This window comes from Pan troglodytes, chromosome 11 (assembly GCF_028858775.2).
Source record: "Pan troglodytes isolate AG18354 chromosome 11, NHGRI_mPanTro3-v2.0_pri, whole genome shotgun sequence".
In the NCBI taxonomy this organism is placed as follows: domain Eukaryota; kingdom Metazoa; phylum Chordata; class Mammalia; order Primates; family Hominidae; genus Pan; species Pan troglodytes.
This window is the reverse complement of record NC_072409.2, coordinates 40773352-41015160: the sequence shown is the minus strand read 5'-3', so window position 1 is coordinate 41015160 and position 241809 is coordinate 40773352. Positions and strand designations below refer to the sequence as shown.

At 43.4% G+C, this 241809-nt stretch overlaps 4 protein-coding genes, 1 long non-coding RNA gene and 1 pseudogene across 34 annotated transcripts; 3 read left to right on the top strand and 3 right to left on the bottom strand.

The window, feature by feature from the left end:
* Positions 1 to 5193: 5193 nt before the first annotated feature.
* TMOD1 (tropomodulin 1) lies at positions 5194 to 105280 on the top strand. Its single transcript, XM_003312195.5, has 10 exons — positions 5194 to 5387; positions 27752 to 27919; positions 49771 to 49927; positions 56856 to 56975; positions 66279 to 66368; positions 67585 to 67715; positions 69395 to 69502; positions 72437 to 72580; positions 95311 to 95455; positions 103659 to 105280. The coding sequence occupies exons 2-10, from the start codon at positions 27800 to 27802 to the stop codon at positions 103721 to 103723; spliced, it is 1080 nt and encodes a 359-aa protein (XP_003312243.2). The 5' UTR covers positions 5194 to 5387; positions 27752 to 27799; the 3' UTR covers positions 103724 to 105280.
* Positions 104108 to 137435, bottom strand: TSTD2 (thiosulfate sulfurtransferase like domain containing 2). Of its 2 annotated transcripts, XM_054658340.2 has the most exons (11): positions 137286 to 137416; positions 131428 to 131642; positions 129707 to 130023; positions 121790 to 121910; positions 115596 to 115721; positions 114368 to 114473; positions 110170 to 110288; positions 109510 to 109668; positions 108754 to 108892; positions 107967 to 108016; positions 104108 to 106795 (listed from the first exon to the last, which is right to left on the bottom strand). In XM_054658340.2, the coding sequence occupies exons 2-11, from the start codon at positions 131590 to 131592 to the stop codon at positions 106721 to 106723; spliced, it is 1377 nt and encodes a 458-aa protein (XP_054514315.1). In that variant the 5' UTR covers positions 131593 to 131642; positions 137286 to 137416; the 3' UTR covers positions 104108 to 106720. The 2 variants fall into 2 exon arrangements, with proteins under 2 accessions (XP_054514315.1, XP_520137.2); XM_520137.7 differs by lacking the exon at positions 107967 to 108016 and having other exon boundaries at positions 137286 to 137435.
* Positions 137418 to 177664, top strand: NCBP1 (nuclear cap binding protein subunit 1). 23 transcript variants are annotated; one of them, XR_008537147.2, is made up of 25 exons: positions 137418 to 137956; positions 144764 to 144852; positions 145530 to 145630; positions 147175 to 147331; positions 149083 to 149190; positions 149577 to 149698; positions 151449 to 151518; positions 151961 to 152176; positions 154433 to 154530; positions 155240 to 155303; positions 157731 to 157841; positions 158812 to 158876; positions 159633 to 159695; positions 159942 to 160016; positions 162595 to 162698; positions 164901 to 165023; positions 166013 to 166115; positions 166925 to 167018; positions 168303 to 168406; positions 170726 to 170840; positions 172802 to 172930; positions 173548 to 173661; positions 175048 to 175185; positions 176611 to 176724; positions 177459 to 177664. XR_008537147.2 is itself a non-coding variant. In XM_054658336.2 (24 exons), the coding sequence occupies exons 1-23, from the start codon at positions 137923 to 137925 to the stop codon at positions 175159 to 175161; spliced, it is 2373 nt and encodes a 790-aa protein (XP_054514311.1). In that variant the 5' UTR covers positions 137418 to 137922; the 3' UTR covers positions 175162 to 175185; positions 176611 to 177664. The 23 variants fall into 23 exon arrangements, 16 of the variants coding, with proteins under 16 accessions (XP_054514311.1, XP_063644530.1, XP_063644536.1 ...); XR_010148896.1 differs by having other exon boundaries at positions 137792 to 137956; positions 152053 to 152176; XR_010148897.1 differs by having other exon boundaries at positions 137792 to 137956; positions 145530 to 145659; positions 152053 to 152176.
* Positions 139847 to 201394, bottom strand: XPA (XPA, DNA damage recognition and repair factor). Of its 7 annotated transcripts, none has more exons than XM_054658341.2 (8): positions 201044 to 201394; positions 197569 to 197679; positions 193442 to 193547; positions 191009 to 191174; positions 188834 to 188951; positions 179420 to 179518; positions 140002 to 140080; positions 139847 to 139905 (listed from the first exon to the last, which is right to left on the bottom strand). In XM_054658341.2, exons 1-7 carry the CDS (start codon positions 201213 to 201215, stop codon positions 140028 to 140030), a joined length of 825 nt encoding a protein of 274 aa, XP_054514316.1. In that variant the 5' UTR covers positions 201216 to 201394; the 3' UTR covers positions 139847 to 139905; positions 140002 to 140027. The 7 variants fall into 7 exon arrangements, 4 of the variants coding, with proteins under 4 accessions (XP_054514316.1, XP_009455246.1, XP_063644543.1 ...); XR_010148900.1 differs by lacking the exons at positions 139847 to 139905; positions 140002 to 140080 and adding exons at positions 158369 to 158656; positions 186117 to 186347; XR_682334.5 differs by lacking the exons at positions 139847 to 139905; positions 140002 to 140080 and adding exons at positions 179702 to 179890; positions 186117 to 186347 and having other exon boundaries at positions 178838 to 179518.
* Positions 201395 to 201937: 543 nt separating this feature from the next.
* On the top strand, positions 201938 to 204672 carry LOC472989 (keratin, type I cytoskeletal 18-like; annotated as a pseudogene).
* Positions 204673 to 208165: 3493 nt separating this feature from the next.
* LOC104007957 (uncharacterized) lies at positions 208166 to 212947 on the bottom strand. Its single transcript, XR_682336.3, has 3 exons — positions 212869 to 212947; positions 210624 to 210789; positions 208166 to 208352 (listed from the first exon to the last, which is right to left on the bottom strand). It is a non-coding gene; the product is annotated as an uncharacterized LOC104007957 (long non-coding RNA).
* Between the last annotated feature and the right edge of the window lie 28862 nt (positions 212948 to 241809).

Here is a 241809-nt window from a genome sequence, read left to right as displayed (position 1 = left end):
ACCTCCTTATCTACCACTCCCTGCCACACTGTACCTTTATTTGGTCACTGAGCCCCTGCTTATTCCATTCTGTCAACCTGCATCTCATTCTCCTCCCATCATTTTTGCTTGTCAGTGTCCTGCCTGACCTCCTGGGCCAACCATGAAGCTTTCTCTGGTACCCCTTTCTACTCCATCGTACTTTGATCATGCCTCTCTTGGTGCCCATATGTCACTGTGTTTTATAGTATATGACTAGTCTGTGCACCGATTACCCCAGCTAGATCATGGTCTCCGTGAAAGAGGGACGGGTCTTAGTCATCTCTGGTGATATACCAGTAAATGTTTGACAACTGGTTCTGTTGAGTGGGGAGCTGAGCCTTGATTTGTAGTGTCTGAAAATTCTCATATTGTAAATAGTCCCACCATTGTTGATTTTCAGCTAATAATATGACATGACTGAATGTGGAGTTGGGAAGAGACTCATCTAAGCAGCTCTTGAGACCCCATATGACAGGCTCTCCAGCACACCACCATCTGAGCATCCACAGCCATCAGAATGGCATCTTACACACATCAGGCACTCCTTTTGTGCTTGCTAATTGATGGGCAGATAGATTGGCAGACAGGTTATAGGCTTTAGCAGTGGTCCAAAGATGAGGTGGGGAGGCCCTGGACTAAGAGTGGAGCAATGGTGTTGAAGAAAAAGTGTTGATGACCTTGTAAAGTTTTTAATTACAATTATTAGACAGCTTAGATACAGATTGGGAAGAGTGAAGCCAAGTCTTAAGGTATGAGAGCCTAGGACCTTACTCAGATGGAGTGGGGGAGTGGGAAGCTTAAAAATCTGATTTTGAACACACTGAATTTGAGCTAATAGACTTCCATGTGAAGATATGCAGAATCTTGGAAATGTGGAATAAACTTCAGGGGCAAAAACCAGGCTGGAAATAAAAATTCTCAATGTCATTTGTTTGTTTTTATTTGAGAAAAATCCAGAAACAAATGAGAACAGAAAGAGGAAGGTAGAGACCAAATATTTGAAGTTTTTCATTTTAAACATGTCAAAATTATCTCTAGCTTTTTAAAACTCAATATTTGCAACAAGTGATTCAAAATTCAGGAATACTGAATGCCAGTGATTTATCACTTACGATGAAATAAAAATATCCCAACACAGAAATGTTTAAGTGAAATAAACTGGTATGTTTTTAATAATTGTTTCATTCTCTAATAAAAAAATGGAAAAATCCTCAAATTGTCTACAGGTTAGGAAAAGGTAGTTTCACTGACTTTAGAAATGTTTCTATTACTTTTTATTTATTTATTTATTTATTTTTTGCAAGGCAGAAGAATTTTTCTTAGTACAGAACAAAATGGAGTCTCCCATGTCTACTTCTTTCTACACAGACACAGCAACAATCTGATTTCTCTTTCCTTTCCCCACACTTCCCCCACTTCCACTCGACAAAACCACCATCGTCATCATGGCCCGTTCTCAATGAGCTGCTGGATATACCTCCCAGACAGGGTGGCGGCCGGGCAGAGGGGCCCCCCACCTCCCAGACGTGGCGGCCGGGCAGAGGGGCCCCCCACCTCCCAGACAGGGTGGCTGGGCAGAGGCGCCCCCCACCTCCCTCCCGGACGGGGTGGCTGGCCGGGCGGGGGCTGCCCCCCACCTCCCTCCCGGATGGGGCGGCTGGCTGGGCGGGGGCTGCCCCCCACCTCCTGGAGGGGGCAGCTGCCGGTCGGAGACCCTCCTCACTTCCCAGATGGGGCGGCTGTCAGGTGGAGGGGCTCCTCACTTCTCAGACGGGGCAGCCGGGCAGAGACGCTCCTCACCTCCCAGACGGGGTGGTGGTCGGGCAGAGACACTCCTCAGTTCCCAGACGGGGTCGCGGCCGGGCAGAGGCGCTCCTCACATCCCAGACGGGGCCGCGGGGCAGAGGCGCTCCCCACATCTTAGACGATGGGCGGCCGGGCAGAGACGCTCCTCACTTCCTAGATGGGATGGCGGCCGGGAAGAGGCGCTCCTCACTTCCCAGACTGGGCTGCTGGGCAGAGGGGCTCCTCACATCCCAGACGATGGGCGGCCGGGCAGAGACGCTCCTCGCTTCCCAGACGGGGTGGCGGCCGGGCAGAGACTGCAATCTCGGCACTTTGGGAGGCCAAGGCAGGCGGCTAGGAGGTGGAGGTTGTAGCGAGCCGAGGTCACGCCACTGCACTCCAGCCTGGGCAACATTGAGCACTGAGTGAGCGAGACTCCGTCTGCAATCCCGGCACCTCGGGAGGCCGAGGCTAGCAGATCACTCGTGGTTAGGAGCTGGAGACCAGCCCGGCCAACACGGCAAAACCCCGTCTCCACCAAAAAAATACGAAAACCAGTCAGGCGTGGCAGCGTGCGCCTGCAATCCCAGGCACTCGGCAGGCTGAAGCAGGAGAATCAGGCAGGGAGGTTGCAGTGAGCCGAGATGGTGGCACTACAGTCCAGCCTCCGCTCGGCATCAGAGGGAGACCGTGGAGAGAGAGGGAGAGGGAGAGGGAGACCGTGGGGAGAGGGGGAGGGGGAGGGATCCATTACTTTTTAAAATAAAGCAATACATTGTTTCTTGATGTAACCACAAAATTAGTGCTAAGTCAGTGTGACACAAACAAATGAAATGTGAATGAACCCTTCCTCATACCATATTCAAAAGTCAATTCCAGATGGATTGAAAACCTAAACATTGGCCGGGCATGGTGGCTCATGCCTGTAATCCCAGCACTTTGAGGTGGGCGGATCACTTAAGGCCAGGAGTTTGAGACCAGCCTGGGCAACGTGGCAAAACCCTGTCTCTACCAAAAAATTAGCTGGATGTGGTGGTGCACAACTGTAGTTCTAGCTATTCAGGAGGCTGAGGTGGGAGGATCACCTGAGCCTGGGAGGCAGAGGTTGTAGTGAGCCGAGATCGCGCCACTGCACTCCAGCCTGGATGACAGAGACCCTGTCTCAAAAAAACACAAAAAAACAAAAAACTAAACATGAGGCTAGGCACAGCGGCTCGCGCCTGTAATACCAGCACTTTGGGAGGCTGAGGCGGGAGGATTGCTTGAGCATAGGAGTTTCAGACCAGCCTGGGCAATATAGCAAGTCCCCTATCTCTACAAAAAACATTTTTTTAAATAGCTGGGCAGGGTGGCTCATGCCTGTAATCCCAGCACTTTGAGGGGCTGATGTGGGGGTTAAGGGGTTGGCTTGAGCCCAGGAGGTTGAGGCTGCAATGAGCCGTGATCACACCACTTTACTCCAGCCTGGCCAACAAAGCGCAAGACTCTATCTCAAAAACAAAAACAAAAACAAACAAAAAAACCTAAACATGAAAGGCTAAGGTGGGAAGATAACATAGGAAGATAACTTTATAACCCAGGAACAGGAAAGAGTTCTTAAACGGGACACAGAGTGCTGCCAATAAGGGAAAAGATTGATAGACTGTATTTAAGAACACCTGTTTATCAAAATACATTAATAAGGTGAAAAGGCAAAGGAGTGGAATATAACTGAGGATACACACACCATTGAATCTACTCAATACACAGGACTATCCAGAAGAAAAATGGACAATAAATCTGAACAATTCACAAAACAAATCCAACTGGCCAATAAATATGAAGTGATACTCAACCCATTAGGATATAGGGAAATGCAAGTTTGAACCTCAATGAGATACCATTACTCACATATCAGAATTTCTAAAGTGTTTCAATTTTTGTAACTTCAAGTGTTGTTGAAGATGGGAAACTGCACGGTACAATGGTACTATAACTTTGGAAGAGTTCAGCCTTATCTCTGCCGAAGTTGAGGTTAGGCTTTCTCTATCACCCAGCACTTCCAACAGCAGGCTGTGCGCGTGGACAGGAGGATTCTGGCAAGGAATGTTCGCAGCAGCACTATTTGTAATAGCTAAAACCTGGAAACAACCTAAATGCCCATTAATAGTCAAATGGATTTTTTTTTTAACTGTGGCATATTCATACAGTGAAAAACTACAGCTGCATAAAACCACAGATTAACAACAGATTTGAACAAATGAAGACATACTACAGAGGGAAGAAAAAAAACAAGGACATGATCACCGTAAGGGTCAAGAAAGTGATCATCTTTAGAAGGGAGTTGGGACCCAGGAGGGACAGGTTGGCTTCTGGGCTGTAGGCAATGTTCTCTGAGTGACTGGTTGCACAGGTGTTCACGTTGTAAAAAGTCATGAAGCTGCACATTTATTTTGTTTACACATAGAACATAACTTATGTTGTATGTTCTTATATGTTCGATTCACAACAAAAAATGTTTTAAAATAATCTGAAATATTAGATCACTGCTTATTTTTAAATGTATGGCATATACCCCTTGAAAAGAGCGTTCTCATTGTGAGGACTTTAGAGGAATTCATTTTCTTGAGAAACAAAATTTGGTTAATGAGTGTTTCTCATTAATAATCTATACATCAGGATTAAGAGCTGATTTTATTAAGGTCTACCCTACCAAAAGCTTTCCCATAATAATCCAAAATAAGACGTTTTCCTATTTCTATATAAATTCCTTTGCATGAGACATTTGTTTATTAAAACACTTAAAATTGTGTTTGGAATAAACCACCTAAAGTGGTTTGTTCTGGAAAAAAAAAAAAAAAAGCCTTTTAAGAACTTGGGTCTTTTTGTTGTGGTCATTTAAAATCAGTATTTTAGACACTCCACTCGCTCTCAGTGTAGAGAGAATGTATTCGATTGCGTGTTGGAACTACGTGTAGACAAAACGATCGCGGTTAAAGCTTGCGGCTCAGAGCCCACCTGTCCGCGCTGCTGGGAAACGGACGGAGCGGCGCTTCAATCAGAGGTGAAGGTGCAGCAGCCGCTTAGCTGGCTTTGGTCCATCACTTCTGGGGACTTCAGATTCTCAAAATCTTAAATTCTAGACCCCACAGGAATGCAAATCTGCCCACCTTTTCCCACATAACTCTACCGTCGCTCAAACTCTTCCTGGTACCAGCGGGGAAGCGGAGGAGACCCAGGCAGGGGCCCGCGCTCGCTCGGCTGCAGCCCGACTCCCCTGCGCTCCCGGCCCGGGGCCGCGTCCCGACGGGGAGGTGCGCTGCGCCCGGGCGCCCCCGAGTGGAGGGGGAGGGAAGGAGGGAGCCGGCGGCGGGCGGGGCGGGGCGCGGTGACAGCGCGAGCCGGGCCCGCCCCTGGCTCCCACCCCCGGAGCCCACAGCGCCCGCCCGCCCGCGGCCGCCCGGGAGCTCGTCCAGCCCCGCGCTGCGCTCGCCCGCCCGCTGCCCGCCGGAGCACCGCGGCCTCCGCCCGCGTCCATCTGCCCGCCGCCCGCGCCTGTTCCGCAGCCTGCGTCCGCGCCGGCCCCACAGCTCTGCGTCCGGGTAAGCCCCCACCCCGCCTGGGGTCCCCCTCGCGCTCGCGGGGCTCCCTGCCCCCGCTCCGGGGCCTCAGCCATATCTGGGCAAAATATTCAGCTGTCGCCGCCGCCGCCAAGAGGGACTGAGCGTGGCTCCCTCTATAAATAGCTGCCGCCTCGGGTTGCCTCTGGGGCTAGGGAGCCCGGGTCTCGGGGTCCCGAGCCCGGCGCTCCCGTCCCCGCCTCCCCGCGCGCGCAGCCCTGGCCAGGGCGCCCCCCGCTCTGGACCTCCGCACCGCGTCTGTGAACGCGAGAAGGACCCGGGGTTCTGGAGGAGACGGCGCCCCGGGCTGGGGTCCTGGCGGAGGGGCGCCCCCGCCGCCCGCAGGACTCCAGCGCGGCGGGGCTCTGAGCCCGCGGGGTGCTCAGCTGGGTACAGGTGCCAGCCGGAGCTGGGCTTGGGGGCGCGGCCTCTTCTCCGCCTGCAAGAGTCTGGGGGTGGGAGTGGGGGAGTAAAGGCTCGACTGGACGTGGAGCCCAGGTTCGCGCTGAGAGTGTTTGGGGCAGGAGAAGTTTCCCAAACTGCGAGAGACAAGGTTTAAAGCACCACGACACGCGCTACGCGGCCAAGTGGAGCTGGAAAGAGCTTGGAGGCGGGAGCCCCAGGTTGTCGCCGGCTCTCGGCATGGCCTTGGCAATCCCCCTCTTGTTTCTGGATCTCAGTCTCCCATTTGTAGGGGCGAGGTTTGGTAGCCGCGATGGAGCTGGGAGCCCAAGCCCTGAGAGCTGCAGGGCGCGCTCTTGGCCGCCTGCGCCTCCCCCCACCTGTTCACCCTCTCCGGGCCTGGGACGCTGGGGTCCCAGCCGCGCACATGCGGAGACGCTGCAGAAATCGGAGACTGACTGCCCCAGACTCGATCGTATCCTGGGACTCACTAAGGCCGTCGGATATCCTAAGCCGTACAACCCTAGGAAGTGCACTTTTGGGGTGCCTATGGGCATCTCTCTGCTCCGTAGCCGGCAAAGCAGCCTGTGAGCCACGCAGCTTCAGATGCGATGAGCTGGGCAGGGGCAGTGGTTCCAGTACAGCCGCTCCCTGGCCACAGTTTCCCGGTCTATATCGGGCCTATGATGCGTCCTCCAACCTGCGCAGCGCCGCCCCCTCCTACACCCTTCACCCACCGCTACTATTACAGACCCTGTCTCCAGCCCTCGCCCTATGCCCTCAGACTCTCGGAGACGACCTGGCCCAAGCTCCTCCGTGTCTGAATCGCAGAACCAGACCCTGAACCCAGGTGCTGGGCCCTCAGCGTGAGAACCCCTAGGGCCCCCACCCCATCTTTCTTCCAGAGGTGACTGCCATTTTGTCCTCTGTGCAGGGCCGCAGAGCCCCCTGCTCAAGGTCACACAGGGCCGGTCACGCCAGAAGGTCTGCAGTCTCCCAGCCTTTCCCATCTCTTTCCGCACCCTTCCCACTGCTCAGGCAGGTCCGGGAGCTCTGGGAGCACCCGATCAATGCCCCCTCTTCTTGAATCTGCTGCTGTTCTGGACTTTACCTTGTCTGGACAATAGCGCCCTCATCCTGAAGTTTCCTTTTTGCTTCTACTTTACTTTCTGTTATGTGTTTTTTTCTAAAGCCATCTCAAAGACTTACAGAAAAAAGAATTAACGGGAAATGGAGTCAGATAATAAAGTTTCCATCAGTTAGAGCCACACAACCAACAGGCAGAGTGAAAACAAGAATACTGTCACTTTGGTGTATTATCTTTAATGAGCTAGTCTTACAAACCCGTGTTTTAGAGAGTCATTGACCCTTGAGTTTCTCCCAGCCTAAGATGAAAGCCAGTGTCCTCTAAAAATAGCCTCCGCCCCACCTTATCAGGGTCTCACACCTTCTCCCTCCTTCAGGGTAGGGCGTTTTCTTGCAGCTCAGCATAAACAGAAAACACAAAGTAGGTGTGGCAGCTCTGAGCAATGGGAGGTGGACTGGCCTGGAGGTTAGGATATCTGGCTCCAGCCCCAACTCTGCCACCCACTCAGAGGAACCTTGAGCAATGAGGGGGCAGACAAGGTGGTCTCTAGTGGACCTGGAGTGGAGAGGGCTTAGAGTCTCCCTTGGAAGCCTTTCTAGCATGACCCATCCTGTAAGGAATAGCTGGGGAAGGAGTGAGAGACAGTGGCTTTCCCAGGTGCCAAGGGAGGAGAGAGGTGGGCAGTGTCACTTGCTGTGGAGAGACAGGAGTAGGGGGATGAGGACTGGGAAAAGACCATCAGGATTGGCAGGGATCATGAGTGACTTAGACCAGGGTATTGCAGCAGGCTCAAAAAATGAGATCTGCCAGTGACCCAGCCTGTCTGAGCCTCGTTTTCTCCTCATACAATGGAGACAACAATAGCCCCATTTCATAGGGGCTGCTTGTGAGAATTAAGTGAGATGATTCAGGGCAAGCCCTCAGCCCAGAGCCTGATATTGCAATGATAGTATTCGTTGTGGTGAGGGGGAAAGGCAGGAGCTAACAGGAGCTGAAGAAGTTCTCCACTTCTTCAGGCTGTAGGCTGAAGAAGGCTCTCAACAGAGCCAGCAACTCTTTCTAAAAGCTTGGATGAGAAAGGAAGGGAGAGGGAAGGTAGCAGGAACTGAGGACAAGGAACAGAAGGGAGGCAGGCATTCTAGGATAAAGACTATGGCAAGAAGTGAGAAGAACCCAGGAGAGGGGAGAGAGTTAAAGGAGAATCTTAAAGGTGTGCCCATAATGAGGATTGGGGACCTTCCTTAGTGACTTGCAGAATGTCACAGACTCTGCAGGTGGCCTTCATCCCCTGGAATGAGCAAAAAAAGGTAAAATGAAGCAGATCCTGGCTCAGACCCCTATGTATCTGGCAGACCAGTATCTGCGATGGAGGATGGTGATGGGCTGTGAAGAGTGTTTTGACCCTGCTCCGGGGCCTCATAACCTTGGCTTATTTATTTCTGAAATGACATCATCTATCGATGACTCCTGCTGAGCCCGGTCGTAATGGCCTTTTCCAGTCAATGTTTTGACTTTTCAGTCTTACTAATGGACCAGCCAGGCTGCCAACATTTCTAAAGAGGCCAGTTCACTTTTCCCTTAAAGCCAGAACACCAGATACATCAATTATTGGGCTGCTAGGAGCCATTATCAGTTTAAAACCACAGGCCTGTTTCTATGGAAAAGCATGAACCAGATAGCACAATTCCGGGCCATTTCCTCTCTTTTGTTTTGTTTTGTAAAATCTTCCTTTGGCTAATCATGATAGAACCTAATTCTCTTTGCTCTTAATGAGAGAATGAGCTCATTGGAGTCAACTTAGGACACGGTCTGGGAGGTTTTCTTTCGTGTTAGGTGTTGCTGGGTCTTTGTCTGATCTGAAAAACTAAACAAACTCAAGCATGCCTTTTGTTTCTCCTTCTCTTATGTCCTTTTGGTTTTCTTTCAGAGAAAAAAATGATTTGTGAAAGGGTTGGACATTACCATCTGTGAGGAGGAAAGAGGGAGGGAGAGGGAGACAAGGGCTTGCGTCCATCCACGCATGTCCATCCCTGTCTCAGTTCATGTTTTCAGGGGCCCCAGCCTCAGGCCCCACTCACTCTGGGGCTTCAAGGGTGGTGACCCCAGGGCCATTTCTAGCGATGATTCTGGAGGATGATGAGTTGTGACCACTGCGTTGTTGCTCTCCATGCCCAAAGGAATGAAGGAAAGCAGAACTGCCTCTGGGCATCCTTCAGCCTCCTTCGTAGACTCATCGCTGCTGCCCATCGCTTTGCTGTTGGTGCCTTGGTGCCACTCCTACCCCTATTCTCTTTCCACCGCACACTCTCACAGTCTCATTCACTCCCACGACTCCAGTCACCTCACAGCTCCCTAATTCTTGCATCAAGCTGGACTGTGCTCCTCATCTATAGACATCTCTGCCTCCTGATTCCTTTCTCTTCACCACCCCATTCATTTGCCCACCAAGTCCTGTCAATGCTACCTTCCTTAATTTCTCTTACATCCATTTCTATCGCCACATCCACTACCCCAGTAAGGACTTCCTCTCTCCCCGAAGCTGCTCTCAGAGCCTCTTAAAGGTATTTCTGCCTCAAGTCATTCCTTCTTCCACGCTGCTGTTAAAAGATCTTCACCTGCGTCAATTGTCTCCCTTCAGGCACTCTCCATTTCCTAAGGGATAAAGACCAGATTCCTTAGCCTCTAAGACCGGGCCTCAAGCTACTTCTCCAAAATCATCTCTAGGCACTCCTCCAAATTCTCTTTACCTTCTGGCCATGGCAAAAGGTAAAGAGAGGCATGCTGTGCCTTCATGCCTCCCTGCCTTTCCCCTGCTGTTCTTTCGGCCTTCAGTGCTGTTCTCCCTCTTCTCAGTCTGTGAACTTGTAATCACCCTTAAAAGCAAAGTTCTTCATTGATTTACCTGTAGCCCCACAGCCCCCTGTGCCAACTCAGAGCACCAGCCAGAGTGTGTTCTAAATGGAACCACCCAATGATGTATCTCTGTCTCTGGCTAGACTAAAAGCTCCCTGAGGACGAGGTTTCTGACTCATTTATTTCTGCTTCCCCATGTGCAGCTCAGAGCTTAATGTGTGACATAGTACAGGCACTTCAGGTTTTAATAAATGGCTGACCACCGAATGAATGAATGAATGCAAGAAATAAATGAATGAAGGCTCTGTGATAACCAGGACAGTCACACAACACCAACCAGCATTTACAGCATGTTCTCCTACCCGACCAAATCATCAGCTCTATGAGGGCAGAGACCACACCTATTCTGCTCCCCACCGCCAGCTCTCTAGCTCCTATCAGCCCCATCATGATATGTAGCTAGTGTGAATCCAAGAGCTCATTTGAAATTCACAGTAACCCCATGAGGGAGGAACAGCAAGTATTGTTACCTACCTTTTGTAATGGGACAGTGAACCCTAGTAGGAATTGTCCCAGGTCATCCAATTCCAGAAAACTGAAGTGCTCTCCAGGGTTTGACAAACTTGAGAAATGAGTCTTCTTGTTTTATATCCATGCTTCTCTAACTTTAATGTGCATTGAAATTACTTTGGATCTTTTCAGAAATGCAGATTCTGGTTCAGTAGGTATGAGATGGGGCTTGAGAGTCTGAGTTTCTAAAAAGCTCCTTGCTTCTAATAAGCTCTAATAAGTTGATTAGAAAATAAACTTAATAATTCCTAATAAGCTCTAATAAACATCTAGTCAGGTGGTGTTGATTAGTATCTACAAACCACCACATTTTGAACACCAAGGTGAGTGCTAGTTACCACAAAGCTTCCTCCTGGCCATTGCATTAAGATAGTGGATTTTTAAATCTACAAATGAATTCATTTGTGCCTTGGATCAAAATCAAGGGCTCTTTCTGGTCAGCAAACTTCTTGCAAGTTTGGATCTATGAGCACAAGATGGGTGCCTGGCCAGTGCTGGGATGGGAACCTGAGACACCTGAGACCCTGAGACATCAAAACCACTCAGAAGTGTGCAAAGTGAAGGTAAGAGAGAGGGAGACGTGAGGACAGACTTCCTCCATGCAAACCAAGAGAGATTTAAAAATTCAGAATGGATAGCAACATTGCATGCATTTGCTTATTATGGTTTTACATTGTATTCCACTTACAGCATTAAAAAGGCTTGAGATGGCTTAAAAAATAAACTACATGACCAATGCAACTAGTAAGAACAGAAATTCTAGAAAGACAGGCAGAAACCCTGAAGATTAAGATCACGAAACTCCTGGAGAATCTGATTAGAGCTTATGAATTCTTGCTCCACAAAAATGAATATATTCATATACACAACAATTTGCATATCATTTCAGTGGGTGTGTGATTCCCCTGAAGCCTATTCAAAAGTCCAGGTTAAGAGCACCCGATACAGAGAATAAAGAGAGAAAATTATGCCAGCGCCCTGGCTGAAGATGACAACTGTATTTGGACACTCAAATTGGCTCTGAGATGACTCATGGCAGCCAAGGGGAAAGGGGGGGACAAGATGAATGGGAGGACTCTTGGTGTCTGATAGTAGAAGGAAGAACATCAATCAGTCTTTCAGGAGAGGGAACTATTTTCTTAGCCCCAATCCTCAGTATATTGTCAAGACAGGCCACTAGACAGAGGGCATAGTGGTTAGGGCGGACTCTGGATCAGTCCGCACAAGGCCAGGGAACCTAGGAGCAATGAAGGGCAGACTCAAATCCTTCATTAGTCCTTTGGGGGGCCTTAAATAGCAATTGACACATAATGAAACACAATCTATCTTCCTGATTCACACACACACACACACACACACACACACACACAGACTCTGGAGACCACCTTGCTGGATTCAAATCCAAGGTCTACTAGTTACTGGCTCTGTAATCTCAGGTAACTTTTAACATTTCTTTTTTTCTTTTCTTTTTTTTTTTTTTTTGAGACAGAGTCTCGCTCTGTCACCCAGGCTGGAGGGCAGTGGGGCGATCTCAGCTCACTGCAACCTCCGCCTCCCAGGTTCAAGCATTTCTCCTGTCTCAGCCTCCCGAGTAGCTGGGACTACAGGTGCACACCACCACACCTGGCAAATTTTTGTATTTTTTAGTAGAGATGGGGTTTTGCCATGTTGGTCAGGCTGAACTCCTGACCTCAGGTGATCCACCCACCTCGGCCTCCCACAGTGCTGGAATTAGAGGCGCGAGCCACCGCACCCAGCCAACTTTTAACATTTCTGTGCCTAGTGTCGCCATCTATAAACTGGGGTTGTTGTGGGGATGAAATTAGTTCTTATATGTAAAATGCTTAAGACGTGCCTGGGATATTATGTAAGCGTGAGCTGTTATATTATGGGAAGGTGGCAGCATGGAGTACTGGTAATGAGTACTGATTGCCTGCCTGGATGTAGATCCTGGCTCTACCACTTATTAGCTTTGTGACCTTGGTCAGTGTACTTACTGGGTTAAACAGGGTCCCCCCCAAAAGTCATGCCCACCTAGCACCCCAGAATGTGACCTTTCTCTGGAAATATGGTCTTTACAAATGTAATTAATGAAGTTAAAATGAGGTCACACTGGATTAGGGTACGTCCTAACTACCCTATGACTGGTGTCTTAAGAAGAAGAGTGGACACATGCCCTTAAAAAGGCTTGAGATGGCTTAAAATAAACCTATATAGGCAGCATAACTAGTAAGAACAGATGATGATGGAGTCAGAGATTGGAGTGATGTGGCTGCAAACCAAGGACTGTCAGGGATGGCCAGCAGACACCAGAAGGTAGGAATGAGGCATGGAACAGATTCCCCGTCAAAGCCTCCAGAAGGAATCAACCCTGCTGACACCTTGATTTTGGACTTCTGGTCCTCTGAACTGAGACAGAGTAAATCTCTCTTGTTTTAAGCCATCCAGTTTGTGGTCATTTATTATGGCAGCCCTATAAAACTAACATAGTCTGCACTTCTTCATCTGTAAAATGGGGATAATAAAAGTATCTGCTTCACAATTATTAAGACTGCAAGAAATAATCCATGTAAAGAGCTTAGCATTGTGCCTGGTATGCAGTAAGAACAAAACAAAGCTTCTATTATAAGGTACAGTGACAAGTGGCCAACAGTAGCCTCAAGGATGGTGTTAATAGTAGTCTGTTGTATGTCTCTAATTTATTTACTCAATGTCTTATTGAATTTTTATGCCGTTTTGGGGGTTTTGGGTTTTTTTTCACTAATAGAGGTTTTTTTTATTTTGTTTTGTTGTGTTTTGTTTTAGACAAGGTCTCACTCTTTCACCCAGGCTGGAGTGCAGTGGCTCACTGCAACCTCCACCTTCTGGGCTCAAGTGGTCCTCCCCCGAACCCCAGAAGCTGGGACCACAGGTGCATGCCACCATGCCCAGCTAATTTTTTGTATTTTTAGGCGAGACGGGGTTTCACCATGTTGCCCAGGCTGATCTTGAACTGAAAAAGGGTATACCAATGTAACTTCTCTTCTGTGTGAGGACACTGGTCTCCCCACATCTTGTCAACACTGGGAATTCTCAGACTTTTAAATCTCTGTCAATCTGATAGAACTGATATCTCATTCCACAATTTGCTTTTTTATAATTATAAGTGAGTTTTGTTATTATTTATATGTGTATTAGCCATTAGTATTTCCTTTTGTGTGAACTGTCTATTCCTTTCCTCTTTCCACATTTTCTGGCCTGTTCTGTTTTTTTATTGGAGGAACTCTTTGTCTATTAAACAAATCAGCCTTTTGTTTAATATGAAGCAAATATATTTTCCCCCAGCTTGCCGTTTGCTTTTCGGTATTGCTCATATTAATTTTCATATTGGTTTTTTGGAAAATACAAAAACATGTTTCATAAAGCTCTATCTTACAGTAACACCTGCTGTGAGGCTGCGTGATGAAGTTCATGTTTGTAAAATGGAGAATGAGGATAGGAATGAATTCCACAAGCTTTCCTACAAGTTAGCTTTTTTTTTGTTTTGACACTGAGTTTCACTCTGTTGCCCAGGCAAGAGTGCAGTGACACAATCTCGGCTCACTGCAACCTCCACTGCCCAGGTTCAAGCGATTCTTTTGCCTCATCCTCCCGAGTAGCTGGAATTACAGGTGCCCACCACCACGCCTGGCTAATTTTTGTATTTTTAGTAGAGACGGGGTTTCACCATGTTGGCCAGGCTGGTCTCGAACTCCTGACCTCAGGGGATCTGCCCACGTCAGCCTCCCAAAGTGCTGGGATTACAGGCGTGAGCCACCACACCCGGTCTACAGGTTAGCTTTTATTCTACCAGTGCTTTTGACTTATGGCTATCAAAGCTAATAATAATGCTAGGCATTTATTCATTCATTCATTCATTCATTCAACGAATATGTCTTCAGCACTGGACAGGTGCAGGGCTTTGTGAAGGACCATGGGAGACAGAGATGTTTGTCCTCAGGTAGCTTTTAGTCTTGTGGGAGTAGGGGTGCCTGAAGATAATGCAATAACTCCCAAAGAACTCTGATGGCCTCTCTTGTTTGTACTACAATCGTTGGCTTCCTAGAACTCTCTTCTGCTGGTGTGGAGGAAAATGAAATGGAAGGGGCAGAGCGTGGGGAGAGCTAAGTGTGGCCTGAACCAGGAAAGTTGCAGAGACGTAGGAGGAGTGGAGTGCAGCATGGTTTGAGGGCAGGTGGGCAGGCCAGCTGAGACAGGGAGATGTCTTCAGACTCTTTTCCTGGAACCCTGTTGCTTACAGATGATTGCTGTGGTGACTCAGACACCATGATGACCCCAAGAGATGCAAAATGAAAACATGCACCCGTGCGCGCGCGCACACACACACACACACACACAGGCACACACACACACACACACGCACAGGCTTTTCCAATTTAAACCACTTGACAACTTTGACGTTTAGAGCATTGAGCATGGCTCATTGTGTTCTGGGATGAAGCTCATAGCAACTGCAGAAAGTGATGGAGTCAAACACTATGTTTAGTGTGTTTGTTTTTTTAGAAGGTACTTTCCCATATGACTAAGAGAATGAAATCAGCCAGTGAAAATAACTGCAAATGAGCCAGAAAACAAGTCTGTTAACAATAGCTGGTCTCTAAGTCCCCATCCTCCTCCATTCAGGGGCTCCACACACATCTGTCATAATAGAACTAGGCCTTAAAGGGCTTTAAATCCTGTATTGTCAACTCCCCAACAACCACCATCAATCAAGACATCAACCCTCTCTGGAAGACCTCATCTAGGGCTCTGCCATCGCTGCTCACAGCCTATAGAGACAGGTGCTCGCTACTTCCCGGCTTAGCCCAGTGTACCCCTGGGCAGTTTTTGTTTGTTTGCTTGTTTGTTTGTTTGTTTTTTGAGTCTCATTCTGTCACCCAGGCTGGAGTACAGTGGTGCAAACAGGACTCACTGCAGCTTCTTCCTCCTGGGCTAAAGCAATCCTCCCGCTTCAGCCTCCTGAGTAGCTGGGACTACAGGAGTGCGCCATCACACCTAGCTAATTTTTAAATTGTTTGTAGAGACAAGGTCTCACCGTGTTGCCCAGGCTGGTTTCAAACTCCTGGCCTCAAGCGATCCGCCTGCCTCTGCCTCCCAAAGTGCTGGGATTACCGGTGTGAGTCACTGTGCCCAGCTGGCCCTCGGGCAGTTTTTATTGTTAGAAAGTTCCTTGTGCTGATCAGAAATCTACTTCCTGGTAATTTCAATAAATCTATGTCTTCTGCCCTCTGGGGAGCCACAGACCTCTTCTGTTCCCTCTTCCCCAGGTGAGCCCAGTAGAGGTTTGGAGAGTGTGACCATGTTCCTCCTGGTCCTTCAACTGTTCTTCATATGACACCTTGTTCACCTTCTCTGGACTCAGCACCACTCAAAAGAGAAGGCCTAATTCACAGCAGAGGTCATCCCCATGTCCAGAAGGCATATGAAATGTGCTCAGCATCATTAGTCGTCAGGGAAATGCACAATGAGTTCCCACTACCTGCCCACCAGAATGGCTAACAGGAAGGTGCTGACAGTACCAAGTGTTGACAAGGTTGTGGAGCAGCTGGAACTATCATACATTGTTGGTAGAAATGTAAAATTGTAAAATTACTTTGGAAAACTGACAATATCTACTGAAACTAAACATATGCCCACTCTATGACCTAGCAATTCCACTCCTGGGTACACACTCAAAAGAAGGAAGTGCTTATTTCTACCAAAAGACATATTCATAGCACTGTTTATAATTACCAAATACTGGAAATAACCTAAATGACCATTAAAAGTAGAGTAAATAAATAAATTATGGTATATTTCAGATAATGGAATACTACACATCAATGAGAAAGAACAAACTGTTACTACACACAGTAGCACAGGTGAATCTCACAGATACAATGTTGAATGAAAGAAACCAGACGCAAAAAAAAAAAACCCCAAAAAACACATCCACTATATGTTTCCATACAATGTTCAAAAAACCAAAACTAATCTACAGTCTTAAAGGTCAGAATAGTACTATAAATATATTATTTTATATATATTATAAATAGTTACTTTTGAGGGAGATTGACTAGGAGGGAATTTAAGGAAGTTTTCTTGGGGGCTGGAAATGTTTAGTATCTTCATTTGAATGTCTACATAGGTATATAAATGTGGGAAAATTACATGAGTTGTATACTTAAGCCTTGCACACTTGACTGTATATAGCCAGTGTCTTGTTTAAAAAAGATAATTACCACCCACCCCCCACAAAAGAGTGTGGCCCAGAGTTGAGCTCCAGCATAAAGCCAAGCAAGACTGTCATTGCCCTTACTTTGGCACTACACTTTTATTACAGCAGCTAAGGTCTCACCATGGCTTTGGGGATGAGCACCTCGAACTGTTGATTTATGCTGGGTCTACAGTCACCGGAGAGCCCCACATCTTTCTCATGGCTGCTCAGCCACGTCCACTCATCAGGTGCTTGCAGGCTGCAGGCTGGGCCTGAAGGAAGGTGAAGGAAACCGGTTATCGAGCTGTATCATCCCTTCTCTCATGTCCCCTTTACAGTACCCCTTGGGAGAACATTCAGTCCGTGTCCTGCTCTCACTTTGCAGAAGAAACCCCGAATCTCAGAGGCACAAAGTGGTATGCCTGAGGCTGCCCAGTCAGCTAGAGCCAGGGGCAGGGATTTCAGCCCAGGTTTGCATGACCCCTAGTTCAAGCTCTCATCTTTAACCAGGCTGACCCAAGATGAGGCCTCACCTGTAAAGGAAACTAAGGGCCCAGGGCATCTGTTCTGCTCCAGGGGTGGTGGATGAAGAGAGGACGGGTGTGACATTATCCCAGGATCTCTGTGTGAGTCTTATCTCCCCATGTTAATTATAAGCTCCTGAGAGCTAGGACTTCTTATTAATTTCTGTCTCTCCCAAAAAGACCCAGCATGCCCTCCCCATAGTGGGTACCCAGTAAATACTCACCCAGTGAATTAGATTGTAGAAACTGAGATCCAGAGAAGTAAAGCAATTTGCTCAAGGTCATATGGCAGGTCCTCAACTAAAGTCAGGACTTGTAACCAGGCCCCCTGACTTCTATGGCAATGCTCCTTCTGCCATTGCACAGTGGCCCTAGTGTCCTCTAGACCCCGGGACTAGAAATTTCAATGGATTGGAAGACACTAGGGAGGAAAAGGACCTTCACATGTAAGCCAAGGCTGAGTCTGGCCCTGGGGCCTTCAGAACATGTGCCCTGGGGCTAAGGCTGGAAACAGGTTGTACACCTGTGCAGGTGCACAGAGTCCTGCTTTCAGAGGGACACTGTGCTTGGTGGAATGTTCTGCAGTCACTGTCTTAAATTTTTTTTTTTTTTGAGACAGAGTCTCACTCTGTTGTCCAGGCTGGAGCACAGCAGCACGATCTTGGCTCACAGCAACCTCTGTCTCCCAGGTTCAAGTGATTCTCCTGCCTCAGCCTCCCGAGTAGCTTGGATTACAGGTGCCCGCCACCACACCTGGCTAATGTTTTTTTTTGGGGGGGGGGGGGGTTGTGTTTTCTTTTTTTTTCTTTTTCTTTTTCTTTTTTTGTATTTTTAGTAGAGACAGGGTTTCACCATGTTGGCCAGGCTAGTCTTGAACTCTTGACCTCAAGTGATCCGTCCGCCTTGGCCTCCTAAAGTGTTGGGATTACAGGCGTGAACCACCGCACCTGGCCAAAATTCTTAATAATTTTATCTTTGAATTTATATTTTTAAGTGAAGTTTCAATGGAGTATGTGCCAGGGCTCAGAACCTCAGCTTGCATGAGGTCCCACCTCTTGTTGCCTCACTGCTTCCTGGGGATGGGTTCTTGGACTAGAGCTCCCTCGCCCCTGGCACCCTCTGGTTCCATTCAGCCTCCCACTTCCCACTCCTGCTGGGCTGCCAGTGAGGCCGCCTGGTGTATTCAGCTGGAAACTCTGCAGGGCAAGCCTTTCATCCACTGCTCATACAGGTACCTAATGTCCTGGCACAGGGGTTGTAATACCGTTGGGAATTGCCCATGATATTGCAGTCGCTGTGCCAGGACATTAGGTAATCTGAATTAGAAATGGACGAAAGGATTGTGTTGCGGCAGCGGCCAGGACCAGGCCACTCACTACCTGGATCAGGGGCAGACAAGAAGATTGTGTTGGGCCAGTGACCCGTGGGAAGGGGAAATGCCTGGCATGACTTCCTGGCCCTCCCCTAGGGCAGGATGTGTCGGTCCTGGGTGTGATAAGAGAAAGAAATTGGCAGCCAGTGGGCTTCTTGTGCAGTACACGGACACCTATGTGGATCACGGTATTAATAATAAATAAAAAACACCATGACAGTCTGGGCATGGTGGTTCACACCTGTAATCCCAGCACTTTGGGAGGCTGAGGCAAGAGGATTGACTGAGTCCAGGAGTTTGAAACCAGCCTGGTCAACATAGTGAGACCCTGTCTCTACCAAAAGTTTGTAAACTAAAACAAAAATGAAAAAAAAAAAAAAAAAACACCATGCCAGATCAAGAGAGAGACCATGGGAGAAACGAAGAGCTTTATATTTTGATACTTTGTTTTGTTTTTGTTTTGAGACAGGGTCTCAATCTGTTATCCAGGCTGGAGTGCAATGGCATGATCTTGGCTCACTGCAACTCCTGCCTCCCAGGCTCAAGCAATCCTCCCACCTCAGCCTCCCAAGTAGCTGGGACTACAGGCACACACCACCATGCCTAGCTAATTTTTCTATCTTTTGTAGAGACAGGGTTTTGCCATGTTGCCCAGGCTGTTCTCGAACTCCTGAGCTCAAGCAATCCATCCACCTCAGCCTCCCAAAATGCTGGGATTACAGGCATGAGCCACCAAGCTCAGCCTATTTTGGTACCTTTAATGGCACTTTTGTCTTGCCTTTTGAGCAAAGGGTCCCACTGTTTTACTTTGCACTGAACCCAGCAAATTACATAGCCAGTCCTGCCTGGGTGCATCTTTCAGCAAGGCAGAGTGAGAAGCCTCAGCTATTTTACACAGGGGATCCTTAGGGGAAGCAGGATGGTTTGGAATCAAGACATTGGTGACTGAGAGAGCTCAGCCCTCTCAGTTCAGCTCTCTCCCTCTCCCTGTTTCTCCTCGGCTCTCTTCTATCTGGAACCCATCACAGGTGACAACACGCCCCCGGGGACATGAAACTGCAAGCATAAAAGTAGTTATATTTTTATGCGCTGCAAAGGTCTCTGCACATCGGAGGAGTGGTTATTGGCATAATTATTGCACCACCTTTTATGACCCTGATCTCAGCCTTAAAAACTAAGGAAGCTAAGCCCCCTCAAACTTCCATTACTTTTTGTCTACTCCTTCCACACCTTACCCTACCCCTGCCCACCCAATCGATTGCTGGTTGACTTTCTTCCCCTGCCGGTCACTGGCCTGAGATAGGATTCAGTTTTCCACCCTCGCCCAGGGGTCTGTATCCCTGACTGACAATTCAGTTCAATCTGCAGTAACTTCACCTTCACTCTGAGCCAGGCAGGGGCTGGGCGCTGAGATGTGCAGATGTCAGATGTGATCTTGCCCGGCTCAATCTGGGAACACAGAGAGATGTGGGGAGTCCCAGTCTCCTCCGCTAGGCAGGGGCAGCGCTGCTTCCTTAGAGCTTCCTACAGAGGTGTGGGAGCAGAGGGGGGCATTATCCCAACCAGGGGTGCTGGGAGCCTGTGTGGTGAGGTGCGCTTTAAAGACATGCTCTCTATCCATCCATGGGAAGCAGTTGGAGCTTGGGAAGCAGTCGGAGCTTAGGAGTTGGAGCTTGGGAAGCAGTTGGAGTTTTCAGCTTGGGAGTAGCATGAGGACTGATTTTCACCAAGGTCATTTGGAGGCTGAGTTGAGTGAGGATAGGAAGGAGGGAGAACTGAGGCAGGGGACTAGTTTGGAGACCACTGCACTCACTGAGATCATAAGAGGCAGTGCTGTGAGAAGGGAGAGGAGGGACAGATCCAAGGATGTTAAAGAGACAGGATTCCAGTCACAAAGAGACAACACAGCATGACTCCAGTCATCGGTGGCCCCCGGAGTAGTCCAATTCACATAGACAGAAAGGAGAATGCGGTTGCCAGGGGCTGGGGGAGGAGAGAAAGGGGAGTTAGAGTTTAATAGGGACAGAGTTTTTAGTCTGAGAAAATGAAAAAGTTCTGGAGATGGATAGTAGTGACGGTTGCACAACAACAGGAATGTACTTAATGCCGCAGAACTGTGCAACTAAAAATTGTTAAAATGGTAAATTTTATGTTTTGTGTATTTTACCACAATTTGAAAAGCAACTGTAACAACAAAAAGATAGTGGGCCTGTGGGGGTGGGGAGGAGAGGCCAGACATGGTGGCTCACACGTATAATCCCAGCACTTTGGGAGGCTGAAGTGGGAGGATTGCTTGAGGCCAGGGGTTCAAGGCCAGCCTGGGCAACATAGCAAGACCTCATCTCTACAAAAAAATTTTTTTTTAATTAGCTGGGCATGGTGATGCACCCCTGTACTCCCAGCTACTTGAGAGGCTGAGGAGGGAGGATTGCTTGAGCCTGGGAGCTGGAGGCTGCAATGAGCTATGATTATATCACTACACTCCAGCGTGGGTGATGGAGAAAAAAAAAAAGTTTAAAAAAAGAGAAAGAGCTTTGTCAGGCTCAGGCTGGCCCTGAGCTGGAGAGTGGGCTGGGAAGTCTATGCTGACCCCAAGGGTCTGGCCTGGGTGACTGACAGGCAGAAGAGGAGCTGCAAACCAGGCCAGGGGAGGGTGGTGGTGCCGAAGCCGGACACGCATGCAGGGTTGGGCATATGGGGCCTGAGGACTCCAGGGGGAGGTACCCAGAAGGGAGCAGGGGCTCAGGAAGGGGCCTGGGCTGGATAGACACCATCTGAGTGTCCTCAGCTTATCACAGGCAGCAGGCCCCACACGGGAGAAGATGAGAACCAGCCAGGGAGAACGTGAGAAGAGGGCAGAGCCCAGAGAAACAGGTGGGCCAAGAATAATGCGTCATCAAGGAGACCTGGGAGGATTCAGAAAGAAAGCAGGGAAACCAGGAGAGTTTCGCTGCAAGGAGTGGGAGCTCATTAAGGTCCCTTAGGACAGCGAGTGGGCGTGGCCAGATGGATGGGCCTGGACAGGCTCATGGGAGGACAGGGGGCTCGTGGGAAACAGGCTGAGCCGTACCATCCAGGCTTGAGGGAGGGGGGCCTGGGCATTGTTGGGTCTTGTGTGCTCTGTCTCTCATGGGCAGCACAAGCTGTCCCTCAGGACTCCACTCCCTTGCCCATTCTCATCCCCCATCGCCTCAGCTTCCACCCGTCCACCATGGGCCCCCCAGCTTCTCTTCACCACAGCTGCCCCAACACCTGCCCCATCTTCTCCTCCTGTCCCAGTTCCATGTTATTATGGGTTGGATTGTGTCCCCAAAAAAGCTGCACCTGTGAATGTGACCTGTGAATGTGATAAGGTCCTTAGGGAAGCCCTAATCCAATATGACTGCTGTCCTCAGGAAAAGGGGAAATTTGGATCCAGACATGTGCAGAGGGTAGACGCTGCGAAGAAAAAAACAGGGAAAGGAGCCTCTGCCGGCCAAGGAACACCTGAGGCCAACAGAGCAGCTGGGAACAGATTCGTCCTCAGAGCGAGCCAGCCCTGCTGACCCTTGATTTCTGACTTCTGCCTCCAGAACTGAGAGCCAACACACTTCTGTTGTTTCTGTCACTTGGTTTGTGGGGCTTTGACGGGGGCATCCCCAGGAAACAAATACAAATGCTAAGAAATGAATGAGCTAAGAACTCCTCTTTTACCCAACTCCTCTTTTTGGTTTTTTCTTTGTCTTGGGCCACCTTGGGACCTTGTCACTGGCCTTCCAATCAATTGGCTACCCTTGAGCCAGGCACCCCTCTGCCCAGTCATCTGAGAGTGGAGGGGTGACCCGTGATATGAAGCATGGCTGCCCTGAGAGGTGCCCCTTAAAGGGTGCAGGGGAGTAGCGGGGAGACAGCTCTCTCAGGAGGGACAGGGGACATTGCAGGTGCTCTTGCATCCCTGCAGCCGAGGGAAGAGAGATTCCAGAGAGGGAGGTAGATGGCATTGTCCTGGGATACAGAATTTAGTGTAGAGGGAACCTGACATAAAATCCCTTTGGCCAAAGTGTCTTCCGGAAGACAGGGACAAATCCACAAATATCTGGGGCATAAAGGATGGACTTTCTAAATCAACCTTGCCTTCCCATCCTCAAGATATTCACTGTGGCTGAAATAACAAGTCAGTATAACTGGAAAATATTTATTTGAACTTGTGACTCAGCTCTTCCTGAGCTCAAGGAAGTGCAGTCCATAAATCAAGATGATGCCGCATAAGTGCCTCCTCTGGAGTGTTCCCACATGGGCGGGCAATGCTGGAGAAGCCATTAGCAGAGGTGACTGGACCGGCTGCCTGTGAAAGATTTAAAAGAGCCTTGTGTACTCCAGGAGCTGCTTCTTCTCGGAGCTTTCATTTCTGAGGCTTTCCTGATGGATGGCCTCAGCCTTTGACTCCCTCATTTTTACTGTCCAACCTGCCGAGTGCTACTTCCTGGCACAGCTTGTAAATTCTATTTTTTCATATTTAACGGAGGCTTAAGGCTTCTGCCACAGAGAAGCGGGGTGGCCGGATATGCTGTAAGTGTGAAATAGACACCAGATTTGGAAGACTTGAGTTTGCGAAGGTGTTTTAAATATATTTACCTGTCCTTTTATTGCTCTCACCAACTCTTGCTCAGGGTCACCAGGAGCTGCTGCAGGTGGGCCATGCTGGGAGCCCCAGCGGCTTCATCACCCCCTTCCTGCCCATCCCTCCCCTCTCAGACTTTCAGTCCCTCCAGATCTGGTCCAATCTTGCCGTAGTAAAGATGGGAAAACAGAGCATCTGAGAAGATAAGGGATTTGCCCAGGATTCCAAGTACCCTAGAGCAGGACCCAGAGGTGCTCATTCCCCATTCCTCAGGTGACACCACTGGGCCAGGCACAGGGCAAGGCACTGGGAACACGAAGACACATAGAACATGGGTCCTCTCCTGAGGGACCTCAGAGCCTGACGACAGCATGGCTCGGGGAAAGGAGGTAGAGACTCCAGCAGCGACAGCCTCATAATAATGGCTAATATCTGTGAAGCCAGTTGACTGTACCAGTCAACCCCAGGCTACAGCCTCATCTGCTTGCTACCCCATGATCCTCACAATACCTTACGGGGGCGAGTACGGTTAGCCTCTCACTATGCAGACCAAGAAACCCAGTCCAGGGATTTTCCACTTTTTATTTGAGCCACGGAATCCTTTCTTCAAGTGAAATTTTATATGGAACCCAAATAAATACATCAGGTAAAATCAGGAGTGAGTCCCCCACACTTATCCCTAACCCTTTGCGGGGCCCTGGAGGCACTTTCTCAGAGCCTGAGATCTCCTGTTGGCATAGTTTAAAAACCAGCCAGGTCAGTCAATGCTTTCATTTTTCAGAGGAGGGAAGGGACTTAGCAAGGGTCACCCAGGGAATCACTGTCACAATTAACACTCCAACCACAAGTCCTATGAAGCTCAGGCCTGTGCTCCATCCCTGACACCTCTTCTCTTAGGAAACAGAGGCCTTTTATTAGCAGCTATAAAATACAATCTCTTCCAAGCCGTATTTTAAGACCGAGTTTGCAGTGGGCTCTCTGAACACACTGTTTTCGCCTCCCTCCCACCCTGTCTCTTCCCTACCTCCAGTTCTCCCATTTCCTCAACCACAGGAGAATACTGCTTCGTAGCAACCGTCCTTGTGAGCCAAGTCGATGAGTGTGGCTTGAAACTGACAGCTTCATAGTTTACCTTAGAGTTTTTGGTTCTTAGTTTATTTCATGTTGTGCCTCATCACTCCATAATATTCACAGGACTCTTGACGTTAGAAAGGGCTTTTTAAATCTGGTGAAATAGGATTTTAGAAATCAATAGCACCTTGGGGTGTGTATGTGGTGCATTAACTTTCCTGGGTGCAGTAAGAGGAGACTTCTTTAGGAAATTTCATGATTTGCACCCCTCAGGGTGGCATCTCTAGGGGAGGCCTAGTGCCCCACCACATATCCCTCCTTCAGCAGTCCTCACAGTTGCCACCTCCTTTCCTTTCTGGCTCTTTTCCCAGCCCCTTTTCCCCAAGCTGGCTTTGATAAAGGATTTCTTTCTCCCCTGCTCCCTCGGCCTGGCTGGTCCATTCTCCAGGGTCTGTCCATGACTCTTTTTCTAAGGCTTTTACTAGAAAGCATCGAGAAAATAAGGCAGCTGGAAGAGGTAACAAGTATGAGACACTCCCAGGGTTCCCAACCTGTCTGATGTTCCCCAGAAGTGTGTCCCAGCTGGTCCTGTCCTTGTGTCCCTTCTTGTGTGGTTCTGATGTGACCCAGAGGTGAGGCAAAAAGCGTGTTTTCCAAACTTGGTTTTGTGAGATTCCATTTCCGGGTGCAGTTTCTCAGAGACGTGCTTTTATGATAAAAAAGACTGGGGGAATTCTGCTTGCAACCTATTCCTCTTGGAGACTCCATTGTATACCAACATACCAACATTTTTGAAGAAGTCCTGCAGTCCAGAGTCCTAGGGAACTTCATATAACCCAAAACCCGTTTGAGCACCAAAAGCTTGTGTTTGCAGCCCCTCTAAGAGATGCTAGTTTTAAGGCAGTTCTGGACATCTCTGTGAGTTGGTTCTGGAAGACTCCAAGCCCTTCATTGGAGTCCCTCTTGGCCCCAGCACAGAGATCATGGATCCTCTCCCCATCCTGGCTTCACTTAGGAAAAGCCAAATTAGGCTGTTTTCTGAGGGCCTTCAGGAAGGTTTTTTCATCGATACCAGAGCACTGTCAGCTGTGCTTTCTTTGGAAGTAATAGAAATGGATCAAGTGATGGGGGGCCATTTATGGTCTGAGCATTGCATTCTTGGGGCCTGGTCGAAGAGGACGTTAGGCCAAGCTGAGCCATTCTGAGAGAAAAGGATGGCACAGGGGTTTCTGTATTTGGGAAGCAAGTCCTTCTTATCAAGCCAGCTGTCATATACTTGGATTTCTCCTACAAATAGGCCGACACATGCACAGGCTTACACTGATAAAATGTACTCTCTGCTTTCTGAGACAGAAACTTTTTCTGTTAGCTTAGTGAACTTTGGTTTTCATTTATTTTAGATGACTTTAATTATTTTTCATTAACAACTATTCCCAGGTTTTGGATCGATTGGTTGACTGTCCTTTCCTAGTTTTCATTTTTCTCTACTTTAGAAAATTCCATCATCATTTCACAGATGAGCCACGGGTGGGTTGGTTTATTGGCTTGCATGGAGGTCTAAATACGTACGTTGCTGTGAAGAAGGTCATATCTGTTACATAAGTTTGCCTGGGCTGCTGGAACACAGTTCCACACACAGCGTGGCTTAAATAACAGAAACGTACTGTCACACAGTGTTGGAGGCTAGAAGTCTGAGATCAAGGTGTCGGCAGTGTGGGTTCCTTCTGGGGCTGGCTTCTGGTGGCTTGCTCTCAATCTTTGGCATTCCTTGGCTTGTAGTAGCATCACCCCAATCTCTGCCTTCATCGTCACATGATATTCTCTTAGTGTGCTATATCTGTGTCCAAATTTCCCGTTTATAAGGATCCCAGGTAAAATATATTGGATTAGGGGCCCACTCTATCCAGTAAGACCTTGACTAAACTTAACTACTTATATCTGCAATGACCGTATTTCCAGGTAAGGTCACATTCTAACTTGCAATGTGTTGCTAGGTTACTGAGATACTGGGGGTTAGAACTTCAACATATGAACTTTTATTTGTATTTTATTTATTTATTTACTTTTTTGAGACTGGATCTCACTCCGTCACCCAGGCTGGAATGCAGTGGCGGGAACATGGCTCATTGCAGCCTCGACCTCCTGGGCTAAAGCGATCCTCCCACCTCAGCCTTCTGAGTAGCTGGGACTATAGGTGCTGCACGACCACACCCAGCTAATTTTTGTATTTTTTGTAGAGGCGGGATCTCACTGTGTTGCCCAGGCTGGTCTCAAACTCCTGGGCTCAAGCAATCCTCTCACCTCAGCCTCCCAAAGTGCTAAGATTACAAGCATGAGCCACTGCACCCAGCCTTATATATGAGTTTTTAGGAGACACAATATAACTCATCACACTGATTCTATGCACAGTACTACATTTAGCCAAGCTGGAGGACAACAGAGCTCGAGGTCCTGCTGTCCCTCCTAGCTCAGCGGAGGCAGTGTGGTGGAGTAGAGAGCACCCTCGGACTGATGTCAGGGGACCTGAGTCAAGCCCTAGGCCATCCCTTAGTTTTTTCACTAATAAAAATGTTTTAATTAAAAGACCTATTAGTATCCAAGAAGATCTTCAAGGTATAAAAAAGGGGAAAAAAAGGGTGTGTGGAGAGGCTCAGATGAGTTAACAGGTCTGAAAATGTCATGGTTATGGGAAGTAGCAGAGACAGGGTCCAAACACACAGGGTCCAAACGCGTTGGGTGTCATCTGTGAAATGGGAAATGAACAGTAGGCTTCTCCAGCAAGAGAGAGCAGTCTGGGAAGCAGCAGAGGTGAACCCTGGTCCCCAGGGTCCTGCTGGCAAACCAATTCTTCCCTCTAAACCGGCTCCCTCTGGGGGGAAATGGGGGCTCTGGACTAGGCAGTCCCCTGGCCACGCCATTGGGTGACTCCGCAGAGAAGGTCTGCAGCCAGCAGACCTGAGTTTAAATGTGGATCTGCTGCTTCCTAGTAGTGTCGTTTGGGTAAGTCACTTAATCTCTCTAAGTCCTTCTCTATAAAATGGGGATAATAGTAAATACCTACCTCACAGGTTAAATGAGAAAGTCCTTGTGAAGTACTGAACACACAGCTTGATATGCAGTAGTAAAAGTTAGCTATTTCTATGAACTACTTTTTGTAAGGATTGAATGAGATGGTGTAGGTGAGGGGCCTGTATGCAGTAGGTGCTCAATTAACCACCGATACTCCCCTGTCCCTTTTAAACTCAGTTTTGGCAGAGTTTCCAGCATTCATGATTCCCTCTGGGGTGTAGGGTGAAGGGGTAGAGAGTTACACAGAAAAGTATTTGAACTCCTTAAAGAATAACATTGTTTTCAGGCATTCATAAGCCATTTATAATTGCCCATTTACTTGTAATTAATGTCCATGCCAATTATAACCGATTACAATTCATTAACTTACATGCTCTCAGGACTTTACCTTGCACAGTTTTATTAGAGAATTAGCCAAACTTAGTGTAGTATTCCACCATAGTAATGATTATCCTGGCAATTCATAAAATGTACCCAGGCCGCTGTGTGAATGATGAGCCTCCATTTGCTCTGAGAGAGCAAATCTGAGACTGGTCTTTCTAAGGTTCTTGTCTTTCTGGTAGGTATTAATCAGCACAGAAATTCAGGAGACACAGACAAGTTCTTCCACGATGTCGTACAGACGAGAACTAGAGAAATACCGTGACCTGGATGAAGATGAAATCCTTGGAGCCCTAACAGAGGAAGAGCTGAGGACCCTGGAAAATGAGCTGGATGAGCTGGACCCTGATGTGAGTAGGTGCTAAAGGGAAGCACATTGTCACTAGCGAGGGGACCTGGGGAGGGACAGGTGGATGCTTCCTAAAGCCACCACTTCCTTTTTCCTTCCATGGCAGTGACATTGGAATAACTTTGCCTTTGCAGATTTTTCTTTTAATGTGTTGTATTAGGGTTCTCCAGAGAAAGAGAGAACCAATAGGAGATGTGTGAGTGTGTGTATGTGTGTGTGTGTGTGTGTGTGTGTGTGTAGAGACAGAGAGAGAAGGGGAGAGAGAGATTTGTTATAAGGCTTTAGCTTACAAGGCTATAGAGACCAGCAAGATCTGCAGTTGCTAAGGTGGAGACCCAGGAGAGCCAATGGCATAGTTCCAATACAAATACAAATAACCAGCAGGCCGAAGACCCAGGAAGAGTTGGGTCTGGGAAAAGATGTTTTAGTTTGAATCCGAAGGCAGAAAAAAGCCAATGTCCCAGCTCAAGGCAGTCAGGCAGGAGGAAATTCCCGCCTACTTGGAGGAGGGTCAGCTTTTTTTCCCTACTCAGGTCTTCAACTGATTGGATGCCCGCCGCCCACCGCCATATCAGGGGGAACAATCTGCGTTACTCAGTCTACTGATTCAAATATTGGTCTCATCCAGAAACACCCTCACAGACACACCCAGAAAAATGTTTGACCAAATGTCTGAGCATCCCATGGCCAAGTCAAGTTGACACCCAAAATTAACCATCACAGTCTACCCCTTGTCAACTTGGCACGCATATACATCTCTTTAAACCATACTTAATTTCCAAATAAAGACAGTAACGATGTCATAATTCTGCCTAACATGATACAACTATCCTGGGTACAATGAAAAACACACTATCACCTTCCCCAGAAGAGGAGGTAAAGTCCATGAGTGATGTTTATTCTTCTCCTTGCTGTCCTGTAACTTAAATATTATAATGTAAAATTAATGATACTTAAATCCTATTATACAAAGCCAATACACCAATAACAGTAAAGTCGGTATCAAACAATCTTGTGTTACATGATAAGGGAATAAGAGAGGGAAAAAGCAAAGATATTTGCTACACACACACACACACACAATACAAGTGTTCATAAAATAAGGAGGAAGTACTCATGACAATTACAGTCTTCATTTCTGTAACTACTCAGATAGTTGTAGCTGGTATTTATAACTACCCTGTTTCATTACCCATTCTTTGCCTTTAGCAAGCACCTCAGCTGGTTGTGGTTCTTTACCCGATGGGGTGACCTAAGCTTTCATTTCTGAAAGGCCTAGGCCATTAGTAGTCCTGCCTGGATTAGTTTGTTGTAGTTTTCCATTGACCCTAATCACAGGGCATGGTAATACTAAAAAACGCCCTAAGGGCTCTCCTGTATCCGGACATACTTTCTTACCTCCCTTGTGCAATAGCTATCCAATTTCTCCTTGGTAGTCAGCATCTGTCACCCCAGCCAGCCCAGTAACTCCCTTCTTTGCTCATTGATTCAGAGTCATGAGGACCCCAAAGTGGCCTGGTGGCAGTTTTAACTTCCAGTTTAATGGAATTGTTGTGTCTCCTAGTGGAACTTTCGTCCTTTGAAACTAAGACTTCTAGGCCAGCAGACCACAGGGTCATGGGAACAATGAACCAAAGTTTTGCTAGTGCATCACTAGGAGTAATGGTGAGTGGTGCCACTCCTATTTCCAATCTTGATTCCCTGACCCATGAATCCTATCTATGGGAGAAATGGCATCCGCAATTGCCCACTGATTCAGAGCATATACAGCCTTCTGGAGAATGTTGCCCCGGCCTGTAAGGTGTGGCCACCTAGCTGGCACTGTAACTGAGTCTTCAAAAGGCCGTTACCCCATTATATCGAGCCAGCAGCTTCAGGATGGTGGAGAACATGTGTCATGGAATGAATGAGCTGAGAAATAAAGGACCAGAATAATTCTTCTCATTTAATGTTTGATGTTTTATCATTGCATTTCATAGTTGGCACATTTAGAAGTGTGTTTAATACTCAGAATTCATCCCTGCAGTCAGGGTACACAGTGTCAAGAGTCAAAAGTCTCTTTGGTTGTGTATGTGGTTTAGCAAGTCACACTAGAACTGTGAGCATGGGCATAGAGGGGTTCGTAGGTGGCCTCCTAGACAAGGGTCTTCATCCTACAGCTATATCCCAGGCACCCAGGTCAATAACCAGCACAGAGAAGGTAGATAATCAAAGTTACTGAAGTGAGTAAATGTTCCATGTTATATATTTTTAATTAAAAATGGAATGTATCACACCCTTTTTTTAAACCAGCCATTGCTCAACTCTGGTTTAATAGTGATCCATAAAGAAAACAACACTTCAATCTCACTCACCCAGAGATGGTCACTGCTAACATCCCGGGAGCACAGTTCGATGAAAAAATGCAGGACTAGAAGTTAGGTGTTTTGCTTCCAATCCCAACCCTGTCTCTTCCACTCCATGTGACCTTGGACCAAGCTGCCATCCTTCCTAGACCTCAATGTCCCCAGCCATGGAATAGCAGAGTTGGTTGGTCATTTTCAGGGTTAAGCTAACCTGACTTATAATCTGGTCTTATACCCAGGTGTGATTAAGTGGCTTCATTCCAGATAACTCAGAATCCTTGCCTAGGGCTCTTGGGTCCCAGGCCCCATAGAATTACACATCTCTCCAACAGTGTGTCCTCCTCTTCCTGATATTCATGATCTTCCCCTGCCTGCCACGAGAAGATGGTTTCCTGATGAGGCTGCTCAAGTTGATCAAAAGTCGGCATTGGTGGAAAGAGCCTTGCATTTCTCTTTCTTCCCCCGCATCATCTCTCCCCATTAGCCTGTGTTTCAGTAAAAACAAGCCATGTAGGCAAGAAAAAAATCAAGCTGCAAAATTATTCTGTTCTAATTCTATCCTAGATCACTGTCACACAGAATTCCAAGAACAAACAACTTTATAAAGGGAGAACAAAAGAGGCATGTAGCCACTTCCAGTTAACTCAATAAATGTGACTCGGTTACCTGCCGAGCACTGTGCTGGGCACCAACAGGGCAGCCTGGCTGGGACTCTGCCTTTCAGGAGCACAGGCTGGTGGGGACACAGGCATAATACACCGGGCTCGACACAGAGCAGACAGGAAGCTGTGCCAGGAGATTAACTCTTACTGGTGCAAGGCATCACAGAGCAGGTGATACTGGAACTGAGCCCTGGATTTTTTTAATTCCATGCCGAGTGAGGGCCTTTGAGAAAGGCCACAAGGAGAGTGTTGTGTAGGGAAGGAATTGGGGATGGGAATCTTAGTGTGGTTTCTGTGGAAGGTCAGATGCGACTAGAAAGAGGGGTTGGGATAGATAATGCGGGGGAAGAGGGGGCGGCAAGGCCGACTGACGGGTTTAGACTTTGCTCAGTGGGTTCAGGGAGCCCTTGAGGGTCAGAGACTCAGAGGGGTTTTGGGAGCTGATGCTGGGGACACATGGACTGGAGGGGTGTCAGGGAGATGGGTGAGAGGTGGGAGGCGCTCCCGCGGGGGAATCTTTGCCATTCCCAGGGAGAAGTGCACCTGAGGGCCCTGCAGGCCTTTTGGGCTGTTTGAGTTGCCCTGAGCTGCTGCATGGGGATGAGGTTAGGTCAGGCTGTGACTGCAAATAAGGCAGGTGATGACAAGGGTCAGAGCCAAGCGACAGACCTGGGAGTGGAGGGGGACAGATGGAGGAGGCCTCGCAGAACCCAAAATACATCCACCAGCAACTGCATTCTGTTTCGCCCCCAAACTGGCAAAGAGCTCCCGCAGGTCTGCCACCCTACATATCAGAGCATCCAGCCTCAGCAGCAAATACCCAGGGCCCTGCAGCTCTCACACAGCCAGCTCTCCCGCCCAGGTGATTAGCAGGGAAGGGACACTCCACTTGTGCTACTGGAGGGACAGGGCACCTGGGGCTCAGCTTGCTGACGGTCGCAGGACCCAGGCAGGCACAGAGACTCGGATTTCAAACAGGCTCCAGAGTGTGTGCACCTCCCACTCTGGCAGGAGAAAAGTAATTGAGCACAGGGGTGTGGGAGCAGGCATGGGCCACCTGAGACCTGAGATTCTCAGACCACTGTGGTTTCCCAGTTGGCGTTTTCAAAGACCCCTTTCTCTCTCAGTTCAAAGAAAAGAGAAGAGAAACCAGAGAGAGGATAGGAGATAATGGAGGCCAGTGAGTTTCTGTCCCAGACACACAATTGACCCCTTCATTAAGATCAGCTCTGTTACCTGATTTGCAAGACAGTATATGAGCTTCGAAAAGGCCTGGAGGGCCTCCCTTCTTTTGGAGAGCACAAACATTCCAGTTCTAGTTTCACCCTCCCTTGGCCCATGCTCTGAAATCACAGCACAGGGAGAGGCCAAAGATATGCAGACAATGAGAGACTCCTAGCCAGCCAGCAGGTGTCTGCCCCTCCCACGGCTTCAGAGCAGGAGCAGAGCCCAGAGAGGGGAAAGAACTTGGTCTAGGTCACACATCCAAGCAGAACCAGATCAGAACCCTGGTGCCTTGGCACCTAGGCCACTGCCCTCTCTGTTATAGTCCATATTCCTCCTGTTTTTGTTTAATGAGTGCTTAGATGGCACTCACTATGTGCAGGTGCTGTTCTAAGGAATTTGAAAATATTAACTTATTTGACCATCATCATGATCCTAGGAGGCAGGTGCTGTTATCATCCCCATTTTACAGATGAGGAAACTGAGAGGTGAAGTAACTTGTCCAAAGTCCCACAACTAGGCAATGGCAGAGCCACTGCGTGTGGGTCTGGAGTCCACAACGTAGCCATGCCACTCCAAGGCCTCATGGGAGTGTTCAGGGAGAGAGTTTAGACTGCAGATGTGCTCTGGTTTTGTGGTTGGGGGTTGCTGTAGGAAAATAATCCCTCTTTTTTCTGGGAAAGAGCCTGAGGTGCAGAAGTCCAGGTTCCAGTCCTGGCTCTGCTCTGGACTTGGGTATGTGATTTTCCTTCTTTGGATCTCAATTTTCCTGTCTGTAAAATGGATAGGTTGGCCTAGATGGCCTTGGAAGCCCCCTCTAGCTCTAACCACATATGATTTCTTTGAACCATTCCTGGCTGTCTTAGTACCTGAATTCAACAAACACTTCAAGGGGTGACGTTTCTGGTTATGCAATTGTTAAGCCCCAGTGTCATGTGGCAGAATGGAGTACGAGGACTTGGAAAGCAGCTCTGTTTGCAGCAGAGGATTCCAAACTTGTGCACGTTAAAAAAAAAAAAAAGTCCCCAAAACTTTCTATCTCTCTCTCTGGAAAAACTCGAGCTTATCATGAGATTGTTGCACTTGGACTCCCTTGGGAAAGGAATGCTTCATGTGCTAAAAGTATCCGCTGTTGACTGATTCCCCAGAGGATCTGCCCTTTCTCGTCTCTCTGGAGTTAAGTGGATGCTGCTCTGAAGCAGAGCCAGCTCCTCAGTTCAGATTGCCTTTGTACCAGGCAGTGGGGGCAACACAGAGAGAGGTTTTGAGAATGACAAGTCATCGTGACTTCTGCAGGGAGCAGTGTACAGTTTTCATATGAGTAATAGACACTCAATACTTCCTGGGTGTGCCATGAGCAAAGCCCTATGTGGATTATCTCATTTAGTCCTCTGGGAGGGTTCAGTCATTAGCCCCATTTTAAAGATGGAGAAGCTGAGGCTTAGAGATATAAAGTAACCTGCCCAGGATGCAATCTGAGCGGTGCTGGGATTCCAACCTAGACAGTCTTGGCCCAGTAACCTGTGCTGTTAACCCTGGGAGCACCTCTGAGACTAGCCCAGAAGGAAACTCAGAGAGCAGATTGGGGAATTATGTGTAAATTGTTATTTCCAACTTGATTTCTTTTGAAGTTGTTATGTTATTTTCACAATAAATACTAATCTTTCAAGAAAAGAAGAATCCACCAACACAAGGAATTTAACTGTAAATATTGATTGTTAATGAGGCTTTGGGGAAAGGCAGAACATTTTTTAAACTGTCTCAGTAAAAGGCTCAAAATATTCGCAGGAGAGAAGATGGTAGAGATAATTCAACCTTATAAAGAAATTGGGTCCTAAGAGTTGATTTTAAAGTCAGCTGTCAGGAATCTGTGACACAATATAACCATAGAAACAATAATGGAAAACAACAGACCCTCTGCAAAGCCTGAATAATAATAAAGATGATTTTCTACTGAGGAGTTTTTTTTTTTTTTTTTTGAGACAGAGTCTCGCTCTGTCGCCCAGGCTGGAGTGCAGTGGCATGATCTCGGCTCACTGCAAGCTCTGCCTCCCGGGTCCACGCCATTCTCCTTCCTCAGCCTCCTGAGTAGCTGGGACTACAGGCGCCCGCCACCATGCCTGGCTAATTTTTTTTGTATTTTTAGTAGAGACGGGGTTTCACCGTCTTAGCCAGGATGGTCTCGATCTCCTGACCTCATGATCCACCTGCCTCAGCCTCCCAAAGTTTTGGGATTACAGGCGTGAGCCACCGTGCCCGGCTTTTTTTTTTTTTTTTTTTTTTGTGACAGTTTCACTGTTGTTGCCCACATTGGAGTGCAATGGCGTGATCTCGGCTCATTGTGACTTCTGCCTCCTAGGTTCAAGTGATTCTCCTGCCTCAGCCTCCCAAGTAGCTGGACTTACAGGCGCACATCACCATGCCCGGCTAATTTTTGTATTTTTAGTAGAGATGGGTTTTCACCATGTTGGCCAGGCTGGTCTCGAACTCCTGACCTTAGGTGATCCACCCCTCCGCTTGGCCTCCCAAAGTGCTGGGATTACAGATGTGATCCACTGCACCTGGCCTCTGCTAAGGTGTTCTTACATGCCAGGTGCTATGCTGAGCATTTTATGGGCATCATTTCATAAAATATTTACAAGGATCTTACAAGATTGATCCTCATAGGATGAGGTTTAATGTCATTCTGTAGATAAAGAAATAGGTTCCCAGAATCACACAGCTATTAAGTGATAGAATTCAGACAGACCCTGCTTTCCTTAGTCCATAATGTGTCAAGAGTTCTGAGAACAGGCTGGGTGCGGTGGCTCATGCCTATAATCTCAGCACTTTTTGGGGCCAAGGCAGGCGGATCACTTGAGGTCAGGAGTTCAAAACCAGCCTGGCCAACATAGAGAAACCCTGTCTCTACTTAAAATACAAAAATTAGCTAGGCGTGGTGGTGCGCAACTGCAATCCCAGCTACTTGGGAGGCTGAGGCAGGAGAATTGTTCGGACCTGGGAGGCGGAGGTTGCAGTGAGCCAAGATCATGGTACTGCACTCCAGCCTGGGTGACAGAGCAAGACTCCATCTCAAAAACAGAGTTCTGAGAACAAAGGGCCGTGAATTGCAGGACAAAATATGGAAAACAGAATTGGAGAATCCCAGAGCTCCAAGGACACTTAGAAATCATCTAACAGTACCCCACACCAGGCATCTACATACGCGGTACCGGTAGAGAAAGCCTGATTTTGGAGTCTGTCCTGGACACACTTGGTGTTTTATGTATTTCATCAAATCCTCATACCCATCCTGTGAGGTGTCATTATTACCATTTCACTGATGAGACATCCAAGCATCAACAAAACCCTGAAGTGGAAAGAGGGGAAAGGACTCGTTCAAGGTCACACAGCAAGTCAGCGGCCGAGCCAAGGCGCCCACCTGGTACTTCCTGTCACTCCACATGGCTTCCCATCAGACGATCATAAAATCCTCCCTACTTGTGCCCCAGATCATATCCTTTAAGGCAAAGACACTCTTGCCATCCAGGAAGCAGCCAAGTTTGGTCCACAGGGCCGTGATTCTCCTTTGTAACACAAACCGGCAGAATCGCAAGCCCAGGACAGAAGTAAACAGTTGAAATGGAAAGAAATAAATCTCTCCTCTAAAAATAGGAACACATCCTTAGAAACACTGCTGGCTGTGCACAGAGCCGAGGATGGGCCTGGTGGGGTGAGGGCAAGTCAGGCCAGGCATCTGTGTGTCCCCACCCTACCCTCTGCCCTCTGGACCCATGACCACCTCTCTCAACCCCTCCTCTGGCTGGGGAACCTCCTCGACCTGGAACCCCTCACTTCCTCACATTTTTCAAGGCTTGACCTTTCCTCCCCTCCCTCGGGAAGCCTTTTAGACTCTTTCACCTTCACACCCCTAGCACAGCACCTGCTCCACCCTGGCGACACTGAGCTGTTTCCTTTTTGATTTTGACATGTTGAATAGGAAACATTTTAAACACATAGGAGAGTACAGTATATACCTATTTTCTCATCATCTGAATTTAGCAAATGTTAAAATTTTGCCTTATTTGGTTCTGATCATTCTTAAAAAAAAAAAAGAAATCACTACAGATAAAATTTAAACCCTGCCTTTCTGTCTCCCTTTCTATTCATCATCTCTGCCACTCTACTGAGCGCTTTCTATTGGGAGGCAGCAAACCAAGTATCCACAATGTCATGTAAGTGACCTACATGAAGGAAGGAAGATGGGTCAGTTTTCTTGAGCCATGTGGTCATCTTGGCTTATCTATTACTTTCTCACTTTATAAAGGTATGTGTATGTAAGAAAATTTTCACTTACCATTTACATTTTCAGAACTAAAAGCAACAGCAAAACCAGTGCTATGTAGTAACTGACCTTGGCCTCTGTGTCAGAGACAACAGGGAGTGGTGGGGACTGAGGCAAATAGGAGTTTGTCTAAAGCGCCCAGCATTTTCAGCTCCACTAATTATTGCCAGTATGAGAGTGCAGACCTGGTATTGCCACGTCACCTAATGTTTCCAGAGATGTTGGAAATCTGGATTTTTAAAAAATGTATAAGCTCCTTATTTTAAAATGCTGACAGCTCATTTAAATGCACAGACCAAACAAACCCAACCAAGTGTTAGCTTTTAATTGGCCTGTAGGCCTCTCAGTTTGCAGCTCTGGTTCTACCTCCTATGGCAGGTGTTTGTTTTAGCATAAAAAATAGACACATACACAAACATATACATGTGTGATTAGATGAAACGCACCTAGCCCAGTGCCTGGCACGTGGTGGTCCTTAATAAATGTGAGCCTGAGTATATGATTTGTCCACTAGAATCTAAGTTTTTTGAGACTGGGAACCATACTGTATGGCCACAGATACAGTGCAGCCAGGTATAGTTGTGCAAGTTGGACACTTTCTCCAGGAGACACTGTTCACATAGACTAGAGAGTGAATAATGTCCTTGGCTTAGTGCAGTGCACAACCTGCACAACCAGATGTGACTGCCCTGACAGACCACCTCCATAATGCAGTGTCTGTTCAGTTGAATGAAAGTGAATGATCATACCCAGTGATGATAAAACTGAATAGCAAGAAGCTGCTTCCATATGGAGTTTAAACCTTTATTCTGAGGTTTCAAGATAAAAGGGCTCTGGACCCTCATTTTACAGATGGGGGATCCAAAACCAGAGAGCACCAGTGCCCCGTCTGTGGCCTCACAGCCCTGGGCTGAGAACCCAGGTTATCAGGTAGGGTGCAGCTTCTCTACAAGTAACAGAGACTCAGAATAATGTGATTTGTGCAGTGTTTTATCCATCCCTCAAGTAAAAGTCCACAGGTAGGCAATCTAGGGCTGGGATGGAGCTCAGCTCCCCAGACTTCTCAGAGTCCTAGACTTTGTCCAGCTCATCTTTCTGCCATTCCTAAGGTGTAGCCCTATAGCTATAATAGCCACATTCCAGGCATCCAAATAGAGAAAAAGGGATGGGGAGGGGGAGGGATAAAAGAAAGGAGAAAAGCCATGATTCAAGTCCCTTTTAAGGAAAGTTACCAGAAATTGCCACTGGACATTTCTCATATCATTGCCTGGAACTTAATTATATGACTCAACCTAGCTGCAAGGGAGCCTGTGAAGTGTAGCCTTTAATCTGAGCAGCCAAGAGCTCAACTAAAAAGTGGAGGCTTTCTTTTATTGCTAAAGAAGGGGAAGCTTGAATCAGGGACGATTTGGAGTCTGTCACTGTGGGTTCACTAGTGTGATGGCCTGATGTTCTGCTCTGCTGAAAGCCCTGAGATGGATTGAGAGGAGTTGGCAGGACTTTAACCAAATCCAGGCCCTCAAAGTAAACATTATAAAGGTCTCACTCTCTAGCTTGGCATTTCCCAAAACCCACGACAGTGAACCTTGGTCTCATCCTAGACACTCCCCAACTCTGACATCTTTCATAATATGTCCCTCTCCCCAAAACCCAATTGGGGACAGCAGCTGGGTGGAAAAGCCAATGGCTTGGGACAGCAGGTGCAACATGGGCCTGAAGGGAGTCCAAGTCACACCATCCTGTTCCCAGCTGGAGCATCGGTGTTGTGTGACTGGACAACTCAGACCACATTCTCTTAGCACTCATGGCTTGGTGCTGGGGATTCAGAGAAAACTAAGATATATCCCAGCTGGCCCTTGAAGGGCACCCAGTATCCTTAGGGAGAGAGATACAGCATAGATATGCTCCACAGAGTAAGATGAGCATTATTCAAGAACTGGCAAGATGCCTAGGGGAGTTTGGAGCAAGATTCACCAGATTGGTTTGGAGAATCCTGCAAAGGCTGAACAGGATGCCCAAGGGAAGGGCTTTGAAAGATGAATGCAGGGGAGCTGGAGTGACAGAATTCCAGGTGGAAGGCACAGCCTTGAGCAAAGGCATGGCAGTGGAAGAGTGCAGGGCGTGGCTGTGGAATATGGAGCAGCCTGGAGTGGCTAGAACATGGACTACTTGATGAAGGGAAGAGGCTCAGGAGGCTGGAGAGGTGGGAGTAGGTTGGAGTCAAATCATGAAAAGCTCTTCATGCCTGGCTGATGAATTGGTCAAGAATTTGTAGGTCAGGGAAGTTGGTGAGCATCTCTGAGTATGCTGGGGAGTGATGTGGTCAGGTATACATGTCAGTGGAGTCTAAGGAGCAGAGGTGGAGAGGCCTGAAGCAGGAAACCAGCCAGGAGGCTTCTCTGCTGGTCCCGGCAAGACTCACAAGGGCTGGAACGAGGGTGATGCCCATGGAAGGAGACATTTCGGAACACTGCAGCCTCAGACCCTAATGCTTCCCCTAGCCAGCCATGCTGCCCTCATCTGCTGGGCCTCTGCTGCACTGTGCTTTCTCTCTCCCCGCGATGCCCCTCCACTCCCTCTCTTCACCTGGCTGGCTCTTCCCTGGTCCCTCAGACTCAGTTCAGGACCACCTCCTCCAGGAAGCCCAGGGCTGAGTAAGGTGACCACACCACTGAGATGTGTATCTCCCCTGTGGCTGAGCCCCTCTGGGCTGGGATCGTACCGTCATTGTCTCAGGATACCCAGTCCCCAGCACAACAGGAACATGGAACATTTTCCCTGCGCATGAGGCAGGAAAGGAGGATTTGGAGAAAGCCAGGGAGGGAAGGTTTGTCCCCACCTTGAATACCAGAGAGAGACTGTGCTGCTATGACAAATAGGTACCACCACAAGCAATTATTGGGTTTCAGCTACAGGAGTGCCTTTGGACGTCGGCATTAATGCCCTGTAAAGTTGACTGGGGAAATGGCAGCTATTGAGTTTCACCAGCCCTGCATCAAAGTCAGGGCAGCTGAGCCAAAGGCCTAGCTCTTTGTGGAGAGAAAGCAAAGAGAGGGAGCAAGAGTCCCAGAGTGTGTGTGTTAGGGCAGAGGCTGTGTCTGGAGGGGGTGGGGCTCTTAGAGGTTTGGATCCTGCTGGTCCCTTTGTAACATCAAGACGCTGTGACTGGGGCAAGAGTTGGCTCACCCCGCTGCCCCTGCCACACTCTCAGGCTAAAGTATGTGAGAAGAGCGCTCCACTGCATCATTTCCAGTGGGATCTGGAAGCTGCTGGACAGTAATGCAAAGGCAGAACTCTGTATATTGGGATGGGACCATAAGTGCCTAAGTTTTTCATAAGGAGAAACAGACCTGGCAGATAACTGGAAAATAAAATCCTCAAGGCCAGTTAAAAACTTTTGTTTTCCAGTCAAATCCCTTGTAAAAGGCAACTAGGGGAGTTGCTGGCCTGTGATAGGTTTGGCCTGGCCTGGCCTGATGTGGAGGCAGGTGGGCGTCTAGGGCACACTTAGGTTAAATTGTTTGAAATGGGAGGAGGGAAGAGGAGTCAGCTGGAAGTTCGAAAAGTGAGGCCACTTTGGTTTCACTCCTACCCCGGGACAATTACTCAATGCCCCTGGGCCTCGGTTTCTCCATGTGTAAACTGAGACTCATTTGATAAGCAGGGGAGTCTCCACTCCCCTGCTTTCTAACACTTGGGGAGGAGACCTGGTTCTCACGTGCGGCCACATCTGGTTTCCAGGATTTGTTCCCAGAGGACGGCAGTCAGGTGGGATGGAAAATTTTCTGTGGGATGGAAGTCAAGAGTCCTGGGCTCTCGGTCCAGCATATGACTTCAGGCGAGGCCCCTCCCTTCCCCGGCCCTTGGCTTCTTCCAATCCCTGATAAAGAGGTTTTACCACCTGTCCTGTCCTCTTCCAAGAAGCTGTGTGTAATTCAGTCACAGAATAGGAACCTGGGACCGCCAGAGCCCAGACCCAGGGGTCACGTTTTGCATTCCCTTGTTCTTAGATATAGCTGATGTATTTGGGAAAAGTGATAAAAATTCCTTGTTTTTTGTCACTGTGAGGAACCAGGTTAAGGGGTTTTGCATGGTTTTATGCATGGTGAGCCACCAGTCTGAAGATAGTTATATAGATCCTTGACCATGCTAATATATATACATGCTAATTATATACAGTGTCATTTTTATGTAAGCTCAGGCTTCCCAGCTATGAGGCTAACAAGCTATGTGACTTTGGGCCAGTGACTTCAGTTTTCTATGCCTCAGTTTCCCCACTGGAAAATGAAAAAAATCATTGGTCTAGAGGATCTTTTAGGGCTTTGTATTTCCGAGCTGCCAGGAGTCTATGATCCTTTTAATGCATTGTGTGTGTTCACGCATGTGTGCATGCATGCATGTGCACGTGTGTGTGCATGTCTGCACATGTGTGATCATGTGTGTGCCTGTGTGTGCGTGTATATGTACGTGTGTGCATGTGTGTTGCCTATGTGTGCACATCTGAACAAGCCCACAAGGTTCTAGCCAGGATGGCTTCTCACGTAGCCCTATCTATAGCAACGATAACTGTGCAGATACTTGATATTTAGCTTTACTGGCACCTGTTTGCAGGGTGTTAGAGCTCCTAACAGCACAGTTAAGGATCTGTCCAAGTTTCCATTGTCCTTTGAACAACTGGACTCCAGAGTGTGGGTGTGAAAATTAGACTGCGATGTTAGCCTGCCAAGCTGCACATCTGAGTTATAATTCTACAACATTTAAGGTGAAGTCACCATTTTAAAAATCAGGAGTTGGGAACTGCACACAGGAAAAGTTGCCTAATTTCCACCTCTATAGTCATTTTCAAGAACAAATTAAACTTTGTATTCAAAATTTAAAAAATTCTAAATTTAAAACCTATGTGTATACCTCTTGCTTTCTCTAGCCCAACACCTGATATGGTCAGGATACACAGTAAATATTTGAGAAATAAATGAATGAATATTTTGGCTTTCTTACGTGGAATCTTAGTTTGCTAGGAACCTTAGATCAGATGTGGCATAATGGCAGTTTATGGGCTGAGTCTGCCTTGCAGATATGTTTTATTTGGCCTGAACATTGTTATTAAAATATTTGGACTACGTGTCAATATTTTAAAATCAAGAGGTTTCACACAAAACTGAGCAGATCTAATAACAACATCCACATTCCTACATGTCAACAGTCTGCTGGAGCTGGGTAGTGTGGAGGCATGAACGCTCTAGTATGCCCCAGTCCCCACCACTCCCAGGTAACTCACAGCTATTATATAATTTTAGCCTAAGATCAGAGATAATCTAGAATTTCCTCCTCCTTAAAACCTGCGCTAAATTTCCTATCAGGTAATGATAAAAAGATCATCCAGGTATTAGTCACTGACCTCCTCAGATGAGCAAATTTCCAATTGTTAAATAAGGACATAAAGATATCCTCAGATTCCTATATACAAATCTCACAACCTGTCTTTGGGGTAAGGATGTTTGTGTGACAAGTGCATGTGACTTTCAGTGCCTCTAATGAATTGACGGCTGCTTTGGTGGAGTCAGATTGATGCTTCCCTTTGAACTAACTACAAAAAAAAAAGCACTTGCCCAGCAAATTTATCCTGTGCACATTTTAAGATTGAGATTTAAATTCCTTATAGGTTAAATGAGTTCAATTTCCCACAGGCACCATGAAAGTGTACCTTTAAATGTAATGTATAGGCTTGTTATAGATTCTTCTTTGCTATTCAGTAAAGTAGACCTTCCCCTCCATTTAGGATCTTGATTACCATGTGTTTAGTGAATAACTATGTGTAATTAAGATTTTTCTCTAGGCCAGGCGCGGTGGCTCCTGCCTGTAATCCCAGCACTTTGGGAGGCCAAGGTGGGTGGATCACGAGGTCAGGAGTTCGACACCAGCCTGGCCAACGCAGTGAAACCCCATCTCTACTAAAAATACAAAAAAAAAAAAAATTAGCCGGGCATGGTGGCATGCACCTGTAATCCCAGCTACTCAGGAGGCTGAGGCAGGAGAATCACTTGAACCTGGGAGGTGGAGGTTGCAGTGAACTGAGATAGCACCACTGCACTCCAGCCTGGGCAGCACAGCCAGACTCCATCTCAAAAACAAAACAAAACAAAACAAACAAACAAACAAAACAGATCAACAAAGAAAAACTTTTCTCTAATTTTACTCTACTTTCTCCATTCACCTCTCATCTCCCTGGTTACTCCAATTTTTTAAATTTCTCTTTGTGGGGTCATAGCCCTACATGTTAACACACTACCTGGACACATAGCATTCATTTAGCAGATGTTTACTGAATGAATAAGAAATAAGAGAATGAGAGGTACTTTTCTATGCATATATGATCACCAAATACTCTCCTGGCCAGAGCCAACAACAGAATGGTTGTGGGAACTCTTTTCCTCACCTATTGAGTAGCCCGGGTGTGAGAGTCAGTATTAGGTTCTAATAATCATGAGAGCTCTATGGCGATATTTTCAGGTTCATTTAACTTCTCCACAAGTAATTTACATAATAAGGTAAATCACATTGTAAAACAGGCACCATTTGAAATTTGGCCAGCTCTAGCCTGGCCAGTCTCAGCATCACCGTGAACCACTGGCACATGAAGAGCCCTCTGGCCTCAGCATTCCATGACCATTTGGTGCAGTTACTGCATTAGCCACTTTTATCATTCTCCCATAGATGACATATGCCATTTAAAAAAAACAGCTTTTTTGAGATACAATTCACATAGCATACAATCATCCACTTAAAGTGCACCATTCAGCCCGGGTGAGGTGGCTCACACCTGTAATCCCAGCACTTTGGGAGGCCGAGGCGGGCAGATCACGAGGTCAGGAGATCGAGACCATCCTGGCTAACATGGTGAAACCCCGTCTTTACTAAAAATACAAAAAATTAGCCGAGCGTGGTGGCAGGCGCCTGTAATCCCAGCTACTCAGGAGGCTGAGGCAGGAGAATGGCGTGAACCTGGAGGTGGGGAGCGGAGCTTGCAGTGAACCGAGATCACGCCACTGCACTCCAGCCTGGGCAACAGAGTGAGACTCTGTCTCAAAAAAAAAAAAAAAAAAAAAGAAAAGAAAAAAAGAAAAAGAAAAAAAAATGCGCCATTCATTGGTTTGTTCTTTTAGCATATTCACAGAGTCGTATAACCATCATGATCAATTTTAGAACATTTTCATCACCTCAAAAAGAAACCTCATGCCCATTAGCTGTCACTCTCCATCTCCCTTCAACCTTCCCAGCTGTATTAGCCTGTTTAGGCTGCTCTAACAAAATACCACAGACTAGGTGGCTTAAACAACAGAGACTTATTTTTGCACAATTCCGGAGGCTTAGAAGTCCCAGATCAGGGTCTTGAGGGGTTAGTTTCTGGTAAAGACTTTCTTGCTGGCTTACAGACAACAGCTTCTCTCTGTGTGTTCTCATGGTGACTGGTTGGGGAAGGAGGTGTTGCAGCAGCTCTCTGGTATCTCTTCTTATAGGGACACCAATTCTATCAGATCAGGGTTCCACCCTTATGACCTCATTTGACTTTAATTATCTCCTTACAGGCCCTGTCTCCAATTATAGTCACTCTGGGGGTGAGGGCTTCAATGTATGAATTGGAGGCACACATTCCAGTCCATAACACCAGCCCTAGGCAACCACTAATCTACTTTCTGTCTCTACAGATTTGACTGTTCTGCACGTTTCATATATTGTATGGAATTGTATAATACATGGCCTTTTGTATCTGGCTTCTTACACTTAGTATGATGTTTTCAAGGGTCATTCACGTTGTAGTACTACGTTTTTTTTCACAGCTGATAATATTCAATTGTATGGATATACCACATTTGTCTTATCCATTCATTAGCTGGTGAACATTAGACTTGTTCGTACTTTTGTTATTATGAATAATGCTGTTATAAATGTTCGTGTACAAGCATTTGGGTGGACATACATCTGCTGCATCATATGGTAACTTTATGTTTAACTTTTTGAGAAATTGCACAACTATTTTCCAAAAGGGTTGTATCATTTTACATTCCTACCAGCAGTGTATGAGAGTTCTAGTTTCTCTATATTCTCATCAGTACTTGTTATTATCTGTGTTTTATTATTGCCATCCTGCTGGCTGTGAAATGGTATCTCATTCTGGATTTGATTTGCATTTCCCTAATGGATAATAATATTGAGCATTTTTTCATGAGCTTTTTGGCCATTTTTATATAATCTTTGGAAAAATGTCTATCCAGATCACTTGCCCATTTTAAAAAATTTATTTATTTTTATTTTTATTTTTTTGAGATGGAGCTCTGTCACCCAGGCTGGAGTGCATTGGCACAATCTCAGCTCACTGCAATCTCTGCCTCCTAAGTTCAAAGGATCCTCCCACCTTAGCCTCACGTGTAGCTGGGACCGCAGATGTGCGCCACCATGCCCGGCTAATTTTTGTATTTTTAATAGAGACGGGGTTTCGCCATGTTGGCCAGGCTGGTCTGGAACTCCTGACCTCAGGTGATCTGCCTGCTTCAGCCTCCCAAAAGTGCTGAGATTACAGGCATGGGCCACTGTGCCCAGCCACTTGACCATTTTTATTTTTTATTTTTTAATTTTAATTTTTTTTTTGAGACAGTCTCACTCTGTTGATCAGGCTGGAGTCTAGCGGCGTGATCTCAGCTCACTGCAACCTCTGCCTCCTGAGTTCAAACAAATTTCATGTCTCAGCTTCCTGAGTAGCTGGGATTACAGGCATGCACCACCACGCCCAGCTAATTTTTGTATTTTTAGTGGAGACAGGGTTTCACCATGTTGGCCAGGCTGGTCTCGAACTCCTGACCTCAGGTGACCCACCCACCTTGGCCTCCCAAAGTGCTGGGATTACAGGTGTGAGTCACCACGCCTGGCCCATTTTTAAATTGGGTTATTTGTCATATATTATTGAGTTGTAAGAGATTTTTATGTATTCTAGATATGAAACTCTTATGAGATACATGATTTACAAATATTTCCTCCCAATCTGTGGTTTGTCTTCTCACTAGTGTCCTTCGCAGCACAAATGTTTTAATTTTAATGAAGTCCAAGTAATCTACTTTTTTATTTTGTTGCTTATTGCTTTGATATCTTATCTAAGAAACCATTGCCTAATCCAGAATCAGAAGGATTTATGCCTATGTTTTCTTCCAAATGTTTTATAGTTTAGTTCTTATATCTAGGTCTTTGATTCACTTTGAGTTTTTATATATAATGGGAGATCACATGCTGTTTTTGAAAACGAGTTAAAGTGGTAAACAATCAGGAGTTTAAAAATATGCATCTATCTTTGGTTTTACTGACAATCATGTGATATTTTGTTAAACATACCATTTAATAGAAAGAAAACAAACTTTAACCTCTAATGAGGCTGATATTCTCAATATTTACTTTAAAAATGTGATAAGCTTAGAGTTATTAGAAAAGGCCTTTGACATTTTTGTTTTTACAAATCAACTGCTTTCAATAAAGACTTGAATAAATGAAGCCATATTTTTATGTTATGTAAATAGTATTTTTGAAATACATTAAAAAATCTTTATTATATAACATGTTATAATTATATGGCTTTTTGTTTAATGCAGTGGCTCTCAATCAGGGGCAATTTTGCCCCTCAAAGGAAATTTGGTGGCTGGGCATGGAGGCTAATGCCTATAATTCCAGCACTTTGGGAGGCCGAGGCTGGTGGATCACCTGAGGTCAGGAGTTCAAGACCAGCCTGACCAACATGGTGAAACCCCGCCTCTACTAGAAATACAAAAATTAGCCGGGCATGGTGGTGGGCACCTGTAGTCCCAGCTACTGGGGAGGCTGAGACAGAATTGCTTGAACCCGGGAGGCAGAGGTTGCAGTGAGCCGAGATCACACCACTGCACTCCAGCCTGGGCAACAAAGTGAGACTCCATCTCAAAAAAAAAAAAAAAAAAAGGAAGAAAATAAAAGAAATGTGGCAATGTTTGGAGACATTTTTGGTTGTCACAACTGGGGGCAGTGCTACTAGCATCTAGGAGATAGAGAGCAGAAAGGCTGCTAAACAATCTCCAGTGGGTAGAGTGGCCTCCACAACAAGGAAGTGTCCAGCCCAGAATGTCAGTTGTGCTGAGGTTGAGAAACTCTGCTTTAACTAAATCCGTGGCCTCTACCAGATAGATTCGAAAAGAGATGAGAGTTTGCAAACCCTTCTCCCCTCAGTTACGACCCCTGAATTTCTTCTATCGCAATACTTAGTCTTTCTGGGGCCAGAACATGCCCCAGCATCTTACTGCCATTAAAACCCTTTATGGTAATGAAAATCTGTAGGCCTTCCCTGTGGGGATCCTTAAGAAGCATGAGCACTTGCTTTCACTGCTTAATTCATTTTATAATTGTGTGTTTTAGTTTTTTGAATTTATATTTGGATAATACATTCCCTGTTAAACATACATATTTGGGTAACCAATCTCCTATTAACATATATTTTACCTGATTATATAACAATAGAAGGGATCATAAGTAATAATTTTTGACCGTTTACTATGTTAGGCACCGTGCTGAGCACACTTTCTGCATTATCTAGTTTAATTTTCTCAACCACTCTATGAGAGAGCAACTCTCATTATTCACATTTTACAGCCATGGAAACTGAGGCACAATGAGATTTAGGGGACTTGCCCAAGATTGTGTAGTTGGATCATTATTACTCCAAGTCAGGGCTTAAGCCTGATGTAGGGTCAACTGTGAAGTGCAGGCATGTCACAAAGACTTTGGATTATTCATTATGGGTAGTCACACATTGATGTTTGCAGGGCAGTGAGGTATCGTGTCACTCTCTTGCATCACCGTAAGCTCCCTGCTGTGGACGAGAAGGCATGGGCACACACAGCTAGCTACAGGAAGTCCCATCAAACCTGGGACATGCCCACAGAAGCATGGCTCACCTGGGAGCATCACCTGTCCTGCCTATCATGGTGGACAATATCTGAGAACTGCTGCTTAAGGAAAACTGGGATGTGTGGAGCATCACTTATGTTCCTGATGCCCCCCACCCCAAAGTCAGTCAGGCCTTGATTTTCTACCTACTGTCCTCTCATAAAAAGCTCCAACTCCCAGTGTCTCTTTTGATCTGTGGCCTAAATCTGTCTGCAAGTACACCAGCACCACCTGCCAAGCCCATTATCTGTCTGTCCGGGCTCTGTGCTGGGTGGGCCCTGCTCACTTACAGCCCTCCCAGAGGCAGGATCACACCCCGGTCTCCTGATCTTACAGCCACGACTCTTACTGAAACAGCACTGTGGTGTTATGCATAGTACACCTTTTAAAAAATGATGCATTAGTTAGGCCAGATGTGGTGGTTCATGCCTGTAATCCCAGGGCTTAGGAAGGCCGAGGTGGGTGGATCATGAGGTCAGGAGTTCAAGACCAGCCTAGCCAATATGGTGAAGCCCTGTCTTTACTAAAAATACAAAAATTAGCCAGGTGTGGTGGCATGCGCCTGTAGTCCCAGCTACTCGGGAGGCTGAGGCAGAAGAATTGCTTGAACCCGGGAGGCGGAGGTTGCATTGAGCCGAGATCACACCACTGCACTCCAGCCTTGGTGACAGAGAAAGACTCTGTCTCAAAAAAAAAAAAGTAAAAAAAATTAAAAAGATTCCTTAAACAGTAGTATTCCCTCCCAAGCTGTATCCCTCTATGTGCCAAGCATACAGTGATCTTCATATGCCTGATAACATTCCCCTCACAGAGTCGGCTTTCAGAAAAGGATATGGAGTTTGTGACAGTGACTGAAGATATGCATTTTAATGGTACAAAGATTGGAAGTGGGGCTGGGAACGGTAATCCCAGCACTTTGGGAGGCTGAGGCAGGCAGATCACTTGAGGTCGGGAGTTCGAGATCAGCCTGGCCAATATGGTGAAACGCCGTCTCTATTAAAAATACAAAAAATTAGCCGGGCGTGGTGTCGGGCACCTGTAATCCCAGCCACTCAGGAGGCTGAGGCAGGAGAATCGCTTGAACCTGGGAGGCAGAGGTTGCAGTGAGCCAAGATCGCGCCACTGCATTCCAGCCTGGGCGCAACAGAGCGAGAGTCCATCTCAAAAAAAAAAAAAAAAAAAGGTTGGAGGTGGAATGACTCTTCAGTTTAGTCAGTTTGAGGGTGCATATCTTTTGGGTGATGTTCTGCCCATACCAGCCACCCATGTATTCCCCTAGCTCTGCAAATGCAGGGAACAGGGGGCACACAACGATTAGAAATGGTCATCCTCCTCCCGTAAATCTGAAGAAGAACCCTGGTTTTTGTTCTAGATCCGTCCTGAAATTCCTTGGGCAAATCTTTCCTTGCTCCGTGCCTCAGTTCCCCTAATGGGAGAGTGTGTGCACTGATGATCTCTAAGCATCCTTGCAGCTATAAACTTCTTTGACTCCCTAAGGTACTGGGGGCTGAGTTAAAGTGAAGCCCATGAGGATAACTCCAATCCCCCCAATAGGAATCTGCTTTAGCAGTAAGCCCACACCTAGAAGCCTGCTTATGTTTGAAGAAGAGAAGGGAACAATTGGTTGATGTTATGTTTCTTGAGATACCCATCTCCAGGGGCGACGTTCAAAATATTTAACCACCAGTGTGTTGTGAGCACAGACCCGTCAGGAGGTTAGAAGGCAGCGGGTAGGGCCAGCAGGGACTGTGGCCAGAGAGCATGCCCCGTCCTCCTCTTAGCTCTGCAGGGCACTGCTCACCTCGCTGCTTTCCTGGGCCTTTCTCCAGCTTTTTTTTTGGTCTGCCTCTTCCTGCCTGATTCTCCATCCAGGGCCCCAGCTTAACCCCCTTTTGGCTTCTTCTCTCTCCGGAGCCACCTGATACTCAACTCAACTCCTGTGAATATCTTTATGCATCCAAACAACAACTCAATCATATTCATCACTCAGCAGATGCTCTTTCAGTGCCCTCTGTGCTCAGACTGGAGTCGGCTGCCTTGACCCCTCACCTCCTCTCCTTCAAAAATGTTAGAGGCAGGGATGGGCTGGAGGATTAAGACCTGAGTCCTAGCCTCTCTCTGCCCCTTGTCTGCCTTTGACCTTGGACAAGTCCCTCCCTGTCCTGGGGTTTCAGATTCCTTACATGTAAAACGAGGAACACCATGGATTCCATGAGCTCTGAGGTCCCTTCTGTTCGATGATGAGTTTCTGGAGAAGTGCAAGTCTTCAGCAGCTGACCACTCTCTCTTTCTCTCTCTCTCTTTCTCTCTCTCCTGCTCCCCACAACCTCCAATGTAGAATGCACTGCTGCCTGCAGGCCTGAGGCAGAAGGATCAGACCACCAAGGCGCCCACGGGCCCCTTTAAAAGAGAGGAGCTCTTGGATCACTTGGAAAAGCAAGCAAAGGAGTTTAAGGACCGAGAAGATCTGGTCCCCTACACAGGGGAAAAACGAGGTACTGAACAATGTTGCTGTTATAATATGCCACTCCCCATGCACCATTGAGTACCGACTGTATGCCAGGCCCTGCCAGGCCCTGTGTTGGGCCAAATGTGACTGGGCCTCCTTGTCCTCATCCCTGCCTGGCCAAAACACCCAAACCCAACTTCAAAAGCATCTATGGATGATGTAGATTTCATGAAGTTTTGGGGGTAGACTGAGGAAAGACTCCTATCCACTCAAATCAGCAAAACTTTTCCCTAAACCCTCTTTCACTAGGATGTCCTGATTATTTTTTTACGCAAACCTAAACAGTTTTGAGAGTAAAAGAAGAAACTGTTAATAACGACATCAGGACTTTGGGAGACCGAGGCAGGCAGACCTCCTGAGGTCAGGAGTTCAAGACCAGCCTGGCCAACATGGCAAAACCTTGTTTCTACTAAAAATACAAAAATTAGCCGAGCATGGTGGCACGAGCCTGTAGTCCCAGCTACTCAGGAGGCTGAGGCAGGAGAATCGCGTGAACCCAGGAGGTGGAGGTTGCAGTGAGCCAAGATCGCACTACTGCACTCCAGCCTGGGCAACAGAGTAAGACTCCGTCTCCAAAAAAAAAAAAAAAAAAAAAAAAAAAAAAGACATCAGGACATGAAGCCTAAGCAGGGACCATCCTATGCAAACCAGGGACTAGAGATGCACTAACCATCTCCACCCAGATTCTCTCTGCTCTTTCTCCAAAGTTCCTCTCTCTGGCAGCTGCAGCTTCCCTTCCTTCGTCTGTCCCATTATACTCTCTGCTCCAGCCTGAGGCAAGCCATCTTGAAGGCCCCAGGAAACAGAGAGGGCCTCCCTGACCATCCATTCTAAGACTTCCCGTTGCTCTCCAAACCCTCTGCCCCCCCTCCAATATCCCCCTCATCCCATTGTTCCACAGGCCTCCTTCTGCTGTTCTCAAACTTTCCACCTCAGGACCTTTGCACATACTCCCTATGCCTGGAGTGCTGGTCCTGCTGCCCAGCTCCATGCTGTCTTCTTCATGGCTGGCTCCTCCTGCCTGGTAAGATATAATAGTCAGAAACAGCCTGGAGCTACATCTATTTGAGTTGCAATCCTGGCACTACCACTTACTAGCTGTGTGAACATATGTAAATGTTTTAACCTACTGTGCCTCCATTTTCTTCTCTGTAAAACAGGGATGATGAAAATACCAGCCTCATGAGGTTGTAATGAAGGTTAAGTGAGTTCAGATCTCTGTCAGGCGCTTAGAACAGCATCTGGCAGGAAATGAATTCTACTTAAGTATTAGTTGTTATTATTGTCCTTTGGGTCTCAACTGTACAGTCTTCTCTTTCAGGGAAGCCATCCCTGTCTACTCTGTTCAGGACAGGCAGTCCCTCTCCAACTTCCTGGCTTGGTTATTTTCCAACACAGGAGCCTACGTGTGTCCTTCAGAGCAACTCACATCTTATCAGCATCTCTTTATTTTTCATCTGTCTCTCTCACTAGCCTGTAAACTCCCTGAGGGCAACCACTTGGGCTGCTTTTGCTCAAGTGGTACTCCCAGCATGCAGCCAGTGCGAGGCCTGCCATATAGTAGGGGTGAGTAGAGAGTTGTTGGATGAATGGATGAGCTAAAATTAAATAAATGTTTAATGGATTTGTGCACTACTTCATTAGAATACCAGCTACAGGAATGCAAAGACCATATCTGTCTTGTTCATCATTTTGTTCCTGGCACCTAATAAATCCGTAGCACATAGAAGGCACCTAATAAATATTTGTTGAATGAAAGCACTAATTCTAATTAATTAATTGTGTAATTAATTGTTTCTTTTCAGTCTCTTCCATTCCCTCCACCCCTAAGAATGCAAGCATCGTGAGCCCCGGGTCCACATCTGTGGCTGGCTCCCCTGTATCGCAGTTGCATTTGCACAATGCCCGGCACTAAGTAGCTGCTTCATAAAATGAGGACGCACATAGGGGTAGACATTGTGCAGAGGACTTCGAACCATTCCAGATCCTGGACTTGGAGCTCAGTCCAGGTTTCACTGAAAACTGGAAGTCCAGGGAGGCCTAAGGGGCATCTAGATTATAGAACTTCTGAATTTTGAAAGGATCGCGTGGTCAGAGGGATCCTGGAGGGGGTGGCAGGAGAGAAGGTGAGGACGAGGGCAGGGAGTGGGGATGGGCAGCAGACCTGGGTGGACACCTAGCGAGGTGAGTCATTGCTGGCGTCCACTTCCTCATGTACCCACACCCCTCCCAGGGGAGGACCTGGAGGATGGTGTGAGGGATGGGGAAGGGAGTCTGAACGGTACACAAATCAGTCCTGCCACTCCTCCAGCTCTGGACTGGGCAGAGCTGGGAAAAGCTCTCTAGCCTCCCAGAGCTGGACTGTCTTCATGAAAATCCAGGCTGACCAAGGAGAATAGTTAGCATTCATTCTACTTCCATACAGCAACAAGCCCAAAAGGCTCATCATCATCGTCATCATCATCATCATCATCTTGGAGTATTTGAATGCTAGTTGTTGGAGTTCTTATGACTTGAATAAGTGGAGGTCTCAGAGCCAGTGGGGCAGGAGACCCTCCAGCTCTGACTGGCAGGCTCAGGGCCATTCACTCCAGCCTCTACCAAGCACTTCCCCCACACCAGGCCTACAGTCAGCTTGGGCTGCTGGGAAACAGCACCCCACACCGCAAGACCTGATAGTATGTGGGAAGAGCCATAAACTGGCACAAAGCCCTGAGGAATTTGGAAAGGGAGGCCTTCTCATTCAAGTGGGAGAGACCAGAATATAGCTCCAGGCAGGATGTTTTCATTAGAATTAGATTTGGCTGCATGTGCTGGGGGGAAAAATAAAAGTAACAGAGACTTAATCAAGGAATTTAATTTTCTTAGGCTTTCCAGGGCTAGTAAGGCATATTCCTTAGCATCGTGGATCACAACCCTTTCCGGCTTTTCATTCTGCCACCCCTACAACCTGTCTTTGTCCTCATGGTCTATGTGGCTGCTGAAGCTCCAGCCATCACATTCACATGCCACTAGTAAGATGAAGGGAAGAAGTCTAGGTACCTCTTACAGTGGCTCAGAGTCGCCATCCTCACTGGAGGAACCTGTTATGGGGTATAATAAACCACAGGTCTTAAATATTTATTGAATATTCATCTCAGCCATTGCATTAGTCATTTTAATACTTGAGTTCCTTTTTAGGGGTTTTATTTTCCTTGTGTGTTTTCCTCTTTTCTGGATCCCTGGAATCTGATATTAACAGAGGTTATGATACATTTTTTCCCCAAATGATTCTGTTGTGTGTTTTGCTGATAGAGGTAATTGATATTTGCTGTAAACAGTTTACACAATAAAGCTAATTAATTCACAATCATTTCCTCACTGAAAATAAGCACTGATCCCATTTTAGGGAATATCTTTCTGGACATTTCTCTATGCGCTTCCCACTCCCTCTCAACCTTCACCACTACGACCCTGGTATTGCACCCACACCGACCTCCTAATCATCTCCGTACCTCCACCCGCCCTCCCTTCAGCTTATCCTCCATCAACAGCTACTGTGAGCTGTGTAGGTTTTTGTAAATTGAGGTAAAACTTATATAACATAAAATTAACCATTTAAAAATGAACAATCCACAACATTGTGCAACCACCACCTCTATCAAGGCCCAAAACACTTTTATTGCTCCAAAATAAAACCCTGTACCTATTACAGTTAGTTACTCTCCCACTCCCTCTGCCCCGGCCCCTAGTACCACCAATCTGTATCTATGGATTTACTTATTTTGTATATTTTCTACAAATGAAATCATACAATATGTGACTTTGTGTGTCTGGCTTCTTTCACTGAGCACAATGTTTTCCAGACTCATCCATGTTGTAGCACGAATCAGTGCTTTATTCCTTTTTATACCTGAATGATATTCCACAATTTGTGTATCCATTCATCCACTGGTAAACATGCCAGTTATTTCCACCTTCTGGCTATTGTGATTAATGCTGATTTGAACATTCTTGTAGAAGTATTTGTTTGAATACCTGTTTTTAATTCTTTGGGAGTATATACCTATGGGTGGAATTGGTGAATGATATAGTAATTCTATGTTTAATTTTTTGAGTAACTGCTAAACTTCTTTTCCATAGCAACCATACCACTTTACACTCCAATCAGCGATGCACGAGGGCTCCAATTTATCAAATTGTTGCCAACATGAATTTTCCATTTTTTAAAATTGTAGCCATCCTCATGGGTGTGAAGTGGTATCTCATTGTAGTTTTGATTTGCATCTCCCTAACAAGCCATGATGTTGAGCATCTTTTCATGTGCTTGTTGGCCATATGTACATCCTCTTTGGAGAAATGTTTATTCAAGTCTTTTACCCATTTTTAAATTGGGTTGTTTTTCCTTTTGTTGTTGAGTTGTAAAAGTTCTTTCTGTATTCTAGATACTAGACCTTATCACATATATGATTTGTGAATATTTTTCCCCTTCTGTATATTGTCATTTCAATTTCTTGATAGTATCCTTAGATGCTCAAAACTTTTAAATTCTGATGAAGTCCAGTTGATCTATTTTTTCTTTTGTTGCTTGTGTTTTTGTTATCATATCTAGGACTCCACTGCCAATTCTAAGGTCATAGAGACATACCCTTATGTTTTCTTCTAAGAATTATATATATATATATATATTTTTTTTTTTTTTAGATGGAGTCTTGCTCTGTCTCCCAGGCTGGAGTACAGTGACACAATCTTGGCTCACTGCAACCTCCACCTCCCGGGTTCAAGTGATGCTCCTGCCTCAGCCTCCTGAGTAGCTGGGACTACAGGCACGCACCACCACACCCGGCTAATTTTTGTATTTTTAGTAGAGATGGGGTTTTGCCATGTTGGCTAGGCTGGTCTCGAACTCCTGACCTCAGGGGATCTGCCCATCTCACCCTTCCAAAGTGCTGGGATTACAGGCATGAGCCACTGCGCCCAGCCTGAATTTTATAGTCTTAACTTATATTTAAGTCATTCCATTTTGAGTTCAACTTTACATATGGTGTGAAATAGGGGTCCAACTTCATTCTCTTGCTTGTGGATATTCAGTTGTCTCAATACCATTTGTTGAAGCGATTATTCTTTCCCCATTGAATGCACCTTGCACCCTAGTTGAAAATCAATTTGCTATAGATGTTTGGGTTTCTTTCTGGACTCTGAATTCTATTTCATTGTCTATCTATCTATCCTTATGCCAGCACTACGCTGTTTAGCTTTTTAGTAAGTTTTGAAATCAATAAGTATGAGTGCTCTAACTTTGCTCTTTTTCAAGATTGTTTTGGCATTTGTGGCCCGTAATTCCATATGAATTTAAGGATCACCTTTTCTGTTTCTGGGAAAAGGACTGTTGGAACTTTGATAAGGATTATATTGGATCTGTAGATTGCTTTTGGTAGCATTGCCATCTTAATAATGTTAAGTGTTCCAATCCAAGAACTTAAAATATTTTTTCATTTATTTAGGTCTTTAATTTCCTTCAGTAATGTTTTATAATTTTCATTGTACAAGTCTTTCACCCCTTTGGTTGAATTTATTCCCAAGTTTTATTCTTTGGATGTATTACAAATGAAATTGTTTTCTTAATTTCCTTTTCAAATTTTTCATTGCTGATGTACAGAAACACTGCTAATTTTTGTATGTTGATCTTGTACCCTGCAATATTGCTGACTTTGTTAGTTCTAATAGGTTTTTTTGTGTGGAAATTCAGGGTTTTCTATACATAAGATTATGTCTTCTACAAATAGAAACAATTTTACTTCTTCCTTTCCAGTTTGGATTCCACTGACTTCTTTTTCCTGTCTATTTATTCTGACTGAAACTTCCAGTGCAATGTTGAATAGCAGCAGTAAAAGTGGGCACCCTTGTCTTGTTCCTGATCTTAGGGGATCATTTCCTCACTTCTATCAGGTCCCAGGTCACAGGCTGTCATCTCAGTGAGGCGTCCTCTGACTAGCCTTCCCAAAACAGCGGTGCCCACCCCACCCACAACCCATCCTGTCATCTTCTAGGCCCTTGTCCTGCTTTGTCTTCCTCCATAATGCTTAATACCATTCCATATCTTTATACGTTTATTATCTCTCTCCTTTCACTACATCAGAAGCTTTTGAGGATTTTACTCACTGCTGTCCCCTAGCCCCCAGAAAGGTGCCTGGCACATAGGAAGCACTCAATAAATGTTGTTGAGTAAATAAATATACATATGCAATTTCTCATAAATGGAATTAAATTGTTCATGCTACTTTGTAAGCTTGCCTTTTTCACACAACATTTTTCCTAGGCATTCTCCTTCTTAGTAAGTAGCAATCGCCATCATCCTTTATACTAACTGCTGGAAGTCCATTGTATGGATGCACCATAATTTCTTCACCAGTTCCTATGGGTGGGCATGACAGTGACTGTCCTCATATGTACCTCTTTACTCCCCTTATTCTGTTATGAATCTGACACTTTAAAAATATGATAATGAGGCAAGGATGCATTATTTTTCTCCCTTTTCATATTTTATTTGTTTGTTTAGAAATGTTTATACATTTTTCTCTCATTTCCCAAGGTCTCAGAACCTTTGGTTAAGGTATCCCATACCCTGGCATTCTATTATATTTTTCTTTCATATTTTTTTCCTACTTACAGATTGTTTGGTCATGACCAGTGCTTTTGATAGAGGGTAGTCAGCTTGGACCAAGTTATAAAATCATTCTTTTCAAGTGTGAGGGGTGCTGTGTTGGAGATCCCTGATTCCTGTTCTTTGGAGAAGTTGGTCCCCAGAGGGAGAAACCTGAAGGGACTCTCAGCATGGAGGGACCCACAGGGCTCTACAATGGTCCACACAGGACCATCACCAGAGGCTGCTCCATTGCAGCCACTCCCGTGACAGGTCCCCTGTGTGTTTTCAGGAAAGGTCTGGGTTCCTAAGCAGAAGCCACTGGATCCTGTGCTGGAAAGTGTGACGCTGGAACCGGAGCTGGAGGAAGCCTTGGCAAATGCTTCAGATGCAGAACTCTGTGACATTGCAGGTAAGAGGCGTTCCAGGAGCTTTCCACATCCTCCAGAAGGATTTGACCCACATCTGCAGGGAGCCTTGCAGGGCTCATTTCAGCATGAACACCTTCTCTATTTCTAACAAGAACTAGAGGAGACCGAGAGTGTTCAAACAACAATCCATTCTCAAAAACCAAAACAAGGAAAATAGAGAGAAAACCACGCAAACCCACCACACCAGGGAGCCATCTGCTGTTGCCATGAGACCCCATGCCAGAGGGACGTGGGTGTATCTCAGGGAGAGCCCACAGATGCCCTTTCCCAGCCATTAGCGTTGAATCCTGCCCAAACCATTTGGGAAGAGAGGACAGAGGGAAAACAGACAGAGGGCCTCTGGTGTCTTTGGCTTGGGAGGCTCACTAAGGGCTTGATTTTTGCAACTTTCCACTTTGCCTGCAATTGGCTCAGTGAGCCAGCTTTGAGGGGTCACCCTTGTATATCGCATATTTGCCCCATGCCCTCCATCTTCATATGTGTTTCCATACGATCTTCACAAACTACCCCCAAAACTCCAGAAGGTGGCCTGATATTCAGAGCCCTTTGCCCCCCTCCCCGCCACCCCCGACTTCTCTGCTGCTCCTGTCTAGTCTCTGTCCCACTGCTGTGGTGTTCCATCCCCACAGGAAGGTCAGGCTCTGGCCACATCCGGCACCTTGTGCACTCCCTCCCCACCTACTGTGCTCTCTGATCCAGGGAGTGGGTGGGTTTTTATTCTGCAGGCTTGGAGACTGCTAATCATAGCCCAGGTGATGGCAGGAGGGTGGGCGGGGTGGGGAAAGGCTCGAGGCAGGTGGGCAGGGGAGAGGGTAGAAGGAGATGCCTGTGACTGATTGGCTGTGAGAGTGAGGTAGAAGAGTCAAGCAGGGTAACCTCAGACACTAAGTGGTGTTGGTGCCATTAGTGATGGATGGCAAGGGAGGAGCAGGAATAGGGGAGATACAGAGTTCAGTTTACAACCTGTGGCACTTGAGGCACCTGTGGGCCACCCAAGTAGGGTCAGTTGTATAGGAAGTTCTGGAGTGCTACAGGGGGTTCCCATTCAAGATAGAGATTTGGGCATCGTTAGTGTTGTCAAGCTCCAGAAAGAATACATGGCCCTCGTAGAAGCCTTTGGTGGTGGGGGTTGGGGGCGTGGGTGCAAATCGTGGAAATGGGGCAAAGCTAGAATGTGGATCAGTTAGCCACAAATAGGCTGAGAACCAAAGGCCAAATCAAGATGGGCAGAATTGGATGCAGGAGCCACAGAGACGGAGTGAGGGTTCAGGGCTGGCCAGGAGACTCAGAGGCATGTAAGCCCAGAGGCCACGGCAAAGGTGGGAGGGCACCAGCACCAGCACCAGGGACTTGACAGGCCACAGCTGCCTTCTGCGACTTGTGAGTAGTGTTGTGCATGACTTTGGTGACATTCGTTCAGGGGTGGGGGAGCCACTGGGGGATGTGCAGGGGCAGTGAGAAGACTCAACTATACACAAGGGGCACTCTGGGTGGTGACAGGTGAAGCCAGGTCTGGGGGACCTGAGGAGTGAATGCGGAAAGCCAGTGTGTAGATCCCAAGTCCAGACAGCCCTTTCCTCAGGAGACAGGGAATTTGAAGGACAAAGGGCAATGGCTTGAAGGGTATTGGGACTGAGAGAGAATGGTTTTCCCTTTCACTATGAAGTACAGAAGCAGTGAGTGCTTCACCCAGCTGGGAAGGTAGCACTTAACTCCGGAACCTAGTTTGCTAGGGCAGGGATTTATTCTGTCAGAAGCCACACGAGTCACAGTAGATCCTCCATTGAGCCCGTATATTATACATCACACTTCAACCAAACCATCTCCCCGAAGTCCCTTGAGGTCGGGTTAATCTGTGAGGCAGGGAGGTGGCTGATGCCTTGGTGCCGCATCTCCACATGGACTGGGGCTGTTTTTACCCTGGACTTTCTCCTCCAATCACCCTTCATGACGTCACTCCCCTCATTAGGCAGCTCAAAGGGATTATCAAATGACTGCCGGCGCCTGCGGTTCCTGTGCCAGGTCAGAGCTGCAACTCTGTGCTACGTTTCTGTGTGGCTTTCTTGAAACTACTTCTCTTTATTTTTGTTGGCGTGGCTATTTATTGCTATCTTTAACGACGCAATATCCTGCCGAAGTCTGGGAAGGAGAGGGGAGCTGTAAGTCTACACCAGTGTTAACTGGCTAACCTTGGATGCCTGTCATTTGATGTTGGACATTTGAAAGATGGCAGCATCTCTGGGGAAGGAGGGACTGAACACTTTTGACCACCTACCATGTCCCAGGTTCTATGTGAGTTGCTCTCAAGACCTTATTGCATTTATTGACCAAAACAATCCTATGAAGGAAATTTTATTACTGTCCCCATTTTACGGATGGAGAAAGTAGGCAAGGTGTGGTTAAATGCCTTGCCCAAAGGGTTTAAACCCAGGCAACTTCATTCTAGGGCCTATGTGCAGCATCATCACCCAGTGTCACCTGAGTGAAGCCCTCCAGGGTAGGGGAGGACACAGAGCACAGAGGGTAGGCAACAGAGGGTGATGGGCAAGGCTGGAGAAGTTGGCTGGGGACCCGGGGAGGGGGTCACATTAGAAAAGGCTCTGGATGCCACACCAAGGAGATGAAACTTGGGACTAGGGGCATGAGGGAGAGCTAGATGGAAGCAGGAGTTTGAGTGGAGAGGAGGGGGTGTTCTGGAGGATGGGGGAATGGAGGAGGCAGGTCTTCGATGAGGCCAAGGCCTGGGCAGAGCTGTGGGATTGCATCTGAGATGCAGCTTCACCAAGAGCCCAGCTGTTCCTCGTGCCGGCTCAGAGGCCGAGCAGCTGAGATGGTACCAGGCTTTCTAGCCTGAGGCAGCAGAAAACAGGCTGGGTGGCTGATGAGGAGTGCTCTGCCGAGAGCTGACTTCAGAAACTCCGCATGAGATGAAGGCTGGACTTCGAACATGGTGTTGGAGGTGCTGGGCGGAGCAGGCCCACCAGAGAGTGGTGGGTGGTTGGAGCCTTTTTCACAGAGCGGGTGACTGGGGCCAAGAGTGTGGGTGACTCACTGGAGGAAGAAGAGTAGGGAGAGGAGGACATGGGGCGGCCAGGTCACCTGTAGTCGGTATGGCCTGTCTCCCAAGTGGAACATTTCCATCAGCTCAGCTCTGGCTTGCTCACTCACACACACAGTCAGTGCTGTCCATTTAGTCTCTGGACTAGGCCCTGGCAAAAGAATGGTAAGAAAACAGCCCAGTTTCCACCCTCACAGAGTCTACGTTAAACAAACACCAGGTGAGTATGAAATGACAAATGAGAGTGAGCGTCTGAACAGAATCAGTACAGCGTGTGAGGGAGGCACTTGGGGTAGGGCTGGGGGAGACCAGGGAAGAGCTATGGAGAAGAGGCTAGAAGCAGAAGAGTAGCAGTGAGAAAGTGCGGAGAAGGTCCAGGGCTTGGGAGCGGCAGGAGCAGCGGTTCCGGGCTGGGGAGGGCAGGCCCGTCTGAACGGAGTGGCGTGGCAGGCTTGCTATCTGCTGATGGGAGGAGCCTGGAGGGCAAGCTCAGGTGTGCCCTCCTAACTCACGTGTGACACGGGTGAGGTGCATCACTCATGCATTCACCTAACTGCTCACTAAGCCAGTGCACATTATTGAACTCCTACTGTATACTAGGATGAACAGGAGCCAGTCCTTGCCTTTGGGAGGCCCAGGAGGTGATGAGGAGGACAGACGAGAAACATGTATTTTTTTTTTAACCTTAAAATCTTTTATCACTTCAACATGTAGATTTCAACATTAAAAGCGTCCCGCTGGGCAACAAGCAGAGTGCACAGGTTCCTGGCAGGGCTAAGTTCTTGGCGCATAGCCTACAGGGTTGTAGGTCAGAGGCTACTGGGAGTCAGCAAGCACTTGTAATTCGCAGTGCCTCCCCTGCCCACTCAGGGAGGTGATGCTGGCTGGCTTTAGGGACCCTTCAGGTGGGGCAGGACCCAGGAAGGAAGTGGGGTAGGGAGACTCATCGTTTAGATGGGACAGCCTTGGGCCACTCACCCCCAAGGGCAGTTGGCAACCTGGGGGTCTTGCAGCTATCAGAGACAGGCTTAGCCAGGCCACCCCCTGGCTTCTGGCTACTTCCGTGTGCTTAGGCACCTGTCCTGCTACCCTGCCAGTGGCAGGGTGTATCTTATCCAGGAGCAGCTCAACTGCATCCAAGTCCTGGGCCGGAGCCAGTTTCTCCCACCTGTCCCTGGGATGCAGGAGAACATCTTCCAGCCATCTGCCCAGAGCCAGCCCGAGCAGCTGGCAGCAGGAGGAGCCGGGGATGTGTGCTGTTATCTCCCTGCGTCCTGAGTGGAATTACCAAATGAGTGAACTCTGCCAAGGCAGGGAGAGGAAACAGAACTCAATGTTCTTTTTCAGAGTTCAAAAATAGTCCTTTTTGAGTTTTGAGGAAGATCTAGACTTAAAAAAAAAAAAAATCAAGTTCCCCAGTGCTAAATTCAGCCTTGCCAATATCTACAAAGAATGAAGCAACAGGCAATGTTGATGTGCCGTTTTCTCCCGTCACTCACTCCTGTTGACGTGGAGTGTGGCACAAAACCAAGTGAGAGGGAAAGTTGCGATTTTGTGCCTAGGGCTGGCAGAAGGTAATACTAGCCCCAGGCATTCTGCCCATCAGTGGAAATCTAGCTGGGCCCTTCCCTTCCTTCCTCTTTCCCTTCTTTCTTCTTTTCGTCCTTCCTTTTTGTAATTCTAATTTCCTCTGAGCTGCAAAATGGTTTTATTTCTTCTTAGCCCTGCTGTTAACATATGTAACCTCCTAGAATAAATATATGTTATCTGTCCTTAGGATGCCAAAGTCAAGGGGAAGTTTTAGAACGTTAGAACTGCTAGTGACCTAGTGAATGAGAATACTAACTTAAAAGCCATGAGAGTCCTTGCTGTATGGTTTTGGCAAACCATTTCTTCCCTCTTGAGCTTGCTGGAAAAGTTGGGGGTGGGGGGTCTACCACAGCTACCCTGGATGCTGTTTGTTTGTTTGTTTTTAGACAGAGTCTCACTCTGTTGCCCAGGCTGGAGTGCAGTGGCGTGATCTCGGCTCACTGTAACCTCCACCTCCCAGGTTCAAGCAATTCTCCTGCCTCAGCCTCCCGAGTAGCTGGGATCACAGGCGTGTGCCACCATGCCCTGCTAATTTTTGTATTTTTAGTAGAGACAGGGTTTCACCATGTTGGCCAGGCTGGTCTTGAACTCCTGGCCTCAAGAGATCCACCCACCTCGCCCTCCCAAAGTGCTGGGATTACAGGCATGAGCCACTGTGCCCAGCCCCTGGATACTTACTGTAAAAGTCAAACAGGATAAAAACATGAGAAATTGTTGTGTCACTAAGTCCTATGGGTAGGTAAGAGATCAGTTTAAACACTCCATTTTACAAGTGAGAAAACTGAGCGTCCCCCCAGCCCCCAAAAAGGAAGTGACCTATACAGGGTTACCCAGAAAATTCATACCAAGGCTCAGCCTGAAACGCAGGTCTGCTTCCTCTTGGTCTCCCAGCAGTCTCTTGTAACTTCGCCGCCTCCATCCCTTTTCTAGACCATCACAGGAAGCTGGCATCTGTGTGCCAAATGCACTTTCTATTTTCCACCTCTCTCCACTCTAAGCCACACCAGTCAGCCATATGAGGCTACATCTTTTATATGATCCCCGCAAAACCTGTACGAAACTCCAGCACATCCCAGAACCCCCGTGAGCTGCTCCGTGGGAGCTGGAGAGCCTGCCCCAGAATGGGACTCCTTCTTGGTGATCTGATTCACCTGCTGCTGACTGAGGCCTCAGCTTCTGTTGCCCACGTAGATGCAGCCTAAATTAAAACCCACGAGAGCTTGAAAAAATGCAGATGCCTCTCTCCCCACCAGTTCTCTTAGTGATGAACAAGCAAGTCTAATTTTAGCAGAGAAGAATCTTAGAATGTGAGAAACAGAAAGGACTTTGAGATCATCTCATCTTGTGGTTTTCGACTCTCACTCAGCAACAGAATCACCTGAGGAGGTTTAAAAAAAAAAAAAAAATCGGCCGGGCGTGGTGGCTCCAGCCTGTATCCCAGCACTTTGGAAGTCCAAGACAGGTGGGTTACTTGAGGGCAGGAGTTCAAGACCAGCCCGGGCAACATGGTGAAACCCCGTCTCTACTAAAAATACAAAAATTAGCTGGATGTGGTGGCACGTGTCTGTAATCCCAGCTACTTGGGAGGCTGAGGCAGGAGAATCGCTTGAGCCCGGGAGGTGGAGGTTGCAGTGAGCCAAGATCATGCCATTGCACTCCAGCCTGTGCCACAGAGCGAGACTCCGCCTCAAAAATTAAAAAAAAAAAAAAAAAAAAAAAAAAATATATATATATATATATATATATATATATATATCTCCAGAGATTCTGATTGGTTGGTCCAGGATGGAGAGAGGCACTGATATGGTCTTAAAGCTCCCTGGGTGATCCATGTGTGCAGCCTTGACCGAGAGCCACTGGTCTTGTCTCAAGCTCTCATTGGAAAGAGAGGTTGAAGCCTAGACAGGGGAGGGGAATTGCCCAAGATCACACTGACATCAGGGGCATGGTCAGGGCTGGAACTTGGGTTTCCTGACTCTTCATTAAGGGCTCCCATATTGTGTCTCTAACAGGAAACCATATCTAATCAAATGACTTGGATATTTTTTTAAAATCATCACCAAATATTTGCTAAATACCGTATTCAGGGAGAGGCGGAAGAGAAAATATCCTTCTCTGACCTCCAGAAGCCTACAGTCTAGTAGCAGAAGCAGACGTGTATCTAGATATGTCTAACACCACATAGATTCTGAGGCATACACCAGGTGCTGTGGGAGAATTAGAGAGGGAGAGGAGGAATCCAGGAAGACTCCCTGGAGGAGGAACAGTTACTCCTAGTCTTGAAGGATAGGGCCATAGAGTTGTTAGATAAAATACAGTATGTTCAATTGAATTCAAATTTCAGAGAACAACAAATATGTCCCAATATTGAATGGGGCGTACTTAGCTAAAAAAAAAATTTGGTGTTGGCCGGGCGAGGTGGCTCACGCCTGCAATCCCAGCACTTTGGGAGGTCAAGGTGGTGGATCAAGAAGTCAGGAGTTCAAGATCAACCTGGCCAAGTTGGTGAAACCCCGTCTTTACTAAAAATACAAAAATTAGCCGGACGACAAAAAATACAATATTTTTTGTATTGTATGTATATATATATATAAAGTATTTATATATTGTATATATAAAAAATACAAAAATTACAGGATGACACTCCTGTAATCCCAGCTACTCGGGAGGCTGAGGCAGAGAATTCCTTAAATCTGGGAGGCGGAGTTTACTGTGAGCCGAGATCTCGCCACTGCACTCCAGCCTGGGCAACAGAGCGAGACTCCATCTCAAAAAAAAAATTTGTTGTTTATCTAAAATTCCAAGTCAAGTGGGTGCAGAGAATCACCAGCAGAAGGGAGAGTACTAGCAAAAGCAGGAGCAGCTATGAGCAGGGGCTGTTTGTGTAGCTGGAGCAGAGAAGCTGTTGGGAGGGGGAGTGCAACAACACTGGTGAGGTGGGGCCAGCCCAGGGAAGGCCTGTGAAGCCAGGCTCTGGGTTTGGATTTGGCTGTACAAGCCACTGTCCTCCCATCTGGACAGCTGCAACAGCCTCACAGCTCTGCAGCCACATCCAGCTCTCCCCTCTGTAGTGAGTTCTCAACACAATAGTCAGAACTCAGGTCAGACCATCTCACTTCCTGCTCAAGCCTCTAATGGCTTCCCAGGCTGTTCCTAGGAAAAGACACCCGAACTCCTTACTCAGCCTAGAAGACCCTGTAGAATCTGACCTTGCCTAGGTGAATAAAATCTACTCCAGAGGGTTATTGGGCAGATCAAGGAGGGGAGTGTCAGGCAATGGTTCTCAACCTTGGCTGCTCATTGAAACCATCCAGGGAGCTTTAAAAATGCAGGTGCCTGAGCTCCACCCCCAGATATTTTGGGTTAATTGGTCTAGGGTGGGACTGGGCATCAGGAATTTCAACAGATCCCCAGGTGATTCCAGTGTGCAGCCAAATTGGGAATGATGGATACAAAGTGTCTTCCCTGGCCCAGAGCATGTGCTCAGTGAGAGGGGTGGTGTTGCCATGCGTCTGATTATTACCGCCACACATCCAGCTTCTATCCTGTTTCCCCCAGCAGTGATTGTCACAGCTGTGTCATCACTGGTGTCCTGGCCTTGGCCTCTTCCTACTCTCCACCTCCCAACATGCAGCACAGAGCAGCTGGAAAGGTCTTTCCTGAAATGCCAACCTGACCTTTCTCCCTCACTGGCCTGCCACTCTCTAAACCTCGAGGCTTTCCCACCTGCATTCCTCTGCCTGTAATGTTCTATAGCCCTTCTCTTAACTTGACCAACACTTACTCCTCCTTCGCATCCCAAGTTCCTCTTTTATGCTGTCTTAGGACTGAACTTTTTCCTCTACCACACTCAGCATACCCTGTGCTGGTTTTTCATTGTGTGGGAACTTGCTTGGCTCCTCTCTCCCCCAGCACAGTTTCAGCTCCATGAGCGGAGACCCAGTCTTTCTTATTCTCCACTGTCCCCACCAGAGCCTAGCACACAGTGCTGGGTGGGCCTCATTATATGTTGAACAAATGAATGGATGAAAGAATGGCTGAGCACGGGAGCAATAAGATCAGGTTGGCATTTCCAGAAAGAGCTTTCCAGCTGCTTTGTGCTGCATGCTGGGAGGTAGAGGGAAGGAAGAGGCCAAGACCAAGACACCCGTGATGACACAGCTTGACAATACAGCCAAAGAATGATCAGGCCTCCATTAGGATGGAGATGATGGGATGGGAGGGGGACAGATCTCAGAGACACTGGGATGGTCAAATGGGCTTATGGGGAGAAGGTGCCACATTCCCTGATGTTTTACCCTGAGGGACAGGCAGGATGACAAGATGGAAAGAGAGCCTTCCAAAGAAAGAGGCTGTCACTGGAAAGAGCCATTCTGGTTTGGCCACGTTGAGCTGGATGTGCCAGCAGGACATCAGGGAATCAGAGGCCAGGGGCAGAGCAGCCTGGGCTGGGGCTGGGGATTTCAGAGTCACATCAATAGAGGTGAGAGTAAAAGTAAAATAAAATTTTGAAGTTTTCATGCAAGTGTTTCTTGCCATTTCTGTGAGCCAGAGTTCCCGGGGTTTGGAGTGTGGGTCCCTAGGAGGCTCTTCTGTCTGCAGAGGCACATCATGAGCCCTTCCCTTGTCCCTGCAGCGATCCTGGGCATGCACACGCTCATGAGTAACCAGCAGTACTACCAGGCCCTGAGCAGCAGCTCCATCATGAACAAGGAGGGGCTCAACAGTGAGTATGCGCCCGCCCCCAGGAGGGACCTCATGCTTCTTGCTTCCTCCACTCACTGATGTTCTCTGGCTCATTGCAGAAGTTTTAACATGTTATATAGCCAAATCTGTTCATCCTTTCCTTTGAGTCTCCTGGGATTTGTGTCTTGTTTACAAAGGCCTTCTCTATCCCAGTATTATAGAAATGTTCTCCTATATTTTCTTCTAAAAGTTTTAGAGATTTACTTTTTATATTCAACTTTTTCTTTTTTTAGACAGGGTCTTGCTCTGTCAGCCAGGCTGGAGTGCATTGGCACAATCTTGACACACTGCAGCCTGGATCTCCTGGGCTTAAGCGATCCTCCCACCTCTGCCTCCTGAGTAGCTGAGGCTACAGGTGTATGCCAGCATGCCTGGCTAATTTTGTTTATTTTGTATGGAGATGAGGTCACACCATTGCCCAGACTGGTCTCGAACTCCTGGACTCAAGCAATCCTCCTGCCTCAGCCTCCCAAAGTGCTGGGATTACAGGCATGAGCCACCACACCTGGCCTTATATTCAACTTCTTAATCTACCTGGAGTTCATGTTTGTGTGTGCTGTGGGATGAGACCAAACTTTCATTTTTTCGAATTAATATCCAGTGGTCCCAACACCATTCCTTGCAAGATTTATCCTTTCCCCACTGGTTTGGGGCCCGCCTTTATCATCCACATGGATCTGTTTCTAGGTGCCTCCTCTGTTTCATGAGCCCTTTTGTCCTTTCCTGTGCCAATATTGCATTGCCTTAATTACTCCACTGCATTGTTCCAAAGCTGGCATTTTGGCCCCAAACAGAAATGAGGATGCCAAAAAAAATAATTATTCCTCCCTCTGGAAGATTGATGCATTTCTTTCCCATCCGGGCTTCATCTTAGCCTCCCAAGAGTCCACTGAGGTCATGAGCCCCGGGAAAATGACTAGCCCTGCTTTACAGATGTAGACCCAAGGTTCAGAGAGTTTAAGTAATTCACCCAGTTCTTGCAGGACGTCAAAGGCAGAGTCCAAGTAGAACCCCAGCCTCCTGGCTCCCTTGCGGGGCTTCTTCTGAGTGGTGCCCCCTACCCCCACCCAGCCCCTGTGATGTGCAGCCCTCACGTGCCCCAACCCTGCACATGCTCCCTTCCACAGTATCTTTGTGTTGGCAGAAAGTGAGCCCCTTGTTTCTGTGAGCCACCTCCCTTTTATCGGTCACTCTAGGCGTGATTAAACCCACACAATACAAGCCTGTGCCCGACGAAGAACCAAATTCAACAGACGTAGAGGAAACGCTGGAACGGATAAAGAACAACGACCCAAAACTTGAAGAAGTTAACCTCAATAATATCCGGGTAAGGTCCATTTATTTCACTTTACCTGTGTGTGGCTGGGGGAGGGGGAACCATGTCACCCAAATGCAAACGGTCCAGGGTTGGTTGTGCAGAGTAAACAGGGTCCTGTTTGGATTCTGGGTGTTTCTGCATTGGGAATAGGGACAAAACCTTTGCAAATGGGAGCCTTTAAGAGGGGTGGGCAGTGTAAACAAGTGCATCTGGCAGTCCTGGTTTCTTTCTGAGGATGATATCAGGCCCAGATGTTTAGCACGGGCCAACCCAGCTTTGATCTGGAAACCTGCCATGTTATTCAAAACACTGAGAGATTCTCCGAGATAAAATCATGAGTCAGACACACGCTGCTGCACGGGATCTCAAGGCTGGAAAAGTCCAGTGCCCACTAGGCTCAGGGGTAACACAGGCCCTGGGCAGGTCCCTCCCCTGTGCCATCGCTGCTGCTATATCACGTTCATATTCAGCCTTGTTTTACAGCCACAGAAGGGAGCTGTTGGCCAAAATGTCCAAAGCGATATCCCAAGCTGTCTGCCCTTTTCTCTGTGCACATTTCCTTATGTGATCCCGGGGCAGGGGAGGGACAGGTGGACAGGCAGTCTCACCCTGAACAGGCCGCCGCAGGAAGAATTCAGAGACAAATGCAGCTGCCTACCCACCTGCTGAGCCCAGAGACCAGTGGATTAGTTCTGGGAGGGGGGTGGGGGTAAGACTAGAAGCCAGCCCCCCATGCCCCTGCTCCACTTTCTTTCCTTCTCCACTTTATTTTAAGCAGCTGCCAGCCCCACGGCACCATCAGATTGGAAACCTGCACCCTAGTGTTCACCCCCACCTGGCCTCCCCATGCTCTGCTCCCATGGGAGCTAAAGTGACGCTCTGAGAGATTGGTAAAAACACAGCCATGTTTTCTTTCATGTGCCCAGTAGGAGACATTGGCACAATTCAGAATGCTGCCCACTGGCAGTGAATGCTGCCTCAGGGCCACATGAGGGATGGAATCTCCCTGTGAGGCCCCAGCCTCCTCTGGGCCTCAGTTTCTCCTCTGCACTGTGAGCCTGTTGGACCAGATCAGTGGTTTTCACCTGAGAAGATTAAAAAATATATACCAACGCCCAGGCCTGACCCTAGAGATTCTGATTCTATTGTTCTGGGCAGGCCCAAGCATCACCATTTTGTAAAAGTTCCCCAGGAGTCTCTGATGTGCAGCTGGAGCAGAGACCCCCTGGGGTAGGTGTCTCTTAAAGAGTATCATATGCAACCCCCTTACCTGTTTTCCAGAAACAGGGCCAGAGAGGGCAGGAGGCTTCCACAGAGACACCTAGCAAGTCAGGAACATTGCCGATCATTGGGACCAAGGCCAGGTTCCAGCCCCTCTCACACCCCTAGTCCTAGCTCTTTGCACAATACTACACGCCTTAATTTTTGCCTCTTCTCTGGCCCCCAAGTGCACAAAGAAAGAGGTTACAGGTCTTATCTGAAATTTTCAGGGAGGATTTTCTAAATCTGTTTACCAGAAAGTTCTCCCCAGATTTCAGTCGTCTGGGACAAAGCCTAAACCTTTGGCCCATTCAGCTTTTTGGCCAGAGACTTGCCAGGAATCAGAGAGTAGCCAGGCTAATCCACCTGCCTCAGCCTGTCCCAGAGGAGGCTTCTGGTCACTCTCTCTGTTGCCTTTCTTTGTGCAGAATATCCCCGTCCCCACCCTCAAGGCATATGCAGAAGCCCTGAAAGAAAACTCATATGTGAAGAAGTTCAGCATCGTGGGGACACGGAGTAATGACCCCGTGGCGTATGTATGTACCTTTCTGTTCTGTTGCATTGTGGCTGGGGGCCTTGAAACAGAAGGGTTGAAATATGTGGCCTCAGGACTGGTTGTATCCCACTAACAAAGAGCTCTATGTGGTACAGTGGAAGGCATTGGACCAGGAGCCATGAGGGGTGTAGAGGGAACGGCCATCACCTGGCACCACCTACACGTCATCCTGGCCAATCCTCACACCCACTTCTGGTCTCAGATGTGCAGTTCTCCCCACTTTGCACTTAAAAAATCTAGGGTTCGGAGAGGTCAGGCAACTTGTTTTGTCCAGTCACACAGCAAGTGAGAGGTGGACCTGCAAGTCCAGTGCAGTCACGTGACCCCTAAATCTTCACTTGGCACATCATATTAGAACAAGGGCCTGCCCTTCCCTGTTCCTCAGTTTTTCCATCTCTAAAATCAATGGTTTTGGTTGGGCGCAGTGGCTCACACCTGCAATTCCAGCACTTTGGGAGGTCAAGACGGGTGGATCACTTGAGGTCAGAAGTTCGAGACCAGCCTGGCCAACATGGTGAAACCCCGTCTCTACTAAAAGTATAAAAATTACCTGGGCTTGGTGGTGCATGCCTGTAATCCCAGCTACTCGGGAGGCTGAAGCAGGAGAAGCGCTTGAGCCCAGGAGGCGGAGGTTGTAGTGAGCCGAGATTGCACCACTATACTCCAGCTTGGGCGACAGAGTGAGGCTCCATCACAAAATAAATAAATAAATAAAAATTAAAAAAAATAAAAATGATGGTTTCATCAGCAGGTCCCAATGACCAATTTTATTTTATAAGTCTCAAAAGATATTTCTGATCAAATTAAATTGTACTTACTCTGAAGTAGCCATCAACTCTTCTTTTTAAACATCCAGCACATATGTATTGAGAGTCTCTCTGTGCCCAACGCTGAATTAGGTTCTGGGAATACAATTGTGACCAGTCTCAGCTTCCACTTTCATAAAGATTCTGGTCCATTTCGCCAAGCAGACAACTAAAGGGTAACAGTACAGTGCAATTACTGCAAAGCTAGATTCCTGCAAGAAGGGCAGAAGCTAGTTTATCAGGGCTAGTAATTAACCATTTAGTAGCAATCGATTTTTTTCTGATTCTTAAAATAGGTAAGACAGTGTTCTTTCATATTTTTGAAATAATAGAAATAGCTCACAGTCTCTCATTGCTGTCAGTGGGGAACCTCTGGATTGATGACCTCTGACCTCAGATCTCCATGGTTCCTTGCCCATAGGAACACAGCTGGCAAAGCCACATGCCTTGTATGCTACTATGTCATGGGTCAGAAACCAAGCACATCCATTCTGGCCCTCAGCTCAGGTCCACAAATGTTTTTTGGGCATGGACTCTGCCAGACCAACAGCTGATATCAGCCTATGCACACCAGTATGCCCGTGTCAAACACTGAGATGCTTCTGGGCCAGTTGGTAAATCAGGCTGCCAGAGGTCTGTCAGGGCCCCCACTGCCTGCCCTAGCTTTTCTCCTGGCCCCGTTTCCTCCACTGGGACCCAGCATACAAGGAGTTAACACCTGGCAAGACAGGGCCTCCAGGACCTGCTCAGCCACCAGCATGTCCAGTTGGATCAGCCTAGCAGATTGCCTACTGGTTGTTATTTTGATTTTTTTAATTAGATTTGATTAAGCCAGGCCAGGCCTTTCCTGGGAGCAGGAAGGTTCTGGTGGAAGACACAGAGAGGACTCTGGCTGGGTCCTTTCCCTCAGGAGGGCCAGCCAAGTCAGAGACAGACACCATCATAGAGAAAGCTGACATGCCATCCCGGGGGCACATTGAAGTGAAGGGCACTGAGGAGGGGGCGATGATTTCAAAACAGAGGGCTTCCTGGGAGCTAGCCTCTCAGCAGGTCTCAGCAAGGCAGGGGCGACGGGGTAGGTATTCCTGGCTCGGAGCATCATTTTAGGCAGCAGGGCCCACTGATCAGTATGTCCTATCAGCTGCTGGTGTCTTTTTCCCTCCATGACGCATCGTTTCCACCAACTGCTAATTATCTCATTTCCTTCAGAGGCTCTGATTGTCATCTACACCCTCTGGCTGAGTTCCTCTGAAACGTGCTAGGGGCCACCTAAGCTCCTCTTCTCCAGTTTGCCCTGGTCACTTGCCCAGTGGGTGGTTTCCCAGGCTTCCCTCTTCTGCTCTGTAGTGCTCAGATGAAGAAAACCATGTCTCCATGGAATTTCCACAGGGCAATAAAGAGACAAGTGGGGAGTATGTACAGGAGGTTGAGGCTCCACTGGTCACTCAGTGAACAATGCCTGAGGGCCTATTATATGCTGGGTACTGTGGCCAACATGGGATAGATAGGATGCATTTTCAGCCCACCAGGAGTATATAGTCTAATAGCAGAGACAACACCAGTATGAAAACAACTCTGAACAGAGGAATCCAAGGTCCACAATGAGGGAAGTATGGCTCCATTCTATGAGGATTTGAGAGGGGAGGCTACAGCTAGCTGGGGAATGTCAGCAAGAGTTCTTGGAGAAAGGGACATTGAGAATGCCCTCGAAAGATGGGTAGAGCTTGGACAGGGAAGCAGAAAGGGAAGGGAATTCCAGGTGGGAGGGAAAGAAAGGGCAGAGACAAAGTGGGAAAGCACCGAGCAGGCATGGGGAGCTGCGAGTAGCCCCACTGAAGAGGAGCAGTGAGAGTTGATTCTGGACAGGGGAGTAGACCCAGGTTATAGAAGCTTTGCATGTAGGCTAAGCAGCATAGAATTCTCCTGTGGGGGATCAGGAGCCATGGCGGGTTGCAGGAGAGGAGAGACACAGTCAGAGTTGTGCTTGGTGAAGGACGTGGTGGAGATCATCCTCCTGTTCCCCTAGGTGTCTTAGGATCTACCCAGAGGGGCCTCCAGCCTTGCTCGGGGTGACTCATGGGTATCCTTGCTTTCTCTTGTGCTTCAAGGCCCTTGCTGAGATGCTCAAGGAGAACAAGGTGTTGAAGACACTGAATGTGGAATCCAACTTCATTTCTGGAGCTGGGATTCTGCGCCTGGTAGAAGCCCTCCCATACAACACTTCTCTGGTGGAACTGAAAATTGACAACCAGGTGAGATGGGCAAGGGTCTCCTCAGGTCTGTTACTACATGCAGCTCGCTGGCCTGCAGTGTTTCCCATGCTGCTGGATGGAGCTGAGAATGCTGATGATAGAAGCTCAGAGCCCAGCTTGAGGGACCTCCAAGGTCCCTAAAGTTCACACCCTCTACCACGCTCACCTTCCTTCTTCATCGCTTCCACTATGTGCTCTTCCAGTTCTGCTTGAGTCCCTCTCATGATGGGGGACACACTCCTTATCAACATCATCACTTCCATTCTTAGGCAATGAGAACATTCTTCCTTATATCCGGTAGAAGTCAGCTCCCTGTAAGTCCTGTTTGTTGGGCTTAGCTCTGTTCTCTGCTTCACTCAGGACATCTGTTGCACAGATCTCATGGACCACTAAGCTCTCCTTCTCCAGGTTAAAATTCCCAGTTTTCTTCATTCACCCCCATTCAATGCGGCTTTTGAATTTCCTCACCATTCACATTACTCTCCAGGCAAATTCTAGTTTGTCTTTATTCTTATGGAGTTACTGTTTCTCTGTAACTTCTGTGGGTCAATCATTTTATCTGCGGGGCAACTCTTTCAGCTCTGACTTTCTAAGAGGATGCTAATAACAACATCTTATAAGTTACATGTGTTGAGAGTGTACTGTGGACCAGGCTCTGAGCTACACATCTTACATCCATCATCTTTGATCTCCACAACAACCCTACAGAATGTGGGTATCATCAGTCTCAGTTTTCAGAAAATAGTCCAGACAGGCCAAAGATAAGCCCCTTTTTCAGGGCCATAGGGTCAGCATTTAGGAAGCAGGATTTGAATCCAGGTCTCTTTGACTCTAAAACTCACACTTATTCCACTGCAGCATGTTGCTTTTGATGTCAAAATGCTTTCTTTTTTATGAATGGGGACTCAGTTTTTTTTTTCCACTACATGAAAATTTTTGCTGAATGGTTGTATAAATGTATGCATGGGAAAAAGATTGGAATGAAATACTACAAAATTCTAAACAGTGGTTATACCTGAGTGAGACTATCACAAGTTTTTAACTTTTTTATTGTAAAACATGGCAAACATACAGAAAAGTGCATAAAACTTAAATGCACAGCTTAAGGAATCATAACAGGCATGTAACCCCTGTCCAGGTCAAGAAATGAAAACATTACCAACCTCCAGAAGACTTTGTCCCTTCCCAGCCATAACCCTTTCAAAACCATTACAACTTGCTCCCCACTCTCATGCCTCCATGCCTTTCCCTCCTCATGGAATGTCCTCCCCTGCCTCTACCCTCTTCTCTGCCTTCTGGGTTTAGTTGAAGTTTCACTTTATCTTAGTGGTGTTCTAGAGACAGCTTGAACCAGCTTGCAAGATCTGATTGTGGATATCTCTTCCTGAGACCAGCAATGGCACATTGGTGCCTTGAATTGCTCATGGTAGGTGGGAGTATTTACACTATGGAAATTGGCAAATTGGCACACCATGCATCGGGGCTTTTTTTTTTCTTTGAGAGCCAGGTTACTACGGTCTTCTCCCACTAGTCTGCCATAGCTCCTCCAAACCTCTGCCCAAAGAGAGTTAGATACCTCTTCCTCTGGGCTCCCCTAGCACCTTGGCTTCCCTTGAGCTTCCCAGAAGCTGGTGCTATGTCTGAGGCATCTCCTTATCTCAGTGCCCAGCTCAGGACCTGGCCCTTCAGGAGTGCCTGGTAAGTAAGTTTGCCCTGGATGGTCGTGCATATTGTTCACAGCACAATGAGGTAGCAGAGAGCAAAATTCAACCCGGAATCCACTCTCCAAGCTGTGTGCCTCAGTATGGGGCTTTGTTCACCCAGAGAGGGCACTTTTTTCTAATTTATATAAAGCAGTCACATGAGCTGGCAGCAGCCGTGTCACGTGCATTTCCTGCATTGGACTCCTTGCATCTCTCGCATGCCGGTGGTCTTGCTGCTGCCTCGCTCATTCTCAGGCCCTCCCCACCCCTACCCCTTCTGCGCCCTCCCTTAGCCATTGCTGACTGTGCTCCACTGGAGGCAAGAGGGGCAGAGCAGATGGAACAAAGGCATGCAGCAGGCTTGGCAGTGGCCCTGGGCCAGGCCCTGGGATTGGCTACTCATGTGAATCCCAGCCTGGCCTGGCAGGAAGTCAGGGTCTACCCAGAGTCAGCTGAAACTTAACTCCCAGGGCAGAATGTCAGCAAAAGAGGACTGGGAGCAGGTCACTGTGGTGGCAGCTGCCAGGGAGTTGCCCCTTCCCTCCACACACTATCCCCCTAGAGTCCAAGATGGAGCCCATGCTAACCATTGCCCTTACCTTAGCTGAATACCCTGGTTCAAAAACATTTACTTCCCTGAGCCTCAGTTTCCTGGCTTGTAAAATGAGGATTATAAGAATCTCTGCTTCTAAGGAGATAACAGATGTAAACTCTGAAGTTGTTAACTTTTAGAATCACGGGGAAGGTGAACTAGGGGATTCACATGCTATTCTAAGAGTTAATTTCCTGAGCAGGTATCATGTGCCAAAACCATACTGCGTACTTTGTGTCTATTATCTAATTTAATGTTCACAAAGACTCTGTAAGTGGCATTACAACCCATCCCTGTATCACAGATGAGGAAACTGAGTGCCAGGCAGGCTATGCAACCTGCCCAAGGCCACACAAGAAGCAAGAGGGGCAAGATTCAAACCCAGGTCTGTGTGACTCCAGAGTCCATGTATAATGCTATGCCTGTCTGGGTTCTTGAAGCAGCTGTGGTTTCATGTGATGTCAGCCTGGCTTTTCTCATCTGTCCTCTGGCCTGGGGCCTGAGCACTGGTCAGCACCACCCGCCATCCAGTGAGCCTCTTTTTTGGTTCATCTTGACATTTTGATGAATGCTGGCTGCTTGCCAGGACTGTGCTGGGCTGTGTGCAGGACTGAGGCTCCAGGTCCGCCCTCCAGAAGTTTCCTCACTGGATGGGAGGAAAGATGGTTGCAGAAATGACCATCATACCAGGTGCTCCAGCAGCCAGACAGTGGGCTGTGAAGTCCATCAGAGGGAGCAGTCTTAGTCAGGAATAGCAATCAGGGAGGGTTGCTTGGAGGAGGCAGATTTTGAGATAAACCCGTAGATGCTGGGTAGACCCTGACTTCCCACCCACAGGGTGAAAAGTATCTCAGGTGACATGGAGGCCATGGCATCCCAGGTGCAGAGAGGAGTGGGGAAAGCCATGGAGCCCATCCACACAGGCTCACGGTACCCCCAGAGGAAAGCCAGAAAGGGGATTAGGAATCGGAGAGCTTTGAATGGGCAGGTTTAGGGAAAGTGGGCTGTGCTGTGCTCTGGGAAGATGGTTCTGGCTGGATGGGAGGGGACTGGGGGCAAGGAGAGGGTATCAGGGCCCAGGAGATCAGCCAGGGAGCTATGGCCTCCAGGACCAGGGGGCTGTGGGGAGGCGCTCCTGCCTAACTGGAGTTGGGTCCGGCAGGGGAAGGGCTGAAGGCAGGTCTCAGGGAGGGGGCTCTGCTGACTCAGGCTCAGGAGGAGGCCACCTGTGCCTCCCCTTCAGGTGCCCCAGCCCCAGGCTGGGGGGGAGGCAGGGCAGTGTGACACAGAGGAGGTGGCGAGTGGCATTTGATTTATTCCTTGATTCCTCATTCCTGGTTAGTCACCGAGGTCCTTGGAGACGGGAGCTTTTTCCTCAGTCCTGTGCTTATAACCTGTGGCAGCAAGTCTCTGTCCTTCTTTCTCCTTATACGGCCAGGGAAAGGGACTTGGGGAGTTCTGCCCAGGGTGACACGGAGCTGGCTCAGGACACAGTTTGGGAACCAGGACTTTGAAACTGTTTGTTGACTCAAATAGTCTCTCTATCTCCAAGCAATGTTCTGTTGCCACCTGCAGTTGCGCCAAGACCATGGTGAATTGGGAAAGGGCAGAGCAGACCCCAGAGCCAGAAGGCACTGAGACAACATCTAGCCCAGTCTTCCTTTCACAAGCGGGGAAACTGAGGATGAGAGAAGGGATGGGACTAGCCTAAGGCCACAGGCCAGGTTTGTGGCAGAGCTCGGTTGGAGCTACAGTATCCTGGCTGCACTGATGGATGGATGGGAGAGACCCTGTGGGCCCCGAGGGAGCCTGCAGGCCCGGCCCAGGCCAAGCAGGCCATGTCCACACACGGCTTCTGTGCTGCTCTCACCAAACTCTCCAAACTCCCCACAGAGCTGCTCTTCCCCAGGACCCCCAGGGCACCAGGGACCCTGCTCCCCAGGCCAGACAAGGCCTGGGGTGAGTCCCACAAATGAGAATATGTATAATGTCTGGGGTAGTGGCCAGATTCCCCACTTTTTATTCCAATATTTGACAATGATGTGCTTAATATTTTGAAGAGAAGTTAGATGGATTGTGCTGTCTTGTTTTCCCAGATTGGATGATTTGTGTCTGGCTTTTTTTACTCAACGTGGTGATTGTATCAGTTTTTTGTAGCTGTGTAACAAATTATCCCCAAATATAGCAACTTAAACAGCCTCAGAATCCTGGCATAAAACAATAAACATGTATTAACTCACCATTTCTGAGGGCCAGGAATCCAGGAGCAGTGTGGCTGGCTGACTTTGCCCAGAGTGCATGATCTGAGGTGGAGAAACTGCTTCCACCATGGCTCCCTCATAGCGTGGGCAGGAGACCTCAGCACCTTACCGTGTGCACCCGGCCTAGGGCTGTTGGAGTGTCCTCACAATATGGCAGCTAACTTCTCCCAGAGTGAGTGAGCCAAGTCAGAGAAAAAAGAAAGCCTCAGATGCCTTTTATGACCCAGCCTCGGAAGTTACACAAAGTCATTTCCACCATATTCTGTTTATTAAAAGTGAGTCACAAAGCACAACCCACACTCAAGGGGAGAGAAATCAGACACCACTTTTTGGAGGGGGGAGGATCAAAGAATTTTGCAGATATTAAGTCATCATAGTAAGAATTATCTATATTATTTTGTGTCACAGGAGTTGACCAGAAAGACCTCTGTAACTGAGAGGTGACAGCATGCTGGCAGCCCTCACAGCCCTCCCTCGCTCTCGGCGCCTCCTCGGCCTTGGCGCCCACTCTGGCCGCGCTTGTGGAGCCCTTCAGCCCGCCGCTGCACTGTGGGAGCCCCCTTCTGGGCTGGGCAAGGCCAGAGCCGGCTCCCTCAGCTTGCGGGGAGGTGTGGAGGGAGAGGCGCCGGCGGGAACCCGGGCTGCGCGCGGCGCTTGCGGGCCAGCGCGTGTTCCGGGTGGGCGTGCTCTGGGCGGGCCCCGCACTCGGAGCGGCCGGCCGACCCCGCCGGCTCCGGGCAGTGAGGGGCTTAGCACCTGGGCCAGCAGCTGCTGTCCTCAACTTCTCGCCGGGCCTTAGCTGCCTCCCCACGGGGCAGGGCTCGGGACCTGCAGCCCGCCATGCCTGAGCTTCCCCCACGCCGTGGGCTCCTGCGCGGCCCGAACCTCCCCGACAAGCGCCGCCCCCTGCCCCACGGCGCCCAGTCCCATCAACCACCCAAGGGCTGAGGAGTGCGGGCGCACGGCGCGGGACTGGCAGGCAGCTCCACCTGCGGCCCCGGTGCAGGATCCACTGGGTGAAGCCAGCTGGGCTCCTGAGTCTGGTGGGGACTTGGAGAATCTTTATGTCTGGCTAAGGGATGGCAAATCCACCAATCAGCACTCTGTATCTAGCTCAAGGTTTGTAAACACACCAATCAGCACCCTGTGTCTAGCTCAGGGTTTGCAAATGCACCAATTGACACCTGTATCTAGCTACTCTGGTGGGGACATGGAGAACTTTTGTGTCCACACTCTGTATCTAGCTAATCTAGTGGGGAGGTGGAGAACTTTTGTGTCTAGCTCAGGGATTGTAAACGCACCAGTCAGCACCCTGTCAAAACAGACCAAGGAGCTCTCTGCAAAATGGACCAGTCGGCTCTCTGTAAAATGGACCAATCAGCAGGATATGGGTGGGGCCAGATAAGAGAATAAAAGCAGGCTGCCGGATCCCGCACTGGCAACCCGTTCAGGTCCACTTCCGCACTGTGGAAACTTTGTTCTTTCTCTGTTTGCCATAAATCTTGCCACTGCTCACTCTTTGGGTCCACACTGCCTTTATGAGTTGTAACACTCACCGCGAAGGTCTGCAGCTTCACTCCTGAAGCCATCGAGACCACGAACCCACCGGGAGGAACAAACAACTCCAGAGGCTCCGCCTTAAGAGCTGTAACACTCACCGCGAAGGCCTGCAGCTTCACTCCTGATCAAGGAGACCACAAACCCACCAGAAGGAAGAAACTCCTAACACATCTGAACATCAGAAGGAACAAACTCCGGACACACCGCCTTTAAGAACTATAACACTCACCTCGAGGGTCCGCGGCTTCATTCTTGCAGTCAGTGAGACCAAGAACCCACCAATTCCGGACACATAACTAGCAAAGCTACCTCAGGATGGAGCAGGTATCTCAAAGGGGGAGGAGTTCCCATCCTGGGGGTGTGTAAACAGCTGGGAGATGGAGGGAATTTTAATGTCAGTTAGGGTCTGGGACTCTGGAGTTGGATAACCTAATTCCCAGGCCTCCTTTCTGTTGTGTTTTGAAGTATTCCCAGTTGTCCATATCATCTGGGAATGGCCAGAATTGGCCCCGTCAAATGTCCAAAGTGAGATTCTTGATGTTCCTGTTGCGTCTGGCCAGAAAGGGAGCCTCAGAGCCACCGGCTCCAGGATACACCTTGTAACACCTAAGGTGTTGGTTGGTAATTTTGTTCAAGAGCAAATCTGATTTCTTTCTCATCTGATGGGTAATGCTCTGACATGGTAAAGGTGTGAGGACACACAGCTGTCACACACTGCTGAAGGGCATGCCGACTTTTACATCCTTTTGGCAGAGCAGTCTCAATTTTAATTTGCAAGCACCTATCTTTCAACCTAGCAGTTTTGATTTCCGTAGGAAGCCTGAGGAATACCCCCTCCCTCCCCTGCCACTGCCACGTTGTTCGTAACACGAAAAAACGGAAGTAACCTAAATATCCATCTACACCAGGGCGTCCCGTGAAGCCAATAGAAGGAATAAGGTCATTCTCTACATACTGACTCTGAAAGAGCTCTGCAAAATATTAAATGAAAAAGGTGGGCTAGGCATGACAGCTCATGCCTGTAATCCCAGCACTTTGGGAGGCCAAGGAGGGAGCTCACTAGAGACCAGGAGTTCAAGACCAGCCTGGTCAACATAGCAAGACCCCATCTCTGTAAAAAAAAGTAAAGGAAATTAGCCAGACATGGTGGCACGTGCCTGTAGTCCTAGCTACTTGGGAGGCTGAGCAGGAGGATCACTTGAGCCCAGGAGTCAGAAGCTGTAGTGAGCTATGATTGCACTGCTTTGTGCTGCTGCACTCTAGCCTGGGCAACAGAGTGAGACACCGTCTCCAAAAAAATAAATAAATAAAATAAAATGAAAAAGGCAAGTTGCAGAACAGTAAGTGTAGTATGAATTCATTTAAACAAGAAACAAGTACCACAAAACAAAACAAATCCCTGTACATTTCTGTCATATACTTCATGCATGGAAACACAACTCATTGGCCATGATGGTTACTTTTTTTTTTTTTTTTTGAGACGGAGTCTTGCTCTGTTGCCCAGGCTGGAGTGCAGTGGCACGATCTCGGCTCACTGCAAGCTCCGCCTCCCAGGTTCACGCCATTCTCCTACCTCAGCCTCCCGAGTAGCTGGGACTACAGGTGCCCGCCACCACGTCCAGCTAATTTTTTTTCTGTATTTTTTAGTAGAGACAGGGTTTCACCATGTTAGCCAGGATGGTCTCGATCTCCTGACCTTGTGATCCGCCCACCTTGGCCTCCCAAATTGCTGGGATTACAGGAGTAAGCCACCGCGCCTGGCCCATGGTGGTTACTTCTACGGAAGGGGGTGGGACTGGGAATAAATCGGGTGAGGGAGACTCTTTCCTTTTACTCAATCTGTGTTAATATCATATGAATTGTTAATAATGTGGTTATATTTATTCACAAGTGGTTTTTTACTTCTCAAGCAAATCTGAAGGAATACGAGAGTTCTTTCCCAACCATCCTGTCCCTGGCTCTGCTGCCCAGAGACTGTTGCCAGTCCGGGCATGACCAACCCCTTGGTCTCTCCCCCTTTACACACTTTCAGGCACAGGCAGCTCACTACCTTACCAGGCAGTTCCTCAGCGTGTGGACACTTCTAGTGGTCAGAGGCATTCCTCCATGCTGAGCCAAACACCATCTGCCTGTAGTTCCTCTCGTCAGTCCTACTTCTGCCTTCTGGTCATTCTCAGAGGCACTTAAGTGAGGTGGAAACCAGCACAGACTCTAGAGCTCGCTGCCTGTATTCAAATCCTGGTGCTGCAACTGACCCATGCTAGGATTTGGGAAAAATTTCTTAATACTTCTGTGCTTCAATTTTTTTTTGCCTATAAAATGAAAATAATGAGGATGGGCATAGTGGCTCATGCCTGTAACCCAGCACTTTGGGAGGCTGAGGTGGGTGGATCACTTGAGGTCAGGAGTTCAAGACCAGCCTGGCCAACATGGTAAAACCCCATCTCTACTAAAAATACAAAAATTAGCTGGGCGTGGTGGTGCTACTCAGGAGGCTGAGGCAGGAGCATCGCTTGAACCCAGAAGGCAGAGGTTGCAGCGAGCCAAGATCGTGCTATGCACTCCAGTCTGGGCGACAGAACAAGACTCCATCTCAAAAAATAACATAAAATAAAATAAAATGAAAATAACGATAGTAGTTTTCCTTAGATTGACAGGAAAAATTCCTTAGATTGATAGGAAAAAATGAATTAGCTTTTGTAAAATGTTTATGACATTGTTTAGCATGCAGTAATCACTAAATAAGTTACTTGAAAAATAAGTCAGAGAACTGGTTTTTAGTCGTGGCTCCCCAGCCACTGGTTCTCTCTTCTATAAAATGAATGAGTCCTTTTAGTCTCAGCGTCCCCAGAGTCAGAGAAAGATGCAGGTATGAAGCTTCTTTGACATCTCTTTTTTTGGAGAGAGTCTCACTCTGTCACCAGGCTGGAGTACAGTGGCATGATCTCAGCTCACTGCAAACTCCGCCTCCCTGGTTCAAGCAATTCTCCTGCCTCAGCTTCCCAAGTAACTGGGACTACAGGTGCGCTCCACCATGCCCAGATAATTTTTGTATTTTTAGTAGAGATGGGGTTTACTATGTTGGCCAGGATGGTCTCGATCTCCTGACCTCGTGATCCGCCCGCCTCGGCCTCCCAAAGTGCTGGGATTACAGGCGTGAGCCACTGTGCCCGGCCGAAGCTTCTTTGACATCTTAAGGCTTACTGTGAGATGTATGCACGTGTTCTATTTTACTCCTTAATGTAAAAAGAATGGGTTTGCTCTGAGATGAACACTCCTGGAAGATCATGATTATCTAATGGAATCCTGTACCTTGTCGCACATGCCCAGACACATCTGTGTGTATTTAGGGTACTGGACACTAATGTGAGAACTGGGCCTAGAGGAACCTGGGGCAGTCCTTTCAGCCCCAGGTCAAGGTCAAGCCTTGGCTCTGTCATAAATAAGCCGAGGGAGCATGGTCCAACTTCCATCTACACATGGATTCAGTATACTCATCTCTAAGATGGAGATGCTGGCTCCTGCCTGCCCTGCTCACCTCCCAGGGATGTAGACAGGTCGAATGGGGGCAATGCATGTCAAGGGGCTTTGTACTCTGCACGAAGCATCAGCTTTGCAGAGGCAGTCCTCGAAGTTCCTGGTAGCCCCTTCACTCAGGGGAGACCAGTACTTTCTGAGACTAGCCCATCCTGAGTTTTAGCAGGGCATTTGCAGCAAGAGACCTCAAGGAGAGGCCAGGGTTCCTGCTAACTGGGGAGGGTGGGTGGAGGAGCTGCCAGTTCCTTCTTGGGGCCTCAGATGGTTGCTGTGCCATCTCCAGGCCAAAACGGCCAGATTCCAGGGCTGTGCTGAGTCCTCCGAGGACCGACCTGACCTCTTCCCAGCATTCTCAGGAGCCTTGCCAGAGGGGCTGGTGGAATTTCACCAGTGTCCCTCTGCCTGCCGTGGCCAGCTTTCTGAGCCCAGTCTGAACCCAGATGAGCTCTGGTGAACTCAGAATACCTGGGGGGAGTTCTCAATCAAGAGTCTCAGCTGCAATTCGTGCTTGTCCATTTGGATGCTGGGCTGATGTCCCCTCTATCCCTCCCAAGCATGTTCCTGTTTCCTCCATTCAATTCAATTCTGCACACCTCGACCGAGAGAAACTGGGTACTATGTCCTACACGGGAGCTCATGGTCTACAGCAGCACTGTTCAATAGAACTTCCTGTGATGATGGAACTGTTCCATATCTGCATTAACCAACATGGTAGTCTCCAGCCAGTGGCTATTTGTTTGTTGGTTTTTGTAGTGACGAGTTTTCTCTATGTTGCCTGCCCAGGTTGGTCTCAAACTCCTGGTCTCAAGTGATCCTCCTGCCTCAGCTTCCCAGAGTGCTGGGATTATAGGTGTGAGCCACTGTGCCCGGCTACCAGTGGCTATCAAGCACTAGAAATGTGGCTAATAGGACTGAGGAAATGAACTATACATCGTTTTCATTTTAATTATTTAGATGTATAGAGCGACATGTGGCTAGTAGCTACTGTAGCTACTGTATTGGACAATACAGTTCTAACTGGTGAGACAGCTATAGAGGCAGGTGACCCAAGTAAGGCAGATGGACTCTGCCAGGTGTAGGGAGGGACATCCAATGTGCACTTGAGTGTGGAATGGGGAGAGATCATTTCCTGGGGTCAGGATCAGGAAAAGCCTCTTGGGGAGGGGGAATTTGCAGTGCATATTAAGGCAATAGGGATATACTTACAGGGAGGCTAAAAGCATTCCACATGGAGGCACATGAGCTTTTTGGAGTAGATCTCTGTCTGCACCAGGTACCATTATCAGACTGCCAGAGATAAACAGGCCGAGTAAGGAAGGAGAGAGAGAAGGAAAGCAAAGAGTCATTTGTGAACCTTGAGTGCCAGGCTGAGGAGATGGGGCTGTGTCCTGTTGGCTTAGTGAGGGAATGAGCTGAGATCATGCAAGTGGGGCACAAGGCAGGGCCTGGGACACAGTAAATTGCAGCAGTTCTTGGCAGTGGGGAGCCATTAGAGGTGGTTGTGTATTTCTGTTTGGTTTCTATTTCTGGTTTTTAAATTATTATTATTAAACTTTTAAAATTTGGGGATAATTGCAGACTAGTATGCAGTTGTAAGAAATAATACAGAGGAGCCGAGTGCAGTGGCTCACACCTGTAATCCCAGCACTTTGGGAGGCCAAGACGGGTGGATCACTTGAGGCCGAGTTTGAGACCAGCCTGGCCAACATAGTGAAATCCCATCTCTACTAAAAACACAAAAAATTAGCTGAGTGTGGTGGCACATGCTTGTAGTCCCAGCTACTTGGGAGGCTGAGTCAGGAGAATCACTTGAACCTGGGAGGCAGAGGCTGCAGTGAGCCGAGATTGCACCACTACACTCCAGCCTGGGCAACAGAGTGAGACTCTGTCTCAGAAAAGAAAGAAAGAGAGGAAGGGAGGGAGGGAGGGAACAGAGAGATCCCTTGTACTCTATGCAGTTTAGGTGGGAACTGTAGTTTTGTATCACAGCAAGGATAGTAACATTTATAAGGTCAAGATACGAAATATTTCCATCACAGGGACCTCTCATATTCCCCTTTTGTAGCCAAGTTCACTTGTCTCTTCCTCCTGCCTCCTTAACCCCAGGCAACCACTAACCTGTTTTCCATTTTAATATTTTGTCATTTAAAGAATGTTATATATATAATGTTATCTAAATGAAAATCATACATTATGTAACCATTTTGGACTGGCTTTTTTTTTTCACTTGGCATAATTCTTTTATTTTATTTTATTTATTTCTTTTTTCTTTTTTTTTTTATTATACTTTAAGTTTTAGGGTACATGTGCACATTGTGCAGGTTAGTTACATATGTATACATGTGCCATGCTGGTGCGCTGCACCCACTAACTCGTCATCTAGCATTAGGTATATCTCCCGATGCTATCCCGCCCCCCTCCCCCCACCCCACAACAGTCCCCAGAGTGTGATATTCCCCTTCCTGTGTCCATGTGATCTCATTGTTCAATTCCCACCTATGAGTGAGAATATGCGGTGTTTGGTTTTTTGTTCTTGCGATAGTTTACTGAGAATGATGATTTCCAATCTCATCCATGTCCCTACAAAGGACATGAACTCATCATTTTTTATGGCTGCATAGTATTCCATGGTGTATATGTGCCACATTTTCTTAATCCAGTCTATCATAGATGGACATTCGGGTTGGTTCCAAGTCTTTGCTATTGTGAATAATGCCGCAATAAACATACGTGTGCAGGTGTCTTTATAGCAGCATGATTTATAGTCCTTTGGGTATATACCCAGTAATGGGATGGCTGGGTCAAATGGTATTTCCAGTTCTAGATCCCTGAGGAATCGCCACACTGACTTCCACAATGGTTGAACTAGTTTACAGTCCCACCAACAGTGTAAAAGTGTTCCTATTTCTCCACATCCTCTCCAGCACCTGTTGTTTCCTGACTTTTTAATGATTGCCAGTCTAACTGGTGTGAGATGGTATCTCATTGTGGTTTTGATTTGCATTTATCTGACGGCCAGTGATGATGAGCATTTTTTCATGTGTTTTTTGGCTACATAAATGTCTTCTTTTGAGAAGTGTCTGTTCATGTCCTTCGCCCACTTTTTGATGGGGTTGTTTGTTTTTTTCTTGTAAATTTGTTTGAGTTCATTGTAGATTCTGGATATTAGCCCTTTGTCAGATGAGTAGGTTGCGAAAATTTTCTCCCATTTTGTAGGTTGCCTGTTCACTCTGATGGTAGTTTCTTTTGCTGTGCAGAAGCTCTTTAGTTTAATTAGATCCCATTTGTCCATTTTGGCTTTTGCTGCCATTGCTTTTGGTGTTTTAGACATGAAGTCCTTGCCCATGCCTATGTCCTGAATGGTAATGCCTAGGTTTTCTTCTAGGGTTTTTATGGTTTTAGGTCTAACGTTTAAGTCTTTAATCCATCTTGAATTGATTTTTGTAGAAGGTGTAAGGAAGGGATCCAGTTTCATCTTTCTACATATGGCTAGCCAGTTTTCCCAGCACCATTTATTAAATAGGGAATCCTTTCCCCATTGCTTGTTTTTGTCAGGTTTGTCAAAGATCAGATAGTTGTAGATACGCGGCGTTATTTCTCAGGGCTCTGTTCTGTTCCATTGATCTATATCTCTGTTTTGGTACCAGTACCATGCTGTTTTGGTTACTGTAGCTTTATAGTATAGTTTGAAGTCAGGTAGTGTGATGCCTCCAGCTTTGTTCTTTTGGCTTAGGATTGACTTGGCGATGCAGGCTCTTTTTTGGTTCCATATGAACTTTAAAGTAGTTTTTTCCAATTCTGTGAAGAAAGTCATTGGTAGCTTGATGGGGATGGCATTGAATCTGTAAATTACCTTGGGCAGTATGGCCATTTTCACGATATTGATTCTTCCTACCCATGAGCATGGAATGTTCTTCCATTTGTTTGTATCCTCTTTTATTTCCTTGAGCAGTGGTTTGTAGTTCTCCTTGAAGAGGTCCTTCACATCCCTTGTAAGTTGGATTCCTAGGTATTTTATTCTCTTTGAAGCAATTGTGAATGGGAGTTCACTCATGATTTGGCTCTCTGTTTGTCTGTTATTGGTGTATAAGAATGCTTGTGATTTTTGTACATTGATTTTGTATCCTGAGACTTTGCTGAAGTTGCTTATCAGCTTAAGGAGATTTTGGGCTGAGACAATGGGGTTTTCTAGATATACAATCATGTCGTCTGCAAACAGGGACAATTTGACTTCTTCTTTTCCTAATTGAATACCCTTTATTTCCTTCTCCTGCCTAATTGCCCTGGCCAGAACTTCCAACACTATGTTGAATAGGAGTGGTGAGAGAGGTCATCCCTGTCTTGTGCCAGTTTTCAAAGGGAATGCTTCCAGTTTTTGCCCATTCAGTATGATATTGGCTGTGGGTTTGTCATAGATAGCTCTTATTATTTTGAAATACGTCCCATCAATACCTAATTTATTGAGAGTTTTTAGCATGAAGGGTTGTTGAATTTTGTCAAAGGCTTTTTCTGCATCTATTGAGATAATCATGTGGTTTTTGTCTTTGGCTCTGTTTATATGCTGGATTACATTTATTGATTTGCGTCTATTGAACCAGCCTTGCATCCCAGGGATGAAGCCCACTTGATCATGGTGGATAAGCTTTTTGATGTGCTGCTGGATTCGGTTTGCCAGTATTTTATTGAGGATTTTTGCATCAATGTTCATCAAGGATATTGGTCTAAAATTCTCTTTTTTTGTTGTGCCTCTGCCTAGCTTTGGTATCAGAATGATGCTGGCCTCATGAAATGAGTTAGGGAGGATTCCGTCTTTTTCTATTGATTGGAATAGTTTCAGAAGGAATGGTACCAGTTCCTCCTTGTACCTCTGGTAGAATTCGGCTGTGAATCCATCTGGTCCTGGACTCTTTTTGGTTGGTAAGCTATTGATTATTGCCACAATTTCAGCTCCTGTTGTTGGTCTATTCAGAGATTCAACTTCTTCCTGGTTTAGTCTTGGGAGAGTGTATGTGTCCAGGAATTTATCCATTTCTTCTAGATTTTCTAGTTTATTTGCATAGAGGTGTTTGTAGTATTCTCTGATGGTAGTTTGTATTTCTGTGGGATCGGTGGTGATATCCCCTTTATCATTTTTTATTGCGTCTATTTGATTCTTCTCTCTTTTTTTCTTTATTAGTCTTGCTAGTGGTCTATCAATTTTGTTGATCCTTTTAAAAAACCAGCTCCTGGATTCATTAATTTTTTGAAGGGTTTTTTGTGTCTCTATTTCCTTCAGTTCTGCTCTGATCTTAGTTATTTCTTGCCTTCTGCTAGCTTTTGAATGTGTTTGCTCTTGCTTTTCTAGTTCTTTTAATTGTGATGTTAGGGTGTCAATTTTGGATCTTTCCTGCTTTCTCCTGTGGGCATTTAGTGCTATAAGTTTCCCTCTACACACTGCTTTGAATGTGTCCCAGAGATTCTGGTATGTTGTGTCTTTGTTCTCGTTGGTTTCAAAGAACATCTTTATTTCTGCCTTCATTTCGTTATGTACCCAGTAGTCATTCAGGAGCAGGTTGTTCAGTTTCCATGCAGTTGAGCAGTTTTGAGTGAGATTCTTAATCCTGAGTTCTAGTTTGATTGCACTGTGGTCTGAGAGATAGTTTGTTATAATTTCTGTTCTTTTACATTTGCTGAGGAGAGCTTTACTTCCCAGTATGTGGTCAATTTTGGAATAGGTGTGGTGTGGTGCTGAAAAAAATGTATATTCTGTTGATTTGGGGTGGAGAGTTCTGTAGATGTCTATTAGGTCCGCCTGGTGCAGAGCTGAGTTCAATTCCTGGGTATCCTTGTTGACTTTCTGTCTCGTTGATCTGTCTAATGTTGACAGTGGGGTGTTAAAGTCTCCTATTATTAATGTGTGGGGGTCTAAGTCTCTCTGTAGGTCACTCAGGACTTGCTTTATGAATCTGGATGCTCCTGTATTGGGTGCATATATATTTAGGATAGTTAGCTCTTCTTGTTGAATTGATCCCTTTACCATTATGTAATGGCCTTCTTTGTCTCTTTTGATCTTTGTTGGTTTAAAGTCTGTTTTATCAGAGACTAGGATTGCAACCCCTGCCTTTTTTTGTTTTCCATTTGCTTGGTAGAGCTTCCTCTATCCTTTTATTTTGAGCCTATGTGTGTCTCTGCAAGTGAGATGGGTTTCCTGAATACTGCACACTGATGGGTCTTGACTCTTTATCCAATTTGCCAGTCTGTGTCTTTTAATTAGAGCATTTAGTCCATTTACATTTAAAGTTAATATTGTTATGTGTGAATTTGATCCTGTCATGATGATGTTAGCTGGTTATTTTGCTCGTTAGTTGATGCAGTTTCTTCCTAGTCTTGATGGTCTTTACATTTTGGCATGATTTTGCAGCGGCTGGTACCAGTTGTTCCTTTCCATGTTTAGTGCTTCCTTCAGGAGCTCTTGTAAGGCAGGCCTGGTGGTGACAAAATCTCTCAGCATTTGCTTGTCTGTAAAGGATTTTATTTCTCCTTCACTTATGAAGCTTAGTTTGGCTGGATATGAAATTCTGGGTTGAAAATTCTTTTCTTTAAGAATGTTGAATATTGGCCCCCACTCTCTTCTGGCTTGTAGGGTTTCTGCCAAGAGATCCGCTGTTAGTCTGATGGGCTTCCCTTTGAGGGTAACCCGACCTTTCTGTCTGGCTGCCTTTAACATTTTTTCCTTCATTTCAACTTTGGTGAATCTGACAATTATGTGTCTTGGAGTTGCTCTTCTCGAGGAGTATCTTTGTGGCGTTCTCTGTATTTCCTGAATCTGAATGTTGGCCTGCCTTGCTAGATTGGAGAAGTTCTCCTGGATAATATCCTGCAGAGTGTTTTCCAACTTGGTTCCATTCTCCCCATCACTTTCAGGTACACCAATCGGACGTAGATTTGGTCTTTTCACATAGTCCCATATTTCTTGGAGGCTTTGCTCATTTCTTTTTATTATTTTTTCTCTAAAGTTCCCTTCTTGCTTCATTTCATTCATTTCATCTTCCATTGCTGATACCCTTTCTTCCAGTTGATCACATCGGCTCCTGAGGCTTCTGCATTCTTCACGTAGTTCTCAAGCCTTGGTTTTCAGCTCCATCAGCTCCTTTAAGCACTTCGCTGTATTGGTTATTCTAGTTATACATTCTTCTAAATTTTTTTCAAAGTTTTCAACTTCTTTGCCTTTGGTTTGAATGTCCTCCCGTAGCTCAGAGTAATTTGATCGTCTGAAGCCTTCTTCTCTCAGCTCGTCAAAGTCATTCTCCATCCAGCTTTGTTCCGTTGCTGGTGAGGAACTGCGTTCCTTTGGAGGAGGAGAGGTGCTCTGCGTTTTAGAGTTTCCAGTTTTTCTGTTCTGTTTTTTCCCCATCTTTGTGGTTTTATCTACTTTTGGTCTTTGATGATGGTGATGTACAGATGGGTTTTTGGCGTGGATGTCCCTTCTGTTTGTTAGTTTTCCTTCTAACAGAGAGGACCCTCAGCTGCAGGTCTGTTGGAAAACCCTGCTGTGTGACGTGTCAGTGTGCCCCTGCTGGGGGGTGCCTCCCAGTTAGGCTGCCCGGGGGTCAGGGGTCAGGGACCCACTTGAGGAGGCAGTCTGCCCGTTCTCAGATCTCCAGCTGCGTGCTGGGAGAACCACTGCTCTCTTCAAAGCTGTCAGACAGGGACATTTAAGTCTGCAGAGGTTACTGCTGTCTTTTTGTTTGTCTGTGCCCTGCCCCCAGAGGTGGAGCCTACAGAGGCAGGCAGGCCTCCTTGAGCTGTGGTGGGCTCCACCCAGTTCGAGCTTCCCGGCTGCTTTGTTTACCTAATCAAGCCTGGGCAATGGCGGGCGCCCCTCCCCCAGCCTCGCTGCCGCCTTGCAGTTTGATCTCAGACTGCTGTGCTAGCAATCAGCGAGATTCCGAGGGCGTAGGACCCTCCGAGCCAGGTGTGGGATATAGTCTCGTGGTGGGCCGTTTTTTAAGCCCATCGGAAAAGCGCAGTATTCGGGTGGGAGTAACCCGATTTTCCAGGTGCCGTCCGTCACCCCTTTCTTTGACTCAGGGAACTCCCTGACCCCTTGCGCTTCCCAAGTGAGGCAATGCCTCACCCTGCTTCGGCTCGCGCACGGTGCACGCGCCCACTGACCTGCGCCCACTGTCTGGCACTCCCTAGTGAGATGAACCTGGTACCTCAGATGGAAATGCAGAAATCACCGGTCTTCTGCGTCGCTCACACTGGGAGCTGTAGACCGGAGCTGTTCCTATTCGGCCATCTTGGCTCCTCCCCCACACTTGGCATAATTCTATGGAGATTCATCCAAGTTGTTGCATGTACCAATAGTTTGCTCTTTTTCACTGGTGAGTAGTATTCCATGGTGTGGATGTACCAGGGTTTGTTTGACCACTCACCTGTTGAAGGGCGTCTGGGTTGTTTCCAGGTTTGTCTATTACATATAAAGCTGCTATAAACATTCATGTACAGATTTTATGTAAACATATGTTTTAATTTCTCTGGGATACATACCCAGGAGTCCAATTGCATTTTTAAAAAACTCAACTCTTGCGCACAGTGTGCCATTTTCTAGACCCACCAGTAGTTTATGAGTGAGCCAGTTTCTCTACATTCTCACCAACGTTTGGTGTTGTTGCTAATTTTTATTTTAGAGATTTTGATAGGTATGTAGTGATATCTCATTGTGATTTTGATTTGCATTTCTGTGCTAGGTCATGATGTTGAACATCTTGTCATGTGATTATCTGCAATATGTACATCCTCTTCAGTGAATGTCTCTTCATATCCTTTCCCCATTTTCTAATTGTTTTTTTTTTTTTACTGTGGAGTTTTTTTCTAATTGACACGTACTTCAAACGCCACACAATTCATCCTTTTAAAATTCAGTGGGTTTTGATGTATTCATAAGGCTCTGCAACCATCACCACTATCTAATTCTAGAAAATTTTTATCACTCAAAAAAGAAACACTGTACCCATTAGCTCTCATTCTGCTTTTATCCCCTCCCCCAGCCCCTGGCAACCACTAACCTCCTTTCCATCGCTATGGATTTGCCTCATCTAGACATTTCATATCAATGGAATCATACAATATATGGCCTTTGTGTCTGGCTTCTTTCATTTAGCATAATGTTTTCCAGGGTCATTCGTGTTGTATAATAGCACGTATCAGAACTTTATTCCCTTTCTGACTGAATAATACTCCACTGTAAGGATCTACCACGTGGTGTGTATCCATTCATCAGATGATGGACATTTGGGTTGTTTCTTCTTTTGGCTATTCTGAATAATGCTGTTATGAGCATTCATGAACAAGTTTTTTGTGTGGACTTATGTTTTTATTTATTTTCCACCCAAGAGTGGAATTGCTGGGTCATATGGTAGCTCTATGTTTAACTTTTTCAGGAACTGACAAACTGTCTTTCAAAGCAGCTGCACCATTTTATATTCCCACCAGCAATGTATGAGGGTGCCACTTTCTCCACATTCTGGTCAACATTTGTTACTGTCTGTCTTTTCTATTATAGTAATCTTGGTGTGTGTGAAGTGGAATCTCATTGTGGTTTGATTTGCATTTTCTGAATTATTAATGATGAGCACTTTTTCATATATTTATTTGTCATTTTTATCTTTACAGAAGTGTCTATTCAAATCCTTTGCTTATTTATAAATTGTGTTTTTACTGTTGAGTTCTAATAGTTCTTTATATATTCATATTTAAATCCTATATCTACCAAATATCTTTACAAATATCAATACAAAATATTTTTCCCATTCTTTGTGTTGTCTTTTCACTTTCTTGTGTCTGTTGAAGCACAAAAGTTTTAAATTTTGATGAAGTGTAACATCTATTTTTTCTTTTGTTGTTTGTGCTTTAGGTGTTACATCTAAAAAACCATTGCCAAGGTTACAAAAAAGTTACACCTATGTTTTCATCATAGTTTCATAGTTTTAGCACTTACATTTAGGCCTCTGATCTATTTTGAGTTAATTTTTATGTATTGTGTGTAGTGTCTAAATTCGTTCTTTTGCATGTGGATATCTAGTTGTCTCATCACCATTTCTTGAGAAGATAATTTTTCCTCATTGAATTGTCTTGATGTTCTTTTTGAGAAGAAATTGTCTATAGATGTATGGGTTTATTTCTGGACTCCCGATTCTATTCCATTCATCTATATATCTACCTTATGCCAGTACCACAAAGTCTTAATTACTGTAGCTTTGTAGCAATTTTGAAATCAGGAAATGTGAGTTCTCCAACTTTGTCCCTCTTTTTCAAGACTGTTTTGGCTATTCTGGGTTCCTTTCATTTTCATGTGAGTTTTAGGATCAGCTTGTCTATTTCTGGAAAAAAAAAAGGCAGCTGGAGTTTTGATAAGGATGGCATTGATTCTTTTAATCAATTTGGTAATATTGCAATATTAACAATATTAAGTCTTCTGATCCATGAAGACTTAAGATCCATGGGATGTTTTTTATATTTATTTAGGTCTTATTTAATGTATTTCAGTGTTGTTTTGTAGTTTTCAATATATAAGTCTTTACTTCTTTTGTTAGAAATAAATCTAACAAAAGAAGTTAGAATTAGTATTTTATTCTTTTTGGCCAAGCGCAGTGGCTCACGCCTATGATCCCAGAACTTTGGCCAAGGCAGGTGGATCACCTGAGTTCAGGAGTTTGAAAGCAGCCTGGCCAACATGGCAAAACCCTGTCTCTACTAAAAATACAAAAATTAGCCACGTATGGTGGCATGCGCCTGTAATCCCAGCTACTCAGGAGGCTGAGGCAGGAGAATTGCTTGAACCCAGGAGGCAGAGGTTGTGGTGAGCCAAGATTGCACCACTGCACTCCAGCCTGAACAACAAGAGTGAGACTCTGTCTCAAAAAAAAAAAAAAAAAAAAAAAGAAGAAGAATTAATATTTTTTATATTATTATAAATTGAATTATTCTCTCAGGTTCATTTTCAGATTGCTTATTGCTAGTGTATAGAAGTACAACTGATTTTTGTGTATTGATCTTATATTCTGTAATTTTGCCAAACTCACTAATTTTTTTTTTTTTTTTTTTGAGACAGTCTCATTCTGTTGCCAGGCTGGAGTGCAGTGGCGCGATCTCTGCTCACTGCAACCTCTGCCTCCCGGGTTCTCCTGCCTCAGCCTCCCGAGTATCTGGGACTACAGGTGTGCGCCACCACGCCCAGCTACTTTTTGTATTTTTTTTTTTTAGTAGAGACAGTGTTTCACCACGTTGGCCAGGATAGTCTTGATTTCTTGACCTCGTGATCCACCCGCCTCGGCCTCCCAAAGTGCTGGGATTACAGGCGTGAGCCACTGTGCCCGGCCGGAACTCACTAATTTTGTGTAGGGGTGTGTGTGTATTCCTTAGAATTTTCTATATACAACATTATATCATCTGCAAATACAGATAGTTTTACTTTGTCCTTTGCAGTCTGGAAGCATTTTATTTATTTTTCTTGCTTAATTATCCTGTCTAGACCCCCCAGTAAAATGTTGGTGAGAGCAAACATCCTTATCTTGTTCCTAATCTTGGAGGGAAAGCTTTCAGTCTTTAACTATTAAGTATGATGTTAGCTTTCTGTCTTTTACCTCCTGTTTAAGATTATATTTATGTTTTATTATTTTATTATATATGGTAATAGAAAATCCAAACAATACAATAAGATATAAAGAAGGAAACAAAAACTTTCTCCCCAAATCCCACCATTATCAATATACTTAAAAGTTTTTTTTCTGCATTATGTATATATATGGAAAATATAGACAACTTTACATACAAATCGTCTATTTTGTGACCAGGGTTTTTTTTTCTTTTTTTTCTTTCCATTCAATATTGGTTCATGGCCATCTTTACATGCTATGGCCAAGGATTTGCACCATCATTTTAGAGCTGCCCACATTCTATTTAGTATGGTTGAACTGTCATTTATCTGAGCAACTCTCTATGAATTCTTTTTTTTTCAATTTTTATTTATTTTTTGTTTTTTGGAGACAGAGTCTCGCTCTGTTGCCTGGGCTGGAGGGCAGTGGCACAATTTCGGCTCGCTGCAAACTCTGCCTCCCGGGTTCAAGCCATTCTCCTGCCTCAGCCTCCCAAGTAGCTGGGACTACAGGTGCCTGCCATCACACCTGGCTATTTTTTTTGTATTTTTAGTAGAGACAGGGTTTCACCATGTTGCCCAGGGTGGTCTCAAACTCCTTAGCTCAGGCAAACTGCCCACCTCCGCCTCCCAAAGTGCTAGGATAACAGGCATGAGCCACCACGCCTGGCCTCTTAAGAAATTGTTTCCCTTTTCCTGGCACTATTATAACTGAGACTGTGATGAACATCCTCATCATATCCTTCCCAACATTGTTGGGTCTTTCTGTTTTTTTTTTTTTCTGATTTTTTTTCTTTATATCTTTGTCAGATGATCACTATAGATTTGGGGGCAGGAAACTATTAATAATATGATCAGAATTGGGCTTTAGAAAGCTAACTTTGGCATTGTCAACTTACCATGTGATCTTGGGAAAACCTTTTTTCCTTCTCCGGGCCTCAATTTTTTCATTCATAATTTGAAGAGACTAAATTACTGGTTATCAGACTTGGGTGCATATTGAAATCTCCTGGGAAGTTTTTAAAAACACAGCCATCAGAGTCCCACTCCCCAGAGATTCTGATTCAGGTAGTATGGGGTATAGCCCGGACAGCAGGGTTTTAAAAGTCTCCTTAGGACTAGATGATTGAATGTCCTCCTTCAAATACTCTTCTGTCATGGAGCTCTTACTTGGGCACCTGCTCAGAGAGAGGCTGTTGTAAAGCAGTGAAAAGATCTGTTCTTGGCATCCAGCAGACCTGAATTTGAATCCCAGCTCATTTGCTCCTGGCCGTGTGACCTTTCAACTTCTCTAAACTTCCATTTCCCTACTCTTGGAGAGGAGGCTAAAATCCCCTCCCACTACTCAAGAGTTTCTGCAGGTAGAGGTGGTTTAGGCACTGTACACGTGGAATGAGTGGTGATTTTATTTTTTATTTTTTATTTTTTCTTGACTAAAGAGCCAGCCCCTGGGCAACAAAGTGGAAATGGAGATTGTGAGCATGTTGGAAAAAAACGCAACACTTCTCAAATTCGGCTACCACTTTACCCAGCAAGGACCCCGGCGTCGGGCATCCAACGCAATGATGAACAACAATGACCTTGGTGAGTAGAAATATGCTTCCTGCCCTGCCCGCAGTCCTGTTATTCCCTCCACCTGTGCTGGGGATGTCAGGGAAAATTCTGTAGATGCCTCTCCGTGTCTTCTTGAGCCTTGATTTTCACATTGATCGCGTCTTCCTTGTTTTCTGTGTTTGTACCTCATCTTCACCCTGGACTACGAGCTCCTTGACTTCAGGAGCTAAGGCTGAGTCCTCTCCTCCTCAAAGCACAGCTCAGCACAGGCTGGGCCCAGAGCACGCTTAAGTGTGTTTGCAGAAGGAACTGAAATTTGGGAGGGCACAAGTCTCGCCGGGAGTATTTTCCTCTTCTGAATACCCTTTTCTGAACTCATAGCGTCCTCTCCAGGTCACACAGTCTAGATTTAGCCCCAAATCCCAAAACTACCTTCCAATAGGACTACCAAAATCTGAGCCTAGGAGACTTCACATTGATTTTAAGGTAAAAGTTGAAAATGTCAACTTCATAGTAAAGTAAAAGTAGGGTATATTAATGTAATCTCAATTAAAGGCATAGTTTGTTTTTTTCTAAAAGGAAAAATTATTATGAAGGAGACATTATCAGGAAATTTTAAAAAATAAAAAATTAAGAAAATGAAAATATCACAATATTTTTTGATAATGAACACTTATATACCTATATGAACAAATAGGTATATAAGTCAACTGAATGAAAAGTTTGAGCAATCATGATCTTACTTGCAGATGCCGGTTGTTCACAAGCTCTGTGTAGTTATTGCTTATGTATATTCCTGCTGGCTGCCAAAAAAGAATTTGATCTAGCATTCAACAAAGGGAGCATGACTGACAAGGCTATAGGAAAACAAGACGGGGAAAAAAAACAAGAAAAGCAGTAGGTCTATATCATTAACATGAATGATGATTATATTGAGCCCTGAGTTTCCTAGAACCAAGACAGCAGGAAGCCAAGCCAAGTTACATTATTCTTATCACAGAAGGGAAGGAAGCATAATGAGTTTGAAAAAAAAAAAAGGAAAGCCTCTTTCTGGGACTACATTGTGAAATAAACTTGTGTTTTAAAGGACAGCATCTTCAGTGAGTTTCTCATCAGATTCAAACCTGCTCTACACAATGGTTTCCAACCCTCGATAAAATGCAAAGAGCCTAATATGAATGCTCCACTCAAAGTATGTCACTTCCTGGTGATTTATCTGAGGCCAGGTCACTACCTGGAAGCCCTCGAAGAACAGAGATGAGTGTGTAGGAGTGAATGCTCAAGGCAGGTGTGCACAGACCCCACATGCATAGATAACCACAGGATTACACACACACACACACACACACACACACACTTTAGATCGAGTTATTAAATTCCACAAACATATACCAAAATTCTATAGGTTCCTGCTTGTAAGGATGTCACAGCCCAGGAGCTATTCATTCATTGCTCACTGCAAATGCCACTATTTTCTAGAGCCTCGGGTTTAGAAAAGCCCATTTTTTAAAATGTGTGCAGAGTCTTGGTTTATGAGAAGTATCCTTACTTGAAATAAAATAAGAACAAACACAAATAAGAATCATAATTATTACATCATCTCACAGATGTCATAGCTAAACTGAATGGTTGGAGAAGGCCAGCAGCTGTGATCTGGCTGCAGTACCAGCACGGAGAAGCCTTGCGTTTCTATTCTATATGCAATAATCTCATATTTGTTTCCCCCTCAGTTAAGTTTCTTCTGTGCCCCTTGGCTCCTATCTCTGGGCTAACCCAGTTTTTGTCCTCCAATGGCATGATGGTCTGGAGGTCTTGTTTCTGGGGATAGAGGCTCTAGATGAGCAGAGGTCACAGGTGCTGCAGGGGGATACCAGCATCATCTAGGAGTTGGACAAAATGGCCTTTGAAAACTCTCCCAGTCCTGTGAATCTGAGAGTCCAAAATTCAGGCCTGACTCCCATCACCAAGAACTTTCAGAGGCCATTGTAAGAATGTAGGATGGTAGAACCAGAAGGACTTAGAGCTTATCCCTCCAGTTCCCTTAGAAAGAAACTGGAGCCTGGGGTGGGGGTAGGGGGTCTAGGCAGCAGCTCAGTCAGGTCACACCAGCTGTTAGTGACAGCAAGCATTTTCTGGGCAACTTTTGTGTGCCTAGGACTGTGCTAGGTGATATCAGAGGTAGCAGAAAGGCTACCTCTGACTGAAGAAGCTTTATAACCTTTTAGGGGGAAAAAAAAGACTCAAAGGCATGCCTAAAAATTCAAGAATGCCTACAAATTCTATCTAAACAAAGTGAGGAAATGATTTATTGAGACAGAGGCCAGTTAGGCAAAGCATGCTGGTTGGGGATGGGGCTTTAGCCAGCCTTGAAAGGAAGAGATAGGTTGATGGAGGAGGTCTAGAGGCATCCCTCTGGGGGTTCTAGGAGTATTAGGAAGTAGTGCTGGGGGTACAAAGGAGAGACAGAAGGATCTAAAAGGATTGGAGGAACTGTTAAAAGGAGTTAGACCTAGGAGGAAAAATGAGTTCACAAAGTAGGAAGGGAAGGGCATTCCAAGCAGAGGGAACAGCATGAGCAAAGGCAGGACAGTTGAAAGTATATGGGATGTTCACAAGGAATGGGGCTGGGTAGGGGTGGCTGCAGCCCAAGGCCTTTAATGTCAAGCTCAGGGGCCTGGCGATGGAAGCAGGTGGGAAGCAGAGACCGTGGCAGTTTCCTGGACGGTGATGCCAGGTGATAAAATTGGGCCTCTGGGTTACCCCAGGGAACTGTGGGCAGCTGCTCCCTTGGGGTTTCCTACAGAAGGAATTAGAGATGAATCATCTCAGTGATTACAGGGAACAGAGTGCTACTTGGTGATGTAGGATCTCTAGCTTTAAAATGAAATTTGCGCCCATCTGCTAATTTTTGTAAGAGAAATGTTTGTTATGGCAGTGCCTCAGCTTCCTCCTGACTTTACAACAGATTATTTGCATCCTACGTTAATGCCGCAGTGAAGCAGACAGACTTCATGTTTTCCAACTGAATATTTGTATCGTAAAAGCCTCCTGCCAGCTCCTCCTTGGGACTGAGGCTGTTAGCAGGCCTGGCAGCAGGGAGCACAGATTGGGAAGGGAGCAGGCCTCTCAGGCCTCCTGCTCATTCTCACCTGCCTCTGCTGGCTCTTTGCCCATGGCTGGGGCCTCTGCAGTACTTGGGCTCCTCCTTGGGGGACATTCAGTCCCCAAGGCTATGAGGACAGCGACTGGCTCTGCAGACAGGCGGTATGCCCAGGATGCATCCTGACCAGTGCGTCTTCGGTCCTCCCCACCCTGTGCACCAAGCTCTAAACAGAGCGTTCTGTGAGTGCAGGGCGCCAGGGAGGAGCCGAGCTGTGGATCCCATCTGCGTTTTCCCACAGCAATACCTCAGATGACTGTCATCTCCACACTATTTATAGCAAAGAGCCAGGCCAAGCATGGCACTCAGGTCCTCTAAATCTGCCACTGCAGCTCTCTCCACTTAGCAAAATCTGAATTGCAGCCTGTGAGTTAAGACAGTTGTGTGGGTTGGGGTATCGTGTGGAGGGAGAGTAACGTGTTTAAAAGCAGAAAACATCCCTTCCTGGGAGTCACCATTTTACAGTATTCTCAGGGAAGACCTTTGCAGCAAGCAGCCCAGACATAGCACACTGCAAAGCAATTTCTAAAAAAAATTTATTTTATTGTCAGTTGACAATTTGTAATTGTATATATTTATGTGATACAAAGTGCTGTTATGATTTATGAATACAATGTGGAAAAATTAAATTAAGTGAATTAGCGTATCATCACCTCAAATACTTTTTGTGGTGAGAACGTTTATTTTTAGCAATTTTGAAATGTATAATACACTATTATTAGCTATATTCACCATGCTGTGTAACAGAGCTTTATAAAACACCTTATTCCTCTTGTCCAACTGAGATTTTTGTATCCTGTGGCCATTATCTCCCCATTTCCCACCCATAGCTTCTGTAATGACAGTTTTACTCCCTGCTTCTATGAGGTCAATTGTTTTAGATTCCACATATAATTTGTCTTTTTGTGCCTGGCTTATTTCACTTAGTATAATGTTCTCCAATTCCATTCATGTAGTTGCAAATGAACAAATTTCCTTTTTTTTTTTTCTTTAAAGAAAAGGCTGAATCGTACTCCATTGTGCATATATCCCCCAGTTTCTTTATCCATTCTTGTTGATAGACACTTAGGTTGATTCCTTATTTTGGGTATTGTGAATGATGCTGCAATGAACATGGAGTGAAACATCTTTTCAACTGATTTTAATATTTTGGGTAAATATCCAGAAGTGGGATTGCTGGATCCCAAATCAGTTTCATCATAGTCCCCCAAACCTATCTCAGAAAAGGCAGCCAGGTACGGTGGCTCACACCTGTAATCCCAGCACTTTGGGAGGCCAAGGCAGGCGGATCACCTGAGGTCAGGAGTTTGAGACCAGCCTGGCCAACATGGTGAAACCCTGTCTCTACTAAAAATACAAAAAATTAGCCGGGCATGGTGGTAGGCGCCTGTAATCCCAGCTCCTTGGGAGGCTGAGGCAGGAGAATCGCTTGAACCCGAGAGGCAGAAATTGCAGTGAGCCGAGACCACACCATTGCACTTCAGTGTGGGCAACAAGAAAACTCCATCAAAAAAAAAAAGAAGAAAAAAAGAAAAGGCTACTCCTTTCCTCACAGCCACCCAAGCCAGAAATCTGGGCCTGTTCCTAGACGCTGCCTCCACCCCAGCCAGCCAGTCACCTCCTTGCCAATCCCAGTGTCCTGCCGTGTATGTTGAGCCCTCGTCACAGTCATCTCCTCCAACATCCTCAGGCCCCCAGCTCCTCCAGGGCAGGCACCCCTGGCACTCATCCCAAGCCTCCTTCCAAAGCCTGCCTTGTCACCCCTCCACTTAGAACCCTCACTTGCCTCCCATTGCTCTCAGTCAGGCCCCTTGAAATGACTCCCAAGTCTCTTAATAATAGCTGACTCTTACATGGCACTTACTGTGTGTTAGAGACTGTTCTGAATACTTCCCATCTCACTAGCTCATGTAGTCCTCCCCACAACCAGGTGAGACAGGTGCTATTGTTATCCACACTTTACAAGAAGGAAACAGAAGTCTAGAGAAGTAGGTAATTAACATTACCCACAATCCGTGGGCAGGACCGGGATTTGAATTGGCAATGTGGCTCCAGTGCCTGCGTGCTCCACATTGGGAGATGATCCCATCAGGAGGTCGTCTCTTGACCTCTCCAACAAGCCATCCCTTTGCCATGTTACTACCATTCCAGGTAGCCTGAGTGCCCCCAAGTGACCAAGGAAAAGCTTACCCTTAGAGGGTCGTTACTCCCAATGCCCCCCACCTTCCCATCCTCTACCTTTTCGTTGTTTAAAATTCAGCTGACCTGTTAGTTGCCACCTGGGAAGGTCTGACCACTTCATTCTTTATGCCTCTCATACCTCAGAGAGCTGCCAGGGCATCTCTAATACTTCATATTTCTCAAACAGTAGTTCTCAAACATTGTATATCTTCGTCCCTGTTATACTGTGTCTTTACTTCTGATTCTTGTGCTTGGCACACAGCACTCAGTACATGCTGCCGAATATTTAAATGAATAGAAACTGCTTTCCAAAAACATGATGGAAATGTTCAAATTTGGCAAGAAGTGGCAGAGGAGTTCAAGCAGCAGATGGAGGTTGATCTGGACGACTGGAGAGCCCTTCTGGCATTCACAATAAAAGGAGTCTCTGGCTCTTGCAATAAGCAGTGAAGAGTTTTTTAAAGAAAGTAAAGACCAGACAGAATTGAAGGAGGATATTGGGAGACCCAGCTTTTACTCCCAGTTTTGTGACTTATTCGTAACTTGGAATAAGTTACTTCCCTCTCCTGGTCTCAACTTCCTTCATCATTAAAAAGGGAAAAAAAAAATACCTGAATAAATGGATGCCTTTCTCTTCTCTCCATCCAGTCCCTGAAAAAGCCAGTGCCAGGGGGCCGGGTGGGGTGGCTCACGCCTGTAATCCCAGCACTTTGGGAGGCCGAGGCAGGCAGATCATGAGGTCAGGAGATCAAGACCATCCTGGCCAACATGGTGAAACACTGTCTCTACTAAAAATACAAAAAATTAGCTGGGCGTGGCAGCGCATGCCTGTAGTCCCAGCTACTCGGGAGGCTGAGGCAGGACAATTGCTTGAACTCGGGAGGTGGAGAGTGCAGTGAGCCAAGATCGGGCCACTGCACTCCAGCCTGGCAACGGAGCAAGACTCCGTCTCAAAAAAAAAAAAAAGGCAAGCCAGTGCCAGGGGAACCATGCACACACACACACAGATCCGGCCCAGTGGACACAATGAGGGCAAGTAATGGAAAATAACCCCCCCCACCAAGCTATAGGGTCCTTTCTGTTCCCTCAACCATGGGCCAGGGACTTGGATTTCAGTCCTGGCTCTGCTGCCAGCTCTCAGGGACTGGGGCTCTTTTCTTCTGCAGGGAGAAGGAGCTAATCCTCCCTGTGAGAATCAGATGCGATATGGATATGGAAACCCTACCCACACAAGGCTCAAGTCTACTGAGGGAGGCACTGGACTGAGGCTCAAGATGAGTCAAAAGTCTTGGTTTTAGCTGGGTGCGGTGGCTCATGCCTGTAATCCCAGCACTTTGAGAGGCTGAGGCGGGGGGGATCACTTGAGGTCAGGAGTTCGAGACCAGCCTGGCCAACATGGTGAACCCCCATCTCTACTAAAAACACAAAAATTAGACGGGTGTGGCAGCGGGCGCCTGTAATGCTAGCTACTCAGGAGGCTGAAGCAGGAGAATTGCTTGAACCTGGGAGGCGAGGTTGCAGTGGGCCAAGATTGCGCCACTGCACTCCAGTCTGTGTGACAGAGTGAAACTCCATCTCAAAAAAAAAAAAAAAAAAAAAAAAAAAAAAAGGCTTGGTCCTGTCTGGTACTAGCTTTATTGCTTTAAGCAAGAAATATACCCTCTCTGCCATACTTTCCTCATCCATAAAATGGGAATGGTAACTAACATTCCAGCAGCGTTGGAGGGGCTCCGATGAGGCAATGAGGATGGCCCTGGTGGGCATGCCTGCACAGCTACTATGGAGATGCTTAAAAGTCTGGTTCATGTAAACTCTTTGGTCACGTTGAGCAAACCTCTTGTGCTCTTTGGGTTTTGGTTTTTGTCCCCTCACATCTACCCCCAAGAAGTTGGACATTCTGATCATCTAAGGAACTGGGCTGGCCCCACTCCCTTGTGGGTCTGCTTTGTATGGCCAGTGTCATGCACAAGCTGATTCGGTTTTTGTTGCAGCTCGTATTCATCGATCTGGTGGCTGCAGGTCTACCGCCTCAGCTCGGGAACCTGAAGACATCTAAGTATAGACGGACTTTTTTTCCCTCCACCATAGCTTCGTGTCTCTGCCAACACCAGCAGGCCTCTCGACTGCCACCTACTGGCTCTACAGACCTCTTTGACCTTTCTCTTGTGGCTGATAGAGCTTGCTGCTTGGTCTTATCTGCAGACACTACAATTAATTTCAAAACACTCTCCCTTGTTACAACAAACAGAGCCCCTCCTGCCCCTCCCTGCATCTTCATCATCCTCTAAGCTAACGTCTCCAGCCTGCAACCTCCTGGCTAGTGCCTTCCTCTTCATGGCATCTAACTACTTTGTCACTTGAACAGTGTTGAGCATAACTGTCTTGCCCCCGGGGAAAATGGCAAGGTTAAACATAAGGGGATACAGATACTGCAGGGTAATCTTTCGGGTGGAAACTCTCGTTTATATAGGCAGGAGGTAGGCCAGGAGCTCCCAGACATAGCTGGGGGAAATGTTTCCACCTGGTTAAGACCCTAATCTCATTAAGAAGACTGACTAAACTTTTAACTCTTATCTGAACCCCGGAGTAAAGATCTTCAACTGGAGCTTCTGTAAGCAAAGAAAATAGCCGACTTATAACGTGGGACTGTGTGGTCAGCCACTTAGCAGATATCTATGAATGAATTTCCACTACCACAGACCCTCATCAATGAACACTGACAGACTGGAGGGCTGTTGTACAACTCACACATACTGTCCTTTCAAAACAACAGACTTCAGACTCTGTTAACAAACCAATCAGTGCGAGGTTTCACAGTGCTTTCTCAGCAACAGTGCTGGTCCCTGGTCTACAGGGAAAAGTGCCTTATATCTTATCTCCATTCCTTTCCAGTGAGGAAGAGGAGGCTTGCGGACCTGACTGGGCCCATCATTCCCAAGTGCCGGAGTGGTGTCTAGTGTGTGGCGGTGGAGACCATGCCTTTGAACTGGATGTGTTCTATTGATGACCTGTGCTCTGCAGGGGAAACCAGAAGGCAAAATGCTGGCAGCACGAAACCCTTTTGTGGTTCAGTTCTTTATGCACTAAGGTTTTAGGTTGACTAGTGGTTGTAGTTGAAAATTTTATAAAATACCGTTAATGTGAAGTTTTTCTTTAGTCACAGAAGTTGAGTCTGGTTATTATTTAAAAACTAGAAGCCCCCAAACCAGCAGATCTTACTGAAGATGATGTTCCGGCAGCAGCGACTTAGCCCCAGGAGCCCAGTTTCAATGGCCTTGCTGTGTGGTGTTTCAAGTGCATTTAAAATGTGTGACACAGAAACGGCACACTCTTCCACATGCTTTTGAAGTATTATAAAACACTTTATTACAAATTTGTCTTAGCTATTAGCAAATAAAACTGATTATCATTCTTTATTAACCCTCCTTGGAATTTTGAAAACCTCAAGATTAAAGTTGCCAAATTGATTACTGGATCCAGAACACAATTTTCCCCTCAGGACAGATAGACAGACTGAAGCCACCGAACTCTGCCAGGAGTCAACATGAGATTCCTTTTGCTGGATACGCAGAAATAATAGGAAAAAAACCAATGGTGAAATTTCAAGTTTCAAAAACCAACCTTTCATTACCAATCCCAGGCAACAAACATGTCCCTGAGTGTTCTTTAAGAACATTTGGGATTTATGTACAATTTAATACTAGAGTTAGAACTTTTTCCTTATTGAATGCCAACCTTATGATGGATGTGAAAATCTACGGCCAAATACTTGAAAACACCTTTCTATATTGCACAGTGGGCAAATGGCTTATGTGAGGTAAGACACTAGAGGGATAAATTTCCAGATCAACATGGCTATGGTATTTAGTAATGGCCCAGCTTAGAAACTTCAGCTACTGATCTCATCACTTATTAGACAAATTGCTGCTGACCTTACGCCTGTATATTAAGCCTCTGCAGGATGCAAGGACAATGGTGAAGAAACTCCAGATATCAAGGAATTGGGAAATCCTGGCCAAACCACCCCAAGATGATTATACTGAAATGTAGTATTAGTACTGCTGCCAGATCTCTTTTTAACATCATGTGCGTCTCTTGGGATCCAGCAAAAGTGTTAAGCCACAATGCCCTTGTGCCTTTTAATATACCACAGTGCCAGTTAAACTAATATTTTTGTTTGTTGCTTTTGGGAGTTATTTTCATTAGTGATTTCAGCAAATCTCATGATAAAGGACAAGGTCAAGAACTCCAGAGCACTGAGCAGAGAGGCTGGTGATGAAAAGGTGAAGGCCTGCGCACTGAACTGTAAGGCAGTGGGCAGTACAGGGTAACTGGAGGCGGGGCCAGGGCCTCAGCACTATGGAAGAGTGTCCACTGAGGCTGCACATGGCCCAGGAGTGGCACCATGTTGCAGGGACAACCATCCCCACTTGGCTTCTCCTTAAAACACAATTGCAGCTGCATTCTGCATTGCTGAAAACTGCAATATAATATTAAATCTGTTGGTCTATGTATGGCTGCGTATGTGTTTCTTGGAACCTGTGTGACAGGGACATGTGCCTGGCACACTGGCCAGAAGACTGGGCAGCCACCATGGCACTGCTGGATGACCTCAGTAAGAATGTGTCATGTATTCCAGGTGCTGATCTAAAAACTGTGGCTCAAATGTCACCGAGCTTATATGAAGCTCCCAGAGAGAACATTTAAAAGCTCAGAGAGTAAGTGCTGGGGAAAGCAGAGCTATTAGAGGAAATCTCTCACAGAAACGAAACCAAACCAACAGAAAAGGAAGAAGGCCACATCTTTAAGGCCACCTCTGCCTCTATCAGATGAGCTGCTGGTCTAGATCAGGGGCTGGCAAACTTTTCTGTAAAAGGCCAGACAGTAAATATTTCCGATTTTGCAGGCCACATAGTGTCTGTTGCAACTATTCAACTCTGCCATAGATCATGTGTAAAGGAATGGGTGTGGCTGTTCAATAAACTATACAGTTGACCCTTGAACAATATGGGTTTGAACTGCATGGCTGCACTTATATATGGATTTTTTTCAACCATACAGGTTGAAAATACAGTACTGGCAGGGGGCGAAACCTGCATACATGGAGGGCTGATTTATCACATACATGGGTTCTGTAGGGCCCACTGTGGGACTTGAGTATGCATTGGGTTTTTGTATACTCAGGCGTTCTGGAACTATCCTCCATGTATACCAAAGGATGGTTATTTCTACAAAAGCAGGAGGTAAGCCCAATGCACAGCTTGCAGATTCCCCTCAGGCGAGAGACAGAGGTTAAGGGTAGATGGCAGATGACCTAAGTGGCTTGTTTTAGGAGGCCACTCCCAGGGCCACAGCTTTCACGTATTTGCCACCAGGGTAGAAGGTCTGCTGACAAGGGCAATGACTACTAACAGCCCCAGCTGCATGGCACAGAAAGGGCATATGCTGTGGCCACCAGGCTCAGGCTCTATCCCTCAGCAGCTTTGGGATCCCATGCAGCTCACCTATTTTCTGTGCTCTAGCATCATCCAAATCAGAATGTCTCAGGTAAGTGGTAGACAACGTGACTCCTCCCCTCCCGCTGTGAAGTGTAGACGGCTGCCACGGTGGCAGTGGCCAGAACTGAAGTTCCCGATTTCTCTGTTTCTGCAGTCTTGCCATGCTTTCTTCTCTGTAAGTCACCCCAAACCTACTTTTACCGAGGGCCTGGGAAAATGCCAAAGGTGCTGCTCACATAAGCACTGGCCCATCCTCATCAGCATCAGGTCCTGGCTCTGGGCTCACAGGCTGTCGCACATGCTGCAAGAGTTCCCTAGGTATGCGTGGCCGTCGGGCTGTGCACTCGCATTCCTCTTTAAAGCTGTCTTGCATAGGGCCTGAAACTTTCCTGCTCCCTTTGTCTTGACATGTGACACAACAGGCTGTGAATCCTTGTCCTTGACAGGCAGTGCAGGTCAAAACGAGCTGGCGGCACTGGGGAGTAGAGCAGAGTTTATACTGGTCCCAGTGGGCTCCACAGTATGAACACTCTGAGGAGGAAGGAAAAGCCATCATTATAAACACATGCATTCACACACATGTGGACAGGCATTGCTCCCTTTGCTGACTAGAATCTCGTAGATCCTGTGGAACCCGGGGAAGGTTTCCAAATAGTAAGTCTTCTGTCTTCTAGCAGCAACAACTAACCACCACCCCCACCACCCAGCTTATTTTTTTGTGGGGGTGACTTCTCGTAACTGTCTGCTTCCAGTATTTACTGACTTTTTTTTCTTTTTTCCATCTAGAGAACAGGTGGTAACTCGATGGTAATGAAAGTTTCCCTCTCTCACCAGCTATTCCAAAGCTGGCCAACTACCTCCCAACCCCCTTGTTAAGTGGTCTTTTCCTCTTTGATTGTTCCCTTTTCCAGTGGGGACAACACACCTAAATACAGGCGATAACCCACCTACAGTGAACATGTGCAGTCCATACCCCTCTCTCCGAGGCCTGCGTCTCTCCTGCTGTTGCTAGGACACTTGACCATCTGATTCCTAAAACTCACACCATCTTCTTCACCTGTTTTTCCCTGATGACCTCCTGTTACTATTGATAACATCATTCTTCCTCACTTTTCCTTACCTTGCTTATCTAAGCTACCTCTGAGCCTTCTCTCTCTCCTTCATACTCACACGCAGGTACCCATCGAGTCCAGCCAATATAACCTCTGTAAAATCAAATCTACTCTTTCTACTTGTTTAGAATTTATACTCCATCTAGCTCCAAAACAGATCGAAGTAGTGATCAATAAGAGACAACTCAAAACCACTAAAATGAAAATAAGACCAAGAAAGTAGGAGAGGACAATCAAACGCAAATCTTACTCAAATGTGCATGCCACCTGGGTCCACAGAGAGCTACGAGTTCCTAAAATCATGTGTGCTATGGATTTACTTGGTAGTCTGGTGAAGACTATAGATCCTGGCCTAGAAAAACTTTTTTGAGACAGGGTCTTGCTGTGTCACCCAGGCTGGAGTACAGTGGCATGATTTAAACTCACTGCAACCTCAACCTCCCAAGCTCAAGCAATCCTCCTGCCTCAGCCTCCTGAGTATCTGGTACACACCACCATGCTCAGCTAATTTAAAAAAGTTTTTGTAGAGACATAGTGAGTTATGTTGCCCAGGCTGGTCTCAAACTCCAGGGCTCAAGTGATCCTCCTACCTTGGCCTCCAAAAGTGATGGGATTACAGGCATGAGCCTCTGTGCCTGACCTAGAAAAATATTTTTAAATGCATAAAATATGTAAGATTACAAAGGAAACCAACTATACAGAAATACAAAATATCAAAGTCTTTTTCAAAATCTGTAATATATAATAAGACGTGCCATTTATTAACACATTATGTATCAACTCTTAGTGGTGGGCCTAATAACTATTTTCATTTTGAAGCAGTGATGAGTATAAATACTATTTTGAGATATCTGAGGCAACTGGAACATGATATGAAAGTATTGTGAATCCTACTGAAGACAAAGTCACAGGTACATTAATACAACTGGTACTTTGTTGCCTACATTCATAACTAAAGGAAAAGCTTCATTTTAGTGAGGTGTTATTGAAAACAAAGATACAATTATTTTTCCATCCAAATTCGCAGAATCCCTGAAATCTATGTACCAATTCCAGGTTAAGAGCCCTGAATTAGCCCAGTAGTACAGCTCTTGGCAGGTAGACAGGCAGGCAGGGCAGGTGAGATGATCCCCATGTTAATGGGCTTGTCCAGCTAGCAATGGTGAAGCCAGGATCCCAACCCAGGCCTCCTGACTCCTGGGCTAGGGTTCTCTCAGCTCCACAGCTGGGAAAATGGTGGCACAATGTACTTATTTTCCCTGCTTATTCAGTGCTCAGTAATGAGCACTGGCCTGTCTTCCCTGTGTCATTTTTCTAGAATGGTGAACTGACAATGTGCTTCATTTCAGTTTGGGCTCTGAGCCTGTGCTGACCTACCTGACACCACATCACTGTTGTAGGACAGAGCATAGCGTTCATCAAAAACAAACAACTTCCCTTTGTAAAAGCCATCAGGAAACTCTTCCAGGTACTTGTGGATGCCACCCTTGAGCTGGAACACCTCCTTGCACACTCCCTAGGTGTGGAAAAACAACAGGAAATCTGAAGAGCCAGCAGAGACCTGTTAAGATGCTCACGGAAGAGCGGCGCATGGCGAGGAGTGCTGATGTAGAGGACTCATGGCCGCTGCTATCAGTCAGGGGCTCCTGGCTCCCACTGCGGGACACTGAGGAATTGCTGACCAAGGGGTCAAGGCACCAACTGGCCAGATCTTGCCTCCTAGGGGGATGGGTGATGACAGCAGGCAGGGCCTTCACCCTCTAGATCCTGGGAAGCCCAACTATTTTTGCTGCCCCCTAAATATAGGAAGACACCTGTTGGGACATGTAATGTTACTGAATTTGCTCTTCTCAGGATCAAGCAAAAGGATCAGGAAAAGGGAGATGTTAACTAATCTCTCCCTTTTACATCTGATGAGTCTCTATGACTGTTAAGTGTTTTTCATATCTTGAGATTAAAGACCCTCAGATTTTGTACTTACGAACTCCATGCTGGAGCCATATGAGGGGTGAAGGCATGCTTTGGCTGCCTGGGGGTGGGGAGTACTGGGGGCAGCGGACAGCTCCACGTAAGCTGCTGGTGGAGCTGCCTCCTTCACTGCCATGCCCACAGTGCCCCGGGGTGGTGGCTCACCTTGGCTTTGAGGTAGGCTGAACCCCGCTCACAACGGATGCCCCCGGTGCAGTACATCAGCACTCTCTTCTCTCTGAAAAGTTCTAGATTTTTGTCAACGTAGCTAGGGAAGTAACTGAATTTCCTGATGTCTGGGGCTAAGCAGCCTTGGAATCGTCCCTGTAACATAGGAGCAACAAAAGGAAAATTATCAGAAAAACATACCTGGTAGGAACAAAGGTTCTTTTTGTACCCAACAAACCCTACTTAGCAAAGAAGCCCCTGCCAGTTGCTAATCTCATCCCCACTCTGACCTTTCAACTTCAAGATCTCAACTTAAAACCGAGGCTGTGGGCTGTGGGTCACCTTCCCAGGGTCCTAAGGGGAACTGGAGAGGCTGCCCAAAGGCAACTTTGCAAGATCCTTGATACATGTCAAAGGCAGGCTCATGGGAGTCACAAAGTATATTAGGTGCCTAGATGCCTTTAATTCATATTTTCTTAGACTCTCTCACCAGATTTCTGAGTTTTAGGACTTGGGTTTTCTCTGAAGCTGCCAGTACTGGGAGGAGATCCATGTGGCCACAGGTGGGCACACACAAGGTCCCCTTGGGAAATATACCACACTGTGGGAATGGGGAGATCTACCAATTCAGAGAACTCAATTCTGGCTTTTACTTACTATTTTGCTTTCATAGAAGTTTCTGCAATCAAGAAGGATAGTATCATTTTGTTCTTGATTTGCCTGAGATAAAAACTTTTCTACTTCTTTATGAAATTCACCTGGGGATAAATGGATTCCTAAAACCAAACCAAAAAAATTATATTAAAACAAAGACAAAAAAAACCAAAACCCAATCATGACTCACCCAGCCTGACTTATGTGTTGCTTTGTTTCTTTCCACCCAAACCTCTTCTCTTCATAATTACAACTGTCTGAAAAGAACACTTGATGATCATGATGAAATAACTTAGTAATTCCAGTAATTCCAGGTATCCTCAATCTCCCTCTTCCTAAAATGAGGGCAATGGAGACCTGGTAGTTCAGAAATAACTAGTCAAAGAATTTTGCATCCTCATACTTGGCCTAACCCTAGTGATAAAAACCAGGCAACTGGGATCTAAATTGCCATGTGAATTTGCTGGTCCATTGTATGGTCACTGGTAGGTCAGGAAATGGCCACTGCTCTATTGTCACTGTACATGGAGGAGCTGGGCAAGTATGTGGCTGACTACAGGCTTTGTAAACTGTTCTATATTAAGGTCGAACCCACGTTGAAGGCTAAGAACCCACAGGCAGGTGTGAGCAAAAAGTTATGGAATAAAGTTGGAATAGATACATTTTTAATGCAAAGGGGCAAGAAGAATGTGTCTAAGTGTGTGTGCATGAGTAAAAGAGAAAAGGGCAAGAGGGGTGGACAACAGAAACGACATATGAGAAAGAAAGTAAAGGAGAAAGACAGGAAAGCTAGAAGATGGGTAAGTATTAAAATACAAGGGGAAGCCTGGGGAACATAGCGAGACTCTGTCTCTACAAAAAAATTTTAAAAATTAGCTGGCCATGGTAGTGTGTGCCTATAGTCTTAGCTACTTTGGAGGCTGATGCAGGAGGACCCCTTGAGCCCAAGAGATCAAGGCCTCAGTGAGCTATGATCACACCACTGTACTCCAGCCTGGGCAATAGAGCAAGACCCTGTCTCAAAAAATATATATACAAAGGGACTAATAGGAGAGAACCTCAGTCTCCTGGGGCTCTTTGCCTTGTAACTCTCTAGGATAGAAATATTCCCCTATCTTTGAGGGTCCAGAAATCTCAGTAGATTGTGAGGAACTTTTGGTGAATCTGCATTATGAGGTAGCCATGCCTCATGGGCAGGGGCTCTGGTGACTCAGTTACCTACCACTCATGATAAAGCTTTACAGCACCAAAGGAGCCTCATTCCCCTCAGAGAGGAACCCCAACAACCAATGAAACTACTCCACACCAAGGAGAGATGAGGGCCCAGAGCCAGGCCAAGGAATCTGGATTGCTACCTGCCTGACTTATGGTTGTAAAAAGAATGTAGTAAGGCCAGATTCTATATAAGGTACTGTCACACAATTACATGGATACAAAAAGAGTGGGGTGAAAAGGGAGATTCAAACATGGGACGTAGGCCAGGCATGGTGGCTCACACCTGTAATCCTAATGCTTTGGGAAGCTGAGGCAGGCGGATCACCTGAGGTCAGGAGTTCAAGACCAGCCTGGCTAACATTGTGAAACCCCGTCTCTACTAAAAATACAAAAATTAGCCAGGTGTGGTGGTACATTCCTTTAGCTCCCAGCTACTCAGTAGGCTGAGGCAGGAGAACTACACAAAACTGGGAGGCAGAGGTTGTAGTGAGCATTCCAGCCTGGGCAACAGAGTGAGACTCCGTCTCAAAAAAAGGCCAGGCGTGGGCGAGGCAGCTCTCGCCTATAATCCCAGCACTTTGGGAAGCTGAGGCAGGTGAATCACTTGAGGTCAGGAGTTGCAGATCAAACTGGCCAACATGGCGAAACCCCGTCTACTAAAAATACAAAAAAAAATTAGCTGGGCATGGTGGCACATGCCTGTAGTCCCAGCTACTCCGGAGGCTGAGGCAGGAGAATCTCTTCAACCCGGGAGGCAGAGGTTGCAGTGAGCTGAGATTGCGCCACTGCACCCCAGCCTGAGCAACAGAGTGAGACTCCATCTCAAACAAACAAACATGGGATGAAAAGCATGGATATGTGCTAAGACTTCTACCTGCAGGAAGCCACAGGAAACCAAACCTGTTCCCTGCTGCTGCTATGATTGCAGTTGCTCTACTGGCCCTGAGAACGATTGTTTGGACAGTGACCAGCATGGATGTGTTTAAAAGACGTCCCTTTACCAGGTGCGGTGGCTGATGCCTATAATCCCAGCACTTTGTGAGGCTGAGGTGGGCAGATCACTTGAGGTCAGGAGTTTGAGACCAGCCTGGCCAGTGTGGCAAAACCCCATCTCTACTAAAAATACAAAAATTACTCGGGTGTGGTGGCGCACACTTGTAATCCCAGCAACTTGGGAAGCTGAGGCAGGAGAATCGCTTGAACCCCGGGGGAAAAGGTTACAGTGAGCTGAAATCACGCCACTGCACTCCAGCCCGGGCAACAGAGCAAGACTGTCTCAAAAAAAGAAAAAGAGGTCCCTTTAAACTTCCTTCAAGTGAAAACAAGACAGCACTGCCTAGAGCCCACTCTCTGCCTGCAATGTCCTGCAGTGCCCAGGAAAAGCTGTTTGTAGTCATACTGCCTCCTGCTAAGATGGGAACAGTAAGCAGACAACAGCTCTTTCTGGCCCTCATCTCCCCATGCATGAGTCTCTTTCCCAGATGCCTGTATCCTAATCCCATTTCCCCCTAGCTTCACTCTTAGACTTCTTTCAAATCTTTACATATTCCAAAATGAACACCATGGAGTCAACCAGACCTTTGTGCTTCCTGATCAAAGAAAACAGTGCTTATGTAGTCTTGGTGGCGGGAGAAAAAGAAATCAAATCGGAATCTGATCAAGTCTCTAGTCCTGAGTTGTTAATACAGTAGCTACTAGCCACATGTGGCTGACAAGCACTTGTGCTGTAATAGGGGTGACATACATACTGAATCTCAAGGACTTAGCATGAAAAAAAGTAAACTAATAATTTTTTATATTTATTACATGTTGAAATAATATTTTTGACATATTGCATTAAGAAAACCATATTTAAATTAATCTCATCTATTTTTTACTTTTAAAGACATGGCTACTAGAAAATGTAAAATTGTGTACCTCACATTATACTTCTATTAGCACTACTCTAAATCTAATGATCAACTTATAGGAAATAAAGAGGACAGAGAAATATATCTTGGGAATACAATTATTATTGTCCAGATTATGGGAAACTCTAAAGGTCAAATGATCCAGTTCCTTCAAAAATAAACTGCAAGGGGGGGAAAAAAAGATGGAAACAAATCTATAGGTTGAAAGACACTTAAAGAGACATACTGATGAATCACAATGAATGAACCTTATTTAAATCCTAATAGAAATGAAGCTTAAAAAGTATGAGACAACCGGGAATTGAGTGACTAAACCAACTAGATATTTGGTAATTTATTAAGGAATCAGTTAAAATGTTTTAAGATGTGATATCGTTTTGCATCTTTTAAAACAAATTTTTATCTTTTAGACATACCTACTAAAAATATTTACAAATGAAATGGCCTGACATTGGGGTTGCTTTCAAAATGATCCAAGATGGGAGAAGGGATGGGGAATAGGTGAGAGCTGGCCATTAATCAGTTAACTGCTAAAGCTGCATGATAGGTACATAGAACTTCACTATATTATTTTCTCTACTTTTTTAATGTTTAAAATTTTTCATAGTAAAAACTACAATAAAACCCCCAAAAACCTGCCAAACAAATGTCTTTCAACCATTTGCCATGGAGAAGATGGGGAAAGAACATTCTAGAGCACAGTGAAAACTGCTGTGGTGTTGAAAGCAACTTGTTTCCTGTAGCAAAAGGCCTATTTGCTCTATTCTGCTAATGAACTGTTTACAAGTAATAATTACACTCTTCCCAAACTGCTTGCTGACTTTGGAAAGAGAAAACAACTAATTGATAAACCATCACCAAGAAGAATAAGATAGGTCACTCGAAGAGGTGAATCTTCAACCCCACAGCACCACAGAGAAACAGTATAAGCACTGGATGCAGCCAAGTGTTAGCCACCCCACAGCTGCTTTAGAGAGGACTCATGACTGCTGCTGATCACAGTGCCTAGCTTTCTTATTTGTCTATTAAGTTTTGTCCCTGTGAATTAAAGCACGATCTTCTAAAAGCAAGCATACCAGGCTTCTTGTAGGAGATCTTTTTGGGGCTGATCCCCATGGGCACAATTTCTTCAAATACACCAACACGCAATTCTGGAAAACAGTGAGCTCCTCCTTTGCTGGTCTAGCCAATGAGAAACAAAACAGAATACAGTCTTGCTGTCCCATCTCCAGGTATAAGACAAGTGCCAATATAAGAATGATGGTCTGTTTTGTAATAACAATAGCTGAAGTCTTAAAAAACCTCTAGTTAGGGCCCAGAATGTTCCAGATAATTCAACATTGATAAATACTTATTGCATACCTGCCATGTGCAGGAATGTTAAGCTGAAAAAGTGTTTCTTTAGGTGTAAGCATGTAATTATAAAACTGCAACACCGCTGAGCAATTCTAACATGTGACTATACCCGGTTTTCATTCTTTTCCTATCATTGCCAGCATGAACGCTAGCAAGGCATTTCCCATCACCTTATCACTTATTATGACAAGGTATAAAGTCACTCAAACAAAGCAGCCCACCTGTGAGAGCAACAACTTTATTCCCCCATGTGGTATGAAGTGTTAATCTTACAATTCCAGATTTACTAAAAACACAGTGATCTGCTGACCAGGCTGCTGGTCTCTCAAGTGAGCTAATATGTCCAAGATTTGGAGTTCCAGATTGCATGAGCTGTAACATCCTTATTTTATAAGAAGGGATACTGAGGTCTAGAGCACTAGCTGGTCCAAAATCATATGGTGACTCAGTGGAAGAATGGGGACGAGCATACTCCTTCTATTGTACTGTCTCGTAACCTAAAGAGAAAAGCACATTTAAAGGGGAAAGGGGGCAGGTGCGGTATCTCACGTCCATATCTCAGCACTATAGGAAGCTGATGTGGGAGGACTGCTTGAACCCAAGAGTTCCAGACCAGCCTGGGCAACATAGTGAGACCCCGTCTCTACAAAAAAATTAGCCAGACATGGTGATGCATGCCTATGGTCCTAGCTACCTGGGAGGATCACCTGAGCCCAGGGAGGTTGAGGCTGCAGTGAGCCATGATCACGCCACTGCACTCCAGCCTGGGTGACAGAGCAAGACCCTGTCAAAAAACAAAACAAAAAAACTCCCCAAGCCCCAAAAAATAAAGGGGAAAGGGTATTTATTTGGCACTGCTTATTTCTCTACTTTGAACTCCTCTTCAATAACATGCACAGAGGCAGAAGCAGATGGCTCTAGATCCATTTAATTTTCATTTTCTCTTACCTTAAAATCATCTTTACACAGGTCATCCTTAAACAATGGGAAGGAAAGCATGACTTCCACATAAAGTCTGGTAGCCAATTTGCTTCCACCAACTGTCCCATTGATTCCTTCTGCAGCAATTCGAATCTGAGACACAAGACGGTGAGAAAGAGAACAGACTGTTCTTAGCTTGGTTCTTTCCAGGGAAGAACAATAGGCTCATGTGTGTCAATGAGTTTAACAGGAAAAGCAGAGACGCTGCTGAGGACACCAAAGTGTTACTGGACAAAGATATCTGTGTTTTTCTTTTTTATTTTAAACTTTTAAGTCCAGGGATACAAGTGCAGGTTTGCTCTGCAGATAAAACTGTGTCATGGGGGTTTATTGTGCAGATTATTTCACCACCCAGGTATTAAGCTTAGTACCCCTTAGTTATGCTTCCTGATCCTCTCCCTCCTTCTACCCTCCACCCTCCAAAAGGCCCCAGTGTCTGTTGTTCCCCTCTATGTGTCCACATGTTCTCATCATTTAGCTCCCACTTATAAGTGAAAATATGTAGTATTTGGTTTTCTCTTCCTTTAGTTTGCTAAGGATAATGGCTCCCAGCTCCATCCATGTCCCTGCAAAAGACATGATCTTGTTCTTTTTTATAGCTGCATAGTATTCCCACATTTTCTTTATCCAGTTTATCACTGATGGGCATTAGGTTGATTCCATGTCTTTGCTAAGGTGAACGGTGCTGCAATGAACATATGCATACATGTGTCTTTATAACAGAACAATTTATATTCTTTTGGGTACGTACCCAGTAATGGGATTGCTGGGTCGAATGATAGTTCTGTCTTTAGGTCTTTGAGGAATTACCACATTGTCTTCCACAACGGTTGAGCTAATTTACACTCCCACCTATAGTGTATAAGTATTCCTTTTTCTCTACAACCTCACCAGCATCTGTTATTTTTTGACTTTTTAATAACAGCCATTCTGACAGGTGTGAGATGGATACCTGTTTGTTTTTTAAGACAGAGTCTTGCTCTGTTGCCCAGGCTGGAGTGCAGTAGCACAATCTCGGCTCACTGCAGCCTCCACCTCCTGGGTTCAAGCGATTCTCCTACTTCAGCCTCCTGAGTAGCTGGGATTACAGGCATGCGCCACCAAGCCCGGCTAATGTTTGTATTTTTAGTAGAGACGGGGTTTCGCCATGTTGGCCAGGCTGGTCTCCAACTCCTGGCCTCAAGTGATCTACCCGCCTTGGCCTCCCAAAGTGCTGGGATTACAGGCACAAGTGACCGTGCCCAGCTGGATACCTGTATTTTTCTAAAATGGCATAGCCTACAGTTCAGATGAGGTATTCTGTTTCATGCATGCTGAACTAGAGAATGTGAATAAAACTCCTGGAAAGCCCCATTTGCTATGGAGCTACAATAGTCCAACAGCCAAAGAAGTGAATTCTGAGCTTAATCTAAATCCAGGTAGCTTAACAGAGTCCTCCACAGAGGTCAGCAGATCTAGGCTCAAGATTAAGCTCTGCCACTCACTTGCATGTAGCTGTGAGAAAGTTAATTGACTTCTCTGAATCTTAATTTCTTTATATGAATAAAAAGGAAACTAAAGAGCACCAGAAATGAAAAGAACTGCTGAAGAGATACTACCAAAATCCTAAAGCACAGAGTACATCTGAGGGCAGAGGGTATACATGAGCATGTATCTCTGCATGGTGTTTGGAGGACAGCCCACCACTGCAAACCATCCACTGGAATACAAGTTCCACATGGGTGTGTGTCTGTTTTGCTCAGCAGCATATCCCCTAGAACAGTGCCTGCCACATAGTAGGCACTCAATACGATTTGTTGAATAAATGAATGTGCATCCATATCTGGGGCTCTTTGGCATCTCAAGTCCCATATTCTCTTTGAAATGCTCCCCTGGTTAAGGGACATTAGAGCCTGGGGTAAAGCCCCAGCCTTAAGAGGCAATGTTCTGGGGGCCCTGCAGAGTTGGTTGTTTTCGTACTACAAAATCCTGTGGATGAGTTTAAAGATGGATCATCTTTAAAGGGAACTGAGCTCTCTAAAGAAAAGTGCTAGCAAGGGCAGCACATGTGGCATCATGGCACTGTCTGGAAAAAGAGATGATTTAATTCAAGGTCCTATATTGTTCTAGTCATATAACACTGATATATACCAGTACTTCATAATTTGAAAATTTTTAATGGCTGGCCTTTTTTAGGGCCCAGAGAAGACACATCAGTTGATGCCTCACTTGATCAATTCTTTTTTTTTTTTTTTTTTTTTGAGACAGAGTCTCGCTGTGTCGCCCAGACTGCAGTGCAGTGGTGCAATCTCGGCTCACTGCAAGCTCCGCCTCCCAGGTTCACACCATTCTCCTGCCTCAGCCTCCCAAGTAGCTGGGACTACAGGTGCCCGCCACCACGCCCGGCTAATTTTTTATATTTTTAGTAGAGACGGGGTTTCACCGTGTTAGCCAGGATGGTCTCAATCTCCTGACCTCGTGACCTGCCTGCCTCGGCCTTCCAAAGTGCTGGGATTATAGGCATGAACCATCACACCTGGCCCTACTTGATCAACTCTTTAGGGTATGGATATAAAATAAGATTCATGGCACAAGCCAATGCCAACTCATTGGAAGTGGTATATAATTTTAAACTTTGAAAGAACATAAAAGACACAAACATATGCATGTGTGTAATATAATCAGAGAATATTTTAGGAAAATAAAAACCATCGATAATCCTACATGCCTAGATAATCCTTACTAACATTTTGGTATACACAACCTTCCATGTTTATACATGCACTTCTGGTTTTGTCATGAACATGCATTCATTCCTTCATTCTATATTCTCCAAATATCTACTGAGGGTCTACTACATGCTAAGCTCTGTTCCAGCACTGAGAATACATCAATTAAGACCAAAATTCCTGTCCTCATGAAGCTTATAAATGAAGATTATACTTTCAGATAGTAATAAATCCTTTGAAAAGCAGAAAGGGATAGAACGTGACAAGATCTGGAGAGGATTACTTCAGACTGCAGCTCTAAGGAGACAATATGTGAGCCGAGATCTGAAGTGGGGTATGCGCCATGTGAAGGTGCAGGGAAGAGCACTCTAGAGAGGAAGGAAACAGCAAATGTCAATACCCTGAGCTGGTAAATGATCCTAGCAGGTTCTAGAAAATTAAGAAGCTTGGAATCACACCTCTATGTATAGTACTGTAAAATGTTTTCCAGAGTTCCATGACAAAGGTTCCAGGTCACATCCAGACTCCTTGAGAAACAGTGCTGCAGTCTAGTGAAGCCAGTTCTGGGCATGGGAGAGGGAAGCAGGAAGCCTGTGACATCTCTGCTACACAGGCTACTGTCCCCACTACCAACTTATAGTGGACTACATAGAAAAATAGAGCCCAATCAGTGTAAGAGTCAGAAAACCCACTCCAAAAGGGTTTCTGACTACAGCAGGTAGGATGAAGTATGTATGTCTAAGTACCTCTCTTGGGGTAGGCTAGTAGATTCTTTTCTAATTTATTTTAATCTCAGAACCCAAAGAGAAGACAAGCACATCTGCTCCCTATATAGCTAGGGCAGAGCATGCTCTAAACTCGTGCACTAGACTTTGAACCCCCAGGATTCTCTAACAGAAATCCTTCAAAGCTCCTTAGTGAGGAAGGCCTTGTAAGAAACTGAGAAGAACAATCATTAGCATTTATTCAGCACTTGCTATGAGACAGAAGCATTACATTATAATCCTGAAAGGCAGATATCATAATCCCCGTTTTACAGAAAAGGAAACAAAAGCTCAGAGAAATCAAGTAACTTGCCCAGTGGTATAGCTGATAGCTGGTAAATCTGGGATTCAAAACCAGATCTTACTAGCTCCCAATCTTATAACTTTTCCTTTCGAAAGCCTTCAATGTATCCCCTCAAATTTTTTGAGGCAATAAGGAATACACAGCAATAGAGTAGAGGCTTTTTTCCCATAATTCCACAACTGTCAGGTTCTTCTCTTTCCCTACTTAGGCACTGATATTTTGCCAAATCTCCAAACACAAAACTCATTAAACTGGGCATGTATCCTTGACACCTAGGAATTTATATCCAAGATCTAGGCAAGTGCTGCCACCTTGTGGGTAAGATCCCTCATTGCTAATTTAGCACTTGGGTTGGGCCAAGAAGAATAATCTGCCTCTAAACCAAGAGGCTGTTTTCAAACCTTGTACATTCAGGTTTACTGTGAGAGTATCCATCTTTCAGGGTGTGGAAGTTTTCTGAATAGGAATGGTGATGAATGTATCAAATATTATTTATTTATTTACACCAGGAATTGTGCTAGGAATTAGGGATACAGTGGTTGAAAAAAATATAGCTTTTCCCCTTTAGGAGCTTACAGACTATGGGAGGTCACAGATATTAAAATAAAAGTTACAAATGGACAAATGTTATGAAAAATAATTACAAGATGCCATGAGAGAGTGCACTGGGAAAAATGAATTTAGATTGACAGGAAAGGTCTCTTTGAGGAAGTGTCATGAAAATTGAAAACTAAGCTTGAGTAAAAATCAGACTGGAGCAGCAGAGTGGGTGTAGGAGAGTTCCTTGAAGATAGTTTGCTTGTAAGAAGGCCCAAGGAGAGAAAAGAACTCGGTGGGTTCCAAAAAACTGAAAGACCATGTTGCTGGAGTATAATGAGCAAAGAACAGTATCAGACGAGAAGAAAAGGTAAGAAGGGGCCAACTCACGCAGGAACCTAAGGGCATTTTTAAGGCACTGGATTTCCTCCATATGCACCGGAAGTGGCAGCCACTGAAAGAGTTTGAGGAGGGAGTGATGTGATTTGATTCACCTTTTAGGATCATTATGGCTGTGTGGAGAATGGATTAAGTGGCAGGTAGGGATGGCAAGCTGAAGAGTAATTTGAAAGCTACTGAATGGACTGGGTAAGAGAGGGTGGTGGTTTGGTCTAAAGTGGTGAGTGTGGAAGAGAGAAGGGAATGGAATTAAGGAGTATTTGAAGAGGTGGAAATGGCAGGCCTTGGTGATGAACTGAATGAGGTAAATGAAATCATTATCTGTTAGAAAACATGGATGTGAAAAATATCACTGATCAATTCAGACCTGGGTCATATGTTGGGAAAGATGAAACAAGGCAGCACAGTGTCATAACCAGAGGGGGTTTCAGGGGGAAACTAGTTCACTTCCTTTCGATTTAAATTTTGAAAATCATATAAAATACATAGACATATGCATGTGTATAATGTAATCAGAGAATATTTTAGGAAAATAAAAACCATCGATAATCCTACATGCCTAGATAATCCTTACTAACATTTTGGTATACACAACCTTCCATGTTTATACATGCACTTCTGGTTTTGTCATGAACATGCATTCATTCCTTCATTCTATATTCTCCAAATATCTACTGAGGGTCTACTACATGCTAAGCTCTGTTCCAGCACTGAGAATACATCAATTAAGCCCAAAGTTACTGTCCTCATGAAGCTTATAAATGAAGATTATACTTTCAGATAGTAATAAATCCTTTGAAAAGCAGAAAGGGATAGAACGTGACAAGATCTGGAGAGGACTACTTCAGACTGCAGCTCTAAGGAGACAATATGTGAGCCGAGATCTGAAGTGGGGTATGCGCCATGTGAAGGTGCAGGGAAGAGCACTCTAGAGAGGAAGGAAACAGCAAATGTCAATACCCTGAGCTGGTAAATGACCCTGGCAGGTTCTAGAAAATTAAGAAGCAACTTGGAATCACACCTCTATGTTCTATAAAATGTTTTTCCAATTAATATATCACAAACATTTCCCTATACCAGGGTCGGCATATTATCCTTGCTTTTGCATATAGTTTTATTCAAACACAGCCATCCAATTCTTTTACATTATTATCTATAGTTGCTCTCATGCTATAACAATACTGAATAGTTTTTTGTGCAACACCTTAAATTATCTACTATCTGGTTCTTCAAGAAAAAGTTTGCTGACTCCTGGTTTATGCCAGTAAATATTCTTATAAAATACCATGTTAATAGCTGCCTAATATTCTACTTAAATGCCCAGCAGAATTTCCCTAACTTTTAAGAACTCAACAGTGAATCTTTTTTATAATGAGCACAGCATTTGCAATCCAAGGTTGGCAGGCAAGATGGACCCAGTGAAGGAAGGAATATAGGAGAAGGTGTTACCTTGCCTGTGAGGTGCAGGTGCTGACACAGAGCTGTCTGCCAGGCACAGATCCATTGGGGATCCTCCAGGTCATGGTAGCAGTAATAAAGGAGCACCTCCCCTTCTTCACTGCCCTGGCCACTATAAAATGAAAATCCAAGGCAAAGAGCATTTGAGTCACTGGCATAAAGAAGTCACAATTCATAAAGTACACCCAGGCAGTCTGAGGGAAGGCTAAGATGAGGACACTCATGCCTGTCTTTGCTGTGATTATTGTTCTCCTCCTGAAATGAGAAGCAACTTCTTTTTATATTTGCTCTACAGAAGACAGTATCTGCACTGAACTTACTTTACAAAAAGTGAGTTTACTTTGATCCCTCATTTAATGGTCACATCCAAGAGACAGGTATTAGTAATTCCAATTCATAGAAAAGTTAGAAATTTGGTTCCATTCTGGCTTATCCTCTCACATAAGGCAGTATTTGTATGAATCATCGTACAAAAAAGTTTCACTTCCATTTATTCTTATAACCCTCTTTCTATGATGCAGGTTATTATTATCCCCATTTTACAGATGAATAAATTGAGGCCAATTCCTCCCAAGTCAGACAGCCAGAAAGTGATAGTAAGGACCTAAATGCCAGTCTTCTGACACCAGATCTATACTCTTTCTACTGCACTGGGCTGTCTTATACTAACTAGCTAGGCAGGTCTTTCATCACTTCTGGGCCTTGGTTTCCTCATCTGTAAAATCAGAGAATGGAAATAAACTATATTTTCCAAAGTATGTTATGAAGCTGTTCTATAAAATTATGTTTGGAAACCCTGCAGACAGCATCTCCCTCCTTAAGAATCACAGCCAAAGCCTCTTAAAGGCTCTGAGAAGTCTTTCAGTAACAACATTTTGACTGAGTGCTTCCCAAATTTGTCTTTAATACCCCTTTTTTCAATACCTTGTTAGCATCCTCTAGAACTAGTGTTCCACAGAACATATTTTAGGGAATGCTACAGTACACGACAATTAAGGTCCTATCCAGCTCTGGAGTCTGAGTCCCTCCTCAACAGCCTCATCATATTTCAGGGCCTAGTCTCCTCCATGCTTTCCATGCTCCTCCATGAAACCTTCTTGTCTATTTTAGATCCTATTTTCCTTTCTCTAAGCTCCTATAACAAATTAGTCTCTGTACCATACAATTCAACTGATAATTATGTAACCTGTATCATCTGCTAATTGCCTCATGTGTCTTTTTCTTTGTTTTTCTAACTAGTAAGTAAATTCCCTGAAGTGTGGGGCCATATGAAATGGAAGGGCCATATCTGTATAGCACAGTGTAGTTCACAACTGCTCATACTATCACCGTCCTATATAACTCATTCTGCAGTACTGGGAGGTAGGCAAGGCAGGCATTATTATTCCAATTTTAGAGGTGAGGAAATGAAGGTACAGAAAATTTTAGTGACTAGCTCAAGTGTGACTTCTACTTCAACTTGCTTTCTTGCTCCTTTCCAATAAGTAAAAGGGAATGTGGCACTGAGTAGTAATGACAAAAATTGATCAAATTTGGACTACAGTTGACCCGTGAGCAACGCGGGTTTGAACTGTGCAGGTCCACTTACTTGTAGATCTTTTTGTGCCTCTAGCACTCATGCGGCAACAAGACCAATCCCTCTTTCTCCTCAGCCTACTCAATGTGAAGGTGACAAAGATGAAGACCTTTATGACGAGCCATTTAACATAAAGAATAGTAAATATATATTATGATTTTCTTTTTTTCTTTTTTTTTTGTAGGGCAGGGTCTTACTATGTTGCCCAGACTGGTCTTGAACTCCTGGCCTAATGTGATCTTCCTGCCTTGGCCCTCCACAATGCTGGGATTATAGGAATGAATCACTGCACCTGGCCTCTTATGATTTTCTTAATAACATTTTCTCTAGCTTACTTTAATACAGTGTACAATATATAATATACATAACATAGAAAGATGTGTTCATTGACTGTTTACATTATTGATAAGGCTTCAGTCAACAAGAGGCTATTAGTATAGTTTTGGGGGAGTTAAAAGTTATACGCAAATTTTCAACTGCCCCTAATCCTTGGATTCCTGACCCCGTGTTTTTCAAGGATCAACTGTATTTCTATTTACCAAATAGTTCAATAATTGCTTAAAGTCAGAAATTTGTCCTCTGGAATTCTGTAATATGACTTGGTGAGTTTTTCAAGGCCAGGATCTAAACATCTAATCCTATGATTCAGTTTTAAAAGTTAATACACTTCCTAAAACATATTCAGCTCAGAAAACTGTATCTGGCAATAAAAACCTGATATTGCTTGGCTGTGTCCCCACCCAAATCTCATCTTGAATTGTAATTCTCACAATTCCCACATGTCACTGGAGGAACGCAGTGGGAGGTAATTGAATCATGGGGGTAGGTCTTTCCCATGCTGTTCTCATGACAATGAATAAATCTCATGAGAGTTGATGGTTTTAAAACTGGGAGTTTTCCTGTACAAGCTTTCTCTCTTTGCCTGCTGCCATCCATGTAAGATGTGACTTGCTCCTCCTTGCCTTCCAACCATGATTGTGTGGCCTCCCCTGCCATGTGGAACTGTAAGTCCATTAAACCTCTTTCTTTTGTAAATTGCCCAGTCTTGGGTATGTCTTTATCAGCAGCATGAAAATGAACTAATACAATAAATTGGTACTAGTAGAGTGGGGTGCTGCTGAAAAGATACCCAAAAAGGTGGAAGTGATTTTGGAACTAGGTAACAGGCAGAGGCTGGAACAGTTTGGAGGGCTGAGAAGAAGACAAGAAAATGTGGGAAAGTTTGGAACTCCCTAGAGACTTGTTGAATGGCTTTGACCAAAATGCTGATAATGATATGGACAATGAACTTCAGGCTGAGGTGGTCTCAGATGGAGATGAGGAACTTCTTGGGAACTGGAGCAAAGGTGACTCTTGTTATGTTTTAGCAAAGAGACTGGTGGCATTTTGCCCCTGCCCTAGAGATTTGGGGAACTTTGAACTTGAGAGAGACGATTTAGGGTATCAGCAAAGCATTCAAGAGGTGATTTGGGTGCTGTTAAAGGCATTCAGTTTTATAAGGGAAGCAAAACATAAAAGTTCAAAAAATTTGCAGTCTGACAATGCAATAGAAAAGGAAATCCCATTTTCTGAGGAGAAATTCAAACTGGCTACAGAAATTTGCATGAGTAATGTGGAGCCAAATGTTAATCCCAAAGACAAAGGGGAAAATGTCTCCAGGGCATGTCAGAGGTCCTCATGACAGCCCCTCCTATCACATGCCTTGTTGTGGGAAGTCAGGGACCCTGAACGGAGGGACTGGCTGAAGCTGTGGCAGAAGAACATAAGTTGTGAAGGTTTCATGGACATTTATTAGTTCCCCAAATTAATACTTTTATAATTTATGCCTGTCTTTACTGCAATCTCTAAACATAAATTGTGAAGATTTCATGGACATTTATCACTTCCCCAATCAATACTCTCATAATTTCCTATGCCTGTCTTTAATCTCTTAATCCCGTCATCTTCATAAGCTGAGGATGTATGTCGCCTCAAGACCCTGTGATGATTGTGTTAATTGCACAAACTGTTTGTAAAACATGTGTGTTTGAACAATATGAAATCTGGGCACCCTGAAAAAGAACATGGTAACAGCCATGTTTAGGGCACAAGGGAGGTAACTATAAGGTCTGACTGCCTGCGGGGCCGGGCAGAACAGAGTCATATTTTTCTTATTGAAGAAAACGAGTAGAAGAAATATCGCTGAATTCTTTTCCCAGTAAGGAATAACCCTGGGAAGGGAATGCATTCCCGGGTGGTCCTATGGACGGACACTCTGGGGGTGTCTGCCTTATGCGGTTGAAGATAAGGGATGAAATACGCTCTGGTCTCCTGCAGTGCCCCCAGGCTTGCTAGGATTAGGAAATTCCAGCCTGGCGAATTCTAGTCAGACTGGTGCTGTGCTCTTGAACCCTGTTTCCTGTTAAGATGTTTATCAAAGACAATGCGTGCACAGTGGGACATGAAACCTCATCAGTAATTCTAATTTAGCCCTGGCCTTGTGACCTTGCTCTGCCCTTCCGCCCTTGTGATCTTTTTTATTGCCATTTGAAGCATGTGATCTCTGTGATCCACTCCCTATTCGTACACCCTTCCCTTTTTGAAATCCCTAATAAAAACATGCTGGTTTTGTGGCTCAGGTGGGCATCACAGAACTTACCAACATGTGATGCCACCCCTGGACACCTAGCTGTAAAATCTCTCTTTTGTACTCTTTCTCTTTATTTCTCAGACCGGCCAATGCTTAGAGAAAATAGAAAAGAACCTACGTTGAAATATTGGGGGCTGGTTCCCCCGATAATGCCTGAGGGTCTAGGAGGAAAAAAATGGTTTCATGGGCCGAACCCAGGGTCCCCCTGCTGTGGGCAGTCTAGGGACTTGGTGCCCTGCATCCCAGCCACTCTAGCTGTTGACTGAAAGGGGCCAATGTAGAATTCAGGCCATGGTTCCAGAGGGTGCAAGCCCCAAGCCTTGGCAGCTTCCAGGTGGTGTTGAGCCTGTGAGTGCATAGAAGTCAAGAATCAGGGTTTGGGAACCTCTGCCTAGATTTCAGAGGATGTATGGAAACACCTGGATGCCCAGGCAGAAGTTTGCTGCAGGGGCAGGGCCTTCATGGAGAACCTCTGCTAGGGTAGTGCAGAAGGGAAATGTGGGGTCAGAGCCCCAACACAGAGTTCCCACTGAGGCACCGCCTAGTGGAGCTATGAGAAGAGGGCCATGGTCCTCCAGACCCCAGAATGGTAGATCCACTGAGAGCTTGCACCGTGCGCCGAAAAGATGCAGATACTCAACCCCAGCCTGTGAAAGCAGTCAGGAGGGAGGCTATACCCGCAAAGCCACAGAGGCGGAGTTGCCCAATATCATGGGAACCAATCTCTTGCATCAGCATGACCTGGATGTGAGACACGGAGTCAAAGGAGATCATTTTGGAGCTTTAAAATTTGACTGCCCTGCTGGATTTAGGACTTGCATGGGGCCTGTGGCCCCTTTGTTTTGGCCAATTTCTCCCATTTGGAATGGCTGTATTTACTCAATGCCTATGCCCCCATTGTATCTAGGAAGTAACTAACTTGCTTTTAACAGGCTCATAGGCAGAAGGGATTTGCTTTGTCTCAGATGACATTTCAGACTGTGGACTTTTGAGTTAATGCTGAAATAAGACTTTGGAGACTGTTGGGAAGGCAGAATTGGTTTTTAAATGTAAGGACATGATATTTGGGAGGGGCCAGGGGCAGAATGATATGGTTTGATTGTGCCCCCACCCAAATCTCATCTTGAATTGTAATTCTCACAATTCCCACGTGTCATGGGAGGACCCCAGTGGGAGGTAATTGAATCACGGGGATGAGTCTTTCCCATGTTGTTCTTGTGATAGTAAGTCTCACGAGATCTGATGGTTTTAAAAACAGGAGTTTCCCTGCACAAGCTCTCTCTCTTTGCCTGCTGCCATCTATGTAAGATGTGACTTGCTCCTCCTTGCCTTCCACCATGATCATCAGGTCTCCCCTGCCATGTGGAACTGTTAAGTCCATTAAACCTCTTTCTTTTGTAAATTGCCCAGTCTTGGATATGTCTTTATCAGCATGAAAACAGACTAATACAAAACGCTTTTTTAAGCTCTGACATTACATAGGGTAGAGGAATCATTAATGTCTCTGTGTCTTCCCACTTGTTTTTGAAAATAATATAATTTTCTTTCTTTACCTCTCCTCCCTAAAGAATATGTAGAATGGTCTCCAAGAAACCTTGCAAACAGGCTGGATGCAGTGGCTCACGCCTGTAATCCCAGCACTTGGGAGGCCAAGGTGAGCAGATCACCTGAGGTCAGGAGCTCAAGACTAGTCTGGCCAACATGGTGAAACCCTGTCTCTACTAAAAATACAAATTAGCTGGGTATGGTGGTGCATGCCTGTAATCCCAGCTACTCGGGAGGCTGAGGCAGGAGAATCACTTGAACCTGGGAAGCAGAGGTTGCAGTGAGCCAAGATCACACCACTGCACTCTAGCCTGGGTGACAGAGTGAGACTCTGTCTCAAAAAAAAAAAGAAAAAACCTCACAATGTCAACTGACTGGGTATATGCTGCTGCACAGGCTATGGTCTTTGGCTATATATAGTATGCATGTTATTGGCCTAACTTAGGCCTCTAGAATTCTGTGCCTTAAGGATCTAGCTGTTGCAAGTAGTTAAGATCCTGACAGAATAGGTAAAGTGCAGGCAGTGCTGCTAGGTAATACACACTAAAAAGTAACAACTCTGAGGTATGGTGCCCAGCCTCCAAGATGATCCCTGATGATCCTGCCTCCTGGTATTTAGACCCTTGTGTAGTTCTCTCCTACACTGTACTGAGGTTAGTCTACGTGACCAATAGCATCAATAAAAAGTGATGGTATGGCAATCTGAGATTAGGTCATAAAAGATTGTGGTTTCTGTCTTGGTGTCTCTGTCTCTCACACATCACATGCCATGTCATGAGAGCACTCAGGCAGCCTATGAAGAGACCCCCATAGAGAGGAATGGAGGCCTTTGACTAAAAGCCACTGAAAAAACAAGCCTGCCACCAACCACATGAGTGAACCTGGAAACAGATTTACTGGCCCCAGTCAAGCAATGAGATGACTGCAACTTCATGAGAGACTCTGAGCTAGTAACACCAACTATGCTGCTGTAAGCTGAATTTGGTACATAGCAATAATACAGAGGGTTTGGATCTAGAATTAGAAGAGAGGGAGGAGACGTAACAGAAGAGTAAGTCTGAGCCTTCTTAGTAAAAAGACAAACTTTTATACCTTGGCATCCTACTTAAGTTCATCCTGATGGCATTAAAGCACTCAGAAAAAGTTCAATCACATTCACTATACTCTGTTTAATTATGCAACTAAAGAAGAGTCTAATGCAGTTTGAAAGACTCCAGAAAAAAAAAAAAAAGGTTAAATCAAAGAAAGTTTAGATGCTTTAAAATGTAAGCTACATTTACCTGCTTTCTGAAAAATTCACTATGTGCAATGCTACATTCCCCAATAAACCTAATAAATGATGCATTTTTCTGGATACGTATATTTGAAATCATACAGATAATGATATCTAGCTTAAAAGAAACCCCCCTTTTTTTTGCTTAGTTTTTCCTGCCCTATTTATTTAAAAATGTTTAAAGCATGGCACAGTTTACAAGTGAAATACACAGATCTTAAGTGTAAAGTTTGATCATTTTTGACACAGGTATACCTGTGTAATCCACACCACTATCAAAACCAGAACATTTCCAATACCTCAAAAAATCTCTTGTGTATTCCCAAACTTTCTGCCAGAACCTTTCTATCATCATATATTAGTTTTGCCTTCAAGTACATGAAATCAGAAAATATGTATTGTCTGGCTATTTTCACTCAGCATAAAGATTTTCTCATTCACCCATATATGTTCTCGAATATTAGCAGTTCATAGCACTTTATTGTCGTGCAATATTCTTACATGACTATACCAGTTTATTCATTCTCCTGTTGATGGATATTTGCAGTTGTTTCCAGTTTTTTGTTATTATGAATAAAACTGCTATGAGCATTCTTGTACAAGGCTTTCTGTGGATATGTTTTTATTGCTGTTGGTATTATACCCAGGAGTGGGCCACAGGAACGATGCATGTTTAAGAAATTGCCGAACACTTTTCCAAAGTGGTTGTGCCATATTACATTCCCACCAACAGTGACTGGGTGTTCCAGTTGTTCCACATCCTCATTTCACATTTGACAGAGTTGGTCTTTCTCACTTTAGCCATTTTAATGGGTGAATTGTAGTATCTCATTGTGGCTGGAAAAATACTTTAAATCAAACCAAAATACAGAATGAAAATCTTACCTTATCAGCTCATCAGGGTTAAAGCAGCTTATATCAGGGAGCCAAGCAGACACGTCATGGCTATGTGGAAGGCACTCTTTTAAAGGGTTCTTTTCATCTGCAGACGAAAGACTCTTTGAGGTGCTCAATGTCACAGCCAGTTGCTTTAAAATAGAAGCTGTCTGGTGATAAATTTCATCAGCATGTTGTGTTGCCACATGTCTATGGATGCTGGTTTGGTCTGTGAATAGCTGCTGACAGCATTTCCACAATTTTTCTTTACATTCAAAACTCCTTTTTGTTGGAACTTCTTTGGTTTTGACAAAAAGGGCAAAGGCCTGCAATTAGATTTCAAATGCTAACACTGTTAAATAACCTTAGGTTTATGGCTAATAGAAGTCTCACTAAGATTCCTTAGATTATCTTTCCACAGGGGCTTCTAGTTTTATGTTCCATTATGTTATACAATTCTCTGAGAAGTAACACTTCTCTTATTAGTAAGCTTTAGAAGAGACTATTAGAGAAATTAAAACTAGGCTTTATATTGAGGAGGTTAAATAACTCTCAGCATCATAATTTTATTCTCAGGATATAAGACTAAGTCACACTGGAATATACATAATACAGTTTGGCCTAAAATATCACAAATAACACCATCAGTTATTTTCGAAAGGAATATGGAGAGTAAATTATGAAGTATGCTTACCATGGAATATTAAGCAGCCAGTTTTAAGTTATATGGAAAAATATTTTATGATATAATATTAAGTGAAAAAAATTGGATAAAATTGCTTATGCAATGTAATCTTAACCACATTAAAAGGTACATTGAAAAAGACCAGGAAGAAACGTACCAAAATATCTTCCTTCTTGGAAAATAATATTACTGTTTTTATAAAAATTACTTATGCTTATTGTAAAACAATCAAACAGAAAATTCTCTTAACCAGTTACCAACTGATGAACATTTAGATTGTTTCTAATATTTGCAATTAAAAGCCATGTTGAATGAGCATTCCATGCATCCATCTTTCTATATCTTTAACCACCTACTTAGAATATCTAAAATAAAAATTGAGGGGTCAAAGAACATGAAATTTTAATCTGTAATAGTGACTTCCAGGAAAAATGTACCAATTTATACTCTAACCAGAAAAGCATGTGGGTGCCATTTTATCCACAGCCTCACTGAGTTCTATCAGTGTTTTTTATCATCAATATTTTTAATGTTGGTCCAAATAAAAGGCAAAAGAAATGCTACCCTATTTTTTTTTAATATTTTTGATTAGTAGTAATGCTGAATACTTTTTCCTGCTTATTCTATTTGTTTATTTCTGGCTTGCCTGTTCAAATCTGTTGCCTATTTTTCCATCATAGCATTTATCTTCTTACTGATACGTGTTTTTAGTGATCTTTTGTTGATCATAATTTACAACTTTTTCTTCACTTGTCATTTGGTTTTCAACTTTGTTTATGGTCTTTTTTGACCTGGGGGGGGGGGGGTGGGGAATGAAATCTAATCCATCTGTCTAGGATCCACCCTCCTCAAGTACTCCACCATGGCTATTCCAGGACCACACCTTGCCTATGATTACCCTTTGCCTGGGATGGAATTAACATCACTGGTTAATGTTCCTGACTAGACTTTACCTTGAGCTGGAGAGCAACCTTGATAACCAACTTCCAAATGTATCTGCATTAACCACACATACATGATCATGAAACATTCATAAGAATTCTACCTTTTTCTTTGCAAACGAGTATTTCTTTTTTGTACTGCCATCTAATTCTGCTTTAAGACTGCTGCTGGGATTAATAAGACTCATATCTTTTAAATCCAGGTCAGAAAATCTTAAAATGCAGTTCTCCAGGTCATCTCCTTGGTCTGGTGAAGTGGAAGAAGGCATCTGGTTTGGTTGCAACAGTGAAGCAGATATTCCTTTCAGTTAAATACCTCCTAGAATATAAATAAGAAAGAAGCAGCCATGCTATTCTTTGATTTCTTGAAGAAAATATGAAGCTAATCAATCACGCAAATCAGCATGGGCAAAGTAACCCAAGCTAACCATCCATTTACTTACTAAATCGATAGTATTTACTTAGGAATGACTTGAAGTCAAGCACTATTCTAAGCACTGAGAATATAGCAGTAAACGAAAGTGAAAAAGTTTCTGCCTGCTTAGAGTTTACATTCCAGTGGGGTGAAGTAAACAAGTGGATACATTGATTTTTTATTTTTAAAGTCAGATGGTGAAAAGGTTATAAAGAATAATCAGCAGGGTAGGGAGGCTGTGATGGAGAAGCCCTTCGAACACAGAGAGTAGGAAAAGCCTTTCTGCAGCAATAGCATTTGAGCAGAAACCTGAATTAGGGAGCGAGCCATGCAGTCATTAGGGTAAATAATACCAGAAAAGCAACAGGTACAACCCAAATCAATCAAGATGTGTGCCAGCACCTTCAGTTATAAACACTTTCTTCTTTTTGCCCCTTAATTTCAGAGCTATGAAAATTTCCTTCCTTAGAAGAAATAGTTCCCAAGACAGCCCCACGGTAATATGCCAGAAGAAATGTCAAAATCGCTACTGTGGCCAAATCTTGTCAAAATGGACACACTACAACCATCATACCATGTTGGTTCTTTTGTAAAGCAAAGGTGACAGGTGACAAGCACTAAGAGGCATACTGAGAAAAAGTATGGGCTTTGGTTTGTGCTGCAGCAGTTTGCCAAGCATGTGAACATGGGCAAGCTACTTAAGGTTTCTGAGTTCTAAATCTCTCTTGTGGAAATTGTGCATTGTAGTATCTACATTACAGTACTGTACTGTGGACTGGAAAGAAATATTAATATATAGTGTCTGGCACAAACTAGGGTTCAATGAATGGTAATATTATTAATATTTTAATTGAATGCTGTATTTTAAATTTAACATAAAAATTTTATTTAAAAATTAGCTGTGACAGATTATATTTTCCAAAAATGGCTGCAGCAGTATTTCTGGTCCATTTCCCTAAGCCTAGGCAGGCTTGTTAACTACTCCCAAAAATAAAGTGTGATGGAAGCAATGCTGTATGACTGAGGTTGGGTTCTCAAAAGGATACGCTAGCGCAAGCTCTCATTCTGAGATGCTCACGCTGAGGAGACCAAACCACTGTACTGTGAGTAAGCCAATCCAATCCATGCAGAGACCACACACAGAGAACCAGGTGGAGAGGAACAGAGGCCTCCAGCTGACAGCCAGCATCAACCACTAGACCCTTCAGATTCCAGATTGGCCTCTTAGCTGAGAGCAGAGACAAGGTGTCCCTGTTGTGCCCTGTCCAAATTCCTGCCCCACAACATAACAACTGGTTATTTCATATTACTAGTGAACTGGCAAAGTTAGTTTCTTCAGGACAATATTGAAGGAGGCAGCCAGAGGTGGACACTGAAGGTTCTGAAAATAGTAACATGCAAAGAAGTCCCAAACTCCACAAGAGGGAGCAGAAAAAGCACCACTAAGAATGAGAGAAAGGAAGGTGGGAGACACTAGTGACAAACTTTGCCAATTCACAACTCTGCCTACAGGGTACCTCAACCAGGTGAAGGCAACGAGGAGCAGTTTATGTGTGGGGGAACACACACTGCTTGTTAACAATGCTGGATAGGACTGATGGAGACTAAACATACACAGACACACACAGGCAATACCAACTTTCTTATAAAGGACCTTTGTTCCTTGGATTCATAAATTAAGATGTCACTTGCACCACATAAAATGCATTTGAATCAGCTAAGTGGTGCTTTCATGGGGCTCAAAATGAGCTTTGTTATAAGGGTAAGGCAAGGTAATACAGATTTATTAAACCCAAATTCTCTTGTATTTGAAAAATAAGTGGAAGAGACTGGGTGAAGAAATACTACCTTCTTTAGCTTCTCTTTCCTTTCTCATGAAAATGTCTTTCATATAAAGTCCCACTGAAAAAAGTACATCCCTAACTCTACACAAACCTGTAAGCCTTCCAGGCAGAAGTAAAATAAGTAGAAGAATCTTATTCAACACACTTCCTCCATGCTCAAAGCTGTTTTATTGTAAAGGTAGAGAAAGTACATGTATCATTTCCAAATTAAAATTCATTCAACAAATATTTATGGAGGGTCTTCTAGGTTCCAGGCATTGTTCTAGAAACAGAGAACTTATTTACCTATAAGGGCAGTACATTTGGGAGGTAACATTGTCGAAAGGAATTACTATCCAATCCGGTCCCACCTCCAGCATCTTTCCCAATCTCCCTCTATATGACCTGATGTAGTCTGTCCCAGCATTTATGCTTTCCGCTGCTTTGTTTCCCTTACTTTTTCATTTCTTTCCCTCCCCATATGCTTACTATGTATATGAAGACTGAACTCAAGTGTCACCTTTCACTTATGTATTGTCTGCTACCCCGTGTCACTGCTTCCTTTGAAGGCCTGAAAAACTTAGTTTCCCTATACTCTAGGCTCATCTCTGACTATGCTCCTCATTCCCCATCAGATATCCTACTCTAGCCACACTGGACCATGCCCAGTTCCACAAATGAGCCATGTTCTTTCCTGACTCAAGGTCTCTACACCTGAGTGTGGGGTGCCTTTCCCACCACCCCAAAATGATCTCCTCCGACTCTGCATCTTTTTTCAGTCTCAGCTTATTTTGATTTATGTACATACTCTGAATTATTATTATTTGTGGCACCTCTGCTATGTGCCGGGCCCATGGAATAGTCCTGGGAATGCAGCTATGAATGAAACAGTTGAAGTACCTGCTCTCTTGGAGCTTATATTCTGGTAAGCAGAGACATTAAGTAAGTAAAAAACAAACAAACAAACAAACAAACAAAACATGAAAATACCAGCTAGGGATAACGGCCCCTGCTTCTCAGTTTCCTTTGCTGGATCTTCCTTATTACCCCAACCTCTAAATGTTGAACCACTCTATCTATACTTACCCTACAGGTGATCTCATCTACTTCCAAGGACTTAAAACTATATTTGCCTCAAAATAATTGAGAGAGAGGAGGTAATATCAATGAAACCAGATTACCCATGAATTAAGAATTACTGAAGTTGATGATGAGTACATGGGGATTCATCATAAATTTTCCCTACTTCTGTAAATATTTGAAAATTACATGAGAAAAGAAAAAAGGGAAACATAAAGGAAATTTTCTGTTTAGAATACTATATAATAAATGACTCCATATTTATATCTTCAACCTGGGCCTTTCTCCCAAACTACAAATTCACATACCCCACTGTGTGTGAATTTTACACTGTGTGTGAAGCCAGCTAGCTTCAGCTTCAAATACAACTGTTCAAAACCAAACTTTCGTCTTCCCCAGTCTTCCTTATCTGAGTAAAAGACAATTTTATTCTTCCTGTTATTCAGACAAAAAAAACTTTGGGATGATTCCTGACTCCTTATTTTCTCACACTATCATTCACTTGTTCAGAAAATACTTTTTTTTGAGATGGTTTTCGTTCTGTCACCAGGCTGGAGTGCAGTGGGGTGATCTCGGCTCACTGCAACCTCCGCCTCCCAGGTTCAAGCGATTCTCCTGCCTCAGCCTCCCGAGTAGCTGGGAGTACAGCTGCACGCCACCACACGCAGCTAATTTTTGTATTTTTTTTTTTTAGTAGAGACGGGGTTTCACCATGTTGGCCAGGATGGTCTCAATCTCCAGACCTTGTGATCCACCCACCTTGGACTCCCAAAGTGCTAGGATTACAGGGGTGAGCCACCATGCCTGGCCAGCTTTGCTTTTGAAGTACAATCCAATCAGATCACTTTGCACCACCATCTTCACTACCACCCTAGTTCAAGCTACTATCATTTGCAGCTAGAATTACTGCAAAAGCTGAACTATCTTCCTCCTTTGGGAGCATGAGAAGTAACTATTAAAAAAAAATAAGTCAGACTGGCCCTGCACAGAGGCTCGTGCCTGTAATCTCAGCACTTTGGGAGGCCAGGAGTTCAAGACCAGCCTGGCCAACATGGCGAAACCCCATCTCTACTAAAAATATACAAATTAGCCTGGTGTGGTGGCACATGTCTGTAATTGCCGCTACTTGGGTGGCTGAGGCACAAGAATTGCCTGAACCTAAGAGGCAGAGGTTACAATGAGCCAAGACCGTGCCACTGCACTCCAGCCTGGGCAACAGAGCGAGACCCTGTCTCAAAAAAAAAAAAAAAAAATCATACTCCAATGACTTCTCAATTCACTTGGATAATGTCCGAAGTCCTCACAGAGCACCTTCCCCCTACCTCTCTGATCTCATCTACTACTCTCCCGTTGCTCACTACCTATGATGGCACTATTTGTGGCTATTCCTGAATGGGTCGTTAGAATGTATCAGCGCCAAGAGAGCAGGGGTTTTCCTTTGTTCACCTCTACATCGTCAGCATTCAGAACTCTGCCTGGCACCTAGGAGGTGCTAAATGCTAATAAATATAATATTCGTTGAATGAAATAAAACAGCGATTGGGTTACCAAAGAAGGCCTCACTAAGGACCTGACATTTGATCTGAGACCTAAGTGACCAAGAGCCAGCCACGCAGATTTAGAACCAGAGACCTTCAGGTAAAGGAAATAGTATAAGTTCCTAAAATAAGAACAAGCTTGACTTACTGTAAGAACAGAAAGAGTGGTTGGAGTACAGTGAGGAGAAGTAGAACCCCACAGGCCATGGCATGGAGTGTGCAATGGAAAGTCGTAGGAGACTTTTTTTTTTTTAACACGGTCTCACTTTGTTGCCCAGGCTGGAGTGCAGTGTGCGATCACCGCTCACTGCATTTTCGACCTCCTGGGCTCAAGGGATCCTCCCACCTCGGCCCCCAACCCTCCCCTCGAGTAACTGGGACTACAGGCGCCAAACACTAGGCTCGGCTAATTTTTTTTTTTTTTTTCCTGTAAAGACGGTGTTCGCCTTGTTGCCCAGGTGGGTCTTGAACTCCTAGGCTCAAGTGGATCCGCCCGCGTCGGCCTCCCAAAGTGTTAGGATTACAAGCGTTAGCTACCCCGCCTGGCCGTCATAGGAGACTTTTAAACAAAGCAGTAACACGCTCTGATTCTGGATTTGTGTTGAAAGCAGAGCAGGCAGGGTTTACAGATAATTGTTATGTAAAAAGTGAGGGAAAAGAGCTAAGAAAGACTCTCTAAATTTTTGGATTAAGCAGCCGACGGATGACGTCATTTACTGAAATAGGTAAGACCGAAGGAGAATTAGGCCGGGAGAGTGAAATTTCAGATGGCCACGGACAAAGCAGATAAGCCAGTACGCTCATAAAGACATCAGGGGAGGGGACGCTCACACACAGGCATATAGGTACCCAATAACCCTTGAAAACAGATTACTAATACAATCATTTGTTCCTTCCTAAGCAAACAACTTAAGGAAAATGACGGCCAGCCGGCAAGCCGGGAGCCGCACGCTCGCGTCAGGGCCGGCCTTTCCATACCAAGGGGCGGCACGTGCGGCACCGCCTTCCGCCCAGGCCCCACCCCGCATGCCGAGCTTGGCCCAACCTCTCCTCCCACTTTTCCCAAGGCGGCAAAAGCCGGAAAGTGGGAGTAGATGAGTACATACCCGCCAGTCCTGATCCTTTCTAAGGTCTCTCTTCCCTGCAATGTCTCCGCTTAGCAATTGTCACTGGTCACCGCCCTCGAGCCTATTCCCCCGCAGCGTATTTGGGTAGAAAAGCTCGCTCGTGACGTCACCAAGCTCGGGAAGTCTCCTGGCGTCGGCGCAAGGGCCGCCGGGAAAACCACTGAGAGGCCACCGGGAAACCATTGAGAAGCCCGGAGGACCGGCCTGAGCGGAGGCGGGGACTAGAGCGGCCGCCGGCACGACCCGCCTTCAGGCGTACGACGACCGCGGCCCGGGGGCTCTGAGTGGCCAAAGCGGCGGCACTTTCTGCGTGGCCCCGGAAGGACATAGAGCGGAAGGCGGGAGAAAGAAGTAGCCGGCAGGCGGAGGCAGCCCGAGGGGGCGGTTGCGTGTGTGCCAGACGTTCGTAGCCCACTGAGCTTCCTCACGCCGGCTCTCGCAGCGCCTAGCCCACCCGGCGGCCTCTCCTGCGCTTCCGGGGCAGTGGCGAGCTAGTGCGCCTGCGTGCCGGTCCATCCGCGCGCCTTGCAGCTGTCCTTGCGTCGGCCAGCGGCCAGACAGTTCCTGCAGCGCTTACCGCCTGGCCTCTCGGTTCCGCGGCGCACCGGAGGGCAGCATGTCGCGGCGGCGGCACAGCGACGAGAACGACGGTGAGTGCCTGCGGCCCGGCCACGGAGGCCGCTCCCGGTTGGGAGCCGAGGCTCGGCGTCTTTGGGTGTCCACGGAAGAGACTGGAAGCTCTTCTCCCCGGGAACGTGCGGGGAGCCGCGGAGGGAAAGAGGAGAGAGAATACGGTGGCGGTGTGGTCGGGCGGCTTCTAGAAAGCGACTTCTCCCCCGCCCCAGTTCTTTGAGTCAAGGGCCGATCCTCGGGAAAGAAGGCCTGGTGAACCCCATGGGTAGACCCTTGGTCTCTAAGGATGTTTCAGAATTTCGTCCGTAAAACCACGGAACAGGGAAGCACACCTGTGTCTGTGCTGCCGCCTCTTAGGGACCCACTGGTCCTAGTGTCTCGTTTTAATCTTCAAAGCTGCACCTGAAAAGGGCTCGGAAGAATTCAGTGAAGGAAAGGACTGAGAGATCTCATGAGTTGCAGTCTGAACTCTGTTCCGGTAGTAGTTATCCGTTGATTTCCCTTCTTTCAAGCTGTAGGGAAAGAATATTGTCTTACCCGCGCCCAAGAAGTCCCTAATAAACAGACACAGGTTACTGCAGATTTTGAACTGGCTGTAAGCGCATTTCCCTTGTGTGAGAGAGAGTGCTAGAAAACTAACTTCAGGCCTCTGAGAGAGTTAGAACGGGGGTTCCCATCTCCGTTTGGATGATTGTGCTCGTGGAGATCAGTGTTGCCTTCATAAAGATGGAATAATTCTAGTTTTAACAACAAAAAAAATGCTTATATTACACATAAGCCTTACAATCGGTCAAAAACACAAATCCACACACCAAAAAAGTAAAACTTAGAGTAATTCTATTGTTAACATTTTAGTGTATTGTTTTTTGAAGAGAGTGTATAGTAGTGGTTAAGAGATGAGACTTTGGAACCAGAGGGTTTAGGTTCAAAGCCAGACCCTACCATTTACTTGGTGATCTTGTCCAGGTTATGTAATCTCCTTAAACTTTAGTCTGTAATACAGAAGTAATGATATTTATATCTTCTGGTTTTTGTGAAGGTTAAATGAGGTAATACACATCAGCAACAATGATGTTTTATCATTTGCCAACGCTTAAGGGGCGGTAAACGTTAGCAGATGCTGTCAATGTAAGAAAAAAACCCATAACAGATATTTTAAATTGAGTAAATTTTATCTTTAACGTTTGTCTCTCCTTGAGTGTTGTGGCAGTTGAGGTGGAGGCAGAATCGCATGCATTTAGTTTTAATAGTGAAACACCAGATTTCTACGAAGGCATGGCTTGAGAGGATATTCTAGTCCAGCTTTCTATCTGACACCTAAGGGTCTAGAGACTGAGCATAACTAAGATGGAGGGACAGCTGTCAGTTCCCAAACACCAGCAAGAGCGAATCCAGTCCAGGGCTCTCTTCACTACACAGGTATAAATTAAATATCTATGCTGCGTGCTTTGATTTCTAACACGAGGTTTCTTGTGTAACCTCTGTACAAGGCACAGAAAATACAATTCCCTCCCTTTTTTTTTTTTTTTTTGAGACGGAGTGTCATTCTTTGTCAGGCTGGAGTGCAGTGGCGCGATCTCGGCTTACTGCAACCTCCGTCTCTCAGGCTCAAGTGATCCTTCCACCTCAGCCTCCTAAGTAACTGGGACCACAGGCGCGGGCCACCACGCCCGGCTAATTTTTTTTTGTTTTTGTATTTTTTGTAGAGACGGGGTTTCGCCACGTTGCCCAGGCTGATCTTGAACTCCTGAGCTCAGGTGATCCACCCGCCTCGGCCTCCCAAAGTGCCGGGATTACAGATGTGAGCTACTGCGCCCGCCGATAATACAATTTTCATATGCTTTGTAATTGACTAGTCAAAAACTAATATACTTCTCAAGTCATTACTTGGGGGCTGGAGAACTTGAGTCTTTTGTTCTTTTCTTTGTTGTTCTTATGCTTCCTTTTTCTCACTTAGAGGTAATCCCTAAAGAGAGAGGAAATGTCATTGTAGGGCATCCTAGAGAATTGGAATGCAAATATGTAGAAAAATAACTTTTGCTTTGGTTATTGGGAGACTTACATAACTTTCTTGGAGTTGGCTTGTTTCTAACACCAGCTGGCAGCCAAATCACTGTCCATTTGGGTCTTGCCGCGAGAACCTCAGAGTAAATAAGACAAGTAAAACAAGGCATTCATTAAGCAAAAGTTTTTATGGTTGATATTTTAGTGTGGGAGAGGCAGATACAATTCATGTTTGATAATACAGCAAATCTGAAATTTTTGTCAGTTGCCACAATTTGGATAACGATCAGCTGGAGTTTACCCTACACAGTGATCTGAATCAGATTATTTTGGATGCTTTCCTTTTAGTTAAACATCTATTTTTTAAAAAATAAATCTTAGAAGCTTAAGGATTATAGAAGGCTATTTTAAAATAGGGTAGGAATTATTACAGTCAGAATTAAATAGATGCATCTGAGCATTTCTGGACAATTGTCAGCTGCTGTCAGTCACTGCCCTGACTTTCCATATGCTTGACTCTCTATAGAGTGTGTATATATATATAAACTATAATAGAATGTATTGTATATATTTATATATTATATAAATTTATATAAGTTTGTGTTTATTATATGTTTGTTTATATAAAATACTCATATATATTTTACATATAATTATATACTGTATATATAGAAGCAAGCATATGGAAAGTAATACATATATATATATAATCATTTATTCAACAAATACTTAACAGTGCCAAGCTCTGTCCTAATTACTTGCCATACAGCAGTGGACAATATAAAAGAGCCTCCCCTCTAGAGTAGAGAGAAGACAGTCAAGTAAAGTATAGTGTATCATATAGTGACAGGCGCTATGGAGTGATATCAGGTAAAGAGGGGAGAGATTTCTGTGAGGGAGAAGTTACTATTTTATGTAAGTTGATTAGAGAAGGCTTCGGTGTGAATGGCATTTGAACAAAGACTTGCCGGAGGTAAGGTAGCAGCCATATAGCTGTATGGGGAAAAGCTGTGCTCCAAAGGTAACCATGGGCACAAAAGCCTGAAGACTATAGGGTTCCTGTCATGTTAACAGAAGAGCAAGGAGGCCAGTGGTGCTGGAGCAGAGTGAGTGAGGGGGAAGTTGTAGGAGATAAGATAAGAGAGATAGCAGAGGGTTGCATCTTATAGGGAGATTATAAAATTATACTTCTGTGTTGAGACTCGACTATCAAAGATTCAGTGGGTAGGATTAGGAGGCTATACCAATGAAGTTCATGTAGTAGTCCATTTATAAACAAGGAAAAGGAAATGCTAAATGGAAAGTAATGTGTATGGATACTAGTCCAGTGCTAAATCTTAACTAATTGCTTAGACTTGCTTTAAAAATGTCTCTGAAGCTTTTTAGTTACTATGGGATATGCAGTCCATTGTTTGTTCTTTTAAGAAAGGATTTAGATTGTTCAAAATCTTAGCTAGAAACAATACGAATACAATTTTGGGAATTTGGGCAATTTACAAAAATTTCAGATTTGCTGTATTAGCCCCATGTAAGCTTCTTAGAATTAGGTCCTTGTCTTTTGGACTGTGGCTGATTTTTTTACTTAACTAAAGAAAAAAATAGAAGTGAAAGGATTTATTATTTTGAGAGAGTATAGTTTATTTCAGAAGTGATGGTTGCCTCTGTTTTAAATCTGCGGGCTCAAGGCATGTTATCTTTCAAGTTGTTCAATATCAAAATAGATGAGCCAAAAAGAAGGGAACAGTGTGCTTAAGGTTTAAAAACATAATGTTGAAGTTGTTGGTTTTAGTTACTTTACTTTTTTATTTTACAGGGTTGGTTTTTTTTCCATTTTGTAGGTCTAAAATTTCTTGTAAGGCTGTAAGATGTACAGTGTACCCATATAAAATTAGGATTGACTTATAGAGGGGAAATTTATTTGGTTTATTAAGATCCTTTCAGATGGATTTTATACCTGCTTATCTATACTAGCCAAGTCTGTCTGAGTGAAGTGGTAATGTTATCTTTAATTTACATTTTAAAACTTTTACATAGTTAAATTTTAATAAAAAATCTGTTCTTGCCTTGGGAACTACCATAGATACGTTTTCTTCATGGTACATTGAGCGAATTCCCCAAATTGTATTCGTATTGTTTTATTTCATTTCCCTGTTCCCTTACCCAGGTTGTCTTCTGAGTTCAATATCATGTTTCTGTTCGTAAGTTCAGATTTTGTCTGTAGTCTTCACCCCTTTATAGTCTCTCAACTATCAGGTGAAAGTGGAACATTTCTTACCTCTTAATACTTTCTGCCTCCTCCCATTCTCCAGACAAATATTGTCCTTTAATATAGCCAAAATGAACAAAGGGTTTGCAGTTCAGAGATGTGACTATGTACATGTATTTTCTAGTTGTTTCTCAGAAATCATACCTTCTCTTCCCACAGCACTATTTTCCCCTTTTCAAGCTTATAAGAGGGCCTAGGAGGGTTGCTTTAAAGGCTGTGGTATGATTCCGAACTGGAACAAGCCAGCTGGAAAGTTAAGTTAGGAAGACTGTAGAGGTGGAATAAAGGGTTGGCAAAATAGATGAGCCAGAAAGAAGGGAACAGTGTGCTTAAGGTTTAAAAAACAACAACAAAAAATAACTGCTCTCATTCAGCTAGTTTTTCAGCATCTGCATTCTCCCAACCTCACTGAAATTTGGTTCTGAGGAGCTCTGCTTTCTAGAATACGGTTTCTTAACATCAGCACTATTGACATTCTTGGCCAGTTATTTGTTTTGGGAGATGCCCTATGCAACGTGGGATATTTAGCAGCATGCCTGGCCCCTACCCACTAGATGCCAGTTGCTTCCCCTAGTTTTGACTACTAAAAATGTCTCCAAGGTTTGCCAGATGACCACTGGGGGCAAAATCTACACCCTGTTGAGAACTACTGCTGTAGAAGAAGGCTATTTGAATGTCCTAGCTGGCAGCTTGCGTAAATATTACATCAATTATGCTTTTTTTCAATAAGTGAATCCTGGAAATGAAAGACCTTTGTGTGAAATTTGGCACTTTGGGTGGTGGAACCTTGATAGGTCCTGTGACTTAGGTTTGATATATACTTAAGAATCAAGGTCCCTGAACCTCTGTGCCACACATGTCTACAACTTTACACAGGCAGATATCTCCAGGAATAAATACATCTCAGCTCTCATGCTGCATGCGTATTATACTTTTTGTGGCATTATCCTTTCAAAATTATAGTCAGTGGACATTCAGTCAGGTTATCATGGTAATTAATGGGTTGGGAAGTTGACGCACAGAGTGTCTTACCCTGTAACCTTTATAATACCCCCCCTCAGATCCTATGTGGATAGTAATAGATTCGTTTTATTCAGCTTCAGTTCATGTGGTATCTGAAGATCATTTCAGTCATTCAATAGATTTAACATTCCAAGCTTAGAATAGCCAGGTGCTGTGTTTTATGAGAATCACCATACATCATTTTCAAGCCAAGTGTTCCATAGGCAAGTAAGTGATTATGAACTTTGTAACAATAATTCCTTTGGCTGTTCAGGTCTGAAGATTGAAGTTATATGTAACTTGCTACTGTGTAACCGTATATCCAACTGCAGATTTTCATTATTAATACCGATTCCCTGCACAGTTACAGGCTCTTGCTTTCTTGTCCGTATGCCGACCAAATAATTGAATCAATGGAAGTCGAAAATTGAATTGTATTAGACTAGCCACAAGTGTTCAGCAGCAGCATCAGGTTCCATACTTAACACTATTATTTTAATTTTTTAAGCTTTATGTTATACCACAAAAGGACTTAGGTGAGTGTGTTAAGGCTTTAAACAAAGTGGTAAGAGATACAAACAGCAAGGGTCTTAATAGACAGGTGTTTGAGGTTAATTTTTAGCACACCTTCATTCAACTTGAATTGTTGAGCAATCAAAAAGACATGCTTGGTAATGATTTTAGAATGGTAGATTTAAAAAACATAGAGATTATTCGAATGATATGGTTTTTAAATAAAGCAGTTATCAGTAATTCAGTTAATAAAAGCTAGTTAAAGCAGGAATTGTAAAACATGTGGTCCTTTTTTCCACCAATTATTTGATATAGTGCTCAGGACTTTGAATATATGTATACTGACTGTCGTTCCCATTATTTAGGATAAACTATACCGTTGTGCTGCATCGTATGCAGAACTGAAATTGTTAATTGAAGACGAGATTAGAGCTTAGAAACATGTGAAGCAAGTGAGAAATCCTAATGTTTTATGCTCCTTTTTCCCATCTTTTGAAGCTTTCCTCTTTATAGCTGATATGACAGCTTTTTTTTCTGATCAAGTCTTTCCAAAGCATTCGACTTGGTTTTGCACCCTTATTTTGTCATTTACATAATAATTACATTATTAGACTAATGAATACTACTGGTACTAACAGGTTTCGGAACAAGCAACTGAGGATCAGTAAACAACTCAAGTTAAAAGAATGGGAGTAGCGGTACATGAGTATTCTAACAACTAGTGTTTAACATGTTGTTGGCAGCTTTCCAGCTTGTCCACAGAAATGGACAGGGCTGCTGATTGCATAGCTCCATGGGCGCTACTCACACAAAATTTAACATAAATAATGCCTCCTGGAGTTATTGTATATAGTGGCTCTGGGAATGGGAGGCTGTTGGTTAATCTATCTTAGTCTGAGAAATGGAGGGTCTGTGAAGAGCTTCTACTCTGTAAAAACATAGGGCCTGGTAGAAAAGAGATTATAACCTAAAAAGGTTAAATAAAATTTGTAATAGCAGATTTATCATGTAATGTTAATTTTTTATGTTGCTGAAATAGGTGGGCAGCCTCACAAAAGGAGAAAGACCTCTGATGCAAATGAAACTGAAGATCATTTGGAATCTTTAATATGCAAAGTAGGAGAAAAGGTATGTCACACAATAGGCACAGGCTGTGATGGGTTTAAGAATGTGGTTAACTGTGCTTTGATTAATTTTTGCAGCTGAAAACTTGGACTACATTTTGGCAAAGCTGGTATTACCATGCATCTGTATCCCAAATTGAATCCATGTTGAAGCCCCTGGGATGTAGATAATTGATCATTTTTAGTACTTTAGTAATTAATAATTTTCATAGAAGATGAGCCCTTAGAAGGGACCTAGGGTATAGACCCCTTAATTTATGCATGAACTAAATCAGCCCTGAATACTTGAGGTAATTTGCCCAGAGTAAGAGAGTGAATTAGTAAGAGGTAAAATGGAGCCCATGGTGTCCTCCCATTTCTAATACTTATTCTGTTATCATAGACTGCTTAGTTTTTAAATTTCACTCGTCCACTTTTCATGGATTTCTAAAGAACAATAACTATCTGAATTGATTTATACTAAACCCATTATAGCTCTGTATGCATGTAAGACTATTTTAATGATCATGCAGAAGTTTTTATTTTAGTTCACTAAAATAGCAATTGAAAGGACAGATGATTGGTAATGATTTTAAAATGATAGATTTTAAAATATGTATATATTTACATTTAAATAGATTTTTAAAAATAAATTTATATTGCTGAGTACTTGACAGATATTTAATGTGATGTCCTCTACAGAGTGCCTGCTCTTTGGAGAGCAACCTAGAAGGCTTGGCTGGTGTTTTGGAAGCTGATCTTCCTAACTACAAGAGCAAGATCTTAAGGCTTCTTTGTACAGTGTATGTATGCAAAAGATTTATGAATCCAGGTGATAATGTATTATCTACTCTTAAATGCTTTGGGAAATGTTCAAAATACATGTTTATGTTCTATATGTCCTTGGCTTTACTTCTATGGGGAAATTTGTACAAATGAGCCAACCTTTGGCCCTTTGGCGAACTCTTTTTCTTAGGGATAAAACTAAAATTGAACATTTTCCTTGTATGTTATTTCTTAGAACCTTAGAATCATTTTAGTTGACTTTTTATAGAGATAGTAGATACTGTCTCATTCAGATATATATTTTTAAGCATGTACATTTAAATGTATGATACTCACATTTTTAAATTAGTAGTACCAAACAAATTTGGGAATTGGTAACTCAGGTAATAGCCCTTCTTGGAAGACTGAAGATGCTTTGGAAGCCACTATTAATAGGCATACTCTCTGGATAAACGGGAGTCTTTGTAGTTACATGAAATTGTAATGTATCCATGAGGTGTTTTTAAATTATGAAGGTGATGTTTATCACTTCTCAGCCTTTTAGTTTAGATCAAGTGAAGGTAACTTTAAGAAACTACTAAGGAAGTCTTCTGAAATCCTTTATTAAAATGGAGTAGTATTTACACTTAAACTGTTGGAAGCCTTGTTTGTTTAAGGCTGAACTTGTATTGCTTCGCAGTGTTCTTTTTTAATTTTTGGTTTTGGGAGGGTTTCAGGGACCACAGTTACCATCAACACAGGTATTTTTTTTGAAGACCTTGATTGTCCCTGATGTTCTGCTAGGTACTTTAGGAAAACAAGTCAAAGAGAATCTCTTGCCCACTGAATGATTATGAATTCTTATTGCTTTTTGAGCTAATTCTAAAGGCTGCCTAAATTAGGAAAAATTGCTTTTTCTAAAGGTTTATTGTAATCCTTTCCCATACTTTTAAAATAACTTTAATGAAATCAGCACACTTGGAGTAAGCAACTGAGACGTAAACAAATCTTAACTATATCAGAGTACGTTTTTTAAAAATTCAATAATTAAACTGGTAGGAACTTAGATGAAACTCGTTTTAATTGTGCATCTTTTCTAAACAACTAGAATAGTGTTTCTCAAAGTAGAATTCTAGTTCCATGACATTTGGTTAGCTAAGTTTAGAAATTCTGAATGCTGCACGCCCCCCCTTAATGATTCTGTATTAAAGAGGCTTGTTTCACCCAGGATTTCTGAGCTATTTTACCATGGAAACCATGTTCTGTGGAAATGCTACTCAGTTCCACTAAGCACACTTGAAGAAAAACTGTTGTAGCATTAGTTTTATTTATTTCAGTATGATAACTTTACAATTAAATCATTTACTTTCTTAACTCTTAGATTAACTGATGAATTAAAATGAAAAATTACGGGACTCTGTAACATTTCTCAATGACATGCTTTTTCTGAAGTATTTTTAAAGACATAGCTAAAAGTAATCCTGTTCCAAAGTTAATGGAATGATAAAAAGATTCACATAAAATTCAGCAACTTAACGCCATTGTTTTGGGGTTTTCTTGTTATACTGGGTTCTTAAATCAGTGCACGCCTATTACCTGAGAAGCTGACAATTTATACAACATTAGTTGGACTACTGAATGCCAGGAATTACAATTTTGGTGGAGAATTTGTAGAAGCCATGATTCGTCAACTTAAAGAATCATTGAAAGCAAACAATTATAATGAAGCCGTGTATTTGGTAAGTTAGTTTGTTTGTTGGTATGTTATGACTACTGTTGGGATGGAGGGAAAAGGTGAACTACAACCAAATAAAATGCTCTCCTAAAGCATTCTCATTCACTTTCATAGCTTCATAAGCCACCTTTATTTTGACGATACCCCCAAATCTGTAACTGTATCTCCAACCTTTCTCCTGAGCTCCAGTCCAGTATTCCAGATGCTAGCTGCATAGCCTTCAGATACCTTACTAGAAAGTGCCTAAATTAATGCATCATTCATACCTCCTTTTTTCTGCCCTCTCCCCAGCTCATACAGTGGCCACTGTGTACTAAATAACCCATCTAGAAAGCTGAGCATTAATTTTTGTCTTCCCTTTGCCCTCTCGTACCATAGGTGTTCCCAATCCCTGTCAATTCTGTCTCCCTAATTTCTCTCAAGTCTGTCCTTTTTTGGTCTCCAGGGCCTCTAGCATAGTTTATGCCTTCCTCCAGATGTTCTTAATAGCCTCTTAACTGATCTTTTTGCATCTAGATTCTCTGCTTTTCACTTTGTGTTCTGCAGTGGCACCAGACTGGTCTTTCTATAACTAGGCTCTGCACATGTTGGTTACTGGTTAAAAAAACCTTAGTTCCTTCCCATTGTCTACAGTGAGTGGTCTTAAAAGCCTGGTGCACAAGATGATTCCTTGGGTTGCAGGAAGTGAATATTAAGAACTCTTATTTATCTTAAGTGGAAATGAAATTAAGCCTTACTAATAATACATAGATTAATGGTGATCCAGTGTATATCATAAATACATATGTATGTGTTGAAGATATGTGATCAAATTCTTTTTTACTGAGTACACAATCAAAAAAGTTTGGACACCCATCAGACTATAGGATTAAAGTCCAGACTCTTTAGCCTGACCCTTTATGGTTTCCCCAGTCTGTTTCTCTATTCTTGTCTCCCATATACTCCCCAGCAATATCAAAATAACTTGCAGATCCCTAAACACACCTTGTTTTTGAACCTCTATGCCTAGACTGCCCTCCTTGCTCACTACTTGAGACTGTTGCTATCCTTTATGACCTAGCCTAATTGTTACCTCCTTTGTGATGCTTTCCCCAACTCCCTTTGTCATTGTTCCTAAAAAATGCTTAATTTGCCTTTTAGTGTGGGAGTCATTCCTTTGTATTGAGACTGTGCTTGTTCCACTAGAATGAGTCCCCTAACAGTGACTTTTAGTAGTGTTTAGCAATAGCACACTAAGCACACCCAATAAATATGTGTTCTGTAATTTCCATTTCTGTAATTCAGTGAAAATTACAGCCAAACAGAAAAGGAGATTATAGGTTGAAGTAGCTAGAATATTTTACAATCTGGATTCTTGATGTAGTATGGCATAGAAACGTATGAACTCACAGAATACTGTCCTTTATATAGTCTTTGTTACAACTTCTCAATTCTGCCATTGTAGCACAAAAGCAACCATAGACAATATGTAACTGAATGAGCGTGGCTATTCCACTAAGTTTACTTATGGATACTGAAACTTGAATTTCATGTAATTTGTATGTGTCATAAAATACTCTTGATTTTTTTTTCAAGCATTAAAAAATGTAAAAACCATTTTTAGTTCCCAGCTATGCAAAAAACAGGTAGTAGGCTAGATTCAGCCCTTAGGCTATAGTTTTTTAGACCAATAGTTTAGCCTATACAAGATTGCTTATTTTGTAGTTATTATAAAGAACATTTAGGTTTAATAGCAGAAATTGTTTGCCCCAACAGGTCCGTTTTTTATCTGATCTTGTGAATTGTCATGTGATTGCCGCCCCATCAATGGTTGCTATGTTTGAAAATTTTGTAAGCGTAACTCAGGAAGAAGATGTACCTCAGGTAAGAGAACCCCTCATGCTGAATCTTGAGGGGTTCTTGAGGGGTTACTGAATCCTGGTACTTCCATATAGTACCAGGCATTTTTCGCTGATAACCCATTAGCAATAAAGAAAAAAATAACAGCAGACTATCACACTTTAAGTTCTTACTATCTAAAAATTAAGCTGACTGGCACACTGGTGGGTTCTCATAATATCTGTATGTTGATTTAAATGATGCTGTCTAGTAAGATTAGAACTAATATATCTAGAAATGCTCTGTATAAACCAGATGTCTTATTTAAGTCCTATTAAATAGCTTCCATAGGATTTCATTCAAGAATAAATAAAATATGAACGAATATAATTAAAGCATATTTTAAACTTAACTTTTTAAAAATCCTTTAGGTGCGACGAGATTGGTATGTGTATGCATTTCTGTCATCTTTGCCCTGGGTTGGAAAGGAGTTGTACGAAAAGAAAGATGCAGAGATGGACCGCATCTTTGCCAACACTGAAAGCTATCTTAAGTAAGGGCACAGCTCTTAGTACTCTTTGTTGCTTAGGTAAAGGATATCTTATATCAGTGATATCATTTGAGTTTCTCAAAAATAAGCTGTAGAGTTCCTGAAGGTATTTTCTAGGTAATCCTGTTCTCCTGCTGTTTTAACTCACTGAGACCTCAAAGTAGTCAGATATGGTTTGCTTACTTTTGCCAGTGCAAAGGACAGTTGGCAATATAGCTTCTTTTAAGCTGCTTTTATATGTTTATAAAAGACATAAAACACCCTAGTGCAATAGTTCCTCAAATATTAGTGTGGATAAGAATTACCTGTGGTACTTAAAATACTCAGACCCCAACCCCCAGACCTGATAAATTATACAATTTGAGAGAGAGGTTTGGACATCTGTATTATTAACACATTTCACAAGTGGAGAACCACTGTCCTAGCACATACAGTATATTTATTTCAAGTAAATTAATCCTAAATCAAGCTCTTAAAACAGTGGTCCTTAACCCTCCATCCAGCCAGTACTTCTTAAGTAATATGACACATTTCAATTAAAATAGTCACATGTCTTCCCATTACCCATCTCTCCTAAGCCAATGTAAAAGCTTGGTTTATATTGTTAGATACAATAATAATAAATAGGTCTTTTTAGTAAATTTATGCTTAACTATCCAGCAACATGGTAATGGTTATGTGGCCCTTAGGTTTTTACAGATTGATTTTGTTGTTAAGTTTCATTTTCTCTTTTTTAAGTGCTTTTTTTGGATAACTGTTAATAGCTACTTAGTTGGTTATTAAGTAAAGTTAAAAGAAGCTTAAAAAGTAAGAATCTTTTGGCCGGGCGCAGTGGCTCACGCCTGTAATCCCAGCACTTTAGGAGGCCAAGGCAGGTGGATCACCTGAGGTCAGGAGTTCGAGACCAGCCTGGCCAACATGGTGAAAACCCATCTCTACTAAAAAATACAAAAATTAGCTGAGCGTGGTGGTGGGTGCCTGTAATCCCAGCTACTCGGGAGGCTGAGGCAGGAGAATTGCTTGAACCCAGGAGACAGAGGTTGCAGTGAGCCGACATGGTGCCGCCACTGCACTCCAGCCTGGGCAACAGGGTGAGACTCCGTCTCAAAAAAAAAAAAAAAAAAAGAATCGTGTGTGTGTGTGTACATATCCTTTCTCTTTTTTATTCAAATGATAGCACAATATACACACTGTTCTTCACTTGGCTTTTTTTTTTTTTTCTTACTATAACTTGTATTTGTTGCATAAAAATACTTAACTCTACTTCATTCTTTTTGACAGTTGTAGGGTATTTCACTTTTTAATGTACCATGATTTCCGTAGTCTCCTGTTGGTGGACGTTTAGGTTATTTTCAATCTTTTGCTATTATAAACAATGTTTCAGTGAATATCTTTGTGTATGTTTTTATGTACATGTGCAAATATATTTATGGGGGATATAAATTTTTAGAAATGGCATTGCTGAGTTGAGGGTTCTAAACAATTTTGATAGATTTAGTCAAATTACCTTCCAAAGAGATTATACTCTCCCGAAGAGATTATATCAGTTAACCTCTTTGTCAACAATGTTTGAGACTGAATCTTGACCTGCATCTTGATGATACACAGTACATTATCCAAACAGTTGATATCTGCCACTCCAGTAGGTAAAATGTTATTTCATTGCTTTAATTTGCATTTTAATAACTGTGAGGGTGACTGAGCATCTCATGTTTTTAAAAGCCTAAATATAGATTTTCATTTTTATCTTTAGAAGACGCCAAAAGACTCATGTACCCATGTTACAGGTATGGACTGCTGATAAACCACATCCACAAGAAGAGGTAAATGGATTTCAGTCCCTTGTGATACAAACACAGTCAGCTCTTGAATAGATTCTTATCTCTGTAAGATACTCAGACCATTCCATTTTACCCTTTGACTGTGTTTCTACATTTCATGATAGCTCCTTCTCATAGCTCTAGGTGTATGGTAGATCTTTAATAGATGATAGAATGTAATTGAAATATTCCCTTGTTCTTTGGAATGCCAGCTATTACAGAGTTGACATATATTTATTTAAATGCTTAATTTGAAAAATGTAAAAACAGTTCCAAACAGGTAGACTTTATAAGTAAAATAAAAACAAAAACTTAGCACCTTTTTTTGTACCATCTTACAAGTTAGCTTACTTTTGTATCCTGTATTTTAAAGGGTAGTGATTTTTTCATTTTGTCTAGTCAAAATGTTAATTATATTAATGATTAAAAATTAATCTGTCTTTAGTATTTAGATTGCCTGTGGGCCCAGATTCAGAAATTGAAAAAGGATCGCTGGCAGGAACGGCACATCCTAAGACCTTATCTTGCCTTTGACAGCATCCTGTGTGAAGCACTGCAGCACAATCTGCCTCCTTTTACACCACCTCCTCACACTGAAGATTCAGTGTACCCAATGCCCAGGGTCATCTTCAGAATGTTTGATTACACAGATGATCCCGAGGTAAGTGACCGACTAAAAGTCCTAGATATGACCTGTGTTGCATTGTGCTTGTGGGTTAATCCCGCTTGAATTATGCCTGTGGTATGTTTTAATTTTGAGTTGTTTTTATCTAAGAAGGTCAGTAGCAATGAAGTTAACTTTTTAATTCAGTGAATGATATCACCTCATTATGCAAGAAATTATATTTGGCATGTGTAAATAGATTACAGAGACGTGCACAGTTTGCAGGCTAAGAGTGTGGGTTTTGGGTTTTTAGAGCTACGTTGGTTTGTGTTTTAATCTTGGTTTAGCCAAATACTAGCTGTGTTAATTTGGGAAGGTTATTTACCTCCCTGTGCTTTCGTTTCCTGAAGGTAATAATAATAGTATACATCTCATAATAGTAGTATATATCTCATGTTATGAGGATTAAATTATTAACATGTAAAATGCATAGAACAAGAACAGTGTCTGTCACATGATGAATGCTCAGTCATTCTGGCAATTTTTCTTTTTTTTTTTCTTTTCGAAATGGGGTCTCACTTTGTTGCCCAGGCTGGAGGTGAGATCTAAGCTCACTGCAACCTCTGCCTCCTGTGCTCAAGCGATCCTTCCACTTCAGCCTCCTGAGTAGCTGGGACCACAGGCATGTGTCACCTAGCCTGGCAAATTTTTTGTAGAGTTGAGATTTCGCCGTGTTGCCCTGGCTGGTCTCAAACTCCTGGGCTCAAGCAATTCGTCCGCCTCGTTTTCCCAAAGTGTTGGGCTTACAGGCATGAGCCACTACACCTGTCCATAATTATACTTAATAAGGTTATTTCTCAATAAAAGTACCTAGTTTTAGGTATGGTCCCTCTCTAGGCAACACAGCCTGTCTTGTGATTATTCATATTGTATGATTATTTGAAAACAAATGTTAGAAGTATTTTTAATTAAAAAATTCCAAAGATTAGTCTGAGCTGACTTTATCATTTTTAATATACATGTTCTTTATTTCAAAGTCAAGTTTCCTGGCAGCCATTGTACTGTTATAATTGTATATTGTACAATTAAGAAAATTTATAATTTTCATTGTGGGTACTATCCTGTGTATTGTAAGATGCTCAGCGGTGTCCCTGACCTCTACCCTCTAAATGTCAATAGCACTCTCCCTGCCTCAGTTTTGACAACCAAAAATATCTCCAGAGAGTGTCCCCTCAAGAGCAAAATTGCCCCCAGTTGAAAACTATTGCCATAAAAATTAATATTACCACCTAAGTCAAATTTGAGTTTCTTCTATTGTCTCTTTTCTGTTCTATGGTAAACTGCTAATGACCAGTAGGAATTTAGTATATATGTAATCTATATTGGAATAAAAATTTCTCAGATAATCAGTTACATATACAAAATTATCAGCTTGCTGCCGTCTTTGCTATATTCCATATGTAACCAAATACTTTAGTCAAAATTATGTAATGATCTACTTAGATATGTCTAACTGAAAATCTGGTTTACATTTAAGACTGCTAATGTTTGTGGTCGGGTATTTTTTGTGTGTGCAGGGGAAACTAGAATGGGACCTCAAAATTTGTTTCTCCTGAATTTATATTTAATTGGTATCACCTCTGTAAGGTGCATATCCATCCCTTGCTAGAAGAGTATAAATATATAAAATACATATTACTCCCAAAACGAACAGGATTTTGTTTCTGTTCTGGCCTTTTACAAGTTGTTTATTAAAAAACATTAGAAATTGTAAAAAAAGATTAGAATCATCCAAAAGTCATTATTAAAGGTTTATTTTGTGTGTTTTGAACCTGTTTGCTATGAATATACTTAAGAATAAACTAATGCCATGTAGGGAATATGTTTTGAGCTTAGACAGTATATTATGGGCATTTTTCAATTCATGCATGACTTTTTATGGCTATGTGGTGTTTGAATAGAATTTTCTCTCTGCATAGTTATTAATGGAAATAATTCTCGGTTTAAGAAATAAACTCTGTAAGACTTGTATTATCCAAAATTAGTTTCATATAATAATTGGTGTGTAAAGTAGGCAGTGGTTGTATGGTTAGGTATGAGATGTAGTAGAAAAAACACTACAGCTGATACTCTGGGGTATAAGTGAACATGACAATGGAATTTCCTGAAATATAGAGCTTTAACACTTCAGAACTTTTATCCCCATCACCCAGTTTAGTGCTTGGAACATAATAGTCTCTCAAATATTTGTTGAATAAGTAAAAGAAATCTGTTTTCTAGGCCTGTAGTGTACACATTTGGTTTTCTTTCCAGGGTCCTGTCATGCCAGGGAGTCATTCAGTGGAAAGATTTGTAATAGAAGAGAATCTTCACTGCATCATTAAGTCCCACTGGAAGGAAAGGAAGACTTGGTAAGATTCTTTTCATGGTACTTTTAGAAGGGAGAGAAAGCAGCAATTTTGATAATTCAGTAAGAGCAAAATATATGTTGAGAGTGTAAGAAAATTTTATCTTCCTGACTCCCTGTCTTGCTAAAATCAGTTTCTAAAAACACTTGCTTTACTTTCTCGAGGCTCTTCACCCTTGTATAGTACTTTTCAAGGTGCTTTGTAGTAATAAGCGTATGATGCCAGTGTGTTTGGTGTGGATATTTAGCATATGCTATGGAGAGCTTGAATGGCAAGTTATTTTGGGTTTGGATACCAATAGTTTTGCTCTGTTTTCTAGCATTTAGACACCCAAGCTTTGGAATTTTTTTTTTTAATAAAATTTTCTTAAACTTTGGAAAGTTTGGTTTAGATTTTAAGGTGGAAATGAATATAGTATTATGAGAGTGATCTACTCTATTAAAACTTCTTTAAGTTAGTACATCTGAATATGCTTCCTTAGTATTATTACCTAGACTCCTTTTGATCTTTCAAGAAATTTTGGATGCAGTAAAGATTTTCCTTGTGGTAGACAGAATAATTTATGCCATAGTTAAATGAAGTAACTGAAATCTAGGACATTTCAAAAAAGATTTTTCTTTGCTTATATCTAAACACATTGCTTTTGAAACTGCTTATTTGACTTTTCTTGTGTCTTCGTATACTTATTAAACTTAAATTACACTTTTTATAGTGCTGCACAGTTAGTGAGCTATCCAGGGAAGAACAAGATCCCCTTGAACTACCACATAGTTGAGGTATGAATTCCATGTGGAGCGTGTTTCTGAGTTTCAGAATCTTTCTGTTGGCTTTAAAGTATGATCTACTCTTGGCTTATTTATTTATTTATTTATTTATTTATTTATTTATTGCTACTTGTCCAGCATTCAGAATTAACAGAAGCGAGGAAATTGCTGTCGGTTTTGGTGCTCTATTAGCCATGTTAGTAAAGAGAAAAAAGGAGATTGAAACCAGTAGCCAAATGGAATTTTGAGTTGCCTATAAGTTATTTATATAGTATGTCTTCATTCATGGATAGTTGTGGATAATGTAAGTTACCTCTAGCTCTGTCAATACATTGTCCACTTAACAGACGTATAAGTGATTTAAATACTTTAAAATATCATTTTAGACAGATAACATATCTTTAATTGTGTTTATCTGGCCTCTCAGTACTAGCATAAACTTAGTGTATTATTTCCTGTAACACAAAGTGTAGATGAATCATCGTTTATTCTTAGAAATCTAAAGAGCCAAGCAGTTTAGAAATAGAGTAGCAACACTTTTGACTTCATATTAACTCATACAAAAGGTTGATGTTAGTATACAGTTGAATACATTATAGAGATTTATATCAAAAAACAGTGTTCACTTGACACGTGAGTCAAACTGTTAACTGCATTTTTTTTTTTTTTCCCAAATGGAGCCTTGCTCTGTCGCCCAGGCTGGAGGGCAGTGGCGTGATCTTGGCTCACTGCAGCCTCCACCTCTGGGGTTCAAGCAATTCTTCTGCCTCAGCCTCCTGAGTAGCTGGAACTACAGGCGCACACCACCACGCCCGGCTAATTTTTGTATTTTTAGTAGAGACAGGGTTTCACCATATTGGCCAGGCTGGTCTTGAACTCCTGACCTCATGATCTGCCTGCCTTGGGCTCCCAAGGTGCTGGGATTACAGGCATGAGCCACTGTGCCCAGCCCACTGCATTGTCTTTATATTAAAGTATTCATGGGCCAGGCTCAGTGGCTCATACCTATAATTCCAGCAATTTGGGGGGCTCAGGCAGGCTGATAGCTTGAGCTCAGGAGTTCGAGACCAGCCTGGGCAACATGGCAAAATCCTGTCTCCACTAAAAATACAAGAAAAAAAGGAAAGAGCCAGCCATGGTGGCACGCACCTGTGGTGCCAGCTACTTAGGGGTGGGAGGATCACTTGAGCCTAGGAGGTCAAGGCTGCAGTGAGCTGAAATTGTGCCTCTGCACTCCAGCCTGGGTGACAGAGTGAGAGTCCGTCTCAAAATAAATAAATAGTATTCATGAAAGAGACAGCATAGGATGTATTAAGAGTCGTATCCTCTACCGACTGAGCTAGCTGGGCCTGATAGGATGTATTAAGGTTCACATTTTATTAATATTGCACTTTTGTGCCTTTTTAAAAAAAGTACTGTGTATTTCCTATCTTTACAAAACTTGGATATACTTAATGCTGTGAACTTGGCTCAATGACATGTCTGAAATGCAAAATGTCATTTTTAAATCTGCAAAATGTATAGAAATTCATCAGACCGAAGTGTAGAAGTGTGAGAGATAGGTAAGAGTAAAGGATGCAGACTAGGGCTTTAGAATTCTAGGCAGGTGGTCCACCAATTATACAGAGAGAGTAGGAAGGAAGTTTCTGAATAAGAGGCATGGCAAAGAAGTCTTGGACTGCCAGAAAGATCTGGGCATCTATTTCAAGTAACAGTGTGGAATGACTTGATTTTCTTGTTTCCTGACCCCAAAGTCTAAAAGAATTCTTTTTTTTTTTTGAGATGGAGTCTCGCTCTGTCGCCTAGGCTGGAGTACAGTGACACGACCTCAACTCAGTGCAACCTCTGCCTCCTGGGTTCAAGCAGTTCTCCTGCCTCAGGCTCTCAAGTTGCTGGGACTATAGGTGCCCACCACCACACCCGGCTAATTTTTGTATTTTTTGTAGAGACAGAGTTTCACCGTGTTGGCCAGGCTGGTCTTGAACTCCTGACCTCAAGTAATCTGCCTGCCTCAGCCTCCCTAAGTGCTGGGATTACAGGCGTGAGCCACTGCGCCCAGCCTAAGAGTTCTAGTTATTTATAGGAATGAAACTGTCATGGATCTTTTGAGCCCCTCAAAAAGCTGTACATCCTGGCTCAGCTGTGGTGCTTTCAAAGTTGGAATTTAATTGCATAGTTCTCTGGGAGGAGTGTAGATCAAATAAGCATTAGTTTTGTGTGTTTTTATTTGATCGAATTATAGAGAGAAGAAATTTTCATTACAGTTTTCAGTTTTAGATTTTTGTGTTTGAAAGAGCATAATTTTAAATATTAAAACGTAATTCCATTTTCATTATGAATGCCATGGAGTTAGAGCTCAGATTTAGAATGTTAAGGTCTTTCTAATAGAAGTGCAAAGATAGCAGTTGGATTGAATTGTGACTCATGATTCTTTTGTAGGTGATCTTTGCAGAGCTGTTTCAACTTCCAGCACCCCCTCACATTGATGTGATGTACACAACACTCCTCATTGAACTGTGCAAACTTCAACCTGGCTCTCTACCCCAAGTTGTATCCTTTTCTTTATTTTTAAACTTAATCTCTTTGGCCTGGTCTTAAAAGATTATTAAATATTTCTGCTTGTGGGTTTAAATTTTGTAGGTAAAAAATGTGGCTTTTGAAGTGTGTTGTGTGTGTGTATTACATGTGTGTCCTTGTATGTCTGTAAATACATATGCACCTACACATATGTAGATACATCCTTCACTGTTTGGGTCAGGGAGTTCAAAAATAGACAACAATAAAATTTGTTGCCTAGATTGACTTTTCCTCTCACAATAGATTTCTCTGAAGCATGTGATGCTTGCTGTTTGATACAGCATTTTACCCACGGTAGAACTTCTTTCAGAGTTGGAATTAATCTTCCCAAACCCTGCCACTGCTTTATTAGCTAAGTTTCTATGATATTCTAAATCCTTCGTTGTCATTCAGCAGTGTTCACAAGGAGTTGATTCCATCTCAAAAAAACACTTTCTTTGCTCATACATAGAAAGCATCTTCTTATTTTTTAAAGTTTTATTATGGAATTGTGCAATTAATAATGGAAAAGCTTGTTTTATTGTAAAAATTACCAGTATGTGACACAGAGACATGAAGCAAGCAGATGCCATTGGAAAAATGGTGCCAGTAGACTTGCTCGTTGCAGGGTTGCCACAAACCTTCAGTTAAAAAAAAAAAAAAAAAGCAATTTCTGCTAAGCACAATGAAACAATGTATGCCTGTGCGTATGGAGGAGCATGGGGAAATTTGGGAGGTGATGAAAATATTATCTTGATTTCACAAGTGTATGCAGGTCAGATTCATTATACATCACTGATATTTCAAAGCTGTAAGAAAACACAAAAACAAGATTGATTGTGTGAAAAGATGTTCAGCATTATTAATCATTATAAAGACTTGAAATGTTTTATTTCTATTCTTGTCTGTTACAACTTATTTGGGATAAAAGTGGAGAATAGTTTTCCTTATCCTAAATTCACAGCTTGCACAGGCAACTGAAATGCTATACATGCGTTTGGACACAATGAACACTACCTGTGTAGACAGGTACAGTAATCGCTTTACTGCTGAGCTGAGTTAGCAGCTTTTACTTCCTGTACTTCATAAAGGAATTTGATTAAGACATTTTTAAGAATTTCCATGTTTAGTTTTTTTCTTGCCTCCCAAAATAACCTTTGTATAATAACCAGACTCATACTTAATGTAACATTACGTTTTTTGATGTCTATGCTATGATTTTCTTTAATTTCATTCTCTAGTCAAGTATCAAAGACTATACTTGGCTCTGCCATTTATAAAATGTTTTATCTGCAATTTATTTTTTTTATTTGAGACAGGGTCTTGCTCTGTCACCCAGGCTGGAGTGCAGTGGGATGAGCATAGCTCATTATAACCTTGAACTTGTGGGCTCAAGCAATCCTCCTGCCTTAGTCTCCATCCCGAGTAGCTGGGATTACAGGCATGAGCCACTGCACCTGGCCTACAATTTCATAAATCTTTTTTTTTTCTTGCTTCAGTTTCATCATCTTTTATATGGAGAAAATAATATGTACCTTGGAAGTTGTGAGAATTAAATAATAAACATGTTAGGTGCCCACACAAAACAGGTACTAGAATTGTATCTGTCATTGACCTAAAAAGGATAAAGAGAGTTGGCAGAAGATACAACTGCATGTAGGGGAATATGCTTTTCATTAACTCTGTAAAATCGGGTTTTATCTGTTTGAAGGCTTATATAAGTTTCTGTTCTAAATCCCAGTCATTCTTCCTTTTTCTCTGCCTACCTCCCCCTTCTCTACGTAGGTTTATTAATTGGTTTTCTCATCATCTAAGTAACTTCCAGTTCCGTTGGAGCTGGGAAGATTGGTAAGTGATAGTGTGTTTTATCTTTTTCTGTAGTCAAAAAACTACTAATGTTTAAAACTGTAACATAAAAGTGTCTGAAATATTTAATTTCTTGGAAACTATTTGTAGTTAAGTACAAATAGTTACAAGTGCAATTATAACTTAACAAAACTTGTAAGTTGTTATAAGTTAACAGATAATTATAGTACAAATGGGTGTAAGTGCAGATTATATGTAAGCATTGATAAAACTACATTTCCTCCTTAGGTCAGATTGTCTTAGTCAAGATCCTGAAAGTCCCAAACCAAAGTTTGTAAGAGAAGTTCTAGAAAAATGTATGAGGTAAGTTTTTTGTGTTTTCTCCTTTGTTTAGGACTTTTAACTTCTTTGGGAGGATTTTTTTCTCTTCTCTGCACTTGTGATGTGTGTTCAGAATATTGGATTCAAAATCCACTTACTCATCTTCCATCCCATTTTTAATCAAGATTTAGGCTAAGAAAAATTAGGCAACCATGCCATATAGATTCCATGTGAATTTAAGCCAGTAAGTTCTTGTAAAGATATTACAGGCCGGGCACAGTGGCTCACGCCTGTAATCCCAGCACTTTGGGAGGCCAAAGCGGGTGGATCATATGATGTGAGGAGTTCAGACTAGCATGGCCAACATGGGGAAACCCCCTCTCTACTAAAAATAAAAATTTGCGAGGCGTGTTGGCGAACGTCTAATAATCCCACCTACTTGGGAGGCTGAGGGAGGAGAGTCCTTTGAGCCAAGATTGCACCACTGCACTCCAATCTGGCCGACAGAGCGATACTCTTATCTCAAAAAAATAAAAAAGGTGTTATATATGAAATGAATTCAGATTTATGGAAAAGTTGGCACAACATTACAAAGAATTCTGTATCCTCTTCACCTAGATTCTATAGCTATTAACATTTTATCATGTTTGCTCTCATGCTCACTCCCTTTTCGTCTCTCCCTAGAGACCCATTACGTTGGTTTTCCTTTGAGAATAAGCTGCATACCCAGCTGATGTAATGGCCCATTATCCTTTAATGTTCCATTACATATCTTCCCAAAACAAAACCACTCTCCTACCTAGGCAGCATACAACCTTTTAGATCAGAAAATTAGTTGTGGTACAGTCCTACCACATAATTCACAGGTGCTGCTGAAATTTTGCCAGCCGTCCCAACACCTGTATTTCCTGTCTGGTCTGGAGTGGTTTTGTTTTGTTTTGTTTTGAGATGGAGTCTCGCTCTGTCACCCAGACTGGAGTGCAGTGGCACGATCTCGGCTCACTGCAAGCGCCACCTCCGGGTTCACGCCATTCTCCTGCCTCAGCCTCCTGGTAGCTGGGACTACAGGCGCCCGCCACCACGCCTGGCTAATTTTTTGTAGTTTTAGTAGAGACGGGGTTTCACTGTGTTAGCTGGGATGATCTCAATCTCCTGACCTCGTGATCCGCCCGCCTCGGCCTCCCAAAGTGCTGAGATTACAGGCATGAGCCACCGTGCCCAGCCTGGTCTGGAATCTTATCCAGGTACATATATAGTGTTGAGTTGTCATTCTCTTCAGATTCCTTCAGTCTTGAACACTTAACTCTTTTTCTATCTTTGTGTTTTTACCAGTTTGAAAGAGTCTAGACCTTACTTGGATTGCTCTGATATTTCTCATGAGCAGACTGAGGTCTTAAATTGTTAATGCTCTTGGTGTGTCACTTCTAGAGGCACATGATTCCCACCACTGGTAATGTTAATCTTGATCCACCTGGTCATGTCAATATCTGCCAGCTTTCTCTACCTTAACCTCACCATTTTTCCCTTTAGTAGAATTGATTAGTATTTTAGATATTCTGAAGTTTTACTCTTACTCTGTTCTTCATCAGATCTCCATCCTGCTTTTAGCAGCTACCACTAAGATGGTTGCCAAGTGATGATTTTCTCATTCCATTATTTTTTCTACATTTATTAGTGAGCCTTCTGTAAGAGCTGTCCTTTCTCCCCCATTTATTTATTCCTTTATTTATATATCAGTAGGGACTAATTAATTTATATTTCATTCGATGGGTTATAAACTATGAGGATTATTTATTTTGATGCCCAAATTGTCCCTGATATGTACATGAGGAGCCCCGGTAAGCTCACTCTCTCTCTCTCTCTCTCTCTCTCTCTGTGTGTGTGTATATATATATATATATATATATATTATTTTTTTTTTTTTAACATCCCCAGCCATTCATTGAGCATTCCCTTATTTTCTAGAACAACATGTTTAGGATCATCTTGCGTTTTCTTGCCCTATCGCTGGAATCATCTATTTATTCATGGAGCCCTAGTTTCTAGTAAAGTAGTAATGGAATATGGTATTTAGGAGCCAAGATCTGGGCACTTGATATGCTCATTGCCATTGGGGTGTCATTGGTTCTAAGCCTCTTGGTGGACACACATCCATCCATCCATAACTGTTTTTATGTCCACCTGTGTGTATATATGCCTCCAATTTCAACTCAATACCTTATTTCTACACTTCTTCTCTACCATGATTTGTAAATACCTTCTCAGGCAGTAACAAACTTGGCTTCCATTATCCTCAATATTTATTTATTTGATAGAATATAGCCAGTTTCCAAAGCGTGCAGTCATCTCCACCATGCCCCATCATCACCCCACATACTTGGCCACCAGGCTCATGAGCTCACTCACCCGCACCTCAGTGCAAGCCAGTGAGTTTTGCAGTATGCCTGAGATTTGGCGTGCTGGCTTAGACAAAAACTCAAAGGATTTTTTTTTCCCTTTCACTTCTTGGTTGTCAGCTGAGTTCAAGTTGTTGGAGATCGTGACTTTGCAGGTAAGTTGGGTGTTACCGAAGAATGGGACTGATAAAAGATATTTTCTGAGGCTGTTATTTGTATTGTAGGTTGTCTTACCATCAGCGTATATTAGATATTGTTCCTCCTACCTTCTCAGCTCTATGTCCTGCAAACCCAACCTGCATTTACAAGTATGGAGATGAAAGTAGCAGTAAGTAATGAAACTAATCCCTCTGTCTTTAAAAGGTACCAGTTCAAGTATATCTGAAGTTAGTTGTTTAAAGTGGAGAAATTGAACTTTTTCTTTTCTTGGGGTTTATATTTCCTGTATTTGAAAGGTGGTCTATCATTAGCCACTGTTTTATTTGCCCTGTCATCATTTTGAGGATTTGGTTGTGATAAAATTAATTACTACTGGCTTATCATTTTTTCTCTTTTGAATGTGTTAAGTATAGCAAGATGAATTTATAGTTAGAACTTACTAAACTGAAAACGTGTATTTGTCATGGTGATGGAGGTTACTTGAATTCATTATCTTGTTCAGGTGTGGTATTGAGAACATAGATGCACATATTTGTGGCAGTATGCCTTTAAAAGTAAATTCTTAATTATGATTTTCTTACCTTTTGGTCACATAATCTCTGAAATTGCACCATAAATCAGGGAGTGTAATTTGATGTGCCATTTTGCCCTTTGCATAGTATTTACACTTAATGAAGGTAAAGTATTATACATTGTTGATCACTGGTAGAGTTAGGTGTGGAGTTTTTCCAACTTGTTCTTTGCAGATTACACTTAACACAGCCCCTCCATGATCCTTCCATTTTGTGTTGTGTAGAGGTTCTTTGTATCTCACAACTTTCTGCTGTTCTTTGCTTTTCATACTGTGTGCCTGTTTCTCCACCTCTGTCTCTGACTGTACCTGTTTTCCTTGAAATAAACTGTGTCGGTCCTGGTACATTTCCTATTTCATTATGTCAACTCTGAAAAATAGATATGATTATCAAAACTACAATGAGGAAATGACTTCCAAGAGGTCAAGCTAGAATGAGATTGCTTTTGAGTGGTGGAGCCCAAATTCAGGCGTAGGTGCACTAACTGAGTGGCCATGCTGTTAGCCACTGTGCTTTTTGGCAGATCAAAGGTTTATGCAGCACTTAGAAGTGCCGGGTTTTGAGTTTTGTCCTGTACTGGTTCCGAGAATGATAAGGTATAGTCTTTGCTATCAGAAAGCTCAGGCTTTTGTTGAAGATTAAGCTTTCTTTTTTCCCCATAGGAATAACTCCGCCTAACATTCAAGGCCTTCATAACCATTGTTCCTACTTTGTTATTTTTCACTTCTCCCCACATGGACCTCTATTTCTGCCAGGTCCATGTACTTTTTTATTTTTTCCATACTCCTTGTTCTTGACTTTGCCATTACCCCAGTCTGGAAAGCCCTTTCTAGCTCCACTTCCTTTTCTCCTTCTAGATTCTAGCCCAAGCTCAATAGCTGTAAATATTTTTTAACCTTTAGCAAGCCAGTTTTGTATTGCTTCCTGGCTGTGTCTAATGTGAATATCTTGGTTCCCCAGCTAGAATGTAGACTGGTGACAGGGGATTCTGTTTTTCTTCGCCTTCTTTTTTTTAGAGAAAAAGCTCACAGCAGGTGTAATATGACTGTCCTCACATGACTGTTGTAATTTACTTTATTCATTCCAGTAACTCATACTCTATAACAGGATTGCCTTTTTTGTTACCTCTTTGTCTACCTTACATTAAAAGCAGATATCTTGTTGCTGTGGTGATGCCTTATGGTGTATATTAGCACAAATTTTTATAATAAGGACTCAACTGATACCAACCAATAGTAAATACAAGGAGTCCCATCACGTGAGCATCTGACTTACGTAGATTCAAGCTTGTGGACTCAGCAAAAAAGAAAAGTACAAAAACAAAACCTCTCTGAAGTTGGCAGCCATTACCTTGTTGAGACTCAGACTTCATTTCCACGGTCCCGAGGAAAGAAAGAGGAAATGGGTGTTGGCAAAATGAAAGAGAAGTACGTTGGTTCTGGGATTTTGAGCCCAGGAGAGTTGAGGGCATTAAAAGACAGTTTAACTGTGTCCATTTTTCTCCTTACCATTCATCTTGAGGATGATCAGCACCTTGTGCTCTAAATTTTACTTAGCTAAGTGTCCTTAATGAATTGTTGAAATGAGAATTGTCCCTTTTTAGGTGAAAAACCATTAACCTATTAGAAAAAGCTTTCACATACGGTATTTATATGTGATTAAATATTGACCTTGGGATAAAGAGCATCCTATTTTGAAAGGAAGAATTAAAAAAAATTTTTTCTCAGTTATTTAACTGTTCATTAGAATAGTCTTGAAACCTGATCTGTCATTCCCCTTACCCCCAATTCTGTGTTTAGATTCTCTTCCTGGACATTCTGTTGCCCTCTGTTTAGCTGTTGCCTTTAAAAGTAAGGCAACCAATGATGAAATCTTCAGCATTCTGAAAGATGTACCAAATCCTAACCAGGATGATGACGACGGTAAGTGGAATTCAGTATTTCTTAAGTGGAACTATGTATAGGCCAACTTAAAGCATAAACATAACTCTGGCAACATGATGCTCTTAAAGCAATATATCTATATCTGTTTGACCTGTTCAGACTGTTGTTCTTAGCACCCCAGGTATTTTCCCCTTATATAAAAAGAGATCCTAACATTTCTGTGATATAGCTTACTTAAGAATATAAACTTCATCGTAAATACAAAGTGAAATATGTTACCATTCAAGGATTTTTAACCCCTGCTTTCACCATAGAGAAGTTCCTGAATAGAAAGACTTGGTGTGTTATAAAGTTGGATGTTTTCTCCAAGTTAAGCTATTAGAATAATAATGTTTAACATTTACTCAGTTATATACCATATAATTCCAACCAGAATCCTAGGAGTTTTTCTGGGCAAGAGTGGGAAAATTGACAAAATAATTTATACAGTTGCCTGAATCAATAAATGGATATGCACATAGAAAAACTACTGAATCAAAATAAGATATTAGTGGCCTTTGGGTATTTATTACTGGGATTTTGTTTGGATATCTCTAAGAAACTTGTATTATGATATTAGAGAAAATGAGTTTAGAAAGCATAAGCCAAAATGATGGCATTAAATTCAGATGTTGTCAGACATCTTAAGACATAAGCTTAAGTGTTAAGGGTTTGCTGGGTTTTTTGGTTTTTTTTTTTTGGTATTAATATAATAGAGACTATGAATAAGGAAACCTGTGTGATTTTTTTTTCAAGGAATGGATGATAGAATTAAGACAGTCACATAAAACTAAGACTTAAAATTACAAGTGGTTTCATATTTTCAGTGTTTGAAATCAGTGACGGTCTTTTATTGTTTATTAGAACCAAAAAACATTACACAAATATCTGTGTATAGATGTGAGCAACCATCTATTTAGCATTTCAGGTAAGGCACCAAGGAATTGCTGTTCTTACATTTTTCTGTTTTACTATAAAATATTTTTCAGATGAAGGATTCAGTTTTAACCCATTGAAAATAGAAGTCTTTGTACAGACTCTGCTACACTTGGCAGCCAAATCATTCAGCCACTCCTTCAGTGCTCTTGCAAAGTATGTATGAGTACAGAGCCTTGCTTGAGAGTTTGGAATTTTGCTTGGTGAACACCAGTGGTATGGTAATTTTTACCTAAGATTGTTGAATATGAAGATCTTAATAGTGTATAATTGGACACAGTGGGTTTGGGTTTGTGGTAGCTAAAATCCATATCCTAAGGCTTCCGTCAGTCTGTTTGTACAGTTGGCATATGTACATGGTAAGTGCTTTTTTTCATATAGACATGTAAAGAAACTAGTGAAAAACCTAGATTTTTGGGACAGTCATATGCAGTTGGAAGTTCCCACGCTAAATATCTTTCCAAAGCAATGTAAGAAGAAATTAGAATCAGCTACATTGTTGGGAGTCACGCAAAGGTTGGCATCTGAAGACAGGTATTTTTAACTTGTCAGACAGGGTCCAAAGGAAGAAAGAGCACATAGATCTTCCTTCTGCCAAGCAGAGAAACTGGACATCTCACCCCATCTCTGTCTCCAAGGCTTTATATTACTTGCAGGGTTCCCACAGAAGATGCAGTTTGAATATTTCACCATGTTTGAAGACAGTTTCTTAGTCCTTACCTATTCTTTTAAACTGTAGCCCTGGGCTAACAGTAGTATATTGTAAATGTCTTGAGATTTTGTGACAGCTTCCTTAAAAACTATGAATCTGTAATCACACTTTTTGCATCCTTAATGGTTAATACTTAGTTATTTTGCATTTATATATTGCATTATAAATTGAGTAACATTGAAAAGGCTTTGAAAACACTAAAATGTTTAATGAATAAGTATATATGGTATTTTTTTCCCATCATTATCAAAAGGTTTCATGAAGTCTTCAAAACCCTAGCTGAAAGTGATGAAGGAAAGTTACATGTGCTAAGAGTTATGTTTGAGGTCTGGAGGAACCATCCACAGGTAAAAATTATTTAATTAGACATGTTGAAGCTCTGATTGTATGGGTATAAAAATAAGGCCGTTAATTGCCATTGTTTTGTTTGTAAAACATGAAATTTGACTCTGCCTAGATAATGGTTTTTAGATCTAATTCTTTCAGTGCAATGGGAGTAATGATGTTTCATTCATTCTTGAAAGAGTAAGCATTATGATTTGGTTTTGAACTATAATATCTCAATATGTTTTAAATGTTCAGGAAAAGGTTTATCTAGTCTATCCAGTTTCTAAATGCAAGCTCCAGATTTCTCAAACCTTGATATATATTGTGTATGACAAAGAAACATTTAAATAAATTTCATAAAACAGTGAGTGTGTAATGATAAAACATTGTTTTACATTTAACTTCTGGGGTTCATTGAAATTATGTATTTTTTTGAATAGGTATTAGTACCTGAAATTTAAATTTTTTTTTGGAGACAGAGTCTCACTCTGTCACCCAGGCTGGAGTGCAGTGGCGCAATCTTGGCTCACTGCAACCTCCGCCTCCCGGGTTCAAGTGATTCCCCTGCCTCAGCCTCCCGAGTAGCTGGGATTACAGGCGTCCACCACCACACCTGGCTGATTTTTGTATTTTTAGTAGAGATGGGGTTTCACCATGTTGGCCAGGCTGGTCTGGAACTCCTGACCTCAGGTGATCTGCCCACCTCGGCCTCCCAAAGTGTGCTAGATTACAGGTGTGAGCCACCGCGCCTGGCCAGTTTTTTCAAATTTTTAACTGTTACCATTGAGAGTTTTTGTTTAGTCAACCTGTTTCTTGTAGTGCTAGAGCAAAGCAAAGGGGAGAATAAATCTTAAGACCTAATGATCAGGCCAGGCGTGGTGGCTCTTACCTGTAATCCTAGCACTTTGGGAGGCCGAGGTGGATGGATCACTTGAAGCCAGGAGTTCGAGACCAGCCTAGGCAATACAGTGAAACCCCCGTCTATATTAAAATTACAAAAATTAGCCAGGCATGGTGGTGCACACCTGTAATCTGAGCTGCTCAGGAGGTTGAGGCAGGAGAACTGCCTGAACCTAGGAGGTGGAGGTTGCAGTGAGCTGAGATCGTGCCACTCCACTCCCGCCTAGGTGACAGAGCAACTCTGTCTCCCAAAAAAAAGACCTAATGGTCAGATTGATCAATCAATTCCATAGCCACCAAAACTAAATTTTATAGCCCTCCTATTTTACTTTTATAGCAGCAGTGTGGTGGCACATATATATGTGTGTGTGTGATTTACTTGAATAATTCTTCTCTCATTGTAGATGATTGCTGTACTAGTGGATAAGATGATTCGTACACAAATAGTTGATTGTGCTGCCGTAGCAAATTGGATCTTCTCTTCAGAACTATCTCGTGACTTTACCAGGTAATATAAATTATTTTATGAAACTTGTGTTCCCTAAGAATTGATATATGTGTGGTCTCTTATACATAAGCTTCAAATTCTGGTCCAAACCAGGTTGATATTAATATACTAACGGTCCAATCTGGTAGGATTGGACATGGCAAAAATTCCTAGACAGTGGAAACATACACAGCCTATCAGGTTGCAGCGTCTCTTAGCAGGGACACTCTTAAGTTGAATCAAGACTAAGCCAGTGAAGTAGAAATCCTGTTGAAGGATCCAGACTGTTGGGAGAGAAAACTAGCAAGAGCCAGCTATGTGCAGAGTCTCAGCTAGTCCAGATGGAACTCGGGAAGGGTTCCAGCTTCAGTGGGGATGGCACCTAGAATGCACACCAGGAAGTAGGAGAAATCAAAGTCAAAGTAGAGTAAATCATGGAGGGAGCCAGGAAAGCTTGGTGATTAACAAGACACCTGAGGGATGGGGGAAAGGGGTTCTCACCACAGTCATAATCTTAGGTTTAATGCAGAAGATTCATTCTGCCCTCATTCCCCCTAACGGAAAGAAAGTTTTTGCTGTTTGGTTCTTATTTATGAAGTTCATGGACTTTACAGTTGATAGGACCAGGGCAGCAGGAGTTGACACAAAGCAGGAAACTAAAGCAAATTACTTGTAAAAACATAAAAGTCCATCACAACCTTTAACTTTTCCACTGTATCTGTTACTGCCAGAGGACACTGATCAGAAATATACTGAATTGTTAGGGTGATAGGGTGTGATCTAAGGTTGTCATACCGGCCAGGTTGGCCTTCATAAACAAAGACAACAGAAGAACCTTTTCAGATTTGTAAACTCTCAGAAAACTAACCACCCGAGTATGTTTTAACCATTGTCCTGAGTGATTTACGTTTTCAATTCATTTTATCCTTACCGCATCACCGTAGAGAAAGTTCCATTATTGTCCACATTTTACAGAATAGGGAAGTGTCACAGAGTGCTTTATCCTGCCCAAAGTCACACAACTAAGCGCAGAGCCAGCATTCAAACCCAGGCATTCTGGAATCTGTATAGTGCTCAACAGCTCCATCTGTTCTTTAACACCTAGCTCAAATATTTGTAACTCTGCAAACCTTTCCCTGACTATAGTCCACCCCCTCCAGAGTTAAAGTGCTCTGCTCTTTTGTCCTGTTTCCTAACATTCTAGACTTGGAGTTTTATGAACAGATTGTTTTATTATCTTCCACTTAAACTATTATTTGGGTCAAAATTTGTAGAAGGAAGTACAGTTCACCCTTGAACAACATCAGGGGTTAGAGACACCGACTTCGCCCCACCCACCCCACCCCACACAGTCAAAAATCTGCATGGAACTTTTAACTGCATGGAAAATTTAACTAGTAGCCTACTGTTGACCAGAAGCCTTAGTGATAACATAGTCGATTAACACATATTTGTGTTGTATGTGTTATATCCTATATTCTTACAATAAATCATAAGAGAGGAAACATTCATGAAGTGAGAGTGGATCATCATAAAGGTCATCTTCATTATCTTCACATTGAGTAGGCTGAGGAAGAGGAGGGGTTGGTCTTATTGTCTCAGGTGGAAGAAAACCCATGTGTAAATGGACCTGCACAGTTCAAACCTGTATTGTTCAAGGGCCAACTGTACTATTCTGTGCTGGGTTAGGAGACCTAGTTTATAGACACAAAAGTAGCTGAGAAGTTACTTTTTAAAAGAAAAACACTTATGCAACAAACATTTCAAAGCACCTACAAAGTGATCTTAGTATGTATTTGCTAGTAAGAAAGCTGACATATAATTATCTCATTCTTAGAGCCCATCAGTTGATACCTATTATCAACTAATGAGTTTCTTAAACATTCCAAGAGAATAATTGGCTGAGTGTGTGCTAGTTAAATAGTATAAAGCATGGGAAATAAGTCTCAGGTTAGGTCACCATTTTGAGAAAATTTCTACACATAATGTTTACATTTAGGAGAGGAAAAATGTATTTCCATTTTTAATGTTAATGTCCATCATAGTTTGCCATTTCAATTCAGTAAGTATGTACCTCTGGTAAGGGATGGAAATAAGAAAAATGACTACACAGTACTGCCCTCAGGGGACTCGCCTGAATCTAATGGGTGTAAAGATAGATACTTGCACAATTTACAATAAAAGACCAATTTGTAAGTATTGCTGGAGAAAGATGACTAATTCAGCCCCAAGGACAGAAGGCTGTATCAGCTGTTAAGAATGAAATTATAAAAGTTGAAAGATTTTATTTTCTGTAACCATAGCTTGACATACAATAACCAAATGCCATATTTCTTTAAGATTGTTTGTTTGGGAAATTTTGCACTCTACAATTCGTAAGATGAACAAACATGTCCTGAAGATCCAGAAAGAGCTGGAAGAAGCTAAAGAGAAACTTGCTAGGCAACACAAACGGGTAAGTTTTGTGTAAACTTGTAAGTAGTTAAAGAAAATATACCAGAAACTCTGGAGAGGATTCAGAGTTCACTATCTTGATGATATTTCATTTTTTCTGAGCCCAAATTAATGCAGAGCAGAAATTTTTCTGAGCCCAAATTAATGCAGAAGCAGAAGAGGAGGAAGGAGCAGGTAGTGTGTTGTGTGCTGTTACACTGCATGATGAACCAGTTCAGGAAGCCACAAACTTCACTTCCTATAGTTCACCATCTCTGGGTCGGCCTCACGTTTGCACAAGGGAAGTAGCAGAAGGGAAGAGGACACTTGTATTTCTATAGGAGTCTCTGGGGGAAGAGGGAGAGGACTATAGATACTTAACACTTTCCCCGTACCGTGAGGAGGAATGGGGCAGTCATTCCCAAGTTAACGGAATACTTCTCATAGTATTAATTTAGTATTTTAGCCATTTTGGAGGGAAGCAGTGAGTGACTTAACATGATACTACTATTCATTATGAAAGTATTTTCCAGTGTTATGCATATTTACCATAGTAGAAGGTGAAAAAAAGTTGAGTTTAGTGCCCTATAGGAACCTTTCGCAAGTTTGAGTACCAGTCTCCATGTAGACATACCTGTATACATATATGGATATAAACACTCAGACCTGAAATACTGTAAGGTAAATGGTGTCATCTCATTTTGTAGATGTTATAAAGTGAGACATAGAGAAGTTAAGTAACATAGCTAGTAGGTTGCATAGCTGGTAAATGACCAGAGCTAGGTTCTGACACAGGTCTGTCAGACTCCAGAGACTTTTCTCTCATGCCACACTGTTTCTAGAAATGTGCTGTCCAACACAGTAGCCACTAGCTGCACGTGACTATTTTAGTTAAATACAATTTAACATTCAGTTCTTTGGTCACACAACCATATTTCAGGTGCTCAGTAGTAACGTGGTTGCGGTCGTAACAGGCTGCACATATTTATATAACATTGGCCCCATTGAAGAAAGGTCTATTAGGTAGTAGTGCTCTAGAACCTTACCTTTGAGTGGTGTTAGGAAAGGACAGTCGTGTACCCACGTGTCTAGAACATAGAGCAGACCTCATAAATGGGCTGTGTTTATAGAGAGAAAGGCAAGATTCTGTGATATCCGAGAGCAGGGTTCTGATAATTTTGCTTAAAGCGGAGAGATCAGTAGATGGGGCCTTAGCAGTTAAGTATTAACCTCGAAGAATTACCAGGCTTTCTAGATTCAGTGATGCCACCTTCTTGCTGAAAGTACCTTGGTATGTAACACCTTAGAGCCACGTTCTGGCTCTGCCACTTTCTGACTGGGTGATGCTGGGAAAGTCATCTAACCTCTCAGCCTTTTTTCTCTGTAAAATGGAAATAAACCATGCCTTGTTTTTCTTTTCCTTTAAAAAGAAAAAATTAAATTCTATAAACTCTTCAGAGTGAGCTGGGGGCAGGGATTATTAAAGCTTTACAGGAGTATATTGAGCCCATCATTGCCAGCAGAAAGTCTTAAACAGCCCACTTTGAATTATTATATGTCGGCTGGAGCCATTTCTAAATTATAACAAGAATGAGCAGCCTTGGCCCATAGGACTTGCCCAGTTTTTCTATATGGCCCATTAGCAGATGAATGATTAGCAAGCTGTCTCCCTGTTGTTACTGCTCAAATGGTCAAATAGTGATAAATTGTAGCCAAGTCCCCCCATGTTGTTACCAAGACAAGTGCCACTAAATTTCCCTGGCCTAGATAAGAACCCATGGAATTTCTGAATGAGAAGACAGTGTATCTGAACCACAACAGGACTTTGAGGTATATATGTGTGGGTGGCAGGGTGGGGGGTATTTTCACTATAGAATATAAGTCTTAACATTTGGCCAGACACAGTAAAATGCTTCCCCTGGAGGAGATTTAACACACTGGAATCTAAATGGTATTTTCCTTTTGTTCATTTGCCTTCTATAGCGAAGTGATGATGATGACAGAAGCAGTGACAGGAAAGACGGGGTTCTTGAGGAACAAATAGAACGACTTCAGGAAAAAGTGGAATCTGCTCAGAGTGAACAAAAGAATCTTTTCCTCGTTATATTTCAGGTATCTTGGCTTGGGACATTTATACATAAAAGGAAACAATACATTTCTTTAGTTTTAGTTTTTAAAAATGTTATTTTTCATTGTAAAAGGAATACACATTCATTTATAGAAGAGATTAAAAATATAAAAATTTAGGAAGGAAATAAAAGTTCACTACTCAGAGGCAACCATGTATGTCTGAGTTTCTCTGCTGTTTACTTAGTATTCTCGCATGAGCATTTCTCCATGCTTGAAAAAAAATTGTGGGTTGCTTTTTTTATATATGTCTCGTTTAATTATTCCTCATTGCTGATCATTTTCCTTCCATGAACATTTTAATGCATAGATTCCTGTTAAAATTTGATTACTTCGTTAGAATAGATTCCAGGAAGTAATATTACTAGGATAAGTAATTTAAGACATTAAAGGTCTTTATGTATTGCCAGGAAGAATGTACCAACTCATGTTATTACCAGTCTGCCTTTCTAGGTTGACTTCATGAATGATGGAAGCTAGGCACACACACCACAAAGACAGGGTGGAACAGGCAATACTTTGGGGTTTCTTTGTCATGAATTTTTTTCCAAAGTATAAGATTCTGTCTGTAGTACTACCTTAACTTCCTTCTCCCTTTCCAGCGGTTTATCATGATCTTGACCGAGCACCTAGTACGATGCGAAACTGATGGGACCAGTGTATTAACACCATGGTATAAGAACTGTATAGAGAGGCTGCAGCAGATCTTCCTACAGGTATGTGGGGAACTTCATTTAGGTAATAAACAACACTATTCTCAGCCACAAAGATTTTTCATTAAAAAAAATCCTTGTCAAATTTGTTAGGAGGTTATATAGTACCTGTTAGACCCTTTAGTTCATATCCATTTGCTGCTACCATTGCTCATCAGAATATTTAGGCTTAAACTGATTCTGTACCACTTAGATTCCTAATTGCCACCCCCCCAACAACCCCCCGCCCCACCTTTTTTTTTTTGAGATGGCATCTCACTCTGTTGCCCAGGCTGGAGTTCAGTGACACGATCTCAGCTCACTGCAACCTCCACCTCCTAGGTTTAAGCAATTCTTCTGCCTCAGCCTCCCATATTGCTGGGATTACAGGCACCCGTCACTACTCCTGCCTGATTTTTGTATTTTTAGTAGGGACAGAGTTTCACCATGTTGGCCAGGCTAGTCTCAAACTCCTGACCTCAGGAGGCCTCCGCCTCCCAAAGTGCTGCTGGGATTACAGGCGTGAGCCACGGTGCCCAGTCTCCTAATTGTCATTTTCTATGCTGGGGATCCTAGCTGTAATATAAAATGTAGAGGACAAAAATATCAAGAGGACAGTAATTGGATTTATAAGTCCCTAAAAAGCCAATGTTATCCAATGTGCAGGTGGTAAACTGTCCACAGAATCAAGGTAAGCTCCCTAGGGTCTCTCTGCAAAAGCAAAATGCCGGCACCTATTCTCACCTAGATTTAAGTTAAAGGTATATAGGAGAGTGGAGCTAATTCATTGTATCTTCGGACACTACTCCCCTAAATCTTCATTTGTTCATTCTAGAAGAATGATTAATGTAGAAGTCACTCTAAGTTCAATTCTTTGAGCCTCCAAATAGGAATTCCCTCTGATTTTATAGTTACTGCCAGTTTTAAAAGCTTTAACAGTCTCTAGTCCTATAAGAATCTCTGAGTGTATTCATGGCTTATAGAGGAACACATAGACAAGAGTATTTCATTTTCTGACTGTTTATCTTCCTGTCAGTCCGTCTGGCTGCTTTTTAAAAAGTTATAATGTATTATGCCCTGACTGGGGAGAGAGCCAGCTGAGCCTAGTCTGTAATAGTACTAGGAGCAAGCAGGCACTGCTGCCACTGCCTTGAATCATGAATTCTGTTTACATAGAAGTTGGTAAGAACTGGATTTTTTAAAAAGCTATTGAGCATCCATTTTTTTCATTTCCCTTATTATTTTTTTAATGTTGGGGATTTTCAGGGGTCCATTATTCCTATCAGCACTTTTTTTCCCCCTTCCTCTTTTCATCATTCTGCAGCATGGGTGGGCTGCTGAAGGAAATGTTCAACAAGATTGCTTATATGCTTTTTCCTGACCTAACTACCCCCTTTTGTGTGTCCACAGCATCACCAAATAATCCAGCAGTACATGGTGACCCTGGAGAACCTTCTCTTCACTGCTGAATTAGACCCTCATATCTTGGCCGTGTTCCAGCAGTTCTGTGCCCTGCAGGCCTAAGGGTCATTTTTTCCTCATGTCAAGGTTTTTTTTGATATCTTAAAATAATTTGTCTTATTTTTTGATGGTTTGAATGCTTGCTTTCTTGTAGTATCCTTTCACTTCTTAAAGGAAACAAAGGGGAAGAGGACAGTGAATGAACATGGCATTACTTTTAATTGCCTAACGGCAGTAATGTGACTATGACCATGATATATTATATATGTGACAGATACAACTTCTCTGTGATCAGTTTGTTATTTTTTTTCTCCTTAAGGCACAAAATAATTGGTTTGAGGTATGTGAAACACTAGAGGTCAACCTTACATAATATATAGAACTGATGGGTTTACCCAGCTACCCAGTAGCATAACTTTTCACAGCTCGGGGATGAATTAACATGGCTGAAATAAAACTAAAAGTATGGTTTTTAAACTTTGGCATTTCATGATTTATCATCTCACTCTACTCTAAAACTGGTGGTTTCTTACTGAAGGTGTTCTCCATTTGAAATTTTATCTTCAAAGTATTTTTAAGTAGTATCTTTAAGACACGACTTGTTAGTAATAAAAGTGTTACTAGTTGGAAGAGTAGTTCTTAAATTTGTCTTAATGTAAATCACCTGGGAATCTTTCAAGTTATTTTGAAATTTAAACCACCGTCTGGGGGTGGAACGCAGACATCCTCAGTAATCCTTAAAGTTTCCCCAGGTGATTCCAGGTTTGGTCACCATTATCTTAGAGCATCTACTCACTTCCTCTAGCCTTGGGGTTATTTGTCCAAGGTCTTGTAGTGAGTTACAGAATACTAAAGTGGATGTAGAAGTGGTCAGATTGACTGAAACTATACCCTGAATTAGATGTGAGTTTAGATTTTGTTTATATGGAACCTGATCCAAAAAACTATGAAGTCCTGAGCTTGTTTCCTGTATAGTATTGATGCTGAAATAAGATGACAGCAGTTTGTAAAATAATACACAAATATGAGGAATTGTCTGACATTCCAAATTTCGAGGATTTTTAGACTTTTTTCATTAAACCTTAGAAAAAAATTACCAGTAATCCTACAACTACTGGTAGTGTTGTTGTGCATTTGCACAAAATAGGTATAATTTTTTCTTATTACATCCCAAGTTTATGATGCATTAAGCGTTTTGCATATTTTGATATATTTTCGCTTTGGTTTACCATACATTTTAGTGGCTACAGAATGTAGTCTGCTTAATAAATGGGAATTCCTAGAATGTTTAAATACCATACTATTTAAGACAAAATACAAAATATCCAGAAAAATCCAGGTTGCGTGGCTGGTTACTAAAGGACTAAAACCCAGGTTCTTGGCTAAATATTTTTGTTTATACTGTTTATCTTTCCCATTGCTTAAGCACAGCACAAACTATGTAATTATATATAATTACAGTTGACCCTTGAACAACATGGGTTTGAACTGTGTGAGTCTCCTTACACACAGGTTTTCTTCCACCCCTGAGATGGCAAGACCAGCCCCTTGTCTTCCTCAGCCTGCTCAACGTGAAGATGATGAGGATGAAGACCTTTATGATGATCCACTTCTACTTATTAAATAGTAAATATATTTTTTTCTTATGATTTTATTTTCTTTTCTCTAGCTTCATAAGAATATAGCATATGGGCTGGGCGCAGTGGCTCACGCCTGTAATCCCAGCACTTTGGGAGGCTGAGGCGGGCAGATCACAAGGACAGGAGATTGAGACCATCCTGGCTAACACAGTGAAACCCTGTCTCTACTAAAAACACAAAAACTTAGCCAGGCGTGGAAGGTACATGGCTGTAGTCCCAGCTACTCGGGAGGCTGAGACAGGAGAATTGCTTGAACCCGGGAGGTGGAGGTTTCAGTGAGCCAAGATTGTGCCACTGCACTCCAGCCTGGGCGATGGAGCAAGGCTCTGTCTCAAAAAAGAAGAAAAAAAATATATAGCATATGACATACAAAATGAGTTAATCAACTGTTTGTTATTGGTAAGTCAGCAGTGGGCTATTGGTGGTTAAGTTTTGGGGGAGTCAAAAGTTATATGCAAATTTTTTACTGTGCGGGGTGTCAGCATCCCTAACCCCATGTTGTTCAAGGGTCAACTGTAGTTTAAAATGACTCCTGTCTCAAAAAACCAAAGGATAACCTTTAAGGGATTGGTAACTTTGACTCGAAACTGCTTTGTAATCTTTTCACAATGTACTGAAAAGTGTGGCTAGTTATGTTTGAACCACATTCTAGAGAAATTTGTAGGTTTTAATTTCTTTTCTCTTGGTCCTCTCTTCATGTATAATGGTTGCTTTTAACAGCTGTTCGCTGATGTGGCCCTGCTCTGTCCCAGTCTAGCAGCTTTAGTGTATGGAAAAATTGAACTAGGAATTGAGTTTTGAAGAAATAAAGGTGTAAGAGCAAACATTCAACAACAGTTGCTGTCCCCAGTAATGAAGTTCATACAGACAAAAGATGGCATGTCACTGTACATCATACCTTGCAATAAATATTCTGTTAAATTGTGCTGGTGCAATTTTAACATGCTTTTGTCAAAGTAAACATACTGTTTTCCTAATTTAAATGAAAGATGAGGAAGGGACCTTGCCAACCTATGTAGAGCAGGTTTAGCTGTTAGTGATGTCTGGATACCAGGATTGTCTTAAACTGATAAGGGTGTAGAGGGTGAATAGAAGCATCCCTTAACTAGACAAATCTATTTTCTGTAATATAGTGGCCTTGGTAATACATGCTCATTAACTAGTGGTTATTATGTGCCAGGTGCTATAGGTTCACCCTATTAACTACTTCAAACAGTCCTTTGAGATGATTACGCCCTCTTTACAGATAAAAACAGGCTTTTGGAGTAATTTACCCAGGGTCCACAGCTAGTAAGTGGAATTTGAACCTAGATCCAGTTGGCCCAAAAGCTCCTTTTCCCCCTGATAATGCTTTTACAACAACCTGAACCCCTAGTTATTCTGTTGTCATCAAGCTGAAAGCTTTTTTCCCCAGAGACATCTTGCTGCCCATTCAGAATCAATTTTTACTAAGCTGTAATATTTAGCATAGCACTTATTAGTCATTGAGTGTGAAGGTGTTTAAAAAAAAATCAAACTTGAAAAATACACAAACATTTCTGTGTAGTCTGAATTATTTGGACATGACTTGTTTTGACTTAGCCTTTCTCCAAGCATAATCTCCACTAAAGAAAAAAAAATGGAAATGTTTAAACTTCCTATTCTATTTGTACAGTAGGATAAAATGTCATGTCAAACAATTTGAAAATATCAGGTTATTTTAACTAACTGGAATTTGTTTTTGTCAAAAAATAATGCATAGACCCAATAATTCTTTTGACAAGATACAGGAAAATTTCACTAAAGTTGATGCAGATGCCTGCGGTGATGTGAGACTAGGTTGTCACTTCCTTTCCTTAGAAGTCTGAAAGCAGCATGGAAGCAAGCCTGGGACTAAATGAACATACTCCTAAGGCACTTAGGTGCATGCCTGGCACCTGGTTGGTAAATGCTCAGTAAATGTTAGCACTACTTAAAATAAACATCAGTGCCTTCTTTGATCAACAATCAGATAGTCAACCATGAAAACAGCTCTTTTCCATTTTAATCCAGCATTTAAAAAGCTATCTAGACTAATGTTAAGTACCACAATAGAGGCCCCAAGAGTACAGAAAACATGATCAGACTCGTACAACTCAATGTTTATTTCTGCTATTAGGGCTTTTTCCAGCAGTAGTTCCCCACTGTTTCCACCATCGTGGAGACAGAAATCGTCCTAAAAAACACATGACTAGAACCTGGGGTACAGTGGTGCACCACCATTGCTATTATTTGTTTCTTGGTTAAGAATCCAGTTCGGCCTTTGTTGAACCCTTTTCCCTCTACCCCAATCTAGGGTTTGCCTTGGTATCTTGTCCTCAAATTTGTAGCTGACCTACCACTTCTGCACCTACTCTAGCACTCAGCTCCCATCTCTGTTGTAAGAAAGCAATCACAGACATGACATTCTGCACACAACCAGGCCAGGTGACCTTCACTGAAACTTGCTTTTAAGCCATAACATACATAATTATTACTGAAGTATTACTTATACAAGGGTTTCATTCATCTATGAAGATGTTGCGTTTTTTTTTTTGAATTTTGAAAAGGACCAATCTAAATTTCCTTTATTTAAATATAAAATTCTATAAAACAGGTCACTGAACTAAAAAATCACATTTTTTCATATGTCAGTTCATGGCCACACATAGTACAAGTCTTACGGTACATGTCATCTTCTAGGTTTTCTTCTGGTCCATACTCATGTTGATGAACAATCGTCTCCCTTTTCCACACACTGCTTCTTACTGCTCGCCGCAATTCTGAAAAAAAAATTTTAAAGTCATCTTTTCAGTGGTGCTATTCAGGTGAATCCAAAAATCCAACTCCGTCAAGCTTTCAGCCATGTACATGTGTGTGTGTCTATGTGTATTTAAACCATATATAGTTTACCTTAATTTTATAACAAAGTTGATTATACAAACTTGGCAAACTTACTTTCTTACCTCACTAGTTTGGCCTGTGAATCAAGTTGTCACTGGAGCAGTGTGAAACAAGAGATTCAGAAATGGTTATGTGGGTTGGTGGTATGCAAAACAGAACCATATTCAGAAGTGAGTTGAGTAACACAATAGGACACATTCAGGTACGTTTGACTTCAGATAACAGAATGCCACAGTAGGAAAAGGAGTCAGCTGAAATAATTAAGAAAAAGGAGTGTTTTTAAGTTCCTGTTAGGAGCTACATCAATAAGTATCAAGTCAAGCTTTGCAAGAAAACTAGAAAGTAGAGAACTCTACCACTATGCTGGTATGTTTTCATCTTAGAAAAAGTGCTTGTGCAATAAGACCTCAAGTCTATTGAAGTTCTTATAAGATGACAGCATTATTTTAGGAGAGGGCTAAAAATAAGAATCACAGAATGTTAAGAGCTGGAAAGAACCATAGACTTTTGATTTTACTTCACTTTATCTTGCAGGTAGGGAAACTGAGCAAAGATAGTTTAACTGTGAAGCCAGGACACTGGTCATATTCTAATGTTTGGAGCTTTTTCTGCTACTTCGTGTCAAAATCATTTTACAAAGAAAATTATATTGGGTTCTTTGAAAGCAACCAAGTAAATCATATTTTAATAAAAAGCAACACTTTACACTTCTATTCTCACCAGTGATCCACCCAGTTCTTCATTGACAGTGGCATTACCTAAGGGAGAGTATGATAGCTGTCTTGTATAATCTCAGCTATAAAAATAACATACACCAAGTAATCACATATTTTCCCTGATCCATTTTAGATCTATAAGTAGTATCAAAATACTACTTGAATCTTATTTTCAGCTTTTATATTATGAGGATGAAAACACAGGGCTATGTATAATGCAGTGTTCTTACCACTTTAAATGCATTTAATCCTCACAGCCCTTTAAGATAAGAAGAATTATTCCAATTTTACAGATGAGAAAACCAAGGCACAGAGAAGTTATAAGTTGCTCAAGGTTATATAGTTGATGGATACCTCTAGCATGAAAAGTACTTTGACATTATTTTAGTGCATATACCTCTAGATAGTTTTTGGTCTGGAAGAAAAAAATGTTCATCCAAACTCTTCATTTATTTCAGTATCCTCTCATATTCTGAAGACCTTGGTTTTTCTAGATATAGATCTGGAATGCCCTCCTTCCTTTAAATTTTACTTAGGATATTTTCTAAATAAAAAATGATATGCTAACCAGAACTCCACAGATGCCCTCTGGTTTCAGATAATGTAAGGAAGATGTTGCCTTGAATTCTAATACCTGCTTTTCAACTTGGTTCTCACGTAAGACATCTGGCCACCTTATCCCACTGAAAATCCTACAAAATTTTACTGCAACACAATCATGCTAAACTAACTTCTCTGCCTAATTTGAATATTAGGTGTACTTAAAAAGAGGTACCAAAGAAAAATTTTCTGAATACTAAAAAAAAATACTTGTAGTAAAAGTCTGTCTGTCTAGCCATAATTGAACCTAAGGTTTTACATTGACTTTGACTTTTTCTCCCCACTCTTCAGCTAGTATGTCAGGCTATATAATGGTGAGAATAAAGCCATATCTTTAATACTTACTAGACATTCCTAGAAAAATTTGTGCCAGAAAGTAAGAAAGTATTCGGGGCCAGGTGCAATGGCTCATGCCTGTAATCCCAGCACTTTGGGAGGATTACCTGAGCCTGGGAGTTCAAGACCAGCCTGGGCAACACAGTGAAACCCCAATCTCTTAAAAAAAATAAAATAAAATAAAAAATTAAAAAAATTTTTTTAATTAGCCACGGTGACATGAGCCTGTAGTCCCAGCTACTCGGGAGGCTGAAGTGGGAGGATCGCTTAAGCGGAGGAGTTTGAGCCTGCAGTGAGCCATGATTGCACCACTGCACTCCAGCCTAGGTGACAGAGCGAGACTGTCTCAAAGAAAAAAACAACAGAACATAAGGAAGTATTTAAAAATGGATAGGTTTGGGTTTTTTTTTTTTTTTTTTTTACCCTTCTTTCCCTTTCTGAACAATCCAGTCCTATGGAGCAAGCAAGCATCCATAGGAGGGTGAGAGAGCCCAAGAAAAAGGGCTCCCTCCAGAAGAGGAGGCAGCAACAGTAATGGGAATTAGTCACACATAGGGCTTTGATCAAGTCACTATATTAAGGATCATGGGAGCCACCAGGTTTCTCATCATCCAAAAAGCCAGTATAAGTAAAACTAAAATGAACCATGAAATTTTAAAACTGGATGTATCAGTGTAAACTCAAGGTTTACATATATTTATAGACAGAGACATAGAAATACAGATACATGTGTTGTGCTAGAAAGCAGAAAGGAGTGCTCAAGAAATGATGACATAAGGCTGGGCATGGTGGCTCACGCCTATAATTCTAGCACTTTGGGAGGCCGAGGCAGGTGGATCACTTGAGGTCAGGAGTTCAAGACCAGCTTGGCCAATATGGTGAAACCCCATCTCTACTGAAAACACAAAAATTAGCTGGACATGGTGGCATATGCCTGTAATCTCAGCTACTTGGGAGGCTGAGACAGGAGAATCGCATGAACCTGGGAGGTGAAGGTTGCAGTGAGCTGAGGTCGCGCCACTGCACTCCAACCTGGGTGACAGAGCGATACTAGGTCTCAAAAGTAAATAAGTAAATTTAAAAAGTAAGGAAATGACATGTCAAAAGATACAAAAGCTAGTCACTAGGCCAAATCAGACCATTTGAGCAACAAAGTAAGGACAGAAATGAACCAAAGCCACTGGAGAAAAACAGAAATTAATGAATTCATACCAATAATAAGTAAATGGGGCAAAGGATGCTACAGAATGCTGACTGCCAACTGCTTAAATGCAGAAGGAATGCTGGAATTAGAAGACAGTTCTTATAACCATCATACTAAAGACTGGTTCTAGCAAGCACCATCAATGGATGGACACTAAATCTAGGGGGATACAATTTCTTTTTGCTTATCAAATCAAAATCAGAATTACCACTGAGGGCTGATAGACATCAGTGCCTCCAGATAATGAGGCCCGGAGAAAAGCACATCACTTACGTACTGTCCCTGGTCTGAAATGCATACCCTGCATCCAACCAGCAGGACACACCAGAAACTGCCCCAAGTGAGAAGCATGTTTTGAAGGGCAGGGCAGGGGAAGCAGACTTTTCTTCAAAAATGTCAATGTCATAAAAAATACGAGCTGTGTAAATATCCCAGAAAAGTTTAGAAAGACTTGGTTCCTAAAGCCAATACCCAATTCTAGACTGGATTCTGTTCTAGAAAGGAATTACTAAAAAGAACATTAGATAAACTAACAAAACTAGAATATGGAGGGCAGATTAGACATAAATACTAAATCAATGTTAAATTTACTCAAGTTAACAATATACTTTGGTTATGTAACAAAATATATCCCTATTAGGAAATATACACTGTAATACTTAAGGGTAAAGGGTGGTGATGTATACAACTTAGTCTTAAATGGTTCGGAAAAAAATAAATACTGTGTATAGAAAGAGCATGCAAATAATGATGCAAATAGCATAAAGTGTTAACAGTAGGTAATCTGGAAAAAGGATATATGAGTGGCCCTTTGTATTATTATCCTTGCAATTTTTTATAAGTTTGAAATTATTTCCAAACAAAATAGTTTAAAAAGACAGGAGCTAGCTTGAAGGGGATTCTACTGGGCAAATTTTGGACAATTTCAGCACCAAAATGAATCATGACTGGAATGGACTATAATACACTGACTTCAGAATAAGAAACAATCAGTCCAGCTGATGCTTAAAAAAAAATCAGTTTTTAAGAGAAGAAAAGCTCTTCTTTCCAAAAGCCAAATAACAATTACAGAAAGTGAAAGAAATAGAAAATCACCATTTATATCCACCATAATAACTAAAGTAAGACTCAGCCCTGTGTACTAAAACCACTGAGTGAAAGGTAAGGAATGAGATATTCACATAGTATTAGATTTCTCACTAATTACAAAGGATAAAGGGTACCTTTACAATGGAAAAACCTGGCAGACACCACCTTAACTAAGCAGTCAAACTACCACTCCCTTAAAAGAGAGAGCTGGTACCATGTGTCTACTGATAAATGCTCAAACACATCACCTTGAAAGTATTCCTACCAAAAACATTCGACCTGAGTCTAACTGAGGAAACAAGCAGCTAACAAATCTGAATGGAGGGACACACTGAACAGCAGCTGGCCTGGGCACTGCAAAATGTCAATGTCGTGAAAGACAAAAAAGGCTGAGGGACTAGTTTAAAAGCAGCTATCAATATGCATCATCCTTGAATAACACCTGGATCCAACAAAAAGCTGTAAAGGACACCAAAACAACTGGAGAATATTAAATTATACACAAGATAGCAGCATTATATTAATGCTAAGTTTCTTGAGTATGATCGTTGTTCTTTAGCTATGTAGAAGAACACCATTGTTTTTTGTTTTTTGAGACAGGGTTTCACTCTTGTTGCCCAAGCTGGAGTGCAATGGGGGGATCTCAGCTCACTGCAACCTCCACTTCCCAGGTTCAAGCAATTCTCTTGCCTCAGCCTCCTGAGTAGCTGGGACTACAGGCACACACCATCATGCCCAGCTAATTTTTGTATTTTTAGTAGAGACAAGGTTTCACCATGTTGGCCAGGCTGGTCTCAAACTCCTGGCCTCAGGTGATCTAACCACCTCGGCCTCCTGAAGTGTTGGGATTACAGGCATAAGCCACTGCTCCCAGCCGAATGCCATTGTTCTGAGGAGAAACATGCTGAAGTGTTTATAAGAATCACAATGTCTGCAACTTAAATGGCTTGGCAAAATATGTGTGTGTGAAAGAAAAAGTAAATATGGCAAATGTCAACATCAGGTAAATAAAAAAATTTAAGATTAATACTTTTTTCACATTACTTCATTTAACAACTTAAAACTTAGGAAAGCAGAAATCAACTACCTACTGCTGAGAATGAGAAGGAGGTAGTTTTAAAAACAAGGTAAGGCTTTAGAAGAGTGAAAAAAGGTCTGTAGGTCTGAAATCGACTTTGGGGGAGCTGAGGAAACCTGGGGTGGGTGCAGGTCCTACGCAGTACTGAAGGCCTAATTGAAGCTGGAGACAAAACAGTGGTTTACCACGTTCCAACCTCCTAGTTCCATTGGCCTAGAATTTCACAATGCTGGAAGCTATTAACTAAGGACTGCCTTTCATGGAAATTTATAACAATTTTCAATGTAACCAGTCTTGTTACTGATATATTCAGGGACTGCTTATACTTTTTACAGACGAAAAAATTCTCCTAAATCCTTTTTTAAATGAAAATGTTATTTTATACCAATCTAAAACTTGTATTCAGTTTAACATCTTGGTTTTGCAAAAGAGGTGGTCTGTATTCATGGAAACCCAATGCTGCTTCTGAGGTAAATTTAAAAGACAACTAGCTGAGAGAGACAAGATACTTCTAAATACTTTATGGTAGGACAGTAAGTATTGACTCATGGTGCCCCTTGTTAACAGGAGGAAAAAAAATTACAAGGAAAAAGACACAATGACAATATGATGCTTTGGTCTTCTTTAGTCCTCCATAAACTAAAGCAGAGTAACAGAGAACTGAGTCTCCCAAACTCTCTTGAGAGATGACTCCAGAGTCATAAATATAACCACAGGCCCACAATGTACAATGTCCACAAACTTGGGACCCCCATAAGAGATTTCTTACCTACCTCTTTTGGGAGGAAAGTACATAGTAATAAATAATGAAAATGAATTTATTTTCCTTTTTTTAGAAGGGTAACCTCTACCAGTACGGAATAAGAGAAAGCTGGTATAACTAAAGAAATGCCTTATCTCTACCTTATTTATAGAGTAGACATGCAAACCCAAAACGTTCTGTACATTTGAACCAGCTGAACGTTCCCATCTAATATTAAGGCCTGTGCATCCTGAAGTTTTGAAATCAAAACATTTCTATAATCTATAACTGATTTCTGTAATGTATAACAGTCCTCTCTTTCACACTCCTTAAGATGCCTGTTCACTACTTTATCCTTCAAGGCTCTCCTTGCTACTGGAAGAGAGGAAGGACTGGTGTAGGGCACTGAAAAGATTAAAAGGCCAAATTCAAAAGAACTCTCCAAATACTCTCAATCGGTCCTTTGAATATTTTGATACAGAGTTTTGATACCAGTTAAAAAAACTGAACAGCAGTTTCTGCCTTGTATCTAAAATCCGTAACAATTTGAATTCACTAACAAGAAAACACTTTCTTGTCTTTCACCTTATTTTTATCTATCTATACACACCTTATACTATTTAAACTAAAATTCTTTTTGGTAGTAAGATCAATTCTCAAACTGCTAAAGTAGAAGATCATATTCTCAAAGCAGGTAAATATAATCTCTTACCTTCCCATAAAGAAGTAAACTGTGTCAGCTTCTTTGTGGATCAAAATCAGAAGACCAAGAGGAACCAGGTTCCAATTTCTTTTCAACTAAAATACTTTTAGACTTGCTTTTATTCCTCTCTGTTCTGAGCCTTCTGAGAAAACTGCACAGTAAGCTCCTTGTGTCTAATCTCTACAGTGTCTACTCCAATCTCAGCCCTTTGTGGCCTATTCAGGAAGGCGGGAACAACCTCTAAAGTAAATCAACAAGAAGCCATAATTAAAGAAGGCATCACACTGACCTCTCTGCACATTAAACACCAGAAGACAGTGGAGTAATGTTACAGAACTTAGGTATTCATATGCACAAAAGCAGTAAAACATTTCTATTTACAGAGACTTGGAAAATATATCACTCATGTAACCACTTTGGAAAATGTCCTCAAAAGACATCCTTCATTCAAATAAGAAGCGAACTGAAAAAGAAACCAGACCCAAGAGGTCTAACTCTATGAAAAACTTCAGGGCAAATTCAAACTCTTCGAAAATGAGGACAATTGACAGTAGCTTATCTGGTGATTAACAGCAGCAATTTAATGCAATGAGAAAAAAAGCTAATTATATTAAAGTGTATATTTCTTTAAAAAGTAATACCAGTGAAAACTAAATCTTTAAGAGTTCTGTTCATACTACTAATATATATACCACATAGAATTCTTATTTAAAAAAGCATGTGATGAAATGGATGCCATCATCTTTCAATCTCTTTGTCAAATTACAGGAATTTAGTTACCATTAGATGACACTGACCAAATTACAGAATTAGTATCTAAGAAAGTACAGACAGCTCTCGTTTTAAAAAATATTTCATCACTTTGCAGATACAGGTTTTTAATTAATACTTATTATTTTATCCATGTATTATTATCTGCACCAAAATACCACCTGGAAATGGTTTAAGGAGGCAGCAAAGAGGTAAGAGTTGAGGTGATTTCAGGTAGCTGGAGTTAACAAAAAACCCTAGGCTAGTATATAACTAATCTATCACTCTGTCCTCCCTTTCGCACCTCTTAAAATGCCTTTTCACTACTTTATCTTTCAAGGTTCTCCTTGCTACTACAGAGGAAGGACTGGTGTAAAGCACTGAAAAGATTAAAGGGCCAAAAACATCAGAACTCTTTCCAAATCCTCTCAATACAGCAGTGGCTAATTTTGGGAAGGTTCTTTAATGAAATGCTCTTACATGGCACAGCTTATTACAGGAAACCTCTCTACAAAGCCATGAATGTGTGCCTTACCTTGTGATTCAGGAATTGCTAAGTAACTATATAAAAAGATGTGTATAAGGATGTTGATCATGGAGTTGCTTAACTTCGTGTCAAATAGTGCTTCCATTTTTATTTTTAAAAAAAATGTAAGGATCTTAGGATAGAAAAGAACAGGAAGAGCAAAAATTAAAATGTTGCTGATGATTGTCTCTGAGTAGAAAATCATGCAATAAGAGCTCTTTGTAATTCTCTTTTCTGCACTGTAACTGAATTACACTTGTAATGACAAAGGAAAAACAAATCCTCACAATGAGAAGGATTACAACAACTTGTGTTCCTCACAACAAGGAAGGCTTACATTCAATTTTTGGTTTTGCTTTTTTGTTTTTAAGACATCTGACCTTATCTTATTCACTCTCCAAAACCACTTATGAATCCTAAAAACATGAGCAAAATTATATGGATAGGACATTCACTTTCAATGAATTAATTTAGTATATATATCAAACCGAATATATACATAAAGTATGTGTTATCTCTACACACTGTACACTACAGTGGGACTCTGCATAATTACTGCATGAAGAACATGTATGTTTCCTTTTTTAAGACTCTTTTAGGGATTCTGTGATAGAGCACAAAGTGACCTCTGTGCTCCTGCAGCACCGCACGTTCACTATCATGGTACCTAGCACACTTGCACGATTTTAAGTTTCTCTCCTGACAAACTCTGACTCCAGAATTTATGTTAGCACAGTGCCTGGCACATAGTTGACACTTAGTAAATACTGGATGCATTGATGGATGGATGGATGGATGGATGAACATACAGACAGACTTAACAGACATACATACCTGGATGGATAACAGGGACAAATTAATGCAGCGATAGATGGACAAGGGAATGCATGCAAAGACAGATGCATGGATAGAGAAATGACTACTTCATGGAGACTTTCAGTCAAAAAAGCCTGCTTCCAGTCCCAACTCTGCCAATAACTATGTAACAAGTCACTCCACCTTTCTGGGTCTTTTGGTCATATATAAAATAAAAGTTCCTTCTAGCTGCTGAATTAGATGACTAAGACTTAGGGCATGGCTTTTCATTTTAAGCAATTAGAGGGGATTGTTGGTAGGTGTGTTTTTTATAACACACCTGTTGATCATACTTAAGATTTAATTGATGCCAAATCCTTGACCAGTGATACCACTCCTGATCCTCACATTTTTCCTATATAAAAACATGATTCACTTTAAGATGATGACGTACATGCTTTTCAGAAATGTCGTACTGTGAGGTTTGAGCTTAGTGCCTTGAAGACCAACATACTGAGGGCAAACTTTCATTTTTTTCAACCTCTAAAAAACACATTCCAATCTATTGGTGACATTAAACAGGAAGAATCTAGTTAAAGGCTTTTTGCAAAATGGTAAAACACAATCCTTCACGATATAAAATGTGGCCATCTACCTTTTACTTTTTTATCAAATTTCTTCTGTTTCATTTTTTCTCGGTTTTCCTGTCGGACTTCCTTTGCTTCTTCTAATGCTTCTTGACTACCCCAAACTTCAAGAGACCTCTTCACAATCTACAACACAAAATCCATATTTAAATAAGTTGTGATTCAGACTTGCGAAATATTATAGTTCTAACTGTCAAATCCAAAGGTACCAAAGAATGATCTAACTCAAGTATAAATTTATAAATACTTATTAGAAATTTAAAGATTTTAAATATTAATGATCAGAAACAACTCTAATAAAACATCTATCTAAACCTATGAAACTGTCAGTAAACGTATGCTGAATTAGATTATAAATAGAAAAGTTGTCCTGACTGTATTGTCACAGGAATCAAAAGTACACGTGGTCAGTGAGTTTGATCAACTGTGGTGGGCTCACCAAAGAAACAGTTTGTTGACAGATTAGCCACATCAGACCTAAATATGAGGTCATCTCCAAAAATCTCCAACCGCAGGAAATTACCAATTACTACTACTCATCTCCTTCAAGATCAATAATTGTCTCTATCGACTTGACTTCTGATCTGCAGGATATATTTTTTTTTAATTTTGGTACCAAGTGATGTAAAAAGTCTTCATTCTACTTTTAAAACTTTACATTATATACCTTTACTCTTTATAGTATTTACTTAGATTTTAAGAGAATTTACACACTAAGAATTATGCTCAGGATACCTCTCACAATATGTTAAAAGGACCATAATATTAATCAGCGTAGCCAAACTCAAATTTAACATAATCAAGTGATATACTCATATTTCGTATATTCTGAGACATCACGTTTTCCGCAATTTAACATCCCTGAAAATGCTGCATCACCAATGCACTTAATGGTACTTTAACAACTCTGAGTCAAAAAGTGGTGCAGAAGAATTGGACTCTGAATGTAAAGTTTAGGAATACCTTCGTAAGTCTTTTGCACTTGCATTTTCCCTTTTATGTGTGCAAAAGTCGTGATATATGACAAACTATAATAAAGTCTAATGGCACTATTTCACCAAGTATAAAATAAAAGCATCAAGCAATAAGAAAGCGTATGTTGATTTTAATCAGCGGCATTTAAAAATATTTAATGGTACATAAAACAATAGTGAATGTTCTAATCAACAGAATCTTAGTATTTAATGAAATTCAGTACACGTTTTGTTTTACAATATGGCTTCTTAATTTTATTTGGAGATATGGGATTTTCTAGTATAGTATATATTCAAACTGTGCTCTAAAGCAATGCCTCCCAATATTTTAAGCTAACAGCACAAAAAGAATATTACAATATTTGTACCACTCTGAGGTAGATACAGGAGGCTGCTTGTGACTCAGAAACTGGCCTGGGCACTAGCAGTCCTAGCCACTAAGTGGATCACCGTCTTGGCACACCTATAACCCATCTGCAGCAAGTGGAGTTGAGACGACCTGCTCTGAGATTATAGAGCTATATGGACACTCGCTAGCATTCCAGATGGGTAGAGTTAGATTTTAGGTATTTATGAAATTCCTGAAATTTTTCTTTTTTTTAAATATTTCTTTTTTGGTGGGAGATGGAGGTGAAAGAGGGTAAGGAAACAGGGCCTGACTCCCATTCCAACCTTTTTTAGTTTCCAAATTGTACTCTTAACATCACCCAATAGCAACAGGTTTGTTTCAAAGTGCCATATTAGAAGCAAAATGAGGCCAGGCGTGGCGGCTCATGCCTGTAATCCCAGCACTTTGCGAGGCCAAAGCAGGAGGATCACTTGAGCCCTGGAGTTCGAGACCAGCCTGGGCAATATGGTAAAACCCCATCTCTACAAAAAATACAAAAAACTAGCCAGGTGCTACTCAGAAGGCTGAGGTGGAAGGATTACCTGAGCCCGGGAGGTCAAGGCTGCAGTGAGCCATGATCTGACCACTGCACTCCAGCCTGAGTGACAGAGTGAGACCTTATTGTTTGGAAAAAAAAAAAAAAAAAAAAGCAAAATGAGAAAACATGTTATTAAATGTCATTATACATGACTGTGAAGCATATGCAAAACTAGGGAAAAGAGTTTTTCCACACTCTGTAAGCAAAAGCCAAACTAATTATGACTAGTTTGTTATTAAGAATTTACCAGAGTGAAAAATAATAAATACAACTTATTAGAGACCTGTAACTTTAAGTAGAGTTTCATATCACCCCATTGTGAATGATGTGGATTCTTCTTCACAATAAATTTAAGAGGTGGCTCTCTTTTTTCTAAATCACAGTCTTTCAGAAGATATTCTTGTTTTGCCTCTGTTTTGGTTATAAGCTTGTGTTTATCATCAGCATCTCTGAAAACAGATTAAGTCCATTATATAAATTAGTTATTTTAAATAAGCTAAGTTTGCAAATAGCCCAGCAACTTAGGGGCACACACAGCAAAAAGGACATATAAAATACTTTTTCCTGCAACTCTCATGGTTAAATTAGCAACATAAGAATTCTAACAGAAAAATACTTTTATCTTTTACTTATTCTGGTAAGTTACATTATCTAGAGAAAAAAACATTCCTAGCAAAGGGAACAGCAAGGGAAAAGGCTCTAGGGCAGGGGTGTATTTTGCAGAGAGCTTACAGCAAGAGGACCAGTGTAACTAGAAGACCTGAAGTAAGCGATGGTGAGGAGTGGTGGGAGATACAGTCAGAGACAGTCAGGACTTTGCAAGCAATGGTGAAGACAATGGTTAGAAACTACTAGAAGGTTCTGAGCAAAATACTATATGAAAAGGAGACCCTAGGGGTGCGAAAGGGGTAATGGGGGAGAGACCAGTTAGAACACTACTGCAGTGGTCCAGGCAAGAGCTGATGGTGGCCTAGACTAAGGCAGCAGTGGGAGAGGATGAGATGCCGATGAATTCAGGATATGGTGAACCTAGAGCCAAACAGGTTTGGAATTAATACACACAGGAGAGTGGAGACATAGCCAGTGAATAAAGCTGGCTTTACTGAAATGGTAAACACTAAAGAGCAGGTACAGATCAGGGAGGGGAGAAATCAAAGGTTCTATCAGAGGATTCTATCACAAAAACATAAAAGTTAAAACTGGGAAGAGCTATACAAAAGCTAAATAATTCAGAAGTATAAACTAACAGGAGACATGTAGACTATATGGTACTAAAACTATCATCTTTGACGATGTTGAAAAAGAATGGAGGACTGTGTTCCTGATTATGATTAAATATAAAAGTGTAATGTTTCCAGACTTTTCAAGGTGTTGGCAGGACCACGTTCCTTTCTGGAGGCACTAGGTAAAAATCCATCTCCTTGCCTTTTCTAGCTTCTAGAGGCCACCTGCATTCCTGAACACATGACCCCCTCCTTCCACTTTGACAGCCAGTGATGATGGCTTCTCACATTGCATCACTCACTTCTTCACTAATTGCATGTCCCTCTGACTCTCAGCTTTCCTCTTCCACTTCTAAGAAAGCTCATGTGCTTGTATTCGGTCTACCTGGATAACCCAGGATAATCTCCCCATCTCGAGGTCTTTAACCTTAATCATATCTGCAAAGTCCTTTTGCTATGGCAAGGTAATATATTCACAACTTTCTTTAAACTGGCACAAGAGTTGCTTCCATTTTCTCTTGGAAATAAAATTCTATGTAGTGTTTCAGTTCCCAAAAGCTATACTGGCCTTTAAGAATGACAACAATACTGTGGACTTTAACCACTGTGTCGGTGGGAAATGAGTTTGTAATCTATAGTTCCAGCTGTGGTGCCAGAGCATTCCCAGCCATATATCTGATCATGAGACCAGGGACCACATCTCCCTCTCTATCTACCGAGGATTCCGCTCAGCAACAAGCCAATCATGATGGCTCCCAATGTCTGCAGCAGGGACTCTGAAAGGGCAGATCCTTCAGGCAGGTGAGGAGTTGATTTAGGACTGTAGGGACAAAGTAAGCACAGGGAATAGGTAAGAGGGCCAACTAAGATTCCAAGATAGGACCTTCAATGTTCAAAAGATATCAACACAGCATTTGGCTGAGTAAACAGTAGTGATAGGAGAACCACGTGAAGTGAGAAAGGTTATTCTGGGTGATATAAAAAAAAGGATAAAGTCTATAAGAAGAAAAAGAATGGAAGAATATAGTTCTTCCTCATCTATTCTCTTTATGAGGGTAGCAAAAGATGAATGAAAAAGGTATTCGGAGCTACTGTCCTTTCACTGAAGGCCCCACTCCTCTGACCAAGATGTAACACACCCTGGAATAATTAAGAAATAGAGGGATCATTAGGGCTGGGTGAAGAGAAGGGGTAGCAGCCTGCCACTGAGAGACGTTAAAAAACAAAAACAAAAAAAAACAGGCCAGCAGAAAAAGAAAAGGAAATTTCTATGGCAGAACCATCAGCATCCTTCCTATTTTATGGGGTATATCATAAGCTTTAATAAGCACAGATTTACTGTATTTGGCAAAATAGAAACCATAGAAATTTTAGGAAACACCCAAAATGAAATTCATAATTACTAAAATATCAAATCCAAACAGATATAACTTGTTTTGCCCTAAACCTACACATAAACATTAGCAATTAAGAACACCATCTAAAATAAGTACCTGCAGTTATCACAAGTTGGCAAATCAAAGTGGTTCATAAGATAAGAATCCATAAATTCTTTCCCACATTCTTCGCATATTACATAATCAAATTCCATAACAGGTCCTAAGAAAAGGAAAATGAACTCTTTAAGTTTCCTTTTTTATGACTAGAACAATATATTTTCCTCTATTTTATTAGCTTATCAGCATGTATGCGATGCCTGACATAAATACATTTAAGTAAAAGACAAAATAAGACCTTGATTATGTTTATCTAAAAAAAAAAAATTAAAGAGGAAAAAAGAAAAGTAACATAAAGAAAAAAACGTAGCAATTCCACAAGTATTTCTGAATCCCAGCCATGTACAAGGTACTTGTATTAGTGCTACATTAGTTATAAGAAACTACCACAGACAGAGTGACTTAAAACAACACACATTTATTATCACACGGATCTCTAGTTTATTCTGACATGGGTCTCAGTAGGCTAAAATCAAGGTGTTGGCAGGGCTGTGTTCCTTTCTGGAGGCTCTAGGCAAGAATCCATCTCCTTGCCTTTTCCAGCTTCTATAGGCTGCCTGCATTCCTTGACTCATGACCCCTTCCTCCATCTTCATAGCCAGCAATGGTGGCTTCTCACATGGCATCACCCACTTCTTCCATAATCACATGTCCCTCTGACTCTTGGCTTTCCTCTTCTACTTTTTCTGTTTTTTTGAAATGGAGTCTTGCTCTGCCACCCAGGCTGGAGTGCAGTGGCACGATCTCAGCTCAGTGTAACCTCCACCTCTCGGGTTCAAGCGATTCTCCTGCCTTAGCCTCCCAAGTAGCTGGGATTACAGGTGCACGCCACCATGCCCGGATAATTTTTGTTTTTGTTTTTTGTTTTGTTTTTTGAGATGGAATCTCGCTCTGTTGCTCAGGTTTTAGTGCAGTGGCGCAATCTCAGCTCACTGCAACCTCCATCTCCTGGGTTCAAGTGATTCTGCTGCCTCAGCCTCCCAAGTAGCTGGGATTACAGGCACGCACCACCATGCCCAGTTAATTCTTGTATTTTTAGTAGAGATGGGGTTTTACCATGTTGGCCAGGCTGGTCTCGATCTCCTGACCTTGTGATCCACCCACCTCAGCCTCCCAAAGTGCTGGGATTACAGGCATGAGCCACTGCACCCAGCCCTAATTTTTGTATTTTTAATAGAGACAGAGTTTCGCCATGTTGGCCAGGTTGGTCTTGAACTCCTGACCGCAGGTGATCCACCTGCCTTGGCCTCCCAGAGTGCTGGGATTACAGGCGTGAGCCACTGTGCCCGGCCCCTCTTCCACTTTTAAGGAAACTTGTGTGCTTACATTGGGTCTACCTGAATAACCCAGGATATTCTCCCTATGTCAAGGTCTTTAACCTTAATCATATCTGCAAAGTCCTTTTTGCTATGATAAGGATAATATATTCACAGGTTCCAGGGTGATTAAGGCATGGACATCTTTGGGGGCCATTATTCTGCCCACCACAGCACTGCTGAAAGTACAAAAGAGATTAGTCCCAGAGTGGTAGGGCAAAAAGGGATCTGCTTACAGACAGGGCACCAACATTGCACAAGAAAAAGCAATAAACAGCATGGTAACAGAAGAGAGACAACAACAGAATTCACTTCCAAACGGAAAAAATTTTTTCTCCCTCCATTCTACCCCCTACCAACAAAGCAAATAGCTTCTTCAACTGTCTCACCTTGTGGATTATAAACTCTTTTAAGGGGAGAGGCTGTATTCAGCCATGTATCCTCAACTCCCAGCACAGAAAAACCACTCTAGGTAAGTAAAGCTAGATTATTTAAGGACTTCAAATGCCTAGCTATGGAACTTAATCCTGTAAGAACTGTTTCTCCCAGCAAGTCTTTAAATTTTATTAGTAAGGCTGGCACAGTGGCTCACACCTATAATCCCAGCACTTTGGGAGGCCAAGGTGGGTGGATCACTTGAGTCCAGGAGTTCGACACCAGCCTGGTCAACATGGCAAAGCCCTGTCTCTACAAAAAAAATCCAAAAATCAGCCAGGTGTCAATTAGCTGGGTGGCAGGCACCTGTAATTCCAGCTACTCTGGATGCTGAGGCAGGAGAATCGCTTGTGCCCATGAGGTGGAGGTTGCAGCAAGCCAAGATTGCCCCACTGCATTCCAGCCTGGGCAACAAGAGTGAAACTCCGTCTCAAAAACAAAAACAAAAAAAATTAGCCAGGCATGGTAGTGTGTGCCTGTAGTCCCAGCTACTTGGGAGGCTGAGGTGAGAGAATCGCTTGAACCCAGGAGGTGGAGGTTGCAGTAAGCCAAGATCATGCCACTGCACTCCAGGCTGGCTACAGAGCAAGGCTCTTTCTAAATAAATATATATATATATATATGTATATATATATATGTGTGTAAATAAATAAATTTTACTAAGAAGTCTTTAGGCTGAATGCTCCAACTCTCAGAACTGCCACAATTTCCAACAAGAAGAAAAAAGGAGTTGTCGGCCAGGTGCAGTGGCTCACGCCTGTAATCCCAGCACTTTGGGAGGCCGAGGAGGGTGGATCACCTGAGATTGGGTGCTCAAGACCAGCTGACCAACATGGAGAAACCCCGTCTCTACTAAAAGTACAAAATTAGCTGGGCCTGGTGGTGCATGCCTATAATCCCAGCTACTCGGGAGGCTGAGGCAGGAGAATCGCTTGAACCCAGGAGGCAGAGGTTGCGGTGAGCCGAGATTGCACCATTGCACTCCAGCCTGGGCAACGAGAGTGAAACTCTGTCTCAAAGAAAAAAAAAAAGAAAAGGGGAATTGTCATTATGTCATTAATTGTTTGTTTCAAAATATTCCTATCACTGCCTTCCCTTACCTCCTTCGTTGTAACACACTAATCTCCAAACTTTAAGAAAACAAACAAACAAAAAAATCATGCTTTTTTTGTAGAATATTAGAGAAGCATATCTATAGACAAAAGGAAAACTAAAAATTTTGGAACAAGGCTAGTGATAGTCAAAGTGGTATCTTTGAAAAATTTACCAGGATGCATTAGAATGAAGAGAAAGTGTGGTAGAAATACCAATTAGGAAGCTATTACATAGCATTATTAATCAAAACATTTAAAATGTGCAGTTTTCTAATTTAAAATATTCTTTATAATGGGAATTCCTAAATAAACACAATGATAATTTTCAAACTGTCACTCCCTTTTACATTTACCACTCAGAAACTGGCAGTCTACCATAAGCAAGAGTTGTGTAATTATTTCATTATATATTACAATGTAATAATAATGGAAATAAAGTACACAATAAAATGTAATATGCTTGAATCATCCTGAAACCATCCCCAGCCACCCCCCAACCCCACCCTGGGTTTTGTCTTCCACAAAACCAGTCCCTGATGCAAATAAAAACAAATATTTTAATCCGTCAAGTCTCAGCTTCTGCAAACAACAATATAGACACACATAGATCAAAGCAGGGCAACCACTTACATTGATGAATGCACAACACTTCTGTAGCTGCAACTAAAGACTGGAATAGGTCTGTTTTTTTTTTTTTTTTAAATAGCTGTTATATTGCACTGTTGGCTGCCAAACTTATGAACAAATAAAGTGTTTCTATCTTTTTCCCAAAGAGTGTGAAAGTACCCTCACTGTGAAGATATGTGTACATATAAGTGATTTACCAAAGCACTAACCTTAGATCATAGTTACATCCTTCTTTTTATGCTGGTCTATCTTATACTTTGTAAGCTGCTTTCTTTCTCCACAGATAAATAAAAGAATGTCCTAAATGTTATCTCTTGGATTCTGGTGCCTCACTTCAGCCTATCAAGATAATTTTGAGTATTTATTCTACCAATCAATATACTGGCTAACCCTGCCTATTATAAAACAACAGAGAGCAGCAACCCCTAAGTACATCAGCCACAAGTTAAATAATCATTTCCATATGCATGGCTGTTTCTTTGATTGTTTTTTTAATCTACTAGCAAAACTGCCAAACTTTATCACTTTTATAAAGATAATGTACTCACTGATTAAAGTAGTTATGGCATTATTTAGCATCACTTTGCATAGAATTATGCATGTTACTCAAAATAACCAATCTAGATACTTATTTTTGAAAAACTCACTTTACCTGGTTGATGAACAACTTTTCCAATTTTCTGTTCTTCTTCTTCTTCCTCTTCTAAAATGAAGCCTCCTCCTGTGTCAATTATCTTTGGGGCTGCTTTTACATTAGCCATGCCTACAAAAGTAAGTAAAAGCAGTCAACAATTGAAGTAGGTAAGCCTGTATGTTACCTTGTTCATAAACAGAAAATTCCTTTGAATTCAATATATCTCAAACAACACAAGGATGTCCACAATCACTACTTCTATTCAACATTATACTGAAGGTCCCAGCTAGTCTAACAGAGCAAGAAAACCAAAAAGGCATAAAGGATGAAAAGAAAGAAGTAAAACAGCATCTATTCACAGATGATGTAATTATGTGTGTAAAATATCCACAAGAATCTACAATTAGAATTAAGAAATAACGACCTAGGAAGAGATGTGCACAACCTCTGCCCTGAAAACTACAAAACACTAAGAGAAATCAAAGAGGACTTAAATGGAGAAATACACTGTGTATGGATTTTAAGCCTCAATATTATAAAAACGTCAATTCTTCACAAATTTATCTAAAGATGCAAGGTGATCTCAGCTAGAACTCCAGCAGTGGGGTGCGTTGTGTGTGTGTGCGCGCGCGCGTGTGCACCCGGAAATTTCCGTTTCATATTTTGGGCCATGGTTGATTGTGGGTAACTAAAGCCACAGAAAGTGAAACCTTGGAAAATGGAGGTCTAACGTATGCATATCTGACAAAGGACTCACATTCAGAATACATAATAAAATCCTCTAAGTCAGTAAAAGACAACCCAACTTTTAAAAACAGTCAAAAGATTTGAACAGGCACTTCACAAATGAGGATATCCAAACGGCCAAAAAGCACATGAAAAGGTCCTCATTATCTCTAATCATTAGGAAAATACAAATTAAAACCATAATGAAGTATCATTAGACTCTCACCAGAATGCTTAAAATGAAAAAGACTGACAATACCAAGTGTGAGGATGTGGAGCAACCACAACTGCCATTTTGCTGGTGAGATTGGAAACTGATATAATCACCGTTTGGCAATATCTACTAAAGCTTAACATAACTACATCTCTCCTATGACCCAGCAATTTCATCTCCAGGCATATACACAAGAGAAGTGAGTGTGTATGTCCACTAAAATACATAAAAAAGAATGTGTACAGAGGTTTCATTCATAACAGCCCCAAAGTGGAAACAACCCAAATAGCCACCAAAAGGAAAATGGAAAAAATTGTGGCATAATACAAAAGAATCTATACAACATCTAAACGCACAAACTACCAATGCATGCAACAAAATGTGTGAATCTCTCAGATACTATGTTGCGCAAAAAAAGCCAGATACTGTATGACTCAATGTACATGAAGTTTGGAAATAGGTAATACCAATCAAATGGTCAGAAGAGTATTACTTCTGAGAGTAGAGAGTGGACACCGACTAGGAAGGCACAATAGGAAAACTTCTAAGGTTCTGGAAGTGTACATGTCTTGATCACTATGGTGTTTACACAAGCATTCACATAGGTAAAATTCAGATGAGTACATTTTACAGTATGTTACACCTCCATTTATTAAAATAAGACAGATTAATATGTTTTATTCTGCTACGGTCACTCCCCTTCTCTGGCCTCAATTTCTCCCTCTATTAAATGAAAGGATTAGATTATAAGCTTGTTTCCACTGTTAACAGCAATTCTCACACTATAATGCCTGTTCATCTCTCTGTATCCCTTCATTAGACTGAGTGCCTTTACTTGTATACTTCTGACAAATAGTAAACATTCCATGAGTACCAACTGGATGGATAGAAATGAATGAACCTACCAGAATATGTAATATAAATAGCAAAGTAAATGAATGGAATGACAGTAAACACAATGAGAATTAAGAAGAGGGAAAGCTGGAGTAGTCGAGCCCATGACTTGAGCAGGATCCTAAACAATGCTAACTCATGCCCAAAACAAAGTCCGATTTCTCTCTGCTGCTATGCCTTGCTGTTTCCCCAGGACCTTAGCACCACTCTTCGTATTCTAAGCAAGTTTTTTCAGTCTTTCATGGCACATGTCATGGCACACAGAGAAAAAGAAAATTGTATAGTACCATGAAATAAAAGTGTCACAAAGATAAAAATCTCAGCACTTACCTAACTCTTGAAACATGGTGGGTTGTACACAATGCTACAATACAGTTCAGTTCTTGGGGAACTGCCTAAGAAATCTTAAAGAATGTTCATTCTACCTTGCTTTCCATGATCAAAAGTTTAATTTAATGTCAGTTTTTGCTATTTTGCACCTTCCGTTCCACAGCCATGTCGTAGATCTGGAAATCTTTATGGAATCATGACTATGAATTAATCAGTGCAAATGAACTTTCTGTCTGACTCTAGCGTGCCTCAAGTTTAGAAAGGAATAAAAGGTAACCACTATAAAGCAGAAAGGATGAGACCAGTACCATCAAAAGTAGCTGGAATTTGCAGTTTCGGTGTTAGTATGAACATCAAGACATGCTGCCAGCCTCAGACTCTTCTCACTCTCACTACATCTGGCTGATAAAAAAGAGTAATACAGCTCTAAACTGTGCTCGACAAAGGGCAGTATAGAGCTTTAGGAACACAAGTACTTCATGTTATAGAGGTAACCCTGAAGAACTGCCTGTCAACCAAACTATATTTTAAGTATCCTGTTAAAGATTATTAGTTGACCCCAGTGGCAAATTCTGTAAGAGAATAATCTGCAATGAGAGATCAGTCCTTAATTTACTTCAATCAATAAACACGTTTTGAGCATCTAGTTTTTGCCAAGAAATCGCAGAGGTCACATGTCCAAGAAATAGACTCATGGAATCTATGGATTAGAATCTTAAAGGTTTACTATCCAGTCCCTTCTTCTGATTGCTGAGTAGGAGATTCTGATTGATGAATCTCCTCTACTTCACATAAGTAAGCGTTCTTCCAGTTCCTATTTGAGCGCTTCTAGTAACGGGAAGCTCATGAGAAGCAATCCATTGCACTTTTGGCAACTCTAATTGTTGAAAGCTCTCCCTAACAAACACCAAGATCTGCCTCTTCCATCAACTAGTTCTAGGTATAGAGGCCAGAATCAAGAACTAGTCTAACTCCTCTTTCCGGGATAGCTGAGGCCCTGACACCTGGCAGTGGCTGACACCTCCCGGCGGGGGCGGCTGCATCCCTAAACGAAAAATCGAAGCTGAGCAGCCGAGGTGCAGCGAAGAAGGCCCGGGGCTGGGGGTCAGGAGGCCCGGGTGCGACCGAGGAACGCTCTGTGGTCGTGGACAGGACGCTTTGACAAGGCGGCTGGCTGGGCGGATTCCCTCTCCCACTGGGGGAGAATCTGCACACATACGCCAGCGGAGTTGACGCGACCCCCGGGCCCCGGGACTCGGCTCGCACGAGCCAGTCTGGGGACCGGGGAGGCGGGGAGAGGGAAGGGGAAACCGCGGACGCGGCCCAAACCTCCAGTAGCCGCAGCCGCCGTCGCCGAGTAGGGCCGGGCAGCCAGCCGGGCCTGGCGCAGCATCAATGCCCGCTGCCGCTTCCGCTCGATACTCGCCCGCACCAAGGCAGGCAGCTCCGCGGGTTGCTCTAAAGCCGCCGCCTCCGGCAAAGCCCCGTCGGCCGCCGCCATCTCCGACCCACTCCGAGGACCTAGCTCCCAGCTCCACGCACGCGCACTGCACGCCGAGGCGAGCCAGCCGCCCTGCACCGCCTCTGCGTTCCCCGCACCCAGCGGCCTTTCTGAGTGAGAGCGCCTGCGCAGTTAAGGGGCTCGGGGTGGCCTGCCCGGGCGCTGGGCGGAGTCTGGGCATGCGCGGACACGGAGTACCCGCCTACCTACCTGCTCTCTTGTTATCCGGGAGAAGGGTCCGTGCCGAGATCATATCTCACGACCTGGTCACCTTTAAAATAGGTCTCGCTTGGTGATTCAGAGTATAGGCTTTGGAGTCAGGCCTGGGTTAAGTCTGAGCTCTTGACAGTTAAAGTCTGTGTGACCTTGGGCAAGTTATTTAACCAGAGTTCAGTTTCTTCAGTGGTAAAATGAGGATAATTATGGAACCATTTACTGAGTCTTTGGGAGGATTAGATTGCCAGGACAATAACCTAGCACGTAGAAGACCTCAAAAAATGATAACAGTGAGTAGTAGTAGTGCCAGTCATAGAGCCCAACAGATGATAGTCCTGATTTTATGATACACGGCCTAGAGCCACAGCCTTAGATTTAAAATGAGAAGACCTGGGTTGAAACTCCCAGTTAACTTGCTGTGTGACCTCAGGCAAATGCAGGACTTGCTCCAAGGCTGCTATGCATAAGGTTGGCTATCTTTCCCATGGAATATTCCTTCAGTGAGGATGAGCTACTGCCAGGTAGACAGTGGGTTTGGATCTGGGCCAAATATCCTGACTTCCCAAAAGTGTGGCTAGTGTAACAAAAGAAACATAGCAGGCTTTCCCAAAAATGTATGCTTTCCCTTTGTTACAAATAATGCTTAATTGAAACCAGAAAACATTAACTTCTAATTACTACATGTACCATTTAGGACTGGCTTTTAGAAAGACAACCTCACACACTGATGTTTCCCACTAATATTCAGTGGTTAACGTTTCAGAAACACAATTCAGTGTTCTAATTTATCGGTCATATATATATAAAGCTGCAAAACCTCGTATAAAGCAGTTACCTGCTGAAATCTTCTGGTTGAATTAGAGATAGAATCTCAAGCCATCCCCATCTCCCTTCCCCTCAGATCCTTCTTTCTCCCTACCCATCAATCTTGCCCAGGTGAAACTATTTCAAATTCCATAACATCAAAAGCACAAGCAACAAAAGAAAAAAAGCTGGACTTCATTAAAATTAAAAACTAGGCTGGGCACAGTGGTTCACACCTGTAATCTCAACACTTTGGGAGGCCAAGGCAGGAGGATGACTTGAGGTCATGAGTTCAAGACAAGCTGAGGCAACACAGTGAGACCCTGTCACTATTAAAAAATAATAATAATTGGCAAGGTGCAGTGGCTCATGTCTGTAATCCCAGCACTTTGGGAGGCCAACACAGGAAGGAGGATTGCTTGAGACCAGGAGTTCAAGACCAACCTGGGCAATGTAAAAAGAACCCATCTCAGGAGGTCAAGGCTGCAGTGAGCTGTGATGGCACCACTACACTCCAGCCTGGGCAACACAGTAACATCCTGTCTCAAAAAAAAATTAAAGTCGTCGGCAAAGCCTGAGTCCTGTCCTCTCACTCTCCTCCCTGGACAGCATAAGCTTCACCACTCGCTCCACCTTCTCCACCAACTACCGGTCCCTGGGTTCTGTCCAGGCACCCAGCTACAGTGTCCGGCTGGTCAGCAGCATAGCCAGCGTCTGTACAGGCACGGGGGCTCTGGTTCCCGGATCCCCATGTCCCGCTCCACCAGCTACCTGAGCAGCATGGGTTCCGGGGGCCTGGCCGCGGGGATGGCCGGGGGTCTGGTAGGAATGGGAGGCATCCAGAACAAGAAGGAGACCGTGCAAAACCTGAACAACTGCCTGGCCTCCTACCTGGACAGAATGAGGAGCCTGGAGACCAAGAACTGGAAGCTGGAGAGTAAAATCCAGGAGCACCTGTAGAAGAAGGGACCCCAGGTCAGAGACGAGCCATTACTTCAAGACCACTGAGGGCCTGAGGACTCAGATCTTCACAAATACTGTGGACAATGCCTGCATTGTTCTGCAGATTGACAATGCTGGTCTTGCTGCTGTTGACTTTAGAGTCAAGTATGAGACAGAGCTGGCCATGCGCCAGTCTGTGGAGAGCCACATCCATGGGCTCCGGAGGTCACTGATGACACCAGTGTCACTCGGCTGCAGCTGGAGACAGAGATCGAAGCTCTCAAGGAGGAGCTGCTCTTCATGAAGAAGAACCACGAAGAGGAAGTAAAAGTGTTGTACCCGAGCGAGTTAAAAAAACGCCACACTTTGGGACGAATTAAGAGTCCTTTATTAGCCGGCGACCGAGAGACGGCTAACGCTCAAAATTCTCTCGGCCCCGAGGAAGGGGCTTGATTAACTTTTATACCTTGGTTTAGAAAGGGGAGGGGTGGGGTCTAGTTAAAACAATTTTACAGAAGTTAAGTAGTCAAAAAGTTAAAAGGATAAATGATTACAGGAAAGTAAACAGTTCCAGATGCAGGGGCTTTAAGACTATTACAAGGTGATAGACGCAGGGCTTTGGGCGTTATCAATCAGATGAATTCTTGGGGACTGTGGATATAGCTTGCCACAGTATCTTATCAGTTAATTGCATTCTTGGATGTGCTGGGAGTCAGCTTGCACAAGTTAAGTCCTTGAGGAAGGGGCTGCCAGTGAAAGAGCCAAGATGGAGTTTGTCTGGTTCTCTTAGCTAAGGGAGAGTCTGTTCAGGTGGAAACAAGCCTAGGTGAAAAAGGAAAAATGAGGTTGGGCATTACAAAAGGCCTACAAGCCCAGATTGCCAGCTCTGGGTTGACCATGGAGGTAGATGCCCCCAATCTCAGGACCTTGCCAAGATCATGGCAGACATCCGGCCCCAATATGATGAGCTGGCTCAGAAGAACTGAGAGGAGCTGGACAAATACTGGTCTCAGCAGATTGAGGAGAGCACCTCAGTGGTCACCACGCAGTCCACCGAGGTTGGAGCTGCTGGGATGATGCTCACGGAGCTGAGATGTACAGTCCAGTCCTTGAAGGTCAACCTGGACTCCATGAGAAATCTGAAGGCCAGCTTGGAGAACAGCCTGAGGGAGGTCGAGGCCCGCTATGCCTTGCAGAGGTAGCAGCTCAACGGGATCCTGCTGCACCTGGAGTCAGAGCTGGCACAGACCCGGGCAGAGGGACAGTGCCAGGCTCAAGAGTATAAGGCCCTGCTGAACATCAAGGTCAAGCTGGAGGCTGAGAGCACTGCCTACTGCTGCCTGCTGGAAGATGGCAAGGACTTCAATCTTGGTGATGCCCTGGACAGCAGCAACTCCATGCAAACCATCCAAAAGACCACCACCCGCCAGATAGTGGATGGCAAAGTGGTGTCTGACCAACGACACCAAAGTTCTGAGACATTAAGCCAGCAGAAGCAGGGTACACTTTGGGGAGCAGGAGGCCAACAAAAAGTTCAGAGGTCAAAAAAAAATTGAAAACTTTTCTATGTCAAAGAACACTATGAAGAAAATGGGGGTAAAAACCCCACAGAATGGGAGAAAATATTTGCAAATCAGATATCCAATAAGGGTCTAGTATCCAGAATTTATAACAAACACTTTCAGCTCAACAACAGAAAGACAACCCAATTTAAAAATGAGCAAGGGACTTAAATTGACATTTTTCCGAAGAGGATGTACTGATGGCCAACAAACACATGAAAATATATTCATCATTAGTCATTAGGGAAATGCAAATTAAGGCACAGTGAGATACCACTTCACACCTCCAGGCAAGCCTTCCTCCTCTAATTTCAACCCTGCCAACAAACCCCCTCTCTCAGTCCCCCTCCCACCACCATCCCTTCCTCCTTCTCCTTCGGCTCCGCTCCCCCACCCCCTTATCCTGGTCCTCCATCCCAACCTTCCTTCTCCACTGCATACCCGGTCTTGCACCCAACCCCCTTCTGCCAAAGGTCACTCCCACTACCAAAGGTCTTACAAAGTCCTTCCCTTGAGAAAGGTGTTAGGGCCGAAGGCATAGTCCAAGTTCATGTTCCCTTCTCCCTAGCCAACCTCTCCCAGCTTAAAAAGAGACTTAACTCCTTTTCCACCGACCCCAGCTCCTCCCACAAGGAATTTCTGTATGTCACTGAATCTTATGACCTTACCTGGCATGACGTTTATGTCATCCTCTACTCCTCCCTCACCCCGGATGACAGGGAATGTATCCAGACAACCACCCAGGCCCATACAGACACCCTCCACCAACAAGATGCTGCCCATAACCTTATAGGGACCCTAGCTGTCCCCAGAACTGACCCCAATTGGGATTATGAAGCAGTTTCCTCAGACAGACAGAAACGAAGCTATATGATATCATGCCTCCTAGCTGGCGTGGATAAAGCTGCCCTTAAGGCTGTAAACTATGAAAAGATAAAAGAAATCACTCAAGGCCCCAGTGAAAACCCTGCTCTTTTCTTCTCCCGCATTTCAGAGGCCATAACTAATTATACCACCTTAAGCCCTGATACCAATGAGGGCAGAATCTACCTACCCATTTACACTTCATTTCCCAGTCAGCCCCCAACGTCTGAAAGAAACTTAAAAAACTAGAAGATGGCCCTCAAACCTCCCAAAGAGACTTAATCAAAGTGGCCTTTATGGTCTTTAATGATGATGGCTAGAATTTAAAAAAAGAACAAAAGAAAGAAAAGAAAAGAAGTATTGGCAAGGATGTAAAAAAAATTGGAACCCTCATACATTATTGGTGGGAATGTAAACTAGTGCAGCTGCCATGAAAAACAGTTTGTCCCTCAAAACACGAAACATAGGATTACCATATGAGTCAGTAATTCCACTCATGAGTATGTTCCCACAAGACTAAAAACAGGTGTGCAAAGAAAAACTTGCACACAAACGTTCACGTAGCACTATTCACAATAACCAAAAGCTGGAAACTACCCAACTGCCCATCAACTGATAAATGGATAAACAAAATATAGTATATCCATACAAAGAAATATTATTCAGCCATAAAAAACAATGAAGTACTGACACATGCTACAACATGGATAAACCTCGAAAATATGATGCTAAGTGAAAGAAGCCAGACGTGAAATGCCACAGAGTGTATGATTCCATTTACATGAAACATTCAGAATAAGCAAACCTACAGTGACAGAAAGCAGATTAGTAGTTGCCATGGGCTGAAAGGAAGAGGAACCGGGGAATGAGTGCTTAATAGATAAGGGGTTTCCTTCTGAGACAATAAAAATGTTATGGAACTAGATGGTGGTGATGGTTGCACGACATTGTGAATGTACCACATGTCACTAATGGTCAATTTTATTTTATGTATATTGTACCACAATTTAAAAAAAACTCAGTATCTCTCTGGGCTCAGGTAGGTAATAGAAGTTAATGAACCTAGCCCGTTGTGAAACTGAGGCGAACTGGAGTGTGGAGATCTCCCTTAAAGAGGACACCTACTATACAACGCCAGCTGATAGTTTTAAAGAAAGAATTTGGGACCCTTGTTGCCAGATTTTTCAATCTTTCAAGAAAAGCAAAAATCAAATTTGAATGCATGTAGAAGTCTCTTGGTAACTTGTTAAAATGCATATTTTAACTCAGTAGGTCTATGGTAGGACCCAAGAATATGCATTTCTTTTTTTTTTTAGACTTTATCTTTGGAGTAATATTAAGTTCACAGTAAAACTGAGAGTAAGGTACAAAGATTTTCCACATACTCCCTGCTCCCACACATACATATCCTCCCCCATTATTAACGTCCTCAACCAGGGCGGTGCATCTGTTACAACTGATGAAGCTACATTGACACATCATCATCACCCAAAGTCCATAGTTTACATTAGGGCTGTTCTTGGAGTTGTACATTCTGAGTTTGAACAAATGTATAATGGCATGTGTCTACCATTACAGTAAAGAATGTGAGAGTCTAATAAGAAATGCCATTATCTCTGGTGGTGCTACGGCACCACAGATCACACTTGGAATGGTAAGGGTCTAGATTACAGGTTCCCAAACTTGGCTGTACCGGGAAGCACCCAGAGTGTTTAATAAATACCAATGCTTAGGCCCCACCCCCAGGGATTCTGATGTCATGGGGTCAGAGTGAGATCTGAGCATCAGGATTTTGTAAAGCCCCACACCCCACCCCCTACATCATTCTAATGGGCAGCCAAATTTGAGAGCCCGCATACTAGATGGCCCTTATGGACTCCACAGCCCTAATGATCTCTCATGTGGTGAAATATTTCTAGAGGACAAGGTCACAGTTTTCCCCCAAGGTAACCTTTTGAAAATAATTAATCCGGAGAACCTCCTCCCCAACAAAGCATTCCAAGCCTCAATGCTGGAGAATGTGACCTACAGCTCGGATGTTGTATAGGCCCTAGATTCTGTAACTCTTGGCAGCTTTTGTAACTGTGGTCTTCTTTGGCCGGTAACTCCTTCTTTGGTGTACTGACTTTCGTTAGCAAGTTTCGTATAGTTGGGTCTGCGCTGTTAGTCAACCAAGCTAAAAATGACTCCTTTGGAGAAAAGAAGAATGCATATAGCCCACAGGGTGACAGAGGCTTGAGGGCTTGCCCAGAGCAAAGCAGCATGAGTCATTTTGGTCAGGGCACAAAAGGGAAACAGGCAAGGAAAATAGAGCAGTAGATGTGTTCTTGAGTCTCCTGATTCAGTCTCGGGGAAACCTGTGACTGCATTTATCTTCCTGCTTTCTACCTCCCTCACCTCCCAAACCAGCTGTGGTCCTGGCTCAAAGAGGAATACTTAACAAAACATAGAAAGAATTGAAAGCCGTCACCGAAGCCTCAAAAAGAGCAGGAAGGTAAGAATGGAGGCCAGAAAGGAGAGTGAGAAACTTGGCAGTGTTTCCTGACAGGGCCTGCTCTCTAAGTGCGTTACCGGGGTGACTCATGCCTGAGATGACAGGGTATGAACACATTTGTCTTTATTATCTAGTAAATAGTACCTGTGTGTGGCTTTCTTTTTTGTTTTTATTTCTCCCCTGGTTCCCTGGGGCTTTACTTCTTAATGTGGTCACTTTGAACATCATTGGCATCAATTCACAACAGGGAAACATCTGTGAGAAGAAACACACCAAGCGGGGAATCTTTCTGGAACAAGGATGCAGCAACACAGAAATTAGCCTGATCCTGTTGCCTTAAGCTGCATTCATGTAGTAATCCAGGAAATGCAGTCTCTTTTTTCTGTGATTGGCCAGACAAATCCTCCTTCTGAAGAAACTTAGATTTCAGCCTCCCCGAACCAAAAGAAAAAAAAGAATTAGGCAAAAACATCATAGTGGAGCATCTATCAACAAAATATGTGCACGGAGAGGTTTCAAAATCATCTTGAAGACTCACAAGAATCGTCTTTCCAAAAGCAGTAAGGAGTAGAAGTGTACAACTGATTCAACTAAGGACAGGGCCATCAGCTCTGGATGCCAAAATCTTCACCACTCACAGACCAGCAAGGGCAGGTCTTCCCACTCGGCATCCCTAGATCCTGAATATGGCCCAGAGGTCTTTAGCTTCCCGTTGCAGCTTTTTGGAAGCCGGACTCTCTCCTCTGGCTGTCCCTGATCCTCCTCTGTGCTGGTGCTGTGGCACATAGCCCACCAGAAGTGATACCCACCAGCCGTCCTCACTAGCTTTTCAGGTCCTTAAGAGCTAAGGCTGTCTGATTCATCCCAATATCTCCAGGGCTTAGCATGGTATCCAGCACAGAGTAGCTGCTCAGCAAATGCTTGTGGAGTTAAATAAATTGAATGAATAATACTGAGTAAGACTACTTGCATATCTCTTTAGCACTGACAACTCATAGTCCAAAGCTGCACCCTACAACCGCCTTATCTCTGCTTGTGTGACTTTGGTGATGGGGAACACTCCACTTGAGAACAACCCATTCTATTGTTGTCTAGCATTGGCCATTATTTATTGTAATAATAACAATAACAATAGCAAACACTTATATGGTACTTACTATAATACTAGGCAGTTTTTAAGCATATTCACCAGTCTCAGTTTAGAGATGAGACAACTAAAGCACAGAGATGCTAAGCAACTTGTTCAAGATCATACAGCTAATAAGTGACAGAGCTGGGTTCAGGCAGGCACAGCCCAACCCCAGCATTAATAGTCTCAACCACCAAATTATAAGTCTCTAAACTGGAACAAGTCTCCCTCTTACCCTCTTACTTCCTCCACCAGAGATTGTCCTGCATGGGTTAGCACAGAGCTGGAGTCAGACCAGGTTCTTGCCAGTACCCTACGTGGCTAACCAGGTGGCTTGAAACAGAGAGGGCATCTCTGCCTCAAGCTTAGTCTTGGAGTTATTGTTGCCCATCATGGGTAGAGCCAAGGGAGGATGAATATGGTCCAGGGTTCACCCATTATGTAGATGAACTCTGGTCATAATGGGGTTATGGTCTTGTGGTTTCCTCCTCTCTTACCCCAAATGGGAGTTTTCCTTTCAATTATCTTTATAACAAGTGTGGTTGCAGCTTCAAACCACAAACCACTAATATTTTTATTGGCAAGTGCATCCTCTGATACGTATAGTTCTGTTGAATGGGTGAAATATTTATCACCAGATGCATTTGTTTTTGTAGTTTTTATAATGCTTGGAAAGGGGCTGAGTGTCTCTGGCCTTAATCCCTTCTTTGGCTCTACTGCCACTGTCCTGGTTTAGCTCCCCCCAAATTTTACCTGTATAGCCTCTGAACTGGTCTCCCAGACTCCAGGCTGACCCCTCTAATCCATCTTCCACATAGGCTTACAGCTCCATCTTTCTAAAGTACAGCTTTTGCCATGCCATTCCTTTGCTCAAAAATCATTTATTGACTCCCAGTTGCAGCTAATTGTAAGTTCCCATCACCTGGTTCCTGTAGCCCTTCAGGAACTTTCCTTCCATAAACCTTTATCATGAACCTTATACATTAGCCACACTGGACAAGTTTGCATTTTCTAGGCCTGTCCTGTGCCCTTCTGTTTCCATGCTTTGCTCATGCTGTTTTCTTTCCCTGTAAATCTTTTGTTTATACCTTCACTCATTCTTTCATTCGTATATTCATGCATTCCACAAAGTTTACTATGCACCTTCTTCAAGCCAGGTCCTATGCTGGGAACCAGTAATGAATTAGTCATGGTCCTCCTCTCAAGGAGCTTAAAGTCTAATCTAGACTCCTTCTGGTCACGTCCATGACCACCTGTCACAATCTTATCGGAAAGGATACAATTTCCCTCTCCTCAAAGCCTTTTTCCAATGTTTCAGCTGGAAGTAATCTTTTCCCCCCTCTGAGGCTTATCCCTGGCCCCGCATCCCCATCTTCTAAGGACCCCCATTTTCCAACCTTGCATCTTGTATTATAATGATGCTGATGCTTATTTCCCCTGGATGATACAAGATGTGCTTGGCTTCTTGAGGCAGAATTCCTTTGCATCCAGGGACCAGCAGAGGAGCTGGCCCACAGTGGACTCATATCCAGCCAATGCTGCTGATTGACACTTCATCCACCACTGGTGAGAACACAATTAGAGAGATTACACAGAGCACTCATAAAAGGTAGTGTCTCCCAGCTTTGTTGAGATATAATTCACATACCATACAAATTACCCATTTAAAGTGTACAATTCAATTATTTTCAGTATATTCACAGAGTTGTGCAACCATCACCTCAATCAATTTTAGAACATGTTCATCACCCCAGAAACAAACCTCATACCCATTAGCAGTCAAACCCCCATTTCCCCTCAAGCCTCCTCAGCCCTGGGCAACCATTAATCTGTTTTCTTTCTGTATAGACAGAAATTGGACTATTCTGGACTTTTCACATAAATAGAATCATGCAATACACGGCCTTTTGTGTCTGGCTTCTTTCACTTAGCGTAATGTTTTCAGGGTTCTTATGTATTGCATGATATTTTGGTTTTTTATTGACAAGCCACATTCCATTATATGGATGCACCATATTTTATTTATCCATTCCTCCACTGGTGGACACTGGGTTGTTTTTACTTTTTGGTTATTATGAGTAATGCTGCTGTGAACATCCGTGTACAAGTTTTTATGTGGATGCATATGATCATTTTAATCAGATATAGAATTTGGAGTGGAATTGCTGGGGAATATTTAACTCCATAACATTCTGAGGAACTGCCAGACTGTTTTCTAAAGTATCTGCACTATTTTACATTCCCACCAGCAGTATATGAGGGTTCCAATTTCTCCAGATTTTTGCCAACACGTATCTTTTTGTTTATAGCCATTCTGTTGGGTGAGAAGTGGTATCTCATGGTGGTTTCAATTTGCATTTCCCTAATGATGAATGATGTTGAGCATCTTTTGAGGTGTATATTGACCATCGGTATATCTTATTTAGAGAATTATGTGTTCAAATCCTTCATCCATTTTAAAATTGATTCATTTGCCTTTTATTATTGAATTGTAAGTGTTCTTTATATGTTCTATATATCACAGGCTTTTTAATTTTTTTCTTTATGCTTTCTCCATTTTCTAAATTTTCTACAATGACTATGAGGTACCTTGATGAGCAGAATGCATAACCAGTATGTACCAACATATATAAAAATGTAGAAACTGTCCTCATCAAATTTATGAATGACATAGAACTGGAAAAGATGACTAATGTGTCTTTTGACAAAATCAAGATCCATTCTTGGAGGAATGGAGCAATGAGTGAAATATAAATTCCTCACTTCAGTTAAAAAATTCTGAAAGGGTGTGATATGGTTTGGCTGTGTCCCCATCCAAATCTCATCTTGAACTGTAGTTCCCATAATCCCCACGTGTCATGGGAGGAACCGGTGGGAGGTAATTGAATCATGGGGACAGGTTTTACCTGGCTGTTCTTGTGCTAGTGCATACGTCTCATGAGATCCGATGGTTTTATAAAGGGCAGTTCCCCTACACATGCTCTCTTGCCTACCGCCATGTAAGAGGTGCCAATGTTCCTCTTTCACCTTCTGTCATGATTGTGAGGCCTCCCAGCCATGTGAAACTGTGAGTCCATTGAACCTCTTTAATTTTTATAAATTACCCAGGCTCAGGTATTTCTTTATAGCAATATGAGAATGGAGTAATACAGGGTATATGAGGAAAGGGTCTCTTTCTGCATATGTGGGAAGCGGCCTTAGATGACCTCCAGGACAATGTTCAACCTTCAGTGTCTATGATTTTCATGTTAGGTAGGGGTAGATCACTATTGAGAAGGGCTCATAAAATAATCTGATGGCCTTGGTGTCCTACAAGCTAAGTGGAAACCAACAGTGTGACATGGCTTCTGAAAAGAGATGGTGTGACCTGAGGTGACAAGAACAAAAGCAGGGCCTGAACTGAGGGAGGTGTTTGTCCCGCTGTTTGGGGCTGCTTAAACCACATCTGGAGCTTGTGTTCAGTTCTAGACACCACCAGGGAATCAGAGAGCCATCTATGTGGCCAGGATGGGGAGGGAAGAGTTAAGAAACCCTATCACAGGAAGAAAGTGCAGATTCATGACCAGGCACTGCATCTCCAAAGGGCTCCCCTGGGGCAGAGGGCATAGATGTGGTCTGCCAGGACTTTATGCTCTCACTTACCTGGACATTCACAGCGGTCTGCCTGGGCAGGATTTCTTCTCCCTTCAGACCATGAGACCCAGGACTGCTCCACGTCCCCCATCTCTCAGAAGCTAAAGACGGAAGCAGCAACAGGGTGAGAATCTGACCTGAGGTCCACACTGCAGAGATAAGAAGGTGCCAAAGACTCTACTGGCTAGCAAACTCAGGATGCTGTGGAGTCCAAGCTGGTAATAAAAGCAAGTCGGGTGTTTGCCTTTAAAATGTATAGAAATGTCTTTATTTACACAAACAAATACATTGTACTCAATTTTTCTTTTTCCTCCTGTTAAAATTTCTCTTTTCCTTTGAAAAAAACTTCAGGCCAGGCACGGTGACTCATGCCTGTAATTCCAGCATTTTGGGAGGCTGAGCCTGGCAACATAGGGAGACCCTGCCTCTGGAAAAAAAATAGTGTAAAAATTAGCCAGGTGTGGTGGTGTGTGCCTGTAGTCCCAGCTACTCTTATTTGTTTTTACAGTAAGAAAAACAACAGCACATGTGTGAGGCGAAGTAACCTCTGCTGGTCATCCTCAGTGCTGGGGGACAACGCGGAGGGGAGGGGCAGCAGTGACCGGCTGCAGCAGGCCCAGTGAGGCCGTCTCCCACTTTGTTAAAGAGGAGTTAGAAATCTGGATTTTAATGTGAAATCTTCCAGTTTCTAAATGTTTACACCAATGTTTAAAAACACACACAGGCGGCCAGGTGCGGTGGCTCACGCCTGTAATCCCAGCACTTTGGGAGGCCAAGGCAGGCCGATCACGAGGTCAGGAGTTGGAGACCATCCTGGCCAGCATGGTGAAACCTCATCTATACTAAAAATACAAAAATTAGCTGCTGTGGTGGCACACACCTGTAATCCCAACTACTTGGGAGGCTGAGGCAGGAGAATCACTTGAACCAGGGAAGCGGAGGTTGCTGTGAGCCGAGATTGCACCACTGCACTCGAGCCTGGCAACAGAGTGAGCCTCCGTCTCAAAAAAACAAAACAAAACACACATAGGCTCTAAATCCCCTTTGAACAACTCCACTGAAGTCTTCTCAACTTGCTTACATATCCCTGGGATGTGGAGTTCACCCCCACGGTAGAAGCCTTCTCTATCTGTGGACTGCTCTGATCCATAGAAATGGATTCCTCAAATTAAATTGGGATCAATCTCCTTATAGTACAACTGCAAAACCACCCCTGACCTGCACAGCCTCTGCCATTAGTCCTCACGCCAGTGTCTAGACCACTCCATTCATTCATTCATTCACTCACACATTTACTCCTAGGGCTCGGTTGCACAGCATCATTGAATCAAGTGGATTAAATGTGTTTTCTGCATCTCTGAGTCCCTTGGAACCTCCTAACCACATACGCCTGGGTACAGAGAAAGGCCCAGAGACACCCTAGGTCCCCTCCTAGCGCCCCTTCTGGAGGAAGGCTACCACAGGGAAGAAGTTTCCTTGGGCACTTTGTATGTCGCTTTCCTTCTGGGAAGCAGCCTGGCACAGTGAACAGCAAGCATGGGGTTTACCGGACCTGTGGCCCTGAGCAAGCCACTGATGTCCCAGCCTAGGCCTGCCCACGTGTTCAGTAGAAGTGCTGACACAGAGGAGCGGAAGAAACAGGGCTGGGTTTGAATCTAGGCTCAATCAACTTGAGCAGATTATTTAATATGTATGAGCCTCAATTTCATCCTCTATAAAGTTGGGATAAAACCGCCTACTCTCCAGGCCTGTTCTTTGCATTCAAAATTAGAAATAAATTTGCACGTTGAATGTCCTGCTCAGCAGATGCCCAGGAAGAGGGGCAGTGATTGTCATTGTTACTGATAGCCAGTAGAGGGCACCAAACCATTCTTTAATGAAAGCGGCCTCGGTTGTCCTGGCCACAAATGCAAGAAAGCCTTTATACCCCAGGCTGCAGGAGGTTCCCTAAGTATGTAGGTTATTCATACACACGCTCCTTTTTTATTGGAAAGTTAGAAATTGCACTACATTGTACCTTGGGGGTGAAGGTGACATTAACAAAAGCAGCTTGGAGTAGTGGAAAGGATACTCCAAAGGGGAAGGCTTGCAGGATGTGGGTTCTTGCCCTTGCCCTAGCCCTTGTGCTGTGTGACCCAGACACAGCCTGTGTCTGGACCCCCTCTTGTAGCCTGAGAGGGTTGGACCAGGAGATCTCTAAGGGACCCTCCAGCTGTCTATGATTAAGATTCTGGGACAAATAAATGTCATGAGGCAGCAGGTGGGGGGACTGGGTGGGGGGACATGGAATAAATGACCTCTGGATGCCCTCACTGGGGCTGGGACTTGATGATTTGTACACAGTCAAGGGAAGCCACATACAGGCTAATCTTGGCCTCACAAAGGAGTGTGGTTAGAGTTGTTGGGTGGTGGCGATGTTTTCCTGCAAGCGCACACGATGTTTATCATCTTTGTACAGGTTGATGCTGAAGCCACGAAGACCACCCAGCCTGACAAAGAAAGGAATTCTTGTCTGCCGTTGACAGCCCTCAGGTTGACGGCTTTCCATTTGCCCCCGAGGCTGTCACTCGCAGAACAATGGCAACAAGCAGGGTGGCTCTCACCTGAGACTGGCGCTGCCGCCAGAGGAGGGGGCAGGCCAGAATGGAATGGGGAGGTGTTGTTTCTCCTCCCAGGATAGGAAGGTTATAGGATCACTCCTGCCTACAGCGGACATGCTTGGAGAGTCTGTGGAGGATTATTTTCGTGTGGATGGTGTCTCATCCCATAGATCAGAAAGCGGGAAGTGGTTAAGATGTTACTCTTCATTTAAAAAAATTATAATGAACTACGGATACACACAAAAACATAAATAAATCTCAAAAGCATTATATTGAGCAAAATAGGCCATATATAAAAAGAGTACGAACTGTACAATTTCTATTTCTTCAAAGCAGGCAAAACTAAGCTACAGTGATAGAAACTGGTCAATGGTTGCCTCCTTAGGCAAGGGGAGGGTTGACTACAAACGCTGAGAAGGAACTTTCTAGGAGATGAAAACATTCTAGGTTTCGACTGAGTGATGACATGGATATATATACATTTGTAACTCATTGAACAATGCACTTAAAAATCAGTGTATTTTACCGTTTGCAAATTATACCTCAGTAACACTGATAAAAACTGCACTACAAAAAAAGTTATAATGACTTTTTCTCATTCTCAAAAGAAACACATGTTCATACTAGAAGACTGAGAAAATCAGATTTAAAAAAAAAAAAATTAGCCAGGCACGATGGCTCATGCCTGTGATCCCAGCACTTTGGGAGGCTGTGGGGGTAGGATTTCCTGAGTCTTGGAGTTTGAGACCAGCCTGGGCAACATGGCAAGACCCCCAACCCATCTCTACAAAAAATTTAAAAATCAGTCAGGTGCAATGGTGTACACCTGTAGTCCCAGCTACCCATGAGGTTAAGGTGGGAAGATTGCTTGAGCCCAGGAGTTCCAGGCTGCAGTGAGCTGTGATCACACCACTGCACTCCAGCCTGGGTGACAGAGCTAGACGCTGTCTTAAAAATAAACAAATAAATAAAAATAAAATAATCCTAATTCCATTACCCAGAGGTAAACATAGTTATCATTTTATATTGATAGTGCCAGTCCTTTATTTTCACAAAAATGAGATTATACAGTTTTATAGTCTGATTTATTTATGCATTGAATTGGCAATACATATACACAGTTAAATCTTCAGAAGGTACAAAACAGCATAAAGCAAACTCGTCCATCCCACAGCCATGGGCCACATACGGCCCAGGATAGCTTTGAATGCGGCCCAGCACATATTCGTAAACTTTCTTTAAACATCGTGAAAATTTTTTGCAATTTTTTAAAGCTCATCGGCTATCATTAGTGTTAATGTATTTTATGTGTGGCCCAAGACGATTCTTATTCTTCCAGTGTGGCCCAAGGAGGCCAAAAGATTGGACACCCTTGACATGAAGTAAAAAATAAATCTCTCTCCCATTCTCACTCTCCAGAAGCAACCACTTCTATCAATTGCTTATATATCCTCCTAAAGATATGTCATATACTGAAAAGCACATATGTATGATGATCTTGAAGGGGAATAAGTGGAAGCAAACTATACACAAACCTGTATTTTTTAATATAACATGACAACACAAATATCTTTCAATGTCATGAAAATGTTCCTATGTCATTTTTAAGCAGACTTTTGATTAAAGTAGAACATAAAAGCAGAAACATGCAAAAAATCATAGGGGTAAATCTCACAGAAACATGCAAACAATCATAGGTATAAATCTTCACATATTGACTCTGCTTTTATATTCACCACCAAGATAAAATACGAGAACATTACCAGCATCCCCCAAAATCTTTTGGAGCCTCTCCAAGTTACTATCACCTCTTACCCCAAAAGCAACATAATTCTGACTTCTGATTTCTAAAAATGGTCTTGTCTGGTTTTTGAACTATATGGTAGATTATACAGTATTTATTTTTGTCTATATTTTTTCACTCAACAGTATATGAATGAGATTCATGTTGTTGCATATAGCTATAGTTCATTCACTCATTGACATATATAGTATTCTTTTGTATAAATATATCACAATTTACTTATCCATTCTACTGTTGATGGACATGGGGGTTGTTTCCAGGTTTCAGCTATTTCAGCTGCTATGAACATCCTTTAGATGTCTTTTGGTGAACATAGGTATACCCTTTTGTTACCTACCTGCTCAGGAGTGCAATTTCTAGACCATAATGTTCAGCTTTAGCAGAAAATGCTGATAGTCTCCAAAGTGGTTGCAGCAGTGTATGAAAGTTCCAGTTGCTCTGCATCTTTACCTAAAACATCAATTTTAATATCAACACAGCATTTCATTATATGGATACACCATACTTCATTTTATCAGATTCCTATAGATCAGGGATTCTTTGCCATAGACCTCTGGCACTCTGATAAAGCCTGAGGACTCTGTCTCAGAATGCGACATAGTAAAACGTGGGCGTTATCATTAACACACTAAATCACACCATCCAGTAGCAGGTCTAATAACCAAGCAATTTCGAAATTTCAAAATGAGCATCAACATAAAAATATGTTTATTGGCCTTTGTGCTGCTTCTCCCACACAAAATCATTTGTTTCTACATTTATTGGCAAAAGTCAATGCATATTCTTGACTTTTGCCAATTTTTAATGGCCCATATATATTTAAATTTGTATGTAAGCACTCTTCCTGTGTTATGGATATGAACCATCTCTGTGAAATATTACAATTGTTTTCATTTGTCATTAGCTTTGCCATTTTGTGGTCTTTAGAAAGAATGGATGCCCTGTGTTCAGTGCGATGACAAAGATTGGCTAAATAAGTGATAAAGGGAATAGTGAAGGTTGTTTTATCCTTACAGCAGACCTGGAGGTTAGACAGGTCCTAGGGCTCATTATCCCCATTTTACAGAGGAAAAGCGGAGCCCCAAGAGGGTAAATGCTGAAATCATAAGGCTAGGACGTGTTAGAGTTGCATCTCAACAGCCCTTAACTCCTGACTCAAAGCCTTGAAAAACCCCTGCTCACCAGGGAAAGGAAGTCAAAGGTCCAGGGTGTGTACACAGACAGCCCTTGAAAGGAATGTGGGGTTTTGTGGTTTGGGTTTTTCCTCCCCTTTCTAAGCACGCTTCGCATGCCAGCAAAGGGTGTGCATTTGTGTATTGGGGGGCAGGAGGGAGGTGCAGGGTTGCATGTCATTCCTCAGCCTTTTCATAAAGGAGGTCAAAGCATGGAGCTTGTGATGAAGCTCAAAAGTCCCTTCAGGCTTTCTGGTGGTGTGCACCTGTAGAACTCCTGCCAGGAATGACTTGAATGAGACTCACCCCAACAATGAGAACTAGGCTTTGGGTCCATGTAATATGACTCATTAAATGGTTTATTGTGACCCATACATGAGCTTCAAATTTATAAAATACCCCCTTTGTTATTTATTTATTTATTTTGAGATGGAGTTCCACTCTTTTTGCCCAGGCTGGAGTGCAATGGCGCGATCTCAGCTCACTGCAACCTCTGTCTCCAGGGTTCAGATGATTCTCCTGCCTCAGCTTCCCAAGTAGCTGGGATTATAGGTGCCTGGCTAATTTTTTTGTATTTTTAGTAGAGACAGGGTTTTACCATGTTGGCCAGGCTGGTCTTGAACTCCTCACCTCAGGTGATCCGTCCGCCTCGGCCTCCCAAAGTGCTGGGATTACAGGCATGAGCCACTGCACTCAGCAAAATACCCACTTTGTGACAACAGAGATAGACAAACTCTGCTTCATGGCCTCAAAACTAAAATTGAAAAGATTTTTTAAAGGCTTTACATGCCTATGACACTGCATATCCCAATGAGAAGTCTTCTTTGTGGAAGATCTCTATTTCATTTTATTTTATTTCATTTCATTTTTGAGGCAAGGTCTTGGTCTGTCACCCAGGCTGGAGTCCAGTGGGGGTGATCTTAGCTCACTGCATCCTCAGACTCCTAGGCTCAAGTGATCCTCCCACCTCGGCCTCCCAAGTAGCTGGGACTACAGGCCTGCATGAGCCACCACATCCAGCTAATTTTCTTGATATTTTGTAGAGATAGGGTCTCTCTATGTTTCCCAGGTGGGTCTTGAACTCCTGGGCTCAAGCAATCCTCCCACTTTGGCCTCCCAAATTGCTTGGAGTGTGAGCCACCATGCCCAGCCTAAGATTTTTTAAAATGACTTTCTGGGCAAATGTTATGGGCACATGCTATATATTGTGCACTCCTTTTGGAGATTCACAGTGAAAATTAATATATTTGAGGCTCCAAAAGCCATGCAAAGATAAGCCTGTTGAATATCTGGATGTAGGGTTTACCTGACATCTCTGACCACTGAACCTCTTCTCAGGTAACATCTAAGACCTCTTACCAAATGATGGTCCCATGGAATTTAATTTTGGTTACCACTGCTCTAGAACATACTTTCTATTAAATATGTTTGCTAGTAACCATTGCAATATTTTAAAACATTAACACATCCCTCCATTAATTCCAATATATGACTTTGAGAAATGTTGACAATGGTTTTGAGCCTAAACAGATACAGGTTAAATCCTGAGGCTGAACATGGTGGCTCATGCCTATAATCCCAGCACTTTGGGAGGCCAAGAGGGGAGGATTACTTGAGCCCAGGAGTTCGAGACGAGCTGGACAACATAGCAAGACCCCATCTCAACACACAAAAAATCAGCCTATGGTTCCAGCTACTTAGGAGGCTGAAGCAGGAGGATCATTTGAGCCCATGAGGTGGAGGCTGCAGTGAGTCAGGCTAGTGACACTGCACTCCAGCCTGGGCAACAGGGAGAGATCTTTCTCAAAAAAAAAAAAAAAACGAAAAACAAAAAGAAACATTCTGGTACAACAAACCCCAAGAGGTTGCCCACATTCTTTTAAACATGTGCTGTGCTTTTAAATGTATCAAATATTCCTTACTATAAGTGCCCTATTGGCTGGGCGTGGTGGCTCATGCCTGTAATCCCAGCACTTTAGGAGGCCGAGGCAGGTGGATCACGAGGTCAGGAGTTCAAGACCTGCCTGGCCAACATGATGAAACCCTGTCTCTACTAAAAATACAAAAAAATTAACTGGGCATGGTGGCGTGTTCCTGTAATCCCAGCTACTTGGGAGGCTGAGACAGGAGAATTGCTTGAACCAGGACCCAGGGGCGGAGGTTGCAGTGAGCCGAGATTGCGCCACTGCACTCCAGCCTGGGCGACAGAGCGAGACTCCATCTCAAAAAAAAAAAAAAAAAAAAGTGCACTATTTTCAGAAGTGGATTTTTTTTTTATCATACAGATATTTTAATGCGTAAGAAATTTATTATGATATACTTTCACTGTGCTGTACCTTTTGAGTGACTCAGACTTGGCATCTTTATTAATATTCATAAAACATCTTACTTTCAAATGTTTTAGTATTATTAATAATATCATTAATTTTTATTGAAATTGTATATGTAATTCTCATAAAAATACATAAATGAATTATCCCTTTGGGGCCTTAAAATATTTCTGAATAGAATATCTTTTTCATATAAGAGCAATTGATGAACACTTTTAGGTTTTTAGAAAACATAGAAAAGCAGTAAAAGTTGATTATCTATTCTCTCAAATACAATCAGTATTAACATTTTCATCAAGTCTTTTCTTCTATGTGTATACAGATTTTACATAGTTAAAATCTGGGCCCTCTGTTTAACAAGAGTATTAGCATTTGTTTTTATATTCAATAAGTGTATAAACGAAGAAAACAATTTAAGGTAAGACTTTCTGCCTTCCAAGAGATGGTGGTGGTTTCAAATACTTGGGGCCCAGAAGGAAGAATGAAGATGTTCCTTCTAAAACGCAGAGGACAATTCAGCTGTTCTGAATGATGGCCCTGAGTGTCAGCTAACCCCCTCCTGCAGCTAACCCCCTCCTGCAGCTAAGTCCCCCTGGGTCCCCCTGCAAGCTCTTCCCACCCCGGGTGCTGGGACCACCTCTTCCCTCAATCAGACATAAATCAAAGGACCAAGATTAGGAAGGATGGGTGATTTTGACCTTTCTATAACAGAGAAAATCCAGATAAATGGTCTTCTCTGAACCACCAAGTTTTGCTTTTCTTTTTCTCTCAAGTTGGTAATAACATGAACAATGACACGTTACCTTAGAGCTTGAACTGATGGTCGAGTAGATAATCTAATGTGGGCCTGATGAGACCCTTTACAGATGAGGTAGTTGAGACTCAGGGGGCTTCAGTGACTGGGCCAAGATTCCCTTTTGGCTGGTAAGTGACAGCTTAGAATCCAAGCTGTGGTCTTTGGAGTCCAAATCTCTGGCCTTTCCTCATTCTGTGAAGACCTGCACCCCTTCTTTCAGGCAGGCATAAGACACCGTGTAAAATGTCAAACAAAAGTTCAGCTATCTTTGGCTGTGTGGAGATGGAAGATATTTCAATACAACAGAATTAATAGGCTTATTTTGAAATCCTTCTAATTCCTCAGTCAACTAATCTGAGCCCTAGCTCTGGGCCCTGGATTGCTGGGTTTTCAGCTGTGGCTGACAGGTGCATACTTTCTGAGCAGAAAACACGCAAGGCTGGGAAGTCGCGTGGTTTTCATAATAGCCACAGGTGTTCCAATCTGCCTTTCTGCTTCACGCTTTTTATACTTTACCAGACAGCAAAGACATGTTGATGAAGACTGGTTTGCCCTTCTGAGGTTGTACATGACTGGAAGGATTTGTTAGGTAAGGGAACTTGCATTTTCCTGCTGTGTTTCCCCTGGGAAAACAGGACTCTCAAAGACAGTGCCAAAACTTTGAATCTGGAAGTTCTGGCCTAAAGCTGAGTAAGGAAAGTTTAAAAAAATGACAACAACAAAATTAGGGTGAAATACAAAGTGCATGCTAACCAAGCCAAGTTTGAGATTAGAGTTGCAATTTGCTGGTAACAGCTGGACCATAGAGAGAAACAAAATTGTATGTTTCTTTTTTTCTTTCCTTCTTCTTCTCCTCCTCCTCCTCCTCCTTCTTTTTTTGAGACAGGCTCTTGCTCTGTCACCCAGGCTGGAGTGCAGTGGTGTGGTCTTGGCTCACTGCAACCTCCGCCTCCTGGGTTCATGTGATTCTCTTGTCTCGGCCTCCCAAGTAGCTGGGATTACAGGCGTCCACCACCACGCCCAGCTAATTTTTGTATTTCTAGTAGAGATGGGATTTCACCATGTTGGCCAGGCTGGTCTTGAACTCCTGACCTCAAGTGATCTGGCCTTTTCGGTCTCCTAAACAAAATTCACCATGAAATGCATGCCCTTTGCCATTTGACATCATTACAAATGAAGAGATTCTCAGGTCAGAGGCTAATAGTGTCCCAAATTGAACCTCTGAACCTTCTCTTTTAATTCCTCAAATTTTCCTGGAAGACTGGGCTGGAAGACATGTCCTTTCCCAGTCTGGGTCACAATTTCCTTGTCTATAAAATGAGAGTTTGAACACATGACCACTAAGGATACTTCCAGTACAGTTTCTAATCTTTTTATGTCAATTCAGCTTAAGAATCAGTACTGGGCTGGGCGCTGTGGCTCACGCCTGTAATCCCAGTACTTTAGGAAGCTGAGGGAAGAGGACCACTTGAAGCCAGGAGTTCAAGACCAACCTGGGCAACAAAGCACAACCCTGTCTCAAAAGAAAAGAAAGAAAGAAAAGAGGAAAGGAAGGAAGAACTGAACACTGAGCACGTGTCCTCTCACAGTCCTTGCTCCTGGCTCTGACAGTGCCTAAGATGAACATTTCCTGCCTGCAAGAGCCCTCTGGTCACCAAGGGAGGAGGAGGCCAGTGGAGAGGCTTGTGCTGCAGAGCCACAGCTGGCAGATTGTGCAGGAGATGTGGTGCACTGAGGGAGTTGTGGAAGTAGAGATTCTGCCTGGATAAAAAGATGAAGAAAGGCATCATGGAGGAAGTGGCATTGAGCTGAGCCTTAAGGATGAGAAGGATGTAAACACGTGTTGATGAGGAAGAAAAGGGATTCTAGCCAGGGGAAGAGCGTGAGCAAGGCAGGGAAGCAGGGAAGAGCAAGGCAAGTCCATGTTACCATGAGATGAACGCGCTAGAAACTTAGGGCCTGCGCAGGGGGGTCATGAAAGATTAGGAGGCTTTGAACGCCAAGGCAAGGGGTGTGTAAAGCATTTGGTTGGTACTAGAAGCCACTGAAGGCCTGAAAAAAAGGGATGTAATGTCATCAGAACTGTGCTTTAGGAGTATTAATCTGGGAAAATGTGCAGATTTGTTTTCCTGAAGGCCCCCCAGGTGGCAAACGAAGGAGCTGAGATTAGAAAACACATCTGGCTGACTCCCAAGCTTAACCATATAACACTTCAAGAAGGCCGTAGAGGCTGGGCATGGTGGCTCACACCTGTAATCCCAGCACTTTGGGAGGCCAAAGCAGGTGGATCACCTGAGGTCAGGAGTTTGAGACCAGCCTGGCCAACATGGCAAAACCCCATCTCAACCAAAAATACAAAAAAATTAGCCAGGTGTGGTGGTATGCGCCTATAATCCCAGCTACTCGGAGGCTTAGACAGAAGAATCGCTTGAACCCAGGAGGCGGCGGTTGCAGTGAGCTGAGATTGCACCACTGCACTGTCCAGCCTAGGCAACAGAGCGAGGCTCTGCTTCAAAAAAAAAAAAAAAAAAAGAAAGAAAGAAAGAAAAGAAGGCCAGAGAAACACTATAGATGAGATTCAAACCGACAATTGCTGTTTCTAGACACAAGTGTCCCACCCAAAGGAATATACTGAGAGAGACAAAATAACATCAAACAGGGAAGGGGTGGAGATTCACCTGCTAATTTCTGGTGTAGTGGGTTGGATGGTGGCCCCAAAAGCTGCGTTCACATCCTAATCCCTGCTACCTGTGACTATTACCTTATATAGCAAAAGAGTGATTATTCCCTTATGTGACAAAGATGTGGTTAAGGATCTTGAGAGGCAGAACTTATTCTGGATTCCATGGGTTGTCTTATAAGCAATCACATGTGACTTTATAAGACAGACACACAGAGAAGAGGAGGAAGAAGCAATGTGACCACAGAGGTTGGAGTGATGTGGCCACAAGCCAAGGAATGCATGAGGCCATCAGAAGCTGGAAGAGGCAAGGGATGGACCCTCCCCTAGAGCCACAGGAGGCAGTAGGGCCCTCTTTACATCTTGATTTCAGACTTCTGACCTCTAGAACTGCGAGAGAATACATTTCTGTAGTTTCAAGCTACCCAGGCTGTGGCAATTGGTTATAGTTGCCACCAGAAACTAATATACTAGATTACCTTTTGTTAAATTTAATTAATTCCAGGCTGGGCAACATGGCAAAACCTTATCTCTACAAAAAATACAAAAACTTAGCCAGGCAAGATGGCATGCCCCCGTAGTTCCAGCTGCTTGGGAAGCTGAGGTGGGAGGATCTCCTGAACCCAGGAGATCGAGGCTGCAGTGAGCCCTGATCACTGCATGGGTGACAGAGTGAGATCCTGTCTCAAAACACAAATCAAACAAAAATTCATTTATTCATTCATTTGAATAGGTAATACATGCATATAGTTCAAAACGTTACCAGTGTAAAGGATATATGCTGAAGAAGAGATCTCTCTCCTTTCCATGGCCAGGAGCCACCTAGTTTTCCACCCCAGAAGTATCCAACCATTACTTGTTCAAGGTGACTATTTAATCTTTTGCGTGTGACTACAGAATTTTGCAGAGTATCTCAAAATAATCTGGAAGGTAGAATGTGGTCATGGGGTAATTAATGGAAAGACACCTTGTCCTTGCAGACAGGCAGACCTGGGTTCAAATTCCACCCCAGTTCCAATACGTAGAGACTCTCTGGGCAAGCTCCCCAAGCTCGGAGCGCCTTGGCTTTCTCCACTGTAAAATGGGGATGATGAGGTTTGCTACCTCTAGGACTGCTGTGAGGAGTACATGAGATGACTTGGGTGCCACTCACAGTGGGTGACGGTGTGCGGCTATGCAGGGAATTCCCATCTTTTGAATTCATGTCTCTGCTGCCCATGTGTCCTGTAGGGGCTGCTTCTCAGCTCAGGCGTTTCTCTGCTTGGACTCAGTCAGCATGCCCTTTGCTGACATGCCTAAGAGACACGGCTGCATTCTTGCCATTCTGGGGTTATTTCTGACTGGCTGCCAGTGGTATCTTTTTTAGGTGTTGATAGAAATCAAGGTTATATAACATCAGTAAGCCAACTTTGGAACCCCTAAAGAGAGAGGGGTGAGCATCCTGAGGGAAGCAGATGAGCCTGGGCTGCAGACACGGGGCTCTGGGCCTTTGTTCATGCTGTCCTTCACCCATGATGCCTTCTGTCCCCAGTACAAAAATTCCCACAGCAGCCATGCAATGGCGTCTTCAATGTAAATTGAAAAATACAGGCGTTAGAGGATTCTAATCCACCTTGGCCAGGATTCTTTTCCTCAGTGAGCCTCAGTTTTCTTTATCTGTAAAATGAAGATAGTGTTCTTTTCCCTATCTCAGAGTCATCATGTGGGTTACAAGGTAAGAATCAGGGACCAATTTAGACATGACCTACTCCACCCCTTATTTTACAAATGAGGAACTTGGGACCCAGAGAAAGTAAGTTACCTGCCCAAGATTACCCAGCAAGTCAGTAGCTGAGCTGGGGCTGGAACTCAGCCTTCAGGAGAGACCCTTTTTCTTTTTAGCAGGCTGGTGAGATGTATACAATAAACCATAACATACTATGTAAATGTCATTTGAGGTTACCTGTCTTAAAGATGCCTAGACATCAGTGTACCTGTTTCTTTTCGTAAAGTTTTGTTCCAAGTGAACGAAGCCCCAAGCCTGTGCTTTTCAGCCTTTGAAGGAAGCCTACAGGGTATTTGAGTTATCTTTGCAACTGTGGGCCTCTGGTCCTAATTCCATCATGGCCACTGTCTGCTCAAGACAGCAGTGACTTTGCCTGGCCCTCCCTGCCCCTTGATTAGGAATGCAGGGAATTAGCCTCATGCATAAGGCCACTTGACCTTCTGCAGGGTGACGTGGTGATGAGGACAGGCGGGGGTACCTTTTAGTGGCAAATGGTTCTTCCCTGAATTGGGTAAACATTCTTGAAATGTACACATCACTCTCAAATATTTGTCTCCCTGACTTGTACTTTTTTCTTTCCAAGTTGTATGGAACTAGAAAACAACCTGGGAGGTTTCCAATCAATGAATACCACAATCCAAAATAAAATGTCTTCTTTCTTCTTTCCTATCATTAAAAATAAAATGACAGAGTACACTACCTTAAGGAACAAGGCCATTTTCATTGTGTGGAGAACAGTGGTGTTTCAAATAGCAGGAACAGGCAGAAAGGAGGTTTGGTCACCTTACTTTAAACAGCTAAAGCCACCCAAATCTCTATTTCTGTTCTCTCATACCTAGAGACACAAAAAAAATCACAAAAAATAATAAAACCTAGTAGAATGTAAAGGAGTCAATCAGTTTTCACTTGCAGCAGATTAAATGGTCTAGAATGAAATGAGAGGCATGGAGAGGTCTCCTGGCCCCTCAGACGTGCTCTCCAAATGTGGAGGCCAGTTCTTAGCATCACTCCACAGTGCATCCCCGCACAGATGGCAGAGTGTGAAAGCGTATTGCAACCCAAATCAGCATCTTCCCTTTAGTACAGTATTTAAAAAGACTGGCCAGGTGCAGGTGCTCATGCCTGTAGTCCCAACACTTTTTTTTTTTTTTTTTTTTTGAGACAGAGTCTCACTCTGTTGCACAGGCTGAGGTGCAGTGGTGCCATCTTGGTTCACTGCAGTGTCCCCCTCCTGGGCTCAAGCAATTCTCCTGCCTCAGCCTCCCAAGTAGCTGGGATTACAGGCACGCACCACCACAGCTGGCTAATTTTTGTATTTTTAGTAGAGACTGTGTTTCACCATGTTGTCCAGGCTGGTCTTGAACTCCTGACCTCAAATGATCTACCTGCCTCCGCCTCCCAAAGTGCTGGGATTACAGGCATGAGCCACTGCGCCCTGCCTGTAATCCCAACATTTTGAGAGGTGGCAGCAGGAGGACTGCTTGAGGCCAGGAGTTTGAGACCAGCTACATAGCAACATAACGAGACCCCATCTCTACAAAAAATCTTAAAAATTAGCTGGGCTTAAACTTGTAGTCTGAGCTACTTGAGAGGCTAGGGCAGGAGGATTGTTAGAGCCCATGAGTTTGAAGTTAACGAGCTACAATCATGCCACTGCACTCCAGCCTGGATGACAGAGCAAGACCCTTTCTCTGATAAAAATTTAAAAATAGAAAAAAGTTTACAAAAAATACAAGACAGCGTCGGTTAAAGCAGAAGTCACTGGCTGCTTTTCCATTTTTGATAGCAGAAGCTTAAATAGATGTGAGTGACTGCAGTTAATGGAAAACATGAAGTCTTCAGCTAAGACTTTTGATCCATGAGAAAACTTCTTCCATTTCAGTTTGAATTCCTTCAGCAGTAGTCATTGAGAACCTATCCATAGAGTAGGTACACTCTGCACTCTGCCAGGTGGAGGGATTAGATTTCATTCTTCCCTTCTGTAAGAGGGGAAGACAGACATATCACCTCTTAATTCAAAAACAAGGTGCAATGAGGCAGGTGCTAAGTAGAGGTGCATGTAACGTAGTCAAGGTAATGTAAAACAGAAACAGAAAAATTCTGACAGAAGGGAAATAATCAAGCAAGCTTCATGGAGGAGTTGGGGCAAGAAGGATTCTGGGCTGGGTGTGGCGGCTCATGCCTGTGATCCCAACAGTTTGAGAGGCTGAGGTGGGAGGATAGTTTGAAGCCAGGAGTTCGAGACCAGCCTAGTGAATATAGTGAGACTCCGTCTCTACAAAAAATTTAAAAAATTATCCAGGCATGGTGGTGTGTACCTGGAGTCCCAGCTACTTGGGAGGCTGATGTGGGAGGATCACTTGAGCGCAGGAGTTTGAGGCTGCAGTGAGCCGTGATTGTGCCACTGTACTCCAGCCTGGGTGGCAGAGAGAGATCCTGTCTCAAAAACAAAAACAAAAACAGGTTAACATTAGGGAATACTTTGTGATGATATATGGGAAATTTCTGCATTACCTTTGTAAATTTTCTATAAATAAAAAATGTCCCCCTAAGGTGCCACATCCTTTGAAGATTCTTATTCAAATCAATGTTTTCCATGATAGTTGGAAAATGATGATCTTCCAACTTTAGCACCATCTTCACATTTAATGGTTGGCATTTTACTGTAAGCAGGAGCCCTCTCCTCTCTCCTATTTCTTATCTACTTATTATTGATCTATTTATTCTTGCACAGACTCATAGATTCCTATTTTTCAATGGTTTATTTTCTTTATTTTCTTAATTATGTTGATGCTCAAATTGTCCTAGATTTGGCCAGGGGAAGCCTCTTCAAGTTGATTTCCTTGTCCTTTTGACAGGTCCCCATCACTTTTTTGAGCACTGCCTTACTTTCCAGCACAAGGTATTTAATGCCCATTTTGTAAAGGAAAAGTGTGTGATTAGAACAAAAAAAGGGGCCCTCACAGATCAACAAAGATGGTTGTGCATTGGCAATTATAGGTATAATTAAGTGTAAATTATTTTGAGCATATAACACAGAAAGAAATAACTGCACAGAAAAAAGAAAGGACCATAATAAAAGACTAAAAGAAACTCTTGGAATTATGAAAAGTTTTCTTCATATTGTTCTTTTTTTCTGTATATTCAAAATTTTATGTAATGAGAATGTATTAGTTTTATAATGAGAAAAATTACATAAAAGGTTTTTCCTTTTTAAGAATAATGGAGTGGATGAGCTCTGAGACATTACAACAGGATAAATAAATATGTCCAAAACACCAATAAAGATGCCTGAAAACACCTCTTCACCATCGTCAGTCACACTATCAAAAACTATCAGTCCTATGGCTGAACCAGGGTTGGAAAATGTGGGTTTCTATATCTTATTCTATGGTGTACCTCTTGGGTTACTTTGTCTAATCACTTCATCAATTTGGGCCTTAACTTCCTCACCTGAAAAAGAGGATAATAACTTCTTGCTATATTAGCAATGTAATGAGACTCAAATGAAACCATGTATATGAAAACTCCTTTAAAATGCTACAAAAGTAAATGGTTTTATAAGAGAGCTTTTTAAAAAATGGTGGCTTTATTGAAACGTTTTAACAGTTTCTTTTTTAAAAAAGCAGCCAATTTGGAGGACCTATGCATTTGGATGGTGAAGCCCTTTGGCAGTCTGAATAAGCCCATTTGGGTTCTGTGTTGCAGCCTGGGCAACTACCTCTCCATGGCTGCATCTTAACTGGAGTCCCCAGAAGCAACCCTGGAGGAAGATTCATGTGAAAGTGATGTATTAGGAAGTGCTCCCAGAAAAAATGGTAAGGCAGTGGGGCACCGTATCACACAAGGCACTCGGAGGAGAACTTTGGCTTAATCCCACCAGGGAGCTCTGGTGAGGGTCACACCCCTGAGTTGTCCTGGTCAGGGGCTGGGGGCTGGAGTACTTATGCCTCAGCACCCATCAATTACTAGAAAAAGAGTGGGTGGGGGTGGGTAATCTCCCAGGTACTTCCAGCTCTCCTGTGTGCGGGCAGAACAGTCGCCAGCAGCCCTGGGCTGTATCCTCTGACAAAGAGATGCAGATGCTGGCCACAGGTAGGCCCCCAATGGTAAAGGAATCTAAGTGGATATGCACTGACAATATCAGCTCAAAGAAGGACTAATTCCTTCCAGGCTGGACATTCAGAACACGAGAAATGAGAACAAGAGTCACATAGGACAGGCCTCTCTGGAGACGGCCCAGAGAGGTTGAGTGACCTATCAGGGTCACTCAGGTGGCAGAGTCAGGATTCCAGCCCTGGTGTATCTGACTCCAAATCCCATGTGCCCTTTTCTGTGCCCTACTGTCTCACTACATGAGCTAATGCCTTATCTATGGAGGACCACCCATAGGAAATCCTTCATGTACCACAAAATCCTACACACCCCATCTGCCCTCAGAAATCCAAAGCCCTCATGGGTGTCCCCAGGTTGACATTAATGTCCCCTTCCCTATAATCACCCCTGTCCTCTTGAATTTGTCCAGCATCAGGGATCAAGGTGAATTAAATTATGACCTTATGAACTCCACAGAGAGACACCTATGTCTCATACAGGGTGGCCCATCTCCTGGCTGCAACGGCAGTATTAGTGATTTAAGTTAGATAAACAGGTACCATCCCTAACAAAAAACCTTGTGAGCTCATCGGCTTGTTTCTCTTTTATTGTATTTAAAGGCAATTTCCCCACATCCTGCATCTTGAACATGAGCAAACATGTGAAGGAGCCAGACACACAGAAGCTGAAGCCATGCAGACCTCACATGTAGCCAGGGAGCAATGGTCTTGAGTCCCAGTGTGATGGCTGGTCCTGCCACAGACGAGCTGAGGGATCTTGTGTAAGACACACAATCTCTTTGGGACTGATCATCCTCACCCATAAAATGGGAAGGCTGTCCCTACCTATCATGTTATGGTGAGGATAAACGATATATCAAAAGGGCTTCATAAAGTGTCAAGCTCAGCCGGGCGCAGTGTCTCAAGCCTGTAATCACAGCACTTTGGGAGGCCGAGGTGGGTGGATCACCTGAGGTCGGGAGTTCAAGACCAGCCTGACCAACATGGAGAAACCCCATCTCTACCAAAAATGCAAAATTAACCGGGTGTGGTGGCGTGTGCCTGTAATCCCAGCTACTCGGGAGGCTGAGGCAGGACAATCACTTGAACCCAGGAGGTGGAGGTTGCGGTGAGCCGAGATCACACCATTGCACTCCAGCCTGGGCAACAGGAGTGAAACTCCATCTCAAAAAAAAAAAAAAATGTCAAGTTCAATGCACATGTGAAGGTATTGCTATCCACATTCATTCTACCAGGATGATTTTAATAAAACCAAATGTGGTCACTTCTCTTTTTTTGGGTAATTGATCCAACATCCTCAGACACTCAGACCCCAGCCAAGAGTTAGGATATAAACCTGCAAGGCCTCTGGGCAACTGTACAAGATAACATGAACCCATGCACCTTCCTTTTAACGAAGCAACCAGGCTCTGACACTCGGTGAATGTGTTTTCTTCTAAGCAATTCTAACAAGCTTAGTTATCGCGTCTGGTTTTTCAGAGTAGAAGCAAACAAAGACTCAAGAAGTTGGCCCACTGACCCCAGCAAAAAGCAATATTTAACAGCCTGACAGGAGAAATGCCCAAAAGAGTATAAATGGCAGCTGTATTCATTCAAAAGCATAGTCTGGGGTCAAAATCCTACACATTCCAGGAGCTCCTGTTATTGGTAATGACTGCAGATGCTGAGAATCAGGCTTTGTGATCTGTGCTGTCGATCTAAGAGGGCAGGGACAGCTAGTAGAAAAATGTCCAATAGCACTAGTAGTTAAAACAAAAAGCACATAAAACAACAATAAAGTCTATGATTGGCATATATTTTCTGAAATGAAAAAACTCTATGCTGGTGGTGATGACATAAAACTGAAAACTACACAATTGTTTCAAAGGAAAGGTAAAGCGAATTTTGATTACATAAAATATGACGTCTTCTGCATCCAATAGTGGAAAATGGAAACTATACAGGAACATGGAAACTTGCTTATGATGTGTTCTGCTAGAAGCTGCAAGACACAAAATTGCATGTACAGGCCAAATACAACTGCCCACAGTCATATGCCTATGAAAGAGATACTAGAAAGGATATCAGGGTGTTTTCCTTCTTTCATCCCCTCCATCCTTTGATGAGGAAACTGAGACCAATGGGCTGTTCCTGCTGTTGAGAACCTGTCCCTACAGTTTCCGTGTGGCCCACAGGGGCAGAGCGGAGGAGCTGGTGACCATGCAACAGGAGGATCAGGTCATGAAAGACACCTGGAGCTGGGGTGGAGACAGCTGGTTCAACACGTGGCTTCAGCACACACCCACTGAGCAATGGAGCCTACTCAATGCCAGGCCCTGAGGGAGAGAGGCAGACCCGTCCCAGTGCTCACTATCACGGGGCACATGGGAGGAAGAGACGATCTCTGCCTGAGGTGATCAGAGAGGGCATCAAGCAGGAGTGGCATTTGGATCTCAAAGCAGGGTGAGGACATGTGGCACACTGGAGCCAGTTTGTACCAGCTTTTGGAGGCTAGCTGCTTTTAGGAATTTCACATGCCAGTGCTTAGACATAGGTATTATTAAAAATAAATTTGACGAATTTACAATTTGATAAATAATATTTGAAACAAAGGTAATACCCAACACTTGTCACATCTGAACTATTTCACTATGTTTTGCTATTATCTATGCTCTTGAGATTGTTTGCAACTATTGCATTTGTATGGTGAAAATACTACAAAGCTCTGTGCTACTATACATCTCTTCCCAACTCTGTATCCAGGGACATGATGTTGGTAGCTGAAACTGGCCACGGTGGGAGTATTTACACTATGGAAATGGGCAAATGCTACACATCAGGACTCCAGTTAATGTTTTGTTGATTGTGCAAAGTTTAGACTCTGAACTTAAGAAAGGGGTGAAGGAAATATTAATAATGCAGATTAAATTTCAAAGTCTGTCATGTCTATAGCTTTTATATATTGTGAATAGCACCCACAAATGAGGAAATATTCTATTTAAAACTAATATCTGATTGAATTCTGATTCAATGAAAGTAATATCTGTGTCACTGATAAATGAGTGAAGTTCCATTATATGTCTTCATTATATGTCATTTTTTCTTACCTGTTAGGGTAAATGAAAATATCAATCAACATTTGTGAAAGAACTAGGCTCCATGACATGAGTGACTTCATTGCTGAGTCCTATAGTAAACAAGCATTTGTTTGTAGTTTGATTTTAGAACACGATTTTTGGTGATAGAATTACAAAAACTGCTAGTGGATTTTTTTTTTTTTTTTTTTTTTTTTTTTTTTTGAGATGGAGTCTTGCTCTGTCACCCAGGCTGGAGTGCAGTGGCATGATCTCGGCTCACTGCAAGCTCCGCCTCCCGGGTTCACGCCATTCTCCTGCCTCAGCCTCCCAAGTAGCTGGGACTACAGTCGCCTGCCACCATGCCCGGCTAATTTTTTGTATTTTTTTTAGTAGAGACGGAGTTTCACTGTGTTAGCTAAGATAGTCTCGATCTCCTGCCCTTGAGACCAGCCCGCTTCCGCCTCCCAAAGTGCTGGGATTACAGGCGTGAGCCACCGCGCCGGGCCAACTGCTAGTGGATTTCACAACAAACGGCAGCACTGAAGTTAAAGGTGTATGGAATTTACAGTAGAGTATTGCATGTTACTATTTTTAAATTGTGGGCTACACATTCTTTATATTAGGAAAATTTGTAATTAACATATACATATATTAACTTGTATACTTATATTAACTTATAAACATATATATGCATACATTTTTGAGAATCCATTGTAGGAACTCAGATAGGAGAAGACAGGGCAGGAGAAGGTAGAGGAAGATACAGTAGGGATTATAATCCCTACTGTATAGATACAGTGTCTTCTATAGCAGAGTGACACTGTAGGAGATGTGGTAGCTGCTATCTCCTGGGGGCCAGCATCCTTACTGCCCTAGATTCCTCTGGCTCTGGTCCTTGGCCCAAATAGCTTTCAGGAGAAAGGAGGCAACCCTGGGTGGGGCCACTCCCAACCTCCCACTGAGTGAGCCTGGCTACAGACTGTGCTGAGCTGGACCACCCCAGGAGAAAATGCTTTGGAGCCACTGGAGAGAGGGGACCCTGTATTTTCAAAGCATCCCTGAGCTGGAGACAAAGCTAGGAGGGCCAAAAGATCCCCTCATGCGATGCCAGCCCTCTCTAGGTCAAAACCCAAGTAGGAGAAGATGAGGCAGAGAGGGAAGGTCTGGGCATGCTGTGCTGATTCCAGGATCCCTGCACACCCACCAGGGAACCTGTGCTTCTGCCCTTCAAGAACACACACTGCAGCCCAATTGTGTTGTTTCTCTGCCTAATCCTGCCATTATGTTGAATCCTAGTGAGACAGGAAATCCAAGAAGCTCTCTGCCTTCACTGTACATGCCCATCCTTCCTTTCTTTTTACTGTGGTGTCCTCATTATTTACTGTTCTTCTATGTTTTTAAATCTCCTCAGTGTCTGTAGTCAGGTTTCTCCTTCAACCCCTAGCAGTATTTTTGTACTTGATATTACTTGTCTTATATATTTTTTCCCTTAATTTTTCCTAAGGCCGGTGATTTTATCAGTTTTTCAAAGAACGCTTTTTGTTTTGTTGATCATCTGTACTAGTTTCTTTTTTTACCTGAGTTAGTTGTTTCTATTTTGATATTCCTACTTTCAAGTAGGTTTCTGCCTTCTACTTCCTCTGAGTTTATTTTTTCTTTCTCTTTTTTTTAGTATCTTGAATTGAAACTTTAGTTGGTCCCACTCTTTATTTTTTAAATTTTTCTCTTTTAATAGTGAGGACACTTAAAGCTATGAATTTCCCTCTGAGTATTGCTTTGGCAATATCCCATAGATCAGATATCCATTCATTCAACAAATTTTTTTCTAGCTTTATTGAAGTATGATTGAGAAATAAAAATTATATATATTTTGGGTATATAACATGATGTTTTGATATATATACACATTGGCAAATGATTACTACAGTAATGCTAATAGCATATTCATTACCTTACATAGTTACTGTGTGTGTGTGTGTGTGTATGTTGTGTGCATGTGAGATAAGGCACATGAGGCCTACTCAACAAATTTCAAGTATATCATACATTAATATTAACTATAGTCATGATGCTTACATTAGGTCTCCCATACTTATTCTTCTTATAACAGATTTGTAAACTTTGACCAATATCTCCCCTCACTCCCCAGGCCCTGGTAACCACTGTTCTACCCTCTTGTACTATAAGTTCACCTTTTTTTTTTTTGAGATGGGGTCCCACTCTGTCACCCAGGTTGGAGTGCAGTGGTGCAATGTTGGCTCACTGCAGCCTCCACTTCCAAGGTTCAAGCAACCCTCCCACCTCAGCCTCCCAAGTAGCTGGACCCCAGACATGCACCACCATACCCAGCTAATTTTTTGCATTTTTTGGTAGAGACAGGGTTTCACCATGTTGCCCAGGCTGGTCTCAAACTCCGGAGCTCAGGCAATCCACCTGCCTTAGCCTCCCAAAGTGCTGGGGTTACAGGCAGGAGCCACCATGCCCAGTGGCTTTTAAAAGTTCAACTTTTAAAAGATTCCACATGTGAAATCACGCAGTTCAGCAAATATTTATTAAGTACCTACTATGTGCCAGGAACTAAGAAACGGTGTTCTCATTATCATTCACTTCTAAAATGTGCACTTTCCATTTGGATTTCTCTTTAACCCAAGAGTCATTTTCAAGTGTATTTTTGTTTCTAGGTGTATGGATTTGCAAAGGGAAGCTGTCTTTCAATAATTTAGTTCTAATTGCTTTGTATTCTGATCAGTGAATATGATTTGTTAGATGGTAGTGTTTTGGGATTCACTGAGATTTCCACAACTTAATATTTTTTCTTAACATATTTTTAAGTTGAGGTATAATACACACCCAGTAAAGTGCACTCATATTAAGTGTACAGCTTGATGAATTTTCACAAAATATATATCTATGTCCCCACCATGTGGATCAACGTATAGAACATTCTCAGTACCACAGATGACTTCTTGCCTCCTCCCAGTCAATACCCTTCAGAAGTGACATCAGGATTGATTTTTCCATTTGTAAGTTTTTGAAATTATTATAAATGGAATCATACAATATGTATTCTTTTGTGTCTAGCTCCTTTCACTTTACATTATATCTGTAAGATTCATCCATACTTTTGCAGGTAGCAATGATTTATTTCATTTTCACCCAGGGATAGTAGCCCATTGCACAATTACAATTTATCTATTCTATTGTTAAAAGATACTTAGGTTGTTACCAATTTATGACTATTAAAAACAGTGCTGCAATGAACTTTTTTTTTTTCTGAGACGGAGTTTTGCTCTTTTTGCCCAGGCTGGATGCAACGGCGCGATCTCAGCTCACCACAACCTCCACCTCCCGGGTTCAAGCAATTCTCCTGCCTCAGCCTCCCAAGTATTACAGGCATGCGCCACCACATCCGGCTAATTTCGTATTTTTAGTAGAGACGGGGTTTCTCCATGTTGGTCAGGCTGGTCTCAAACTCCTGACCTCAGGTGATCCACCCACCTTGGCCTCCCAAAGTGCTGGGATTACAGGCATGAGACACCGCATCTGGCCAATGAACATGCTTATAAGTGTCTTTTAATACACAAGTGCATTTCTGTTATGTATATATTGGGAGTCCTAATTACCTTTTAATTTGGGGATTCTTAGTGTAATTTTTTTCCCTATGCCACTTTAAATCTTATTTGGATAAAGGTAGGATATAAAACACCTTAACGTGTGTGACTATGTCAAATAAATCAGGGACTTTAACTCACAGTACCACCGCCTCCACTTTAGCTTGCCTGACTCCTTAGTGTTTGGACTTAGAAGAATCCTAGGCCCCAGATCTCTCAGACAGTGGCTCCCAAACTTCTGTCTCAGAATCATCTGGAGGGCTTGTTAAAAATGCACTATCCTGCCCCTGCCCAAACTTATGGCCTTGGTCTTTCCAGGAGCAGGACCCAGCAATCTGCCTTTTAGAAAGTATCCCCAGGTGATTCTGCCACTCAGCCAGGTATGGAAACTTTCCTGATTTCTGTGTTTCCATGGACTATGGACCAACGAGGCAAATTATCACCGTCTCAGACAGCCTGATTCCCCCCTACTTCCCCAGTCCCCTTCTGAGGACAGCAGTTACAATTGGTTCTTCCCCTGACACCACAACCCCTACCCCACCCCCGTCTTCTTCCATGTCTTTGCTCCTAAAAGCCAAAGTAAAAAAAAAGAAAAGTGGATGGTTGATTGGAACCACCAATAAGTTTGAGTGCATCTGGTCTCTTTCCTCATTGCGCTCGTGGGGAAATTGAGGCAGGGGAAGGAAGAAATAGCCACAAGGAGTCAGGGTCAGGGAAGAGCCCCACCCTCACTACTTCTACCCTCTACACTAAGAAAAAACGTCCAGCAGAGGGAAGTACTTTAGCCTCAAGCCTGCTGAGACTATCAGTGTTCTGAACAAGGCTGCATGTTTTACAGAGAGAATGCGGGCTTGGAATCAAACACACCTGAGGTCAAATCCTAGCTCCTCTCCTTGTAAGGAAATAATTTGAGGTCTCTGAACCTCAGGCCCCACATCTTGAAAATGGGATTAGGACTGGTGTTAGGATTACAGCTAATACACATGAAGTGTCGGGTGCATGGGATGTGCTGAGTAAATGGCTGTGATTATTATGAAGAAAATCTAGGTCACCCACAAAGTCCTGTTGCATTACCTGGAATATTACATAGGCTGGTGGCAGAGGCAGAGGGAGGAGGGAATGTTGACTTTCCCAGTGTTTTACCTGCTGTCTTTAAGTTCTTCCTTCCTCTGTGATCTGCGAGCCTTAACTCTAAGTTCACCCAGGACCATCCCACTGGACACACATGGTTGAGCAGCTACTCAGGGTTGGGTCCTGTGAGAGACAGTGGGGTTTTGCTCCTGCCGTTGAGAAGCACCCAACCTGACAGGTAGACGGGCACCTATGTGGACAGCCACACTGTAGGGGGCAAACTGAGAGCCAGGGTGAGGAAGTGGTGTTTACAGCGGGCCCCAGGAGCCAAGGAGGACGTCAGTAGGCAAACTCCGGCCAGGAAAACACACCAGATGCATGCAAGCCTGGCAGTTTACAGATGGGCAAGCAGACAGGCAGGGACTGGGGAAAGCTCTCCCAGTAGCCCTGAACCCTGGCTCTCCTGTCTCCCAGGGCTCCATCTTTCTATCTCTTTTGGAGTTTATCTTTTAGGGAAAGTTGGATTGATATAGTGTCAATAAAGAGGCCAGCAGATATGCAAGAGCTTAGTATGAACTTGTAGGCATAAAGCAAATCAAATATGTTAAGCAAACTGAGAGTCATAGAGTTCTTTGTATGCCTATCTGAGCTAATATTTCACAAAGAAGAAAGACGCATCTCCTTCCACAGCAGAGTATATGTGAACTTGTGTTAATAAGTGCTGTTTACAGAGTATTTTGGTTTCAAAATGACATCCACATGGAAGTTCAGGGGCAAGAGCAAGAACTCACCTATGACAGCACCTTGGTCTTTTCAAGGCCAGGCCTTAAGCTTGGAGCGTGGGTCCTGGCAATCAGAAGGCCTGTGTTCTAGGCTATCTGTGCTTGACTTGCTCTGTGATCTGGGCAGTTCCCTGTCTCTCCCTGGGCCTCAGCATCCCTCTCTGTGAGATGAAAGCTTTAGGCTAATTGTCTCCCAGGGCTCTTTCAGATCCAGAGCTCTCAAATGATGCCATCTTTGTTTTTTGTATACTTGCAGTGGCCCTGGGAGGTTGACATCGTCCTTCCCATTTTATAGGTGGAAAGTCAGGACTTCGAGGAAGGAAGAATCAGAAGTCACCCAAGAGTCAGAGGCTGAGCTAGATCAGAACCCAGAGCCCATACCTTTCTAGTATAGCTTCTAGAAAGTCATGCATGTGTATATTTGTGTGTACATATGTGCGTGTGTATGAAGATACATGTCTCCATGTGTGCCCCAGAGCTGCCCTGTGCTTATTCCCTGGATGCTGCATGTGTAGACTTGTTACCTGGGCTGAGCTTATTCCAGGCAGTTCCACCCTGTGGGAGGGGAGAGAAGAGGGGCAAGGTGGAAGCGGCGAGGGAGCTACACCTACATTTTTGTGCTGCCCACTGATTTTAGCTGCTGAAACGCAGGCTCCTGGTTGCTGTGTACTTAGCTAAGTCTGAGTGACTCCATACATGGGCAGTGGGCCGGAACGCTGCCCGCCAAGCATCAGAACTGACAACTTCTCTCACAACTGGGATCCAGGTCTGCAGGAGCATTCAAGGCCTTTCTTGCACACAGAAACACACATACACAGGCACATGTGCATGCACGCATGATGCACAGAGCAGGTGCCTTTCCCTCTCTGGCCTCAGTTTCCTAATTAGTAAAATGAGAGACTATCTTTGCTTGCCAGAGTATCCTTAGAGTTCAGAGACATTAAAGTTTGCTTTGCAAACTATAAAGTACTGGGAAGACCTTGCGGAGATAATGCTCATTCAATCTGCCCATATAAATAACAGAGAACGGAACTTTTCCCCATTTCTTTAAACCATACAATTAGCCCCGTGGGCTCCCTCCAAATAGATATTGGATTAACTTACTCTAATACATAGATAATACCCTATTCTATTAATACAAAATTGGTGATTTCAGCCTCAGAAACATGCTATCTGATGTACCCTTTTCCCCACCGAATCTGGAATGGTTTGATTGCCACAGAATACCCTGATTCATGATTCAAAAGGAAGATAATGTAGCGAGATGACTAATAGAATGGACTCTGGAGCTAGAATGCCTGGTTCAAATCCCAGTTCTGCCACTTGCAGTTGTGTTGCAATGCCTAGGCCCTGTCATTTAATTGCTCTGTACCTTAGGTTCATCATCTGTCATGTGGCATGACTATAGCGCCTCCTCCACTGGGCTGTTGTGAATGTCTGCACATATAAGACTGCTTGATATAAGTGGTGGTTATTATTTGTTTTCTTGGAAGAAGAGTAGGTGGTGGTGATGATGATGGTGATGTACATATTCAATGTGAATCAGTGATTGCCAGTGCCAAGGCTAGACCTGAGCTAGCCCATGGCCTCCTCCAGCCTACACTGGTTTTGGAGGAATGCTCTATTGTTAGAGGGAAGGGCAGGTACTCTACCCTAACTTCCTGACCACAGCATTTTCCACAGGAGCTCCCACAAGAAGTTTTAATGAGGGAAGCACAAGCTCTCACCAATTCAAAGCAAAAAGGTGGGGGTCTCTGCACCTCTCTCTACCAGTGCTGGCGTTACCACCACCGTCATCTGTGCCTGGATGCAGAGGTCTTGTTACAGAAGGTTTGGAACCCTGAGGGCTATAAGGACTCAGAAATTTGTTAGGACTAGACAAAATGAATAATTGGGTTCCAATTTCTGTTCTGACCCTGGCAAGCTGAGTGACCCTAGGCAAGTCATTTCACCTTTCTGAGCCTTTGAAGATTACAATATTGGTGGTCGTTCTTAAGGCCAGGATTTGATCAGATCAGAAAAGTCTCACTTTCCAAAGGGGATGTCAATAAAAAGTATTTACTTAGTTGGGTGAAGGTGTGAGGAGAGATCCAGCATGGAGACTTTGACTCTAACCCGCTAAGCTGCTAAGAACCATCATAAGATCTTGTATTGAAAAATTATTTATGGGAGTAATTTTATGTGCAGTTCATACGTGGTACAAGAAGCCAGTACACAAAAGGTCAAGTCATGGAAGCTGAGTCTGTTCTGAAGCTGCCCATCCCAGAGAGTGAGAACTGGAGAAGCTTCAGGGCATAGTGTGAATAGCACTGTGGCAAGAGTTAGGGACATGGGTTTGGTGTTAGGCAGACCTGGGTTTGAATCCCTCTTTGGCCACTTACTGACAGCTGGGTGGCCCTAGGCACATCCCTCAGCCCTCTGTGTCTCAGCTTCCTTGTCTATAAAATGGCCATATGGTTCATGTGACTGTGTGCAAGATTACATAAAGTGATACAGTGAAAAGCTCCCAGCACATAAGTGAGCTTAATAAATGGAAGATGCTGGTCTCATTTAGGACTCTCTTGGTTTGAGTGATGGAAATCAAACTCACACTAGCTTAAGTAAAGGAGTCATTTTGTTGTTTTAAATAACCAAGAAGGGCAGGGGTGGGGTTGGCCTTAGGGCAGTCGGGGACAGGGACTTAGACATCAGCAAGACTCTCTCTTCTCAGCTTCTCATCTCTAACTGTTGGCTTCCTTCTGCCCTGCCACAGAGGTTTCCTATGGTGTGAGGACATGACTTCCAAAACCTCTCAGTTCACCATTCCATGACCCATCAGGAGAGGATTCTTTCCCGCCAGCTAAAAAACATCCCGGGAAAAGGACTCTAATTTGCCAGGCTATGTCACATGACCACACTGGATCAATCACAGTAGCCAGGAGGATGGCACCCTCTGATTGGCTCAGCTTGGGTCATGTGCCTCTCCCTGGGCTAAGGGACTTGTTCCCGGCAGGAACAGAGGGAGGGGATGCTGCAGGAATTTCTCCTCAGGAAGTCTGTATGTGGGTGCGTTAGGAGAACAGTTCTCTGCACTAGGTGCTGAGGTTGGCATGAAGCCCCTTCTTACAAGTGCTATATTGTCTTAGTGTGGCTTTGGTACCATGTTTATCCCAAAATGTAGTCTTTGTA

Coding starts and splice junctions, on each gene's coding strand:
- TSTD2 (XM_520137.7), bottom strand. CDS start 131,592: ATGCCTTCTTCCACTTCACCAGACCAAGGAGATGACCTGGAGAACTGC. Junction 109,669..110,169: donor ACTTCTATGAAAGCAAAATA/GTAAGTAAAAGC, acceptor CCTATGTTACAG/GGACGATTCCAAGGCTGCTT. Junction 108,893..109,509: donor CAGCCTACCTCAAAGCCAAG/GTGAGCCACCAC, acceptor TTCCACACCTAG/GGAGTGTGCAAGGAGGTGTT.
- NCBP1 (XM_054658336.2), top strand. CDS start 137,923: ATGTCGCGGCGGCGGCACAGCGACGAGAACGACG. Junction 158,877..159,632: donor AACACTACCTGTGTAGACAG/GTACAGTAATCG, acceptor TTCTCTACGTAG/GTTTATTAATTGGTTTTCTC. Junction 172,931..173,547: donor TTTTCCTCGTTATATTTCAG/GTATCTTGGCTT, acceptor CTCCCTTTCCAG/CGGTTTATCATGATCTTGAC.
- TMOD1 (XM_003312195.5), top strand. CDS start 27,800: ATGTCGTACAGACGAGAACTAGAGAAATACCGTGACCTGGATGAAGAT. Junction 66,369..67,584: donor GAACAAGGAGGGGCTCAACA/GTGAGTATGCGC, acceptor CGGTCACTCTAG/GCGTGATTAAACCCACACAA. Junction 95,456..103,658: donor GATGAACAACAATGACCTTG/GTGAGTAGAAAT, acceptor ATTCCTTTCCAG/TGAGGAAGAGGAGGCTTGCG.
- XPA (XM_054658341.2), bottom strand. CDS start 201,215: ATGGCGGCGGCCGACGGGGCTTTGCCGGAGGCGGCGGCTTTAGAGCAA. Junction 179,519..188,833: donor ATTTGATAAAAAAGTAAAAG/GTAGATGGCCAC, acceptor TTTTTTTTTCAG/AATTGCGGCGAGCAGTAAGA. Junction 140,081..179,419: donor CCTAGAAGATGACATGTACC/GTAAGACTTGTA, acceptor ATTTACTCTGAG/GTTCTCGCGGCAAGACCCAA.